We start from the raw sequence: 279601 nt of genomic DNA, 5'->3' as shown, positions 1-279601 counted from the left end.
AACTAATTTTGTAAATCAAGTGGCAACATTCAAGCCATATTTTTGATAATCGACCTCGGATCGAATGACCTAGTTAAAAAGTAAGGTCTGCTTTCATGCACGGAGCCTCTTATGCCAACTTATGCCATTAAATAACAACAATCTTATTATCTGTTACTACTACTGCAGTCACTGTGGACAATCCGGAACCGGATTTTAGAGGAAAATAAATACATAATTAAACAGAATAAACAAAACAAAATGCCAGGCAATACACTGTTGACATCATTTATTATTTTCCAATTGTTTTACATCCAAAAGAAATAAATAATAACTTGTTGTTTTTCTTTCTTGATGCTACGCTAAACTGGCAAATATTTTGCACAAATCTGAATGGTTTATAGTTAGTATAGCATTCATCTTATGACTCATGCTGGTTCCCCAAGTAAAGTAACTCTATAAGTCAATCATAGTCTTTAATTTAACTTGTTTTTTATATTATTGTTTTTGTAATATTTACGTGTTTAATGCTATACTTTGTAATGTTTATATTTTTTATTTTAGATTGTAAAAGGATCCCAATGGAAATAAGCTGATAAGCTTTTTAGGCTTTCCTGGAAAGTCTTTTTAAATGTATTATTTGTAATGTCCGTAATTTATGTTATCACTTTGTATGTATTTCTTATGATGATTTTCCAAATAAATTCAAATCAAATCAAATCATTCATTATATTACGACTAATGCTGGTTTCCAAAGTACAGCACTCATTTTGACTCATGCTGGTTTCCCAAGTACAGCACTCATTTTGACTCATGCTGGTTTCCCAAGTACAGCATTCATTATGACGATATGATGCTGGCTCCTATACTACCACCACATAATTGACTTATGCTGGTTCATACGCCGACATACGCCGGTGTTTTATCACTCATCCTCTTAAGTACAGCATTCATTATATGACTCATGCTGGTTCCCATACTACCACCACATAAATTACTTATGCTGGTTCATTAACTACCCCCACATACGGCGGTGTTTTATCACTCATGCTCCTAAGTACAGCATTCTTTATATGACTCATGCTGGTTCCCCTACTACCACCACATAATTACTTATGCTGGTTCATAAACTACCCCCACATACGGCGGTGTTTTATTACTCATGCTCTTAAGTACAGCATTCATTATATGACTCATGCTGGTTTCCCTACTACCACCACATAATTTCTTATGCTGGTTCATTATATTACTCATGCTCTTAAGTACAGCATTCATTATATGACTCATGCTGGTTTCCCTACTACCACCATATAATTTCTTATGCTGGTTCATTACCTACCCCCACATACGGCGGTGTTTTATCACTCATGCTCTTAAGTACAGCATTCATTATATTATGACTCATGCTGGTTTCCCTACTACCACCACATAATTTCTTATGCTGGTTCATTACCTACCTCCACATACGGCGGTGCTTTATCACTCATACTCTTAAGTACAGAATTCATTATATGACTCATGCTGGTTTCCCTACTACCACCACATAATTTCTTATGCTGGTTCATTATATTACTCATGCTCTTAAGTACAGCATTCATTATATGACTCATGCTGGTTTCCCTACTACCACCATATAATTTCTTCTGCTGGTTCATTAGCTACCCCCACATACAGCGGTGTTTTATCACTCATGCTCTTAAGTACAGCATTCATTATATGACTCATGCTGGTTCCCCTACTACCACCACATAATTACTTATGCTGGTTCATTAACTACCCCCACATACGGCGGTGTTTTATCACTCATGCTCTTAAGTACAGCATTCATTATATGACTCATGCTGGTTATATGACTCATGCTGGTCCTCCTACTATCACCCCATACGGCGGTGGTGTCTTATCACCCTCCTCTAAGTACAGCATTTCATTAAATGACTCATGCTGGTTCATTCACTACCCCAATGCTGACTTTTGTCTCCAATCTTTTTTTTCCACTCCTTTAAAACATGGTTGCAGGGCCCTTTTCCCCTGCAACTTGATGATATCTGTCCACACACATTTTTCTTTCCGTCTTAATTGCACAAAGATTTTCTTACAATACACCATGTCAGGACGGAAAATAACTAACAAGAGGTAAAAAATACGGCACACAAAAAAAAAAAGAAAAAAAAAATAACCGTGCCAGTACCTGAATTTGACATAAATAAAGAATTAAAGGACATGAGGCATATCGTCGAAACCCTGGTAACTAATCTCCCACAATTTCATCGAGCTGCACAATCTGCTCGACTTCAACAGCGCAGCGGAAGCTTTGACGCTAACGTTCACTGGTACCTTTGAACTTGTGCCTAAGCCCAAATGCCGCATCTTAAACGAACACAACTGGCACTAGGCCTTTCACGACTTTGCCACAATTTTATTTAAGTAAATATACGCAGGACATCTTAAATTATTTAAGTATATTAAATACCTCATGCGCAGTCATCCAAATTAATGGTACTTTTACGACTAATAATTTCGAATGGCTACTGAGTACACACTTTGCTCTTGGTCATCGGTTCGAGCCGACCTCCTGCATAAACTCATCTCATCTCATCTCATAATAACATTTATTTCTTATCATTTCAAAGTAAACAAAATAACAATTAAAATATAAATAATTAAGAGGCAACACCCAGAAAGTAATAACATTTGGAGGTTTCCCTCCAAAAAACTTGTGACGGGTAGCCAGTTAAGAAATTGTAATCATATTGGAGTTTAAACAAACAGAAACAAAACAAGACAAACAAACATGTAAAGCAAGACAACGACAAATTAATAATAATAAAATACTATGGAAGCACAGAAAACCCAGAATAAACATGTTGTTTTATTATTAGTTATTTATGGAGTAGAATTTGTTTAAGTTTAAAAGAAAATGTATTTTTTGAAGGTGCCAATTTAATTTCGTCGGGGAGATCATTAAATAATTTGGTGCCACTATAACGGATATTATGTTGCATTAATGTTAATTTGGTAAGGGGAGGGTGGAGATTACAGGAGGATCTTGTTTTATGGGTATGAATGCTATTATTTTTTATAAAGTTGCAAGAAAGTTTGGTTGGAAGTAGACAGTTGACATGTTCATAGACGAAGGTGCATTGTTGGAGGATATTGATGTTTTGGACAGTTAATAATTTAAGGTCAGAGAAAAGCTCACTAGTGTGATCTAGGCGTGACGCACCAGAGATGAGGCGAATAGCTTTTTTTTTGGAGAATAAAAATGTTGTTGAGGTTTGAAACATAGTTGTTTGCCCAGACAATATTACAGTAAGAAATAAAAGGTAAAACAAGTGAACAATAAATCATGCGAAGGACTTCTTTGGGCAAGTAAAATGAAAGACGATATAAAATTCCAATATTTTTCGAAATTTTAGTTTCGATTTCTTTAATGTGATGTTTGAAGTTTAGTGCTTCGTCTATTTCTACTCCAAGAAATTTAGTATGCTTAACAAGAGGAATTTTGTGGGCAGCAAGGTAAACATTATGAGTGTCGTTAATCAAATCTTGGTGTCGAAAACCAAAAAGCATAAAATGGCATTTGTTAATATTTATTGAAAGTTTGTTTGCATTGAAATAATCGTTCACGTTCTTCAATTCCCTATTAAAAGTATTGAAAATGAAATCAAAATTAGTGTGTGAATAAAAAATGGTTGTGTCATCAGCATATAGATAAAAAGAAAGGATGTCAGATGCATTTGGTAAATCATTGATATACAATAAAAAAAGAAGAGGGCCTAATAGAGACCCTTGAGGAACAATAGGTTTAAAATAGGAAGAAACATTGTTGATATAGGTGCATTGAAGTCGATTGGACAGATAATCTTTAAAAAGGTCAAGAGTAATGCCACGGATACCATAGTTAAAGAGTTTTGAAAGTAAAATAGTGTGATCAATTGTATCGAATGCCTTAGAAAGATCTATGAATAGGCCAGACGAAAACAACTTATTATGAATAGCATCCACAATGTTGTTGGTAAGATCAATTAAAGCAAAAGAAGTGGAATAATTTTGTCTGAAACCGTATTGTTTATTGTAGAGAATGTTGTTTTGGTTAATGAAATCATACGTACGGTCATAGATAAGTTTTTCAAGAATCTTTGAAAAGAAAGTAAGAACAGAAATTGGTCGATAATTGTTGGGATCGGATTTGTTACCTTTTTTGTATATAGGAGTGACCTTTGCTGTTTTCATGCTTTTAGGGAAGGATCCTGTGGATAAAGATAAGTTGCAAATATGAGTAAGTGGAGAAAGAATAAGGTCTATTGATTTTTTAACAACATTGCCACATATATCATCAATTCCAGCAGCCTTGTTGTTTTTGAAAGAGTTGACAATTTTAAGAACCTCATGTTCCAAAACTGGAGATAAAAAAATGGAATTTGGAGTAGGAGGACTAAGATAGTGACGGAAACTTTTGATAGAACTAGTGTCGATTTCTTTTGCTAATTCAGGCCCTATATTGGTAAAATGGTTATTTAATAAGTTGGACACCATTTTCGGGTCTTTTGTTAGATTTCCATTACTCATTATCTCAATGTTAGGAATTGTGTTGTTTGATGGTTTAAGTATAGAGTTTATAGTACGCCAAGTAGCTTTAATATTGGATTTGTTTTCATTAAAAAAGTTTTTATAATAATCCACTTTAACACTTTTTAGAAGATTATTTAACTTATTACGATACTTTTTGTATTTCAATATATTAGCGTTGGAATGGTGCCGAATGCTCTTGAGATAAAGTTTTTGTTTGTATGAGATGGAGGTTAAAAGCCCGTTGGTCATCCAAGGTTTTAATTTCTTTTTAGTTTTAGGTGGATCTAACAAAGGGAAGTTCCTATCATATAGGGCTTTGTACTTTACGAAAAAAGTATCATACGCTTCGTCAGGGTCTAATTTATCTAAGACATCATTCCACGATGTTATTGACAGATCATTTCGAAAGTGATGAATATTGTTTTCATTAAATTTTCTAAATTTACGCTTCACTTTGTCTGTAGACTTACTTGAATTAATAATGTTCACAGTGAAAACGGGAAGGTGATCAGTTGCGTCACTAATGACAATGCCGCTCATTGAAGAGTCTAGACTGTTTGAGAAAATGTTATCAAGAAGAGTGGCAGAACTGGGAGTTATTCTTGTGGGTCTGTGGATAAGAGGATAAAAAGAATTGTTAAATAGACAATGGACAAAATCATTTACATTATTATTTGAATCAAATTTTAAAATATCGACATTAAAATCACCTAAAAGAAATACCTTTTTTTTCTCTCTAGATATTTGTTTTAAAAGAAGTTCAAGTTGTTCTGTAAAAAAAGGCATATTAATTTCGTGAGGTCTATATATAGTACCTATTAGAATAGATTCTTTGTCTGTATGCACTTCAATAAATTGTGATTCACAGAAGTATTGAGTAGAAGTTAAATCATCTCTGGTTGAATAGCGTGTATTATCATTTACAAAAATTCCAGTTCCTCCACATTTATATGAACGAGGATTGCAAAGAAATGTATAGTTGGGTATCTGAATAAGTGGGCTTGGGTGATCCATCCATGTTTCTGTAATTGAAATAATATTGAAATTAAAGTTTAAAGATTGAATGCAATCATAGATAGAATCAAAATTTGTTTGCAGGCTTCTGGCATTAAAATGGACACAAGAAAAGTTAAATTTGGTTTTGTCAATAAACTGAGTGTTAAATTCATTTGGCAGGTAATAATTTGAGATATTTATGTCATTAAAAAAATTATCTGGGTCTATATCGTCGAATTGTCTACTGTGTGTAGAGGGGTTAAAAACTAAATTAGAGAGTCGGTCATGGTTATTATTTTGGTTTTTGCTTCCATATTTTTAACAAACAAATAAAAATAGTTAGATTTGAATAATAAAAAACTAAAGGCTTAGAGCTTGAATTACAGTACATAACATAACTCACAAGTCTATTAACTATCAACATTAAGAAGTGAGTAACTTTGAAAAACAACATTTGAAAATAGCAACTTTTCTCTTATATATACATATATACACATTATATCACATGAAATAGCTTATACAGTAGTATGGTGCTGTTGGGTAAAATTGTATCAATAATTGAGTTGATTATCTAAGTTTAAATTAAAATACTGTAAATATGTATTAATGCATTATTTGTAATTCGATTACTTGCATAATTGATTATTTTCGAAAGCTGATATTCATTCGTATCTGAAAATACACACATAGCATTCAAATATCAAATGAAGTAGATAAATAATCTCCAATAATATCCAAAAAAAACCCAAAAGTATGATAAATATAAACAATGATTATTAATGGAACAATAAATTACATCACTTTATAAACGTGTATTAATGAGAAAAAACAAACAACGAAAAAAACTTAGAGTTTCTTAATGTCGTCTTGGCAAGATATGTTGACCACCACTTCACGGCCATTCTTGTTTACAGATGCAAATACACGCCCATCAATTGACCAAACGTTGTTTGATTTAGAGTTCTGTTTAACTTGGGCAAGTAGATTGCGTTTAGCTTGAGTCAGATCCTCTTGTATAGATACTCCACTACCTTTCAGTTTCCTACGTGATATTAAAACACTCTTCCTGGTCCTGTATGAGGTAAACTTGACTAGAATGGGTCTAGGTCGCCGTGAAGTTGAGTTCCGTGGTCCAGTACGGTGTGATCGATCGATGTCAAGTTTGTTTACATCGACTCCAAGCTTACTGCTGGCTAATTTGCATATGATTTCGTCAGTGCTTTCTTTATCGGTTTCTGGAATTCCAAAAACTCTGACGCTGTTTCGTCGAGAGTATTGCTCAAGGTCATCTATTAATTCATTTTGCTTATGTATTACAGTTTTTATTTCGTCTACATAAGAACTAATAGATTCCGACTCAGATTCAATATTTGAAATTTTGTTTTCAAGATCGTAGTATTCGCCTTCTAACTTATCAATTCTGTTTAAGGTAGTTTCCATGGTAACCATGATACTTCTATTAAATAACTCCATGAATTTCTTACTTGAGAAAGAATCCAGTACTAGCTTGCCAATAATATCAGCAATCGTTGGTCCCTGGAACGCCTTTTTAATGATATCTTCAATGAATAGAACCATATCTGGACTATTCATAACTTCCGACATTGACAGACGGGTTTGTTTGGATTGTCTTGTTGTTGTACCCGTCGCGGCGGGAGTTTCCTTCGTGTTTGCGGCCATTAGGGCTAGCTTCGACAGTTCGTTTGAAGAGATCAGTAAATAGTACCAATAAATACGAGAGCCTAAAACTCAGCTGATGTAAAAAGATATGAAGCTTATAGACCTGTGAGTTTTTAGTAGATGTACAGTTATATCATTTTACGGTATATGTAACAACATGTATCCTGTAGGCCTACTACTTCTACTTTCTACTTTCGTGATAATCACTAGACGCAATGAGCTAACCATAAACCTCTAACCCATCCGACAGTGGAGCGTCCACTTGGCTTCTCCTACCATAACAGATTCAATAGAAGTGTCCAGACAAACTGTCAGTATCGCCACTCGTTTTTCAGTGCTCGGGATCGCAATAATTCCCACTAGAATAAGCGCACTCCTATCTGGTTACAAACACCACGCTTACTTAACCCAATGTTTCGCTCATGGCTTCTACCTTACATGGGGCTGCTTTTACAGCAACTAACTCCCAAGCTATCATCAACAACCTTCCGGAAATTCCGTACCTGAAAAATGTCGTATCCTCCACAACCTCTCCTATCCCTACGACTCAAACGCTGTCAATCACAACATCCCTGGGTTTTGCATAACAGTTCATTACGAAACAATTGCCAACGCAATAGACATAATTGACATACACAATCACCAGGCATTCATGGCTAAGACGGACACCAGTGACGCATACAGACTAATACATTTACATCCCACTCAATATCACCCCACAGGTTTCACGTGGTTAGGCCAGTATTACTACGATAAAACGCTTCCCCAAGGCGGCGGATCTTCGTGTCAAATATTCAATAAGTTTTCTGACGGAGTGAAATTTTTCCTTATAAAAAAGTTAAAACAGCCCAATAACTAATAACGAAATCCTCGTCATTGAAGACACACACCAACTGTGTGCGAACTCCTTGAAGATATCCAAGGCGCTTGCTGACCGCGGTGGCATACCTCTAGCACCGCACAAAACAATTTCACCCACCACCACCATTTCCTTCCTGGGTATTGAACTTGATTTACATACAATGTAAGACAGGCTTCCATCTGAGATAATAAAATTACGTTACTCCCTTTAAAGTTCAAAACTTCACTCAACTACATTGAGAGCCCTCCAATCTCTTTGAAAAGCTACAATTTGCCACCTGGGTTATACCCTCTGGACTGGCGTGCCTAAGAAGGCTTTATGCCCTAACGGCCGGTCTAACTAACCCCTTTTCAACTATTCACCTTTCTGACTCAGCAAAGGAGTATCTCCAAATTTGGGCCGACTTTCTTAGCAAACACAATGGCGTTACCATTTTTTCACCCCCACAAAAATTTGACTCGCAGCGTTTACATTTCTCCTCTGATGCCTCAAAAACCGCACTTGGTGCGACCTTCCAAAAGTTCTGGATTCAAGGCCGCTGGCCGGAATCTTGGAAAATGTTCAACATCATGGTTCTCGAAATTTACCACATCTATGTCATGCTTTCGATTTTTGCAAAACAGCTAGCCAACACCCAAGTAGTTTTCCACTGTGATAACCTAGCTGATGTATATGTGCTTAACAAAAAATCGTCATCACACGAAAAGGTCATGAGAGTGGTTCGCGCTATCGTCCATTTGTTACTACTAAACAACATTCAGTTTACAGCCAGGCACATCCCTGGTAAGCAAAACAGGATATGTGACGCTCTTTCTCGTTTTCAAGAAACGGAGGCCATGCTAGAGGAGCACAGTATGAACCGCACACCGCTAAAGATACCAAAGCACTTACAACCAATCTACTTCGAACCACTAAACAACTCAAGATCCTCACACAAGAGCTAATGTGGAACTCATTAAGCAAAGGAACCGCTAGTAGCTATAAAAGCAAATGGCACCATTTTAACCAATTCAGGAAATCACTAAGCCTTCCGCTACCAGCGACTCCACAGACAATTGTTCTCTATGTAAGTAAGCTGACTAAAAATGCACTGGTGATTTCCACGATTCGAAACTACCTTAGCGCAGTGTCATTCGTGCACAGGGTTATCATCATTTATGGAAGACCCTACCGCAAATCCAGCAATTTATGCAGAGGAGTAGCGAAACAAAAAACGAACTCTCCATCCAAACCGGTCAGACCGCCGGTCACCTCCGACATTCTTGTAACGCTAATTGGACATATGCGTGGTAGCATGAAATCCAAATACGAATTCATCCTAAACAGAGCATTGTTCATAATATGTTACTTCGCATGCCTCAGAGCCAGTGAAGCAGTAGTCTCCAAGGCCGCAGAACACACACTAATGCTATAAACAATTAGCTCGCCATGCTAGTCTGGAACATACACAGTTTAACACTCATTCTTTCAGAATCGGTCGAGCTACCGACCTTCACCAACTTGGACACTCTCACCAAGACATTATGACTTTTGGACGATGGTCGAACCACATAACTTTGTCAAATACAGCGTTGTAAATATGGGTGCTGGCCGGTTGGCATATTTCCTAAGCATGACTGGGTATTAAGCGCCAAGCTTAAACAAAGTTTGATACTTATTTTTTCTGTATATCGTTTTACTTATTTCATTTTTGTTTTCTTTCGGTGACAGCATAGGCTGCACCGCCAATTATAATCATATGTTCAATCGGAGTCAACACGTTGCTCCAGGTAGACTAATAAGTTATTTATATGTTTTCGGTGTCAACATGGTTGCACCGTTTATTAAACTCAATTCTCAAACGCGTACTGGAGTCAACACATGTTGCCCCAGGCAGACTAATGTAGATAGTTTCTATACGTTTTTCGGTGCCAACATTTGGTTGCACTGCCTACCTAATTAAAATGTTTAAACATGTACTGGAGTCAACACATGTTGCTCCAGGTAGACTAATGTAGGTGTTTCTACACGTTTTTCGATGTCAATATTTGGTTGCTCCACCTATCAGGCGCTAATGGTCTACCGGGTACTGGAGTCAACACATGTTGCTCCAGGTAGACTATGTAGATAGTTTATATACGTTCTGGGTGTCAACATATGTTGTACCATCATCTGAATGGCTTGTCATCGGTTCTACCTGCACTTAATTTGGGCTGCTTCGTTGGCCCCTTCGTTGCCAACTGTGTTGGCCCTTTCAGAGCATCCCAATGTTCCTTTTTTATGTTTTCCTTTTACGTGCATGCTGCAACGATGACTTGCCATTCATATTAAATAACTTTACAACCAATACTTGTTTCCTTGTATTTGTTTATCGGGCTCACATGTGTCAAAATCACGTGATTGCGGGGCGCCCTCGCAATCATCTTTTGGCAGCGTGAGCATCTCATCCTCGTCACCTCACGCTGTCAACAGATTACCACGCCAGTTTTTGGCTAAGTAAAATAATGTTCACTTCCCTCCCTCCACTCCCTCTCTATTTAAAGATTAATTACCTTATGTAACGTTTTTTGTCAGGATGCTATACTATGATATTTACGTACATATACAGCAATACCTTCAACTCGATTATGTTGACAATAATAATTAATGTTTAGCTATAATTTGTGTCATCAGTGATGTTTTCAGATTGAACTTGAACTCATCAGTAATACATTATAGTGATTTCTGGTTTTGACAAATTTAATTTGTCAAATCAGAAATCACTATAATAAAAACTGATTACATTCCAATTATCAGGAAACAATGGCACAACGACGTAAACTTACTGTGAGCTTCTGCATTTAAATTAGGCCTGTACTATTACAAATAACAGTTCCAACTAGAGGGTACTCTGAGAGTACAAACCTCCGCCTACTGTAAAATTCCCCTACATAAAATGTCTCTGGAAAATATATATATATAGGCATATAAATTGTTTTAATTTTTTTTATTAGTTCTAAGTGTAAATAGCCTAACTGCACACTGCAAAGTTGTGGATGAAAGTTTAATGGTGTAATGATTATGTATCCAGCCTCTCACAGTTGAGGTCGCAGGTTGAAGTCCCACCGAGGTTTTTTTTTTATTATTTTTTTTTATTTCTTTTTTTTTGTTTTTTGTGGACCTTGATCTTTGACCCTGACTCTTCAAAATTTAACCACAATTATATGATGAATCATTGATCATTGTGGCTAAATTTAGTGAGAATTGGATAAAAACTGTGGTCTCTAGGCAGTAAAATAGTTTTTTGTTAGTTGTGACCTTGACCTATGACCTTTCCCCTCAAATTCTAACTCGTCCGAGCTTTTGAGGCATAGATCATAATCAATAACAATAATTGCCTTGGAGGAGGTCTAACTAGCGGCAGAAAACTCACAAGTGGAGTAGGAGGGATTTTTGCATAATTTTGGTCAAACTATAATAAGTTTAAGCTGATGCAAGTTAAAGGATATCTGGTTTCTGCTAAATAAACCAGCCAACTCTCAATGAGTATGAATGGCAGTTATCTAGAAATAGGGATGAAGATGAGGTTTATAGAATTCTAATTACATCTGATTTAAAACATGATGATAACTAATCTAGGGCATCTTTCGTGATTAATATCGGGTTAACCCAGTGTTCTGGTTCAAATTTAGCCCCTGTTGATTTTACAGCAGTTATCAAAGTCCGCCGTTTGTCAGATGTTACTGCGCTCAATACCAGTATAGCTTCTTTTAAGCTGCAATAAGGATTGTCATATCAATTAAGAACCAAGTTTATGTACGTAAGGATAAGTTGGAACTGAAATGTATTGTTTTAACAATATAATACAATACAATAACAATCCAATACAATTATGCTTCACGTATACAGTTGACATTTGATTTAGAAGATGAGAAAACTACACTATTTTCATGCATATAAGCTTTTAAAATTTGTCTGAAAATCATAAATAATATTAAAACACGTAAACAATAAAATACAATTATCTGGAACGCCAAAAAATATCGTGCATAGCCATAATGCGTGATTTTAGCCCTCTATTATTAGCATTATTTAAATCTATAACGTTATTTTTAATTGATTACATCGTATTGATTGCAGGACAATATTATAATACTTTGTTTAGAGTAAAAAATACTATAACATAATGTTTGTAATATTTCAGAATGGAGCGTCACCTTTATATCTGGCTGCACTAAAGGGCCAAACGGATGTTTGCACTATTTTGCTCAAGGAAGGTGCTAAATTTGATCTTCAGGCCAAAGTAAGTGTTACACACATTAATAATAATATTACTATATAATTCAGTGTGATTCAAAAAGTGTTTAATTTTACAATTTAAAGAGAGTGCCAGTAATAACATACCTAAATGAAGCAACCACATCGCGGGTTACAGATCAATTTTGTTGCAACTACATTGTCGAGAACTGCACGGTTGTACCCCTCACATGGTTCGGAACAACGCTGCCTCGTCAAGGTTAATCTTGAAATTGGAAAGTCAGATTAACCAAGGTTTTGTAACAACTGATGTCACACTTTGTAATAACTTGTTTAATCTTTATAAATTAATAAGAAATATTACTTTTAATATTATTAATTTTATTGCGAGTCGGCTTACCATCGCGGTACATTATAATATTTATACATAGTCTACCACTGTAATAATAACTTCACGTCGTATCGTAGTGGATTCACAATTTATAACATATTAAACATTATGAGTCATTTATTCATTAAGTTTTAAACAGTCTGAGTTACAATAATATTAAATAGCCAAACCATATACAGTATAATTAATATAAATTAGTTCAATTTTAAAAAATGTGTTTAAAGAGAAACATATGGAATATTTTGACTCAAATGTATATCAAATGTATGTCACGTTCACACGAAGTTTTAGTTGCAACCCGGACATTGTAAAGTGATAACGAACTCGGAAGTAACTTTACCGCCGTTACAAGTCTACCGATGACATCAGAAAATAAAAAAACCTTAATACTATCTTTTCTAAGACACATGGCTTATTGTTTCGCTAACATTTCAATGGTATTTACCAGATCAGCAACATGTTAACTTTTTCAATTTGCTTCGTTTGTGCCGGTAAAATGTTCGATTGCGAAAGTTGATGCTTCGTGGGTTAAAATCCATAAGTACTGAGTTCATGTTCTATTCAATTGTTCAAATGACATAATATAAAGAAAAGATTACTTCAAATATTAAAATAGACACATTTGTCATGAATATAATTTCTAAGATCACGATTGGTAATTCCCGAATGTTTCTTCTTATAATTTCCTATTTTTATTTGTGTATCTAAATTAATACAACAATAAGTCTAGCTAAATATAATTGCATTCAAACATAAAAGAAACCTTTGCTTTAATTAAACTCTAGCAATATTGGTTTACATTATTTGTAGTATGTCAATTGCGATTGTTTATCGTACATTAAATGTACAGTTACTCCTATATTATAATATAACAAAGTAATTACTTCTATGATCTAAAGCATGTAGAATGACTGTTAACTAGCAACATAATAACGCATCCAATGTAGTGATCAAAGACTAAATGTAGACCTACAAAGAGTAATTAAAAGTAATGTATCGTGGTTAGTGTCGGTCGTTCACATAGACCTATCGGTATGTGTATTTAATAAGGCTTTTTTAAAGCGTTAATTCGGTCACAATAATAATACAATTGTCGTTATTTTTCTTTTTCTCAATTCATATTGCATGTGGCATAGGCCTACTACTAAGCCTCATTGACATAATACTATAATAATTTAAAAAAAATCACTAATATGTTTGTGACTTACCAACGCGATGAGCTATATGTGCACGTGTATGATACTACGAGTTAAACGTGCTCCACAAGGTCAATGTTAGCGTGTCTATATATAAATTATGGTTATTTCTGAGATTTCCACCTTGCATACCTACTTTTCTCTTTCAGATGTACTGCGAAACGTAGATTTTATAATATTTCTCTCTTAGGCAGATATTATAGAAAGTTTTAAAACAACATTTCTAATTTCATCGGCATGGGGTTTTTTTCGGGCAACGCCTGTAGTTTAAACAAAATGAAATTATACTGCAAAAAAAAGAGTCCAGCATATTAAAACATCAGGTATTTTGCAGGGAAAATTGTAAAAATCAGTATATATCAGAAATCGATATAGCCGAATGGTAGCCGAGTTGTTGAGTTGCTGTTAGGTTTGAACAGATTGCGCGCTATCTGCATGTACTGCATCGCCATTGAGACCCGGGAGGCTTTGGCCCATGTTGTAAGCCGTTTAGAGCGTGTTTCTTATTAACGGCCCACTGATGATTGTCATTATTTGGTGTTTGATTTGAACTAAATAATGTATTGATTATACAAATTAGGCCTACCGCAATTATTTGAATAAACGCACCTCGCCAAAAAAACATCTTTGGAATATCCAACCTCCACCCTCTAATAAACGCTCCGCCACGTACATTTATACACACAATATTGTATTATAAAACACAATTATACTAATTGTTGAATAATTCATTGACTGCTATGTCTATTTATTTATCAAGCATATTCATACAGTTGTTTACTGTTATCACTTCTTGATAATATGAAACACGGTGTTGTACTTATTCATATCTAGAGTAATTTATTTTTATTATAAAATGTTAAATAAAGTACTATTGTTCGTGTAAAACTAACGCTCATAAGATTCATTTTAAAGAAATTAATACTAAAATTACATACAATGGTTAATACAATAAACAAGCAATTCAAATTCAATTCAACTTTCATTTAAGATAAACTGTTCATATTTAGAAATGAAATACATTGAGTCGAAGATAAATATCAGAAAAGGACCGTTATTAGAGTTCTAATACATATTGTTAGTACCTACTACACAGATTGACGTTAAGCGGTTAATTACATATAAGTATTAGAGAAATCAACAACAAAGATTCAATAACCATCTGACAACGGACAAGAGAAATGCTTCTCTGTTACTTGCAAATTTAAAGTCGACTCGATTAAATCCTTATTTCCAATATATAATTGGAATCATAATGGTAAAAGAAACGATGTACATTAATATAAAACAATACACAAATTAAGTAAGAAAAAAATCATCCGAAAATAAGTGTATTTTTTTGTTTATCTGAATGAGTGTGAATTGAGTGTTTTCTTGATGGCGGCTAGTTTGAAGGATGAGTATGCAGTGACAATTGCTAATTTATTCTTTTTAACTTGTTTTTATATCTGACCGGCATTTTCGAAGTTCAACTCAGTCGCAAGAATGGTTCTAGTGACCGTAACCGAGAACGTAACACACACTTTTTTTTTCATTGTTGTGTACCAATATTTTGGAAACTGTTTGAAGAGAAATATTTTCTATTCCCAACACATGAACGAAAAGACAACCTATTTAAGCTTACAGAAAATAGTGCAATCTGTGGGTACTTAAAGCATTTAAACTAGAATGTTTGCCGTTTCTCAGTAACATGTTTTATCTAACCAAGTAAAAAGAGAAAACAATATATTAATATTAATAAATAGATTTTTTTTTTCAATAACGAGGATTTCATTTTTTTCATGTTTATGTGAGTTTAAAATCGCCTATTATGACACCAACCAAATATATTGGGATATACATACTTCAAATAATTATGTCAGGTATAGAAAATGTAAGTCGCTTAGTATACGAACATAGACTAATTACCTTATGTAACGTTTTTTGTCAGTATGCTATACTATGATATTTACGTACATATACAGCAATACCCTCAGCTCGATTATGTTGACAATAATAATTAATGTTTAGCTATAATTTGTGTCATCAGTGATATTTTCAGATTGAACTTGAACTCATCAGTCATACATTATAGTGATTTCTGATTTTGACAAATTTAATTTGTCAAATCAGAAATCACTTTAATAAAAACTGATTACATTCCAATTATCAGGAAACAATGGTACAACGACGTAAACTTAATGTGAGCTTCTGCATTTAAATTAGGCCTGTACTATTACAAATAACAGTTCCAACTAGAGGGTACTCTGAGAGTACAAACCTCCGCCTACTGTAACATTCCCCTACATAAAATGTCTCTGGAAAATATATATATATATTTTTTTTTAATTTTTTTTTATTAGTTCTAAGTGTAAATAGGCTAACTGCACACTGCAAAGTTGTGGATGAAAGTTTGGTGTATTGATTATGTATCCAGCCTCTCACAGTTGAAGTCCCACCGAGGTTTTTTTTTTATTATTTTTTTTATTTCTTTTTTTGTTGTTTTTTGTGGACCTTGATCTTTGACCCTGACTCTTCAAAATTTAACCACAATTATATGATGAATCATTGATCATTGTGGCTAAATTTAGTGAGAATTGGATAACAACTGTGGTCTCTAGGCAGTAAAATAGTTTTTTGTTAGTTGTGACATTGACCTATGACCTTTCCCCTCAAAATTCTAACTCGTCCGAGCTTTTGAGGCATAGATCATTGCTAAGCTAACTAATTACGTAATTCGTATAATCAATAACAATAATTGCCTTGGAGGAGGTCTAACTAGCGGCAGAAAACTCCCAAGGGGAGTAGGAGGGATTTTTGCATAATTTTGGTCAAACTATAATAAGTTTAAGCTGATGCAAGTTAAAGGATATCTGGTTTCTGCTAAATAAACCAGCCAACTCTCAATGAGTATGAATGGCATTTATCTAGAAATAGGGATGAAGCTGAGGTTTATAAAATTCTAATTACATCTGATTTAAAACATGATGATAAATAATCCAGGGCATCTTTCGTGATTAATATCGGGTTAAGCCAGTGTTCTGGTTCAAATTTAGCCCCTCTTGATTTTACAGCAGTTATCAAAGCCCGCCGTTTGTCAGATGTTACTGCGCTCAATACCAGTATAGCTTCTTTTAAGCTGCAATAAGGATTGTCATATCAATTAAGAACCAAGTTTATGTATGTAAGGATAAGTTGAAACTGAAATGTATTGTTTTAACAATATAATACAGTACAATACAACAATCCAATAAAATTATGCTTCACGTATACAGTTGACATTTGATTTAGACGATGACTATTTTCATGCATATAAGCTTTTAAAATTTGTCTGAAAATCATAAATAATATTAAAACACGTAAACAATAAAATACAATTATCTGGAACGCCAAAAAATATCGTGCATAGCCATAATGCGTGATTTTAGCCCTCTATTATTAGGATTATTTAAATCTATAACGTTATTTTTAATTGATTACATCGTATTGATTGCAGGACAATATTATAATACTTTGTTTAGAGTAAAAAATACTATAACATAATGTTTGTAATATTTCAGAATGGAACGTCACCTTTATATGTGGCTGCACTAAACGGGCTAACGGATGTTTGCACTATTTTGCTCAAGGCAGGTGCTAATTTGGATCTTCAGACGAATGTAAGTGCTACAAACATTAATAATAATATGTACTACAGTATATAATTCAGTGTGATTAAAACAAAGTGCTAATTTTACAATTTTTAAAGGGCGTATCAGTAATAACATACCTAAATGAACCAATTTAGGCCTCTTTGTAGTGAGGATGACTGTATTGTCGAGAACTGCACGGTACCCCTCACGTAATTCGGAACAACGCTGCCTCATCAATGTTAATCTTGACATTGGGAAGTAAGATAAATCAAAGACAGTTTTTAAGTCGCAGTCATTTAAAGCCCTGAATCTCCAAGTAAGATCTCACCACAGAACTTAATATTATTTTCAAATTAATGATCCCGAAACGCAAGAAAGGACACAAATAGGGTCCATTCCTGATAAGTACAGTCTTAAAAAAGACACATCGCATATAATTACTATCTGTAAACCCCGTTTGTACTGTGTCGCACTTGTAGTAATCGAGCTGTCGCACTTTGTAATAACTGTCTGTCGCACTTTGTAATAATTATTTTAGTTTGATTATTTCATAAACTTTATGAATTAATAAATATTACTGCATTGTTATTACGCATTTCACTAATACTATTTTGCGACTTCCGAGTTTTTGCTCCCCTCCAATGTTTGTTTTGCTTTTTTTACGGCCACGCGTAACATTCCAAGCTGTCTACACTATAACATTAGTGTGCCCAAAATGTGGTAATTTGGTAATTATATGACATCATCATGTCCATATATGGGCACATCACATTTTTTTTGTGCAAAAAAACGATCAACTATTTTAAAACATCATCGAATTATATTGCGGGTAAATTTTAAAATCAGTATATACAATTTTAAATATCAAAAACGGGGTATATGCCTACATCAGGAGAACTGATTATAGCTATAATCATATATGTATTTTAAATCAGGTAAAATCTCGATATAGCCGAATGGTAGCCGAGTTGTTGAGTTGATGTTAGATTTGAACAGGTTGCGCGCTATCTGCATTTATCGCCGTTGAGACCCGAGATACGAACGCCCTCTCTCCCATAAAACATCTTTGGTATATTCAACCTCCACCCTTTAATAAACGCCACGCTACCCACATATATTTATACACACAATTCTGTATTATTATAACACAAATATAATTATATTATGTTGAATAATTGATTAACTGTTATATCTATTTAACAATTATTTTCATACAATTGTTTACTGTTATCACTTATTGATAATACGAAATACAGTGTTGTACTTGTTCATATCTAGGGGAATTTATTTTATTATGAAATTAATGTTATTTTTGTGTAATATATATATATATAAACACATTAGGCAATGAACAGTAATTCGAAACCGCCCGGTGATATACTGAAATTTAATTAATTAATTTGAAACGATAAAGATGAGGAAATCTGTGAGAATGAGAAAAAGTCGCCCCAACCGAGACTCGAACTCGGACCGCCTGCTTGATATGCAGATGTCCTAGCCATTAGACTACTGGGGCTTTCATGGTATTGTTCAAACTCGATTGGATAGCGACTCTTTAACATTCTCGGCGTGGTACGGCGGAACAGCACTAGTCCTCAGTTGTACGCACGCGCAACAGAGATCAAATTGATACGCCCTCATCTTTCAGTATTTTTATTCACGAGGCGGGATCTCCGAAGAGATACTTTTATATATATAAACACATTAGGCAATGAACAGTAATTCTAAACCGCCCGGTGATATACTGAAATTTAATTAATTAATTTGAAACGATAAAGATGAGGAAATCTGTGATATATATATTTGACCGAATTGTTTCGATCAAATCGTACTAAAGATAAAAGAAAGTACAAGAAAATAACAGAACAGAATAACAAGGGAATATATATTTGGATGAAGTGTAAAATCATTGTATTGATCATTTGAGAATGAAATGAATAAAATAGTGGTTAACGCCACAAAAGAGAAAAAAAAACTTATTTACATTGCAATATTTTACAAGACAATTTATTTGCTTTTGTTGACCAACTTTAGAATAGGAAAACAAAACTAGATCATCTGCAAATAATAAGTGTGAAATTACATTGTTATCTATTAAACAGTAGTGGTTATTTTTCGTCTTTAAAATGTCTTTAAAATCATATAAAAAGAGTGAAAAGAAGTGGAGAGAGGAGACATCTTTGCTTTAATCCTATACTACATTCTATTGCATCTGTTAAACCATGCAGCGTTTTCATTTTTATTTCAGTGTTCGTGTACATAGATATCAAGAGTTCAATTAAGTTTACAAGAAGGTTTAACTTATTTAATTTATTAAAATTGATCTATCCACACGATCAAAAGCCTGTTTAAAATCTACAAACACACTATAGCGTTTTCCTCTTTTTTTGTAATGCTTTATTGATTATAGTTTGAAGTATAAAAGCATTATCAATCGTACTATACTTTTTCCTAAAGCCCGCCTGTTCCTCTGATATAATTTGTTTCATTTCTACCCATTCTCTTATTCTACCCAATCTCTTTCAAATATTTTAACAAAAAATGGATAATAGAGTAATTGGGCGATAGTTTGCTGGATTTTCCAGGTCCTTGTATTTGTGTAGTGGGACAACTATCAATTAATCATCGTCCGTTGTTATGTTTGCTTTAATACTTAATTAAATTCGTATTTCATCCGTTTCTGGAACTGGTACGTTCTGATACTCTGCATGTACTGTATCGCCATTGAGACACGGAGTGGTTTAACCAATGTTGCAAGCCGTTTAGAACGTTTTCCTTATGCCGAAACAGTTCACTGATGATTTTCATTATTTGGTGTTTGATTTGAACTAAATAATGTATTGATTATACCAATTAAGCCTACCGCATTTATTTGAATAAACGCCTCCTCCCCAAAAAAACATCTTTGAAATATCAAGCCTCCACCCTCTAATAAACGGCCCGCCGTACATTTATGCACACAATATTGTATTATAAACAAACACAATTATACTTGTTGAATAATTCATTGACTGCTATATCATATTTATTTACCAAGCATTTTCATACAACTTTTAGCTGTTATCACTTCTTGATAATATCAAATACGGTGTTGTACTTGTTCATATCTAGGGGAATCTATTTTATTACAAAATGTTACCAACAAATGCCTCCCCGAATGAACGCCGCCACACCTACTAACACCCACCAACGACGTCACAACAACATCATTTTTGTTTGAATATTTCTGATTACTATACATAGATCTGGCGATGAGCGTTCTTTTAATGTATCTTAGCATTTTGTGACCATCACAAAAAGCTTGTTAAAATGTTTAAATTCGGTTTCAATAGTAATATGATGGAATGCGATAAAATGATACGTGGAAAGGCGGCGAGATACCAGTCACACAAGTCAGTTTATTTCATCCATAAAAAAAAAATACAAAGCAAAATATATACAAAAGGACTTCCATTAAGGCTAAAAGCCGCATGCATGGAAGCCACCAGAACATTTGAAATAATATACAATTCTGTATTATAATATAATTTTAAATTAACAAATCTGAACATTCTACATTCATTTTACAGGACGTAGTATTCCAAATGGAATAAGACGAATTAATTACGCTTTAATTGCATTAATTGCCAAAACAAATAAAACAAGTACTATTGTTCCTAAAAAAATAACCCTCATAAGATTCATGGAATTGAATATTTTCTCGATGGCGGCTAGTTTGATGGATGAGTATGCAGTTGACAATTGCTAATTTATTCCTTGTAACTTTTTTTGTATATCTGACCGGCATTTTCGAGACTAATGATTAGGCCTAATAGTATTAATAGAAACTATAATTTTAACACGTAATTCTTTAGTAATAAATTCTATTAAAAAAAAAAAAAAACTAATGACAGATTATTTCAAAATTCCACACAAAACGCCGCTATTCTTTTATACGCTTGGGTGCACACGGAGCAAGAAAATTTAACTGATGAATTATTCATGTTTATATTGTGACGTTTCATGAGGGGGTCCCCAACTTATGTACGAAAAAAAAATCGCGTTGGGGATAGTGGGGATTTTGCTTAGGCTAAGAATAGTAGCCTATCAAATTGACCAGAATTGTGGAGGGAAAATGTTACAGTATTTAATTATTCCTGGGAAACGGCTGGGATTTTTGGGTGGGGATGTTGGCCTATCACCATGACCGAAACTGGGAATGTTTTAAACTACATTTGAAAACTGCCACTGAGGGATTATGGGTTGGGTGTGATGGCTAAAATAATTTGTACTGGAACCGTCTTAAAAACATTACCCGGTTTCTGGGGTGGGTTGGGAAGAGGAGCGAAAATACTGGCGTAATGAAGTAGCCTAGGCCTATATGATTGAATTGTACTACGAAAACTTACTAGGCCTATATTTGAACTGTCCAGGGGAGGAGATAAGGTTTGTTAATTGCGGCTGCGATGGTAAGAGGAGAAAGAAGACCGGGGGACCGCAGTATCAACATTATATATTTTAATTATCAGCCAATATAACACCTACTCATTTACATAGTTTACAACGTACTTAAGCCATATGCCTATCATAGCTATTATGTATGCCCTCTCAATTTGAAGCTAAAGTTTAATTGAATTTGTCCTTCACTGGAAAGAGTGTGGGGTGTTATTAAGGGGTGGAGGTTGGTGCGTATACGGAGATACTGGCGTCGGGTGTTATGTACAGAGAAGGCTTTAAACTAATTTTGAAACCCGGCTTGGGGCGGGTATAATTGCTAGTTAAATATAAAGGAAAAGAGAAAAATAAGTCAAAACATGCGGTACCCCACCATTTGCCAATGTTGACGTGGATTATTTTGAGACAGTAATGATAAGCAGAGGTGACAAGATATCGACATCTTCAAAACAAGAATGTTTGTTGAAATGTATCATGGTATCATGGTACAACAGAATAGTAGACATGAGTTTTAAGGGGAGGGGATGAGATTTTTGGTCGATGTTGTCTAGCGGAAAAGCGTAATATCATGTGAAAATTACACGTACCGGTATTAGTATAAGACGACTATAGTCTAGGCAAAACATTGTGTCAACAAAGCTTAGAGTGATCAGAAGAGATTAAATAGAATATTTGGCTATGTTGGCTGCCTGTAGCATTCCACTTCCCCTATCTTATTAATATTATTATTATTATCTTGATTTCTAGGCCTCTTTTCAGATATTTGTCCTAGACTAGTATGCATGTTAATGACATAACTAATATGGCTTCGCGGAGATTATGTACACTCTGCATTTTATGTAACGATACGGCATGTGAAATGTATTAATTATTTTCGGAAAAAAAAACAATTAGTGAAACTAACCTGCTTGGGAATTTCGCTGTCCTGCTCGGACAGATCTTTCAGAAGAAATGACAGGTTCATTCACGTGTCTGATGGGCGCCTTCGTCTCTGTTGATGGGTTGGGTTCCTCTTCGTCGGATCCAAACGGCCTCTGGTGCGCTGCGTTTGTTGTTTACATCTGGTGATTAGTAGTTACATGATTATCTTCATTAAAAGTAGCGGTAAAACGTTACTAATGTACGTCATAATAAAATAATGTCTACTTCACTTAATTCGGAAGCCCAGAGAGAAAGTCGTTTAATTATTCATATTATACCTGTTGTATATTGTGCTCTGGGAATGAATGATTACACTAAGTATTTCACTAAGAAATCAGACCATGTGCTAATGTTCAGCCATCTTGTAGAACTCCTTTATTAGTCTCCAATCCAGTCGTTAAATTGCTAATATGAATATATTACATTACTTCCTTCTTTTAAATTGAGTCAAGTGATACAGGTATTGATTATAGTATGGCTATCTAACATAACATTCTAAAACTAAGTAACAATAAACATAATGCATATACCAAAAACAATATCTTCTAGATTCAAATTAACTATATAATGATTACATCTTATTTCCCTTTTTCTTTCTCTCTCTTTACATCAGATGTGGTATCCAACATCATGTGATTAGGATGTATTATTTTAACCAATCGTCCTATTTTAACTTCATACTTTCTTGGACCTAATACCTTTATTACTATGCCATTTAGCCATTTATCTTGTCCTTTACCTTGTGTTCTCATGTTTTTCACTTTTACCTTGTCTGACACTGAAAAGATTCTTTCTGATTGTGTTTTAGGATCTTTATGTAGTTTTTGGCTATATTGTTTACATTCTATTCGTTCTGCTAAACTAGGATTTACTAATGACAGTCTTGTTCTTAAATTTCTTTTCAGAAATAATTCAGATGGTGTACACTTAGTAGTTGTATGAGGTGTCATTCTGTATCTGAATAAAAAGTTAGCTAGTCTAACTTTGATATTATCCTTTTTGCCTTCAATCACTTGTTTTGTTAACGCCTCTTTAATTACTCTAACCGATCTATCGGCAGCCCCATTTGTGGGTGCATGATAAACAGGTGAAAACGTTAATGCAATACCATTATTTTGGCAAAATATTTTAAAGTCTGTACTTGCAAACTGAGGACCGTTATCACAAACAATTTCCTCGGGTAAACCGAAACGTGCAAATATTAGTTTTAGTTCCTCAATGGTTCTAGTACTTGTGGTTGTTTTCATATGAACTACCTCTAACCACTTTGAGTGACTATCAATTAACACTAAGAAATTATCTTTATCCTTCTCACAAAAATCAATGTGAATTCTCTGGAATGGTCTAGTTGGCCATTTCCAAGGAATAAGTGGTGTGGTAGGTAAACTACTCCTAACACTTTGGCATGGATTACAACTCTTAACCATATTCTCAATATCTAGATCAAGCTTAGGCCACCACAGGTATGATCGGGCAATTGCCTTCATCTGGCAAATTCCAGGGTGTTCCCAATGTAATTCTGTTAGCATTTTATCTCGTAATTCAGTAGGAATAATAACTCTAGGACCCCATAATAGGCAATTTCCAACACATGTTAGCTCAAGCTTTCTCTGTACAAATGGTTTCAAACTATTATTTTCACTTAGAATTTACATGCAGACTCATTAGGCCATCCTTGCTTTATATAATTAAGTACCTTACTTAAAGTTTCATCTTTAATAGTCTTTCGTTCAATTTCATCTGCTTTGATTGGAAAGTCTTCATCAATACTGATACTGTAGATCGCATGTTCAAGTTGTTGGGTTTCTTCTTTATGTGGTAAGCGCGATAATGCGTCTGCCACTGCGTTATCCTCTGAACGTATGTATTCTATTTCGTAGTTGTATTCGTTAAGTAGTAACGCCCACCGTTGGATTCTACTAGCTGCCACTACCGGCACCTCGGTGGTTGGACCTAGTATCTTAGTTAATGGTTTGTGGTCCGTACGAATCGTAAATTTTCGACCTATAAGATACTTGTTAAAGCGCTTGATTCCATAAATAATTGATAACGCTTCCTTCTCGAGCTGTGCATAACCTTGTTCACTCTTTGTTAGCGTTCGCGATGCGTAATGAATGGGTCTCTCTGTACTATCATCCATTATGTGCGAAATAACAGCACCTATGCCATAAGGACTAGCATCAGTACACAACATTAATGGTCGCTTTACATCATAATGTGTTAAACACAAATCTGAAGTTAGTTGTTTCTTACACCAGTCAAATGCGTTTTGGTGATCCGCTGTCCATTCCCACTCTACGTCATCTTTCAACAGTGTATTTAATGGTTTCAACACTGTAGATAAGTTCTGTAAGAATTTCGAATAGAACTGCACCATCCCTAGGAAGGATCTTAGTTGTTTGGTGTTTTGTGGCTGCGGAGCCTCTTTAATCGGTTTGATTTTGCTATCAACCGGAGATATACCATGTTTATCGACTCGCAATCCCAAATACACTACTTCGCTTTCCAAAAATTTGCACTTGGAAGTTTTTAGTTTTACATTGTTGTCTTTGAAACGTTTAAATACAGTGTCTAATACTCTTAAGTTCTCGGCTTCGGTTTTCGTATGGATCAAAACATCATCTTGATTGCATAAGCAACATTCAATCCCTGTTAACATCTTATCCATTTGTTTTTGGAACAGCTTTGATGCAGGTTTAATTCCATACGGCAGTTTGTTAAACGTATATAGACCTTTGTGTGTGTTTATAGTTACAAACTCTTTACTCTCTTCGTCAATATTCAACTGTGTGTACGCATGTGATAAGTCAAGCTTTGTAAATACACGTTTTCCTGAAAGTTCAGAGTACAAATCATCAGGACTGGGTAAGCTGTATTCTTCATCTGTTACATGTTGGTTTATGGTAACACTATAGTCCCCACAAATTCTAACAGTACCGTCGGATTTAGGAACCACTACTATAGTTGATGCCCGATTTGATTTTTCTACTTTCGTTAGTACATGTTCATTTTCTAATCTAACCAACTCTCTTTCTACTTTAGATTTCATTGCATATGGTACAAATCTAGCTTTACAATATATGGGTTGAACATTTTGTTTCATGTTAATATGAACTTTTTCTCCTGTAATACCTTTCTTATCAGACTCAAACAATTGTGCATGTTCTTTTAACAATGCCTGTAACTGAGAATTATCTCTCAAATTTACACCTTTATATTTTTGCAGACTATTTACATTTCTGGAATTTAAGTTTTGGGTTATTTTTGACCAGTCTAGTTTAACCACATTAAGCCAATCTACACCAAGTAAAGTCGGTTTAGCTTTATAGTCAGCTACGTTAGCACTCAGATAGTGTATGACATTTTGTTTGTCAACAACTTTACACTTAATTTTTCCAATTAACTTAAGTTTCTCACCACTGTATGTTTTAAGAGGAATAACATCTGGGTCAATGTTAATATGACTAAAATATTTGTTGTAGGTATCAATAGACATTATAGTATCATCAGCTTGAGTATCAATTAGCATTTCAAGATTAACATCATTTACGTTTAAAATGGTTTTGAAATGACTTCTATCTATCTTATTATTACTTAATACAAACATTGAATGATCACTGTCGCTATCATCTGAGAACCCTCGTTCTGTTTGATTGACACGTTTAGCTCGTGCTCTTCCTGTTTGATTACCGCGTCTTCTATTACCACCGCGTGAACTTTGGTCGTTATGTCGCTGGTTGTTTCTACCACGTGAAGAATTTCTCTTGTGTGTAGGCCTACTCTTTGAATAACACTGTGTTGCGTAATGTCCTACTCTTGAACAACGATAGCATATTCTATTGCTAGCTGGACACTGTGAAGCGGTATGGCCTGGTGTAGAACCACACTTATTACATTGCTTCGCTTGAGTTATTTTATTAACTGAATGATCTGCCTTAGTCTCGCCACTACGACTAGGCATACTACTACTAGTATTATCACCGTTCTCCATTTCATTAGATTGTTTAGTTGTTAGTTCATTTGTCCTACCATGTAGAAGTAACTCATCTAATGTACATCCACCCGTTTTCAAACCAAATTGTCTTAGCTTAGAATCTGTTGTCGATTGAATAATATGTGATTTAATCTCTCCACTGATATCATGGAAATCACACTTAGCTTGTTCACGTAGTCTAATGTGATACACGTCAATGCTCTCACCTTTATTTTGCTGTAACTTTCTAAATTTCGATCTTTCAAATTCACTGTCCGATGATGGTAAGAAGTAATTTTTTAAAGCTTCTTTTGCCTGTACGTATGTCGTACCTTTATTTGGTAGCATTTCAAATGTGTTAAAGTTACCAGGGCCAATGAAGTGTAGCAGTAGTGCTCTCTTCCTTACGTCAGCAGTCACGTTCGCCGCCACCAAGTAGTTATCAAACCTGGCGATCCATCTCGCCCATTCTTGTATGGTTGGATCAAAATACTCCACCGATATGTCAAATTTAGACATTATTGCTTACTTATAATATTCACGGAGTTCACTTATCCACAATTCTCGTCGCCAATGTTGTATATTGTGCTCTGGGAATGAATGATTACACTAAGTATTTCACTAAGAAATCAGACCATGTGCTAATGTTCAGCCATCTTGTAGAACTTCTTTATTAGTCTCCAATCCAGTCGTTAAATTGCTAATATGAATATATTACAATACCAATATCCACATTCGGATTATAGATATAATATTTATTTTCTAAATATTGCTTTCATATTACTTAGGGTTGGGTCTAATATGATTGATAATGATTAATGATATGATTTGACAACAGTCTATGTCTTCTTTTGGTCATTCAGTATAGTTTCGATACAAAGTAAGTCATAACATTCTGACATGTAATGTAATACAATGTTTAGTATTAAATGCATGGTCATGTTTAGTGTGGAGTGTCGGACATTACGTACCAGTATTTGTATTCTATAAAACATTAAAAATGTTAATTCGGTTACAATAATAATATAATACCACTATACCTCATAACATTATGCAAACACTGATTTAAATTCATCGTATATCATGACTAATTCGATTACAATAATAATGTACTTTGTATCATCAATAAATTAAAATGTTTAACAATCCACATTGCATGTAGCAGACTACTACACCTCAGTAACATAATATCAATACTAAAATTATCTGAATTTCAAATCATCGCATATGACCAAGGTCTATGTAAAGGAGACTAATTAATATAATGTTTCAATATATCGTTAGTGTGAAGTTACACCATCACTTACTGTGTTCCATAACAACAACGTTTTTTGAATAGAAAACATAATGTTAGCTTCTGTAAATAAATATTAATTTCTATTGTTAATTTGCACGCGCGCACATCTTTGATTATCAGCTATTTAAAAGGTTAATTAAATATGATATTTTAAAACTAGTATTTAAAGGCGAATTAGTTCCACTTCACACGCGTACAGACTGTAGTATTGTCTTATAGAACAACTTTTTTTTAAAGAAGCTACTAAACTTTTGCCTGAGTGCTGTCTAAAATTAGGGACGGTTATACCAATGTTGATTAAAAGGTTTATATTTTATAATAAGCAATATACATTTTAAAGCCGCGGTGTTACGCTTTAATACTAAGAGAAATTACCTGAATCCTCCGCACGCTTATTGAAAAACAATATACAATCAAAGATATAAAGAGCACGGCGCATTACAATAAATAAAACAAAATAATTATAATAATAGAATATCAGATGTGTCATACTAAACTACGTCCGATATGTAATCTGTTCCATAGGCATAGTGCGTACACTTAATCTGTTAAATATATTATATTTAAATTATTTCTATTTGTGTAGCAATCTTCAAATATTGCACAAACAAATAAAAGTAATAATAATTTTAGTAGAACCAATGGTATACCAACTCCCTGTGTATACAATTTCATTAAAAAATCATCAAAACAAAGTGCAGTATAACGGTATGTAGATGCTAACTAGTATAGTACAATGTGATTATATTACATAGAGATACTAATAATATAATTTTAATTTTACATTAGAAAACAGAAATGGAAACCGTATAGGTCAAATTCAACGTTTTATATAAATGTGCTACAATCCTATTCATATTAGTAAAATGGACGAGTCCACCAATACGGCAAAGCCACGCTGGTGATTTTCAAATAAACCAAGTGTTTTAAAACTACTTATATAAAGAATCCTGTACCTTAATCTTAAATACATTTAACATATTAAAAATAAGGGATAATAACTCTTACATTTCGTGATTGATTGATTAGCTTTTGCATGGTGGAACAGCCAATATCATTGGATAACTAGGTCAAACGTTATAAACGTTTATGTACAAATTGACAAAACAAGCCTATTCTTTAACACAATTTTCAAATCGTCTAACTTTAAAAATCAATGCCGACGACGTTTAAAGTTATTTTAACAATTAAAAATAACATGACATTGTAGGTACTCAATTAGGCATTACAATGTCGAAACAGCCATAAAAATCGGTCAATTTATAAGAAAGTTACATTGAAAAAACCTCCACAAAATAGCTGTTTTTGTTTGTTTTTTTTTGTCGCATAATCTATCAACACCAACATATATCGATGTCCCCTTTTTGTCATGGGTTTAATTGGCCCTACTAAATCTACACCTACTCTTTCGAACGGTTCCTCGATTGTAGGTATTTTGCCCAATGGTACTTTAAGGACCCTTCCTTTAGATACGGTTTGCTGTCATATGTCGCACAACTGGCAAAATCTACTTACATCGGATTGCAACCCAGGCCAAAAAAAATTGTTAAAATGTTGTCAGTGATTTTCTTAACACCGAGGTGACCACCTAATACAGATTCATGGGCCCACTGCAAAACTACTCCTCTAAGAGTTTTAGGAACAACTACTTGTCTTACTAAATTACCGAATTCCACCTTAGGAGACAACAACTCTCTCCACGAAATTCCGTCACTAAATATGTATTAAAAGTAATTTCCATTTCTAGTCATTTGTTTATCTCCCCTTTTTGGCCAAATCTCTAACTTTCCCCAATGTAAAATCATTATACTGGTCTTCAATTAATCGTTCATGAGTCACATCAATTGGTATAGGAGTAGCTACTTTTAATTGTTTAAGGTGTTTTCTCACGGAATTGTGCTGGCTTCTAGTCATCATGGCACCGGATGGTTCTGCATTTTCGATATCATTGATTAACGACATTTTATTCTCTTTTCTTCTACCGTTATTAAGGGCCCAATTTTCTTCAGGATCATTCGGATCCATTACCCCTGTAACGTTTCCAATAATTAATCCAAACACAGGGTTTTCCATACAACTCGCCTTTACCGGTCCTGACAAAAATGGAGTATTAATATTAATATTAGCTATAGGAAAACGCCTTACAGTTCCATCTATCAATACACACGTACTAAATTCTCCCGCTAGTTGTTCCGATTTCACAAAGGATCGTTTCACCACGACACTACTACACCCAGAGTCACGCAAAACTTCGGTAATATTATTGTCTACTAAACCTTTCCACACAGGCATACCCGCTTTATTTTCACACGCCGCTGTTAGAATAGGCAATTTATGACCACAGTTCAAAGAGAGAAAGTCATTAAATTATTCCTATTATACCAATATCCAAATTCTGATTATGTAGGCCTACTATTTATTTTCTAAAGAATGCTTTCATATTTAGGCTTGGGTCAAATGACATATAAAATAAAGAAAATATTACTCTAAATATTATCATTGAGACAATTTATTCATGATTATAATTTTAAACATCACGATTAAGTCAAACATTTTAATTATTTTGATCTTCACTTTTACACATAGTGAACCAGAACAGAATACAAATTATAACGCGTTCATAAAGATACGATATGGGACACTATACAAATTATACATTTACCATTACTTGACAAACAAAGAATTACTACATCATACGTATAATGTAAAAACAATATTATTGTTAAAATACTTTCATAGTTTAAATCTATCCAACGATTCAAAACAGGAAATGATTTGACAAAAGTGTATGTCACTATTTGGTCATTTAGTATAGTTTCCATACCAAGTACATTATAACATTCTGACTTGTCAATGTAATACAATGTTCAGTACTAAATACATGGCCAAGTTTAGTGTGGAGTGTGGGACATTACTTACCAGTATTTTACCAGTATTCTATAAAACTTTAACAATGTTAATTCAGTTACAATTAAATATAATACTACTATAACATGATGCAAAAACTGATTTAAATTCATCGTATATCATGACAAATTCGGTTACAATAATAATATAATTTTCATCATCAATAAATTAAAATGTTCAACAATCCACATTGTATGTAGCATACTACTACACCTCAGTAACATAATATCAATACTAAAATTATCTGAATTTCAAATCATCGCATATGAGGTCTATGTAAAAGAAAAAAAAATTAACATAATGTTTCAACATATCGTTAGTATGAAGTTACACAAACTACTTAGTGTGGTCCCTATAACAACATCGTTTCTCGAATAGGAAACATAATGTTAGCTTTAGTAAATAAACATTTAATTTGCACGCGCGCACAGCTCTAATTATCAGATATTTAAAAAGTTTAGTTAAATTATGATATTTTTAAAGGCGAATTAGTTCAACTTCACACGTGTACTGTGGTATTGTCTTATAGAACTTCTTTTATTAAAGAAGCTACTTAGCTTTTGCCTGAGTGCTGTCTAAAATTAGGCAGGGTTATTACCAATGTTGATTAAAAGGTTTATAGTTTATAACAAGTAATATACATTTTAAAGCCGCGGTGTTACCCTTTAATACTAAGAGAAAATACCTGAATCCTCCGCACGGCTTATTAAAAGCAATATACAATCTATATGTAAAGATATAAAGAACATGGCGGATTACAATAAATAAAACAATAATTAAGTACAACATCCGAGTACCCCGAGAATAAAATCTGTTAGAAAGACCTTTCAATGTTTAGTCAAAATTTAAAATATACTACATTATGATACGGTACGTTTTTGGGGAGTTCACATGCTTTGTCGTGTCAAATAAAACGCCCTCAATTACAAATGTTACCTACTATTATGGTTTGCAGTACTCTATACTAATAAACTAACATCTTACGACCTTTTTTAACCCATACAGTATTTTCAACTCATACAGTATTTTCAACCCATACAGTAACCCAGAAAAAAAAAATAACCTAATATCAAATAGGCTTTACCTTTGCGTAAAAAATCCAAATATTTTGGAGTTAACCCTCCCATTAGGCATGTACGTCTTGTTTTTGTATAAATCTGTCCTTGAAAGAATTCTCATTATTCATTGTTTTATAGTTTACCCGGACCACATGTAAGAATTAGCTGGAACGTATGTTTAGTTATGCTTCACGTATAGGACTACAGTACTTATAATTAAGCAGATCTCAATTTGATTCATTTTTATAAGAGACTTTACTGAGAAAACACTTTCAATTTTGCAAGACCCAACATATCCAATGCACTATCTTGACGTTCAAAGAAAAGGTCCATCACCTCTCGTAATAGATTCCGTCATCATTGTAATACCATATGCCTTTAGGGCACTGGATGTTAGAGAATGACGTGTCGTGTTTTTTTCAGTTTTTTGTTTTTGCATTGTATTGTGCTGTAGAGCAACACTGTATTTTATGCAAAATGATACAATAAATGGATATAAAGATACGATATGGGACACTATTTGATTTTATAAAACATTTAAAAAAGACATATATCTCCTCCAAGAGTAACGGTAACATTAAACCAATAGTAAGAATTTAGCAGTCAAAATGTGTTACCTGAACAGAATTTGGAGCCTAGATATATTTTAAACTGTAACTGCCAGTTCAAAGGTCACTTTATCATAATTTACACTCGGACTAGTTAGCAATACCGGATGAAGTGTTTACTTTTCAGGCAAAAAAACACACTTATTTATAATTGTTTTATACATTTATAAAGCACTATAAAACATTGTTATACAAGAAAGAAAAATGTATACGTATACAATACATTATCTTAAAGAAAAGGCTTAATACTCTTTATTAAATTTAACAATGTAGCATTATTTAAATCTATAACGTCATTTTTAATTGATCACATCGTATTGATTTTAGGACAATATTATAATTCTTTGTTTAGAGAGAGAAAATACTATAACATAATGTTTGTAATATTTCAGGATGGAATGTCACCTTTATATGTGGCTGCACAAAACGGTCACACAGATGTTTGCACTATTTTGCTCAAGGCAGGTGCTAAATTGGATCTTTATGAGAAAGTAAGTGTTACAAAATTAATAATAATATTACTAAATAATTAAGTGTGATTAAAAGAGTGTTTAATTTTACAATTTAAAGGGCGTGCCAGTAATAACATACCTAAATGAAGCAACAACATCGCGGGTCATATTACAGATCATTTTGTTTTGCGAGGATGACTAAATTGTTGAGAACTGCACGGTTGTACCCCTCACATGGTTCGGAACACCGCTGCCTCGTCAAGGTTAATCTTGACATTGTAAAGTCAGATTAATCAAGGTTTTGGAACAACTGATGTCACACAAAAATGTTCGAAATAACAATGTGTTCAAAGAGAGAACGGATCTTTTCCTAGACCCCTCCCTATGCGACTCCCTTTTTATTGAACTTGAACTTGAATCCAATCAAAACATTATTGTTGGTGTAATCTATAGGGCACCATCTCTTGATACGAATGCTTTTATTGACGCTTTTGATCTCCTGTTAAATAATCTAGCAAAAACCAACAAAAAAATTTACTTATTAGGTGATTTTAACATTGACCTACTTAAACATCAGTCCGATAATCAATCCAACAATTTTGTTAACTCTGTCTTTAGTAATTTCCTTTTACCCTTAATCAATAGACCAACTCGTATTACCCGAACATCAGCAACATTAATTGACAACATATTATCTAATCAAATTGAATCATCAAGTCTATCTGGACTTTTCTATAGTGACATTAGTGATCATTTGCCCATTTTTAACATTACACCCTTATCAAATATACCAAACCGTCCCAAAAACTATGTAAGCCCTAATCATACCTACAGAAAATTTAACGAAACAAATATTTCAAACATAAACAACGATTTGTCTAACATGAATTGGACTGGTGTTTATGGTACGGATGATCCTAATATTGCTTTACTTTCATTTGAAACTGAATTCAAACGACTGTATGATAAACATTTTCCAATTCAAGAGCAGTCTGCAGGGAAAAAAAAAATAAAGACCTGGATGACGGATGAACTCTTAAATTCAATAAAGCATAAACAAAAACTGTATTCCAAATCCCTCCGCTATCCGAATGACAAAAACATAAATGAATATAAGCAATTCCGTAACTCCCTTAACTCTTTAATAAAATTAACAAAACGCGATTATTATGAAAAAAAGTTTAAGCAGCAGAAAGATAATATCAAAGGAACATGGACAATTATAAATAGTCTCATAAAAACGAATGAAAGTAAGCATTTCGAAGAGTCCACTATAAATTGCGAAGGAAACTTAACGAATGATCCCAACATAATTTCAAATCATTTAAATAATTTTTTTGTTAATATTGGACCTACTCTCGCCAAAAATATAGACACATCTAATGCAAATTTTAAAGATTACCTCCCTCCGCCATCCATAAATTCTTTATTTCTCAATCCTGTGACTGCTTTTGAGATTATGGATATTGTTATGCGCCTCAAAAATAGTAAAGCACCTGGCATTGATGATATTAACCCGTCTATTATTAAACAACTTATCCCTTTTATTTCCGAACCCCTCTGCTACATTTTCAATCTTTGTTTTGTAAATGGCACCTTTCCTGACACCCTTAAACTAGCTAAAGTAACTCCTATTTTTAAAACTGGTGACAAATCTGATTCCAGTAATTACCGTCCTATATCAGTGCTACCGATCTTTTCCAAAATACTTGAACGCCTTATTTATGATCGAACATACAATTATCTTCAAAAAAATAGTATACTTTACAATAAACAATTTGGCTTTCGTAAGAACTATAATACATCCACCGCACTTCTTCAATTAACAAATGAAATTGTTGGGGCTTTCGAGAGGGGTGAATTTGCCATTGGTATTTTCATTGACCTCTCGAAGGCCTTTGATACAATTGATCACGATATTTTATTATATAAGTTACATACTTATGGAATCCGTGGCCCTGTATATAATTTATTCAAAAGCTACCTTTCAAACCGCAAGCAATGCACTAAATTTAAACACACCCTTTCTGATTTTCTTCCTATTATTTGTGGAGTCCCTCAAGGTTCCCTGCTTGGGCCTCTATTATTTTTATTATACATAAATGATATCCATAATGCCTCAAATATGTTTTCTTTTCTGCTGTATGCTGATGACACAACCCTTATTTACACTGATAAAAATATAGATTCCCTTTTTAAAATATCAACCGAAAATCTACCCAAAATTTTAACATACTTTTCTGCAAACAAACTTTCTGTTAATCTAAAAAAGTGCTGTTGTATGGTGTTCAAAAATTCACAAATACCACTAAATACTAGTACTTTTAAACTAAAAATTAAAGATCAATTAATACCTATTGTTGAGAAAACTAAATTTCTTGGTGTTTATCTGGACTGTAAGCTAAATTGGAAACATCAGATTACTCAAGTCGAAAACAAAATATCCAAAAGTTCTGGTATCATATATAGATTATCATCTTTCATCCCTCAAAACATACTCCGGATTCTTTACTGTTCACTAATCCTCCCTTACCTCTCTTACTGTAATATTATTTGGGGTAATACATACCCGTCCTACTTAAACAAACTGTTATTGATCCAAAAGAAAACCGTAAGATACATAGCAAATGCTCCTCCTTTATCCCATTCCAATCCTTTATTTTCTTCATTTGGTCTTCTTAAAATTCAGGATATTAACCATCTTCAACAAAGTGTTTTCCTCTATTCATGGCTAAACTCGATCCTGCCATCACACTTTAATGATTTATTTAGTTTCAATCTTAATTTTCATAACCACAGTACTCGGAGCGCAAATCAAATACGTATTCCTTTTTTTAAAACTACTTCTTTTAAACATAGCATTAAGTTCACTGGTCCTAAACTTTGGGATAACGTACCAGTTAATATAAAAAGTGCTTTGTCTAAGAAGAGTTTTTCTTTTAAATTGAAACGGCACCTCTTATCTAGTTATGTTTAATTATCCTTTCACTCATTGTAGTTTTGATATTTAGTCTTTTCGGTACCCTGAATCTAAAAGTCTTCATTACTGTTTTTGTCCTGTTTCCGGTTTCCGTGTTGTCCTGTTTTTTTTTTCATTTTTCTATGGGCTGCCTTATACAAGCTTTGCTTTTTAGGAATGTTGCCCCTCTTATTTTAATAATTTTTACTGTTAATTTTTATTTTCTATGAAAGACAAGAGAAATAAATGTTACTTTGATTGATTGATTGTGAAATCTCAGTTATGTCTTGATGTAGTAAGAATGTTAAAATAACACGACGGGTTTTTCTTGTGCATAGTATAATCAGCGAAAGCCTATTTTAACCAAATATAAGTTAAATGATCAGGAATTAGATTATGTTAATTTTCAAAGGGATTTGGGAGTTTTGATTGATAGTAAGTTAAATTGTTGTTTTTCGATGGAGAATTGTTGTCAACTGAATAAAAAAAAATAAAAAAAATATAGGTATGGACAGGGAAAAATAAAACTACAATGTTTGTCCATCCGGCAATTAAATGTTTATTGTATGCGATTTGACCCACCACAGAACTGAACCCACTGTTACCGAGAATGAATATGATAATACGCGAAATGACATTTATCATTGATTATGTCCACTGTCCACATCCATCATAGGAATATAATTTTAAAAGTTAAAGGAATTGATAATGTGTTACATGAAACGTATAATAATATAGGAGGGAAACGTCAATTGAGGTCATGAATCACTAAAGACCAGAAGCAAACTGGAAAGGCTGATATGACTGGGCGGTCAAGAGAATAGCCTACGAAATAAAATAAAATATTCAATTGAATGTTCTTATAGCCGATCGTTGTATAATCTAATGAACAAATCTGATAACTTAAAACAGTTTTGGTCTTTTATTAAGTCAAAGAAAACCTGTGTAGACAACTTGTCTTTTAAATGATTCGGTTTGTAATGACCCTATTAAAATCTTAGGGATTCAACTCGTTGTTTGCATCGTACGATACTGATCAAAATGGTAATACGAACGAAATCACGTCGCCATGTCTAGATTTTCCTAAACTTGCGGATCTGTATATTCATCCTGATCGGATATTAAATAAAATATTTAAAACGCCTACACACAAAGCTTCTGGGTCTGATGGCGTTACTGGTATATGATACTGAGATTATGTGCTTACAGCCTGTGACCAATTATGTCTGATCTATACAATTTTAGTTTGTCTAGAGAAGCTCTATCAGCCTGGAAACAGGCCAACATCGTTCCCATACATAAAACGGATTTTAAGAATTATAGAGTTTCGCTGTCCTGCTCGGACTGATCCTTCAGAAGAAATGACAGGTTCATTCACGTGTCTGATGGGCGCCTTCGTCTCTGTTGATGGTTTGGGTTCCTCTTCGTCGGATCCAAATGGCCTCTGATGCGCTGCGTTTGTTTGCAGCTGGTAATTAGTAGTTACATGATTATCTTCAATACAAATAGCGGTAGAATGTTACTAATGTAGGTCATAATAAAATAATGTCTACTTCACTTATTTCGGAAGCCCAGAGAGAAAGTTATTTAATTATTCATATTATACCAATATCCACATTCAGTTAATAGATATATAATATTTATTTTCTAAATATTGCTTTCATATTATTTAGGTTTGGGTCTAAACTATCAAACGATACAAAAAAGGATATGATTTGACAAAAGTCTGTCTTCTTTTGGTCATTCAGTATAGTTTCGATACAAAGTAAATCATAAAATTCTGACATGTAATGTAATACAATGTTTAGTATTAAATGCATGGCCATGTTTAGTGTGGAGTGTCGGACATTACGTACCAGTATTTGTATTCTATAAAACATTAAAAATGTTAATTCGGTTACAATAATAATATAATACCACTATAGGCCTACCTCATAACATTATGCAAACACTGATTTAAATTCATCGTATATCATGACTAATTCGATTACAATAACAATGTACTTTGTATCATCAATAAATTAAAATGTTTAACAATCCACATTGCATGTAGCAGACTACTACACCTCAGTAACATAATATCAATACTAAAATTATCTGAATTTCAAATCATCGCATATGACCAAGGTCTATGTAAAGGAGACTAATTAATATAATGTTTCAATATATCGTTAGTGTGAAGTTACACCAATCACTTTCTGTGTTCCATAACAACAACGTTTTTCGAATAGAAAACATAATGTTAGCTTTAGTAAATAAATATTAATTTCTATTGTTAATTTGCACGCACGCACATCTTTGATTATCAGCTATTTAAAATGGAATGGCATCCACGACAATACTAGGCCTACTACTAGTAAGAATTACGATTGTTTCTGTAAGATTCATTTTAAACAAAGTAATACTGCAATTACAGACAAATGTTAATACAATAAACATGCAATTCAAATTAAATTAAACTTCATTCAAGACAAACTATTCATAATAATATTCATTCAAATCAATTTAATTCAACAACATGTATTTCATAAATGGCTCAGTATAACAAACAAATAGTAAAAAGATAAAAATAGAATTGATATAAAGAAACCATAATAGGATCAATACTAGAAGATAAAAAATCTTGTCACGTAAGAACCTTTCAGAGTAATAATAATTACATTGTTGATTTACAGACTAAACAAATCAAACACAAGAATGAAATAATTATTGAATATACTGTAAGTCGAAAATGCATATTAAAATCACATTTAATACCTATGAAGGGTGACGTAAAGTACTACCAAAATCTAATAAATGCTTTATTAAAAACTTTTAACTCAGGTTCAATCACCAACTGACATCGGACAAGCGAAAAGCTTCTCTGTCACTTGCAGATCTAAAGTTGACTCGACTAAACCCTTTCCAATAGGATAATAATTGGCATTACTAATAGTAAAAATGAAGAAAACATCGCATTACAATAATATAAAACAATAATCTACTGAATTCCTGTGAATTGAATATTTGCTTTATCATTGTTGTGTAACACTATTTTTTGAAAGTTTGTGAAGTGAAATATTTATTATCCTAACAGCAACAAATATACGAAAAGAGCTACCGTCCTATTTAAGTATACATAAACAGTGCAATTTGTGGGAATATCATTAAATGAAGAATGTTAACTAGAATATTAGCATTTTATCACTAACATGTTTTATCTAACCAAGTAAAAAGAAAAAAAAATATAACAACACATATAAATAAATGAATAATTGAATAATTTAACTATACTGAATAAGCTTTAAATAATGTTTTTAATAACGAAATTTTCATTGCCCGTTTTTGTGAGTTTGAAATAAAAGACAATTTCGAACATAAGCAACAAAATCCAACTATTCCGAACTGTTATTTGAAATAGGCATAATTAGCCTCTTAATAGTATATATTAAATGCAGAAGCTCACAGTAAGTTTACGTCTTCGTACCATTGTTTATGTAAATATTAACACATTAAGGTTTCTGACAATCAGTTAAGTTCAATCAGAAAACATAACTGATTACACAATAGATAAACATTAATTATACAAATTATGTACGTAATAACATCATAGTGACAACAGCAGTTACATAATGAAATAGGTCCATCTTCGTAATAAGCGACTTACATTGTTTATTCCTGACATGACTCTCTGTATGCATACCAATATTTTTGGTGGATTAGGTGACTAGCGGAAGAGCTTGAGATCATGTAGAAAGGATACCAATATTAGTATTCATTTGACATTTGAATTTGAAGGCCTATAACTTCATTCAAAACGAAGTCAGACAATAAAGGACTTGAAATTTATAGACGTTTATAGACAATATATGTCACAGTTGTGCTTACCTTATAACAGTGATATACACCAAACAATTGAATATTAGGCCTATACTATCAAGAAAAATATCAAATTAAATGAATTGTTTTCTTTACGAAAAAAAACCCCACTACTTTATTGGTTATTCGCACTTATTACTGTACCATATGACACATAATAGACATAATTCAGCACTATACATGTTTTCAGTTTATAGAGTATGAGTGTATTTCAAGATGTTAGTTACACTGTGTGCTTAACGCGGATATCCCGATATCATCACGGTGATGGTTGAGTTCAAATTTTAGTTTAATTCAACAATTATTCGGGAAACTAGTATCATTGTCTGTTGTTATGTTTGCTTTCATACTTTTTTTAATTAGGAAGTACATTACACATATCACACAAACTGTCCAATGATTTAATATTAAAAGTTTATAATTTAAATAATATTGTTTTGGATAAATTAGAAACAAAAGTACATACCAGTATCATTTAACAACCTGTTTATGACAATTAATTTTAAGTTACCAAAAAGTAACTTGCATACACTTATATTGATAAGTAGTTATTTGTATTGCAGTAGTTAACTACCAATGTAAACATCAAAGGCGCTTAGTAGCACTGATTACACTTTAAAAACATCATGATTAATGTTTTCTTTAAACATAATGACAAATTATTTAATATGGTGATAGAACGTGGATAGGTCATAATTATTATAATTTAATAATACTTGAAGTGGGGTATAGTAAACAATTAGGTGTCAAAAAGTCTTAAGAGTGATCAGAATGGATTAATACGATATAATGGCTATATTCACTACCCGTAACATTCCACTTCCCCTATCTGATTTCTAGGCCTCTTTTCAGATTTTTGAAATAATTACTATGGCTTCGCTGAGATTTTGTAACGATACGGCATGTGAATTATTAATTCTTTTCGAACAAAAAAATAGTTAAACTAACCTGCTTTTTGCAGTTTCACTGTCCTGCTCAGACAGATCCTTCAGAAGAAATGACAGGTTCATTCACGTGACTGGTGGGCGCCTTCGTCTCTGTTGATGGTTTGAGTTCCTCGTCGTCGGATCTGAAGCGTCTGCTATTTACATCTGGTTCTCTATCAACGATGTTATGGATGGTGATTAGGAGCACTTTTTAATAAAGGAACATGATTATCTTCAATAAAAATAGCGGTCGAACGTTACTAATGTAGGTCATAATAAATAATGTCTACTTCACTTAAATCGGAAGCCCAGAGAGAAAGTCATTTAATTATTCATAAATATACCAATATCCACATTTGGATTATATATTTATTGTCTAAAGATTGCTTTCATATTATTTAGGCTTGCGTCAAACGACATATAAAGTAAAGAAAGGATTACTTTAAATATTAACATTGAGACAATATTCATGATTATAATTTCAAAGATCACGATTAATTCTACCATTTTAATTATTTTGATCTTCACTTTTACACATAGCGAACCAGAACAGATTTAAAATTATAACCCGTTCATAAACGATATGGGACACTATACAAATTATACATTTACCATTACTTTCAATGACAAACAAAAAATTACTACAGCATACGTATAATGTACAAACAATATTATTGTTAAAATAATTTTATAGTTTAAATCTATCCAACGATACAAAACAGGAAATGATTTGACAAAAGTGTATGTCACCTTTTGGTCATTTAGTATAGTTTCGATACAAAGTACATTATAACATTCTGACTTGTCAATGTTTTGTATTATAAATGCATGGCCATGTTTAGTGTGGAGTGTCGGACATTACGAACCAGTATTTGTATTCTATAACAACAAAATGTTAATTCGGTTACAATAATAATATAATACTACTATATACCTTATAACTGATTTAAATTCATCGTATATCATGACTAATTCGGTGACAATAATAATATACTTGTTATAATCAATACATTAATATGTTCAACAATCCACATTGCATGTGGCATACTACTACACCTCAGTAACATAATATCAATACTAAAACTATCTGAATTTCAAATCGTCGCACATGACAAAGGTCCATGTAAAGGAGACTAATTAATATAATGTTTCAATATATCATCGTTGTGAAGTTACACCAACAACTTAGAAGTGTCTTCCCATAACAACAACGTTTCTCGAACAGGAAACATAATGTTAGCTTTAGTAAATAAATATTAATTTATATTGTTAATTTGCACGCGCGCACAGCTCTAATTATCAGCCATTTAAACGGTTGAGTTTAATTATATTTTTAAACTAGAATTTTTAAGGCGAATGAGTTCACTTCACACGCGTACTGTAATATTGCCTTTTAAAGAAGCTACTTTTGCCTGAGTACTGTCTAAAATTAAGTAAAGTTATTACCAACGTTGATTAAAAGGTTTATATTTTATAATAAGCAATATACATTTTAAAGCCGCGGTGTTACCCTTTAATACTAAGAGATATTGCATGAATCCTCCACACGGCTTATTGAAAAATAAAATACAATCGATGTAAAGATAATATAAAGAACACGGCGCATTACAATGGATAAAACAAAAATTAAGTATTACATCCGAGTAACCCGAGAAAAAACTCTGTTAGAAAGAACTGTCAATGTGTATTATGTCATGCCAACATATAAAATATACTACTATATTATGATACTGTACATTTTTAATCTTTTACATGCTTTGTCGTGTCAAATAAAACGCCCTCAATTACAAATGTTACCTACTATTATGGTTTGCATGAGTACTCTATACTAATAAACTAACATCTTACGACCTTTTTAACCCATACAGTATTTATCAACCCATACAGTAACCCAGAAAAAAAAGGAAAATAACTTAAAAAATGAACTACGGTACGGTACCCACTCTGAAGTTGAGATTGCAAATAAATCACTAGTGATCTTAATCGGCACGACCTCATTACTGAGAGTATCAAATAGGCTTTACTTTTGCGTAGACTCAAATCTTTTGGAGTTAACTCATAGGCATGCGTCTTTTGTTATAAATCTGTCATTGAAAGTATTCTCATTATTCATTGTTGTATAGTTTACCCGGACCACATGTAAGAATTAGCTGGAACGTATTTTTAGTTATGCTTCACGTATAGGACTACAGTACTTATAATTTAGCAGATCTCAATTTGATTCATTTTTATAAGAGACTTTACTGAGGAAAAACTTTCAATTTTGCAAGACCCAGCATATCCAATGCACTATTTTGACGTTCAAAGAAAAGGTCCATCACCTCTCGTAATATATTCCGTAATCATTGTTAACATATGCTTTTAGGGCACTGGATGTTAGAAAATGATATTTCGTGGTTTTTCAGTTTTACTTGTAATATTATTATTAATTTTATTGCGAGTCGGCTTCCAATCGCGGTACATTATAATATGTATACATAGTCTACTGTGTCTACAACTGTAATAATAACGTCATTAAGTCATACATGTACAATAATTGCAATGTCTTCGTTTGACGACAATAAACCGAATATAATAGATCTTGAAAATTACAACTTAATAAATGATTCCCGTCTTGGACGAATGAGTGGTGGTTCAGCAATCTATATTCATAATATACATTTTAAAGCCGCGGTGTTACCCTTTAGTACCAGAGAAGAGTTAAATTACGTAATTTAACTCTTCCCTGTTAAAAGAGACATTACCTGAATCCTCCTAGAGAGAACTTTCAATGTTTATTATGTCATGTCAAGGTTGAAGTTTTCAACGGTCGTAAAATTAAACTAACCGTATTGAACTACAGTATTCTATTACCCAATCAGTGCACTGTATCTATAGGTTCTTTGATAATTGTAGCAAAATAACTGGCAACAGAAAAGTGCCATCTTTCATATTAATTAAGGACCACAATTTCTTACCAAATTTGCAATATATAAATGCTACGTACAAAAGTACCGTACTATATAACAAAATAGTATACAAGCAAAACAAATGCATGCATATACAATACATTATCTTAAAGAAAACATCAAAGGTTAATAATCTTTATTCAAATTAAAGCTTAGGTTCAGGCATGAATTTTAAATATAATATCTGGTAAATTGTACATAAATCAAATAATTATAATAGACATCAAGACGAAAACAAGTGGATTTCCCTTAAAATGGTCAAATACACAATTTTGTAAAATTCGGCTATACATTCATTCAATCTTTTATTTCGGAAACTCTGGTCCATAGAAAGTAAATTACATATAAATGAAATAAACAAGTAAGACTTTTTTCAGTAGTTAAGTAGTTTAACACAGTGTAATTACATGTCCGGTGACTCTATAGAAGGTGGATGGTGGATATACGGTGGATAATTTTTACTATAGCATGAAAATAAAACTATGAAGTATTATCTATATTCAGTCCTGTGATAACATTTTTTACCACACTGTTTATTTTTAGTTTTTTTAAATTGCCTCTCTATTTACAACATTTGTGTACAAATGAATAGAGATTTAATTGTGTAATTTGAACTATCCCCCATGATAATAAAGTGCATATTTTCAACAAGCTCGTGTAACACAAATAAAATCACTAACATTATGAAACATAGGGGAAACTATAGATATTGGAATGTAAGATCAATAGAATTTGTTTGCCCTCACCTGGTTTTTAAGCTAGTTTTACTGGATCACATCGAAAAGATTTCAATACAATATTAAATAGCTTTTTGTAGAAGACTATACTACTACTTCTATAACATGATGTTTGTAATTATTTCAGAATGGATGGTCACCTTTAAATACGGCTGCAGAAAAGGGCCACACAGTCGTTTGCACTATGATTTAAAAAAATGTTTTATTTACAATTTAATGGGCGTGCCGGTAATAATATAGGTAATAATATACACAGCAAAATTTGAAATTCTAAGCAAGAAAAAAAAATCTTGTTTTAAGAAAAAATTCTTAAAATAAGTATTTTTTTTCTTGTCAAGATTTAAAATTACTTAAAACAAGAAATAATTTTCTAGAAAAGACACATTTTCTTAAATTAAGTTTTGCAATATTCTTGAAAATGCTTATTACAAGAAATATTTTACTTAAAATAAGAAGTCAATATCATTCTCTTCTTATTAAGAATAGTTTTGCTTAAAACAAGATTTGAAAATACTTAATTTGAAAAGTATTTTACTTAAAATAAGAAATCTATATTATATTTATCCCTATCAAGAATAATTTTTCTTAAATCAAGATTGATGAATTATAAAAATTACTTAAAACAATCAATATTTTTCTAGGTAAGACAAAGTTTCTTAAATTAGGTTTCGCAATAGTCTTGAAAATACTTGTTTTGAGAAATATTTTACTTAAAATAAGAAGTCAATTTCACACTACCCTTATCAAGATTATTTTTACTTGAATCAAGATTCGCAATATTCTTGAAAATGCTTATTACAAGAAATATTTTACTTAAAATAAGAAGTCAATATCATTCTCTTCTTATTAAGAATAGTTTTGCTTAAAACAAGATTTGAAAATACTTAATTTGAAAAGTATTTTACTTAAAATAAGAAATCAATATTATATTTATCCCTATCAAGAATAATTTTTCTTAAATTAAGATTGATGAATTCTAAAAATTACTTAAAACAATAAATATTTTTCTAGGTAAGACAAAGTTTCTTAAATTAGGTTTCGCAATATTCTTAAAAATACTTATTTTGAGAAATGTTTTACTTAAAATAAGAAGTCAATATCATACTATCTTATCAAGACTATTTTTGCTTAAATTGAGATTCGCAATATTTTTAAAAATACTTATTTTGAGAAATGTTTTACTTAAAATAAGAAGTCAATATCATACTATCTTATCAAGACTATTTTTACTTGAATCAAGATTCGCAATATTCTTAAAAATACTTATTTCGAGAAATGTTTTACTTAAAATAAGAAGTCAATATCATACTATCTTATCAAGACTATTTTTGCTTAAATTGAGATTCGCAATATTTTAAAAAATACTTATTTTGAAAAATGTTTTACTTAAAATAAGAAGTCAATATCATACTATCCTATCAAGACTATTTTTGCTTGAATTCAGATTCGCAATATTCTGATTTTGAGAAATGTTTTACTTAAAATAAGAAGTCAATATCATACTATCTTATCAAGACTATTTTTACTTGAATCAAGATTCGCAATATTCTTTAAAATACTTATTTTGAGAAATGTTTTACTTAAAATAAGAAGTCAATATCATACTATCTTATCAAGACTATTTTTGCTTAAATTGAGATTCGCAATATTTTTAAAAATACTTATTTTGAGAAATGTTTTACTTAAAATAAGAAGTCAATATCATACTATCTTATCAAGACTATTTTTACTTGAATCAAGATTCGCAATATTCTTAAAAATACTTATTTCGAGAAATGTTTTACTTAAAATAAGAAGTCAATATCATACTATCTTATCAAGACTATTTTTGCTTAAATTGAGATTCGCAATATTTTAAAAAATACTTATTTTGAAAAATGTTTTACTTAAAATAAGAAGTCAATATCATACTATCCTATCAAGACTATTTTTGCTTGAATTCAGATTCGCAATATTCTGATTTTGAGAAATGTTTTACTTAAAATAAGAAGTCAATATCATACTATCTTATCAAGACTATTTTTACTTGAATCAAGATTCGCAATATTCTTTAAAATACTTATTTTGAGAAATGTTTTACTTAAAATAAGAAGTCAATATCATACTATCTTATCAAGACTATTTTTGCTTAAATTGAGATTCGCAATATTTTTAAAAATACTTATTTTGAGAAATGTTTTACTTAAGATAAGAAGTCAATATCATACTATATCCTATCAAGACTATTTTTGCTTGAATTGAAGTCAATTCTATTTTAATATTCTTAAAAATACTTATTTTGAGAAATGTTTTACTTAAAATAGATTGTCAATATCCTTATATTCACACAACGGTAGAGCAGTTAGCACTTCAGTTTCAACTGAAAGAATCTGGGTAATCAAACTGTTTGTGCTTTGAATAATCGATTGCACTGCAACCACCTAGGCCTAAAGAAAATAATATTGATTTAATATTTTTTATATTCAAGTTTTAATATGTTTAAAAACTAAGTTGTGCTTTAGTTGGGGAGCTATGCAGCCTAACAAAAAAAATGTTATTTGTAACAATGAAATTGGTCACAAAAAAATGCAACATAAACTTAGAGTGTATAATGCCTAGGCCTAGGCCTAGTACCCAAGTCCTATAGTTACTATAGCTAATAGTCCTGTATATAACAGTACCAGCAAGGCCTAGGAAATAGACGTATTTCTCTAATAAAAAATAGTTTAAAATGCATAATTGTTGTAATTTTAAAGCAAAATGGCTTACCTGTGGAATCTTGTTTCTCTCCTTTAATTTTAGTAGAAAGAAATCAGCATTTTTTATACTATTATCTGCTTGTTCATCCTCTAGTTAGTAGGCCTTCTTGCTGAGCATCAACAAGATAATTAATATTATTTCAATCATTAACAGTATAACAATACTAGAATTATCACTACTACTATCGTCAGTTGATAAATCATCCCCGTTATAATAGTTTTTTTCTTCATTAACTTCGTCAGTCTCCTAGTCTAGGCCTAGTTCTACTTCATCCTCAATTGGCATCCTCGTTTTCTCCAGGCATACTTATTACTGATGTTTCCATCGTCAACTGCAGGAGGTTGCCGATTGTTATACTCGTCCTTAAAATGGCGTCTTATGACATGCTTGTAAAACGAATTGTAAATTCCAAAGCTTGCCGGGCAGCGAACCACCAATTCCACATGTTACTCGAAAATTCGGAGTATTTCCATGAATTGAATTATAATGCCTTAGCAAATAGGGTAGCAAATACTGTACCTACTTCAGTTTACTGGCACAAACTTATCGCTTTTTTTCGGACTGCAACAAACATGTGTCATTATTATTGTCTGTCGTATTACTGTTGGTCCAGACGTTTTACAGATTTGCTTTAACCACCATGGAGGTTTATACCTCCATGCTTTAACGTTGAGCAGTATAATGACCTTATACATTCTGGGTAAAAGGCCAGCGATAAATTTTTGGTTATAGTTGAAAAACAACACTGTGTGTGGTCGATGACCTAGCTCCCGGCGGGATCATGGCCAACGGTTTTTTAAAGTAATCATTCAAAATCTAGAGTTTGTAAGTAAAAGACACCTTTCATCGCAATTTATATATTAAATGCTTCAATAGGCCTAGTAAGATTAGTCTAATATAATGTCGAAGGAAGACGCTTTGTTGAAGATCCGAGAAATAGATGAAGAAGTGGCCAACATTTTAACAGGTTCGTAGGCCTAATAATTATATTTTAATCTGCCAGCAGTCTAGGCCTAGCCTAGGCTCCTTCCTAGTTAGTAATACTGTAGGCCTGGAACTAGTAGGTCTAGGCTAGCCTACTATGCCTGTACTGACGGACAGGTGTATAGGTTTAGCTTAGCATTTTAGTTCAGACATTGACAGAGGGGACAAATATTGTCGGACCTATTTCAGCTAGGTATAAGGAAGGCCTAATAATAGATAATACAATTATAATGTAACAGTTATTTTGTAATGTAGCCATGAAATATCTACGAAGGATTATACTGTATTATATACACATATTCCAATGAGAAATATAATGACATTTAAAAACACTTCTTTATATTTAATTAATTGTACACACTAAGTAATCCCCGAAGTGATCACATCGATATTGAAACTTTATGTTTTTAACTCTAAATTTAAAAAAAACATACTAAAAAAACAAACAAAAAACATACGTACTGCATAACTAAAATTGTTATATTAAATTTCTTTTTAAAAAACTGTGTTATTTACAATATCTTAAATTATTTGTTAGGTAATTGAAGAAGTTCGAAGGATACTAATTATTACTAGGCAAAGAGGAATGAAATACAAAAGAAAGCTTTTTAAAAAAGTTCTTAGCAAATTTTTCCAAAGAAGAGAATAATATAGTTTATTTTGGTATTTTAAAGAGAAACACCAGTCCTCCATCTGGTAAGTACAGTGTATGTTTTTGTACTTTTATCTATTCATAAATAGTTTTAATTTTATAATGGACCAATGGTAGTGAGGAAAATACGTGTACATATTGTGTACGTATTTTTAACAGCTTGGTTCGACTCAAGCTAGTGTCATGCACTCCTCCCTTTGACAACTAAAATTAAATAAATGACTTATGAATATTAATTTTTGACATATTATTGCTCTCCTGGCCAGCCCACCCTTTCCCCTTCCTTTTACATTGACCACCTACAAAACTGTAGGCTACATTATTTAAAATTTGAGCTACAGTATATCAAGTTTATGTCCATACATTATTCCACTCATTTAAATAAATTTATATAATATAATGTTTTCAATTTGTTATTTTTGGTTAGGTTCAAAGATAACCCATATGTTGTCAAATCTGTCAAACATATTTGTTGGGAAAAACTCATCAAAAAAAGTCTGCCGACCTTGAAGGTATTTAGTGTTTTTTAAAATTTAAAATACAAGTAACATTATGTACATTAAAAAAAAATATCTTAAAGTGTTTTTTTAAAATCAAATTTATCTTAGCTTAAAATTCGAGGTATATACTATGTTTACAATAATTTATTAAAATCAAACAATTAAACAAAATTTACATTTAATTGTATGATTGTTATTATAAACATTGATACGGAATAAAAACATCAATCAGGATTGAGCACCGTTTTGCGTATTGTCTTCCTAAATAGTAATATTAAAAATAAATTTAGACCCTAATAATTTAACTAAAAATAATAGATACAGCCAGGCCTGTCTTTGGGATCGGTATAAACAGGGCAAAGTTTGTGATTAAAAAGTTCAAATGCATATTCCACCCACCCTTATGTCTTATAATGTAAAATTATTCTTACCACCGTTCTAATATTGCGTCATGTTTTTGTGTTTACCGCCCCAGATATAGGACTCTAAAACCACACCGTACCCAATTAGTTGATGATGTTACACATATTTTAAATACAGTAATAACTAAAACTATATTAATCTCTTTTCATTTTTAGGAACATGAATAAAGATCCAGAATCCTGGTCTTCACGCCGTTCAGGTAATATGCCGGTATTGCTTTTGGACACAGAAATGGCCTACATTAAAGTTTAGCAAACAATTCTAACTACAAAGAAAGCAAAATTAGATGAGGCTCTAGTTACTCTCCTCTCCACTTTTTACCTTCTGGATTTCGATTATCCAAAATGAAAAGAAGTAGGCCTCACTATCCTTTAACAGTTAGTGATTTGTGATGAAAACACACCTGTACACTTGACAAAGGCTGTTGAATCATCATTAGTATACATTAATAAATTTAAAGACACCTAATAGTTTAAAGCCCAGGTGCGGGAGAAGAATTTTACGAAATTTGTATTTTACCATTTTAATGTTTTTAAGTTTTCTTTTGATGGCATTTTATTATTAATAAAAACAAGTTTGTTTTAAAGAAGTTGTATATATTATTGTACCTAATGTCATGTAAATTGTAGTTCTTAATGAAAATAACAGTATTGTTAATATTATGTTTTATAACATTCTTGAATTTATTTGTTTAAGTAAACTATTACTTAAAATGAGTATTCATTTATCGTTCTTAAAATAAATTTTTAATGATTTATATTTTATAGAATTCTTGTTTCAAGCAATTTTTTTCCCAATATAAGTAAGAATTTACGAATTTTAATTTGATAGAATTCTTGTTTCAAGCAATACTTTTCTTAAAATAAGTAAACATTTACTGGTTTTTATTTGATAGACTTCTTGTTTACTTATTTAAAAAAAAGTTTTGCTTGAAACAAGAATTCTACAAATAAAAATCGGATCTTACTTATTTTAAGAAATATATTGCTTGAAACAAGAAAACTAAAAATATAAATCGGAATATTCTTACTTATTTTAAGAAAAATATTGCTTAAAACAAGAATTCTAAAAAATACAAACCGGAATATTTTTACTTATTTTAAGAAAAATATTGCTTGAAACAAGAATTCTACAAATAAAAATCGGAATATTCTTACTTATTTTAAGAAATATATTGCTTGAAACAAGAATTCAAAAAATACAAATCGGAATATTCTTACTTATTTTAAGAAAAATATTGCTTGAAACAAGAATTCAAAAAATACAAATCGGAATATTCTTACTTATTTTAAGAAAAATATTGCTTGAAACAAGAATTCAAAAAATACAAATCGGATATTCTTACTTATTTTAAGAAATATATTGCTTGAAACAAGAATATTAAAATTAAAAATCGGAATATTCTTACTTATTTTAAGAAAAATATTGCTTAAAACAAGAATTCTAAAAAATACAAATCGGAATATTCTTACTTATTTTAAGAAAAATATTGCTTGAAACAAGAATTCTACAAATAAAAATCGGAATATTCTTACTTATTTTAAGAAATATTTTGCTTGAAACAAGAATTCAAAAAATACAAATCGGAATATTCTTACTTATTTTAAGAAAAATATTGCTTGAAACAAGAATTCAAAAAATACAAATCGGAATATTCTTACTTATTTTAAGAAAAATATTGCTTGAAACAAGAATTCAAAAAATAAAAATCGGAATATTCTTACTTATTTTAAGAAATATCTTGCTTGAAACAAGAATTCAAAAAAATACAAATCGGAATATTCTTACTTATTTTAAGAAATATATTGCTTGAAACAAGAATTCTATAAAATACAAATCGGAATATTCTTACTTATTTTAAGAAAAATATTGCTTGAAACAAGAATTCAAAAAATACAAATCGGAATATTCTTACTTATTTTAAGAAATATATTGCTTGAAACAAGAATATTAAAATTAAAAATCGGAATATTCTTACTTATTTTAAGAAAAATATTGCTTAAAACAAGAATTCTAAAAAATACAAATCGGAATATTCTTACTTATTTTAAGAAAAATATTGCTTGAAACAAGAATTCTACAAATAAAAATCGGAATATTCTTACTTATTTTAAGAAATATTTTGCTTGAAACAAGAATTCAAAAAATACAAATCGGAATATTCTTACTTATTTTAAGAAAAAAATTGCTTGAAACAAGAATTCAAAAAATACAAATCGGAATATTCTTACTTATTTTAAGAAAAATATTGCTTGAAACAAGAATTCAAAAAATACAAATCGGAATATTCTTACTTATTTTAAGAAAAATATTGCTTGAAACAAGAATTCAAAAAATAAAAATCGGAATATTCTTACTTATTTTAAGAAATATCTTGCTTGAAACAAGAATTCAAAAAAATACAAATCGGAATATTCTTACTTATTTTAAGAAATATATTGCTTGAAACAAGAATTCTATAAAATACAAATCGGAATATTCTTACTTATTTTAAGAAATATCTTGCTTGAAACAAGAATTCAAAAAAATACAAATCGGAATATTCTTATTTATTTTAAGAAATATATTGCTTGAAACAAGAATTCTATAAAATAAAAATCGGAATATTCTTACTTATTTTAAGAAATATATTGCTTGAAACAAGAATTCAAAAAAATACAAATCGGAATATTCTTACTTATTTTAAGAAAAATATTGCTTGAAACAAGAATTCTATTTTAAAAAATCGATAAATTGTTACTTATTTTAAGGCAGATACTGCTTAAAACAAGAATGAAAAAAGCAATTAAATTCTTGGTAAGAATATTGTTCTTAAAGTATTATTTCTTGGTAAGAATAATTTTCTTGATAAGAATTTGTGTGATTCTTGTTAAGAATTTTACGATTCTTGGTAAGCCAAAAAGTATTGAAATACGGACAAGTCAAAATTTACTTGTTTCAAGAAATATTTTGCTTGAAACAAGTTTTTTTTTTCTTAAAACAAGAATCAGAATTTTGCTGTGTAGGTAAATGAACCAACCACAATGCGGGTCATATTATAGATACTGTAATTTGTAGCGAGGATGACTGTACTGTCGATAACTGCATGGCGGTCGTACCTCTCACATAATTATGGTTCGGAACACCGGTGCCTTGTCAAGGTTAATATTGACTTTGGGAAGTCAGTTATCAAAGATAGTTTACTTCGTTGTCTTTTAAAGCAATGGATACCTTCAAGCAAGATCTTACCAAATAACTTGTATTTGAGTTGTCACTACGTTTTAGAGCAGGACCATTTTTTTTTCATTGGAATCCTTTACATTGTAGAATGCAATTTAAGGTACTGAAAATATTAATTCATCTAAAATATTACTTACAATAAACGCCGCTCGCCTTTTTTTACGTAACAGTCTTTCTTCATTAAATGTACACTTAATCGCGGGGAAGGTGTTGCTCTATAGGTACGTAAATAACAGCATATTGACAACACAAACATACGATATGGGACACTTTACAAATTATACATTTACCATTACTTTCAGTGACAAACAAAGAATTACTACATCATACGTATAATGTACAAACAATATTATTGTTAAAATAGTTTTATATAGTTTAAATCTATCCAACGATTCAAAACAGGAAATGATTTGACAAAAGTGTATTTCATACCAAGTACATTATAACATTCTGACTTTTCAATGTAATACAATGTTCAGTATTAAATGCATGGCAATGTTTAGTGTGGAGTGTGGGACATTACTTACCAATATTTTACCAGTATTCTATAAAACTTTAACAATGTTAATTCAGTTACAATAATAATATAATACTACTATACCTCATAACATGATGGAAAAACTGATTTAAATTCATCGTAAATCATGACAAATTCGGTTACAATAATAATATACTTTTATCATCAATAAATTAAAATGTTCAACAATCCACATTGCATGTAGCATACTACTACACCTCAGTAACATAATATAAATACTAAAACTATCTGAATTTCAAATCATCGCCTATGACAAAGGTCTATGTAAAGGAGACTAATTAATGTAATGTTTAAATATATCGTTAGTGTGAAGTTACACCAACCACTTAGTATGTTCCCATAACAACAAAGTTTCTCTAATAGAAAACATAATTTTAGCTTTAGTAAATAAATATTCATTTAGATGGTTAAATTGCACGCGCGCATATCTCTGATTATCAGCTTTTTAAAAGGTTAATTAATTATGATATTTTTTAAACTAGTATTTTAAGGCGAATTAGTTCCACTTCACACCTGTACTGTGGTATCGTCTTATAAAACAACTTCTTTTTGAAGAAGCGACTTAGCTTTTGCCCGAGTGCTGTCTAAAATTATTAACGGTTATTACCAATATTGTTTAAGGGTTTATATTTTATAAGCAATATACATTTTAAATTCGCGGTGTTACCATTTAAAGAAAAATTACCTGAATCCTCCGCACTGTTTATTGAAAAACAATGTACAATATATGTAAAAATATAGAGAACACGGCGCATTACAATAAATAAACAAAAATTAAGTACATCATCCGAGTAACCGAGAAAAAAACTCTGTTAGAAAGAACTTTCAATGTTTATTATGTCATGTCAACATTTAAAATATACTACATTATAATACGGTACATTTTTTGGGGAGTTCACATGTTTTGTCGTGTCAAATAAAACAAATGTTACCTTTTATTGTCTAGGCCTAGCCTAGGGTTATATATAGGCCTACCTACTTATTTTTGTTTGTCCAGCCACACACAATTGTCAATACAGAACTCGATATTTTATTTATTTATTCTAAACTAATGCAATACCAACATCGAATAGATTATGTATTATTGAATCATGGCGGGATTGACTTTTCAACCAATTGCGCGTCTAGTCTGCCACCATCTCGCCCCTAGCTAGGCAACACTTTCTAATACTACTAGTAATACTTAGCTAGCCTTTTTTATTATTAGCCCTAGCCTATTATAAAGGATCACGACCAGGGTAGGGGCGGCCCTCTAGTACTAGCCTAGGTACTTACTCTACTTACTACTACTAGCCTAGTACTACTACGTAACAACTAGGCCTACTACAGTACTACTAATATAGAGTAGAGTAGGCATTAGCGCCTAGCTATCCTATGCCCTCATAATTAATAAATAATAGAGTAGAGCCTAGGAGAGGAGCCTATATGCCTAATTATTATTAAATATATTATTAGGCCTAGGCCTATGCAATTATAAATAAATACAACACTTATCTTCAAAAATCCAATGCAGCTTTGTAGATTTGTTTGATAGCTGAAATAACTTGTTGCCACAGCAACGTTACAAATAATTTTTAAAACTCATTTAAGAAAAAATGTCCACCAAAAACCACACGCTTCCTTGACGTGTCATGCGCAGTACAATTTTTTAGTGAGCAGGAAGCTCACGTTCGGCGCACACTTGAGGAAAATGGCACGCGTGGCAAAAAATATTAAACACGATAGATATTTTCCTCAGCGGCACGCGTGGCCGATTCTTCACGAAATCCCCGGCGCACACTGTGAGGCAAGTGTTACTCGTGCCAGTTGGCTCAGCCGAAAGCTCTGGTGTGCGCCGGGCTTTACTAGACCCTATGGTTTTAACAGAAAGGGACTTCGGTGTGGGAATGACACCAGGCATCTGTACAATCCAATTACTAGGCGTCTGTACAATCCAATTACTAGTTTCAGGTGATTGCCATGCATTTAGCCGATCCTGTGCTCTGAACTGCTCTTTCTCCAGCACAAATTAGACTGGTTAAATCGGAATTTTGGTTTAAAAGCATTATTAAAATGAACGTATTATTAAAAAATGAAGTGATTTTAAATTTCAATCAATACATAATTGAGATATATATTGTTAACTGCTACTACATTGTAATAATAATGTCAATCGCTTTGATCAATGTGAAACAGCGATACATAAGCAAAATTGTATTCTATATAAGCACACATTTTAATAAATATTATTATAAAGTACTGTTGTATATATAAGTAACAGAACCAGCAAAACTATGTTGTTCAGTAACTGAAACACAACATGGTACAACACAAACACAATTTAGATAGTAGTTTATTTTCCTATTTTAATAACAATAATCATGACCTGTATTATACATAACATCATAATCGATCTGTCGGCAACAACAATGAAACATGCTTTTACAGAATGTATATAACAGTGTCTATAATAGGTATAAACGCATCAATCACACACAAAGATGTCAAATAGGCCTTATTCGCTCACCTTCATTCATACGCCTCTCTTTAACTTCCTTTTAAAACTTCTATTCATTTACTGCAAACTCATTTACGTCCGAACCGAATTAATAGCAACAATCTATAAAGCCTTTTGAGAGTGTCAAGAAGTAACCCTTCTTTTGTTTACCTAGGCGAGAAATCTTTCTACTGTATTATTAAAACAGTATTATTATTGGTAGCGTACCAAATCAAATTTATTTAAAAATGTCTAAATTCAGTTTCAATAGGATGGGATGGGATAAAAGGTTATGTGGAAGGGCGCCGCCATACAACCGTGAGCAAATTATTTTCAAAGTAAATTCTAAGTACATGACGCGTAATTTTTTTTCCAGGACGAATGAATAATTCATGATTAATTATGACATAAACATTTATTAAAAACTTTTAACTCAGATTCAATCACCACCTGACATCGAACAAGAGAAAAGCTTCTCTCTGTCACTTGCAGATCTAAAGTTGACTCGACTAAACCCTTTTTTCCAATAGGATAATAATTGGCATTACTAATTGTAAAAATGAAGAAAACATCGAATTACAATAATATAAAACAATAATGTACTGAAATCCTGTGAATTGAATATTTGCTTTATGGCGGAACGTTGTCATTGTTGTGTAACACTATTTTTGGAAAGTTTTTGAAGTGAAATATTTATTATCCTAACAGCAACAAATATACGAAAAGAGCTACCGTCCTATTTACGTATACATAAACAGTGCAATTTGTGGGAATATCATTAAATGAAGAATGTTAACTAGAATATTAGCATTTTATCACTAACATTTTTTATCTAACCAAGTAAAAAGAAAAAAAATAGAACAACACATATAAATAAATGAATAATTGAATAATTTAACTATACTGAATAAGCTTTAAATAATGTTTTTAATAACGAAATTTTCATTGCCCGTTTTTGTGAGTTTGAAATAAAAGACAATTTCAAACATAAGCAACAAAATCCAACTATTCCGAACTGTTATTTGAAATAGGCATAATTAGCCTCTTAATAGTATATATTACATGCAGAAACTCACAGTACGGTGTACGTCTTCGTACCATTGTTTATGTAAATATTAACACATTTAAGCTTTCTGATAATCGGAAAGTAATCGGTTTTAATTATTTTGTCAAATCTGAAATCATTATAATGTATATAACTGATGAGCTCTCATTGATTTAAAATCAGTTAAGTTCAATCAGAAAACAAAAGTGATTACACAATAGATAAACATTAATTATACAAATTATGTACGTAAATAACATCATAGTGACAACAGCAGTTACATAATGAAATAGGTCCATCTTCGTAATAAGCGACTTACATTCTTTATTCCTGACATGACTCTCTGTATACATACCAATATTTTTGGTGGATTAGGTGACTAGCGGAAGAGCTTGAGATCATGTAGAAAGGACACCAATATTAGTATTCATTTGACATTTGAATTTGAAGGCCTATAACTTCATTCAAAACGAAGTCAGACAATAAAGGACTTGAAATTTATAGACGTTTATAGACAATATATGTCACAGTTGTGCTTACCTGGACTCATAACAGTGACATACACCAAACAATTGAATTTTATACTATCAAGAAAAATATCAAATTAAATGCATTGTTTTCGTTACGAAAAAAAACACTACTTTATTGGTTATTCGCACTTAGTACTATATGACACATGAGACATAATTCAGCACTATACATTTTTTCAGTTTATAGAGTATGAGTGTATTTCAAGATGTTTGTTACACCGTGTGCGTTAACGCGGATATCCCGATATCATCACGGTGATGGTTGAGTTCAAATTTTAGTTTAATTCAACAATTATTCGGGAAACTAGTAATCATTGTTGTTATGTTTGCTTTCATACTTTTTTTTTTAAATTAGCAAGTACATTACACATATCACATAAACTGTCCAATGATTTAATATTAAAAGTTTATAATTTAAATGATATTGTTTTGGATAAATTAGACACAAAAGTACATACCAGTATCATTTAATAACCTGTTTATGACAATTAATTTTAAGTTACCAAAAAGTAACTTGCATATACGTATAATGATAAGTAGGTTAATTAATGTTTTCTTTAAACAATGACAAATTATTTAATATGGTGATAGAACGTGGATAGGTCATAATTATTATATTTTAATAATACTTGAAGTGGGGTATAGTCTATGTAAACAATTATGTATCAACAAGTCTTAAGAATGATCAGAAGGGATTAATACGATATAATGGCTATATTGACTACCCGTAACATTCCACTTCCCTATCTGATTTCTAGGCCTCTTTTCAGATGTTTGTCCTAGACAAGTATGCATGTTAATGAAATAATTACTATGGCTTCGCTGAGATATTGTAACGATACGGCATGTGAATTATTAATTCTTTTCGAAAAAAAAATTAGTTAAACTAACCTGCTTTTTGCAGTTTCATTGTCCTTCTCAGACAGATCCTTCAGAAGAAATGACAGGTTCATTCACGTGCTACGCTTCAGGAAATATATATTCCCTCGAACATAATCATTCACTTGTCAAATCTTATATTTCACCTCTAAGCAGGCAATATCTGTATAAGAAGTAATATACATTTTAAAGCCGCGGTGTTACCCTTTAAAGAGATATTACCTGAATCCTCCACACGGCTTATTGAAAAACAATATACAATCAAATATATAAAGAACACGGCGCATTACAATAAATAAAACAAAAATTAAGTACAACATCCGAATAACACGAGAAAAAACTCTGTTAGAAAGAACTTTCAATGTTTATTATGTCATGTCAACATTTAAAATATACTACATTATGATACGGTACATTTTTGGAGAGTTCACATGCTTTGTCGTGTCAAATAAAACAAATGTTACCTACTATTATGGTTAGCAGTACTCTATATACCGGTACCGTAAATCTTCTAATTGTAACACTGGGTTATTATTCTTTGATTGTTTTTTAGGGTGGGTTACTATTGGAAGGGGGGTTACTATTAGAATTTTACAATTTACCTAATTGAAGCAAGCTCATCGCGGGTCATTATTACAGACCATTTTTTGTGGCGAGGATGACTAAATTGTCGAGAACTGCACGGTTGTATCCATCACATGGTTCGGAACACCGCTGGCTCGTCATGGTTAATCTTGACATTGGAAAGTCAGATTAACAAAGGTTTTGTCACAATACAACTTTGTAATAACTTGTTTAATCTTTATGAATTAATATTTATTACTTGTAATATTATCAATTTGTATGCGAGTCTTACCATCGCGGTACATTATAATATTTATACATAGTCTACAACTGTAATATAATAATAACGTCACGTCCTATCGTAGTGTATACAGAATTTATAACATATTAAACATTATGAGCTATTTCTTCATTAAGTTTTAAACAGTCTGAGTCACAATAATATTAAATAGCCATACCATAGTATTCTACAATATAATTAATAAAAAAATTAGTTCATTTTGACGTTTAAAGAGAGAAACATGACATATCTTGACTCAAATGTATATCAAATGTACATGCCACGTTCACATGTGGGACAGCTGCAAGCGTTTTGTACAGAGGTTTTATTGTGACTACAGCGAAGTTGGAAATCGCAAAGTGATGACGAACTCGGAAGTAACTTTACCGGTGACTGTTAAAAGTCTACCAATGACATAAGACATTAAAAACACTAATACTATCTTTTTTAAGGCATTAGACTCATGGAACAGCTGGTGTAAGAACCGACACGGAGTTAGTGCTATGCGTTTTACATTGTGCATACCTATTCCAGGATTAAGCATAATATATAATAATTCGTTCTTTCAGTGTTTGCCCGAAAGTAAGGAATACGTGTTGTTAGATAACTGTTGGAATTTTTTCGTACGTGTAAGGATAGACCTTTGTTTAATTTGATTATTTCATAACCTTTATGAATTAATAACTATTACTGCAATGTTGTGCATTTCACTAATATGTTTGTGACTTACCAATGCGATGCTATGTGCACGTACATGATACTACGAGCTAAATGTGCTACACGATGTTAGTGTATCTATACTTAAATTATGGTTACTTTTGAGCACAATGGAAAAAGATTTCCGCCTTGCATACCTGCATCTATCTCAGTCAGATGTACCGCGAAACGTAGATTTAATAATATTTTTTCTCTTAGGCAGATATTATAAAAGATTTTAAAACAACCTTTCTGATTTCATCGGCAGATTTTCAATCGTCCGCGGTATAAAATTAATTTCGTGATTTCCCGGTTGATGTAGTTTTTGCTCTGCTCCAATATTTGCCGTTGATGGCGACACATATATTTTGATTTTTTTTTTCACGGGCCACGCCTGTAGTTTAAACAAAATTAAATTATACTGTAAAAAAAGAAAACATATACAAAAGGACTTCCATTAAGGCCAAAAGCCGCATGCATGGAAGCTACCCGAACATTTTAAATAATATATAATTCTGTATATATAATATAATTAAAAAATTAACAAATCAGAACATTCTAGTCATTTTACAGGTAGTAGTATTCCAAATGGAATATGACGAATTAATTACGCTTTAATTGCATTAATTGCCAAAACAAATAAAAAAATACTATTGTTCCTATAAAACTAACCCTCATAAGATTCATGGAATTGAATATTTGCTCGATGGCGGCTAGTTTGATGGATGAGTATGCAGTGACAATTGCTAATTTATTCCTTGTAACTGTTTTTTTTAAATATCTGACCGGCATTTTCAAAGTTCACCTCAGTTGCAAGAATATTTCTAATGACAAGAACGTAACAAAAATGTTGTTTTCACATTTTCTTTCATTGTTGTGTACCACTATTTTGGAAAATAATTGAACTGAAATTCCCAACAGTACGAAAAGAGTACCTAATTAAATAAAATGTGTTACCTGCACAGAATTTGAAGCCTAGATATATTTTAGCTGTAACTGCCAGTTTACACTCAGACTAGTTAGCACTACCGGATGAAGTTTTGTTGGGCTGTTATAACTACTAAGGTATCAACTCCTATTAATTGCCTTATTTTATGAAATTGAAAAGTGGCCGATTACGGGAGGTTCTGTCGATAGAGGGCCAACATCACGTATTCTATGCACGATATTTTTCGGCTTTCCTAACACAACGGGCCTCTACAGTCTTTAGTTAATTGTATTGTATTGTTTATGATCAGGTGGTTTAGTATTATTTATGATTTTCAGACAAACCGGTCGGTCAAAATCAAAAAGTGTAGTTATCTCATCTAAAAAAACATAGGAATGTTCTTAACATAAATATTTTAAAACCGCTTCGAAATAAAGCTAATTATTATATAGCCTAAAGCACAATATAAGTATGAAAATTGTATTTTGATACTTCGGTCGGTCGGTAAACACTAACTGAAATTTGCGCACGCGAATGCAGCCATATATTGTTGTTGTGTGGCCGCTTACAGGAGGTAATTTACCATACAAATAATCTAATGTGCTGTAACCAAATGTTCCGCGGCCGCACACGTGAGATGGCGCTCACGTGAGATGGTCCACTATTTAAATGAAGAACAAACAGGCTTTTCGAAAGTACGGCCGTTAAGGGAGGCAGCTTTCGGGAGGTGACCGCTCATGGGGTTTAACTGTAATACTATAATACTAAAACTCTGAATTTTAAATCATCGTATATGGCAAAGGTCCATATTAAGGTGACTAATTAACATATAATGTTTCAATATCATAAATGTGAAGTTACACCAACCACTTAGTAGTGTGTTCTAAAAAAACAACAATTCTCGAAAACATAATTTTTGCTTTTTTCAAATACATATTGAATTAGATGTTGTATTTGCACTCGCGTACAGGTAATTGAAATGTATATTTCAATTAAGATCTTTTTCATTAATAAACTAAGTAGTGTTTTTGCAAAGGTCTATATTTTATAATAAAAAATATATTGTTAAGCCACGGTGTTACCCTGTAATACTAAGATAAATGTCCGTACCCTAACTATATCGACATGTGCAGAGAACACATGACATTACAATAAATAAAACAATATACCGTATTTAAGAACGAAATCCAAGTAATCTGAGAAAAATCTATGTTAGAAGGAACATCTTTAATGTTTATCATGTCATGTCAACATTCAAAATGTACTACATTATATGATTATGTACGTTTTTTATGAGTTCATATGTTTTCGTGTTAAATCAAACGGTCTCAATTATACAAATGTCACCTACTATCATGTGCACAAATACACTAGTTTGTTTTGCAGTACATCATGTGTTTACTAATATACTAATATGTTTACATTTTCAACTCATTACAGTATAGTTTCTATCAAAGCAGGTGAAACACTCGACATTTTATAACACAAAATGTAAATCACCTACAATATGAAATACCCCATCTGGAATTGACATTGTTAATAAATCACCAGAGATCTTAAGTGGCACGACAATAAGTATTATTACTATAAGGCTATGAAAAAGGCCCGTGCTCAACGTTTTTACTGTTTGCATAGACTTAAATAGTTTAACCTCCCATCAGGCCTACGTCTTTTATTTTTATAAATCGGTCATTGAGAGTATTCTCACTTTTATCATTGTTGCATGGTTTACCGGGACCACATGTAAGGATACGTTGGAACTCAAATGTATTGTTAATTATGCTTCACGTATACTTTCAATTTGATTGATTAGAGATCACTTTATTAAGAAAACACATTTTATTTTGCAAGACCCAACCCATCTCATTTTTTAAGTTCAAGGAAGCGGTCCATCACCCCTCATACATATAGATTTCGTAATAGTTTTTACCATTTAGAGTACTAAATAATTAGGGAATGGTTTTTTTAATGATGATTTTTCTGTTTTTGTATATATTGTGATGTAGCCTACATAGCAACACGATTTTATTAAAATGGTACACAAAATGGATATGAATCGACGTATTCATTTGATTTGGCAAAACATTTTTTTTAAACGTATCCTCTCTCCCAGTAACAGCAAAATGAAACATATAGTTGAGAATTCAGCAGTCAAAATGTGTTATCTGAACATGTTTTGAGGCCTAGATACATTTTTAGTCGTAACTGCCAGTTCAAACGCAAACACCACTTTATCATAATATGATTTGGGGCTGTTTTAACTTTAAAAGTTCCATATGACAGTGCGTATATCAATGTCTCCAACAAAATATCTTAAAGGTTGAAGTTTTCAACCGTCGCAAAATTCCACTAACCGTATCAAACTACAGTATTCTATTAACCAATCAGTGCACTGTATCTATAGGTTCTTTGATAATTGTAGCAAAATAACTGGAAGCAGAACTAGTACCATCTTTCATATTAAGGACCACAATTTCTTACCGAATTTGCAAAATATAAATGCTACGTACAAAAGTACCCTACTATATAACAAAATAGTATACAAGCAAAACAAATGCATGCATATACAATACATTATCTTAAAGAAAACATCAAAGGTTAATAATCTTTATTCAAATTAAAGCTTAGGTACAGGAATGAATTTTATATATAATATCTGGTAAATTGTACATAAATCAAATAATTGTAATAGACATCAAGACGAAAACAAGTGAATTTCCCTTAAAATGGTGAAATACAAAATTTGGTAAAATTCGGCTATAAAAACCAGTAAGACTTTTTTCAGTAGTTAAGTAGTTTAACACAGTGTAATTACATGCCCGGTGACTCTATAGAAGGTGAAAAAAGATGGTGGATAGATGGTGGATATACGGTGGATACTTTTTGCTACAGCATGAAAATAAAACTATGAAGTATTATCTATATTTAGTCCTCTGATAACATTTTTTACCACACTTTTTATTTTTAGTTTTTTTTTAAATTGCCTCTCTATTAACAACATTTGTGTACAAATAAATAGAGATTTTATTGTGTAATTTGAACTATCCCCCATGATAATAAAGTGCATATTTTCAACAAGCTCGTGTAACACACATAAAATCACAAACATTGTGAAACATAGGGGAAACTATAGATATTGGAATGCAAGATCAATAGAATTTGTTTGCCCTCACCTGGCGTTTAAGCTAGTTTTACTTGATCACATATTGAATACAATATTAAATAGCTTTTTGTAGAAGACTATACTACTACTTCTATAACATGATGTGTGTTATTATTTCAGGATGGATGGTCACCTTTAAATGGAGCTGCACAAGAGGGCCACACAGACGTTTGCACTATTTTGCTCAAGGCAGGTGCTAAAGTGGATCTTCCAAACAATGTAAGTGTTACAAATATTATTAATAACAGGTGCTATATAATTCAGTGTGATTTAAAAAAATGTATTTATTTACAATTTAATGGGCGTGCCGGTTATAATATAGGTAAATAAACCAACCACAATGCGGGTCATAAATTATAGATACTGTAATTTGTAGCGAGGATGACTGTACTGTCGATAACTGCATGGCGGTCGTACCTCTCACATTATTATGGTTCGGAACACCGGTACCATGTCAAGGTTAATATTGACTTTGGGAAGTCAGTTATCAAAGATAGTTTACTTCGTTGTCTTTTAAAGCAATGGATACCTTCAAGCAAGATCTTACCAAATAACTTGTATTTGAGTTGTCACTACGTTTTAGAGCAGGACCATTTTTTTTTCATTGGAATCCTTTACATTGTAGAATTCAATTTAAGGTACTTGTGCATGTTGATAATATTAATTCATCTAGAATATTACTTACAATAAACGCCGCTCGCCTTTTTGACGTATCAGTTTTAAGGCGAATTAGTTCCACTTCACACGCGTACAGACTGTAGTATTGTCTTATAGAACAACTTTTTTTTAAAGAAGCTACTAAACTTTTGCCTGAGTGCTGTCTAAAATTAGGCACGGTTATTACCAACGTTGATTAAAAGGTTTATATTTTATAATAAGCAATATACATTTTAAAGCCGCGGTGTTACGCTTTAATACTCAGAGAAATTACCTGAATCCTCCACACGCTCATTGAAAAACAATATACAATCCCAGATATAAAGAACACGGCGCATTACAATAAATAAAACAAAATAATTATAACAATAGAATATCAGATGTGTCATACTAAACTACGTCCGAAATGTAATCTGTTCCATAGGCATAGTGCGTACACTTAATCTGTTAAATATATTATATTTAAATTATTTCTATTTTGTAGCAATCTTCAAATATTACACAAACAAATAAAAGTAATAATAATTTTAGTAGAACCAATGGTATACCAACTCCATATAAAATTTCATTAAAAAATCACCAAAACAAAGTGCAGTATAACGGTATGTAGATTCTAACTAGTACAGTACAATATGAATATATTACATAGAGATACTAATAATATAATTTTAATTTTACATTAGAAAACAGAAATGGAAACCGTATAGGTCAAATTCAACGTTTTATATAAATGTGCTACAATCCTATTCCTATTAGTAAAATGGACGAGTCCGCCAACACGGCAAAACCACGATGGTGGTTTTAAAATAAACCAAGTATTTTAAAACTACTTATATAAAGAATCCTGTACCGTAATCTTAAATACATTTACATATTAAAAATAAGGGATAATAACTCTTACATTTCGTGAAAAAATACAGCGTTTTGGATAAGTAGTTTTTCAGCAACTGTAATTTTAGTTTTAACGTTACGTTCTGACTGCTAAGGAAAGGTTTGGCGACTTCGAAAAAATTCGCCTCTCCTTTATACTCTAGTACCGTAGCTAGATCAGCTTTCGTATGCACTTTGAGGTCCAGAGAATTTGACTTCAGAAATTGGTTTAGGGCGGTCAAACAATCATTTTTGGCTTGGTTACACATTTTGAAAATGTGGCGAAAGGTCAAAAGGTCAGGGTGAAAGGTCATAAGACCAAACACCAATATGTCCTTAAATCTCAACAACCAGTGGTCAGAGCGAAGTAATTTTGGTCTCAAATTGATCAGAAGGTATACATTTATATTCAGTCTAATGGGACATTTTAGTTTAAAATGACCGGAAATGCCATTTTTGACCTTTGGCCCACAACCCAGGGCATGTATTTATCTCCGTAACTATTGGCCGTAGAGACTTGAATTTGGGCTCAAATTGTTCGAAATATACATTTAGTTATTTTTTACACATTTTGAACAATGTTAAAAAAGGTCAAAAGGTCAAGGCCAGGGGTTATATGAATAAACACAAATAGGTATTTGTATCTCGGCAACCACTGGTCACAGCGAGTAAATTTTGGTCTCAAAATGATCAGAAGGTATACATACACAATAGATGTCACAGTTGTGCTTACCTGGACTCATAACAGTGATATACACCAAACAATTGAATATTATACTATTGTAATATAATGTTGCGTTGTTGAGGTACTAATGAAAGACTCTAACTCGCTTGACTGTCGTAACACATATATTATTTATTCAGTATAATACTTCAGTACAATATACAACTATAAGTATAGATAAGGAACGGACAATCAATGATGCTGTCAGTGAGGTGTTGTGTGTGTAGGTCTGCTTCTGAAGAAGTGGCTGTGAGGTGTGTGCTCCGTGAAATGGCTGTAAGGTGTGTCTGGGCCCTTCTGAAACTTGGGAGTATGTTGGCTCAGTTTATTTGCATAATGTCATTACATCATCTGTGAGGGTAACGATTGGTCCTAAGTTGATCCAGGGGTGTTTAAGTGGGAGTGATTAACGGTTTAATAAGGTATTTCTGTGATGGATGACACTGTCAAATCTGTACTTAAATAGTGTCGATCACTCCTGGTTTAACGATGGGAAAGTCACAAAATTAAGCTAAGTGTTTTCTTTAGGGATTCTATTATAAACTAAATGGTCATTAAAACATCTGGACAAACTCTCCTTTGGACTATAAACGCCGCTCGCCTTTTTTACGTAACAGTTTTAAGTATTGTTCTTTCTTCATTAAATGTACACTTAATCGCGGGGAAGGTGTTGCTCTATTAGGTACGTAAATAACAGCATACTGACAGCAGCAGTTACATCATGAAAAAGGTTCACCTTTGTACAAAGCGACTTACATTGTCTTTTCCTGACGTAGATATGTGCGGTATGTATATCCCATATCTTAGGGATTTTTTTCAAGTACAGTCAAAGAAGATTTTATATTACGAGAGCTAAAATAAAGAAGGATGAGTAGTAGTAGTGGTAACATCCTTAAGTTTAGTGTTCACGATTTTTTTCCTTTATTCACCAATAGCAAAAGCAAATTGGAGAAGATTTCGTTAGATAAAGGTTTGCCCCATACAAATACATTTACTTAACACTCAGATAGCAAAAGCAATACATATCAATGAAATTAACATTCAGTAATAAAGGACATAAACAACAAAATGTATTTATTATGAAATTTTACCAACAAATGTCTCCCGCGAATGAAAGCCTCAACCCCTAATACCCACCCCGCCCCGAATAATAAGCATGGTTCTTAAAATCTTCCTCATCTTATATAGTCTAAAATAGACACTGACAAACAGATTAGGTTTATTTTAACGAATAGCAAGCACTGCAATAATTATATGGTAACCGAGGTTTTTTTCAAACAATTCATCGTCCATACTTACTAGAGGATGAGCAAGAGGTCTATGCAGAATGAGAACTGTTTAAGGTAATATACGACGTGCGCTGATGCGACTGGTTCCTTTATAGACTGGACTAATGTAACACGCAGTTTGTTGGTATCTTTGGTAAAAAACTGAAAATATTACAAAACGATAGGTTATATTTGAGATGTTACTAAGTGTTAGAGCGGGACCTCTTCCTTTCGAACTTCATTGGCTTCCTTTATAATAAATTATAGAATTCAATTTAAGACATTTGAATGTTCATAATTCGGATAATCTAGTGTCAGAGTACCTTCGAAATTTTATTAGACCCTATGGTTGTAAAAGAAGGGGTCTGAGAATGATACCAGGCGTACAAATTCAAATTACTAGGCTGGTTTCGACTAAATCCTTATTTCCAATAGGATAATAATTGGCATTATAATAGTAAAAAAAAAACATCGAATATTACAATAATATAAAACAATACATACATTAATGATATAAGTAGTTCTTTGATAGTTACAGCCAAATGAAACATTGGTCTCTTATGATGTAGTGTCATTATTTACCAAAACACCAGTCAACAAGTCTCTCAAAATAATTGAAGAACGCTTACAGGCCCGTAGCCAGAATGCATCAGAGGGGGGTTTTCTTGACACCAAGTATTTTGCGAGCGCAGCGAGCAACTGTAGGCGGGGGGCCAGGGGGCCGCCAAGGGCCCCCGGTCGGGGTCCAGGGGCCTTCGCCCCCTGGAAGCTTTGGCTCTCAGAGCAATTTCGGTTGTTTTAATAAGCTTACAGAGACATTTTTTACCTACTAAAATCTGAGCTATGCAGAGAAATTATATAGTACAGTATCATGGAAGTTAGTAGTACTGATCATGAAATACAGCTTTTTTGTTGCAAAAAAGTATATTATATTAGGCCCTTAAATAATTTCTTATCCTATAAACATAAAAAACAAATAGTACCGTATATTTCGGTGTACAAGTCGCACCAGTGTATAAGACGCACCCATAACGGAGACTGAAATATTAGTATTTTTTATGTAGTCGATGCATAAGACGCACTTATTTCTAGGCCGAAATTTAAACATTTTACAATCAAAACAATGGTATTTTAATAATAAAACAACGATATTTTATTAGAATCAAATGATATAATTTTGTTTGATTGCCTTTATTACATCGTAATCAGTCTCTACTTCAACTGAACGTTCAATGAAAAGGGAAATCCCCATATTGTTTCAGTTACGATGCACTGTGTGGGTAGGGCTAGCCTATGTCTATTTAAGTAACTTTAATTTCATATTATTTAAATATATACCTTCTTATTGTGTGTATGACCATTATAAAATCAATCCATATGATGTTCAGTTTTTTGGGCTGATAATGAACCAGGAATATCATGTTGGGTAGGCCTATATGAAAATCTTTCCTATTTCCATGCATGCATTACAGCAATATGAGGAGAGGAGAGCACTAACCATGTGCTCCTTGCCTGGTGGCCAGCACTGTTGGCCATATACACTATGAGATTAGGGGAAGCTACTTAACACAATAACAACACACTCTTTTAGATATCGCTTGACATACAAACTATTGCCTACATGATTATAAAATTATGTGATTGTTGACATAGAGATGTAATAAAAATAAACCACCGTGATCAAGGGAAATATTTATTGTGTAATTAAAATGTGACACCACCGTAATTAATGGACTCTTCCATAAATGTGTTGCGCTGTGATGCTGCATGCTGCTAGAATACACACCCGCGAGTTCAGAGAGTATTACTAGGCTTGGGTAGAATATCTAATGCGTAGGCTACTGTAATATTAATTAATACAGTCGAGGATGACAATTTACCTTAACTAAAAATTCAATAAACTTGTTACCACACTGTGGTTAGACAGGAGTGAGTAGCTAGCTAGGCCTACATTGCAGAGTAGTACACTATTTTTAAGTAATTTAAGTATTAGTAGGTAATTAAATTAATTAGGGTAACATTTAGAGGTCAAATTTGCGTGTCAAAAGTGCGTCTTATACACCGAAATATAAATGTACACGTACCAATTTAACCATTTTTATTCAAGTTTACACAGTGAAATTCTTTGGTTTAATGAAAAATATTTCCAGGAAAAAAATAAAAATCCCCAAAAAGATTGAACTGAACTGAACGTGATCTTGTGCGTTCCGAAAAGCCCGGCCGAAGCACGCGATTGGTCAGTCCATTTTTTGTCATATTTATAACCATCATCTCTCAACAATCTCTCGATCTCACGCTCAGCAGTGACTTTGACATCGGACAATCTGTATATTCGATCGATTTAAACATAGTCAATAGAAGTAAAATGACCAAAAAATCTGCTATAATTGATAATTAATTGCACGATTTTGGAAGTGGGGCCTTTGTTTTTCAAGGGGGGTTCGCTGGTAAAAGGGGGGTTCGCGCAAAAAGGGGGGTTCGCCCGAACCCCAAAAAAACCCCTGGCTACGGGCCTGGCTTACACTGTGATAAACAACTATCAGAGAGAACGTGGTTACATATCAACGACATTATGGAATTGCTTCAATTGGTACTCACCACCACATATTTCAGCTTCAGAGGGGATATCTACCAGCAAAATTCAGGTATGGCCATGGGTAGTCCATGTTCTCCGATTGTTGCGAATTTATTAATTTATGGAATGGCTGGAAAATGAGGCAATAACTACAGCTCACACCGACATAAAACCGAGGATATGGAAAAGGTATGTAGATGGCATTATAACAATAATTCCCAAGGATGCGACACAACCATTATTACAACACTTAAACAAAATCGATGATGACATTAATTTCACTTGCGAAGAAATGTCCTTAACAGACAACTCTATCCCATTCTTGGATACGCTAATTTTAGTTGATGGGGAAGGCAACATCAACACTAAAGTTTCTTCATCTTCTACAACACAAGTTATCCGTTATCCGCACACTTCTACACAGATATAACACGATAATCACAAATAATGCAGACAAACAGAACGAAACTAAGATGATACATACTTCACTTAAACAATGTAACTACCCTACATGGACGATTAGAAAGGTACAACGTAAACTAAGATAAACAAAAAACGGACACACAACCCGAAACAGAAGACATAAGAGGGTCGATATCCATCCCATATATTCAAGGCCTGTCAGAGAAAATCAAGAGAACATTAAAAAAATATAACATACGAACATACTTTAAACCATCTAACAAAATTAAAAACTTAATCGTCCGACCGAAAGATAAAGCATGCAAAGAGGATTCCTGTGGTGTTGTCTGCAAAGTGGGTTGCACCAACTGTGAGATGGTGTACATTGGGGAAACGGGTAGGGCACTCAAAACCAGAATTAAATAACACAAGAAAGATGTTGAGGAAAATACACAGGACATACAGACGCGTGCATCACGGAAAGTTTCGTCCTCCATTTTACATAAATCAGCAATCACGGACCATATGACCACACACAACCACATACCTAACAGGGTACTACACAAAGAACAAGTTTGGCTTAAACGTAAAATTAAAGAAAGCATCAGCATAAGAAAGCAAAATAAAAATACAAAGATGAATAGAGACGAAGGCGCGCACCAACTATCTCACATTTACGATCAGCTTCTGACGACGACTGGTCCCCTAGGCTACACAAGAAAAACATATAGTGGCTGGAAAGGAGACCAGTCGGAGACAACATGCATCATAGCAACTGAAGAAGTCAAGCTGACAGCTAGACGAAACTGTCTTGCCAACGTAAGTTTTATTGGTTTACTATCAAATAACTACTTATATCATTATACGAATCGAAACCAGAAGAAATGTTTTCATAGTACATACATTATTTAAAAAAAAATAAAAAATGAATGACTGTGAATTGAATATTTGCTTTGCGGCGCGTTTGGTGCAGTAGTTTGGTTAATGAGTAGACAGTGATAATTGCTGATTAATGCTTTATTTGTGTCTTTTCCGAAATCATTTTTACAGTGTAACACTGGTTTTGAAATATCTTTTTTTTATTTTACCTTTGCACATAACGCACCTTTTCTTCCAACAGACAAGAACGTAAAATAGAGTTTGTTTTCACATCTTTTTTGTCGTCATTGTTGTGTACCACTGTTTTTGGAAAGTTTTTTTATGTGAAATATTTATTATTTTAACAGCAACAAATATGCGAAAATAACAACCTATTTAAGTATACATAAAAAGTGCAATTTGTGGGTTTACTTAAAATGATATCATTAGATGATAAATGTTAACTAAAATATTGGCATTTTCTCACTAACATGTTTTATCTAATCAAGTAAAAAGAAGAAGAAAAAGGAACAACACATATATATATAAATAATTGAATAATACTATTAAATAATACTGAATAAGCTTAACATAATGTGTTTAATAACGGAGATTTCATTGCCCGTTTATGTGAGTTTGAAATAAAAGACAATTTCGAGAATAAGCAACACATCCAATTATTCGGAACTGTTATTTGAAATAGGCCTAATTAACCTCTTAATAATATAATTTAAATGCAGAAGCTCACAATAAGTTTACGTCTTCGTACCATTGTTTATGTAAATATTAAAACATTTAATGTAATCAGTTTTAATTATTTTGTCAAATCTGAAATCATTATAATGTATAACTGATGAGCTCCAATTGATTTAAAATCAGTTAAGTTCAATCTGAAAAAAAAAAATGATGACGCAGTTTAAAGATAAACAAGTACAGTAAAGCTTCCGAAACATTGAAACATACTCAACCAACTTTATATTTCTTTTACAAGTTGGACCTACAACTCAGGACCCGATAATTGTGTTAGACTCTTTTGTTCTATCATGGAGAAATAAGTTAGCTAACTTATTTCTCCATGGTCCTATGAATTAACTGGCGTGTTGAAGATTATGTAATGATCTAGCTACATGACCTTTTGTTCAACGGTTATTTTCGACCGTCGATGTAGTACACTGTAACGCGAATTTATACTTTTAATCAGGAATTTATGTGCTGAGCTAAACGTCCAAATATTTTTCCGCGAAAAGTACACGCGCAAGGGTAGATGTTTTTGTGGTTCACACTGAAAACCAGAGTACTGACACTTTTTGTGGCCGTAAAAGCAATATAATTCCAGCCGACTAAAAAGCAACCGATTTTCATTTCTATGGGACCAACTGTTGCTGATTTCGTTATTCAAGATACTCATTTCAAGTATGGTCACAGTGATAGAAGTATCATGCCAACACAGCTGAGTGAATCCTACTGGATAAACGGAGAGAGAGAGAGTTTGTACGTCTGTCTGTCTGTCTGTCTGTCTGTTTGTTTGTTTGTTCATTATACAAATTGTTTTTACTGCACGTAATCTTACATATGGGGTATCAAAATGACCGCAATTGAACCGGGAATGTTCTAAGCTATATTTGAACATCATCCACCACCTAGGATCCAAGTTAGGGACCAAAATGTGGTCAAAACCCCCACTTTCGATGATTGTTCGTTATACAAATTTCTGTTTCTGCATGTAACCATACATATGGGATATCAAAATGATGGCAATTGTACCCGGAAGGTTATAAACTACATTTATTCCCCCGACTCCTGGGGTTTTTGTGGGAGGGGGGTGGGTCTGGTGGTTTGTGATGTCATTTTTGCTAGGGCTCGTGGTTGTAGGCTATCGAATTGTAAAATTATACTACAACAGTTTTACAGTATTTGAATACATCCATTCCTGTGTGAACATATACACGTTCTTTACTGTTACTGTGTTCAACTACATCACCATGCCTCCAAGGAAAAAACGCCCATTGTGGTAGAGGGGCGTTGGGGGATACGGTTGGGGTTCAGGGGATAGTGGTGATTTTGCTTAGGCTAGGAGTAGTGGAGATAGGCTGTTAGGGATGCGATTTTTTTTTCGTACATGAGTTGGGGACCCCTCATGATTTGTTGTTCCGTGTGCACCCAAGCGTATAGCAATTATTACAACTGCGATACGATTCTTCCTAGGCCTAGGATTCACGTGATTGCCTTGGCGCACTCTTGAGGAGTCTTCACACACACACTACCACTGTGCAAAATGTGTCGAGACTAATCGACAGCTAGGCAAGACACATGCAACTAAGTAGTATTGGTCATAGCCCAAAGAAAGTTTAGACACGAGAATAAAGAATGTGTATAATTTTGTGTACTGTAATTTTTTAATTCTGTTATTTTATTATCAAACAATATGCATGTACTCAAAGGAACTTTAAAAATGCGCGTATATGAACACGAGAATAAATTGTGTGTACTTATTACTCGGAGTACCTAACAGTAACACACACACCCACACAGACTACTAGAATAGATACAAGCTTTAGAGACTAATAATTAGGCCTAATAGTATTAATAGAAACTATAATTTTAACACGTAATTCTTTAGTAATAAATTCTATTAAAAAAAAACCAAAAACTAATGACAGATTATTTCAAAATTCCACACAAAACGCCGCTATTCTTTTATACGCTTGGGTGCACACGGAGCAAGAAAATTTAACTGATGAATTATTCATGTTTATTTTGTGACGTTTCATGAGGGGGTCCCCAACTTATGTACGAAAAATAAATCGCGTTGGGGATAGTGGGGATTTTGCTTAGGCTAAGAATAGTAGGCTATCAAATTGACCAGAATTGTGGAGGGAAAATGTTACAGTATTTAATTATTCCTGGGAAACGGCTGGGATTTTTGGGTGAGGATGTTGGCCTATCACCATGACCGAAACTGGGAATGTTTTAAACTACATTTGAAAACTGCCACTGAGGGATTATGGGTTGGGAGTGATGGCTAAAATAATTTGTACTGGAACCGTCTTAAAAACATTACCCGGTTTCTGGGGTGGGTTGGGAAGAGGAGAGAAAATACTGGCGTAATGAAGTAGCCTAGGCCTATATGATTGAATTGTACTACGAAAACTTACTAGGCCTATATTTGAACTGTCCAGGGGAGGAGGTAAGGTTTGTTAATTGCGGCTGCGATGGTGAGAGGAGAAAGAAGACCGGGGGACCGCAGTATCAACATTATATATTTTAATTATCAGCCAATATAACACCTACTCATTTACATAGTTTACAACGTACTTAAGCCATATGCCTATCATAGCTATTATGTATGCCCTCTCAATTTGAAGCTAAAGTTTAATTGAATTTGTCCTTCACTGGAAAGAGTGTGGGGTGTTATTAAGGGGTGGAGGTTGGTGCGTATACGGAGATACTGGCGTCGGGTGTTATGTACAGAGAAGGCTTTAAACTAATTTTGAAACCCGGCTTGGGGCGGGTATAATTGCTAGTTAAATATAAAGGAAAAGAGAAAAATAAGTCAAAACATGCGGTACCCCACCATTTGCCAATGTTGACGTGGATTATTTTGAGACAGTAATGATAAGCAGAGGTGACAAGATATCGACATCTTCAAAACAAGAATGTTTGTTGAAATGTATCATGGTATCATGGTACAACAGAATAGTAGACATGAGTTTTAAGGGGAGGGGATGAGATTTTTGGTCGATGTTGTCTAGCGGAAAAGCGTGATATCATGTGGAAATTACACGTACCGGTATTAGTATAAGACGACTATAGTCTAGGCAAAACATTGTGTCAACAAAGCTTAGAGTGATCAGAAGAGATTAAATAGAATATTTGGCTATGTTGGCTGCCTGTAGCATTCCACTTCCCCTATCTTATTAATATTATTATTATTATCTTGATTTCTAGGCCTCTTTTCAGATATTTGTCCTAGACTAGTATGCATGTTAATGACATAACTAATATGGCTTCGCGGAGATTATGTACACTCTGCATTTTATGTAACGATACGGCATGTGAAATGTATTAATTATTTTCGGAAAAAAAAACAATTAGTGAAACTAACCTGCTTGGGAATTTCGCTGTCCTGCTCGGACAGATCCTTCTGAAGAAATGACAGGTTCATTCACGTGTCTGATGGGCGCCTTCGTCTCTGTTGATGGGTTGGGTTCCTCTTCGTCGGATCCAAACGGCCTCTGATGCACTGCGTTTGTTGTTTACATCTGGTGATTAGTAGTTACATGATTATCTTCATTAAAAGTAGCGGTAAAACGTTACTAATGTACGTCATAATAAAATAATGTCTACTTCACTTAATTCGGAAGCCCAGAGAGAAAGTCCTTTAATTATTCATATTATACCAATATCCACATTCGGATTATAGATATAATATTTATTTTCTAAATATTGCTTTCATATTACTTAGGGTTGGGTCTAAACTATCCAACGATACAAAAAAGGATATGATTTGACAAAAGTCTATGTATTCCTTAGGTCAGTATAGTTTCGATACAAAGTAAGTCATAACATTCTGAAATGTAATGTAATACAATGTTTAGTATTAAATGCATGGCCATGTTTAGTGTGGAGTGTCGGACATTACGTACCAGTATTTGTATTCTATAAAACATTAAAAATGTTAATTCGGTTACAATAATAATATAATACCACTATACCTCATAACATTATGCAAACACTGATTTAAATTCATCGTATATCATGACTAATTCGATTACAATAATAATGTACTTTGTATCATCAATAAATTAAAATGTTTAACAATCCACATTGCATGTAGCAGACTACTACACCTCAGTAACATAATATCAATACTAAACTTATCTGAATTTCAAATCATCGCATATGACCAAGGTCTATGTAAAGGAGACTAATTAATATAATGTTTCAATATATCGTTAGTGTGAAGTTACACCAATCACTTACTGTGTTCCATAACAACAACGTTTTTCGAATAGAAAAAATAATAAATAAATATTAATTTCTATTGTTAATTTGCACGCGCGCACATCTTTGATTATCAGCTATTTAAAAGGTTAATTAACTGATATTTTAAAACTAGTTTTTAAAGGCGAATTAGTTCCACTTCACACGCGTACAGACTGTAGTATTGTCTTATAGAACAACTTTTTTTTAAAGAAGCTACTAAACTTTTGCCTGAGTGCTGTCTAAAATTAGGCAGGGTTATACCAATGTTGATTAAAAGGTTTATATTTATTTATTTATTTAGGTTTATTCCCGTTTGGTCGTACAGAAAGATTTAGATCTTCACCAGTCCCTTTTTTAGTCCGACTCATTAATGATGAATATTGAATAGGCTGGCACTATTTTAACTTACAGGTGGACCAATTTTAATGTGGTAAATTATTATTATTATTATTTTTTTTTTTTTTTTTTAGTTTTACCTTTTATACATAATGTATTTATATATTTTTATCAAATTTTGTAAAATACTACTTTTCAGCCTTTTGGCTGCCGTTGTATTTTGATGTCTTTTTATGAATAAATATACCTAAATGATTTTATAATAAGCAATATACATTTTAAAGCCGCGGTGTTACGCTTTAATACTAAGAGAAAATACCTGAATCCTCCGCACGCTTATTGAAAAACAATATACAATCAAAGATCTAAAGAACACGGCGCATTACAATAAATAAAACAAAATAATTATAATAATAGAATATCAGATGTGTCATACTAAACTACGTCTGATAGGTAATCTGTTCCATAGGCATAGTGCGTACACTTAATCTGTTAAATATAGTATATTTAAATTATTTCTATTTTTGTAGCACTCTTCAAATATTGCACAAACAAATAAAAGTAATAATAATTTTAGTAGAACCAATGGTATACCAACTCCCTGTGTATACAATTTCATTAAAATATCATCAAAACAAAGTGCAGTATAACGGTATGTAGATGCTAACTAGTATAGTACAATGTGAATATATTACATAGAGATACTAATAATATAATTTTAATTTTACATTAGAAAACAGAAATGGAAACCGTATAGGCCAAATTCAACGTTTTATGTATGTGCTACAATCCTATTCCTATTAGTAAAATGGACGAGTCCGCCAATACGGCAAAACCACGCTGGTGGTTTTCAAATAAACCAAGTGTTTTAAAACTACTTATATAAAGAATCCTGTACCCTAATCTTAAATACATTTACATACTAAAAATAAGGGATAATAACTTTTGCATTTTGTGAAAAAAATTGGATTAGTTTTTCAGCAACTGTAATTTTAGTTTTAACGTTACGTTCTGACTGCTAAGGAAAGGTTTGGCGACTTCGAAAATTCTCGCCTCTCCTTTAACACTAGCCGAAGAACCAATCACATTTTACTTAAGGTCATTAGAAAGCTTGATTGATTAGCTTTTGCATGAAGGAACAGCCAATATCATTGGATAACTAGGTCAAACGTTATGAACGTTTATGTAGAAATCTCAACAAATTGACAAAACAAGCTTATTCTTTAACACAAGGCAATTTTCAAATCGTCTACCGATTTCATCATCATCAAAACACTCTCAACTATATACTTTATATTTCATTGTGGAAAGACATGGTAAAGAACTTTACAAGTTGGACCTAAAACTCAGGACCCGATTATAGTGTTATAGACTCTGTTGTTCTATGAATTAACGGGCGTGTTGAAGATTACGTAATGATCTAGCTACATGACCTTTTGTTCAACGGTTATTTTCAAATCAAAAATATGTTTAAAAATGTTTCAAATACGGTTGCAGTAGTAATAGGAGTGGATGCGATTAAAAGCTATAAGGAAGGGCGCCATAATACAACCATGAGTAAATTCTTGTCATTTTACAGGACGTAGTATTCCAAATGGAATATGACGATTGCTGAATTTTAATTCAAAATTAATTAATTAATTAATTAAAATTACGCTTTAATTGCAATAATTTCCAAAAAAAGAATTTTAAAAAAAGTACCAAGTTGTTCCTGTAAAATTAACCCTCATAAGAACATATTAAACAAATTAATACTAAAATTACAGACAATTGTTAATACAATAAACACGCAATTCAAATTCAATTTAACTTTCATTTAAGACAAACTGTTCATATTCATAAAAAAAATGAAATACATTGAGTCGAAAGTAGATATCGGAAAATGGCAGTTACTAAAGTTCTAATACATTAATACCAGGGAGATGTATATTTTACATCTCCCTGGTTAATACCTACTATGCACTGTGACTTAAAGCGGTTAATTCTATAAGTATTAGGGTAATCAACAACACAGATCCAATAACCATCTGACAATGGACAAAATATATGCTTCTCTGTTACTTGCAAATCTAAAGACGACTCGATTAAATCGTTATTTTCATTATTTAGTAAAACAAAGAAAACAACGATCTATCTATCTATACGATCTATTAACGAATATTTGATTTTCCAACACATGTGTAAACACCTATGCCTACATCCGATGTAGGCGTCTGCGATAGCCGATGATTACTTCAAATATTAACATAGAGGCATTAGCCATGAATATAATTCTAAGATGGTAAATTCCCGAGTGTTTCTTCTCATGATTTCATATTTGTATTTGTGTAACTAAATTTATACAGCATTTTTTATTATTGTTTTGGCCTACATCAGTCTTAATTGACTATGCATACGACGTCTGTAGTGGCAGCAGTGTCATTTTATTCTTACATTTATCTGAGTGATGACTAAGCCATGACTGTTTAAAGTACCTTGATTGGTCCTAACATTGATCAAGGGCTTCTCCCGTGTAGTGCCCGTGTGGAGCCGTTAAATGTGAAAAAAGTCACGTTTGTGCAAACAACCACATTTGTGCTAACATTTTACCTTCAAATGTGCAAACAACAACATTTTGTGCAAACATTTTATCTTCAAATGTACAAATATGTAAACATTCATTACCCGCAAATGTGCAAACATCTCGCCGTTAAATGTAAAAACGATCAGTTTTGACGTTAAATGAGCAAAAGGTATTCTACAAATGTGCAAATCATTTCTTCAGTCAATCAAAATCTGTGTAGTTTTCTCATCTCATCTAAAAACACACAGAAATGTTCTTTATACAGAAATATCAATATAAGTATCAAAATTGTATTTTTAGTCGCGTGCAAACTCTACAGCTCACTATGTCGGTCGGTCGGTCGGTTGGTCGGTCGGTAAATACTAAGCTAACATTTGCGCACGCGACTGCAGCCAATTTTTGTGTGTGGCCGCTTAAGGGAGGTAATTTACCATACAAACAATCTGATGTGTTGTAAACAAATTTGCTTCGGCTGCTCACATGAGATGGCTGCTTACAGGTGGTCCACTAATTAGATGAAGAACAAACGGTCTTTTGAAACTACGACCGTTAAGGGAGGTGACCACTCACGAAGATTCAACTGTAATACTATAATATTAAAACTCTGAATTTTTAAATCATCGTATATGGCAAATGACCATATTATAGGTGACTAATTAACATTATGATGTTTCAAGTGTTGGAATTTGTTTAATGAAATTATTGCAGAAACTAGTGGACGACACATTCCCAAGGCAAAAAATGGGGACAACAGTAAGGTCAAAGAGCCTCTTTGGATAAACAAGGGTATGAAGAAAATGATAAAGCTTAAAACAAAAGCATGGTTTAGGTATAACCATTGTCCAAGCAGATCTAATAAAGCAAAATTTAAAGATGCTAGAAATAAAGTAACATCCATGAAAAGGAAGGCCATTTGGAACTTTGAAAAAATGATTGCTTCCGAAATAAAAGAGAAACCCAAATCATTCTAGCGATATGTAAACTCCAAAACCAAGGTTAAAGCGAGACTACCATCCCTGAAAGATGAGAACAATGTGGCACACAGTGATGATCAGTCCAAGACTGAGATACTTAATACTTTTTTTCTCTACAGTTTTTGTAAGGGAAGATATTGATAACGTACCAGAGTTTCAAAGAAGAGTTTTTGATACAGTTTGTTCTGAAGTTGAAATATCACCCCAAATCGTTGAAAAATATTTAAAGAAGTTAAATGTGACTAAAAGTCCAGGACCTGATGGTATTCACCCTATGATTTTAAGAGAGTGCAGAGCTTATATTTCTGAGCCGCTAAGTACAATTTTTTCTAATTCATTGAAAGAAGGTATTGTTCCTCGGAATTGGAAAGAAGCTCATAATTATTGTACCTATTTTTTAAAAAAGAAGCAGGGTGGAAGTAAATAATTATCGGCCTGTTAGCTTGACTGCTGTATGTTGTAAAGTTATGGAAAGCATTATTAGAGATTCTTTAATTAAGCAATTTGTCAACAATAACTTATTATCGGAACATCAACATGGCTTTAGGTCCGGTAGATCCACAACAACGCAACTATTAGAGATAGTAGAACATTGGTCTAAGCTTTTAGATGATGGGCGTGATATTGATGTGGCATATTTAGACTTCCAAAAGGCCTTCGATTCTGTACCTCATATGAGACTGTTAAGGAAGGTTGAAGCTTATGGTATCTCCGGTAGCGTCTATAATTGGATTCAAGACTTCTTAAAAGGTAGAAGACAACGAGTAATGTTAAATGGGACTCTGTCGAAATGGTCTGATGTGATAAGTGGTGTTCCGCAAGGAAGTGTGCTTGGTCCGATTTTATTCTTACTCTTTATCAATGACTTGCCTGAAGTTGCAGTATCAGAAGTTAAGATGTTCGCTGATGATACTAAAGTTTATGATTATAGGGAATCCAAAGAAAAATTGCAGATCTCACTTGATAATATGTTTAATTGATCGACCAGATGGCAACTCCTTTCAATGCCAACAAGTGCAAGATGTTGTATATGGGGAAAACAAATGAGAAGAATGAGTATTTTGTAAATGTACAAGATAAAGTTAAAATTGAAGAGACTGCTATAAAAAAGGATCTTGGAGTATACTTTGATCACAAATTGAACTTTGATTATCATATAAATTGCTGTGTTGCTAAGGCAAATAAAATAGTGGGTCTCATCAAAAGGACTTTTTGTTACAACGATAAGGATATGTTTCTTAGTCTATACAAATCTTTAGTCCGCCCTATCTTGGAATTTAACTGTTGTGTCTGGGCACCTCATCAAATTGGACTGATTAAGAAAATCGAGTCGGTTCAACGAAGAGCTACCAAATCATTGTCAGAAATAAAACATTTGGCATATCCGTATAGATTGAAGTTTTTGGGTTTACCTACACTGGAGTACAGACGATTAAGAGCGGATATGATCCAAATCTTCAGAATTATAAATGGTCTTGACGCTATTGAATGCAGAAAGTTTTTTACATTTGTTGATTGTCATGGAACTAGAGGTCATGAATACAAGCTATATAAAAACAAGTTTAGGCTTAATTCCAGGAAGTTTTCCTTCAGTTGTAGAGTTGTGGACTCGTGGAATAACTTACCATCTAATATTGTAAAAGCTCCAAATATAAATCTGTTCAAGTCACTCCTCAATGGTCATTGGAAGTCCCTTGACTGCAAGTTTACCTTTTCATATTTATAATCACTTTGGAACATTATGTGTACACCTGGAGCGCGGAGTTATAAGAAGACAGGAAGGGTCATATAAGCTATATTTAGCTTTCTAACCGACCCATAACATCAAGCAAGTATCAAGCAAGTATCAATATATCATTAATGTGAAGTTACACCAACCGCTTACTGTGGTCTAAAAAAACAACAACAATCATTACGTCAAAAATCAATATGTACTACATTATAATTATGATTATGTACGTTTTCAGGAGTTCACATGCTTTTTCGTGTCAAATAAACGCTCTGAATTACAAATGTTACACACTATTATGTGCACAAATACACTGGGTTGGTTTTGGGTACCCTATGTGTTTACTAATAAACAATTATTAACAGTATTGTCTCTATCAAAGCAGGTGAAAACAATTGAAAACAATGACGACATTTTATAACGTAAAATCACCTACAATAAGAAATTAATACGGTACCCACTCTGAAGATGAGATTGTAAGTAAATCACTTGTGATCTTAAATGGCACGACCAATTAAGGGTAAGGGTATCAAAATGGCACAAAAGGACACGTTTGAACTCAAACGAGCAGAGCAGATCTCAAGCAGATCTCAATTTGAATCATTAGATACTTTACTAAGAAAACACATTCGATTTTACAAGACCCAACCTATCGCATGCACTATTTTTGAAGTTCAAAGAAGCGGTCCATCACCCCTCGTGCAAATAGATTTCGTAATAGTTTTAACATCTGCCTTTAGAACACTGAATGTTAGAGAATGATTTTTTTTTAATGGTGACTTTTCTGTTTCTGTATTGTGTTGTTCTGTACGAGCTACATTATTCATTTTATGCAAATGATACATTAAATGGATATGAATCGATATATCAATTTGATTTAGTAAAACATCTTTAAAAAAAAAAATAAAAAAATATAAAAAAATATTCCAGCCCAGTAACTCTAAAACAAAACCAATAGTAAGTATTTAGTTGAACAGACTTTGGATCCTAGTATTATATTTTTTGTCATAACTGCCAGTTCAAACGCCACTTTATCATAATTTTCACTCGTTAGCACTACCTGATAAAGGCAAAGAAACACTTATTTGGTTTACATTTGTTTAGTACTTAGGCCTATATGAACAATACTATACAAACAAGACAAATGTATACGTATAAAATACATTATCTTAAAGTAAACACCAGTGGTAAATAATCTTTATTTAATTTAACAAAGTAACATTATTTGAATCCATAACGTTATTTTTAATTGATAACATCTTATTGATTTCAGTACAATATTAATACTTTGTTTAGAGTGAAAAATACTATAACATCATGTTTGTAATGTTTCAGGATGGAGTGTCACCTTTATATGTCGCTGCACAAAACGGCCACACAGATGTTTGCACTATTTTGCTCAAGGCTGGTGCTAAATTGGATCTTCTAAGTAATGTAAGTGTTACACATATTAATAATTATTATTATTATTGTTATTATATAATTCAGTGTGATTAAATAAATATTTAATTTTAAAATTTAAAGAGCATACCGGCGTACATAGCATACCTAAATGAACCAACTCACATTGCGAGTCATATATCATTTCATATTTTGTATCGAGGATTACTGTATTGTCGAGAATACTTCGTCAAGGTTAATCTTGACATTGGGCAGTTAGATCAACCAATGATAGTTTAAAAGTCGCGGTCATTTAAACCCCGGGACCTGGAAACCTCCAAGCAAGATCTCACCAAAGAACTATTATTTTTCAAATTAATGATCCCGAAACTTAACTCAAGAAAGAACAAAAATAGGATCGGTTCCTGATAAACTGTCTTGAAAAAAAAAACATCGCATATATAATAACTATCTGTAAACCCTCTTTGTACTGTCGCACTTTGTAATAATCGTCACATAATACTTTGTAATACCTGTTGCGCGCACATGGTGACAAAACTGTCACACTTTGTGATAACATTCGAGCTCTCACACTTTGTAAAAACTCATTTCGCACTTTGTAATAACTGCTGTCGCACTTTGTAATATTTTTTTTTTATTATTTCAATTTCCCCCCCCCCCCCCAAAAAAAAAAACAATGCGCCACCAGCTGTAGCAACAAGACAAAAAAAAAATGGTTCTCAACAAGACAAGACCCGGGCAAGACGCATATGACTACTGAATTATGCATGTTTTTGGTGACGTTTCATGAGGTGTCCCCTACATATGTACAAAACCCAACATATAACGACCCGGGTAATATACCTAGTGTTATTATTTGGAGGCAACACAGTTGAGATTGGTAACAGAAATGCTACTTAGGACTGTTGTTTTGAAATCTCAGTTACGTCTTGATGTAGTAAGAATGTTAAAATAACACGACGGGTTTTTCTTGGACATAGTATAATCAGCGAAAGCCTATTTTCAATCGTGCGCCCCCACCCGGAATATTGTTCAGTCATTTTTAATTCAATTTCTTGTACACAATCTCGGCGTATTTCTAATGTTCATAACAAATTTATTACATTCTTTACTCGCACTTGTCCTAATTATAATGTTACTCTTATTTCTCTCGAAAATCGAGTTGTTTTTTATATGGTATTTTTATACAACTCTTTCAATTCTGTTTATTATTGTCCTCTTGTTGCTTTGTTTAAGTTGAATATACCAACTGGTACTCGCAGTAAGTGTTTGCTTCACGTTCCTTGTGGTCGTGTTGAATGCACAAAACATGTATTTTTCAGCAGTTACCTAACACATTTAATAGTGTGCTTTTTTGATTTATTTTATGATAGTTTAAATGTATTTAATGGTAAAATTGTTAAATCTCTATGATGTTCCGATTTTTGTTTATGTTATTGTTGTATATTTGAATGTATTATTATAGTTTATTATGTTTATGTTTAGTTGGTTGTCAACTGAATAAAATAAAATAAAAAATATAGGTATGAACAGGGAAAAATAAAACTACAATGTTTGACCATCCGCCAATTTAATGTTTATTGTATGGAATTTGACCCACCACAGAACTGAACCTACTGTTACCGAGAATGAATTATGATAATACGCGAAATGTCATTTATCATTGATTATGTCTACTGTCCACACCCATCATAGGAATATAATTTTAAAAGTTAAAGGAATTGATAATGTGTTACATGAAACGTATAATAATATAGGAGGGAAACGTCAATTGAGGTCATGAATCACTAAAGACCAGAAGCAAACTGGAAAGGCTGATATGACTGGGATACAGAGAATAGCCTATGAAATAAAATAAAATATTCAATTGAATGTTCTTATAGCCGATCGTTGTATAATCTAATGAACAAATCTGATAACTTAAAACAGTGTTGGTCTTTTATTAAGTCAAAGAGAACCTGTGTAGACAACTTGTCTTTTAAATGATTCTGTTTGTAATGACCCTAATAAAATCTTAGGGATTCAACTCGTTGTTTGCATCGTACTTTACTGATCAAAATGGTAGTACGAACGAAATCACGTCGCCATGTCTATATGTTCCTAAACTTACGGATCTGTATATTCATCCTGATCGGATATTAAATAAAATATTTAAAACGCCTACACACAAACATCCTGGGCCTGATGGCGTTACTGATATGATGCGTTTTGCAACTACATTTACAAAATAAACCATGACAATACGCGGATGACACGTTCTTTCCAAGATGTATTCGCTCAGATTGTGATATAATCATTACAAGGGGACGTCGTAGTAGAGTATATTGCAAAGTGGTCTACAGCCAACCTACTGTTATTGAAACCAGCAAAGTGTCAGGTTATGTCGCTATCCCATCAGCGATTACACGAAGTTCCATTTTATACGTTGAATAACAAATGTAGATAACATAAAATGTAAAAAAGTGTAATGTACTGTACCCAAATATGGTAGTGATATGACATAATCATGTCCATATATGGGCACATCACTTTTTTTTCACATAAAGTTTGATAGTGTAGACTGAACTTAAGCGAAATAAAATATATACTGCAAAAAAAACCCCATAAAAACATCAAATCAATTGTGCGTTATCTGCATGTGTATCGCCGTTGAGACCCGGGATGCTGTGGCCCATGGTGTTGCAAGCCGTTTGAAAACGTCTTGCTTGTACCGAAATGGCCCATTAGTGATTTTCATTATTTGGTGTTTGATTTAAACTAAATAATGTATTGATTATATCAATTAGGCCTACTGCATTTATTTGAATAAACGCCCTCTCCCACATGAAACATATTTGGAATATCCAACCTCCACCCGCCACATATATTAATACGCACAATATTGTTTTATAAGACAAACACAATTCTATTTGTGGAAGAATTCATTGACTGCTATACCTACAATTTACCAATCATTTTGATACAATCGTTAACTCTATCATTATATTAAATACAATTGTATTTTATATTCTTCTTTATTCACCAATATCAAAAGCAAATTGGAGCAAAAAAAAAGATTTCGTTAGTTAAAGGTTTGCCCCATACTAACAAATACATTTACTAAACACTCAAAAATAGCAAAAGCAATACATAACAATGAAATTAACATACAGTAATAAAGGATGTAAAACAACAAAAGGACAATAGATGGGCCACCAATCAGTATCTTGATAATACAGATTCTGTGTTTGTGTTAATATTCTTTATATCTAAAGACAGGTTTGTTCATATATGGGATTTTATTTTATTATGAAATTTTATCAAAAAACGCCTCTCACGAATGAACCCCCCAACCCCTAATAACCACCCCGCCCCGAATAATAAGCATGGTACTTTAAACTGTTATATTCTTCATCTTATTTAGTCTAAAAATGGCACTGACAACCAGACTAGGTTTATTTTACAAATAGTAATTTCAATAATTATATGGTAACCGAGGTTTTTTATCAGTTTAACAGTCCATCGTCCACACTTAATAGAGGGTGAGCGAGAGGTCTATGCAGAATTAGAAAGTTTTAAGTTAATACGACGTGCGCTAATGCCAATGGTCACTTTGTTGACTGGGCTAATGTAACACAGAGTTTGTTGGTATCTTTGGTAAAAAAATTAAAATATTACAAAACGCTTCCTTTACATTGTAGAATTCAATGTAAGACATTTGAATGTTCATAATTGTCTCGATAATCTAGCGTCAGAGTACCTTCGAGATTTTACTAGACCCGGTTTTAACAGAAAAGAACATTTTTCACCAAATGAAACTTGGGTTTGTGTCGATAGAGTTCAGGAATGTTCCCAAGGGTTCTGTTATTGCTTTTAACTTTGAGAAGGTCATGTACTTTTGATCCAAGGGCGTTCAAGGGGATATTTTGTATGCGTGTTTAATGGCTTTTACCTTCGAGAAGGTCATGTCTTTGACCCATTGGCGTTCAGGGGATATTTTGTATAAGTGTTTTAGTAATGTACATTCTTTTTCCTTTTGCCTTCCTTTGGACCAACACTTCAATAAATTGTTGTTCCCTCCATCCACCCCTTCTTTCCACCGTTTCATGATAGAATTAATTATTATATCTCAATTTTTGTTATGTGTTCGTGGGCACGGCGTGTGTGCCCATAATAATTATATCTCAATTTGTTTATGTATATTAATTCTACGATATGTTAGTTACGATTCTGTATAGACCTATAACTTTTATATTATATTATCGGTTATTTTACAAGTATATTAATGGTGCCTTTATCTATGTAACAATGGTGAATGCTAATTGTTAATACTATATATTCAACAGGGGCAGCCTTCACGTAATGTAAGGTATTAGATGTAATATCAACACCATAATCTACATAATGTAATGGTGGCTGCCCCCTTTATTATTATTACAGTAGTTATATATTTAGTTATTTCGTCATTTAATAATAAATGACATTTTCCATCCATTTCGGTGTTTTGTTTCCTTTGTTTTGTCCTGGACTCTGTTGACATAGGGACTTCGGTGTGAGAATGACACCAGGCGTCTGTACAATCCAATTACTAGGCGTCTGCACAAACCAATTACTAGTTTCAGGTGATTGTCATGCATTTAGCCGATCCTGTGCTCTGAACTGCTCTTTATCCAGCACAAATTAGACTGGTTAAATCGGAATTTTGGTTTAAAAGCATTATTAAAACGAACGTATTATTAAACAATGAAGTGATTTTAAATTTCATTCAATACATAATTGAGATATATATTGTTAACTGCTACTACATTGTAATAATAATGTCAATCGCTTTGATCAATGTGAAACAGTGATACATAAGCAAATTGTATTCTATATAAGCACATTGTATTAAATATTATTATAAAGTACTGTTGTATATAAGTAACAGAACCAGCAGAACTATGTTGTTCAGTAACTGAAACACAACATGGTACAACACAAACACAATTTAGTAGTTTATTTTCCTATTTTAATAACAATAATCATGACCTGTATTATACATAACATCATAATCGATCCGTCGGCAACAACAATGAAACATGCTTTTACAGAATGTATATAAAAGTCTCTATAATAGGTATAAACGCATCAATCACACACAAAGATGTGGAATAGGCCTTATTCGCTCACCTTCATTCATACGCCTCTCTTTAACTTCCTTTTAAAAATTCTATTAATTTACTGCCAACTCATTTACGTTCGAACCGAATTAATAGCAACAATCTATAAAGCCATTTGAGAGTGTCAAGAAGTAACCCTTCTTTTGTTTACATAGGCGAGAAATCTTTCTACTGTATTATTAAAACAGCAGTATTATTGGTAGCGTACCAAATCAAATCTATTTAAAAATGTCTAAATTCGGTTTCAATAGGATGGGATGGGATAAAAGATTATGTGGAAGGGCGCCGCCATACAACCGTGAGCAAATTATTGTCAAAGTAAATTCTAAGTACAGGACGGGTAATTTTTTTTTCCAGGACGACCGTGGGCAGAAATCATGAATAATTCATGATTAATTATGACATAATAGGGAACATTATAGAGGGCGTACAGGACGTACTACTCTAAATGAAATATGACAATTGCTGGGTTAATTGCACTTTAATTTACAAATAACAATCTGAAAATGGAATGGCATCCACGACAATACTAGGCCTACTACTATGTGTAGAAAACAGTCAGAAATAAAAATTACCTGTAATAATAAAAACATAACTGCTAAATCTTCAATCACATACCTTGGAATTGATCTTGACCAGAACCTGACTGGTACAGCTACAGGTATGAAAGTAATCAATAAAATTCATTGTATACTTAAATTTCTTAATATAGGCCATCAGCTGTAACTCAAAAAGTGGCTAGAAAATGACTTTCGTTCCAGTAACGGCGGCACTATTTTTTGAAAGCAAATACTGATAATTTAACCCTTTATACATGTTATGTTCAAGTTTCTTTAAAAAATATGCTGCTGTTTTTTGTCAGGAGTGATTTAAACTCGTGATGGTACCATAAAAAGGGCCTATTTTGAGGTCTGAGCCCATGTTTGGGTAGCTGTAACTTTATTAATAAATACCTTTAGCATTTGAAATTTTTAACACGTATTCCAAACACAGTGTATATCACAAATCCAAAATTTTAAATTTCAAATGTAGAAATACTTAAAATAACAGTAACTGAAAAAGTGCGAGTTGTTAGACCTTCTGCCGTGAATGTTTACATCGAGTAAATGGCGTCGCGAGGCAAATTGTATGATACGGTGCTGCCGCCGTTGGCTTATTACTAGAATACAGCAATATAAAAAACGAACGAATCGGTTAATTGTATATACATTATAAACATATTGTTATGTACTAAATATAAACAGTTGGTGTGATTTTAAAAAATGAAAAATAATAAGAAACAAAGAAAATTTTGATTTTTTTTTGGTCGGTTGCAGTGGCCTTCCATACATTTGATGACGCCCTCTATTGACATTTTCCTACAAAACTTTTAAATTCTCATTATACAGTAATGTGATACAGTAACAGACGTTGAAAGTAGTTGTAATAAAAACATTTGCTATATATACATAAAATGATTGATTTTGTTGTTGTTAAAACCATATTTGCATTCGTTGTTTTACATTTTTAAAAAGTAATATAAAGTAAGTAACAAAATGGCAATATAAAGACGATAAAAATTGATTAAAAACGTACTTTTGACAGTTGTCATTATTCTATAAAGCTCGTTTTTTGTGTTCATGTTCGGGTAGAGAGGCTATAAACTCAGGGGAGGAATATAAAATACCGTCCCTTTTCACCAAGACAAAAATGAATGAGATGAGTAAGAAGAATGCAAGAGTTTTGAAAAATAAGATATTTAGAATGGATAACATGGAATGATCTATTTAATGTAAACCGTAAGGTTAGAGTCCATACACTGTGCAAGTCCAAGCTCCTTATATCTTGGCTCTGTGTGTATGTGAGACGCTTCATACCCAGATTTTAAACTTTTTTTTATATACCCATACTTATAATATTTATAATGTAACTGTTTTTCTTCATAGATCATAATATTCTAGATCATCATCCGACTCGTCATCACTAAATATTATAATCTTCATTATCATTCATTGAATCGGTAGGGGGTGTTTTTATGTTTTGGCAGTTTTTACATTTACATAAGTCTGTACATGGTAGTCCAGATTTCAAACAGGAACATCTTCCTTTTTCACAATTTCCCACTTTACAGCTACAGTGAATTGACTGTAATAGGACCTGAGGAGCTGGTGGATTTGTTATCCATGTGATTGCAAGCTGTTTGTCCTTCATTTGCCATCCATGTCCAACTGAAGACGGGGCATGGATACATTGTTGGAATGATCGCCTATGGATTGCAGCCTGAAAATTACAGCATTTACAATGCTGGATGAGAGCGTCCCTTGTTGGTGGTAGACTTAGTTCTGTAGCTGAGGATGACCGACAGAAAACTTTGTATCTTGTGTCATTAATACTCGTAGAAGCTTGTCCATAGAGCATACACACAAACGACTCAAGTGTGTCGATAGTCTCCTGCTTGAGAGTAAATTCTCTGCCAATGTCTCTAAAGGTTTCTATATATTCTTTATTTTCTAAAGCAAGTGCCAGTGCTTTTTTTCCCCACTTGGGATGAACCAGTCAAGTGTCGTATTGTCAATCCAAGTCCAAGAGACTTCGGAGTTTGCTTTTTACCTTTTGATGTTAAATAAACAATGTCCTGGCAAATGGATAAAATTTTAACATGGGTCTCAGGAGATACATCGACATAAGTTGCCATGTTTGGTTCAAATGTGACACCAACGCACCATGCAATTAAGTTGTAAAGGTGAAATGGAATCGTCTTTATTGCTTCCTTCAAATTTATATCGTCTGATGTTGGAGGCCAATTACAACTCATAGCAGGTGAATCTTTTATTTCGTTGTGTACAATTGTACCTGCATTAAAAACAGTTCTAACCTTTTCTAGACTTATGTCATGATGTATTGCTAGAATGGTGCTTTCAATTTCAATTTCAGAGCTAGATTCACCAGTTGTTGAATACTCCTCTTCAGATGACTTAATACGATCTAACACACTTCCAGTTGAAAGTTCCTCTGTAAATACCATCTCACATTGGTTTTTACGATAAGGCTTGTGGAAGCAAAATTGCGGAAAGTCTTGCTTCATTCGTTCTTTAAGTCTATCAGATCTAAAGTAGGAATTAAATGACATTAAAAAATTGTTTCACTATGCCTAATTAATGGATACTATGAGGACAGTATTATTCAAATCAAAATAGAATAATACTGTTCATTGACATTTAAATGCTTTATTAAAACTTTAATTTGTTTGTATTATGTTTTTGTTCTTTAGATTATGTATTTCGATTTATATGTACCTGTAATTAATCATTTCAAGCCCTTCATGCTGTTTCTCATCCTTTCCGCATCCTTAAAATGTCTTGATTTTTTATGAGACGCTGAATGACTGTTTGCTTGAAAACTTGATATGATGCATCATACTCTGGTTTTAGTGAAGCATCCGTTCTAAAAAAAGATAGATAATACACTTTGAAAATGCAATAGTCATGTAGTGAGACAGTCTCTTGATCATAAGGTTGCTGTCCACTTGGGGTGTTTATTTAATACTATGTATAGCACAACTATAAATGGTAATAATGTACAGTACTTACTTATGACTACCTGTCCTCCTTGACAGAAATCTAGTATAATGCCTGTAGCAAGAACGATGGTAGCGAACTTCTAATTCTACACAGTCCTTGTCCCGTATGTGTATCAACACATTTTCATCAGTTTTAGCTTCTGCAGCTTGGCGTAAAAGTCCTTAAGATACAAATAAAGACAAATAAAGTAAAATAAGAATTACTTAATGCATAACAATTCTGTCAGCATTTTATCATTATTTATTTAAATTTTATTCTAAAAACTGTATTATCCCAAACTGGGAATTCACAACAGTAGAAATATTTGTAGGATTTTTATTACTGTAATGCAAAATACTGTAATGCTATTACGTATCGAGGTCACCTAAAAACAATCAACGCCGTGGTTAGGATTCCGGCACCGGAACTCAACTGCCCACCGTTAGGGAATCCGACACGCTATTGCGCATGCCCAGAGCTCTGGGAAGTGAATTACTTGCACTAATACCCCTTTCACACCAAAACTCCGGAGTGTCTCCGGAGACACCCCGGGGTTTATGACCATTCAAAACGTCGAGAAACTCCGGAGATACCCCTTTCACACCAACCTAGCAACTCCGGGGTTTATAAAATAAAATTGTAAATGTCGCCCTCTATTTTGTTTGTTTACATAGCGACGATCATTAGAATCATTTTAATTAATAATATTTTAAATTTAATAATTACTTTCAAAAGTTTCAGAAGTAATATAATATTTTATTTATACTACTTATTATTTTCTAGACCCGCTATATATTTTTTACAAATATTTATAGTGTTTTAAAATAAAACTAAATAAATAATTGATTGCGAGGATAACCTTTTGACCCGAAACACTCCGGAGTTTGATGTTGGTACCTTTCACACCAAAACACCGGGGTGTCCCCGCAGTTCGCTCTCCGGAGAATGTTCAGCTGTTCAACCCCGCAGTTTTAAACTCCGGAGTTGCTTGATTTTACCTTTCACACCAAACAGCGGGACGTCAACTCCGGGGTGTCTCCGGAGTTTTGCTTTTGGTGTGAAAGGGGTATAATAGTGCCACACACACACCACATAACCACCGAGAGTCGGAGTGTTATAGGCAAAGATCGTATAGCGCCACTTAGTGGCGCTATACGATCTTTGGTTATAGGGATTTACTGTAGCCTAGATAGTCGTTGCGCGAGCGAGAGAGAGCGATGGATGAAACTTGGCCTATGCCATACATAATAATTAAAATACGACTACGCCATGCGTTAAAATTATTATAATGATATTAATAAGTACAAGTATCTATCTAAGAATCGTAATGCTGTTTTTAGCGTTGCGACCCTGACTTCCCGAACAGTTTTTTGCCGTCAACAAATCAACTTGTGATTGCATGTTGTTATGTACATACAATATAATGCGTTATGAAAAATCATAAAACTAGTCATGTAATTATATAATTCATAATGATATGAAGTTTATATATGAATGAAGCAACCACTTTTTAATTACAAAATAAATAGGACCCACTGGTCACGTCTAACTGGTAGCCCTAGCCTAGATTAGTGGATCCCGTATTTAGTATGCATCTAGGCTAGTTCGCCGTGTGGCGCAGCTATGAAATGATCCATCGCTGTTGATAAGAAGTAGAGTCACCGATTACCTCGCTTGCTTGACACAGTTTATCCTTCTTGCGTTTATGATAGACTGTTATGTAGCAATCAACCTTGTTGCAAATTATGCAAACAGCTGGTAAGACTGAGCGACTAGGCCTAGGCCTAGATGATGACGACCTTGGATCCCCTGCTGGTGATGGACGAGGCCAGTACCGAGGATGATCGTAGTTTTTTCGTTGTTGTTAGATACAAGTCTTCATCGCTACTACCTTTACTATTTTCACTACTAGAACTAGAAATCTTATTTTCACATCTTTTAACAGCTTTAACAATTCGTGTGTTGTCAATAAACCGTCGGTAGCATGTTGGGTGAAACCCTTCATTATGCAGGCCTTCAAAACTACCTTCAAATAGATGACGTGAGGCTTCGGCTAGGATACGGTCATAACCATCCAATTTTTGCCATTTACTGGCACATTCTGTTACACTTTTCCACCGTACATTTGTAAACGGGCTTAACTTTTCTGATACAACGGATTCTAAATGTATAATACACTTAAATTCTTTCGAATGTTTGCGTTTTTTTTTCTTTGTCTGCTCGCATGCTTCGTCCATGTTGACAGCTAGTGTGTTATGGTTAAAGTAGATGAAGCGTGACGGACTATCTTAATTGTTATTGGTTGAATGGAATCACGTGACCTAAAAACCACGTCGGCGTATGAAAATTTGTTAATGGGTTTTGAAAAAAATAGTCCGAATTTTATATTAAAATTACGCAAAAACTGCAGAATATCGTAAAAAGAACTTTTATATTTTATTTAACTATTTTATTTACAATATGTTTCAAGTGAAATTATGTAGTGCCATTTCCACTGGAACGGGATGAAACAATACAGGCTACAGCTGATGGCCTAATAGAAATAAAAAATATATTACTAAATATGCTCTTAAATTAATTGCATCTTCTCTGACACAATGTCATTATGACTATGGGTTCTGTGTATGGTACTCGTGTACAAATAAATATATTAAAATAGGCTACAGACGTCTCAAAACAAAATTATTAGGTGCATTTCGAACCTAGGACCACGATCTCATATAGGTATACATGAGTTTGTAAACTTAAATTGGTTGCCAGTTGACCTAAGAGTACAAGAGAGGAAACTATGTATTATGTATAAAATAATTAATAAAAGTGCTCCAACTTACCTGGATACAATTACCCTGACGAGACAACGTCACAATCACAATACAAGATTTGCTAGAGACAGCATTTCGATCCAAATTCCAGTCATAGGAACTCACAACAGGTCAACTTTCTTAATAACAAGCATTCAGTTATGGAATTCACTCCCCTATTTTGTTCAAAGCTCCTCTTCATTACAATTATTTAAACAGAGATCAGAAGGATATTTTTGTGAAATTCTTAGATTAAGAGAAATTTAATTTGCTATTTGTTTGTGTTTTATGTTTAAGTAATTGTGGTTTTCCTTGTTTATTCTGTTATATTTGTTTAGGAACACAATGGAAATAAGTTTGCCGTCTCGGTACTTGTTTGTGTTTTTATCCTATTGATTTTATATCAGAATAAAGAAATAAATAAATTACTAGTAGGAAGTACCATTGTTTCTGTAAAACACTCATAAGATTCATTTTAAACAAAGTCATACTGCAATTACAGACAAATGTTAATACAATAAACGTTGCTAACGTTTTCCGTCTTCCGACATTACGCTTTCCACAATTTGTTTCCATTTTTTTCTGTTTATGGCAGGATGGTTTGTTATTGTGTTAGTGTCTACTAGTCCTTGTAAGTCTTTCTTTATTTGATTCATCCAGTTATTTCTTGGTCTTCCTACGGGTCGTTTTACTTTCCTGTTAGTTTCCTTCATTGTTTGTTTGATTGGGGTATCATCCGGTAATCTAATTATGTGTCCATACCATTTTAGTCTCCTTCGTTTAATTCTTTTACTCCATTCTTCTTGTTTTGTTATCTCGTATATTTTCGTGTTACACACTCTATCTGTTAATTTAATATCTATCATCTTTCGCAACATTTTCCTGTGATATATATCTATACTCTCTTGTAATTTTTTGTTTAGTACCCAGAGTTCACTGTTATATAGGAAAATACTTGCTATGTATGCGTCAAACAAACGGGATTTTACGTTTATAGACATCGTTTTGTGTTCTAGCGACGGCTTCAGCTTGTTATATGCCATAGCTGCTAGTGATTTTCTTCTTTTAATGTCTTTTTCTGTGTCCAAGTTATTACCGAGGTATTTGCATTCTTCCCATTTACTATCGGTGTTTCTTCCTATTAGGTATTCTTCTGTTTTACTTTCGTTTATCTTTAGATTGAATTCTGCTAATTTCTCTGTTACATTTTTCTTTATTTTAGTTATGTGTTCTTTTGAGTCGCTAATAAATGAGATGTCATCTGCATACTGCATCTGGATATTAAGCTGTTGTAGGGGTAGTGGTGTTGTGTTTGCTGATTCGAGTGCCTTTGCTAGGTATAGTGTGAACAGTATCGGAGACATACAGTCACCTTGTGGTACTCCTAGTGTAGTAGTAAACAATTTTCCTGTCTGTTTTCCAATTCGAACGCTTAATTTTACATTGTTTATCAAAACTTTCAACATGTGTAGTTCATCATCTTGTAATATATGTGTCAGTATGTCGAATAGAGTATTCCTCCGCACCGTGTCAAATGCACTGGTCATGTCAAGTAGTAGTAATATTATTTCGTAGTTAGATGACGCAATTGTCTTTTCTGCTAACATTTTGCATGTATGTACATGTTCGGTAGTGCTTCGTCCTCTGCGATACGCGGCCTGTGTTACAGGGACATGTTCATCTAATCTGTCGTTTATCCTATTTAGTAAGCATATTGCTAGCATTTTCCTAAGAACCGACAGTAGGATGATGGGTCGGATGTTTTTTGGTGGACCTTTTTTCTTGCCTGGTTTCGGTATTGGATGCAATATGCCTTCGTTGATTTCTTTAGGTATGTTTCCTGTTTTAGCTGTTTGGTTATATATTTCTGCTATGTGGTTAAAAACTTCTATATGTGCATATTTTACCATTTCAGAGTATACTTGGTCACTTCCTGGGCTTTTATTATTTTTTAAGCATTTCGCTGCTTTGGCAACTTCATCACCTGTAAAGGGAGATTTCATTTCAATAGGTTTAATGTTTTCGTTTATAGGTTTTTCTTGTGATTTGTGATAGACGTTTTCAAAGAAATTGCTAATTATTTCTACCTGCTCTTCTTCGTTTGTTGTTATACCGAACTCTGTTTCTACCACAAGTCTTTTATTTTCGTTAAGTTTTAGGTTTTTTACTGCTTGGTACATTCTTGTTGAGTCATCTTTGAATTTTTCAATTTCAGCTATCTTTTCTTTTAGTGTGTCTTCTTTTTCTTTATTAAGTTCAGTATGAATATTCTTTATTATTTGATTTCTTTCTTTTCTAAGTTTTGTTTTCTTAGATTTGTCATTTGATGAATTTATGTCGCACCTCAACTGTTTCTGCTTCTTCGATAACTCTTGTATATATTTATTGTTTGATTTAGACTTTGCTTTCCTGTAACCAACCACTTCCAATGCTACATTCTGAAAGACTGTCGTTAATTTGGTCCATTTCTCTTGTGGTTCCAGGTCCTGGATGTTTAGAGATTGTATACATCTCGATACCTCTCTTTGATATGTTTGTCTGTTTTGTTGTGCTTGAAGTTCTGACACATCTATTTGTTTGGTTTTCTTAGCGTTACTATTTAATTTATACCATTGTAGTGTTAAAGTTGTCTTGACTAATCTATGATCAGTGTATGTTCTCGTACCACTGTATGCCCTTGCGTTAGTGACTAGCTTCATGTGAGAATTCTTAACTAGAATGTAATCGATCTGGTTTCTGTAGGGGTTGCGTCTGACCTCTCCACTCTTCTGATCGTTATGCTGATCGCGTCTCTGCGGGCATTCCCACGTAGTCCTATGTGACATCTTATGTTTAAACATTGTATTTGTTAGTACTAGATTATTTCTTAGTGCACATTCAACTAGCTGAGTTCCATTATTGTTCGTTTTTCCTTTACCATATCTTCCTACACATTGTGGGTAATCATGCAATAAACATGCAATTCAAATTAAATTAAACTTCATTCAAGACAAACTATTTATAATAATATTCATTCAAATCAATTTAATTCAACAACATTTATTTCATAAATGGCTCAGTATGACAAACAAATAGTAAAAAGATAAAAATAGAATTGATATAAAGAAACCATAATAGGATCAGTACTATAAGATATAAGATAACAAATCTTGTCACGTAAGACCCTTTCAGAGTAATAATAATTACATTGTTGATTTACAGACTAAACAAATCAAACACAAGAATGAAATATATTGAATATACTATAAGTCGAAAATGCATATTAAAATGACATTTAATACCTATGAAGGGTGACGTAAAGTATTACTAATAAATGCTTTATTAAAAACGTTTAACTCAGATTCAATCACCGCCTGACATCGGACAAGAGAAAAGCTTCTCTGTCACTTGCAGATCTAAAGTTGACTCGACTAAACCCGTTTTTTCCAATAGGATAATAATTGAAGTGAAGAAAACATCGAATTACAATAATATAAAACAATAATGTACTGAATTCCTGTGAATTGAAGATTTGCTTTATGACACGTCATTGTTGTGTAACACTATTTTTGGAAAGTTTTTGATTTGAAATATTTATTATCCTAACAGCAACAAATATACGAAAAGAGCTACCGTCCTATTTAAGTATACATAAACAGTGCAATTTGTGGGAATATCATTAAATGAAGAATGTTAACTAGAATATTAGCATTTTATCACTAACATGTTTTATCTAACGAAGTAAAAAGAAAAAAAATAGAACAACACATATAAATAAATGAATAATTGAATAATTTAACTATACTGAATAAGCTTTAAATAATGTTTTTAATAACGAAATTTTCATTGCCCGTTTTTGTGAGTTTGAAATAAAAGACAATTTCGAACATAAGCAACAAAATCCAACTACTTCGAACTGTTATTTGAAATAGGCATAATTAGCCTCTTAATAGTATATATTAAATGCAGAAGCTCACAGTAAGTTTACGTCTTCGTACCATTGTTTATGTAAATATTAACACATTAAGGTTTCTGACAATCAGTTAAGTTCAATCAGAAAACATAACTGATTACACAATAGATAAACATTAATTATACAAATTATGTACGTAAATAACATCATAGTGACAACAGCAGTTACATAATGAAATAGGTCCATCTTCGTAATAAGCGACTTACATTGTTTATTCCTGACATGACTCTCTGTATGCATACCAATATTTTTGGTCGATTAGGTGACTAGCGGAAGAGCTTGAGATCATGTAGAAAGGATACCAATATTAGTATTCATTTGACATTTGAATTTGAAGGCCTATAACTTCATTCAAAACGAAGTCAGACAATAAAGGACTTGAAATTTATAGACGTTTATAGACAATAGATGTCACAGTTGTGCTTACCTTATAACAGTGATATACACCAAACAATTGAATATTAGGCCTATACTATCAAGAAAAATATCAAATTAAATGAATTGTTTTCTTTACGAAAAAAAAAACCACTACTTTATTGGTTATTCGCACTTAGTACTGTACCATATGACACATAATAGACATAATTCAGCACTATACATGTTTTCAGTTTATAGAGTATGAGTGTATTTCAAGATGTTAGTTACACTGTGTGCTTAACGCGGATATCCCGATATCATCACGGTGATGGTTGAGTTCAAATTTTAGTTTAATTCAACAATTTTTCGGGAAACTAGTATCATTGTCTGTTGTTATGTTTGCTTTCATACTTTTTTTAATTAGGAAGTACATTACACATATCACACAAACTGTCCAATGATTTAATATTAAAAGTTTATAATTTAAATAAAAATTGTTTTGGATAAATTAGAAACAAAAGTACATACCAGTATCATTTAACAACCTGTTTATGAAAATTAATTTTAAGTTACCAAAAAGTAACTTGCATACACTTATATTGATAAGTAGTTATTTGTATTGCAGTAGTTAACTACCAATGTAAACATCAAAGGCGCTTAGTAGCACTGATTACACTTTAAAAACATCATGATTAATGTTTTCTTTAAACAATGACAAATTATTTAATATGGTGATAGAACGTGGATAGGTCATAATTAGTATACTAATTTAATAATACTTGAAGTTAGGTATAGTCTATGTAAACAATTAGGTATCAACAAGTCTTAAGAGTGATCAGAATGGATTAATACGATATAATTTTAAAGGAAGATCGTTGATAAATAAATTAAACAAAAGCGGTCCCAGGATCGAGCCCTGCGGAACGCCCGATAACACAGGGAGCCAATCAGATGTCTCTCCCCCAATGACAACACGCTGTTGTCTATTAGTTAGTTAGTTAGTTAGTTTAAACTAACTTAAAAGTGAACCGGATAAATCAAATTTTGAAAGTTTAAAAATAAGCAAATCATGGGAAACGGAATCAAAAGCCTTAGAGAAATAAGTGTAAATCACATCGTACTGCTTCTTGCTGTTAATTGCATCGTATGATGTAGCAAGAAGCAGTGCGAGGTTGGTTTGACATGATCTCTCAGAGACAAATCCATGCTGCCTAGGACGACTTAAAGCATATAATAAAATAAATATTAAACGTTATGAGCCATTTCTTCATTAAGTTTTAAACAGTCTGAGTCACAATAATATTAAATAGCCAAACCATAGTATTATACAGTATAATTAATATAAATTAGTTCATTTTGACGTTTAAAGAGAGAAACATGGATTATCTTGACTCAAATGTATATCAAATGTACATGCCACGTTCAAATGTACATGTTCACGCGTTTTGTACAGGTGTTTTATTGTAACTAAAGCGAAGTTGTAGTTGCAACAAGGAAATCGCAAAGTGATAACGAACTCGGAAGTAACTTTACCGCCGAATGTTAAAAGTCTACCGATGACATCAGAAAATAAAAGCCCTTAATACTATCTTTTCTAAGACACATGGCTTGTTTTGCTAACATTTCAGCAAATGTTAACTTTTTCAATTTTCTTCGTTTGTGCCGGTAAAATGTTCAATTGCAAATGTAGAGGCTTCGTGGGTTAAAATCCATAAGTACTGAGTTCATGTTCTATTCAATTGTTCAAATGACATAATATAAAGAAAAGATTACTTCAAATATTAAAATAGACACATTAGTCATAAATATAATTTCTAAGATCACGATATGTAATTCCCGAATGTTTCTTCTTATGATTTCATATTTTTATTTGTGTATCTAAATTAATACAACAAATAGTTTAATGTACCTTGGCATTTTGTGACTAACATACAAGCTTTTTATCATGTTGTTTCAATTCGGTTTCAATAGTAATAGGACGGGATGCGATTAAATGATACGTGGAAAAGCGCCGCGATACAACCATGAGAACATTCTAGTCATTTACATGACGTAGTATTCCTAAATGGAATATGACGATTGCTGAATTAATTACGCTTTAATTGCACTAATGGCCAAAACAAATCAAAATAGTATTATTGTTCCTATAAAACTAACCCTCATAAGATTTATTTTAAACAAATTAATACGAAAACTAGAGAAAATTGTTAATACAATAAACACACAATTCAAATTCAATTTAACTTTCATTTAAGACAAACTGTTAACACTAGATGGCACGCTCGCTTCGCTCGCGTACCATCTAGGGGTGCTCACAGATGGTTCTCGAATACAGTAGAATCCACGGACGGGGACTTTTTTGGGACACTAAACAAAAACGGAAGTGTCCCCCTAATTGGGGTATTCAGAAATAGAGACAACAAAACCAATACTGGATTCCATAAAGGACAATTAATTCATGTGGATTAAAGAAATTCGGGAGAAATGGAAATGTATGTACGGGAATTGGGCGGCACGTGGTGGTGGTGATGGAACCGCAGTAATAAAGTTGATTGTATTTATATATTATAAGAACCAAACTAAATAAATAGACCTAGACATTCTGCGAAATGGAAATCGGAAATTCAAGCTCCTATTCAGTGAAAAATTAAACTGTAGTCTACCTAAATATTTAGGGCAAATCATCGGTTGTGGTGTTGAAATTCCTGTAAACATTTGTGTGAACCAAACTGGGTCGAATTTCTGTCATGAGTACTGATTTGTTGGCCTGTGATTTATGACGCCTAAGGGATCTATCTAGACTTATTTTTTAGAATAATGTACGTACCTATGAGATACAATTGTCTTGTGTCGTATAATAAATAAGTACTGTAATAGTTACTGAAGTTACTATTACAATCTCGTCAATGAAAACACGAAAATGTATATGCACTTACTTATGAAAACGTATACAGTATTATACTCAGTTATTGAAACAGTAGGTTTAAAAAAGTTTCGTTTGTCTGTAAAATGATGTAATCAAGCTGTTTACATGAGTCTTAATTTATAAGCACATCAATAATAAAATAGTTTATCTATCCTGTAATTGGCGAGATTATGGTCGCTGTTGAATGAAATAAAGCCAATCGGTATCATATTTGTACAGAAACGTTTTCGCGGCCGAAGGGTGTAACCTAAATTCGTTGTATTATCGTCAAGAACTAACTGTAACTAAACTTACATAGAAAGTAGGGTATCATAAATTTGGCCTTTGCACTCGGGGGAGTGGCTAAGATGAAGTCCGTGGGACTACTAAATATAAATTGTAATGAACCTCGAGGGACATAAATAGGAATATTTCATGTTTCATTATCAATGTATAATAAATGGAAACTGTTTACCGATTCAAATAATAGAAATTGGTTTTTAACATTTTCCGAACCTATTGCAAGTTTATTCTCAAAGGGCCCATATATTTACCTACCGTATGTGTTAAACCAAGGGCTCATAAATTTACCTACAGTACTTGTGTTAAACCAAACTCTGGCAGACTGAGAGATTGGGATGTTCCATTCATCGCAAATCAATACATTTGTATAATCGTATATTAAATCTATCAAAATAGTATTTTTTAAAGAAAATCGGCCTGTCTTCAACATTATGATGGTGTACTCTAGCTGTTCAACCGGTTTTCAGCTATTAAAAACAATTATCGTAGGAGGAGATAGGAAAATGCGAAGCCTCCTCGCTATGTAACATTAGGGTTGAGGGATGGGAAAGCGGATAGGTACAAAGAGGAACAATTTTTAAATATATTCTTTATCCACTGAGTAACGAAATATTTTGTTCATGTTTTATAGGCCTATAAATAATATACCTCTAAATACAGTAGGCCTAAAACATTTGCGATTTAATACTTTTGTTAAAACTGTCACTGTCATAATCGATTGAAATATTAAAGTACATGTCACGATACACCACTACGACGTTTATATTTTTGGTAATTATTAATTAATACAAACGTTGAGAAGGAACTGTCAGTATAAAGTTTATTTGTATATCTAACAGTAGAGCCTATCCACAGTCTCAGTAATAAAGTTTATTTGTATATATTTTTATATTACATCTAACAGTACGAACATTCACAGTAAGAAATGTTCGATTCAAATGAAAAATAGTTAATAGGTATTTACAGTATTGTCAAAGTATTGCAAGTTTATTCTCAAAGGGCCCATATATTTACCTACCTATAAAAAGTTTCTTTTCTATCGAATTTGACCCACCTAATAAAAATACATCGCAGCGAGAGAAAACCAGGTAGACCTCCTCCATTTAATAAACATTGTACAACCAGACCAAAACACAATGATATTATTACATTTTGTGACTATAAATAAACAAATGAAAAATGTTTTAACCTGAAACAGGTTAACAGGGTGTTTGTAAATTTTACTTAGATAATTTATTCTTGCTTCATCAGTTAGTTGACAAGGTAATACGTTAGAAATTTGATTATTGGCTCCCATTTTTAAGGTTAATGCTGATCATTTTGGTCAAACGATAATAAGTTTAAGCTGGTGCAAGTTAAAGGATATCTGGTTTATGCTTAATAAACCAGCCTACTCCCAGTGAGTATGAATGACATTTATCTAGAATATCTAGAATGCTGTTGAGCTCCATAGAATTCTAATTACATCTTATTTAAAACAAGATGATAAATTATCCAGGGCATCTTTCGTGATGAATATGGGGTTACCCCAGTGTCCTGGTTCAAGTTTAGCCCCTCTTGATTTTACAGCAGTTATTGAAGGATGCCGTTTGTCAGATTCTACTACTACACCCAATACCAGTATAGCTTCTTTTAAGTTGCAATAAGGATTGTCATATCAATTAAGAACCGAGTTTGATATTGCAGTTTATGTATGTAAGGATATGTTGGAACTGAAATGTATTGTTAATTATGCTTCACGTATACAGTTGATATTTGATTTAAAAGATGAGAAAACTACACTATTTTCAAGCATATAAGCTTTTAAAATTTGTCAAAAAATCATAAATAATGCCAAACCACATAAACAATAAAATACAATTATCTGGAACGCCAAAAAATATTGTGCATAGCCATAATACGTGATTTTGGCCCCCTATCGGCAGAACGTCCTCTCGTCAACACATTTACACTGAGACTAGTTAGCACTACCGGATAAAGTGTTTACATTTCAGGCAAAGAAACACTTGTTTTACATTTATAAAGTACTATAAAAGTTATACAAGCAAGACAGATGTATACGTATATAATACATTATCTTAAAGAAAACATGAGAGGTTAATAATCTTTATTTAATTTAACAATGTAGCATTATTTAAATCCAGAACGTTATTTTTAATTGATCACATTGCATTGATTTCAGGACAATATCATAATACTTTGTTTTGAATGAAAAATACTATAACATAATGTTTGTAATATTTCAGGATGGTTTGACACCTTTACATTTAGCTGCACAATACGGCCACACAGATGTTTGCACTGTATTGCTCAAGGCAGGTGCTAAATTGGATCTTCAGGCCAAAGTAAGTGTTACACAAATTAATAATTATAAATGTGCTATATAATTCAGTGTGATTAAAAAAGTGTTTTACAATTTAAAGGGCGTACCAGTAATAACATATCTAAATGAAGCAACCACAGATTTTCAACCGTCCGCGGTATAAAAATGATTTCCGGGTTGATATAGTTTTTGCTCTCCTCCAATATTTGCCGGTGACGGCGACACATATATTTTGCTTTTTTTTCAGGGGCAACGCCTGTAGTTTAAACAAAATGACATTGTACTGCAAAAAAAAAAAAAACAAAAAAAAACAAATCCATTTTATTAAAAAATCATCGAAGTATTGTGCACGGAAAATTATAAAATTAGCGTATAAAATTATATCAGAAATTGATATAGCCGAATGGTACTATACCCGAGTTGTTGAGTTGCTGTACTGTTAGGTTTGAAAAGGTTGCGCGCTATCTGTATGTACTGCATTGCCATTGAGACTCAGGGTGCTTTGACCCATTTTGCAAGCCGTTTAAAACGTGTTTTTTTTATTAATGACCCATTGATGATTGTCATTATTTGATGTTTGATTTAAAGTAAATACCGTAAATCTTCTAATAGTAACCCACTACTCCAATTGTAACCCCCTAGTCACAAAAACTATTATGACTAAACTAAATGACAGTAAATTCAAATTTATTTTGGTTTTAACACGATTTATTCCTTAAAAACGCCATTTTTTACAATGTGATTGTGTCGATGATCCTTATTTGTATGTACTTCAGCTTAGTCTCAATTATTGTTCCATTTTTAGTTAAAAATAAGGATATTTTAATACAACCCTTGACAGTTCATAAATAAATATTTGTTTTCGATTTGTTTTCGGCCACAGGTAGCGACATAGGACATAGCGACCACGAGACCATGTTCGCGGACTCTTTTCCCCATTACTTCTACGTTAATATGACTATCATTCAATTTTAAAAATCCAGCAAGAATTCTTGATAATTCATGTTGGACATGTCCAACCAACAGTGCCTCTTCATGAATTCCTTTGTAGACACCTCTATCATCTTTATGACATTGTATCCATTCCCCTGTGATTGGTTTCCAGACTTGTTTATGCACATGTTGGCCCCTGATGTTAATCAAAAATGTAATTGTATACACATTTACACTACTACTAGCTTTCGCCGTAATTTTTTTTAACGTCGAAAATGTGTTTATGCCTAGGATACGCGTGTATGGAAATTCTACGCTAGTTTATCCGTACTGTTTTATTATTTTGCTGACAGGAAATGTTGGGGGTGGGTTACTATTTTCAGGTACCTAATTTAAGATTAGTAATCGTGACCCACTACTCTAATAGTAACCCTCCTTCTAATAGTAACCCACCCTAAAAAACATTCAAAGAATAATAACCCAAGGTTCCTATTAAAAGATTTACGGTATACCAATTAGGCCTACCGCATTTATTTGAATAAACGCCCTCTCCCCCAATAATAATGGAATATCCAACCTCCACCCTCTAATAAACACCCCGCCACGTACATTACAAACCTAACACCCACCACCGACATCACAAAAACATCATTGTTTGTATATTTCTCATTACTATACATAGATCTAACGATGAGCGTTCCTTTAATGTTTAATTTTACATGACGTATTATTCAAAATGGAATGTATGGAATGGAATTATTAATTTCGCTTTAACAAATTTAAAAAAAAGTACTATTGTTCCTATAAAACTAACCCTCATAAGATTCACTTTAAACAAATTAATACTAAAATTACAGACAATATATAATAATTGTTAATACAATAAACAGACAAACTGTTCATATTCATAAACGAAATTAAATACATTGAGTCGAAAATAGATATCGCAAAAGGACAGTTACTAAAGTTCTAATACATTGTTAATACCTACTATGCAGGGTGACGTAAAGCAGTTAATTACGTAAGTATTAGAGAAATCAACAACACAGATCCAATAACCATCTGACAACGGACAAAAGAAATGCTTCTCTGTTACTTGCAAATCTAAATTTAAATTTGTCAAATCAGAAATCACTATAATTTATATGAATGATGAGCTCCAATTTATTTAAAATCAATTAAGTTCAATCTGAAAACATCATTGATGACGCAAAGTATAGCTAAACATTAATTATACATATTATTGTCAACATAATCGCGGTGAAGGTATTGCTGACACACACAGTTACACGTTTAACTCAGATGTAATTGGAATCATATGGATGTCTCAACAGGCTGCATCCCTTGCTATCAATTGTATTCCACCCAGCCACTGGTTCAGTCACCTGGAATTATGCACCTCAACAGCATGCTTACTAGATCAGAATGAAATTAGTTTATCTTCGTATACTAAGCGACTTACATTGTCTATACCTTACATAATTATTTGAAGTATGTATATCCCAATATCTAATTTGGTCTGTGTCAAAATTGGAGATTTTAAACCGTGCAAATACCAGGACACTTTTTCATGACCACCAGCAAATGAAGTTGATAAAGAACCCAGGACATTTCGTGATGAATATGTGGTTATCCAGTTTTCTGGTTCAAATGTTGATGTTGCAGCAGTTATGGAAGTCTGTTATCATATTCTACTGTATATAGAAATTGTCACACCAATTTAGGAACCAAGAACCAAACCAATTACCATTTATATGTGATGAAATGTTGCTGATTTCCTAATTCAAGATATTCATTTGAAGTGTGGTCATAGTGATAGAAGTAAGATGACAACAAATTTGAGTTAAATAACTGGATAAATTTAGTAAACGTTTATTTAAGAATAGAAAGGATGGCAGTCGAGTCAAATGATGACCCATTTGCCGATGTTGGCGTAGGTTGTTGACAACAAGAATGTTTTAAAGGAATCACGGCGTCAAAGTACAACATAATTTTAGACATAATTTGAAGTTGAGAGAATGATGTGATGTTGCGGTGTAGTAAACAACTGGCCGAAAACCACGCGTTCGTCAATAAGGTCGAATAGAGCTTGAGGTACTTCAATATTAGTATTCATTGACATTTGAATTTGAAGGCCTATAACTTCATTCAAAACGAACGAACGAAAACAACTTGAAATTTATAGACGTCCGTAGACAATAGATGTCACAGTTGTGCTTAACTGACTCATAACAGTGATATCTACCAACAAATTGAATATTATTCTCTATCAAGAAAAAATTCACTAAAAATGCATTGGTTTTTTTTACAAAGAAAACATACACTATTAACTTTATTGATTATTCGCACTTAATACTGTATGACACAAAATATACATAATTCACTATAAACAAGTCAAGCGTATGTGCGTATTTCAAGATGTGTGTTACTGTACACTCTGTACGTTAACGCGGATATCCCGAATTCATCACAGTGATGATTGAGTTCATATGTTAACCATTGTCCGTTTTATGTGTGCTTTTATACTTTCATTAATAATCGTGTTTCATTCGTTTCTGAAACTGGTACATACATATTATGCCTAATGAAAATCTAATTAAAAATAATATTGTTTTTATATAAATTAGATACATGATATATTACACATATCACACACACTGTCCAATGGTTTAACATTACAAAGTTTTTTGTTTACAAATTAGATACAAGAAGTATACATACCAGTATAATTTAACAACCTAAAAATTAACTTTGATATGTATGTGTTTGTATTGCAATAATTAACTAACCAATGTAATCATCAAATGCGCTTAGTTGCACTGATTACACATCCTTTAAATTATTATATTTAATTATTTAATTGAATTAGTATTACACATGATCACATCTAATTGATTTAGTACAACGTTAGATAGCTTGTTGTAAAGTGACAAAATACTATAACATAATGTTTGTAATATTTCAGGATGGTTGGACACCTTTGCATTCTGCTGCAAATAATGGCAAAACAGATGTTTGTACTATTTTACTCAAGGCAGGTGCTAATTTGGATCTTACAACCAATGTAAGTTTTACAAACATTATTAATACGGGGTGCTATATAGTTCAGTGTGATTAAAATAAATGGTTTAATTTTCAAATTTAAAGGGCGAACCGGTAATAACATACCTAAAGTACTGTACAGTACATTATATATAAATAATACTAAATTAGCAGAACAATTACAACTATGTATTGTTCTGTTAAACTTCAACACAACATGGTACAACATAACAACAATAGTTATTTTCATATCATATTTTTATAATAACAATCATAGCCTGTATAACAACATACTTGATATGTCGTCCTAAACAATGAAAACTGGAAACAACGCTTTTGCAGAATTTATATTATAGAAATCAATCACGCATACGCCTCATTTTTAATTATTCATTTTATTCTTCAAACTCATCATAAAAGTCATCAGCAACATTATTTAAAGCATCCGCCGGTTGATTAGAGAGTTTCGATAGAAACAGACAACCTACTGTATACAGTGAAACCATCGTAAAAAATACAAACCTTTTGTTTGTATTTTTTAAATAGTATCCACGAATAGGCCTATTAATACGATGAAACCAAGTAAAAGAATAAAAAAAAAATAATAAATATAAATATATGCCTACTGTATAAGCTTACATGTTGTTAATAATGATTTCAGTGCCCATTTATGTGAGATTAGAATTCGCGAAAAGAGATCGTGATTGCAGAGTAAACCTGAGAAACAAAATCCGATATTCTGTTATCTGAAATATGCCTAATTAACCTCATACTATTATAATTTAAGTGCAAAAAACTCACAGTAAGTTTACGTTTTCATACCATTGTAGGTCCTAATAATCGGAATGTAATCAATTTTGATTTGCCAAATATGCTTTTGTCAAATCCGAAAATAATTTGGATTTTTTTTTATGTTCATTTTTGTTAATTGTATTCGGATTTGAGAGTAACAAAACACACTGAATAAAACAACGAGCTCAAACATCTATCCAAAATTTGTTTCACACTTTAATTCTGTTTTGGGCGCGTTAGGCCCCGTGTCTAAACTAGCATAGGCAAGGCCTAATACACAGTAGGTCGTTGTTAGCAGGCCTAATTAAATATTTTAGAATTTAGTGTACCGTATATTTCGGTGTATACGTCGCACCTGTGTATAAGACGCACCCTCTAACTGAGAGTAAAACATCGGTATTTTGTATATCGTCGATGTACAAGACGCACTTTATATTTCATCAAAACAATGTTTTTTCTTACCTAGGCTCGGCCGCGCCCAGCATCAACAAGAAGAAAAATACCGCATTCCGTCAGTTCTTTCTAACTTGTTATTCATGAGTTTCGCACCCGCAACATCGAGTGCATGACCGCACGTGTGTGTGTGCTAGCCTCGCTCGATTCTTATCGAGAGGCGCATGTTTTCACGGACAATAGTATTCGATTAGTATCTATGTATCCTAGAAATATGGGTGGTTGCATGTAGAACAACATCAGAATTGCGTACAAAGGCGGGAACCCTTCCTTTTAATTTAACTGTTTTAGTATCACCGGGTTTAAGAAAAATCTTGTGTACTGGACGAAAGCTAAAAATCTTTGGTCTAATGCGAAATGTGTTTTCCTTAAAATTTAAAGTACCGTCGAGTTCAGACAATGTTTCGGTTCCAAATATCAGGTCAATACCTGTCAAATTTTTAACGATTAATGCTGAAATTTTAAATTTGTGTCCTTGGATAAATAATTCGAATTGCACTAAGTGGTTGGCATATAAGAAGTCACCGTTACCTAATCGAAATTTAGTTGTGTTCACTTTAACTGGCTTTAGACGCGATAAATAAAGTGAGGAATTAACGTACGATTGTGAGATTATAGTTCTAGTTGAACCACTGTCAAATAAAGTTAAAACATTTCTACCGTCTGGTAAATTTCCTTTAACGTAATTTCTGTCGTTAAGTAACAAGTCAATCTTATCTGAATTCCCTAAGTATTTTGCCTTAAAATTGTCATATTTTGTATGGGGGGCCAGATTATAGGCGGCATCTAGTCCCCTTTTTAAAAATCCTGCTGGTGGCTAGGGTAGTAATTGTTTGACTGTTGGTATGGGTATGGTGGGGGTAGTTTCCGTAAGAACGGTTTTGTTGTCGGCAGTGCCTTGCTATGTGGCCTGGTTTCCCGCAGTAATAACAGGTTGGGGGAGGTTGTCTATATCTTGGGGTCGGTGGGGTCTGGAATCGGGGTTTGTATGGGATTGGGCTTCGGTTTCGTCTTGGGATATAATTTCGGGTGGGGGAACGCGAGCGTCGGGTATCATCATTAAGGGATCGTTTTGTTGTGGCTATATCTAACTTAAGAGAATTTATCTCATGTTGGAGCGATTCGAGACTATTATCTGTTTCCTTGTTGATGTTGAATGAAACTTCCCGTGTGGAATCATCTACGGAAAGGTCAAGGTAATTTTGTGTGCTATTAGTACGATATTGTCAATAGTGGCATCGATTGGGGTGGACATGGCTACAGCTGCTCTACATTTTGGTGTAAGGGTCGAAAAAATGTATTCTTTATCTGCTGGTCAGCGTATCCAATTCTGTCTGCGGCTGTTTGATTTTGGTTAAGTGTTTTTCGGCGTTGTCTCCAGTGGTATAAGTAATTGAATCGTAATCTCTTATGTGCGCATAGATTGATTTGTTTTTACTCAACCTGTTAATGAATTGGGTTTTCAAGGATTCCTGTGATTCAGAATCGAACTGCTTTCCCTCAATCCAGAGTCTAGCTTGGCCCTGAAGGCTACGTTTGAAAATACTTATGAAATTAATTAATTGGGCATTATTTTCAGGGTTTTCTAAAGTGTGGGCCTCAAGGTAGTCGGTAAACGATAAATAGTGTGCACTACATTGTTCGTGATCGGTGATGGAAATGTCGTATCTTTTGGGAAGGAAATCGGTTTGTCTTAGGTGGGGCACGGGATGAGGATGGACGGGCTCATTTACGATTACTCCGTTATCAACGTCAACCATACTTTATAATTTTATTAATCAAAATATCAAAAACAATTTAGTGTATATATATGTAAACTCTCACTTTTCAATCAAGGTTACAAATCAAAAATCAAAATGGTTTTGACTTACCCCAAATGCTTCGGATCCAATTAAAAACGAATTAAAGGAAATGCAACAATGTTCAAGTGTTCAAACAACGAATTCAAAAAATGCGAAAGGTGTTCATCAATGTTCAAAATGGTCAAAAAAGGTAAATATTAAAAAAAACGATCGAAAAAAAATGGCGTGAAGTTGAAAGTGTCCAAACGAAACAGTTCTTGTCCTCTTGCTTCTGTTTTCCCTTTTGATTCTTCTTGTGTCTTTCTCGATTATCTTCTTTGTCTTCATCCAACGGTTATACGAAATTTAAAAATTCTGCTTGTCTCGATCCAGTTAAAATACAAATTTGAAAAAAACAATTCTGCTTGTCTCGATCCGGTCAAATGCTTATTTGAAAATAAAAATCTGCTTCTCTCATTCGAATATAATCTCAGCTTGTCTTTTGTGTTAAAGTAAATTTCTGGTTTTCTCCTTTCAAACAAATATGGTTGTCTTCGTCTTCGTCTTCGTGTCTTGTTGTGTTTATTTCTTGTTTTCTTGTTATTCTGTTTTCTCACTCTGTTCCTTATAAAATGTGGGTCTTCCACCATGTAATATAGTGTTATGTTGAGGTACTGACTTCTAATGAAGACTCTTACTCGCTTAACTGTAGTAACACATTGTTTATTCAATAATACGTTATATACTCAATACAATACAATACAATACAATATAGAAACAGGAACAGAGGATACAGTGATGCTGTCGGTGAGGTGTGAGGTGTGTAGGTCTGCTTCTGAAGAAGTGGCTGTGATGTGTGTCTGGGCTCTTCTGAAACGTTGGGGTATATTGGCTTCGGTTCAATTGCATATGTCACTACGTTATCTGTGAGGGTAACGATTGGTCCTAAGTTGGTTCAGGGGTGTTTAAGTAGAAGTGATTAACGGTATAATAAGGTAATTCTATGATGGATAAAACTCATCAGCTTCCTCTTGAGTTGCAGTGATTTTTGGGGCATATACCTACAATAGTGTAATTTTCATGGGTTTGCCATGCAGCCTTACTGACAACACCCTATCACTTATTGGATTATATCCCAGCAAAGATTTAGAGGTCCTTTCTTCAAGGTAATTTCCAACACCTCCATTGCCTGATATCTCCTTTCCTGAATAGATAACCATACCACCTTCTTCTGGTCTAAAATGTCCTTGTCCTGCCCACCTGTGCTCTGCTACACCCAAAACACTTATGTTGTAGTGAGTTGCTTCACTGATGACTGTGCCTAGTTTTCCAGCTGCCATACTTCTCACATTCCATGTTGCTATTCGTATCAAGTTTCTTAGTCGAATTTGTTTGGTTACAACACTACCTCCGTCAAGGCATGAGTTTCCCGCGGTCTTTGGCTCATGTCCGTCATCTGTAACTCGTCAGCCACCTTGTTTCCGTCGGTTCGGTGTCGATCGTCGATGATGAGGGATATTCCTGAGTTCTGATTGGTTGACGAACCAGAACCGCGCTTGCGACGCCTCAAAAAGTTGACCAAGGTTCAACATTTGAAAATTTGCGTGTAGTTTTCAACGCGTTAAAGTTGAAATTTGACTATCGTACAGTGTTCGCTTGTATGTTCACACTGGAAGCGTCCGTCGCCTGCCGCGTTCGTCACCTTTTAACGCGAAATTCGCTGCTTCGCCTTCGGTGTGCACCTGCCTTTATCCTATACAAATGCGACTCTTCGCCAGTAAAATCTCTGAGAGCTTCCGGCCTGGCAGTTCCACCATCCACTCTCATATCGGGTTGGTTTCAAAATTGTTCTGTCATAATGAGTGATTAGCAATACATACACGTGGTAGGTCGCCGTTGCTTTCCACTGTCGCAGTATCCACCTCACTTGTGGATAGTTGCGCCAGCTGTTGTTCAGTTGCCGCTGTACTGGTAACATCAAGATGACAGTTTGTCGGCTGTTGCTGTTACAACTCATCATCCTGCTGCCGATGATGGATCCGTAACCCCCTACCCTGGGAGCCTGCTCGGGTTTGTGGCGCCGACCATACCCGCCAGTCATAGAGTGTGGGTGAAATTTGTTTATTGTGTGCATTTTATAGAGGCTAGCTCCACACACAACCTCAGCCTACTCTACCTGGGTGTAGTTTGTAGTTTAACGTCATAACCATGATCCTACTAAAGATATTATGATTTTTTTTCCATTTTATTCTTTAAAAGGTACAGTATCAACAGTAACATTTTTGCTTACTGACAGTGACAAAATCTATTGAAATTGTACGTAATTTTCACTAAATAATGCGTTAAATATATGGATTCCACAGAGTTTTTAGCCCTCTAATTAATTTTGCTCTTTTGGCGTTCCATAAAAACCAAAATATTGAACATTGAGTGTGCGAAATTTGCAAACAGTATGCGAGAAAAAGGTCTCTAAAATCATCAATTTAACGTATTTATTCTACTTTTATGTGATTTTTCTACTAATTCTAAGGTGTGGTATTCAGGATAAAGTTGATTAACAAATGTCGAGTTAAAATACAAAGCAAGTGAAAAAGGGAACTATAGCGGGCTTAGCGGCTACTAGGCCTGGGCTTCTTCAATTTCGGTGATTTCTTGCCTCGCAATTTTGAGAAATGATAAAATGATGCCTCGCATTTTTTTGATGATGGTAAAATGATGCCTCGCATAAATGTCTGACTTGCCACGCTTGCCTTCCCCTCCTCGCGTGCCTCGCTGACTCGCACTTTGTTACTACCCCTGCTTACAGGAGGGTCAACTAATTAGATGAAGAACAAACAGGCTTTTCGAAAGTACGGCCGTTAAGGGAGCCAACTTTCGGGGGGTGAGCGCTCATGGGGGTTCAACTGTAATACTATAATACTAAAACTCTGAATTTTAAATCATCGTATATGGCAAAGGTCCATATTAAGGTGACTAATCAACATAATGTTTCATATATCATAAATGTGAAGTTACACTAAACCACTTAGTATGTGGTCTAAATAAAAATTCTTGAAAACATAATTTTAGCTTTTTGCAAATACATATTCATTTAGATGTTTTATTTGCACTCGCGTACAGCTAATCCAAATGTATATTATAATTATGATATATTTCATTAATAAACTAAGTAGGCCTAGTATTTTGAAAGGTCTATGTTTTATAATAAACAACATATTTTTAATCCGCCTGTAATACTAAAATAGTATCTAAGTTTCTAAACTATGGAGCACACAGCCCATTACAATAAATAAACATTTATCATGTTGTTAACTGCTTCCAATTTCAAGGGGTCATGTGCACTATCTATTCTGGGGAGCACGCTTGATATTTTTACTACATTAGCTTTTGTTTTGGTCACATTTATTACATCTACAAAAGAATTAGTAATATCGCTAATCGCTTCATCGCGCGCTCCCTTGTATGAATTCTCATATCTTCACACAACACCAGCTCCACTTATCGATTTGACTTTCATAAGATCATTATGCGAGGAGACATCCTTTATAAATGAATCACCATTAACATTTTTGTTTGTGAATAAATCACTGAGATCTTAAAGCCCCATTCCCTACGTTTTTTAGATCTAATTTAAGATCACAAACTATATTTAATGTAAAAATAATACTATATGGTCCTATTGCGATAACTTTTTTCGTCTTTAAACGGTTAAAAATGTGAAAAATAAATCGATTTTAATAATTATAGCGGCCCGCTATAAATCCCAAAATGCATTGCGCGCGGATTGATATTGTTGTTTTTCACCTGTAATTCGCCCACTTTTCGATCGATCGTGAAGCCAAAACAAATGGAAGACTCCTAACTTTTCAGCGAAAATACCGTGTTTTCCCCAATTTGTATCAACGGAGTCTGGCAAAAATAGAAAGATAATTAATGCAGCAACTATACAACGTCAGGCTAGGTATATAGCTAGCGTACGATGTTCGTACGTTACCGATGTTTACCAGCTAGGCCTACAAAACTAAGCCTAGCTAGGCTAGGCCTGAGACCGTCCACGAGAGGTCGATCGCCGCGAGCTACTTAGGTAGTGCATTGTTTCTCACTTTTTATCATAATTTACCATAAAACGTACATTTAAGACAAGGAATGACATGGTTTAATGTTTTTAAAGTGATATATATGTATTATTTTCCAAAAAACGTCCAAAATTGCAGGGAAGGGGTCTTTAAATGACACGACAATAGGTATTAAGCTATTAAAAAGTCCCATTCTCAACGTTTTTAATTTTTGCATAGACTTGCATCTTTTGAAGTTAAACCTCCAATTAGGCCTACGTATTTTTTGTTTTATAAATCTGTCATTGAAAGTTTTCTCACTGTTAGCATTGTAGATTCTGTAATAGTGTTTTACATCTGCCTTTAGAGCACAGAATGTTAATGTGTGTTGTGCTATTGTATTGTGCCATACAGAGCAACACTATGTATTTGAAGCAAATGATATATATATATAATATATATATATATATATATATATATATATATATATATATATATATATATATATATATATATATATATATATATATATATATATATAATTAGGTTATGGATTGAGATATCCATTTGATTTGGTGTAACAGGGGCCTACTACTAGCGTCGTAGCTTTATCGCGTAGTATTTTCCGGAGCTGCAGCACTGGCACAAACACAATAAAGTCATCCACAAAGACAGTTCTTGGTTTTGAAAAGTTAAATTCTTTTATTGAAGCTAGTAACCAGTCGGAATGAGATACTGTATAACAAAAACAGTGTTACTATATTTAAAATAACATATCAGTGATCGATCGATCAATCGTATCATTAACGACAGTATAGGCTACAATTGCGTTGTGTCTAGTATAACAATCAAATAACTAATCAACTGTATTAACTTAAAACAATTCTAAAATTAAGAGAGATAAAAATATAAATGCTTACCTCGTAACCAGTCGGAAGGAGATTAAAACCTTCACTTTGGGCTAGGCACTAGTAAGTGTCATCCATTCCCAGTTAGGTACTATGACAATTTTTAACCGACGGTATATACATTTACCATAACGTTATTTCGTAGTTTACAGACCGATTTTATTGCAACTCGAGTCATACACATGTAATTATCAATTTAAAGTTCGGTTATACAAAAAGAAGAAACTATTAAAAAAAATCAATTAACAAAATCCCTTGTCCATTTATGAACTGACCCATACTGAAACATTATACACTAACTATTCATGACCATTTACCCGCCACTTGGATGAGGTGACTCATCTATTTATAGCATGGTCACTTATCATTCCAGCTTTTACTTTAATAGGTCCCACAAGGTTTCTCAGATTCAAGTCAAATTCAGCAGATAAATCATTCAATTATTGGGTATAAGCATACCTGTTACATTGGTAAAACATTTATTTTAAACCTTATCCACTCCCAGTAACGGCAAAATGAAACCAATGAAATTGGAATTTACCAGTCAAAATGTGTTACCACCTGAACACATTTTGGATACGTTGTCAGTCGTAACTGCTTGTTCAAACGCAAACACCAATGTATTATAATTTACATTGGTGCATCCAGCATCGTGTATAAGAGAATGTTGCATAAAGTATAACAGCACATGAAAGAGTACTACAAGAGCATGATGTCAATACAGATATGAGATTAGTGGCTTTCTGTAGTTTGCAACGCCCTTTCATCTATATATAAATTTACGTAAGGGTAAAATTCGGTAAATCGCGCCTTACTTCTAGATGTTTTTACTCGATGGTATATAAAGTTGGTTCGTACTTTCGGTACTGATTTTAACCACCTGATGTAACCCTGTTTACTAATTAAATTAAGTTAGATAATTAGTTATTGACGATTAAAACGAATTTAGGTTCAACGATTTGCCCCCAAATAGGGGTGTTTTCCGATCGTGGTATACACTGTCTAATGGATGTCCATCTTGAAAAATACCCGCCACAAAAATGCGAGGAGGCTTCGCATTTTCCTATCTCCTCCTACGATAATTGTTTTTAATAGCTGAAAAGTGGTTGAACAGCTAGAGTACAGCATCTTAATGTAAAAAAAATACTATTTTGATAGATTTAATATACGATTATACAAATGTATTGATTTGCGATGAATGGAACATCCCAATCTCTCAGTCTGCCAGAGTTTGGTTTAACACAAGTAGGTAGATTCATGAGCCCTTGGTTTAACACATACGGTAGGTAAATATATGGGCCCTATGAGAATAAACTTGAGCAATACTGTAAATACCTATTAACTATTTTTGGTCCTCATTTGATTCGAACATTTCTTACTGTGAATATTCGTACTGTTGGGTGTAATATAAAAATATATACAAATAAACGTTATTACTGACATTGTGGATAGGCACTACTGTTAGATATATAAACACATTATTATATACACATAAACTTTATACTGACAGTTCCTTCTCAACGTTTGTATTAATTAATAATTACCAACAATATAAACGTCGTAGTGGTGTATCGTGACATGTACTTTAATATTTCAATCGATTATGACAGTGACAGTTTTAACAAAGTATTAAATCGCAAATGTTTTACTGTATTTAGAGGTATATTATTTATAGGCATATAAAACATGAACAAAATATTTTGTTACTGAGTGGATAAAGAATATATTTAAAAATTGTTCCTCTTTGTACCTATCCGCTTTCCCATCCCTCAACCCTAATGTTACATACAAAACACAAATTGGGTTTCTTTAAATGAGTCCAAATCAAAAATTTGGACTCATTTTGTGATAAGTTTCTCCTTCGGAAGTAATTCCCAGTGTGCTAATTTTAGTTGACAACATAAATCATCGTGTCTATTTATTCGTTTCTGTATACGACAATTATAGTATTATAGTCCTGCGGAACGTACATTTGAAATCGCCAGTTTTGTTACGCTGAAATTACTGTGTATTCGAGAACCATCTAGTTACCGTAATTGGGTATGTGTGTTAATAGAACATTGTCACAAAAAACATTGCATACAAAAATAAGTCATGATATTTTTTTGGTCACAAAAGTTAATTCAGAACATCAATAAATATATTTCTGAATAAAACTGAAAACATGAATTATTTGTTTAAATATATTGCTTAACATTTTTTATAAATACTGGGATTTACTATTACATGTATACCCATCTGAATATACATACACCTTAATCAGACTGAAAACATTATCCAAATGAATACAGTATTTAAACAGCCGACTACTAATATGCCTTTGTAGATTCATTCTATAACATAGTTTCATTCCATCAAAACTACAATAGTAACATTATCATTCTCTTCTGATGATGAGAATAGTTTCTCCAAACATGTCACATTTTAAGGCAGTTTTCCTATTCATTAAATGCCTCACTATAGTTTTTTTAACATTAACATATACCCATACCTACAACTTTATAATAAACCGAATGCTATCATCTCTTTTTGAAACTATTTTTAAATAGTGTGTTTGGTGTATTAAAATACACCGAACACAATAACATCTACCCGTCTTTGATAGTGCAGCCTATCATTCACAGCTAATGACACACTTGTACACTTTTTTGTGTCTTATTATCCAATGCCTTCCAACACAATCTGCACAGACACTGAATACTGAATATTGAAAAGCTTTATTTGTCCATCATCATCATCATAAAATAACAACAGAAATTCTTCTTGAAGATTGACAATTATTAGTAAAATAATAAATAGATATACAATAAAATATATAATGTACACACACATAATTGCACAAAAAAATATAAGTTATGAAACACGGTGTAAAAAATGACAAGGTATAAAAATTGAATAGGATTCAGGAGATTAAAATAGTTTAAAACAGCTTTAAAAGGATTAAAAACAGCTTTAAAAGGATTAAAACCATTAGAATGTTCCTAAAACCTTACAATTTATAAATTGCTAAAATTCAAATAGGCTAAAAATGTTAAAAACGTTTAAAAAAATATTAAAAATATAAAAACATTTTATAAAGTTTCATTGTTTACATAGTCTTGTATTACATAACATGTTATCGATGGTGACGTGAATTAATTATATGAATAGCATTTGCACCTTATTGCTCTACTTAAGTTCGCTAGATCATATAAAAGTGCATTATAATAGGATCAGATCCTTTTTATATTGTCCTTTATTAATAATTATAATATTGTCAACCCTTCTGATGTTTCTTCATGGTTGTGCAGAGAGATGATAATACAATTGTCACAGCTGGAATAAGGTGACCAGGAAGAAAATTAATTACTTCTGCAATATTATAAAAACCTTTTTCAATAATATTTCTCTGCTGGATTGTAATGAGTTTTTTTTTATATTAAATATTGTTATAATGTGTCCTATTAATTTATTTATTTATTTTGTTTAAGGTCTTACCACACTCTGACTTTTAATGTGAAATCGAGTTAAATGTATTCAGAGTGAGATTTGACAATGTAAATTATCTTATTTAAAATAATTTACATTGAAAACCTTCAATTGTATTTATATTATATTTTATTAATGTTAATTGCTGTTCAAATACAAATACACAGATACAAACACAAATAAATACAAACACAGTCTACCAAATCATGGAGATATAAAGCTCAGTGAGACTAAAAACTGTTAACTTATGATGTACACAGCCTTTTTAATACTTTGTTGAAATGCCATTATTTTATCATTTCAATCATTGATTTATTTACAGAAATTTATAAAACTTCATCAGAAGTTTTAGAATGGTCATATTAGTTGTATTTTGATTATAACAATCTATATATAAATTATGGTTAATTCTGACATAGGCGAGCACAATGCAAAAACTTCTCTACAAATCTCCGCCTTGGATACCTACCTTATCTATCCGAGATGTACCGCGAAACGTAGATTTGATAACATTAGTGTGCACGCCGACGCTATTGTTCCATATTTATATCTTAGGAAGATATTATAAAGAGTTTTTTAACAACATTTATGATTTCAACATTGGATTTTCCTCTCAATTTCAATTCTTCCCGGTCAAAGTAATTTCCGGGTTTAAGATAAGTTCACCTTAGTTTCAAATATTTTCTCTCTTTTATACACAAGGGAGCAGTTAAAATAACAGATTTGACCCTAAATGTGACTGGAAACAGGCACTTTCCATCAATCAATACGGTGTCCCTTTGGAAGACGAAAAAAAAATTGGCCATTAATCATAGCCATTTCAGTTTTTTGTTTATTTTAAAACATACCACACGTGTGTGAAGGTACAGTAGTTAAATAATAGGAATTATACTGCAAATTAATAAAGATCAAATTAAATATACGCCATAAAGAATCAGAATATATTGTGGAGAATAGTATTATAAAATTACATAGGGAGATTTGATAAGACATTTTTCGAGTGAAATCCCGATAGCTGAGTTTTATTGAGTAAGCTTGCAGGAATAACTGTAGGCTATCTTCCTGTGTCCCGTTAGGACTGAGATGTCTGCCCATGTTGCAAGCCGTAATGTCTTCTTTCTTGGGCCCACTCTGTCACGGCAGTTAGTTTCAAAAGTTGATTAAATTAAATAATGTATTAATAATTATTAGGATGGTATTCATTTGAATAAACGCCTCTCCAATAAAACATCACTTTGAATAATAACCCCCCCCCCCACAACCCAACTATCTAATAAACGTCCATCCACATATTTATAATAACACAATTATACTATTTGTAGTAGAATTTGATTATAAATGTTACCATATTATTAGAACTAAAAAATTTAACATATATCCCTCGAATAAGCACCTCCCTCAAATTACCTCCGCCTCCCCAAAGGGCCCTACCAAACAATAAAAACTATACTTTAAAATGTTATTAATCATCTAAAACACTGTGAAACAAAGTAGTTCAGTTTTACGAATGTAAAGCATTTTCAATAATGGTAACCAACAGAAAATGTATAAGGAGAACATTGTCATTCCGAGAACCATCGTCTACACTTCCTAGAGGGGGAGCGAGCGAAGCGAGCTCACCCTCTAGTATATATTCAATTTTTTTAGTAATACAGTACCAACATGTATAGATAGTATTGTAGCAGTATAAAACCATGTTTGCACAGGAAAAAACAATAAACATATGGATGTTTGTTTTTGAAAGAATATGGAATGGATCAGTGTATTATATCTTCACTGTGTAAACTTTTATTTATGAAAAGTTAAAATCATGACTGAATTAAATGACTTAAAAAGATATATGAATAGTTAATATTAATGTGTTTAAATAAATTAAACGCATTAATAACCATGCCTCCTCGTTGCTAAGAAGTTTGTAATATTGTATGAAATATTATATTCTATTTTTTTAGGATGGAAATACACCACTCTTGTTAGCTGCTAGCGTAGGTCAAACTGCAAGCTGCATAGCATTAGCCCAGCATGCTGATTTAAATCGCAAAAACCAAGTAAGTTGTGAATAATCTACGGGGGCTGTATAGCCACCTCGTCGGGGAGCCTAGCGGGGAACGCGAGTACTTTCGTCGGGGAATATTATACAGTAAAAATTATTCGTGTTCACTTCGTAGCTTCAGCGCCTAGAAAACCGCGACGTTCCATTTTTGTTAGTACGTCGGAGGGCTATTACACTTTATATGCATACATTATTGCCAGCGATCTAATAAACAATTTGTACGCACTGCATTGGGCCCGGCCCATTGCGGTTTACACGTGATATCATGTTCCATCCAGGGACCAGAATATTATGTACTGTAGTTTCCAGGCGAACATTTCCGAAGCGTTACGTCGTGTGATGTATATCGACGAACGCTATACAAATACTTAAATTATTAAATCATAATGTAGTGATTAAAGTCAAAGGTAAAAAACATGGGTGTTTTGGAATATTTTGACAACAAATTCGCTTATGTATTCCTATCGATCACCAAGATTTCTATATAATTATGATATAAAATATTGTATTGGCCAGATAAATAGTTCAAATGGCAAAATAGGTGGTTTCTAAAGGCTTTTAGTATTTTTCTTTACAGTGAATAGAGAGTTGGGTACACTGCTTAATTTAGGACAATTTTGAAGTCTCTACGGCCAGCAGTTGATGCGGTATTGAGAATTTAGGGTCAAAGTTATAAATTTTGAAACCAATTTTGTATCCTATCGATCACCAAGATGTCTATAAAAATAACTATGCCTACCTCAATAGTTCAAAGGTCAAAATAGAAGGTTTCTAAAGGAATTTGTTTGTTTTTTTCATTAAAGTGAATAGAAAGTTGGCCATTCCGAATAATTTGGGACAACTTTGTAGTCTCTACGGCCAGTCGTTGATGAGATATTGAGATAATCCAAATTTAGGGTCAAAGGTCAAAACAGGCATTTCTGACCATCTTGTTAAACTTATTCATTACAGTGAATATAAATATGGGTCTTCTGAGTATTTGTCAGCATAATGGTAAATAAATTTAAGATGGCCGCCATTTTGAAAAATGGCCCAATCGGGTTGAAGCACAACGGGGAAACCCGGGGACTTTTAGTATGTTGTTTCAGACAACATTAGGGACCTATCCTGAAAAATTCAGCTTTAGCATATTTATTTCTACATCAAAGTCTAATACTCCTGTACTATTAACCTATTGTTTTAAAAATCCAGCTCGATTTATGCCTGTAAGTACATTTTTCAAATTTGTAAAGATTTTCGTTTTGTTTATTTATACTGATCGTTTTTCCTGAAATATTTAGTAGTCTTATATAACACATATATTAGGGTAAAATATTATATGATAAGCTTCTTGGTTGAGCCATGGAGGTATAAACCTCCATGGTTGAGCCACGTTTTTTTTTCTATGACACGAATTAATGCTGTCTGTGCCTATGGGGTTGGTTGAATCAGGTGATGCAACCTACCCCATCACGTGATGCAACCAGCCCCAAGATAATAATGTGCATTGTTTATGTTAATTTATGTAGTTTTAAACCTTTTCAACTCAATAATATTAACTATAGAAATGTTCTTATACAGAATAGAAATTTAAAGATGTAAATTGTAAGAAATTAAACTACATTGCTACACTAGGCCTAACCTAAAATTACAGTATTATTATTAAGTATTGTAAAAATATAAATAAACATCTTTCAAATAATTTACTGTATTACTATTATACTATAGGCATAGTTATTAAAATTAAATTATGGAGGCTACTATAGCCTATAGGGCCTAGTATACGACTGCCAGCGCTACCTATTTTTGGTTAATTCTAATCTTTGGTTTGCATTTTTCAGTTATCAACATACAGTCATGCCTAGAACTCATAAGAGAAAAACCGAACGGGGGAAAAACCCAGAAATTTTAAAACGAGCAGCACGAATTGTGATATTGGAGAACCTGTCTGTAAGATCAGAGGCAAAAGACTTTGATGTCAATTACAGTACTCTCCAAAAACTTGTCAACAAACTAAAGAAAGGTATGGATACTGAAATGTATAAAAATAATAATAAGGTATTAAAATATTACTATTAGCTAACTGTATACATTAAACTATATTTTCAGATGCCGATGGTGCTTTGAATACCCCTCTTGAAGTGACAAGAGCATTAACTGACACACACGTTGGATATGTCCGAAATTGACAGGTGTTTAGTGACAACCAAGAGGAAACGCAGAGCTGCTGCTATGTATTTTGGTTTGACGCCAGATGATGTAAGGAAGTTTGCATATGAGCTAGCCATAGCATATGAAGTAGATTTGCCACAAAGTTGGACTGAAAACCAGAAAGCAGGGAAGGATTGGTTTTGTTCTTTTTTGAAGCGTCACCCAAATATTAGTATAAGAGCTGCAGAAGCGACAAGTTTAGCGAGAGCTATGAATTTTAACCGGAACAATGTTTCAAACTTTGTTGACAAACTGGCTACAGTTATGGACAGGCACAAATTTGCTCCAAATGATATATGGAATTTGGACGATATCGGGGCAACAACAGTGCAAAAGCCATCAAAGGTTGTCGCTAAAAAGGGAGAAAAGCAAGTCGGAGCTATTGTAAGTGCTGAGCGAGGTGTTCTAGTTACTGTGTGCCAAGCAATAAACGCAGTAGGTAATGCAACAACACCTATGTTCATATTTCCTCGGGTTAAGTATCAGGGCTATTTCATCCGCGATGAACCACCAGGAAGCATTGGTAGAGCGAATGGATCTGGATGGATGCAAGAAGATGACTTCCTTGCTTTCATGAAACATTTCGCCAATTTTTCAAAGCCATCTAAAGAGAAGCCAGTGTTATTATTATTGGACAATGCAGGACCACACTTGTCAATAGAAACCCTTGACTTTGCTAAGGAAAATGGTATTGTCATACTTTCCTTTCCACCCCACACGAGTCACAAACTCCAGCCACTGGATAGAAGCGTATAATATGGTCCATTTAAGACATACTTGCGGTCTGCACAGGATTCATGGATGAAGACTCATCCCGGCGAAAGAATGACCATCTATGACATCCCAGGTGTGGTAAAAGAGGCACTTTCTAAGGCAAATACGCCTATATATATAATAAATGGGTTTCGCAAGTGTGGAATATTTCCATTTAACCGAGACATCTTTGAGGATTTCGAATTTGCACCTGCTGATACGACTGATCAACCAGATGCAGAAGATGAGCCAATTGCAGAAGATGAGTCAATTGCAGAAAATGAGCCAGTGGCAGAAAACGAGCCAGTAGTAGAAAATGAGCCATTGACAGAAAACAAGCCAGTAGCAGAAAATGAGCCAGTGTCGGAAGATGATTTTGAAATTCCACCACCGGTCGTCAATGCAAGTCAACTGTCAACACCCAATGAAATTTTAGAGGATGAACCGTCCACATCTGCTGCATGCCGAAGATTGCCATTTAGCCCGGAAACTATTCGCCCATTTCCAGTTGCTCCACCAAGAAAAAACAAAGGCCATGGCAGAAAAACTTTAAAATCTGCAATTCTGACTGACACCCCAGAAAAAGAGGCAATAATGAAAAGGAAATCTGCAAGTAAAAGTAAGGGTAAATCAAAATCAAAATCGAAGTCGAAAACGCCAAACAACACTCAAAAAGAAAAACCAAGTAAGGGAACTGACTGGTATTGTGAAATTTGTGGAGTGTTTAGCGGAGGGTTGTGAAGAAAGGTCACATGTGGAGTGCACCGAAAATGGACGCACATTCATTTGCTCGGTTTGCGAGTAACCAGTTTTTCATGTAAACGTAAACATTTACTGTATACATTTAATTACATTTCTTGTTGTGCCAAGTTTGTTCCTGTAATTCGAATATATTATTTTAAACAACTCAAATAAACAATTTAGTTAAAAAGCCTAACTCTTTAAACAATTCATATTTATGTTATGGTGCTTTTTACGTGTAATAATAACTAACATTTTAAAAACATAATAGTGCAGCAGCTTTATATATTATAAAATAGTTTTTTTAATAGTAGTTTATTAATTAATATATATGTGTTATAATGTGGTTTTCATCTTAATAAATATATATTAAAGATATCATTGTATTTATTACATATTATTTCATGATTCAACTAACCCCACTATGTGATTCAACCTACCCCGATGAAGGGGTTGGTTGAATCGGTCGACTCATCTTGGTAATTTCTTAATATGTATTTTCTAAATATGTTTTCTGATGTCCATATAATTCACTGTGTTGCCTGAAGGAATGTTAGTGAACATACACTGTTAATTACAGCTTAACTAATGCAACCAAAAAAACAATTATGGTCAAAAATAGAAAATGTGATTCAACCAACCCCACTCTGCCCTGGCCTCTCTGGCCTTTTTGTTAAACTTATTTAAAATATATGCAGTACAGCTGGTGCACTTTATTTTTTTCACTTTTTACTAGAATGGAGACAATGTTATGCAAGTATGTGCTCGAGCAAATATTCAATATGAAGAACACAGGAATATTTTTGTGTTCTTCATACAGGAAGGAAGTATGGACATTTACAATAAAAACAAGGTAAGTTTGTCATTAAGTACTGTAATGAAATTATGTTGCATGTGTAATGAAATTATGGTACGCTTGCTTCGCTCGCGTACCATCTAGGTCGTACCCACAGATGGTTCTCGAATACATACTAATTTCAGCGTTAAAAAACTGATGATTTTAAATGTACGTACAATAATACATGTCGTTTACACAGGAACGAATAAATAGACACTGCTGTACTCAACTAAAATTAGCACCCTGGGAATTACTTTCGAAAGAGAAACTTGTCACAAAATGAGACCAATTGTTTAAGTCAAATTTAAACAAACTTAATTTGTGTTTTGTATGTAACATTAGGGTTGAGAGATGAGGAAGAGGATGGGTGCAAAGAGGAACAATTTCTAAATATATTCTTTAACCATTTAGTAACAAAATATTAATTGTTTTCATGTTTTACAAATAATATACAACTAAACACAGTAAAACATTGCGATGTAATACTTTGTTGAAACTATCAGTATCACCGTCCTAGTAGATTGAAATAGCAGTACATGTAACGATACATCACTACGACGTGTATGTTTAATCTATATATAAATTTACGTAAGGGCAAAATTCGGTAAATCGCGCCTTACTTCTAGAATTTTTACTCGATGGTATATAAAGTTGGTTCGTACTTTCGGTACTGATTTTAACCACCTGATGTAACCCTGTTTACTAATTAAATTGAGTTAGATAATTAGTTATTGACCATTAAAACGAATTTTGGGTTCAACTATTTGCCCCAAATAGGGGTGTTTTCCGATCGTGGTATACACTGTATAATGGATGTCAAACTTGAAAAATACCCGCATACAATAATACGAGGACGCTTCGCATTTTCCTATCTCCTCCTATGATAATTATTTTCGCGCCGCGGCTCTAGCCAGCTATGTCCCAGGAGGACACATTCATTAATAAGCTGTTTCATAGCGGTAGCTTTAGTATCTAAGGCTCACAGTTTTGTGAATTTGGAAACTCGACTATAATTTCCAATCAATTATCGTCAGAAGGTGAACAATCAGTCTAGGTAGCAGCAGCAGATTATTAGGAACGCCTGCTTCATTAATTAATCCAGAAAAAGGTTTGTACATTATCTATTTGTTTATTAGCCTTCTCCTAACACAATTATATTTTCTTTAAAAAAAGGTTTTATAAGTGGTTTCAACATTTATGATAGTAATGTCACAGTTCTGTGTCTGGACGTAACTTCATAGACCTACTAGTTATATTATTCATATTAACTGATACTTACTCTTCATTTACCGTAAAGTTCAGTTTTAATGAAATATATAATATAAATTGGCTTCGTAACAATTAATTAGTGTTGAAAAGGTTAGTTTTTTGGTGATAGGTGAAAATGACATGTAACTTCGTAATCATTTTTTTTTTTTTTGTATAAAGGCCCAATTACACCATGATGATAACGACGGACGATAAATATATAGCATGCATTTTTAGTCGCGTGGAAGCGACTCTATAGTTCACTATGTCGGTCGGTTGGTCTGTCTGTCTGTCTGTCTGTCTGTCGGTCTGTCTGTCGGTCTGTCTGTCTGTCTGTCGGTCCGGTATCACTATGCGTTTTATCGCTTTATGACCTTATCTTGATATCAGTTTAATCTAGCTAAATCAATTTTTCACAGAATATTCCTTATGGCCAGGAATCGATGTGGTTATGATTTCACGGTGCGCAATAAAAAATTACGCGGTCTACGCACGATTTAACGAAATCACGTTTGTAATCATATCTTAACAACCATGAATCACAATTAAATAAAATTTGGTACTCATAAATGTCAGGGCATAAATCATCATATGGCAATACAATTACGTGCGTAGCGCATGTAACGCATGCGTACGCGCGCCTAAAATTTTCAAAATTTATTTTCGATGAAATAAGAGAACGTTTCAGGCAATTTTAAGCGTTTACAAAATTGCCATGAGTGCGCAGATTTTTGCGCGCGCACTGCGCGTTAAATGTTATTGCGCACTCTTTTTGCCCGATTTCTGTTTTCTTTACTTACTTTTCAACTCGAAATTACGTTATACGAGCACGTCAAAAGTGACAGGCTACGCACGTGTAAATTAAAAAAAATATAAATGTTTTTAAACATTTCAACATTTTTAAACATGTTCAGTAATTTCGGTCAGTATAGTTCACTATGTCGGTCGGTCCGTCTGTCTGTCGGTCTGTCTGTCTGTCGGTCTGTTTGTCTGTCGGTCCGGTATCACTATGCATTGTAGCACGCGACTTAATGGCTGTTGGCCTTGTTTTTACATAAACCAAAAGAAATTAGAAAGGTTTTCGTTCTAGACCTATAGGATAATCATTTATGCTGTCTTTGATAAAAATAATGTTTTTCAAATTCCAATCAAATGACGGCATGATAAATAAAAACAATAAAATCGCTGTATTGTCACGATATTATTGGTCTTACTAATTGTCATATTATTATGTTGTGATTCTCTCTGTTTAGAGAAGGATGCTTTAGACCAGGTCCGCCTTATTATTAGCCAATCAAAATTGTATAATTTTTGGAGGGAAAATGTTATCCTCCTCTGAAGCCTAAAATTTGCATATCCAGTATAAAAGTAGAATGTAATAGATATTAGAGGAGAAGAGAGAATAAGATCAGAGTAGATAAACGGAAAGATGATCAAGAGAATATTAAGGCTTGACTGGTAGTGGTAGAAAGATGTATTAATCGAATTACGAGGAATAAAAGTTCTAGTTGAATTAAATATACTTTTTGCATGAGTTATCATTCAGTGACAGCTGTGTACGTCGCGTGGAAATATATACGCCTGAGAAAGCTCGGAACGACAGCTGTGTACGTCGAGTGGATATACGCCTGAGAAAGCTTGCAACCAACTAAAGATAAATTCACTACATGGTGGCAGCGGTGAAAATTTTTGTTTACATGATTTAAGTATCAAGAAGAAGAAGAAGAAGTGACAGTGCCTACTCTACGGGCCTGTTAAATCAGTAACCAAAAAGTTAAATGGTTACGAAGATCTGGATTCCTGACAGTTTTTATACCGTGCGTTGTTTGGATATTACAACGAAGAAGAAGTACTGTTGAGCTCAAGGTACCTACTCAAGGCTGCTGGATATTCATCGGAGATATATATTCACCGAGATCTGAAAGAAGAAGACTGAAGTAACAGAAGGAAGCCCAGAAAATTTTGAGAAGATTTGCATAGCTGACTTTGTAAACTATTTTTATTTCGAGAGTAAATTTTTGTACGGAGCGAACTTGGAACGTTGTTTGTGACTTTGAAGTAAATTAATGTCTTATATTGTATTGCATTTAAGAATTTATGTGGATTTCATATTAATCAAGGTAATACAAATACTTTTATAACATATTTTGTATACATAAGTTTACATATTTCATTAGTAAAATTGTTATTAGCATGACAACTTTAAGATCGGGTAAAAATATAGATAAGACTATGTCAGCCAAAGATACAAGGGAAGATATGGTTGACCAAGAAGAGGTTGACCAAGTCAATGAAATATATGATAAAATGGCTAGGGATATTGATTTGCCCGAAATACCCGGCGGTATGCCTAAAGATATGATGCTCGAATATTTTCGAATGAAGTTCGAGGCCGAAAACAAAAAGTTAGAATTACAAAACCAACAAGACCAATTAAGATTAGAAGCAGATATAGAGCAAAAGAAAGCAGATATAGAGCTAAGAAAAATTGAATCACAAGAAAGAGTGAAAATGATGGAATTAGAAAATAGGTCTAGCTACAGTAATGCTAGAAATATAGGAGATGAAATGAAGGTAAAGGTTCCTACTTTGAAGGAATCAGATGATATTGATATATATTTTAGAACATTTGAACACTTGGCAGAAGCCACAGGTTGGGATAAGAATACGTGGTCCGCTAGGTTAGCACCTGAACTGTCTGGTAAAGCTAGGACAGCATATGCATCCTTAACCGTAAAAGAATGTGTAGATTATGATACCTTAAAGAAGGCAATCTTAGAAAAGTATGATGTGTCCGCAGAGACCTACAGATTTAAATTTAGAAATTCGAACAGAGTTAAAGATATGTCCATCAGGGAATGGCTGAATGAGCTCTCCCATTATTTAAAATGTTGGATGAAATGTGCTAATGTAAAAGAAGATGATGCTGCAGGCATTATTGAAATGATTATAATGGAACAGGCACTTGATAAAATGCCTGAAGATCTGAGGCTTTATCTTAGAGATAAACAAGTAAATAAGAGCTATGATATGGCTATGATAGCCGATGATTATATAGCTAATAGAGGTGGCCGTGGCTATTGGAATGCCGTAAATTCTGAAAATAAGCCTACGTATTATAAGGGCCAAGAAAATAGTAAACCTAAGAATGGTACGACTCAGAATAACCCTGGAGCTAGGCAGCAAGGATACAATAGGTATCGCGGAAGGGGAGGCAAATTCCATAACTATGGTAGAAATTTCCAACAGAGAGAACCTTCAAATGAATGGATTAATGGCCTATGCTTTAATTGTAAGGAGAAGGGACATAAAATAGGGGATTGTCCTAAAATGGTAGCAAAAGGAAAGACTAGTGACACTAAGAAGGGCCCGAATGTGAAAGATGGCTTAAGATGTGAAGGACTAAAATCAGATAGACCCCAAGTAGTTATAGATAGTGTAGAAAATAAAATGGAGAAGTGTATAATACCAGGAAAATTAGAAGGACAGGATATAACTATGCTTAGAGACTCGGGATGTACCCAGTCAGCTGTTAAGGAAAGTCTAGTGCCTAACAAATGTTACTTGCCAGGAAAATGGGTTACGTTAAGAGGTATAGGAGGCGATATTACCGTCCCCTTAGCTGAGGTAGCTATAGAAAGTAAGATAGTGACAGGAAAAGTGACTGTAGCCGTAATCGAAGGATTACAGAGGGACATGTTATTGGGTCATGATTTGGACCAGAATTGTGGGGAAACAATGGCTAAAGAAATGTTCGTCCTAACTAGGGAGCAAGCCAGAATAGAAAATGATGTTAGAATACAAGACGAAATGATATTGTTAGGGAAAGATAGTAACTTTAAGCCGATAGAAGAGCCGCCTAAAGAAACTAATGTACAATTGTTGAAAACAGTAGTAAATGACAACAAAGTAAATAAAACTAAGTGTTTAGATGATATGAATGGAACAGAAATGAATAATTTGTTTGACGAAAATGAGGATAAAGCTAAAGATAAAACAGTCAAACATAAAACTTATGAGCAACAGCACAAGCTGAACCTAACTAAACAAGAACTGATCAAATTGCAAACTAATGATGACTCACTCAAAGGAGTGTTTGACAGGGTAGTCCCTATAGAAGAAATAGGTCAGCATAGGGTATGTTTCTTTATGAGACAAGGTATATTGATGAGAAATTGGAGTAGTATTAAAGATAAGTATAACCAAGTGGAACAGATTGTATTACCCACTCAGTGTAGACAGGGTGTATTACACTTAGGTCATAATGTGCCATTTGCAGGTCACATGGGTGTTGAGAAAACTAAAAGTAGGATCCTGAACCAATTCTATTGGCCAGGTATATTTAAAGATGTGGTAGTCTATTGTAAAGTCTGTAAGGAATGCCAAAAGGTAGATAAGGGTAAAAGTAAAAGGAAACATACTTTGATACCATTACCGATTATAAGTACACCATTTAAACGTATAGCGATAGACATTGTTGGACCCTTATCTAGAACAAGCCGTAATAAGAAATATATGCTTACTATAATTGACTATGCTACGAGATATCCGGATGCTATCCCGTTACCCAATGTTAGAGCTGAAACAGTAGCCAGGGCTCTAATAGAAGTCTTTACTAGAGTAGGATTACCCGAAGAGATTGTACATGATCAAGGAACTAATTTCATGTCTTCAATTATGCAATCTATATGTAGTATGTTGGGGATTAATCAATTAAAGACTGCAGTGTACCACCCCCAAAGCAATGGGCTTGTTGAAAGATTTCACGGTACATTGAAAAATATGATGAGGACACTTACAGTTAAGCAAAGAAAAAATTGGGATAACTACATACCCCCCTTTCTGTTTGCATACAGAGAAGTTCCTAGTAAAGCGACGGGCCATTCACCTTTTAAATTGCTTTATGGTAGAGAGGTGAGGGGACCCTTGAGTTTACTCAAAAGTAATTGGGTAGAAGATGAAGAAACATCTACTGATGTTATCAAATACATGTTAGAAATAAGAGAAAAAATGGAGGAATTAATGAAAGATGCTAATGTAAACAAACTTGAACAACAAGAAATTATGTCCCACAATTATAACAAGAATGCTATTGATAGAGAATTTGTAGAAGGGGACAAAGTGTTGATATTCCTTCCAGTAGGAAATAGTAAGTTAGACAGTAAATGGCAAGGCCCCTTCACTGTTACAAAAAAGGTCAATGATGTAAATTATGAAATATACATAGGAGGTAGAAGAAAAGAAAAACAAATTCTACATGTTAATATGTTAAAGAGATGGTATGAAAAAGTAGAAATAAGTAAAGATGGTTATTATGTAGTAACAAATGTTCAGTCGATAGAAGAAGTAGACTTAAATGAAACAGTCCATGACAATGAGTTAGATAGTGAAATAGACATAGGATTGTCTTATCATCAATCTCAAACATGGAGAGATGTTAACGTTAGTAGTAATTTAAATGATACACAAACTAAACAATTAACAGAATTGTTAAAGTACCAACAGAATGTATTCTCGGATGTACCAGGTAGAACTCACTTGGTGACACATGAAATTAAGACAAATGGTGAAATGCCTATAAGGCATAGGGCATATAGAACGCCCCAAGCATTAAAGGGTAAATTGAAAGAAGAATTAGATAGTATGTTGGCTATGGGTATAATAGAACCTACAGTTAGTGCCTATGCTGCACCTATTATTGCCCTGAAGAAAGGCCAGAATCAAATTAGAATGGTGACAGATTTTAGATCACTAAATAAGACTACACAATTTGACCCTTATGTTATGCCTCGCATAGACGAAATGTTGGATGAGGTATCATCCGCAATATACATAACTACGTTAGATCTAACTAAAGGATTTTACCAGGTGCCTCTGGATCCTAAGACCAAAGACAAATCAGCATTTATTACACAATTTGGACAGTATTGTTACAATGTACTTCCATTTGGTATGCAAAATAGCTCTAGTACTTTCCAAAGATTAATGGATAAGGTATTACAAGGTACTGAGGGATATGCTAAGGCATATATAGATGACATATGTATTTATAGTCAAACTTGGAAAGATCATATTTTTCATTTGAATGATGTATTAGAAAGATTAAGTAGTGCTGGATTGACAGCAAAGCCTTTGAAATGTAAAATTGCCTATGCACAGGTAGAATTTCTGGGGCATAAGATTGGTAATGGAGAAATTAGACCCATGATTGATAAGGTTGAGGCTGTGGAAAAGTTCCCCAGACCTTTGTCTAAGAAACAAGTCCGATCATTTCTCGGATTAACGGGCTATTACAGAAAATTTGTACAGAACTATGCCGATATTGCTAAACCATTGATTGATTTAACTTTAAAGAGTAAAAGTAATACCGTTAAGTGGAATGAACAATGTGAAAATGCCTTTGTAACTTTAAAGAAACGACTTACTGATGATAATGTATTAAAAGCCCCAAATTTTGATAAGATGTTTATATTGCAAACCGATGCCTCAAATTATGGCATAGGTGCAGTGCTGAGCCAAATAGATGGTGTGTACTTAAGTAGAAAGTTATCTGTACATGAGCAGAGATATTCTGTGCCAGAAAAAGAGTGCCTCTCTATTGTTTGGGCTATAAATAAACTTAAGTATTATCTGTATGGTTGTGAATTTCAAGTTCATACTGACCACCAGGCATTGAGATGGATGGACTCAATGAAGGGTGCCAATGTTAGACTTATGAGATGGGCTCTGTTTTTACAAGGATATAAATTTAAAGTTATTTACAAGAAAGGATCATTAAATGGAAATGCAGATGGATTAAGCCGTGCATAATAATATTATAGAGGTGTTATTAGTAGATAGTTTAAAGTAAAATGGTTTTAAATGTTAAATTTTTGGAAAGATTGACACAATCTTTTTCCCAAAAAGGGGAATGTCATATTATTATGTTGTGATTCTCTCTGTTTAGAGAAGGATGCTTTAGACCAGGTCCGCCTTATTATTAGCCAATCAAAATTGTATAATTTTTGGAGGGAAAATGTTATCCTCCTCTGAAGCCTAAAATTTGCATATCCAGTATAAAAGTAGAATGTAATAGATATTAGAGGAGAAGAGAGAATAAGATCAGAGTAGATAAACGGAAAGATGATCAAGAGAATATTAAGGCTTGACTGGTAGTGGTAGAAAGATGTATTAATCGAATTACGAGGAATAAAAGTTCTAGTTGAATTAAATATACTTTTTGCATGAGTTATCATTGAGTGACAGCTGTGTACGTCGCGTGGAAATATATACGCCTGAGAAAGCTCGGAACGACAGCTGTGTACGTCGAGTGGATATACGCCTGAGAAAGCTCGCAACCAACTAAAGATAAATTCACTACACTAATCATGACGTCATTTGATTGGACGTGTGAAAATATAATTTTCATCAAAGGAATTGTTTATATTTCTTTTGGTTTATGTATTAAAAATGCACATTTGTCTATTTATCGTCGATCGTTATCGTCCTAGTGTATGGGCCTTATGCTGTAAATGTTCAATTAATTGATCATTCCGATTTTATTAGTTGGACTCTTGCACAGTTGCTGTCTAATCGTTGTTGTGTAATATCATTTCGAACCATATTAAATTCATAAATCATATTCCTTAACATGTGGCTGTGCATGGAAGTCCGGTCTACAAAAACTCGGGCCCGGGATCATTGTTATTGGGCCTGAAAGTGTTGGTGAATTCATAATTATACTTATATTTATATATATATATATATATATATATATATATATATATATATATATATATATATATATATATATATAATTATGTTATTATACAATTGAAAGCAAAACCCGTTGAATCTCAAATCATTAGGACTAGAAATTTGGCTTATCAATCAAATAAATACTTTCGTTCAAAATGAAACTCCAACCTCTCTAAAAGATTGAACTCGAAAACGGACCGTTTTTTTTTAATTGGGTATGTTGAAACATTTAAATATTCCTTTAAAAAAGTACATTAATTATGGTATTGATCAGTGGCTATAGAGGCGTAAAAACCTTCGGTTAATATCATGTAAAATGCACTGTGGAAGGGTCATTATTAAGACTGCAAAATTGGGCTTATCAACAAATAAATACTTTCGTTCAAAATGTAAAATCAAGGCTGAAAAATTGGGCTTATCAACAACAAAACATTTTATTATTAGACGCGATAACATCAATGATAATCAGTATAATTATTAATATAGCCACTGTTACTAGTTTTATTCTACATGCTAAAGTAAATAAATATCCACTAGAAAACAAACAAGTCTGAATGTTATGCTTATTAGCCATGTTATGTTTGTTACTGTAGGCAGGGAAGAGTTTAATTGTAATGTAACTCTTCCCTGCTGTAGGCCTATGATTGTTTGCAATGTCTACATATTATTTCCGTGGGCATATCCATAGTGTATCACTCACAAAAAAGACACATGAGTCAAATGCTCAAGATATCGGCTAACGCCATGGGACCATTGGCTTATCAATGAATAATAAATACAGTACTACTTTTGTTCAATTGAAATAGGAATCTGACCGTTTCATTAAATTGGGTGTGATTAGGCCTAAACATATAATAATTTATTAAAAAGGTACACTAAAAACAAATGCATCAGAGGCGTAAAGAACCCACGGTCAATATCATGTAAAATGTATATGGTATAAGCACTGTGGAAGGTCATTATTATTAAACTGGAAATTCGGCTTATCAACAAATAAATACTTTCGTTTAAAATGTAAAATAAGACTGCAAAATTGGGCTTATCAACAGATAAATACTTTCGTTCAAAATGTAAAATAAGACTGCACAATTGGGCTTATCAACAAATAAAATACTTTTTTTTCAAAATGTAAAATTAAGACTGGAAAATTGGGCTTATAAAGAAATAAATACTTTTTTTCAAAATGTAAGAAAACATTTTTTAAATATAATCCTTAAGCTCTGTCTATACTATCAAACTAAATAATAATGATGTGCCCATATTGATTTGATTTATTTCGGCATCAGTACATAAAATATCACAGACATACAATTAAAATTGGCAAATATAAAAATACCAAAATAAAACAAGGATGCCAGTGATAACTCATAAAAGTCCTCTACGGACTTGTTTCCAATGAGGTCCTTTGAAAGAACAGCAAAAAAGACAAACAATGCAACATATAAAAAAAAACAAAAAACAGCAAAATAGGACAATCGAAAAAAGAAGAAGCGCTTATTAAATAGTTTCTAGAGCTAGTGAACGTTCCTGTAGATACTTTTTAACTTTACTTTTAAAACAACAAACAGTTTGTGATTCCTTAATGTTAATTGTTAAATTATTCCATTCTTTAATAGCATTGTAAAAAAAGGTCACATGTGCCATTGGCTTGATAGTTGGGATTCTAAAATTAAAATTGCATCCCCTAGTATTGTAATTATGACTATCTGAAATTCTAATAAAAACGATTGCATAAATAAGGTGGACAACAATGATTATATATTTTAAAAACATGACAGACTCTAAGAAATTCGACACGGTCTTGGACTTTTAACATACCAACGTCGTTTAGCTGAGATTGACCAACATGAGATCGGGGACCTAACTTTTTTATAAAACGAACCATTTTGTTTTGAGTCGTTTGTAATTTTGATTTTAAATTTTATATTTATATTATATAGACATGACGATGTCCAATACGATATTCGGGCATATCACTACCATATTTGGGCACATCACACTTTTTTTGTTAAACTAGTTGGGACAGTGTAGACATAGAACTTTGTGATCGAAACATAAGTCGGAATTGGACTGACGCGATTGATTTAATTGGGTATTTTTATTAATGTAATGATTCATTAAAAACTATAATACCGATACGCGTTTGGTATTGATCAATGGTGCAAAAAACCCTGAGAAATAATGGTATAACGCGATTTGGTGATAGCTTAGCAATAATACAACCCATATACTATTATTATAAATACCTATTAAAAATCCATTCATATAACTTTTCATCGTGAACCGAAAATGTATAAATGTTATTCTACAGACAGTAATTATATATTCAAAAGCCATATTATTATTATTATCAATACCTAAATGTGATAGTAATAACCACATAAACATATTATTCCCAATACAAGTTTGTGCGTTTAATTCTAGAAAGAAACGACTGTGCTGACAGGCCAATGACATAAATCACAAGTAAAGTCCCAATTGTTCACTTGCGTTTTGATTGGCCGACCTATTATATTAGATTAATGAAGACTGTCCAGTCAAAAAGTTACGCGGCGTTTTTTGTAAGAAATATTTCTTGTTAATAGCTGAAAACCGGTTGAACTGCTCGAGTACAGCATCATAATGTTGAAGACAGGCCGATTTTCTTATGATACTGTACTCGAGCTGTTCAACTGGTTTTCAGTTATTAAAAACAATTATCGTAGGAGGAGATAGGAAAATGCGAAGCCTCCTCGCATTTTTGTGGCGGGTATTTTTCAAGATGAACATCCATTAGACAGTGTATACCACGATCGGAAAACACCCCTATTTGGGGCAAATCGTTGAACCTAAATTCGTTTTAATCGTCAATAACTAATTATCTAACTTAATTTAATTAGTAAACAGGGTTACATCAGGTGGTTAAAATCAGTACCGAAAGTACGAACCAACTTTATATACCATCGAGTAAAAATTCTAAAAGTAAGGCGCAATTTACCGAATTTTGCCCTTACGTAAATTTATATATAGATAATATAGATGTTCTATTCTTTTTTTTACGTTATATAATGAAAAAGGTTTATTATTATCATTGACAATTTCAGGCTAGTTTCTTCTTGTCTGATCATCGAGCAATCTATTGACCATCCACCATGTACCTGTATATTTGTTTGAAAGAATGATTAGTTACAGATATATTAAAAGGAAATTGATACTCCCAAACAAATTTTATAGTGATTAATATTTCTTTTTTTCATTACAGTATTCACATTGTATTGTTAAATTGTAAATCTAAATTGAATTGTTTATAATCACAAAATAACAGAACCATGCTTCCTTTATTGCTATTTTTCTCATATTTTACAAAACTGTAAACTGAAGTATTATACATAATTAAATACATATAATAAATAATGAAAGTACATTAAGTATTTGTTCTATATTTCTTTAAATTTTAGTTGTTGACATATCATTTGATATTAAATGTATCCTCTCAGTTGCTCATTATACATATTAACAAATCCTAATTTATTTCAGCTGGATGTACATTGTCCAAAAAATTATTTGTACTAGAGGGTGAGCTCGCTTCGCTCGCTCCCCCTCTAGGAAGTGTAGACGATGGTTCTCGGAATGATAATGTTCTCCTTATACATTTTCTGTCGGTTACCATTATTGAAAATGCTTGACATTCGTAAAACTTAACTACTTTGTTTCACAGTGTTTTAGATGATTAATAACATTTTAAAGTATAGTTTTTATTGTTTGGTAGGGCCATTTGGGGAGGCGGAGGTCATTTGAGGGAGGTGCTTATTCTAGGGATATATGTTAAATTTTTTAGTTCTAATAATATGGTAACATTTATAATCAAATGAAATCCTCTCATAGATATGAAAAGTGGTAAAAAAGAATAACACACTTGGTAAATTGCAGATAACAGTGCGGTGAATTCTACTACAAATAGTATAATTGTGTTATTATAAATATGTGGATGGACGTTTATTAGATAGTTGGGTTGTGGGGGGGGAGGGGGGGCGGGGTTATTATTCAAAGTGATGTTTTATTGGAGAGGCGTTTATTCAAATGAATACCATTCTAATAATTATTAATACATTATTTAATTTAATCATCTTTTGAAACTAACTGCCGTGACAGAGTGGGCCCAAGAAAGAAGACATTACGGCTTGCAACATGGGCAGACATCTCGGTCCTAACGGGACACAGGAAGATAGCCTACAGTTATTCCTGCAAGCTTACTCAATAAAACTCAGCTATCGGGATTTCACTCGAAAAATGTCTTATCAAATCTCCCTATGTAATTTTATAATACTATTCCCCACAATATATTCTGATTCTTTATGGCGTATATTTAATTTGATCTTTATTAATTTGCAGTATAATTCCTATTATTTAACTACTGTACCTTCACACATGTGTGGTATGTTTTAAAATAAACAAAAAACTGAAATGGCTATGATTAATGGCCAATTTTTTTTTCGTCTTCCAAAGGGACACTGTATTGATTGATGGAAAGTGCCTGTTTCCAGTCACCTTTAGGGTCAAATCTATTATTTTAACTGCTCCCTTGTGTATAAAAGAGAGAAAATATTTGAAACTAAGGTGAACTTATCTTAAACCCGGAAATTACTTTGACCGGGAAGAATTGAAATTGAGAGGAAAATCCAATGTTGAAATCATAAATGTTGTTAAAAAACTCTTTATAATATCTTCCTAAGATATAAATATGGAACAATAGCGTCGGCGTGCACACTAATGTTATCAAATCTACGTTTCGCGGTACATCTCGGATAGATAAGGTAGGTATCCAAGGCGGAGATTTGTAGAGAAGTTTTTGCATTGTGCTCGCCTATGTCAGAATTAACCATAATTTATATATAGAAGCTTTGGATTTAAAGCAAAATGAATTTTGTGGTCAAATTGTTTAGTAATCAACACATTTTTTAGACAATTTGAGAATGCTTAGAATGAACACTTTTATTCCCTCTGTCTAGGAGGTTATGTTTTCGCCCCTGTATGTTGTTGTTTGTTTGCTTGTTGGTTTTGTTTGTTTGTCAATTCAACTGTCGTCTGAGGATTTGTTTAATGCTTTTCTACTGTAACTAATATTGAGATAATAACAATGTAATAAATATTGAGAGATAGTTAATCAGAATTTAGTGTTAAAGGCCTGTTAACATCTAATTCTAATTTTCTTTTTTTTGTAATTAAAAAACAGTGTAAAAATTAAGTCAGATTTGGTCAAAGCTCAATAGCTAAGTAATCAAATTTCAAGAATGTCATTAATTGTTTTACTTCATGTAACCCAGGCTACAAAAGTAGGCCAGTCTAAGAAGATGAAGGGTAACCCAGGCCACAAAAGTGTGCCAGTCCAAGGAAATTGCAACACTTACACATTCCTACTTCCTTACAAACAAAGAAAGTACTGACCAACATACTTTAAGTATGAGCTAATTATTTTAAGGATAAACTATTAGCTGACCAAACTCCAAATAAGGAAATAGGGCCACCATCATCTACCATTAGATAATGGTCCAGGAATGTATTTCGGAACAACAGGGTGGGGCCAAGACATATAAAAAAGACTGCAGAGTTGGGAAAAATCACAACTCAACTCTAAATCTATTGAGAGCAGTCAGGTCCTCCCTGATACTTTTTGTACGTTCTGAAAGAAGTTGTATTTACACTTATTCCTTGCTCAACAAATTCAGGTAAGATAACCAACATAAACTTATTATTTTGTAGCATAAGTAACATAGCTAAATCCTTTAGTTGTACTTGTTAACTACGTATAGGATACTACTTTTATGTTTATCATTGCCTGTTGTTAAATCCAGCAATGAATTTCTTATCTTAGATACAACTTGATATATTGTAAATATGTACTATATGTTTGACCACCTTATATCGTATTGATTGTGTTTATGTGTAAGTTAGAGTGTAGCAATAAGACCCTGTCATTATATACTCACTAGGCTATGAGTTATTAGCTAATCCTAAATCATCCTTGAATGAAGCCTGTATAGAGAATTCTGTAGTTATAGGAATTAAATACAAAAAGGCTACCGTAGTACACAACTCAACTCTAAATCTATTGAGAGCAGTCAGGTCCTCCCTGATACTTTTTGTACGTTCTGAAAGAAGTTGTATTTACACTTATTCCTTGCTCAACAAATTCAGGTTAAGGGAAGATTGCCCAAGTTGGATTCTGTGTGTAAAGTCCACAGCCAGACGAGGGAATCGGTGGAGTGTATAAGCATCAAACTTCGAACGGGTTTACCACACCAAAAAGGGGACAAGCTCGACCACTGCCAGTTGTCAACAAACTTAAGTTTGACTTGTTATCTAAATCTTTAAGCATACTTAATTATAAGTCGCATATTGTATAATTTGTATTACGATTTAGAATAATAACACATCTACTATAAGCCAACTATTGTGTACTCTTTTATTTATTATCTATGTGTGTCTAGTGCCACCGCCCCAATCAACTCGAACCCCGCTCACCTCAACCCTAAGTCGATAATCTTTTGTGTTGTGTGTAGAGTGGTAACATAAAAACTGGCGCCCAATGTGGGGCTTGAAAAGGCACTAGTTAGATAATAAATTTATAATTATATACTATAATTGCATATTTTTATCATTGTATTATATTTCATGCTTTTCAATTTTACTTTATAATATTTTTGTACCCCTATATATCTAATTATTGTTTTATAATTTGTAATATTTGATCGTAATTTCACTTATTTTAATTTACAATTGTAACTTCTTATTTTGTATACCATGGATATATATGACTGGTGTATTAAACACAAGGTCGATCCTAGTCATGCTATTGCATTAAGGGGTGTATTGAAGGCCAATTATAGTAACGATAGAATACCTAATGCATTTAAAGAAATAGATCGATCCCAGGTTGTTGAAGTTATAGATGAAACAGATATCACTTTTCAATTACTACTTTCGTTTTCCAAACCTGTAGTAGATCTAAATATCCCCACAACCATTGACCACACAGATAACGAAACCTGGACTATTATAAAATGGGATGGGAAGACCCCAGAAAAGGACACCCATATCCTACCCACAGATTTCCAGGGACAACTACAAAAATTTCTCTTAGAACATGGGAAAACCCTGAACGATCTTAGGCTAGACTCCATCCCCTCCGACACCAAAGAAGTAGTAGTAAAACACCTAATAGGCAACAACGTGCCCCGTACGGCCGGTGTTCGTCGGTTACGACAGTTTTCGGGACGGGTGCCAATCCCTTCAAATGAGGTAGACTTTGAGACTTGGTCTCAACTAGTCCAACAACTTTTAAGGGATGAAAGCTTATCACAGGCTGAACAAAAGAGCATCTTAAGTCAAAGTCTCTTTCCTCCAGCACTTAATATCCTAAATAAAGTGACTGATAAATCAACTGCTAGGGAATGCCATGATGTACTTAATGAGGTCTATGGTTTGGCAGTGGATGCAGATGACCTCTATACTCTATTTAGGGAGACATATCAGTCGGAAGGGGAACTGCCCTCTAAATTTTTAATGCGCCTAGATGAAAATCTAACTAGGGCAACAAAGGCTGGGGCAGTTGGGGTAGCAAAGGCTGACCATATGAGACTAGCTCAATTTGTCCGTGGGCTAGTATATGACGAGATGCTATCATCTACATTAAACCTGAAACAACGCAAATCAAATCCCCCTACTTATTTAACACTGATTAAAGAAGTTAGAAGTGAGGAAATTAATAGTAGGGCTAGGGCAGAAAAGCGAACACCTAAGGCAGTTAGTGCCAAGGCTGCGTTATGTAGCTATGAAGCCCTTAGCCATGATGTAGAAGTTCTTAGAACTGAGCTACATCACCTCAAATCAACACCAAGCCCACCAGAGTCTACCCCTAACCCAAAAACGCGTTCTTCACCTGCGCCAAACACTAGGCCTAAAATATGTTATAATTGTGGCGAGGATGGGCACCACATGAGGGGTTGTCCCAACCCAACTAATGCCACATTAGTACAGCAGAAATTGGTCAAACGGTTTAATCAGGCGGGAAACGGCAGAGGGCATCCGGGAAGAAGGGACAACGGTCTGCCCCATCAGTAAAAAGGTCCCAACAAAAGAGAAAGGGAAACACTGGAACAAAAACATCCAATAATTTACTCCATAGTGCAATATCACAAACTAACAATCTTATAGGCGACCCTAGTGTCGTAACAATAATTGTTGACGGTCATATATGTAATGCAATGTTAGATACAGGCTCGCAGGTTACATGTATCAGTGAAGACTTTTATAAAGATAAATTAAGGGATAAGCCTATATACCCATTAACCGATTTAATAGTAACTGGTGCTGGCGGTCAGAACGTACCTTATCTAGGTTATATAGAGGTCAATTTAACGTTTCCTAAAGTCCAGACGGGCTATACTAAACAATTCCCAACATTAGCTTTAGTGTGCCCCAAATTAGGGAAGGGACTGTCTATGTTAATGGGCACCAACACCAGTATAGTTCGGGATCTGGCCACTGGCTGGACAAATACTAAGAAAAAGGGAAGGAAAGTAGGCCCCATACACTCTGCTTGGGCTGAAGTGTATAAAGAGGATAAGGCTAAGAAAGATAAACTAGGCCCCGTTAAAATATGTTCTCCTATGACAATACCTAGAGGAAAAATAGTAGAGGTAGAATGTGTTATAAAGAACACAGTACACCCTAACTTAGATGTGTTAATTGAAGCATCCCCGGATACCCCACTTCCTGGAGGGCTTTTAATCACACCCTTAATAGTCAAGTTAGAACATATGGGCCCAGTTAAACTTAGAGTTCCTTTGTCAAATTCTAGTAAAGAAATTAGGCTAAATAGAAACTTTAAGATTGCCACTGCTTTCATCCCCCAGTCTATAACGCATCACAGTCCGGAAGTTCACTGTAACTCAAGTACGGCCTCAAACAATTTTAATTTTGATAGCTCGCCAATTTCACATATAGATAAGGCGAAATTTATTAATTTACTTAATAATCATCCGAATGTTTTTTCAAAGAATGATTTAGATATAGGGAGAACTTCGGCTGTAAAACATAAAATACACCTAACTAATGACACCCCATTCCGTCAACCTTGTAGGAGGATACCCCCATCTGATTTCAATGATGCTAGGGACCACATTCAAGATTTATTAAGGAAGAATATCATTAGAGAGTCCGAAAGCCAGTATAGTTCTCCTATAGTATTAGTCAGGAAAAAGAAGACTAACGAGATTCGATTATGTATAGATTACAGACTTCTAAATTCTAGGACGGTTAGGGACCAATACAACGTCCCCAACATTGAAGATGCCCTTACAACCTTACGTGGTGCCAAATGGTTCTCATGTCTTGACCTCAAATCAGGCTATTACCAAATTGAAATGGCTGAGGAGGATAAAGCAAAAACTGCATTTTGGTGCCCATTGGGATTCTATGAATTTAACCGAATGCCCCAAGGGATCACTAATGCCCCCGCCACCTTCCAGCGACTAATGGAGAAGTGCATGGGGGAGTTAACATTCTCCGACGTTCTAGTTTATTTAGATGACTTACTAGTTTTTTCAACCACACTAGACGAACACCTAGCTAAGTTAGACAAAGTATTATCTAGGCTTGAAGAGTATGGCTTGAAACTAAATCCAGACAAGTGCAATTTTGCCCAAACTTCCATTAAGTGTTTGGGCCATGTCATTTCAGAGGATGGGGTAAGCACTGACCCAGATAAGGTAGAGGCTGTCAAATCTTGGCCCCGCCCCTCAAATGTAAAAGAATTGAAATCATTTCTAGGTTTTGCTGGTTATTATCGACGATTTATACAGCATTATAGCCATATTGCCAAACCATTAAACCAACTTATGACTAAGTATGACCCAATACGTAAACGAGGTAAAACGTTCAAAAAACCTAAATCCAATACTCCCTCAGAAAGGCGCCCTAGTCCTAATACCCCATTTGGTACTAACTGGTCCGAATCATGTCAGGTGGCATTTGATGTACTAATAGATAAATTGTCTTCAGCCCCTATATTAGGATTCGCAGACTACAATTCACCATTTATTCTACATACCGACGCTAGCACAAGCGGGTTAGGTGCAGCCCTATATCAAGAGATAAATGGGATAAAGAGGGTAATTGCCTATGCTAGTCGTGGGTTATCCAAAAGTGAAGCCAATTATCCTGCTCATAAATTAGAGTTTCTTGCCCTAAAATGGGCGGTGACTGAGAAATTTACTGACTATCTTTATGGTCAACGATTTGTAATTTACACCGATAATAACCCCTTAACGTACGTGTTGACGACAGCTAAGCTTGACGCTACAGGTCAAAGGTGGCTTGCCGCCCTGGTCAATTACAACTTTGATATTAAATACAAAGCAGGTAGAAACAATCAAGATGCAGACGGTCTTAGTCGTCGCCCACATGACCCCCCTTCCAATGACTTTGAATACGAACAATATCAAGAGAAAGCTGACGAAGTGTTAGGTAGAGTAAAATTTTCATCCTGTTCGTTCACAGCAGTCTGTAATGCTAAAATAGTTAATAAGTCTACTACACCTAATGATAAAAACACCCTTAGTTGAGTCAGTTAGTGATTCTCCTGATGCAATCCCCGCCATCTATGATAACCCTATTAGGCCTATAGATGGGCAGTCAACCTTGCCTAATGTTACTGCAGCGGAGTGGGTAGAGCATCAACAACAAGACCCTAATATAAAACCTATTTTTAAATTTGTATATATCAAACGGAAACCTACACAAGATGAACTCGCAAAATTACCCGAGGAAACTAGGCTACTCCTGAGACAGTTTGATAAATTATTGGTAAAAGATAATATTCTATACCGCCAATTTGTAAATAATATCGGAGCTATGCAATTGCAATTAGTGCTTCCAACCGCATATAGAGATAAAGCATTTACTGGCTTACATGATGACATTGGTCACCCTGGGATGGAACGGACCTTGGATCTTGCCCGATCCAGATTTTATTGGCCTCGTATGTCCTCCCAAATTGAAGATAAATGTAGGTGTTGTGAACGATGTGTCCGAAGAAAGGCCCGTGCTACCAAAGCAGCCCCCCTAGTTAGTGTCAGAACCACCATGCCTATGGAATTAATGTGTATTGACTTTCTGTCTATAGAACCTGATTCTAAGGATACTAGAAATGTATTAGTTGTCACTGACCATTTCACTAGATATGCTATTGCTATCCCAACCAAGGACCAAAAAGCCCCCACAGTAGCAAAAGCTCTGTGGAATAACGTCTTTCAACATTATGGCTTTCCAAAACAATTACATTCAGATCAAGGCAGAGATTTCGAATCTAAAGTTATCCAAGACTTATGTAAATATTTAGGAGTAAGAAAATCTCGTACAACCCCATACCATCCCCAGGGTAATGGTCAGGTAGAACGGTTTAACCAAACCCTGCTTAAAATGCTAGGCACTCTAGAAAACCAAAAGAAAGAACATTGGCGAGACCATGTTGCACCCTTAGTGCATGCATACAATTGTACTAAGAATGATGCTACGGGAATGTCCCCATATTATTTAATGTTTGGTAGAGAAGCCCGCCTCCCAATTGACATCCAACTAGGTATTGACCCAAATCAAAATGGTTCACTTTCTCCAAGGGGATATGCCGACAAATTACGACATCGCCTAGAAACAGCACACAAATTAGCCCAGGAAATGGCAACCAAGAAAGCTAATGCCAATAAAGCCCGATATGATAGTAAAGTGCGTGAATGCACTATTTGCAAGGGTGATAGGGTACTAGTAAAAAATGTGCGCTTAAGGGGTAAACATAAACTTGCTGATAGGTGGGAAGAAACTATTTATGTGGTTTTGGAACAAATAGGGGACAACCCTGTGTACAAGATAGAACCTGAAGATAGTGATGGTCCTACTAGAACATTGCATAGAAATATGCTACTCCCATGTAGGTTTGCTACAGCAAAGGAAACTCCCCCTAAAAGTGGTACTAAAGAAAAACAAAGACAGAGAAAGCCTGTCACTCGACAAGGGCACAAAACGCCTAAGTCAACTGTCCCACAGCCAGAACTATCTGGACATGAAACAAGTGATAGTGATTTAGATTATTACATTCCAAATTCAGTTCGCACACTTCAACAACCAACAGATCCATCTATACCTCCTAATCTGGGTAATGACCAAAACGTGGCTCAAACTATTATTGACACCCCAATTGTTAACGAAATAGAACCTCAGATCAATGAGGAAGATGTAATAGTTAACCATGATATTAATGATATCGAAGATGCTGTTATTCATAATTTAGACAACAATGATAATGTTAATATTGATAATGCTAATAATGAGCCTGATATTCAACCTGATGTCCACGAACCACAGGCTAATACAGATGATACCTTACGTCCTAAACGGCTAAGAACACAGCCAGAAAGGTTAGGTTATTTTGCTCCCGGCCAACAAGTTACATCAACTTCTAATATGGTGGTCCAAGTCATTGGGATGCAAAACCAAATGTTTGCTGATATGATGCAATCTCAATTATCACTTTTAAGAGGCTCTAAGCCGAATTAATTTTATAATGTTATTTTTACTATATGTTTATATATACACGCCAATTTTGATTCCTTTTCAATGTAATATTTTTTTTTCACTGTATATTTTATGTATTAAGACAGGTGAATTACGATCAAAAACTAAATGGTGACGTAGTTAAGCACTACTTTTAATGTAAATGTTGGTTACCATTGAGTTTGTTGAGCGTCGTCCGGGGACGGACGAGTATTTTGGCAGGGTGAGTGTAACCCAGGCTACAAAAGTAGGCCAGTCTAAGAAGATGAAGGGTAACCCAGGCCACAAAAGTGTGCCAGTCCAAGGAAATTGCAACACTTACACATTCCTACTTCCTTACAAACAAAGAAAGTACTGACCAACATACTTTAAGTATGAGCTAATTATTTTAAGGATAAACTATTAGCTGACCAAACTCCAAATAAGGAAATAGGGCCACCATCATCTACCATTAGATAATGGTCCAGGAATGTATTTCGGAACAACAGGGTGGGGCCAAGACATATAAAAAAGACTGCAGAGTTGGGAAAAATCACAACTCAACTCTAAATCTATTGAGAGCAGTCAGGTCCTCCCTGATACTTTTTGTACGTTCTGAAAGAAGTTGTATTTACACTTATTCCTTGCTCAACAAATTCAGGTAAGATAACCAACATAAACTTATTATTTTGTAGCATAAGTAACATAGCTAAATCCTTTAGTTGTACTTGTTAACTACGTATAGGATACTACTTTTATGTTTATCATTGCCTGTTGTTAAATCCAGCAATGAATTTCTTATCTTAGATACAACTTGATATATTGTAAATATGTACTATATGTTTGACCACCTTATATCGTATTGATTGTGTTTATGTGTAAGTTAGAGTGTAGCAATAAGACCCTGTCATTATATACTCACTAGGCTATGAGTTATTAGCTAATCCTAAATCATCCTTGAATGAAGCCTGTATAGAGAATTCTGTAGTTATAGGAATTAAATACAAAAAGGCTACCGTAGTACACAACTCAACTCTAAATCTATTGAGAGCAGTCAGGTCCTCCCTGATACTTTTTGTACGTTCTGAAAGAAGTTGTATTTACACTTATTCCTTGCTCAACAAATTCAGGTTGAGGGAAGATTGCCCAAGTTGGATTCTGTGTGTAAAGTCCACAGCCAGACGAGGGAATCGGTGGAGTGTATAAGCATCAAACTTCGAACGGGTTTACCACACCAAAAAGGGGACAAGCTCGACCACTGCCAGTTGTCAACAAACTTAAGTTTGACTTGTTATCTAAATCTTTAAGCATACTTAATTATAAGTCGCATATTGTATAATTTGTATTACGATTTAGAATAATAACACATCTACTATAAGCCAACTATTGTGTACTCTTTTATTTATTATCTATGTGTGTCTAGTGCCACCGCCCCAATCAACTCGAACCCCGCTCACCTCAACCCTAAGTCGATAATCTTTTGTGTTGTGTGTAGAGTGGTAACATTCATTATAGTTACTTTTTTTTTAATGTATAGAAAACTTTTTTACCGCCCTGTTTTTTGTAGCAAACTTTGCAACACTAATGATCTTAACCCGGAATGTTGACAGAGTTCTAGTTTAAAAGGAAGGCGTTCATAACCAGCACAAACAAAAATTATTCATTAAAAAAGTAGTCCTCAGTGGGATTCGAATTAGGCATTCAACCATGGAAAGTTAGATGTATACTTATTTATTACATCAAATGCACATTCACTTACTATGCAGTGCAATTAGGCTATGACACAAAATGTAATGTAGGTAGAGGTAGGTACAGTATGCCCTCACCAGGTTTGCCATGGTTTTAATAGCAAGATAAAAATTACATTTATATGCTGAAGAAAAATGAAAAGGGGGTTATGGTCTTGCAAATTATGTGACATTTTAAGCACAATTTTGTAATATGTTTAGGACTGCTTAGTATAATATATTTTGTAATCACATAATAACATGACATTTATAACCTTTGATTGTTAGGAGGGAAAGTCTGCCTTGGATTGCTATAATGAAAACAGTTGTGATAAATATGATAAAGATCAGAAAAAAGAAATCATTAACATTCTGAAAGGTAAGTACTATGAAAACTTAAAACAAAGCTTGGAAAGGTAATAATGAACATAATAAATAATAATTGTGATTGCTTGTTAAAAAAATAGAAGTAATTAAATCTTAATGATCATGGATACTTTTATTAAGTAGTAATTGTCAGTCCTATTATAAGATACAATTCAACAGTCTTGTAATTTTGATTTTGTTTTTTACTATACCCCTAAATCAAATATTTACATCTTAGATGAATTTAATTAGACAAGCCTATTCAACTAGACCCTCCCCTTGGAATATCAAGTTTTTAAACTCAACATTGTTATAGATTTATTTGCAGATTACATAGATTGCTTAAATCATAGTATATCCTTCTATTCATGTATAATTCTCTTGCTTTTTGTCTGAATTTTTTTAATAGTTTAAGTTATTAAGTTATTTTGTATTTTATCATGTTTATCTTCCGTTTTGCGATGGATTTATACGCTGTATGTATGTATTTTGGTAATATTATAAAGTAAAGTAAAATTAAACGAAGTAAAATAAAACAGACTATTGATTATTAATGATAAAAGGCATTGCCTTTTTGCAATTAAAAAAAAATCATATTTTTAATTTTATAAAATTAAAACCTTCAAATACTTTGTTACAATCGCTAATGTAGAAAACCACAGCTAATGAGTTGTAGTTGCTTGTGGTCGATTATGTGAAGCGATCCTTTATGAGATGAGGTGATCCCTTACGTGAGGTGGTCGATTATGAAAAGCGGTCCTTTAACAGAGATGGTTGCTTACCATGTGTGATCGTTTAGAAAGTTGGGTGCTTACGAGAGGTTGAAAGACTGTAGATAAGTAAAGATCGATGCATTTGCACATGATGACATTTTTGTAAAATATACAACATTTTCTACATTAGCTGGCGATAGTAACTACATAAGCTGGGAGGCAATTGTCGGTACTACATAAGCTGTTGACCGTTTCTACATTAGCTGGTGTTGATTTTTATTTATACATAAGGTGTTGTTGTTTCTACATTAGCTGGTGGTTTTACTACATTAGCGGTGGATTGTTCTACATTAACGGTTGTTTCGACATTAGCTGTTGTTAGCGGTTGTAACACCCTTCAAAATTAACTGTTTTTTACTCATGTATTTTCATTTTTTAGGCGGACCTTTACCATTCATAGATATCACATCATCAGGTATGAATATTCTTCAAAAACTTTTATACTATACTAGAGGTACATTTTACAATGATTTGCTGTGCTTTTTCATATTGGAGGTTTGGCTGAAATGTGAGGGGGTTTGTGTGTGTGTTTTTTAACAAAATGAAAGCGTTTGCCATTTGTCAGTAGCAAAGTTGTTGATAACATTTCCTGAAAATATTTCAGCAAAGAATCAATTAAACCATATGCACAGTGATTTGGAGACAAACATCTTACTAGGCATGCTGGAGCTGTGAACACTGTGTTATATGTATCCCCTTTCGCATTGAATGTTTTACAAATTATGAGAATATCTTATTTTATTTAGATATAACAACCAAAGAATTAATCAACATAGCCACAACAACTATTGATTGGAAACAACTAGCAGTAAATCTTGAGTTTACCATGGCAGAAATCGATCATTTTAAACAAGATAATCCAGATGATAAATATAAAATGACTTATAACATGCTGGATGCTTGGGCCATGAAATTATCAACTTCTGAGTCCAAGCGTTCGCAACTTGTTAAAGCGCTCATGAAATCTGATGAAAAAGAGTTGGCAAATAACATTGAAAGTAAGTGAAAACAGCTGGATGTATGCTAACTTCCAGACTGACTCAGACCTCTCAACTTTCCCAATAATTGTAGGAGTGTTATCTCCCAATATTCTTGTGATCTCCTGCACTCCTGTTAATATGCTATTTCTCACAATTTTTTGGATAAATAAAGAAAATAAAATCATGATAAAGATTATAATAAATGTATGCACTGTTTAATTGGTGTCTAGAAAACTCGGATCTCAGATATTTCTGAATTTTCTAGTTCTAGAAAATTCAGATTGTATTCTGCTATTCAGGATACCACGCTGTTAAATAATATTGAGCTAATATAGTAAATTTAATAATTAAATCAAAACATTAATACAATTATGCAAACCCTAATCTATAACACTGCAATGAAATATTTATATAAAGGTATACACTATTTTTTAAATCCCTCTGATTAATAATGGATATATCTGAGTTTTCTAGATCTTAGTTTTCTTGTTTAATTCGCCTAGTGAGTTGGCACTGTATTTTCTGCCAATGACAGGCATATATTTCAGATACCAATATCTTTAGAATTTCCATGAAAAAATGAAAGTAGGAAATTATACTGTAATTGATTTTGTTTATTTTAAGATATGCATGTTCCAGAGGAGATATTGGCAAGAGGACCTGATGCGGTGAAAGCATTTCAAAATGCACTTGAAGAAGGACAAACAGAGTTTAATCAAGGAAGAACTATTTTTGTAGGACTTGAGAATGTTGGAAAAACTTCTACTATCAATTCTCTTTTAAGAAAAGAGTAAGCACATTATATTATTTTTTGTTGATTGATTGTTTTCTACTTGCAGTTGGGAACAGTGTCCTATATATTTTATTGCGTAGATGTATTATTGTTTGATTGGTATATAACTGTACACATATAGTTCCTGTAAACACACATTGTTGAGGTGAGGGTCTATATTGTCTGTAAGGATAAGTGGAAAGTTACTGATAGAAACGTTAACAGATGCTTTCAATTTGTTTTCAACAGGATATTGTGAACCTCAAAATAGGGTTTAAAATAAGATTATAATTCAACGTAAAAACAATGTATTTGCAGTATACCATCAAATTATGTGTCTCTAGATTATTAATGCAAACATTCTTTTATAATTATATAATGTCATTTTGTCATAGGTTTAATCCATTGCATATAATAACAGATGCAATGGTTAAAACAACGGTGTGTACACCAGATGCCAGTAACAAAGAAATGTTGAAGGAAACAACGCATGATATTTGTAAGTATTCATTTTATTCACATACATGTTGCTGTTAAAAAACATCCAAAATAAATGTTTTAAAATTCACCCTGTGACATGCTTTGTCATGCCACAATGTGTTTTTGTATTATTTTTTTTTACCAATTAAGTAATATGCCATTTTAATATCATATAATAATTATCCACTTTGACCAAGGAGGATCAATTATTGCAACAACAACATTAAAATGGTTTCAATGCTTTTAAAAACCAATATGTAACAGTGTAAAAAAAATAATATAATGTGAATTTATTAACATTTTTTTATTAAAAAGCTTCAGACATGTATCAGGATGCTGTCACTGATGTCACAGTTAAACAAATGTTGAAAAGTCCACGCTATACAAAAGGATACACATCAAGAGCAGGACCATCAAAGGAGAAAACCAAATCTGGTAAAAGATGTTTATTACAGTTAATTCAAATTTAGTTAAAATGTCTTTATTGTTATTGTAATCTGCTGTAAAACATGTTTAACTGTATAAAAAAAGTAGTCTATATAAATTGAACAATACAAAACCACAAATTGGTACAAAAATGATTTAATACATATACATTAATTTAATATAAAAAGACATGTTTATACAAAAAATGATTCATTACTGTAAACTTTAATTCTTGTCAAGTTAATTTGATTATAAAGCTTAATGTTATTGAATGTTAATGTATTATGCTCCTTATTACAAGTTAGCATCATATTTAATTATATCAACACATTTTTCAGAAAGTAGACATGAGAAAGAGAAAAATCCCACAGGAGCATCAACATCAAAACAGGAAGCCAAATTTGCTGAAACCTCAAAAAGTTCAAATTCAATGCCAAGCCCACAAAAGGAGGGTAAATATTTATTTTGAAATGTGCTTGATTGTGCTGTTCATACATAGTAATGATATCAGAAATATTGAAATGGTTTAATGAGCGGAAATTTAATCATAATCATCAGTGTATGCTAATGAACATATTATCTTGCAAGTTACTTTGACAGTTAATACTAGTATTTGTATATTGTATGACACTGCTGTGTAATCTATTCAACTTGCAGTACAATGTGGTTAAATAAACTCATCACTAAACCATTGATTGGAAAGGATAATGTTTAGAATACTTAAATATTGCATTGGAAATACCTTTTCTTTTAACAAAACAGTTATAGTGTCATCCTGCTCTATATTCTCAGCCTGCCTCTATCTGTCTTGTCTGTTTTTACAATCATCAAGATTTAAGTAAAAAGGAATAGCTTTATTATGATGGATTTCTATTTTATTTTTAAATGTTGAAATGATATTGAATTAAACTGTTGTATTATGTATTATTATTTTATCACAACAGAACCACTGTATGAAGAAAAACTTGATAGACCACAAATTCCTAAAGTGGTCGTGAACAAAGTTGAAAGCCAACTTCGCTCTGTAAGAATAGGTGGTGACTCTAAAGTGGACAGCAACAAGTTTGTTATGAACCTCTGGGACTTTGGAGGGCAGCCTATATATCATGTGATACAACGGGTAAATTGTATTGATTTACCTAATTTCTTAGTTTTACCTTTAATTTAGTATGCCTCCTGTTACAATACTACAGTAGTAGTAATATATTATTATGCCAGAATAGCCAATCACTGATCACCGTTTACCCATAACTTTGTTCAGTTCAGTTTGAGACACCATAGAATAAAGATATACTTATACCTTACTAAAGAGTTTGTACTTATTAATACATATACCTCTTTCTGAGGTTTTGTTGGGATCAGGATCTAGTAAAATTGTCTTTTGGCTTCGTTACAATTTCACCACTGACACTCACTTGATTTGAAGTAATAATCTACCTCCAAGGTATTACAAAATTGTTATCATATGTTGGTCTAATATGGTAACAGTTATAAACTACAATTATTATTATTACAATAATTATTATAAATTATTTTATTCTTCATTTAATTCAATACAGTCTCTAGTCCCTAATTACCAGAAACCAAACCAGACTTGAGGTCAAAAAAGTTCCAAATTCTTTTTACCTTTAAAAATACATTTGGAATATCAGAATTTCTGTAAACTCAGACATATTTTGCCAGCCGAAGGGTATCCAGGTTTAGAAGACTTTTAATAAAATAGTATTCATTGATGTCTACCATAATGTAATATTAGCATAGATGGATAGCAAAGAGAGAGAGAGAGAGAGAGAGGGGGGGGGGGGAGGGAGAGAGAATGTAATAATAAAACATTCATTATTTATTAAACCATTAATTATTTATTAAACCAATGTTTAAGATTGTAAATGTTTCCAAGATGAACATGCAGTTTGTGAGGAAAAAAATAAGTATCAAATATTTAGTTGTGCCAGTATACTGACACATGTGTATAAACGGTTTTTAATACTGACAATTATGATTATGTTTAATAGATATTCATGGTGTCTTATGCTGTTGTATGTGTGGTATTTAACCTGAATCAAGATCTTGATGCCCCAGCTAAAGTTCGTGATCCAACAACTGTAAGTAGATTTTACAAATTTAAAATGTTCTATGTACTTGAATATACATAAAATGTTTATTTCTTATTTTATTTTATTTTTATTCAAACTCATTCAACAGCGGGAAACCCGCCCCTTACAGAATGGAATAAACTATACCATATAAAAATATATATAAATCTTAAAATCTAAATCTTCCTTTACCTTAACAAAAACTGTGCAAATATCAGAGGCCTGATACATGATTGTTGTTATTTCAATTTCAATGATAGTGTTATTTTTCTATATAAATGTGTGCTGCTATTATTACCACAATAATAAGATAATTTTCCACAATGTTTTCAAACTACCTGTTTAAGAATTTAAAATGAAAATTTTGTTCATTTTCTTTGTGATTTAGGGAAAAATGTATGAACATCGAATGACAAATCTTGAGTTCATTCTGTTTTGGATTCGTTCAGTTTTTGTAAACGTAAGAACAGGACAGAAAAACAAGATAATGCTGATTGGTACACATTATGAGAGCCTTGGTAAAACTGAACAAGAAAGACAACAAATGGTACATATGTTATCATATTTTGTTTCATTAAACATAACAAAATTGTATATTGCAATTGATTCATTGGAAACAATATGTAGTTTCATCCCTAACATTGGCAACCATATATTGTGTAATCAGGTGGGCGATTGTTTTATACGTCATGTCATGCTCATACTATTAGGTGCTCATGAAGAACGATTAGAAATACAACTAGTATATATAACCTTAAATATACAGTTCAAAACACTTAAAGTGTAATTTTCACTTCTAATTTAATTGTTTAACGAAATAACATTGTTTTTGGATTAAAATTGCTGCTGTGCAATACATTTTGCGCGGCGTTTGTTTGCAAGGTCCCTAGCTAGAAAGCATATGTCGTACCACCAAGGCAAAGAGATTCAATAGGGACCCCGTGAGACAGGGGAGGGAGACTAGAGATAATGTTGTTCTAGCTTTTAGGCCATAAACCCAAATCAATACACCCATATCTAGTAAGTAGCCTAGTTAGGTCCCCTAGCTAGAGTAGCCCTATTATAGTCTAGTAGGCTAGTAGACATGGTTGTCTCTCTCTCTCTCTGACCAGTCGTTGTCGTCTTCACGTGGTGGGTAACTAATGAAATGGCTATGTCTTGTTTATAATTTTGCGCTCCAGCGAACACAGAAAACTAGCCATCCTGTTTCGTAAAGTCCCTATTATGTAATCAGGTGGACAGTTGTTTCATTGTCATGACATGCACATACTACTGTACTGTGCTGGCTTATGATTAAATGATTATCTTACCTTAATTTCAATTTTTTTTAAAATGTAGGCTAAAGATTAAAAGTATTTCAAATGATATTTTTTTATAAAAATCTAAGATTATTTCATAAATGAGATACTACAGTATGTGCGCTTTCATTGTGATAATAATGTTCCATCTGTTAGGTCTATAATAAAACAAATAAAAGGGTATACAAATATCTATGATTTAGCAAACATTTTCTTATATTGGTATAATTATACCAGTGTACACTGGGTACATAAATGCGTGACATAAATTAAATAAAAGACTTGTTGCAGTTTACAAATGGGGTGGGGGTGGGGTCTTGGCTGGTACGGCACCCTTTAAATTTTCCCCATACATACGTTTAATTCCAATGTGATGTTATTTATTTTAGGTAAGGGCAATAGAGAATAAACTTTGGAAAGCCCTGGAAGGAAAACCATTTGAGGACATGGTGTTTCAAGAAGAGCTCTTTACCATTGAAAACAGTGTCTCATTTGAAAAGAGCGGTGCTTCTAAAATCATTCTCCAAATACAAAAATTAGTCCAGATGATGATTCTTACTTTGCCAATCAAATGGCTACAAGTACTGCAGGAAATACAAAAGTTACGAAAAGACAAACTGTATCTACCAACATCTGAGGTTAGAATATATACATTTATATAACAAAATTGATTGGTGTTTTAATAATAAGTGTTTAACATCCATTACATTTGTTTATTCTTAAATCACATTAAAGCATTAAACCCTGTTTTTGTTATTGCTGCATCGAATGGTGTTAAAGTGAAAAAAAACTTGTTATTGATAGTAACATTAACAGTATCCCTGCTTTGCTGTCTGTGTTAATTGACCGTTTATGGTGAATCTTCAACAAATGTTTATCAAACAGGAATGGTGCAATTCTTTTAGTGCCAAAAACCAAATGAACATTTTGTTTGGCAATAACAATTATTGAAGTAAGTAAGTAAGTGGTGAACCTTGAGTTTACTGTTGGTTAGGAAACTTTCAGATGTCAAATCTACCCTTGCATGATAAAATATTATGTCCTATATAAACAACCTTTCAACATTAACGAAATGATTGATAACATCAACAGAAAACCAGTTTGTAATTAATCAACATTTTTGTTTTCGTTAAATTTTTCATTATAATATTTCTTTGCCTTTTAGATTAATGATTTACTTGCTAGTTGTAAGATAACTGACAGAAAACAGTTTCTTGAGTATTTGCACGACATCGGTGAGATTCTGTTCTACCCAGATGACAAGATCCTCAAAGAAAAAATTGTTATAGATTTGATGGGAGTAGTTGACAAGTTCAAAACAATCATCACAGTTATAGATCCCAGCCTTCAGGTTTGCAAACTTCACTTCTTTGAGTGGTGTCAGTCATTGGTGAATATCATATGTAAACATTGTTTTTCAGTGTGATGTATTTAGCTGTAAACATGTAATATCTGCCACACAGAGAACGAAATTATATCTTATTAATTCTATTATATTCTAATACTAAAATATATGCTTATAAACGTATTACTGTAGCACTCCCATTAAGGGAAGACCCAACAAAGTGTCCACTTAATAGATGTTAGCTGTGATGTTAACCTCATTCATTGCACAAGTAAGTTTCAATAAGGTTGTCCTAAATAAGAGGTTTTACTGACCAGAAGAACAGTAATTACTTTGTTGCATTGACAAATTACACTTGTGCTTTTATATTTTTGTAGCCATCTTTGAAACAGCTTTGGAGAAATTTAAATGGGGGTAAACTAGATGAAAGACTGTTGCGGCATATATGGAAGGATGATTCAGATGAGATGATTATCTTCTTTGTGTCTCTGATGCAAACCTTTGGGTTAATGTGTGAAAAAAGGAGTAAAGAGGTATTTACATTTTATTTAAAATATTTAGTTCAATTATTTTTTCATATATTCGATCTACTACTCATGTTCCATTTTTGTCTCTATAGAATGTTGAACGAACGTTCTATGTTCTTTCACGCCTAAATCCCCAACGTGATGATACAAAGGCTGTTAAATATGAAGAGAGACGTGCTATTTCTCTCTTTCATGACTTTGATGGATACCTACCAGATGATCTCTTTCAACGTGTCACAACAAAATTTATTGAGGAATTTCAAATGGAAGATGTTGAGCCTACATTGTCCTATGAGCATGTAGAACTGCATATTGATGGCCATCATTTTGTGGTTCTAAATGTAGCTACCATCAACAATTGCCGTTTGTTTCAGGTAAACTTAATAAAAATGATGCTATAAGACTAAAAACTAAATCTGAGAAAGTATCATCTAAGGAACATAACTCTAAATGTTTAATTACCTCTGAGAAAATATCAGTCTAAAATAAAATTAAAATAGAAACATTATCAGTTTCAGATTTTCAGTTATATTCTCCATTATAGATATAACATAATAAAATAACAGTAAAATGGAAATAGACTAAAATAAAAAGCAAATGATTGTTCAACATTTACTTGAATAAAAATTAATATAAGTAAAACACACTAAGCATTATAGGACAGACAACCAGAAACATGTTGGCAGAAAATCAGTGAAAATATTGCAATTATCTTGCCAACACCTAAAGGTGTTTTTAGTCGCGTGGAAGCGACTCTATAGTTCACTATGTCGGTCGGTTGGTCCGTCTGTCTGTCTGTCTGTCGGTCTGTCTGTCTGTCTGTCTGTCTGTCTGTCTGTCTGTCCGTCTGTCTGTCTGTCTGTCGGTCCGGTATCACTCTGCGTTTTATCGCTTTCTGACCTTATCTTGATATCAGTTTAATCTAGCTAGGTCAATTTTTCACAGTATATTCCTTATGGCCAGGAATCAATGTGGTTATGTTTTCACGGTGCGCAATAAAAAATTACGCGGTTTAACGAAATCACGTTTGTAATCATATCTTCACAACCATGAATCACAATAAAATAAAATTTGGTACTCATAAATTTCAGGGCATAAATCATCATATGGCAATACAATTACGTGCGTAGCGCATGTAACGCATGCGTACGCGCGCTTAACATTTTCAAAATTTATTTTCAATGAAATAAGAGTACGTTTCAGGCAATTTTAAGCGTTTAAAAAATTGCCATGAGTGCGCATATTTTTGCACGCGCACTGCTTGTTAAATGTTATTGCGCACTCTTTTTGCCCGATTTCTGTTTTCTTGACTTACTTTTCAACTCGAAATTACGTTATACGAGCATGTCAAAAGTGACAGGCTACGCACGTGTAAATTAAAAAAATATAAATGTTTTTAAACATTTCAACATTTTTAAACATGTTCAGTAATTTCGGTCAGTATAGTTCACTATGTCGGTCGGTCGGTCTGTCTGTCGGTCTGTCGGTCTGTCTGTCGGTCTGTCTGTCGGTCTGTCTGTCGGTCCGGTATCACTATGCATTGTAGCACGCGACTTAATGGCTGTTGGCCTTGTTTCATTCATCTTGTATGTTTATAATATTACATATAGATTATATATAGATTATAGATTAAGTGGCAATTGCTTTAATGACAATTAAAGAAAGACAATTGTCAAATGAAAATAAAACAAAAATTGATTTTTGATATTGCAGACAACAATAGTTAGAACAGACATGATGAATGCTGCTGGCCTTCCTGAAGATGATGATCCAAAACCTAGCATCTGTAAGAAGGTAAGTAATAGTACCCAAAGACAACAATAGTTAGAACAGACATGATGAATGCTGCTGGCCTTCCTGAAGATGATGATCCAAAACCTAGCATCTGTAAGAAGGTAAGTAATAGTACCCAAAGACAACAATAGTTAGAACAGACATGATGAATGCTGCTGGCCTTCCTGAAGATGATGATCCAAAACCTAGCATCTGTAAGAACGTAAGTTAATGTAAAAATAATGTTTATGAGTTGGATATGTAGAGATTAACAATTTTGATGATTAAACAAAATTAAACAATACACAATAATTAATAATTTATTTAAACTGTAATGTACACTTAATAGTAAAATAATAATGTATTTTGTATTTGAATATGTTTTGGTGATCCTATTCGGAAACATGCTTACATGTTATCATTCTTTGCTCCATTTACTAATTTTTAGTTTGTATAATTATTTAAATAGCTAATACTACTTTTTGTTGTGGGTAGCAAAATACTCAACTAAATCAAAATCGGGGAAAATATGGCAATTATCTACATTAAAAGGTGTTTTTTTTTCATTCATCTTGTATGTTTATAATATTGCATATAGATTATATATACACATTTTTAGTTTGTATAATTATTTAAATAGCTAATACTACTCAAAATAATCAACTAAATCAAATTATTCTATTTTATAGGTACTAACATTTCTTGAAAAAGAATTGCACTTTTTGAGTGAGAAGAATGCACATGGTGTTAAAGTAAAGATGTACATCCCTTGTGTGTGTGGTTCAAAAGGTGAACATACTCATATGCATGTTGTACGCAAATTTGACAAAGATGTGCTGCCATGTGGAAGCAGAGGAATGGAAGTGAAACGTTATCGTAATCTGTTTGGAGACATTGTACTAAAAGGTAGAGGATTTGTTTTGTGTATTATCCATCAGTGAAACTTTTAATTTAGGATGAAGTAAAATAAAAAAAAAAATTTCTTAAACCAAACAAAATAAATGAGGATTCAAGTTAACAATTTCGAAAATAAAAAATATATATATTCTTTATTTATTTAAGTATACTTAATGGATATAAGACATTTTATTTGCATCATTCATGTAAAAATGAATAATAATTGTATGTTACTTCATTATAAGAAGTTACAATCTTTCAACTATTATATAAATGCCATAAAATGTAGAAAAGTAGAAAAAAAAACTTGTTTTAGATTTTTATAATAATTCTGTGTCATCATCATTTATGATAATCCACAGAATAAAAAAAAACAGTATTATTGAAGATGTACATCTAGTTTATACAGTTTGTAAAATGTTGCTTTTCAATTTATTTTTGTTTAGCATCTGAATCGAAAGATCGTACAAAACAAAGCATAGCTCTAGATTCTGACAGTGATGGTCACAGCAATGCACAAGCTTCTACTTCAAGACTTCAAAGAATCACTCGTAAAGTGAAGAGATTATTTTCCTCCAAGAAGGATAACAAAGGTGCGGTTGATGGTAAAATATGTATTATGAATGTTTATCATCATCATCGTACACTACAATTCTAGGTTTTTAATGTTTAAACCATGCGATTTTTGAATGCAACTGACTTTCACAGATATACATTAATATCAACACTATACATCGCAATATACTGTATGTCAACAAGTTGATGGTAAAGTATTGAAAATAAAAAACTGTTCAGCTAATACAGAAATTATCATTAGTGTATATTTTTGAAGATCATCATTTTTAAATCTAATTCCTGAATTGCCAAACTAAGACATTCATAAATAACTAAATTTAATTTATGATTATTATAACTAAAAGAGTAATACTACATAAAATAACAATACAAAACAAGCAATTGTACATCTTGGTTTAACTTTATCACTAATTTGTTTTTTTATTGTCATTATAGCTTCTACCTCAAAAGAAGCTGGTAGACAGAAGAACATAGATCCAGAATCTGATACTGATGATGATGATGATGATGATACTGTTGATACTGTTGCTAAGTCTCATAAAATGATGAAGGGGAAAACATCTCTAAAATCAAAAGTTAAGGGATCTAGTAAACGAAGGAGGATGTCAGATGTCAAGGATAACAAAGGTATATATTATGATAAAATAATTATTATGTTTAGTTACTATTGTGAAGGATTAAAAACACAATAGAAATAAAATTTTGTTTTTCGATATAGACTATGTGGATGACCTAACTATTGATAAAGTGTCCAGAGAGATGGATCTTTCCTGCAGACGATTTGGTGTTCGTTTGGGGCTTACATGGTCTAAAGTGAATACTATTTTTGATAATGAAAAGCAAACAGATAAAGCTACAGCAAAGATGCTCAAACATTGGAGGAGAAACATTGGTAGTGACCTTAATCAGCAACAAGTATTGTGTACTGCACTAAGACAACATGGTCGTAATGATCTTGCTGATCTGCTGTTTCACAAATATGTTGACAATGAAATACACAAGGTTATCAAACATTCAGGTACATTGCATTTTATATTGTAATGATTCGTGCCATTAAATAGTATACAAGTAATGAATGTTTATGAGTATACACCTACTTTTGATAAAAGGAGAGGCAACAATAGCCTCGCCTCTTGTAACATGTGGTTGCTCACTCACCGTGTAACAAAAATGAACATGCAAAATGAAATTGCAGGTACTTGTGTGCACATATAACAACATTGCACTCTCAATGACATCATTAAGAGAGCAATAGCACATATAAATAAAAAATTACTCGCAATTCTCAAATTAAATTAAGAATCTTAGGTGTGTTATAAAATCTTGCTCATGAATGCTTTTAAAAAAAAATATTCTGATAATGTTTATTTTCTATGGACGAGAGATTCCGAAATAAATATTGCATGGAATAGGGAGTTGAATTTAATTGAAACAGAACTCATTACCTTATTGCTTTTATTATTTCACAGCTTTTTTTGATGATCAAGATCTCTTATTCATCTGTGACAATTTAAATCAAAGTTGGAGAAGACTAGCAGTGCGACTTGGAATCAAATGGGACAACGTTAATAAAATTTCAGACAAAAACAAACATGTAGAAGATGCCATAATGGAGATATTGGTCCAATGGAGAAATAGCTGTCAACATGGAGAAGCACAACAGCTACCTACAATGATCAAGGCTTTTAAACAACAGGGACGTGTTGATTTAGCTGATAGCCTGTGTACAAGATATGAATACAAAGATGATGTCAGTTTAGAAGTTGCAGTGTTTACAGACCAATCAGGACAAGGTGGGTAATGATTGTTATAAAAACAAATGTTATATGTATACCTGATACTACTGTAGAAATAATCACTTTTGACTTTCTATTGTCATCAGCAATCATTCGATAAACAAGAAATGTTTTAAATGTGATTAAGCTAATTTGGGTTCTCCTGGGTTCAATTCCTGTCATATGTCAGGATGTTTTATAATGAAAAATACAACTCCACCCCCAAAGACTTGTAATAAGACTTCGTTTATGTAGAGCATCTTGTGTATATGTTTGTCTTGTGAATGGGATTGCCACCTTAAGAAGGATAGTGATTGAATTCGCTTATGATTATCCTTGGAAATTTGCCTAGATATATAAAAACAAACAAACAAAACTGTGTCTAAAATGAACACGCATCTGAAAAAACATAAAAGAGAATGGTCCATGCCTTCCCATTCATCACCGATAAAACAAGTGTATTTTTACTGGCCATACAGATGCCTCCAATCAGTAAACTACATCCAATATTGACCCATGTTTCAGGGGTACGATCAAATATTTATGTAACTTATGTTGTTGTGATGAAATTGTGCAATATGTATTTTACGTAAGGACACATTCTTTGTATATTTTCGAGGGTTAAGTTTTCTTGTATTCAGGAAATATGTTAGCTATCTTGTAATTCTAAGAATAAAATAATAATAAAATAATTAGTAATTAGGCTCAAGCATTATTCATGATTTCTGCCAACACAAATAGAATGTTACATTCCAGAAATGTTGCTTAATTTCAGCACCTGAATGTTTGAAGAAAAACAACCAAATGTATTTTATTTAATGAAGTCAATTAAATGTGTTTTTACAGGATGCTTAACAGACTTGGACTTCCTGATAATTTCTGAGAAGATGACAGATTGGAAGAATTTCTGTAGGCATCTTGGTATTGCTGATGTTGAGCTATCACAAACTGAGAGAAGGTTTTCAGCGCTGACTGTAGAAGCAACAATGGAATCACTGGTACAATGGCGATGTAAGCAAGGAAGGGATGTGAAACAACAAGAGGAAGTAATAAAAGCCTTGAGAGCAGTTGAGAGAATGGATATTGTAGAATTACTAGAAACCAAGAAAGAGATGTGAACCAACGAGAGGAAGTTGTAAAAGCCTTGATGGAAGTTGAGAATGGATATTGTAGAATTTCTAGAAACAGTCTAAAGTGTCTATTCAAAACCTACAGTAGACCGTATAAACTGCAGCTATATGGTAACTCAGTTCAACAAATAAACAATTTGTATGAACAATAGGAGATACATAGTTAATAAAGGACAATATAGAAGACCTATTGAAATAATGTTATTAGAAGTGCAAGATACAACTATGTTTTAATAGACCAAAGTAATACAAGTACTTTAACATAGGTCACGTACCTGACATCATGAGATGTCAGGTATGTGAATGACAAAATATTGTTATATTTGTATGTATTTTTGTATCTGGTTAAATCATAACAAAATATAATGTTGCCATTCAAAAAGGCAGTATTCCAATTTTGGACATGGAGTTGAACAAATAGACTGCAGGCCTCTACAGGTTACTTAATCAATCAACAGCCTGGACTCTTCTCAAGCGTGTGGTTGCTCAATCTCTCTCTAACAAAAATAAATTCATAAAACTGAATTTCAGTACCATACTGTAGTACATTTAGTTAATGTCATATGACCCACAATCGTCCAATCAAATTGTTAATAAAACAAATGTATTATATTTGTGCAATGGGAACAAAGGAACACATTTTCATCTCATGAAATTATTTGTTGTTGAATTCAATTAGAGGGACTGAATTATCCTAAATGATGTGTTGTTGAATTTAATTAGAGGGACTGAATTATCCTAAATTATTTGTTGTTGAATTCAATTAGAGGGACTGAATTATCCTAAATTATTTGTTGTTGAATTCAATTAGAGGGACTGAATTATCCTAAACTATTTGTTGTTGAATTCAATTAGAGGGACTGAATTATCCTAAATTATTTGTTGTTGAATTCAATTAGAGGAACTGAATTATCCTAAATTATTTGTTGTTGAATTCAATTAGAGGGACTGAATTATCCTAAATTATTTGTTGTTTAATTGAATTAGAGGGACTGAATTATCCTAAATTATTTGTTGTTGAATTCAATTAGAGGGACTGACTTATCCTAAATTATTTGTTGTTGAATTCAATTAGAGGGACTGAATTATCCTAAATTATTTGTTGTTGAATTCAATTAGAGGGACTGAATTATCCTAAATTGTTTGTTGTTGAATTCAATTAGAGGGACTGAATTATCCTAAATTATTTGTTGTTGAATTCCATTAGAGGGACTGAATTATCCTACATTATTTGCATTGTTTATTTTGATGTCTTGACACATTAAACTCTGCCAATGATATATAGTGTGCATCATAAGCATCAATATTATGATTATAAATATTATTATGATTAGAAGGCGTACTTGGTATAACTTGGGATTATAAAACCACACGTTTTGAAATAATTTTTAATCAGAATTCTAATCAGCTGCTGTCTAGTGTGTGTGACGATCAACAGGCTTCTGAAAACCTAAAACAGAATGGTCCTTTCTCCCCATTCATCACAAAAATAAGATATTTTTACTGACCGTACAGATGCCTCCAATCAGTCAATCACATCCAATATTAGCATGATGTGTTTTCTAGGAAAAATATGTTAGATAAATTATGAATAATTCCTCCAAACCTTTGAGTTAAAATAACGTTTGTGAGGCATTTGATAAATAGGCAAACTCCCTTAAAATGTCTTGACTAAAAAAGTTTGACATTTTAAATGATTTGAATGCTAGTTTAATATTAACTCTTTTTTAATATTTACGTGTAATCGATTCTTTATTGTGCGCATTTGGCAAACTGTAAGTAGGGTAATTTAAAATAAAACCTTTTTTTGTTCAATAATCGACTCAACTGACGCAACATTACAAGGAGAGAGAACATTATTAAGATATTTGTAAATATTGTCATTAATTATAGTGAGGGGAACAGTTCTTACTTAAAATGGTTTAAGGAATGGAAATGACATTAATAATTGCTAACTAAAATTGTAAATTTATATTTACAAGATAACTCTTGTAAAGATAAAGTACAATGTTGTGGTGTATGCATGCTGTTGATTTAAACTTAAAAAATATACATTTATTAGTAGAGTTACTAAATAAATACATATTTCATATTCTATTTTAATAAATGATAAATGATATACAATATTGTTAACTTTTTTGTATTGCATTTTTAAAATCTCAACGCGACCAATAGGGTTAATAAAAAGAATTTAATAGAAAAAAAAAACAACATTATAATCTTCAATTGATCCTAAATGCATGGGACATAAAAATCACAAAATTAAATCATATTCCTGAGAATAATTGTTATTTACTGAAATTACATACTTAGTTTTACATTGTTAGTTTTACATGATTTGTTTATAATAAAATTTAATATTAGGATAATTTCATTTTCATAAAGTTTACTCATGCGTGAAAACCAAATCAAAGCTGAAAGAGCTTCACAAAGACTATTATTGTTTGTATTGTGAATAAAAATTGGTAAGACAGCACACGCATGTAAAAAATTGTGTCAATATTCATTTTTCTTTCAACATTTATATAGTAGACAATTTGCGGCATTTGACACAACCTTGATACTGGTGGTAGTTCCTGGATTAACATACTTACAACAAACCAAGTAACACAATACCAAAAGCTATATTAACTGCAGGAGTGGTTGCAACTTACACAAACTTGTTAATGATGGTTCCTTGATTTACAGGCTTCTCTTCTGTAACACTTTTTATATTCAGGTGCTCAGCAAATCAACAAACTGGTAAAAATAAATGTTAAATTGTATCAAGAAAAAAAAAGTATTAGATTGGTATAAACACCATAAACTAAATGTTTATGATTTGAATAGTGAGAATATTTCATGAGTTAAAAATTAACTGATCTCTCAGTAAATTAAATATTCTCGATTCAACATTTTTAGTTTTATAACTCAATACATATCAATGATGATGTGTTAATTCAACATCATTAAAGTACATGAGGATGAAGGAACATACTTCACTTGGTAAAGTATGTTGGTGCAGCGTAGATTGAGAATTGAGAGTTTTAAGTAAAGGCCTACCTCGTCTGAATCTACTTCATTTAGTTGTTCCTCTAACTTGCGTTGATGTAAACGAATTGAATATCCACTCATAGCATACTGTATGACACGTGCTGCCTCATGTCGTCTCTTTACATCTTCTCTCACCTTCCAGCCTCTAAAACATACAACACATCAATTCTAATAAGTGACTCAGCATCATAGCATAGTGTATGACACGTGCTGCCTCATGTCGTTTCTTTACATCTTCTCTCACCTTCCAGCCTCTAAAACCTACAACATATCAATCAGTGACTGAGCATCTAACAGTACATAAACACATTTAGTTTAATTTTAAAAATTTTAAAATGAATAAAAGTTAAGATGTAATTCAATGTTAAAATAGCCTTCTGTGGCTTGGTTTGGTAACAGCATGATGCCTGCAAGATATTTGGCAAAACACTATTACAATCAATACCTGTTTGACCTCTTGTTTACTTTTGGTTGCCAGGATTTTCCTCCACCATATCTGTATTACACCAGCACTTAAATTGAATTCCTTCAATCTTGCAACTTCAAGTTTATTTAACTAAAAAAAAATATTTAAAAAAATATATAATAAATATACAATGATACGGATTCTTACTTACTTTTTTACACTGAAAATCTAAAAACAAAGTATTATAATGTGATGCTACACCTTTTTCATAATGTTATAAGATTGGAATTTTACTAATTTTGATTCAATGACTTACACACATTTAACTGGGTAATAATTTTTAATAAAATGGTATTTTTAAATTGTGTTAAATTGATTTTTCTTTTGATTTATATTTATATACTTTTTTTAAAAAGAAAAATGCCTCAATTTTACATAATTATGTATAGTCAATTTTGATGAATTCCTATCTTATACTACAACATATTCCTTTAGCATTACTTTTAAAAATAAAGGTTTATTTCACGACACTGATTCTGCTCTACTGCAAATGTTTATATTATACAGATATTGCCTACTTTTTTAGAGGTGAAATATAACAATTGACATCTCTGAGGGAATGATATTTGTCTCGATGAACTATATATTACATCTGCTATATTAAAAAATGTAGCAAAGTGTATGGGTCGGCTAGCCTAAGTAATAAGACTGCCTAATTCACCTTACCTTTGCGAAAAATGACCGTATAAAGTCAATAACATTTTCACTTTACAAACGAATATAAAAGTTAATTTATTCTACTACAAATATAAAGTCAACATGTACAGTATGAACAGGGATATATAGTATATATATATTTTAAACACCACAGGCACAGAATAAATACTATACCGTGATATACTGAAATTTAATTAATTAATTTGAAGATGAGGAAATCTGTGAGAAGGAGAAAAAGTCGCCCCAACCGAGATTCGAACCCGGAACCTTCTGATTGAAATGCATATGTCCTAACCAATAGACCACTGAAGAATAATATACAGATAATTACTAATTAATGATTCCTTGGCAATAAAATATTCACTTAGGCCTAGGCCGTTTAAATTAACAGAATAATTTTCATCAATAAGCATACATAATAATATTATTATCAGGTCACATCTAGAGAGGACTAATAACTAAGCGAGGGCGCTATGTATGAATAGTTTAAATAGTTTAGTTGATTAATTTCTTCAAGCAAGTTGCGTGATGGAGTTACAATTCATCGCGAGTTCAAGTCCCAGTAGATGACTTTTATTACTTTTATTAACTTATTTATCGCCAAACGCGAGTGTTGCCACACAAAAAGTACACAGTCAATATCATCGTACTCGAGAATTTGCTGGATTTTATATATGTTTAATGACAGGGACACGATAATTACTCGACAATTACTCAGTCAATATCATCGTACTCAACCAATCACGTTCACGCATTTATATAGGCTATTTAATATATATATATAATTTATTTCTATGCCTGTAATAAATAAATAGCGAGCCTACGCGTGGATCTTAGAAACACTTTTTAATATTTAATATGATGTATTCAAATTAGTTTTAAAAGCTTACTTATAAGTATTTTGGAAGAAAACAAATTACTGGCTGTAGTTGTTTGTCTTTTTGTGAGATTCACTCTCTAAACTTTATTTCAATTTCAGTACATCATAACTTACTTAGAATTAGTATATCACTGTTACATATCAGTAAAAAAAATGATGTTTTGTTTTGTTTATTTTCATATTTTGATGCTATGGCTTTTTCTGTTAATACAAAGTTTCCCATGCAACATCATCCATACATTAAAATAAAATATACGGTATGTACATCAATAACAATTATACATTGTATTATCATTAACAATTCAATAATTGGCTAATTTGTTTATTTTTTCCAATACTCTAAATAGGCCTACATTTTTATAAATTTGAAATTTAATTTTCTAAAAAGGCGAATTGCTGCCTATTCTCATGTTATTCCATTAGAATAGGCATCAATTCGCCTTTTTAGAAAATTAAATAATGCTATACAAAGTCTAAATTTAAATCGTGTAAAATACTTTCAACCAGTTGATGAAATGCGTTTAGTTACCTATTATAAGGATTTTCATTAATTTGTTGGTATACGTTGATATACTAGTATTCTATAAAAATTCTAGAAGTACTGATACAAATCAACATCATAATGTTGATTAAAAAGTGTAATAGCGTTGAGTATTTAATAACCCTTATCATCCCAATTGCTTTTATGAGCAAGCCAAAGGAGACTGGATTATTTTTTTTTTTGGAACTGCTGTTTTTTCACGTTTTTACGGAAGTCTATCATGGTACGTTGGTGTAACGTTTCTCATGATATCAATGTTGTTTATGTCATAGCTTCTTTTTCTCCTAATTCTGCTGACGATAATTTTGTCACAGATCTGAAAATAAATGATAAAACGTTAATATTATCATTAATCGACATTAAATAGTGTAGAAAATAAAGTGAAAGAAATTATACAAATACACTCAAGGTACGGCTGGTTAGTTTAACATAAAATAGCTATTTTACGTTTTAACATGTTTGTTCAGACCATAAAATTCAAAAGTGATCGTATTCCTGTAACATTAGCATACGTCTACACGTCTTCCCTGGTCGAAACGATGCTATAAACTTAGAAAGAAGATAAACCACACACACAGAGACACCTACCAAAGCAACATGCTCTTACTAGCGCTGACAACAATTGATGCAAATATTAACTTTATAATTACAAAAAACAACAAATTACACATAATAATCATAATTCGTGCCTTGATAGATTAGACATCTTACTGAACCCATTATATTTCAATGACTGCGGTTTATTAGTACATTCTGAATGCAAATTTTGAAACATTTACAAACAAACCCTTACATTTTAAGTTCTGTGACTTCATCCATTGTATCTGGTAACTTTCTATTGGCAGTTTCGGGTAAAAGTAAAACAAGTACTCCAGATGAAATAGCTAATACACTAAATGTTTACATTGCAAGTGGTGCCCAATACCTTGACAGGTGGAGAATATATGGTGATAGGATGGCTCCAATCCGACCAGATGTTGAACAAATACCAACAGCAACTGACCTATTGCCAAATGAATAAAGCAGTCGGTAAGTTTGACAACTAGATACATTTATTCAATAACGCCATCATCATAATGAAGATGGAATGGATAAAGAACACATCAACATTACAATAAAAAAAACTAATGAGTTTATAATGTCAAAATAAAATAATCATCAGCGAGAATCATTGTTTTATTCTGTATGAGTTTGATGATAGTGAATAGGGGAGTAAAAAGATGATGTGCTTTAAGTCCTCACCACCTCAGGACGTCGAATATACAATTATAATTATTATAATATTACAGTTGCTCGTTTAACACAGCATTTAACTTTTATCAATTGAACTAGACTAGCTATAACCACTAAATAGGAGAATATTATATTTCTAACCGTATCTTAGTTGGATACAGCTCTGCAGTATAGAAAAATATAATACCGAATGCAGCGGTTACTCCAAAATCTCCTACAATCGCTACTGTCAGTCATCCTATTCCCATTGCTTTTCAACAAAATAAAAAATATATTACAAAGTCAATTATTGGTATAAACAAAACACTGCGATGTCTTACTATATTTATTCATAAAAAAATCAATAGGTGATTCTAGTACGAATCACCAATAATTAATAGGAACTTTTAATTCATAGATCTTCTTCATTGGCTACCAGTTCATCGCAGGATTAAGTATGAATTACTCATAACCACATTTAAAGCACGACAGAATATTGCTCCAAATTATTATTTGAGTAGAATCTTGTATCGTATCAACCAGCTTGCTCACTTAGATCATCAGATGATACTATACTGTTTAGAGTTCCATCAGACTTGGACAGCTGGAGAATGTTATGGAGAAGTTTACTATACCGCGTACAACAAGATCGTCAATGTGGGCACCATGAGAAGTTAATTAATAGAATAGAAAGTACCGGTATACAAAGGAAAGCAACAAGGATAATGATGTTTAGAAAGGTTCCTGTGACACATCTTATTTGTATAGATTGAAAGTGATAGACTTATTATCTATTGATGACTTGTTTAAATTACATAGACTTCTATTAGGACAAGTAATGTGCTGAAATGTTACTGTCCTCATTCTTATAATAATGTAGTATATTAAAACTACTGAAAGGTGTCCATGTAAGTTTTTACGTTGGAATTCGAAAGGTAATACTTTCGAAAGCTAATTCTGTATTTGACTATGGAAGCAAATACCAAATCCTTTAAACAAACAGTTTAATTACCTTAGTATCACTAGTTGTCGTAGACCTTTATGGAATTTTAACTTGTTTTAATCATTTTTTAACATGTATGTACTGCAGCTATGAGCATTTGATTTGAAATATGAAGGATTATAAATTTTTTTATTATTATCATTATTATCGTTATTGGTGTTGTTTTTTACTTACGAATAAAAATAGTTAGTAAACAAGCAACGCCACCGAGTAACAGTGTTGCTGATAAAGATCGTCTGCGTCCAAAATAGTTCAGAGCTACAATACTCAATGCATAGGCAGGTATCTCGGTAGCACCAGATACAAGAAAAGATATGTAATGATTAACGCCAAAATCAGAAGTACTCAGAGAGAGGCCAAAGTAGGAGATATTAACAGCAATCCTTAAAAAAAACAATATTTAAATATTTAAACAATTATTATTATTAAAAATAGTCACAGTATTGATAAAATTTAAATATATTGTCGCCTTTGACGTATGGTAACTATTGAATAATACTAACACGCTATTGATAATCAGCCTAGTCTATCTTCTAGCAAACTCTAGTTTTCAAACTTGATTTTGGAAAACTGCTGACAACCATCGTTTCAAGAAGGCCTGCAAAAAGACAGACTCCAATAACAGCAGGCAAACAAAATTCACCAAGCAATGGTAGATGCTAAGGTATTAGACAGCTTTAGTTTGCCAATTTTGAGTTTGAAAAAGGAAGTTTTCCAATGTCTGTTAGCGGAAAACTTGACAAAACTATAGAAAACTATTTAGTTTGGAGAAGTTAGGTCGTCAAAAGCCTCTAGTAACTAGTGTCCAACAGACATAAAAACATCTGCAAATTGTTAAGTTAATTATGCTAGTGTAGAATATGCTTTAGGGAAGTGGAGACAAAATTTTATTTTTCAGAAGTTTCCTGAGGTTCCTTAAGTTTTTGTCACCATGCAGTAAACAAAATGAAAAGTTTGCTTGTGTAGACGTTTAGTGTTTCCTAAAAAAAAATCCGTACACATCAGGTAAAACATATTATAAGCATAACTTACCAGCATAACATAACATTAAACGTTCTCTTACAAACTGGCCATGGTCTAAATAAATCAAGAAACGACATGAGTGAAGATGGTTTACCCTGAAAATATAAAAGTTCAGCAAGTGAATAGAAGAAATGTTATAACTTAAAAATAATTACATCCTAGTCAAAATATCTAAGAAGCTTTTACCGCAAAATAGAAAGGTGCGTTTAAATTTAGGAAACATACATTTCTTTTGATGTTGATAACTTAATAAAATACCCTTGTTTCGTGTGTAGGTGTATACATTTTTATCTTCGTATTTTTATCGTTTTTCTATCAAGGAATACCAGAACCAAGAAATAAGATAAATGTGCCCATGTTGACTTTTAAAAAGATACGGGATAAGATACATATACATCTTCACCGTTTATAAATTAATTCCAGTATTCAACTCTGGTGGTTTGTAATGTCTCTATGCCTCTTTAAATCCGTTCGTTGTTGAAATCTCTGCATATATTGTAATTGTTTTACCATCAGGAAAAACCAATAAAATCTTGTATGTGAATGAATATTATTATTACTGGAAATTTTCAATAATATAAACAATCATTGTTTTAAAATTAAGAAATATTAGATAACGTTTCGTATACCTGATTATATGTAATAACTATTATACGTACAGTGTGTTCAGAAAAGTGAAAATCTGTTGGCAAATTAACGTTGTTTACAGTTGCTGCCTTCTCAGTTATCTTCTTTGCTTCATCATATCTTTTTTGAGAAATCAACCACCGTGCTGATTCTGGGAAAAATCTTGAAAAAGAGAGATTATTCGTATTTAAAGAGAGTAATTTCGGTCAAGAATTTGAGCGAATGCATTAATTATTGTTTTGTTAAAAACTAAAATAATTTTCTATTAGGCCTATAATTTTAAAATATAGGCCTTGTTTTAGTTTAACAAAACAATAATGTATTTATTAATTTAGCGTATTTGATAGCTTTTAACATGTTCATACATGTTTTACCGTTACACTGGTCAAAGTGCCAAATAAATGAATGAAAAAAATATGTTAATCACTTCAATTTACTTTCACTCTTTTTGTTGTATTATTTATAATAATTACAAAGGAAAGGCAAAACTCCTGTTATGGACTTGAATATTTGAGAATAAAACAATAAAATAAAATATGCAAAAAGTGTTACGGTATTTATACAGTGTTTTGGTAACTTTCTCTTACGGTATATAAAGAAAATATAATAGCCCAGGAACACTAGCCACAAGCTGTAAAGTTCACGGATAAAGTATGCAAGTCCTGCCATGATTATTAGACCAAATGCAAAGAAGAATTCGATAACAAGTCCAGCATATGTTCGTTTGGAAATACCGACAGTCTCGGTACCTAAAGAGAATCGATAGTAAATCGTAATAATAATAATAATCGTAATCGATAAACTATGATTACCATTATTATAGTGTATTTTAGTACAGTTTAAAGGCAATTTATACAGACGATTCGAGCGGTTAGTGGTAGGTGGAAAACCTTGTGCTTGTCCCAGGTAGAATTTGTATCTATCATGAGCGGGTTTCCACTCAATCGCTCCTTGTTTTGTAAAAGGTCATACGAAATAACATGATTCTATATAGGCTATTTTTGTTTTCCGCTTACCGTTAACGATCGTTTGTGTAAATTGGCATTTAGTATACTTACATTAAACTTTTAAAGGGTTGCTCCGGAAATAAAGTAACTATTGTTTATATTTATAGTTTTCGTCAGCGTTAAAGCATAATGAATGTAGGCATACGGCTTTACCACGTTGAAACATTGGTTCTCGCCAGGTGGCCGAAGTTAAGCAACGTTTGGTCCGGTTATTGCTTTGACAATAATCTTGGAATATCGGGTGCTGTATATAATGTATATATGAAGCTTGGTTCCATTAGGCATTTGAAATCATAACTGCTGACACTTATGGCAGCCCCTGTTCAGACGTATTGGTGTATGCGTCTCATCTGGTTAAGGTGGGCACTGAACGAGTGAAGCACTTGATTAATGATTGGATCAAACAAGGTGATTTGTTCGTCCATTATTCACATGAATGTAATGTAAAACTATTGTTGTTGTCTTTCGCGAAAGACATCGACTAAAGAAAGGTAAGGCAGAGCAATGTTTAGCATCAAGCTACTATTTCAAGATGTTATTGTGTCGATCTTTGTTGGAAATACAATAAACTCGATCTACCATAATTATCTAAATAATTACAATATATAATATAATTAGGTGGTCTGCACTGAGCGAAGATTATGCATATCTATATATAAATACCCTACCTATAACAAAGGCAGTGATGAAAACAGCAATGTTCGCTGCCGCCTTGATGAATCGCAACCCCGTGTAAGCAGCAAACGATTTCACAAAAGAAGTTAATATTCCAGATCCACACTGCAAGTCTACAGCTAAAAACAAAACAGTCTTCCTCCCAAGCCTATGTAGAAAATTATAACAAAAATGCGTATTTGTATCATGTAATGAATTATAATCCCAACTACAGTGTCATTTATCAAACAAGATACAGTGCGGGACTTTGGTGAATACATTGAATGAACCAAAGAGTCATTTTCTAAATTAGCGTTATAGCTAAAATAGCATATTATGTAAAATAATTTTAACAAATCAATTAGTAAAGAGTTTTACTTTACTTTTGTTGTATAGCTCCATTATTAGCACCGATGGTCTGCACTAGTCCCATTGTATCATATCTGTTTCAGATTGTTACCAATTTTAATTTTAAACCGGTTTAATTTGTTTAAAAAGTTTCTTTTATTCGAACAAAGCAATATTTATAAGTATGATAAACATAATACAGTAAATAGTTTTGTCATTTTCTAAGGGACCAAATAAGCTCAAAGAGCTTTTATATTGGTTCCATCAGGAAAGACATTATTAGTAAAATGTGGATCAATATACAGGAACAAATATGGGTTACAGAGACAAAGGATAAAAGCTGAGTTGAAATATTGGTTTTATTGTGATATTAGGTATTTTTGAATTTATATTTAAATGTGATAAAAGTACAAGTATGGTCAAGTAACTAAACTTGTTAAGGGAGTCCCATAGTACGGGTCCTGTTGAATGATTGATTTTAGAAAGTTTCGGCTGAGTTGGATTGGACACATTTACATTTCGGGTATTTTAGCTGTGCAGCTCATTATTCTTTAGAAAGAATTCTTTTTATTGTTAAGTCGATACATGAAAAGGGATGTCTGTAATTTGTTTATGTCAAAGATATTTTAGGTTTTTAAGTCACGGAAGAGTGACATTATGCGAACTGTGATTTTGATTATAGAGCAATTCAATGGAATTATGTGTACGGTTACAACATTCGTTGTTTAGCTCATAGCACCAACAAGGATTTATCATTTGATATAACAACACAAAACAATAAATAATTGGAATGTTCTATTAAATAAGCGTTTAGTTGCAAATAAATTTGACATATGAATTTCGCAATGATAATATATAAGTAAGACCATTCAAAATCTACTAACTACATATACCCCTACATTTTAAAACAACAGACAGACCAATACGTCGCCGGTCGTCTGTTCAATTAGGAAATGCTAAAATACTTACTTGTCCGCTAAAGCTCCAAAAACAAGTGAACCAACTAGTGTTCCAACAAAAAAAATTGACTGTGAAAGCGATGGCTTTGCGGCCTTTTCACAGACAAGATCAAACTGAAATTATAAAACAGAAACTGGTAAAATCAAGATAATGGTTTACAACTGATAAACACTTAACGTTAAACACTGTTTTGTAATAATATAATAACGTTCTTGTTGATACATTTTCATTACAAAATGTGATACTAATAAACATGCAGTGAGCTGTACAGCATATACAAATAAAATTAAGAATAAATGATCCTTGTTTATTATCTCTTTCTTGTAACTATCTTTCAACATTCGTGTTTTATTTATTCAAACATTCTGAAAAGGCATTAGTATTCTACTTATTTTGTGCCGATTGTCGTCTTTCCTTTCCACAACAAAAAGTAATTCTTCGTTAAAGTGCACAACAACATATAGTCAACGTCAAGATTCAGGATAAACAGCTTCTCAGGTGAACCGAGATTTGCCGAATTTTTTAAGGACTAGTGATTCTACAATTGTGCATGGTATTCGTTAAGTTAACTTTGATTTGTGTAACTCGTTATAATCGTATCACATGCATCATTTGCCAAGAAATTATATATTATATAGGCTACTTTGAGATTTTATTCAGTGTCATGAGCTCTAACAATGTCACATACCAACGTAATAACAAACAAAGGGGAAAAAATACGATCACCACAATCATTAGGACGTCATTAGAGCAAACGCTCATACTTTCAATCGCGGTTTGTACGGTGGCCTGTAAGCGTCACGGCAACCTTAAAAAAAATATACGGCAATTTACAAAATAAACCTCGGTAATTTTTGTTTAAAGCCATGGTGTTCATTTTTAAGTTGCTGTGGTATTTTTGTTCAAATGCCGTGTTTTTTTGTAAATTGCCGTGTCTTTTTTATAAATTGCCGTGATATTTAAAAACAGTTGCCGTGACACGTACAGGCCACCGTAGATTTGATAACCCTGACCAACTTAGTTTGGTTTTCGGTAAACCTAAATTAAATTTGATGTACTATCTAACTACTGTTTAAAGATTAGCTGATAAAAAAGGGTTGATACAGCATAAAAAGATACGTTCGGGTCTTTTTTCAGTGTGTCATTTGAATATAAAACGAAATGTTTGGAGTTGTTATAATTAGTTCACTGGATGGCCCCGGCATTTATACTCACAATCCATTCATACGGAAGTGAAATGTCTTGTTTTGTAAGTAACGCGGTATGCGGCAAGTTTATGACTATTATTCGATATTTTAACAAATATATTGACACATTATTGACATTTTCTTGGCATAATTTTAATTGCTATAAATTTCATACCATTTGGCCTACTATCATAAAAATTAGAGTCATGGACTCATTCATTTTAATAAACATTTCATGAAAGATGTTATTGTATAATACTGCCAATTTAACGTTGCAATTTATATTTATCCTATACTACAAAGTTTAACACGGAAAGCATCTCACTCAATCGTGCATGATAAAGTGACCATCAAATCACTTCTTTTTTTAAATTGTTGATACAGTTGAACCTCCGTGAGCGTGAGTGGAGATTCTTTCCCAGTAATCTGTTCCCAACCACATAATGCAGTCTTTGCAGTACCACAAAGAAAGACAAACTGTCATTTGATCAACCAATCAGAAAATTTTCTACCACCGTATGCCATTCAGCTCACATCAACGCGTACAATATCTCTTAAAATTCTCTCATACAATAATGTCGACAACAATTTAAAAAAAAAAAACCGCTAATTCTGTGATAATTTTGTCGTTAACGGATGGGTTTGTATACTAGATAATGTGCTCTAACCATTGTACGAGAGGTATCTCCCTGGTTCGACACAGTGTCCCTAGAAACCTGTATTACAAAAAGAAACAAACGCGTAACTAATAATTTGAAATACACTAAGACCGTGGTGGGCGACGATTTTCAACAGAACACACGTATAGCGCGACTGAGCCAGTTATAGAATTGGACCTTTAGTTGACCGGAAATTAAATAAAAATTTGTCAAAGTTCCAGCTTGGAATTAATTAATTATATAAAATATAAGATAATTGTTTGAAGCTCAATACACTGATTCCAGTGGTTAGTGGTGGTGAGATGATTTCTATCACCTCATCCCACTAGTGCTGAAGAAAGATAATTTTGAGACTTTTACCAACATTACGATATCATAACATGAATTCTTTTCTCTTTCTAACAAAACTTCCAAGACTTTATGTGTAACTCCCTTCATACCGCCCAAATCAATATTATGCCAAACAGACAAAATGTATAAGCTCTCTGCTGAGGCCTATTGCAGCGAATAATGTTCTTTCAGCCCAAAAAAATACGCTTGTGGTGTGGGCTTGCACACATAGTTATTTATTAGTTCTCCATCTATTTATAAGCATTCCTATACAGTAACTATTGAGAAAGAACCATTCCCTAAATCGTGAAACACCTAAATGTCCGTATTGACTTGACAAGGAACATCGCATCGTTTGTGATGTCACGCTACTAATATGAACACAATTTTAGATGCTTACGTAACTACCTATATTTGACTTTACCTATTGGATGATAGTTGACTTTTACTGAGAGGTATCGTATTCCCATCCATTTGTACACAATGTAATGTCAAGTTCTCGAGATACGTTGTTTGTAAAAAGTGCTTCCGTGATGTCTTCGCTCGTATACATCCAGCATTGTGCTTCGTTTGGTATTGTATTTACATCATCTTTAGGTCTTGCTAAGTTTTGTTTTATTTTGATACATGCTTCCCTTTCGACTGAATCACTGTTTGTACAATTAAAGTTTTGTAACTCCGGTACGACACACCAGTGATCTGTTTTAGCGGAGATAAACACATGCGATAGGCTATGTATTGCAACAGGAATGACGATTAGGCAAACCATGGCATACTGTCGCTTCTGATATCGACCGAAGTCGCCAAGAAGTTTTAGAACATCGTCAAAATCCATATTGTAAAACGAAGTTGATATCAATGTGACTATATAAAATGAATAAAACTCTGGAGTAGGAGAAGACTGCACTGCACTGCCAATTGGAAGCCATCATCCTTTTATAAGTTAGACCAGGGAAGAGTTAATAACTCTTCCCTGGTTAGACCAGCTAATACAACTTTATGCTGTGTACGATTAGTCCACTATTGTTGCGTGTGTACATTTTACGGTTAGGTGATTCGCTAGACTTGATCCACAAGTTTTTAGTAGTTATTGTTTGTTTATTAATATTACCAGTGAGTGGGCGTTCCAGTTTGTATCTGTTAAGTTTGAATTATATATAGACGTCATGTGTTATTCTTTTTACCAAGTTTAAGCCAAATCGCTCTATAGAACCTATAAATGCGGTGATGGAAATATGATTATCCTCTATCCTAAAAATAAGTTTGCAATATGATGATTTTTCGGATCGGAAAAAAAATTGTACATCTATAATTTTCATTGTCACCTTTTGGCATCTGAGGCGCTGTAATCGCACGAATTATTAGTTTAAATTGCATGTCGTGTTTCGTTTTAGTTCATAAAAAATGGCCTCGTTAAGTATGTTTTGTACGCCGTGCATAATACGAGCGTGACGCTAACAAGACGGACAATGACATGATAATTTGAAATGCTCAAAATAGCCGGCAACGTTTTAGGACATTTATTGTGTGCATTTTAAATGGTAAAGCTCTGTAGAAAGTTGACTATTTTGATATTATAAACCAGTGCTGTATTGGAAAATATCTGGTTTCGAATTTATGATGATAACATTTCATAAAATCGCGCGTAGTTCAGACTAAACGCGACCATATTATAAAATAAAAATCTTTGGCAGAAATGAATACAGTAAAGACCTATTACCTACAGTATCCATATTTATCTGCTGGTGGTCAAGTAAAAGATTAATGTTAAGTTAAGTTATAATATAAATTTTTATATCGTAAAATAAAAGAATTGTTTGTGCCGGTACTTTATTTTGACAACTTAGGCCTATATTATTAGAAGGATCAATAGACGAATATAGGCTATATTCAATGACGTAACACAAAGGGCAAAATGATGTGATAAAGTGTTTTATTTGATATTATCCTATAATAATATAGCTATTATAAAAACATTTGTGTACGGTTAATACTATAAATATCTATACAAAATATTACAAGCTTTTTTTTTCAAGGCACTTACGGATTACATTTAACTAATTTAATGTTTCAAACATTATATACATACACTAAATTCATAAGGTTGTAAGACAGCACTCGCAGCGCGCACCACTTCATCTGCTGGACATTGCAAGACATCGCAGTGTCCTACGCTGTCGATTTTAAAGACGAGAAGACGATACAACCTCGTAATATACCACACAGGCCATACTACTAATAAAGCAGCATTCATAATTCTAAAATATAACGTTACGTAAAGGTTGTACTAAAGTCAATTGATTTAATGAAAAGTATATGGCAAAATACACGTACAGTTAATATCAACACTCATAATAAATAAACGCGTGATCTATATTATACCTGGTGTACAAATTGAAGTTGGTGCCTTCATGACCAATCGACACATTGCTATTTATTATTGCCGATCTCTTTCTTCTAGTATAACATTATGATCAGATACAATTATTTACAGACAAAAATAAATAAAAATAAAATTGTGTAAACTAAGTTATAGGCCTAAATATATTACAAGATTATATAAAAAATGCTGTTGGAAAATCAGATACACCTTTTTTTTTAATGTCACAGAATTGGGTTAGATGTGATTGTTTTTAGTATATATTATTTAATAATTACATAAATACACTATTTTATAGTAATTCACAATTAAATAAAAAGCAATATCAATTTTGGTATTGTTGATGTTTTTTTTAAGGGCCGGGAGCTTTGTACTGTAATTTTAAAAGATGAACGAGTCTTACTCTTCGCTGTTCCTAGTCCATAGCCAAGATTTTTAAAAGAAAATATAGCTGTAGGCCTAGTATAGTAGTAGATGAATGAATTTTCCAAATAATTGTCATGAGGCCTATTTACCACTTTCGCTGCTGGTTTCTAACTTGAAAGGGCACCTTAGGATTAGAATTATTTTGAACCGAACGACCCGACATCCCTGGACGAGCTTGTGCTCTTACATAGGCCTAAAATACAATAAGAATTGGTTTATATTAAATTCACTAAATACTCAATGTTTACACAATTCAAACCCTTGAACTATTAATAACTACCACATTGATACTAACAAAAATCAATAATGTACCGGTAAACAGTTTTTTTAAAGACGGTTATTTCATCAAAAATGATCAAGATTGACATTAAACTTGAATTAAATAATTCTAATACAAAATCTAATGGCAAAAAGATTAAATTAATGACGTTTCATATATGATTTTTAAAACATTCTCTGCCAATTTTATATATTTGCCAAGGAAGCAGACAAGAAGATACAAGATGAAATAAAAGTAGCATTTGGAAAACAATACATTGTAGAATAAATATACGTGAGTCCATGGTTAAAAATGGTTGCAAGGTCATTAATATCGATACCGTATAATAACACGATCATAAATTTCTATTCCTTTGACATTATAATACAGTCTATTTCGAAAAAGAAGCCCATAGTATCTTGAAAAGAAGTCACAAGTATAGAAAAATGGGTAGCTTTAAGAAATACTATTATGCTAATATAATTTCTAATTTGATACGATTATCAGAAAAGGAATTACTGTGATACGGGTTACTGGTGATACTGAGCTATTAGGCCTATTGTGTTTTTATTTCTTGTTATCATGTATATAAATATATTGTATAATCCGGGTTGTAAAATGAAAACAAACAAATGAAAATGTGTGAACTATTTTAAAACGGGATAGATGATAATGATGATCCTGTCAAGTGTAAAGCAAAATATAAGAAAATTAATGAAAACAGGAGTAATACAGAATTCATATATGTAAAAATGTTACTTATGAACTGTAACGACATTTACAAGTTAAATAATACGATTTTATGTAATATGAGATAATATGAATGTGAATAAAAGTGGTGTTTGCGCCACAAAAGAAAGAGAAAAAAAGAAAAGAAGTCATGGGATTGATATCGAGATGGACTTCTTTTCGATGTTTTACGGTATACTATGTAATATTATTGTTTGATCATGAAAGTGGTTCCACGCTGGTTCATAAACATTTTTATCTGATTTTGTTATTACATTTCATATTGATATTATATAGTAAACGTCTTTTATGTCTTAAATAAGTAATAATATACACATAAATAACAAAGTAACAATAAAAACAAACTTAAAACAGTAGTAAGTAGTAATATTACAATATGATTTTACTAATGTTTATAGTACCCAACAGTATGGACCAGTTTGCCTTTTATATGACCTTTGTACAGGTTTGACACTAATGTATATGGAGTCAAATTTAGAAGACAAAATGTTACGTATTGACCTGTGATTGTATAATAGTGAATGAATACATTGCCGAATGGCCCAAGTAAAAAAACAGTAGTAAGTGTATATTGTGAATTTAAGGAAGGATAAATATAAGAGATATATTCAGGAAATATGAACATTTTTTAAAAAGATTTTTGAAGTTTTTAATACTTTAAACATTATAAAGATTCTTTTTAGCTTTATATTACTTTTTATGTATTAATTTAACAATTAAACTTTTGAAACATATCCATATAAATTGGAGAATTATCATCAAATCAGAAAACTAGATAGTTAGGATATTTTTATAGAAGTGGGAAAATTCCTCCATCTTTGTTATGTACCTGCATAAATATTACAGTGGAAACTGTATTAAGGGGACACCTTTGGGACCAGTGTCCCCTTAAAGTCTGGTTCGCAATATGACACAATGCAATGACGTAAGCCACAACGCAAAAGATCATTCAAACTTTCGTTGCGGCTTACGTCCTTGTACTGCGTCCTAGTGGGAACCAAGCCTAATAGAGTTTCCTTTGAACACTGGCTGTGAGTTCTTATTTATACAGTCAGTACTGTGTTTTAAGGTTTATTATAGAGTAACCAATTACAGTACTTTTGGTAAGCTCACAATACTGTCATAATATAAGATATTATTATAATTTTTAAAATATGTGAACAAATAACAACATTTTCACATGTTTTATATAAAATATTTATCTTAAATAAAATAAAGCACTTTGTTTAAAGGCAGAAGACATGGCCACACCACTATACGCTACTCTAATTTATTCTTAAATCCTAATTTTTTTTTGTCAAATCAACCTCTAATTTTATCACATATTGCAACTTAGCACCAAATTCAGCATGATCTAGTACCATTGAGGTATTAATAGATTGACTAGAGTGCTAACTATGTTACAGAAAAATGATGAGGACAGTTCTGGTGCTTAACAAATTATCCGCTGTATCTTTTCAAAAATATTATTTAGTAACATAAAACAATAACTTACAATATTATGAAGAATACATGAGTCAGAATTTATATACAGTATATATATATATTTTTAAATATAAACATACATAAATGTACAGTCCAGTTTTTATAAATTACTTATTTGTTATGGTAATGAATATAACAATTTATTGTTAAATATGGAGTTAGCTCTCTAGCCAATGAATTAATAACTCTAATTATAGTACAGACACTTCATGTTCTATCAGATACCTGTGGTGAATTCTGTTTGACAAGATGCTCTGGTTAAGTTTCTGGTATCAGACCATTTTATATAATTATGTGGTATATTTTGTGTTGGCCACGGCATCTAGTATTGTGGATCTGGACAAGCCACTTTGTTCTGATATCCTACTGTGTGGCCCAGTGGAGAGTATCTCATGGTACTTTGATCTGATCTCAGTTGTAGCCTAGTGGGCATTTCTTTTTCTGATAACAGGCTTGATTGATCTGTCAGTTACAGTCTGAACTTTGCCATAAATTATTATTCTGATATCATTTAGTCTGTGTATCAGTTTTCAATTTGATCTGGCCTTGTTGGATGGTTCTGAATGAGGTCTTGTTTGGCAACAGGTATCAACATCTTGCATAAAACCTTCTATTTACCATATGTTGGATTCTTGTAGGTTGTCGTAGAAGATTTAAAAAGGGGATTTATATTCTGAAAAAAAGCAAGTAAGTATGTCTAGGTAATATTTTCTTGGTTTAATTTTTCATAAACATATTACATTTCAATTAGTATTTTCAATGCTAATGTTCCAATGCAATGCATGTTAATCACAGAAATTGACATAAATATATACTTATACTTTTAGTTTAAGGTATTTACTAGTACTGTTAGATTTAACATTTTCAATTACAATACTACGATACATCATAATCATACTAGAAATAGATATAGAGATAGATAGAGAGTTCAAATGCAAATAGAAATGTTTAAAATAAATAATGTTTTCTTGGAAAGTCAGCTACAGTGAACTTGGATGCTATGTAGTGGTGACTCTACATAAAAATGGTCTGGTCTTTAAAGGGAAACCATAAATAATAAATAAATAAACATTAACTACAAGATAAAAAAAATAATCATTCCTTACTGCATCTGTTCGTGCATTTTCTAACTCTTTCAAAAATTTAGCATATTCTCGTTTGTCATATATATATGTAGCTATCTTCCAGGCCAGCAGAAGGGCTAGACCAACTAGTAATATACCAATAATGATGCCAATAGCCAGCCATAAGGCATCTATTCCTTCTGGGCAAGCTGAAAATAAAGTACGACATGTTGATAAATATTCATATAAATTATTAACATGAAGTGTTGCACATGTTGAATCAAGACAAGCCGTGTTTGCTGCACTTGACTGACATTTATTTTTCTGCAAATATTTCCTACAAAAAAGCCATTACAATCATTTTTTTCACTCTAACTCTATCATGCATTTCACATACTTTGTACAAACAAGTCTAGTATAATAATGAAGTGCATGTCTCAAATTGAAATAAAAGATGTTTAATATACAAAGAATACAGGTTACTGATGGTACTCTTTCGTAATTGTTTGTGAAAAAAGTTCAGTATGCCTGCTGATGTCCATCAAATTGTCCCCGTCAAATGAGGGGATGTATACTGTATATATGAAGGTGTGTGTGCGCGTGTGTGAAGTGCACAGAGATCTCGATATATAGCTCTATGTCTACACTATCAAAATAGTTTGACAAAAAAGTGTAATGTACCCATTACGGTAGTTTTCATCACCATATATGGGCACATAACATGTTTTTGTCACATAAAGTTTGATAGTGTACGTATAGACAGAGCTTTAGACAATGTATTGGGTTTCATTTTGCTGGGGTTTTCTTTTTACATTACTTACATGTTATTTTCTGTACCAGAATCACCTCCATTGTTCCATTCATAACAAAGTTAAAAGAGAAGAGACAACCAAGTTCATCTTTGTATGTACAAGGATCAGTTCCATTTACTGTGAAAAAAACCCACAAATTTGGCATAAATAAATTCATAACCTCCATACTATTATTTTATTTTTATACACTTTTATAATTTTAACTGTAGTGAACTACTTTCTATCTATAAAGATACCAGATATTTCAATAAAAGGTTAAGACAATTGTAGAGTACAATGATGATGCGTTTCATTTAAACAAACATAAAGTCATGGTTATGTTTCATATAAAATAAAGTTAAGTGGCAATATTAAAAAAATGTTTTTTTACCAAAAGGTGTGGTCCCCATATTTATTTTATTTCAACAATATTTAACAAGGATAGTACATCCAGACAAAGCTGATCATAATACGGACCCTTAGTACAAAATAATTTGACAAGACAAGTAACATACAAATATAACACTTAAAAACATTTATAAATAAATAAAATAATTAAAAAAATAATTAAAATCTGAAAAAAATGATTTAAAAAACAGAAATCGCTACAAACGCTAGTGAGTTGACCAATCATAATTGACAGTTTGTATAATCCATTGCGTTGACAATAACGTACACCATACGTTTTTAAGGATACTTTGCTTCAAATAGTTATTTTTTATGATGTTAATGTAATCTACATATGTTTCATTGATTGTACCAGCAATATTAGTATTATCATTTCTAAATTGAATCCAATTGCCATCAGATTATTTTATTAACATCAATAAAATATTTTTAATATATACCATATTTTTTAACCCAATATGTTGTCAGAACAACAGCCAATCAGAAATCAGAAAATGTTGTATTTTTTGTCGGAACACATATATTTAGTGGCTCATGCAAAGTTTTGATTTGTACTGTACAATATGCGGTTTTCATACCCATATCAAAGTGAATTCCTTGTTTTTATACCAATATCAGAGTGAATTCCTTAGTTTTCATATCAACATCAGAGTGATTCCTAAAAATTTATTACAAAATCATGGCTAACCCTTGTATTATATGTCTTAAAAATTGTGAAATAATTCCAAATAATACTAGATTTCAACTCGTCACTACAGACGAGTTAGGTTATCCGCAGCGCAAACGCCACGTCATACGTTAGAATATTGCGCACAGAAAAACGATTATGCCATTGAAAAAATGTTTGCTCTCTATTTTGTGTCACGTCTAAGTATATACAGTTTACACTATATATTGTATACGTACTACATACAGTGCAGAATAGGTGAAAATAAGTGACCAAAGTTATTGACGCTTTTGCACATGATAACGTCATAACAATTTAAAAAATGGTATATCGTGCGAAAGACAATTGATTGGCCTAGACAAAATAAAAAAATAGGGGGAAATGGAATACGGATAAGTGGAGATGTGCTCTATTAAATGTGATGAGCTATGATGAAAGAGACAAAAATCCTCTATTTTATATTTGAGTGGCCATACGATGACGTCACAATGTCCGGTTAGCCATATCGATGCATGATTCTATATCTACAACTCATCAACTTCCATAATATGTAATAAAAAATAAACTTCACCATGTAGTTTAGAATTTATGACTGTTTAAAAGAAGGCATAATTTTGACGAATTTTTGAACAAATTATCCAATTCCACGTGCTCGTATGACGTAATTTTAAGTCTAAATTGTTTAGAAGTTGGTAAAATTACTAGAAAAGGCTGGAAAAACATAAATCACGTGAAAAAAGTATATTTTTAACGCCACGTGCGAATTTTTGACATGCTCAAAATAACATGAAACGCGTAGAAAGTCACTTTTTGTGAAACATGCCATTTTTAATCCCTAGAAAGTGTGCCCTTGATATAACTTAAATTTTCACCAAGTGTCAATACAAAATGACTTTTAGTTTTTTATCTATGATCAATCATTGAAATTCTTAAAATCGCGCGTAACTTACACTGCGCATCTCAGAGGCGACCGAAAACCTTATTACGACATCTTCAGATAGAGGTCAATCATCTGATAAAATTATACAATGTTATGTTAAGAAGATTTAGAGATACACGCGCAACAAAATTCTGGGAAAGACGAATTATAGGTGATCATTTTTATAATTTTATTGACATTAATATTTTGTTAAACATGCACGTACGTTAACATACAATCGAAAAATGTTGATGTATGCCATCCTATTATACGCTTATAGTGCTGTGTTGTGCCTATTATATGTATACATTATGTACAGTATATACTGTATATATCTATATACAGTGTAGCATAGGTAAAATTACGGGACACACATCATGTTCCAATTTTGTGGTATGATGGAATTATCAAAATAAACTCAAAGATGACAATTTCGAAAGATAATGAATTGAGCAAATAAATATAAGAATTGGAAGAAAATTTGGCACGTAGAAGCGCTGTACGCGGTCTTTGAAATTTGTATAACTTTTACGAAAAAGATGAAAATACTACTTTTTAACTTCAACTGGCCATATGTTAACGTCACAACATCCAATAGGCTTTTTTTTTGTATGAATTCATATCTACATTTCATCAGCTTTCATAATAAATTATAATCATCAAGGTAACCTTTAATTCTGAAGAGCTGTAAGATATTCAAATTTACGGTGAAGGTGAACTTACACGACCTATGTTAATCAAGTTTTTACGCATGATGACGTCATCAAAATAAAAGTAGTGGCAAGTCATAAGAAAGTCAATTAATTGAGCAATCATATACTGAAAATTGAGCGAAAACCCGGCACAAAATAACAGAGATGCGTTCTATTGAATGTGAAAAAGAATGACAAAAGAGAAAAATAACTTAATTTTAAATTCAAGTGGCCATTTGATGACGTAAAAACATTTTGTACGTAAAATGTGTACATGAATTCATATCTACAACTCAACGGCTTCCAGAAAAAGTTAAAAAAATTGGGGGTCATCGTGCATTCTGAAGAATTATTTTGATTTTTAAAATGCCTTATTTTTCACCATTTTCAACACTTTGATGCAATTAATTTGCGCATTTTATCATTTTGAACCTGCTCGTATAGCGTTATTTTATATCGGAACTGACTCAAATTTGGTGAATGTACTAAAGATGGTGAGTAGAATGCGATTTGTAAAAAAAAATCGTATTTTTTACGTAAGTATCGCGCGCGCAAAAAAAATTTTTTGCGCAGTAATTTTTTGAAACACACAAATGGCCTAATTCATGCTCTAAATTGATCAAAACTTAATTTTGAGGTTTTTAAATTTTTAAAGCGCGATTTCACGCGCATGACCCTACGTGTGCGTGCGTTTTTATTTGCTAATATTTTTACACTTGACCTGAAGTTTACGTTTAGTGAATTACATTAATATGTGATAATTAATTATGGAGATATGATTGATAATGTGATTTCACAAAATGGCGTATAAATTACGTCACGGTTGAGTGATCACGCTGAAAAGCTTATTAGAACTAAGTTAAAGTATTTGAAAGACATTGTGAAATTTTGGTAATCATTGACATTAAACTTTTTGAGATATCTGTTACACAAAATCTGTACAGAAAGTAATAAATAATAACAAAGATTTGATACAATAACAATAGGTGATCATTTTATTCTAAATGATCACCTAAAAAAAAAAGATCGTGACAATAACAAGAGGTTATCCGCCAAGTGCGGATAACCAAAAAACCAGAATTTAATTATTATTATTATTACTGGAATCTGTGTGGCCTTTTATCAAAATACTTATCTAAAACCAGAAATGTATTTTATATTTATTATTAAGTTTTATATTTTACTGGAATCTCTGGCATTCTCCAATTCATTACACACCTACCTAGCACAAAATATAAAGCATCCACCTGTAAAACTATGTGGAGATACAAGGTTTTTATAGAAAGCAATGCATAGTTTTCTTCATAGGGGATATATTTCAACAGTGGTTAGAGCAGTACTTTTTTTAACGCGATTTATATTTTGAAAGTAAATAAAATGTTTTGGCAAACAATGCTTCAGTCATTACTGCCAAAAGTCATGGGTTTATGTCCCACCCGAGAATTACTTCCATCAATTCCTGATTTTTTTTTCAGTTCGCAAAAAGTAAAAACTATTCGAACAACCAATTTCCCTGAAAGGAATTTATGAACTGGAAACATCAATATGCAAGTGCTGAAAGCTTTTGATTAACACAAACAGGCCTAGCCCTATAATTCGCTAGATCAGCAATACACAACCCCATAGAAAACAGATGATGAGGACCATTTTTTTAATCAATTTTAATTTTAACGGATGAATATATAAATGAAATTAAATAAAAAATAAATATAATAAATTAGTTTATTACTTTTCAACTTTTCGACTTCTTACCAATTAAACCTTCTTCTTCCTTTATAAATAATCTTTATTTGTTACAAATTTTGTATAATTCAAGATAATAAACAACTAGTATATAAAACTATTAGATCACAGAAGATTTCCTTTAAGTGCTTAAGAAAATCTTTATAATAATATTTTACAATGGCATAAATTATACAGTACCTGCTAAAACTCAGTATAGATTATACAGTTCTTATAACATCATGAACAGATAGCTGATAAAGAGCTTTCATTTCTGTTCATTTGCATAACAGCGTAGTTTTCAGAGAAAAGTTTTGTTAAAACACTTGTTCATTTTGCTTCGACAGGAAGTGTAGTACGCAATGCATGTGTCGTGAAAGCAACATATGCATAAGGCACTCTTCCCTGAACAAACCAGAAACATTTCCTAAATTGTCATATGCTTGTCCTACTATACTTTATAGTTTATCAACACTGTGAACCACCAATTACAACATGGCAACTCAAGACATTGGATTGTACTAATGTAATTTAATCTGTGTTTTATCCTTTTTAAAGTTTTTTTATCAGATGAATACAATAAAAGAAATGAAACAAGAAGGTTTACAGAATCTTGAAGACAAATCAAATAAAATAAATGAGTTTATTACTTTTCAATTAAAATGTTCCTACAATTCTTACCTATTAATTCTTCTTCCTCGACAAGTATAATTCTTTGAGGACACTCTTGGCATTTTTCCTCAGATATACCTGTACCGTAAGCGAGACATTGCACACAGTCACAATTGCGATCACATTTAGCTGGACATGTCTACAAACATCAGTAAATATGATTATGGGGTTCTGTCGTACAGTAAGTACAAAATAGGTGGAACGATTCGGTGATGGGTGTCACATGACTTAAACTTAAGACAGTTTTACATAGAAAATAGAAGTATATTATAATACAAATACATTTATTCATCATCAGAAAAATCATTGGAAAAATTATGGTACAGTATAAATTATTATGGTAACTGTACAATGTTAAAATGATGAAATGGAGTCTCAAGAAACCAGAAGCTTTGTATAAAAGAGATCCCAGATTACATGAAATAAAATAATTAAAATTGAACTAATGGATAATAATTTATTAATATTTCTATGAATAGGGCATTTGATCAATCCTGATGATGATGACATCATACATTTGAATTTGAGGATGCACTAAATATTTTAACATAAATGAACTTACATCACAATCCTCACAAGTTGGGCCATCGTAGACCAGTGTTGCATTGCACATGCAAACACCACATTCACAGTGTCCAGCGTCATTGCACTCTTTTCCAGTAGATGCTAGGCAGTTTTCAATGCTGGTTGGACAACTGCAATCAGGACCACTATAGCCTGGCTTGCATTCACACTGACCACAAATGCATGTTCCTTTTGATGGACCTATCAAAGTTAATAAATACCTATAAGATCTGTCTACACTATCACAGTTTGACAAAAAAAAGGGTATTGATATGATGTTATCGTGTCCATCGGCACGTCAATTTAGGCACAGAAAGTGTGATAGTGTAGACAGAGCTTAGTCATAAATTATTTCTATCAAGTCCATGTTATATAGCACAGCATACTGTATATTATACACAAGATGCTCAAAACCATTTTCATAATAATTAATAATAATTAAATACCTCATTTGTAATACTACCATTTTCATGATGTTCAAAGGCAAAAAATCACAGAGAAATAATATAATAAATTGTCTACAGAGATTGATTATCTTATTGCAGTTATTGCAGTAACTAAACTATTTTGTTTCTGTTTAACCTGTTTATGCAATGCAATAATCTAATAATCTAATTTGGGTAATAATACACACTGTTTATTGCAATGACTATCATAGCTTCTACATTTGAAACACGACTAAAATCATATTCAAGATATTTAGTTACTGTAGTAGAAAAATGCTGATATGGTCCTTAATATTGTCAGCAGAGCTTAAATTGACCAAAGTATGTGCATGAAAAAGAAAATACAGTATAAACAAAATTAAACATACCACCACAAATGAGGTCAGCAGAATCTCTGCGACAAGAGAAGTTATTACAGTTGCAAAACTTTCCTGTGATTTTTTCTAAAGGATTCTTGAAAAAGAAAAAAATATTAATCATAACAAAAAAGCTCTATTTATAATACATTTTATATTATATTAATTGCATTCAAGAAAATATATGACCAGTATATTATCAGGAGCCGGGTTACAACATTTGGCAAAAAATTAGTGGGTTGGATTATAATGTAGCTTGGCATTCGGCTAGTCTTTCCACTACACCATGCATTAAGATTTAGTTTAAGTTACAGTACGTGTGCTTTTTCTATATTTAAATTTTTTATTTCTTGTGTTGTTACATGTTTTGTGAATGATGTACAGTATAACTCTTTATATTTTAATTGTTTTGTATGTAGTGTATCAAACGACACATTTCCAATGGCATGTATGTATTTTGTATGTAATTGGACAATAAAAGATTTTTGAATTTTGAATTTGAATAATATAAAACATGTTAATATGGTAATAACATTTTTATTGAACTGTAATAATGATGACAATCATTGCATATATTTTTTAAAACTAACTGATCACGTCACCAGTGTAACTGTTGATCACATAGCAGTTGGCCATTATTAGAAATAGAGAAATTTAACATGTACAATATAGTTATAAATAACAAATTGACTACTTGAGTCTCGCCTCCTCCTCTCACGATCCTATATAAAAGAGTGACATTTTCTATGTATAGGGTTACATTATTTTTAATATTTTGCACTTACTAATTGTAAATTATCATCAGCAACAGATTTTAAAAATTGGAACTTCTTTTTTACTCTAATTGACCCACTATAGTATACTCAAGTTCAAGTTCAAGTTCAAGTTAAAATTTATTGTCAAATACACAGTAAATGAAATTTGCCTTCCAAGGTTCAAATTACAATAAAAATAACAACAGTTAAAAACATACAATACTATACAATAGATAAGATAATATATAAGAAAATATGCTATGTATAAAACATTATGAACAGTATAAATATTAAAATACTATATAAAGAATAAAATATAAAACGTCTCAAGTTATCTTTTAAATTGCTTGTTGTATTGCCTGATTGCACACGGAAGAAATGATTTATTATGACGCTCAGTCTTCTTAATTGAAGGAATCATCCTTCGGGATCTACTGAAATTTATAAAGTTAAAAAGAGGATGAGACTGGCCGTTAATTATACATTTTAGTTTTTTCTCCATAACCTTATCGCATATATCATGGATAGATGGGACGTTTGCACCTATTACCTTCTTAGCCATTTTTATTATTCTCTGTAATTTATTTGAGTTATACTTAGATAAACTATTTAGCCATACAATACAGCAAAATGTTAATATGGACTGTATCATAGCCTGATGGAATAGAGACAGCGCATCTCTGCCAATCTTAAAGTTTCTTAATTTCCTTAAGAAGTACAATCTTTGGTTTGCCTTCGCATAGACTTTGGCAGTCTTGGCGTTCCATGACAGTTTTTCATCTATCTATACTCCTAAATATTTATGTTCACTAGTTGTGCGGACATCATTATCTTTCATATTTAAAGGTATAAGTTGCCTCTTAATTTTACGAAAGTCAAACACAATTTCCTTTGTTTTATTTACATTAATACTTAGACAGTTCATATCACACCAGTTAATTATATTATTAACTTCAGTTCTATACGTGCTCTCATCATTGTTTACAATTAAACCTGTGATCAGCAAATTTAACTATTTGACATGATTCACTTCTAAGGTCGCTTGTATATAATGTGAACAACAATGGAGATAACACGCATGCATCCCTGTAGGGCACCGGTGTTTGAAACAATGATATCAGACAAAACATTATCAATTCTAACACGCTGGGTTCTGTTTTTCAAGAAATCTCTGATCCATAGACAAACAAAAGGATTAACATTCATACTAACTAATTTATCAAGAAGTATGTTTGGTTTCATTGAATTGAAAGCCGAAGAAAAATCTAAAAATAACGTCCTTACATATTGCCTAGGTTTATCCAAAGTTTCATAGATTGGATGCAAGAGGGTAGTTATTGCATCGTCGACACCTCTATTACTACAGTATGCAAACTGATTATTATCAACAAAAGGCAACGTTTCTTTAATCAATACATCTTTAAATAGCCTCTCAAAGCACTTTGTAATAATTTGGGTTAGAGCAACAGGACGATAATCATTTAATATTTTCGGCTTAGGTACTTTATTTATTGGGGCTATTATTGAATACTTCCACATGCATGGGACACAAGAAGAGCTTAACGACCAGTTAAATAATCTACAAAAGATAGGCGCAAGTTGTTTATAGCATGACTTTAAAATATTGCCAGTTAGTTTATCTGACCCAGCTGCTTTATTTGGCTTAACACCCTTAAATACTTTCTCAACTGAAAGCAGATCAAATTCAGGTACATCAGATTTGGTTGTATTTAACTCTAGGTTCAGTTTAACATCATTATCATTAGTATTATTAATTTGGTCATCATTATCAAATCTGTTAAAAAATATATTTAGTTTATTTGCAAAGTCCAATGGTCGGGATCCGGATGGAACTATTATTGTGTTCTGCCTTTTCGCGTTTCCAATAACTTTCTTTAATCCATTCCATGCTTGCTTGGGGTTACCGCTATCAAAATCATTCTTTATTTTCTCTCCAAATTTGCGTTTGGCATCATTAATTCGCTTTTTCCTTAACTTCTGAATACGCTTCTTTTCCATAACATCATTATTGCGGACAGCTTGTTGTTTTTGCTGTAAAAGTTCTCAGATATCCTTAGTGACCCATGGTTTACAATTTGGATAAATGTTTATTTCTTTCTTTTTAATGATGCTAGACTCACAAAAAATAATGTATTCAACAATTGTTTCCATAGTGGCGTCAATAGAATCTGTATTCATAAACACATCCAAATTCGTAGCTTCAAGACATCCTTTAAATTCCTCCATACTATCATTTGTCCACACTTTGATTTCCTTGACCATTGGTTTACTTTGTTTTAACTTTTGTTTATAAGCTGGTATTAAAGATTTACCTGACTTGTACGCGTTCTTTATGTTGCCGTAACAACAATCAAGTATTTTGTTACCGCGTGTGGGAAAGTCTACGTACTGATAATAATTCGAAACCTTCTTGAGGTCGCACGAGTTAAAGTCACCAGTGACTAACTTAACAGCATCAGGGGATTCTGTGTCCAGTTCACTTAATATGGTTTGAATGTCAGATGCAGCTACTTTCATATCAGCTCTTGGGTGGATGTAGACTACTGTGACAAAAATTTTATTGAACTCGCGAGGAAGATAAAATGGACGAAGCGAAACAGTAATGAGTTAGTAGTACACCGCCGATATTTCACCGTAACATTGTTGCACCATAGACTGTTGACAAAAACGCAAACACCGCCTCCAATGGATTTTCCAGAGTCTAGTGTTCGGTCAGACCTTTCACATGAGAATCCATCGATGTTTGTATCAAACTCAGAATCAGTATCTGTAAAAAATGTCTCAGACATATACATATCAAATTTGCATCACGATAATCCTTGAGATAAAGGGTGCATGCTTTCAACTCATCCAGTTTATTGCGGAGTGACTGAGCATTCCCTGTTAGTATAGAGGGTAGCGGAGCAGAAAACTTACGGCGTTTAAGTCTAGCTTTAAGACCACCTCTTCTCCCTCGTTTCCTGTTTTTGATCTGCGCTCCTAACGTGTCAGTGTCAGTGGCACTAGGCCTAGATCTACGTTGCACGCCGGGTAACGCAGGTCGGAGTTGAATGAGCTAATCGCGGCTATACGTGATGTAGCAGGGTGGGTAACTCGGCCTAGGTGGTACCGTCGACAAACAACTACCAATTCCATCGAAAACCAACAGAAACCAGAGCTCGAAACACGATATAACTATACTTAGATACATAATGAAAGTATAAATAAGGCAACTGGATACAAAAATATCACCGAAACAACAAATTTAAGACGATATAACAAGACAATTTACTCACAGTACATACTGTAATAGTTGACCTACTGATATTCCACAATAAGAAAACTATAAAATCATATAATTATTTCACCTACTTGTCGCCTGTTACACACACATTTCGCACATATGCATGACCCTTGACCTGAACAAACCAAAGATGAGTTACTTCTATTGAAATAAATGAAAATAGGATTTGACTAATATTTTTTAAACATACAAGTACATATAGGCATATACATCATTTCATTGATTGGATATTGAAAATAAGAAATCAAAATTATGATTTCTGCCCTCTATAGTTTACAGTATGTGTTCAGAAAATAATGGTTAAACAATTGTAAACTACACTCAACAGGAATATTTTTTTTATGCTTGATGTATGATAAATAATCAATAGTAAACTAGGTTAGCGGTATATTATGCTTTTGCAAAAAGGAAATAAAGTAAAGAAGTTGAAAAAACCTTAGAAAAATTAACTTACGTTTGACATGGTAAACTATCTGCAAGTGTTTCAGTTTCATCTGAGCCAGTGTCATCACATTCACAGACCTCTCCATACCGGCCTTCATTACACTCACAAATACCACAGACCAGTGAACCATTACCATTGCTACACAGCTTACTGTCTGGTGTCACAGATTTGGTACATTCACATTCACAATTTGTTATTATGACAACTTCTAGGTTCTCTTCAAATCCGAGAGGTTTAAATGAAAAACTAAATATTTTGATAAAAATTCAAGCACATCATGTATCCTGTAACTTATTAATATTAAAAGAAAGCTCTTATTTTTTCAACCACTGCATAGTCGAAATTATTCAACTTTGTATCAATCATACCATTTATCCAGTAAATGGACATTTTTAAAATAATAATAACGAGTGCATACTTCCGCCTACTGTAAAATTCTCCTACATAAGATTACTCCGGGAAAAATATATATACTGTATATATATTTGTGTGTGTCTTAATGCTGTTTGTGATTTAGGCTAATTTCACTACAAGCATGTGTATGCAAGGTTATGTGTAACAAGCCTTTAAATTAACAATAGCTTCAGTTGACTAACAATAGAACAGCAACACGAACATCAAACGAGTGAATTTGAAAAGAAATAGGTTTTTAAACTACTCGCATAAAAAAAGGTGCACATTAAATCGAATTATGTTTTAAAATTACAAATCACAAATTATAACTCTTGCCTCTTGTACAAAAATGAAGTTTTTTGGACAAGTAGTTCTAGAGAAAATGCAATTTCAATTTACTTGTTACTTCAATCCTTAGTGTTGATTTAAAAATAATTAATTTTTGGGAAAATAATATTGCCTTTTAATTTTATTTGTGCTTTTTCATTAAATGCTCCTACAATTAAACAAATAAAAAAAGAAGCTGACCAAAATATATTGGGTCAGTCAGGCTTGGGCAGCAGAAACATTTGTTTTAAGCGTTCCAACGCATGGACCAAGGTTAATGCTCCACTTGTGATTGGTAATAAACAATGTAAACATGTCTTACGAGATAGGATTTGTCAACACAGTTTAAATGTAATGACATTTTCTAAGCGAATGTTACTACAGTTCTGCGAATTTGTTGTCAATGTCTCGCCATCGCAATAGGCTGAGTAGGTTACATGAATAGGAGCTGTCACCGTGTCTACAAGTTGAATCTCAGATGTAATTTTCTATAAAAATAATTTTTTTAATTAATTATGATACTAATAACTAATAAAACATGTGCAATTAACAAAATGTGTGCATTAATCCTTTCGCTGCATGGTGTATAACTCCACATCTGTGTGAAAGATGTTTTTTACAGAATTAAAGTAATTTTGAACAAGAAAAATGTTACTTTAATTGAGGTCAAGTCTTTTTATGTAGTTAAATGTTACATCAAACTTTATTTCATTTCATTTATTTTTTTGTCTCCATAAAAATACAATATAGAAAAACATGGACAAAGAAAAGAAAACATCACACAACACTAGGCAGAGACAGGATTCCTAAAAAGCGACCTTAATCACTATCTAGTCTCCTATTGCACTGATTGTATAAAAAACATTTACATATAACATACATATAACATATAATTTGTATAAACATTAAAAATGCATATAAATACTATATAAAAACAAAACAAAAATATATTGCAATATCATTTAAAATCGTCAGTACTTTATTCATCGAAGTCTGTAGAAAAAGCAATTTTTCAAGAAGTTTTAATGGCATGTAGGCCTAATTTTATTTACACTCGATAAAGGCCTATAAATCCAAAAATTGTTTCACAAACAGCATAAATGTTTGCTTAGCTGGTTTTGTGTTAATGACATAATAATTGGTGAAAAAAAAACTACTGGGAAAAAATCTCAAATAAAAATAAAGGTGCTATGAAAAACTCCAAACTTACATCATAACTACTACGAACAAGTTCAATAATGTTTTTTGAATCACTAGCTAGTGTTCCCACAGATCCACCTGGGAAAAACTCATTTACAACTTAATTCCTGTTGAAATAAAGAAATACAAATTAAAATATACCTCATACTCTGGATGGGACATAAAGCCGCTGGCCCCTTGTACAGTGCATGTTAAAGAACTTGGTACATTATTAAAAAAAAGAGCAGGGTTCATCTCCCAGCATGCTGATCTGGGTAGATGCTGCAGTGGCAGGTAGGTAAATCATTTTTTTCCGACCAAATTTTTGGAATGGAATAACTATTACATGACATTAAAATGGCATATCCAACCATTACTTTTCAGATAACAATATATATATATATATAAGTTGATCAAGTAGCAGATACTAAACCCATGCACTAATAGGACTAGCATGTGGAGAATTCTAAAGAATTAACACAAGATACTAGAATGTATTCTATCATGATTCAACATATTCAATACCTGATAAAGAGCTGGATCGTCACGCTGTTTTGATTTTGCTAACTGCAAAAATCGGAATTACAGTACATTTCTTAATAATAATTTTTCATGAAGCTGTCCTAAAGATGGAAAATCCTGAAAATAAACAAAGTAAATGTAAAATATGTATATCAATCATACTTTGTATTGATCCATTTTTTTAGCATAATAGGAGAGAGGGAGTGGAGCTTGGCTTGGTGGTTATGATGCTTGGCTACCAATCTAAGGGTCCTGGGTTCAAGTCCTGTCATATGTCAGGGTTTTTTTCTCATGACAATTTACAACTCCACTCCCAAAGACTTAATAATAAGTCTTTGTCTATGTAGAGCATCTTGTGTATATGTTCTAGTGCAGTATGGAGAGCCATCTCGATAGTGCTTTGCACTCATGGCAATCCTCAGGGTGCTGCACCGCTGTGTTGTCATGTATTGTTGTGCCTGAAAATTGAATAAAATAAAATAAAATAAAATGCATAACAAGAAATTGACATGCGTCTTTATTCGTTCCCAAGGAGAAAATTACATTGCTCGTCTTCAAATACATCACAATTACAATATATAAAATAACATAACAATACCAATATTAAAAACTCACAACAAGAACATATTATTACATATTATTTCATGGTGCTCTTCTGGATGTATGTCGCTGATGTCTCCCGATACCTGTGGGCAGAAAGGAGAAAAGATATCGGTTTGTGTCAGCAGCCGCGGATCGCAATCTTCCACTGCGAGCACTCCTGAGACTGCCTGAATCGGAATTCACAGGATGACTTTCATCCCTCAACACCATCCCAAAAAGCCTGTCCAGGTTCTCGCAATAAACTGAATCCACCGACTGCTGACACAAACCAGACATCCTCTCAACCCTTCTTACCACACGATCAATTCTACCCTTATCTCCCTCTGTAACATTTCCACCCCACCCTGCAATACAATATTTCCAAACCCCAACAATAATAGCCTGATAGAATGTAATCAAAATATTATAATTTACACTGAACTTGTTTAGTTGTCTTAAACAGTACATTCTAGTATTTACTTTCTTCATAACAAGATCCAAGTGGTTACTCCACGTCAATTTATTGTTAAATACAACCCCCAGATATTTATATGTTTCCACCCTCTGAACTTGTCTACCCATTATGTCAACTAGATCACATTTATTCGTTTTCTTTCTAAAATCTATAATAATTTCCTTTGTTTTTTCAACATTCAATTCTAAAAAGTTATCATAACTATATTTTACAAAATTATTAATCTGATTTAAATATGAAGTGCAATCGTCCTTCTGAATCAAGCCAATCATTGCCGTATCGTCGGCAAATCGTACAACTGGGCAAGAATCATATTTAGATCTATAATCACTTGTATACAAGGTAAACAAAAAAGGGGCTAATACAGTGCCTTGTGGCGCACCTGTATTGGAAACACTAACATCAGAACATACTGTTGGGCTAAGCTTCACATACTGCTTTCTGTTTGTTAGAAAATTCAGAATAAAAAGAATCAAATTAAAGGGAATGGCCATCTCACACAGCTTATCTACTAGTAAATGGGGTTGAATAGTGTTAAACGCAGAGGAGAAGTCGTAATACATAACACGGGTTGAATTTCCAACCTTTGTTTATCTAAATGACGATACAGCCTTTCAAGTTTAACGACAATCGCATCTTCTGTGCTCCGAGCACTTCTGTATGCAAATTGCATGGGATCAGTATGCGTAGTGACTATTGGTTTTAAGCATTTTAAAACAATTTTCTCACATATTTTACCTACAACTGATGTTAAGGCAACTGGCCTGAGATCATTCATATACTTAATAACACGGCTTTTTGGAATAGGAACAATAGATGATTGTTTCCATGTTTCTGAAAGTGAACTAGTTGTGAAACACAAATTAAAAATAATTGAGAAAATATACGATAACTGCATTGCACATGATTTTAAAATATTTGGTTTAAGTTTATCGGGCCCGGGAGCTTTCTTAGCATTCAAATTTCTAAAATACTTATATACTTCACCCTCATTTGTATCAATTTTTATGTCATTTATATTTGATTCAAGCTGACACTTCCGTTCCTTAATTTCTTTTGAAAAATCATATTTGTTAAAACGATTGAAAAATATATTTAATTCATTTGCATATATTCTTTGTCAATTTTTGGTAGCGATACAGATTTTTGTTTATTATTTATATGTCCACTCATTAACCTCATTCCTTGCCACACCTCTTTCATGTTATTTTCCGTGAACTTCTTTTCAACCTTATTTTTAAACTTGTATTTTTCTTTACGTATTTACGGACCTCTTTTAATTTCGCTTTATTACCTTCAGCAAATGCTTTCTGTTTCCGGTTAATAATAGTTTTCACATCTTTGGTTATCCACGGTTTATTATTCGCAAATACTTTAACCTTTTTAGTTGGGATAAGCATATCACTACAAAAGTTTATATATTCAGACACTGTGTCCGTAAGTTCATTCATAACATCGGCAAGGGTTCGAGGCTCACTCGCTCCTTGGTTCTGGTGGTAGAACGAGTCTTCTCGGATAAGGACTATAAACTGTAGGTCCAGTGTACACATAGCTTATGCGCACTTTAAAGAACATAGTACATCTTTCGAGATGAGTAGGGGGTTACCCCGGTGTACTAGTCCACACAAACACAGCCACTGTCACTAACAGCCACTGTGCAAATTGGGACTGGACCGTTTTAGGTGTTTACCACCTGTTGGTTATTAATAAACATCTCTCAGTCCGTATCATCAAATGCATCTTGTAGGCGTCCCGTTGCTTCCGCTGTCCATTTCTTTACTTTAATAGTCCTTGGCTTCTCTCGTTTAACTAATGGAATGTATTTCGGGTTTAGTACGATTATAAAATGATCTCCCAAGCACGGCCACTGGGTTGAAACATATGCGTTTTTCACGTTTGTGTAGCAGAGGTCTAATATACTTGTTTCGCGCGTAGGACATGTAACGTGTTGGTAGTAGTACTCGCTTGTCTTCTTCAATGATCCGCGATTAAAATCTCCGTTAATGACAACGAATGCATCGGGCGAGGTAGCTTCTATGTCGTACAGTACTTCTGCAATCTCTGTCGATGCATTATTAACCAGATTTGTTTTGGGAATATATACAGTAACAATGATGTGTGAAAATTCCCTGGGTATATAATAGGGGCGTACGCTTACAACAAGAATTTCACAATTTGGTGAGCATCTGTGCTTCTTCACGACTGCGTTATTTTGGTGACAATATCTTTCATTGATGTAAATACAGATACCACCACCCTTTTTCTTTCCTGATTCACATGTTCTGTCTCCCCTAAGTATTTTACAACCATTAATTTCGATATGAGAATCATCATGCCTATCCTGCAACCATGTTTCAGTGAATGACATTATACTGGCATCACGGAATTCACGAAAGTATTTCGCGTTCGCTCTAAGTTCGTCCATTTTATTGGATATCGACTGAAAGTGTGGGTTCAGATAGTGCATGCGCCATTTTGTCTTGTTTCCCCTCTGATAGAATTATGTGGATTTTTAATAGATAATACAGTAAACTCTCTCAATATCAGAAATCTTTGGGCTGGGCTAAAATGTCTGGCAATTCTGGTATTCAGAATTTGTTTTTAATGGTAAAAATTAATTTTTAATTCAAGAAACGTCTGGTTTTGGGAAAGTTTCCAGTTTTCAGAGAGTTCAGTTGGTAGAGTTGACCGTATTATTATTATTGTAATTTAATTAATTGAGTTTTTTATATGATTTCAATTCAATCTCATATTTGGACTATTGTCCGTATTTACATAAGTAACACAACAATGATAAATTAAATCAGAAAAGTAAATCAGAAAATTAGTTACATTTTTTTCAGAATGAGTATTATCCTTGATCATCTAAATGACATTCACCATCGTTTGGTAAGGTCAGCCCGCCAACCTAAAAGAAAAATTAAAAACATTTGGTTGCAATTTTTTTTTCTTCCACTTATGAACTCACTCAAAATGTGGTATATAAGAAAACAAAATGTTTCCCTCATTTCTTTTAAATCAATGTGGTATAATAAGTTTGAAAATTAATTCATAAATGGTACAAAATACAAAAGTAGGAAATATTGTTACACACAGCAGATACATCTCCACTCTCCCACATGGAAATTATCCACATCTTTGGTCTTAATTTTGAATTTTTTTTATCTGTAAATAGTTTATATAATAATATTAATTATTTACAATAAATATTTTAGCCAGCTACCCTTCAAATGCGTCAGCTACCCCTCAAATAATCCAGCAAACATCAAATGAGACAGCTACCCCTCAAATGGTACAGTTACACCTCAAATGAGCCAGCTACCCCTTAAATGATACAGTTACCCCTCAAATGAGCGAGCTACCCCTCAAATGAGCGAGCTACCCCTCAAATGATACAGCTACCACCCCCCAAATGAGCCAGCTACCCCCCAAATGAGCCAGCTACCCCTCAAATGAGCTGGCTACCCCTCAAATGAGGGGTTTTTTCTACAAACCTTGCCATCAAGTGCGAAGTGAAATCCTGCATCACTCATATAAATAATAAAATGTCTTGAATAATTACGCCAACCAATATGCTCCTGAAAAATCAATTACATCAAATGATCATTAAAAGTGTGGAAGGCCTTCTCTTGGTTGGGTTTCATTTTGAATTCATGTTAAAGATAAAAAAAAAAACCATGAAAATTGAACTTAAGTCTTAATAAAAACAGACTTTAAATAGGCAATTTTGTAGTTCTAATAAAGTTAATCACTTCTCTAGAAAAAAAAAATGTTTTTTAACTTATAAAACTTAGTCAAAAGAAACAGTTAAATTAAACACAAATCAAACAAAACATTGTAAACAGTACGATCACAGTAGGCCCACTATTGTATAGAGAAATAAATTATAAATTGTTAATACATTAAAATTAAATTAATAGAATTGACACATCCTTTGATTGATAGATAAATCAATATAAACATAAAATAATAAACTACTTTTGATCCATCAATATTATTTAGGTTAATTTAGCATACAAACTACCAATAAGTAAATAGGTAAAATTAGATACCCTGCAGACAGTAGCTTGCATCAGGGCATCAAGTCCACCCTCGGGTCTATCAAGACTCATTGAAAAGGTTTGATCTTTAAGTGTTCTCTATAAAAAAAAAGTATGTGCAATTATAAAAAAACATAAAATGGGCAAGACAATTTAGTATTTAAAGTCCATGCAAAAAGCAAGGCTCAGATTTTAGCCAAGCCTATATTGGTTGGTTTTCACATTTTTGGGCTTATTACATGACAACAAAGCTCACCATTTTCACTTGCCCGTTGAATGGGACCATTGAATGTCACTGTTATCACTGAATGCAACAAAATTACTAATGTCACATGATATAAAATAGTAAATTTGGTAAGTAAAAGTCTTCAATTCGATGAATGGGTTGTTTTGTGTGAGCAAGTGATGTGTTTAATGTGTGCTTAGCTTAGAGCATTAAATCCTGAGCCATGTCAGTAGCATTTAAAGGGGGATTCTGGGTTTAAAATTGCTTTTAAATATCGTTTATTTATTAAATAAAAAATATTATAACAATATAGACATGTCAGAATGAAGAAGTAATAACGAGAAATTAAAAAAATTAAATTTCATATACATTTTAGGGTAAATTCATGGAAAGTCTGTTTTTCAGCAGCTTAGGGAAGCTCATTAATATTCATGAGATATTCACAAAATCACGTCATCAGTGGATTCCAAACTCGCGACGTCAAGCTTGTACGTTGTGTTCTCTCTCCTCTGTCAAACGACGACCACCCGATCATTGTGAAATACATTTTTTGTAGATTTGCTAAGCTAGGCCTAAAGTGTAATAATAACAGTAGTAGCATATATTTATTTGACATTTAATGAAATACAAAATTTAGTACAGATTACGGAGTCATAAATTATACTATTTTTATACCTCGAATTAATAGTACAGATCGTATATCGGTTTCACGTACTAGGCTAGGCCTAGCCTAAATAATCATTTTATTCATGCCGGGGGGTGAGAGCCATTTCTGACTAGGGATTCCATGCCACGATGGCTACGTTAAAACATTGGGGCCATCATTCATGGGCCTAGCTAGCCTATTACTAAACGATTGGCCCATAAATAACAAAACTCAGTGGATTCCAAACCCATCCTATCAACTCCTAAACAATCTAAACCTAAAACGTTCTACAACAATCGGCTGTGAATATTGAGGCAAAACAAGGTCCGATCGCCGTCCGCACGTATGGTGTCCCGATCGTCTAATAAATAAGTAGGCCTGAAATAGGCCTAGTTTACTCTCCAAAAAAGCGGATACTGCATCAAGCAAGTAGACCGGTAGTAGGAAGGAGACCTAGCCTAGCCTAGCCGATCCGGCCCAGTTAAAAATTGAGCTAGCTAGTGTAGTAGACCCTATGCGAATTGATACTACCAGGCCTTTTACTATAGGCTACACTTGTTAAAATTAGCAATACTGTACTTTTGTTTACAAATATTCCAACTCTCTCATTCGAGCTATATTATCTCTACCATTCCGGTAGGTTGAGTCGACCTTCAATCAAATACTGTACATCGTTCATGTTGTGATTATAGACGGGGTATACTCGACCCGACCAGTTTGGTATTGTATACACTGTATCTGCTTATCACGTGACGATGCCAGGCATGGGCAGAGAGAGCACGTGTATCGCCCTCTCGCTCTCCTCGCTCAGCAGGAATGTATACGTTACGCTTCATTGATTTTGAAGGCTTTCCCTAAGTCAGTGCGAAAATCGGCAAACGTAAAGTGCAAACTTATCTAATTTTTCACTGTTTTGATGAATTTTCATAGAAAATTGACTTTATAAATGGGAAGACCGACTAAAAATACATCAGATAAGTATAATTTTACAAAAGTAATTGATATGGTTAATGATAACGAGTCGTCGGAAGATTGACCATTTCATGAATTTCCTATTCTGTAACCACAGTGTGATTTTGCCGTAGCTGCACTTGTAATCTGGCCTCATTTCACAGCCTTCGTTCTGCTTCACTGGGCTCTTATATAAATTGAAACTTTTACCGTTCAAGAGACAAACAAATATATTTTACATTTTTTACTATTCATTTTAAACCCGGAACCCCCCTTTAATATAGCCATCATGCCAATAGAAACAAAGTCTAGGAACTCAACAGAGTATATTTTACCTCAAATAAATTAATATCATCAACCAGTGGAATGACATTTCTAAAACCATAAGGTTGTTCACAAAAATCTCCCTCTAGAAAACATGGATGGTCACGTCTAAAAAAGAAATAGACAATGGTTGAAAAATGTAAGTAACTAAAAATTCAAGCAAATAAAAAATGAGTACGCCAGTGTATTTCAACAGTTTAAATTAATATGACTGATGAGTAATTTATAGTATATACCGTCCTCTATAAAGATCCGATAATTTGTTTCTCAACAAGCATGAATTCAATCTTGTTTGAAACTCAAGAATGTTATGTTGTTTTTATTATAAATAAGTGTACATTTATAAGAATGTACACATTTGATTAAAAAAACAAAAACTGATAACATGCATACAAATCAACTGGTTGTACACTTTCTTAATTGTGAATGATCCTCATTCATTGACAACTAAATGATGTAGGGCCTAATGCAGTTTCGTACCCACCCCTTAAAATTACTCAAAATCTTCATCCAACCTACTCACGAGTTGTCTACAACATTCTGCAATCATAAAATTGTAAAAAATCGATAATTTTTTATTTAAAACTATTTTTAATCAATTAATACTGAGCACCCTTCGGAAATACATCGCCAGCTTAGCTTCGCGAAAATCATCGCTAGGCCTGCCGATAAAAGTACGGAGGCCTCACAGGACATTAACTCTATTAATAGAGTAAACAGTTGCGTTCTATAGAGGGCGTAGTTACTAACGTTTAAAGCACGCACCAAATAATTATAATTTTCATTATTTCCGACATGCGTTTCGTATTTTTAATAAAGAAAAAGAAATACTATACAATTGCTGTATTCATCATTGTGGGTATCATCATAATTATGTTATGTTTTTAATTTGTTCTTTCATTTTACTAGTAGAATTTCACACAGAAAAGAAGATAAATATGGAACTGCTGACTCTTGAAGATATAAGTACTGACCTGGCAATTTTCCTCTGTTTAAAAGTTTATTTTACATTATGGTTTGTAGGTCAAATAAATAAATGAAATGATTAAAAAGAATTACAGTACTTCATTCCTGAGTTACATTGTTAATGTTATAACACAATAATCAAGCTATGACGAATTAATTGTTTTAGTATTTGTTATCACTAGCTATACTAGAAACGCTAATGGTTTCCCTGTTTTAAGATTTTATAGAAGTATATTATTATTAATTAACATTTTTTATTCACCTATGAAAGACCTCTTCAAATACATGGAAATAGGAAATGCAACAAAAACAGAAAGATATAATTTATTGAAATGTAATGTACAGTAAATACAATAATTATAATGTTTTCCATCAATTACTAGAATTTATTTTACTTCTGCTGACACTGAATACATCATTTCATGTCTTTCATTTCTTCTTTTTTATCTTCTTTCATGTTGTGTTTATTAAAATAAAATCAAATAAAACATTAAATAATGAAGCAACTAGTATTCATTAATTTATTTCAACAATATTTTATGAGGGTGGTCCATCCAGCCGAAGCTGATCATTAGTGACCCTTACAAAAAAATATAATTTGACAAGACAATAACACACAACATTCAAAATAAACATTAACAACATAATTAAACACAAAATATTTCTTTATGAAAAAAACTTAAAATCCGTTTCACGAGGAACATGTAAACAATATTTTATTATCGCCATAATATGATCATAACAGCGTCCTCTATAGATCGATGCCCTATGAGGCCTCCGTAGCGAAGCTAAGCTGGCGATGGATTTCTGAAGGGTGCTCAATTATTAATTGATTAAAAATAGTTATAAATAAGAAATTATCGATATTTTACCATTTTATGCTTGCTGAATGCTGTAGACAACTCGTGAGTAGGCTAGATGAAGTATTGAAATCATTTTGAGTAATTTTAAGGGGTGGGTACGAAACTGCATTAGCGCCGAGCCAACTTGGTTACTGTTAATTTAAAATGCGTTGACCTGATATGATCTTCAATGATTAACTGCAATAGTAATCAAACATACATAAGATAAAGGGGCTAGGCCGGGGCTAGGCCTAGGCTAGGCCAGAACTAGGCTAGGCCTAGCTAGGGCCAGGCCTAGGTAGGCATAGCTAGCTTTTAGAGGGCATGATAATTTATAAACACAAACATAGCAAATAAAACGGTAACATGTAAACTCAATCAAAGGGGTACAGATATTTACCGTACAATTGAATGTCTCTGATATGGACAACTACATTGCATATTCATTAATGTTTAATAGCTTCTATGTGATTGTTTTATACTGCAAATAACTAGTTTAGCCAACATCTCAACATGCTTGCATGGGCGCAGCCATTATTAATTTTCCATTGACAACCTTTTCCAAGTAGAGGGCGACAAACACACACAAAAAGAGAGTTGGTGGCATTAACAAAAAGTCTTGAAACTACAGATCATTACGTTTTTAAAAGCATGTACACATTTAATAAAAATAACAACAAATTTTAACACTAGAGGGTGAGCTCGCTTCCCTCCCCCTCTAGGAAGGAGGTGGGGGGGAGGTTGGCCTTTTGGGGAAGAGGTGGGGCGGATTTCATTGAGGTAGGTGCTTATTCGAGGGATACGTTTAATGTTTTAGTTTTAATATGGTAATAGTTATAATCAAATAAAATCCTCTAATAGATATGAAAAGTGGTAAAAAAAAATGCTTGGTAAATTGTAGTCAATGAATTCTACTACAATGTAATTGTGTTATAAATACAATACACTGTGTAATGTGGATGGGCGATTATTATTCTAAGTGATGTTTTATTGGGGAGCTGTTGGGCGTTTATTTCAATAAATACCATCCTATTTGGTATAATTAATACACTATTTAGTTTAAACAACGTTTGGAAGCGCGAAACAGTTAGTCCGGGAGCCCATGAACATTGTTTAGCATTGCGAGTACAAACGGTCTGAAGCATAGCATTTGTCAAGTACTCAGCTAGGTAGCAAGCCCATATGGGGCCCATATGACTTAAATATCTGGGCCATCCCATATGGGAAATCCCATATTTAAAAAATAAAGACCCCATATGGGATATTATCATTCTCAGAAATTACAAAATATTCACAATATTAATAACGTTGACAATGCATGGAGTACGTTTAGAAATTGCTTTCTAAATTTAAGTAATAAACATGGGCCTATAAAAAATTCAAGAATAAAAAATAGATTCTCTCCCTGGATAACTCCTGAAATTATAAAGTTAATGTACAAAAGAGATTATACTAAAAGCAAAGTAAATGTTAATAATCCAGGATTAAAAACTGAGTATAGAAGACTTAGAAATCTGGTTAACACTAACATTAAGAAAGCAAAGTATAACTATTTTAATAATGTAAATATAAAATATAAAAATAATCCAAAAAAAATGTGGAACGAGCTAAATAAACTAACTGGTAAAACGAAATCTAACATTAGTAAAACTATTGATTGCGAACATTTTAATGAATACTTTACCAACATAGGAGTTAAGATGGCGCAGTCATTTGACGATACGCTGCCAAGTTGGAATAATCCACCTAGTGAATATTCCTTTAATTTTATAAATGTTGATGTAAATACCATTAAAAGGAAGCTTTATAATTTGCCAGAAAAAAATTTAGATGTTCTTGATTTTGATAGTAAATTGTTAAGGTTAGCAGCTCCGTACATTGCTTATCCATTGTGTCATATTGTGAATCTCTCTCTCATGTCTGGTCTTGTCCCAGCTGATTGGAAAGTAGCAAGGACAACTCCTATATATAAAGGAAAGGGTAGTAAAGACAGTATGAGCAACTACAGACCAATATCTGTCGTTGCTCATATCGCAAAGATTATAGAGAGAGTGGTTCAGGAACAAATCATTTCTTTTCTTAGTTTGTTTGATTTGATTAACATTGATCAATTTGCCTTTTTGAAAAACCATTCTACTGTAACATGCTTGCACAGAGTAGTTGATGATTGGTTAGAAAGTTTTAATGACTCAGAGGTCGTCGGCGCTTGTTTCTTAGATATATCCAAGTGCTTTGACACGATAGATCACTCAATTTTGTTATTTAAGCTTTACAAATATGGTTTCCATAAAAATGTTGTTTACTGGTTTAGTAATTACTTAAAAAACAGAAAACAGTTTGTATACTGTAACAATAACAAATCTACACTTAAAGAAATCAATATTGGTGTTCCACAAGGAAGTGTCCTGGGACCCATCTTGTTTCTCATTTTCATAAATGATATTTCGCAGTCTATAGTAAATGGAACTTGCAGCGTTTTTGCTGATGATGTTGTGGTTTACACCTCAGGTGATACTGCTAAGATAGTAAATGATTCATTACAAATAATTATTGATAACATTGGTAAATGGTATGATGACAACCACCTCTCTATAAATACTGAAAAAACAAAGGTTATGTTACTAAGAAACAATCATACAGCTGACAGTAATGATTTAAATATACAAATTGGAACCAGTAAATTAGAACAAGTTGATAGTATAAGGTATCTGGGAGTCGTAATCGATGAAATGTTAACTTGGAAACAAAATACTCAATGTATTAGTAAAAATATTGGATATAAAATAACAATGCTAGGTAAAATGGCTAGTAGTTTAAGTAAACCGTTACTTGAAACTCTATATATAAGTACAATTCAGCCTTGTAGTGATTATGCTATAACAGTCTGGGGAAATACGACAGAGTTAAACAAAAATATTTTAAAGCGACATCAAAAAAGAGCTGCTCGAATTGTAACTAACAACTTCGATTATATTAATGTAAGGGGTGACAACATCATCCAGAACTTATCGTGGCAAACTCTTGAAGAGAAACGAGATTTCTCCCTAGCATGTCTAATGTATAAATGTGTTTACGGCCTTGCACCAATTAGATTAGTAAATGAAATTGAATTGATTCGCGATATTCACACCCACTTAACACGTGGAGTAGAAAATTTGAATGTAACAATACCTAAATACACCCTTAGTAAAATGAATTCGTCCTTTAAAGTTGCAGGCGCAAAAATATGGAACAATTTACCAATTAATATTAAATCGGCACCAACAATTACGTCCTTTAAGGCTAGATACAAATCTCATTTCTTTTCATAAAAAACTGACATGTATTATATTTAATTAAGTTTCTCTTTTGTATATTTTGATTAAGACAGGACCACAATGTAAAACAGATACACTGTTATCTGATTGTTTTATCCTGTATAAATATATTATTTATTATTATTATTATTATTATATCCTTTTATAAGTTAGACCAGCTAATAAAACTTTATGCTGTGTACGATTAGTCCACTATTGTTGCGTGTGTACATTGTACGGTTAGGTGATTCGCTAGACTTGATCCACAAGTTTGTAGTAGTTATTGTTTGTTTATTAATATTTCCAGTGAGTGGGCGTTCCAGTTTGTATCTGTTAAGCTTGAATTATATATACAGTATACGTATAAGACGTCATGTGTTATTCTTTTTACCAAGTTTAAGCCAAATCACTGTATAGAACCTATAAATGCGGTGATGGAAATATGATTTTTCGGATCGGAAAAAAAATTGTACATTGTCACCTTTTGGCATCTGAGGCGCTGTAATCGCACGAATTATTAGTTTAAATTGCATGTCGTGTTTCGTTTTAGTTCATAAAAAATGGCTAACAAGACGGACAATGACATGATAATTTGAAATGCTCAAAATAGCCGGCAACGTTTTAGGACATTTATTGTGTGCATTTTAAATGGTAAAGCTCTGTAGAAAGTTGACTATTTTGATATTATAAACCAGTGCTGTATTGGAAAATATCTGGTTTCGAATTTATGATCATAACATTTCATAAAATCGCGCGTAGTTCAGACTAAACGCGACCATATTATAAAATAAAAATCTTTGGCAGAAATGAATACAGTAAAGACCTATTACCTACAGTATCCATATTTATCTGCTGGTGGTCAAGTAAAAGATTACTGTTCATTCGTATGTTAAGTTAAGTTATAATATAAATTTATACATCGTAAAATAAAAGAAGTGTTTGTGCCGGTACTTTATTTTGACAACTTATATTATTAGAAGGATCAATAGACGAATATAGGTTATATTCAATGACGTAACACAAAGGGCAAAATGATGTGATAAAGTGTTTTATTTGATATTATCCTATAATAATATAGCTATTATAAAAACATTTGTGTACGGTTAATACTATAAATATCTATACAAAATATTACAAGCTTTTTTTTTCAAGGCACTTACGGATTACATTTAACTAATTTAATGTTTCAAACATTATATACATACACTAAATTCATAAGGTTGTAAGACAGCACTCGCAGCGCGCACCACTTCATCTGCTGGACATTGCAAGACATCGCAGTGTCCTACGCTGTCGATTTTAAAGACGAGAAGACGATACAACGCCGTTATATACCACACAGGCCATACTACTAATAAAGCAGTATTCCTAATTCTAAAATATAACGTTACGTAAAGGTTGTACTAAAGTCAATTGATTTAATGAAAAGTATATGGCAAAATACACGTAACGTTAATATCAACACTCATAATAAATAAACGCGTGATCTATATTATACCTGGTGTACAAATTGAAGTTGGTGCCTTCATGACCAATCGACACATTGCTATTTATTATTGCCGATCTCTTTCTTCTAGTATAACATTATGATCTGATACAATTATTTACAAAAATTAATAAAAATAAAATTGTGTAAACTAAGTTATAGGCCTAAATATATTACAAGATTATATAAAAAATGCTTTTGGAAAATCAGATAAACCTTTTTTTTTTATTGTCACAGAATTGGGTTAGACGTGATCGTGTTTAGTATATATTATTTAATAATTACATAAATACACTATTTTATAGTAATTCACAATTAAATAAAAAGCAATACCAATTTTGGTATTGTTGATGTTTTTTTTTAAGGGCCGGGAGCTTTGTACTGTAATTTTAAAAGATGAACGAGTCTTACTCTTCGCTGTTCCTAGTCCATAGCCAAGATTTTTAAAAGAAAATATAGCTGTAGGCCTAGTATAGTAGTAGATGAATGAATTTTCCAAATAATTGTCATGAGACCTATTTACCACTTTCGCTGCTGGTTTCTAACTTGAAAGGGCACCTTAGGATTAGAATTATTTTTAACCGAACGACCCAACATCCCTGGACGAGCTTGTGCTCTTACATAGGCCTACAATAAGACTTGGTTTATATTAAATTCACTAAATACTCAATGTTTACACAATTCAAACCCTTGAACTATTAATAACTACCACATTGATACTAACAAAAATCAATAATGTACCGGTAAACAGTTTTTTTAAGACGGTTATTTCATCAAAAATGTCTATTTAAAGATTGACATTAAACTTGAATTAAATAATTCTAATACAAAAACTAATGGCAAAAAGATTAAATTAATGACGTTTCATATATGATTTTTAAAACATTCTCTGCCAATTTTATATATTTGTCAAGGAAGCAGACAAGAAGATGCAAGATTAAATAAAAGTAGCATTTGGAAAACAATACATTGTAGAATAAATATACGAGTTCATGGTTAAAAATGGTTGCAAGGTCATTAATATATCCATACCATATAATAACACGATCATAACTTCTGTTCCTTTGACATTATAATACAGTCTATTTCAAAAAAGAAGCCCATAGTATCGTGAAAAGAAGCCTAATAGGCTTGATATCGAGATGGACTTATTTTCGATGTTTTACGGTATATTATGTATATTATTGTTTGATCTTGAAAGTGGTTCCACGATGGTTCATAAACGTTGTTATCTCATTTTGTTATTACAATTTATATTGAAATTATAATATTAAACGTCTTTTCTGTCTTAAACAAGTAATAATATACACATACAATAACAAAGTAATAATAAAAACAAACTTAAAACAGTAGTAAGTAGTAATATTACAATATTGTTTTACAACCAGTATTGCTTATTAATGTTTATAGTGTCAGTATGGAACAGTTTGTCTTTTGTATGCCCTTTGTACAGGTTTGACACTAATGTAAATTGAGTCAAATTTACCAGAAAAAATGTTATGTATTGACCTGTGATTGTACATAGTGAATGAATACATTGCCGAATGGCCGAAGTAAAAAAAAACAGTAGTAAGTGTATATCGTATCGGAAGGATAAATATAAGAGATTTATTCAGAAAACATGAACATCTTTTAAAAAGATTTTTGATATTTTCAATACTTTGAACATTTTAAATATTCTTTTTACTGTTTTATGTATTAATTTAACAGTTAAACCTTTGAAACATATCCATGTATAAATTGGAGAATAATCATCAAATCACAAAACTAGATATTTAGGATATTTTTTATTCTTATGTACCTGCATAAATATTACAGTGGAAACTGTATTATGGGGACACATTTGGCACCAGTGTCCCCTTAAAGTCTGGTTCACAATATGACACAATGCATTCGACTTATTTGCTTGCGTTGCGGCTTACGTCCTTGTACTGCGTCCTAGTGGGAACCAAGCTGAATAGAGTTTCCCTTAAAAACTGGCTGGGAGTTCTTATTTATACAGTCAGTACTGTGTTTTTTCAGTTTACTATCATAATCATCAGTCGGCTGCGGAGCAGGCGACTACAAGTTTTCTCAAACCACAACGGTCCTTGGCTAACTCTGACAGCTTATCAGAGGTAATCATGCCTCCTTCATCCCCTAAAAGCTGTTGGATGTATCTCAGAAAGTTGGTTCTCTGACTTCCTCATTTTCTTTTCCCATGTTGAGGAACATACAGAGCGTACTCTTTGAATGGTTCGTCATCAGGCATTAGAAGCGCGTGGTCCAGCAACTTTAATTGACGGGATCTAATATTTTCCTTTACTATAGAGTAACCAATTACAGTATTACTTTTAATAGGCTCACTACTGTATACTGTCCTAAGAAAAGATATTATTATAATTTTACAAACAAATAACAGCATTTTCAAATATTTTATATAAAATATTTATCTTAAATAAAATAAAGCACGTTTGTTAAGGCAGAAGACATGGCCACACCAATATACGCTACTCTAATTTATTCTTAAATCCTAATTTTTTTTTTGTTATATCAACCTCTAATTTTATCACATATTGCAACTTAGCACCAAATTCAGCATGATCTAGGTACCATTGAGGAGGTAATAGATTGACTAGAGTGCTAACTATGTTACAGCAAATTGACGAGGACAGTGTTGGTGCTTAAAAATTATCCGCTGTATCTGTTCAAAAATATTATTTAATAATATAAAACAATAACTTACAATATTATGAATACATGAGTTAGAATATATATATATATATATATATATATATATATATATATTTTAAAATATAAACATACATAAAAGTACAGTCCAGTTTTTATAAATTACTTATTTTTTTAGGGTAATGAATAGAACAATTTATTGTTAAATATGGAGTTAGCTCTCTAGCCAAATAATTAATACCTCAATTTATACTACAGAAATGTCATGTTCTATCAGATACCTGTGGTGAATTCTGTTTGACAAGATGCTCTGGTTGTTAGTTTCTGGTATCAGACCATTTTATATAATTATGTGGTATATTTTGTGTTGTGTGCCTACGACATCCGATATTATTAAACATCATTTGAATGTTTTTCTGGGATCTTTATCTGGATCTGGACATGCCTTGTGGATCTGGACAAGCCACTTTGATCTGATATCCTACTGTGTGGCCCAGTGGAGAGTATCTCATGGTACTTTGATCTGATGTCAGTTGTGGCCTAGTGGGCATTTCTTTTTCTGATAACAGGCTTGATTGATCTGTCAGTTACAGTCTGAACTTTGCCATAAATTATTATTCTGATATCATTTAGTCTGTGTATCAGTTTTCAATTTGATCGGGCCTTGTTGGATGGTTCTGAATGAGGTCTTGTTTGGCAACAGGTATCAACATCTTGCATAAAACCTTCTATTTACCATATGTTGGATTCTTGTAGGTTGTAGTAGAAGATTTAAAAAGGGGATTTATATTCTGAAAAAAAGCAAGTAAGTATGTCGAGGTAATATTTTCTTGGTTTCATTTTTCATAAACATATAATTAAATTTCAATTAGTATTTTCAATGCTAATGTTCCACTGCAATGCATGTTAATCACAGAAATTGACATAAATATATACTTATACTTTAAGTTTAAGGTATTTACTAGTACTGTTAAATTTTCAATTACAATACTACGATACATCATAATCATACTAGAAATAGATATAGAGATAGATAGAGAGTTCAAATGCAAATAGAAATGTTTAAAATAAATAATGTTGTCTTGGAACGTTAGCTACAGTGAACTTGGATGCTATGTAGTGGTGACTCTACATAAAAATGGTCTGGTCTTTAAAGGGAAACCATAAATAATAAATAAATAAACATTATTAACTACAAGATAAAAAAAATAATCATTCCTTACTGCATCTGTTCGTGCATTTTCTAACTCTTTCAAAAATTTAGCATATTCTCGTTTGTCATATATAAATGTAGCTATCTTCCAGGCCAGCAGAAGGGCTAGACCAACTAGTAATATACCAATAATGATGCCAATAGCCAGCCATAAGGCATCTATTCCTTCTGGGCAAGCTGAAAATAAAGTACCACATGTTGATAAATATTCATATAAATTATTAACATGAAGTGTTGCAATCATTTTTTTTTCACTCTAACTCTATCATGCATTTCACATACTTTGTACAAACAAGTCTAGTATAATAATGAAGTGCATGTCTCAAATTGAAAAATAAAAGATGTTTAATATACAAAGAATACAGGTTACTGATGGTACTCTTTCGTAATTGTTTGTGAAAAAAGTTCAGTATGCCTGCTGATGTCCATCAAATTGTCCCTGTCAAATGAGGGGATGTATACTGTATATATGAAGGTGTGTGTGCGCGTGCGTGAAGTGCACAGAGATCTCAATATATAGCTCTATGTCTACACTATCAAAATAGTTTGACAAAAAAGTGTAATGTACCCATTACGGTAGTTTTCATCACCATATATGGTCACATAACATATTTTTGTCACATAAAGTTTGATAGTGTAGACAGAGCTTTAGACAATGTATTGGGTTTCATTTTGCTTGGGTTTTCTTTTTACATTACTTACATGTTATTTTCTGTACCAGAATCACCTCCATTGTTCCATTCATAACAAAGTTAAAAGAGAAGAGACAACCAAGTTCATCTTTGTATGTACAAGGATCAGTTCCATTTACTGTGAAAAAACCCCACCAATTTGGCATAAATAAATTCATAACATCCATACTATTATTTTATATTTATATACTTTTATAATTTTAACTGTAGTGAACTACTTTCTATCTATAAATATATCAGATATTTCAATAAAAGGTTAAGACAATTGTAGAGTACAATGATGATGCGTTTCATTAAACAAACATAAAGTCATGGTTATGTTTCATATAAAATAAAGTTAAGTGGCAATATTCAAAAAATGTTTTTTTAACCAAAAGGTGTGGTTCCCATATTTATTTTATTTCAACAATATTTAACAAGGATAGTACATCCAGACAAAGCTGATCATAATACGGACCCTTAGTACAATATAATTTGACAAGACAAGTAACATAAAAATACAACACTTAAAAATAACATTTATAAATAAATAAAATATTTTAAAAATAATTAAAATCAGAAAAAAATGATTTAAAAAACAGAAATCGCTACAAACGCTAGTGAGTTGACCAATCATAATTGACAGTTTGGATAATCCATTGCGTTGACAATAACGTACACCATACGTTTTTAAAGACATTTTGCTTCAAATAGTTATTTTTTATGATGTTAATGTAATCTACATATGTTTCATTGATTGTACCAGCAATATTAGTATTATCATTTCTAAATTGAATCCAATTGCCATCAGATTATTTTATTAACATCAATAAAATATTTTTAATATATACCATATTTTTTAACCCAATATGTTGTCTGAACAACAGCCAATCAGAAAGCAGAAAATGTTGTGTTTTTTGTCGGAACACATATATTTATGCTCATACAAAGTTTTGATTTGTACTGTACAATATGCGGTTTTCGTACCAATATCAAAGTGAATTCCTTGTTTTTATACCAATATCAGAGTGAATTCCTTGGTTTCCATACCAACATCAGAGTGATTCCTAGAAATTTATTATTATTACAAAATCATGGCTAACCCTTGTATTATATGTCTTAAAAATTGTGAAATAATTCCAAATAATAAAAATCAGAATGTTATTATTATTATTATTACTGGAATCTGTGTGGCATTTTATCAAAATACTTATATAAAACCAGAAATGTATTATATATTTATTATTAAGTTTTATATTTTACTGGAATCTCTGGCATTCTCCAATTCATTACACACCTAGCACAAAATATAAAGCATCCACCTGTAAAACTATGTGGAGATACAAGGTTTTTATAGAAAGCAATGCATAGTTTTCTTCATAGGGGATATATTTCAACAGTGTTTAGAGCCGTACTTTTTTTAAGGCGATTTATATTTTGAAAGTAAATAAAATGTTTTGGCAAACAATGTTTCAGTCATTACTGCCAAAAGTCATGGGTTTATGTCCCACCCGAGAATTACTTCCATCAATTCCTGAATTTTTTTTCAGTTCGCAAAAAGTAAAAACTATTCGAACAACAAATTTCCCTGAAAAGAATTTATGAACTGAAAACATCAATATGCAAGTGCTGAAAGCTTTTGATTAACACAAACAGGCCTAGCCCTATAATTCGCTAGATCAGCAATACACAACCCCATAGAAAACAGATGATGAGGACCATTTTTTAATCAATCTTAATTTTAACGGATGAATATATAAATGAAATTAAATAAAAAATAAATATGATAAATTAGTTTATTACTTTTCAACTTTTCGACTTCTTACCAATTAAACTTTCTTCTTCCTTTCTAAATAATCTTTATTTTTTAGAAATTTTTTATAATTCAAGATAATAAACAGCTAGTATATAAAACAATTAGATCACCGAAGATTTCCTTTAAGTGCTTAAGAAAGACCTTATAATAATATTTTACAATGGCATAAATTATACAGTACCTGCAAAAACTCAGTATAGATTATACAGTTCTTATAACATCATGAACAGATAGCTAATAAAGAGCATTCATTTTCGTTCATTTGCATAACAGCGTAGTTTTGAGAGAAAAGTTTTGTTAAAATACTTGTTCATTTTGATTTTGCTTCGACAGTAAGTTTAGTACGCAACACATGTGTCGCGAAATCAACATATGCATAAGGCCCTCTTCCCTGAACGAAGCAGAAACATTTCCTAAATTGTCATATGCTTGTCCTACTATACTTTATAGTTTATCAACACTGTGCACCACCAATTACAACATGGCAACTCAATACATTGAATTGTACTAATGTAATTTAATCGGTGTTTTATCCTTTATAAAGTTTTTTTATCGGATGGTTAAAATAAAAGAAATGAAACAATTAAGGTTTATCAGAATCTTGAAGACAAATATAATAAAATAAATTAGTTTATTACTTTGTAATTAAAATGTTTCTACAATTCTAAACCTATTAATTCTTCTTCCTCAACAAGTATAATTCTTTGAGGACACTCTTGGCATTTTTCCTCAGATATACCTGTACCGTAAGCTAGACATTGCACACAGTCACGATTGCGATCACATTTAGCTGGACATGTCTACAAACAGTAAATATGATTATGGTCATTTGAGGTTCTGTACATGATAGTCCTATAGTAAGTACAAAATATAGGTGGGACGGACCGTCTATAGAACGATTTGCTGATGGGTGTCACATGACTTAAACTTAAGACAGTTTTACATAGAAAATAGAAGTACATTTATTCATCATCAGAAAAATCATTGGAAAAAGAATGGTGCTGTATAAATTATTATGGTACTGTACAATGCTGGGGTAGCACTAACACTTCATTTTGTTTAGCCATTTGGCGAAAGTCAAAATATTTTTTTTAGTCAAATCAGTTTATCTATAGCCAAAATGGCTAAAGTTAAATTTTTTTATTTAGCCAAATGAATCGGTTTATAGCCAAAATTTAAAAAACATTTTAGTCAATTTATCTATGTCAACAGGTCTATACACGAGTGAGTGGCTGAGCGGTTAAGACAGTGGAACCGTAATCACGTAGCCATAACATCGGCGTAACATAACATAGGGTTCGAGGCTCACTCCATGGTTCTGGTGGTAGAACGAGTCTTCTCGGATAAGGACTATAAACCGTAGGTCCAGTGTACACAACTTGCTCGTGTGCACTTTAAAGAACCTAGTACATTTTTCGAGACGAGTAGGGGGGTCACCCCGGTCGGTGTATTAGTACATCACAGCCACTGATCACCAACTGGGCCCTCTGGGAGATCAGTCTTTGACTGAAGAGGTCACCCAGTATAAAGATAAAAACAAACAAACAAAACACTGTTCCCTGAACATTTTGTAAGGCATTGAGATAAAGAACCATGCCTACATCACTGTATGATTAAAAAAAATATTTTTTTTTATTTTTTTTACATGATCAAAACAATTGTTCAAATTGTTTTTAATCATACAGCATTTATACAGTTATCAATTTAATAAGAAACATTTTACAGTTTTCTGAAATCCCCTGAACGCTATGTTACTTTTGTTTTTTACGCTTGGCTGGTCATGTTTGCGTGTGACGGCTTCCATGGCGTACCAGGCGAAAATAATGTCCTAGAATCACCGCCGCGCAGCGAGTTAATGTTTTTAAATTGGGTATGCTCAAGAGGTGCGAAAGTGCAGAACCGCCGGCCTAGGCCTACAAAATTATGTACAACAACGCAACGGTATATCGTATGCTAAAAATATTGAGGAAAATTCCTAGCAAACGAATACTCGTATCTTTGTTAAACGTAAGATAATATAGGCCAAAGCACAGAGTACACGTCTTTCCATCCCTCAAGGCTGCGCCAAAGCGTTTCTGTCAGGGCGAGAAATTTATCCGATTATTATTTATTTACACAACAACACAGAAGCCGGCCCCGCTGCACGTGTGTGTTTAGCTAAATCCCCGTTAGACTCTACCATTTCCCGCATGTTGTTTTGTTTACACTGACGCACGGGGGAAGTTTATTAAGGCTAAAATATGAAACTACATTACATTGGAAGACTCTAAAATGCATAACGCATACAATTTTCGATAAGATTAAGACGTCATTCATCGAAGATACTATAATATTTCTTTTTAATCTGAAAAGTACACCCCTATCGAAAATAGACAATCCCGGTAATTAGCCGACTGTCGGCTACGTAGTCGATCGTTTGTGCAGCGCACAACACGTGATAGTTTGGGTAGACTTCATCATCCATGTGTCGTGTAACGTCTGTATCTCTGTGCAGTCTACCTCTGCTATCTCCATCTTTTTGAAATAACAAAGAGACGCCTGGTACAACGAAACAAGTTGACGAAAAATGGAGCTTGAAGTAAACAACGTGATATTCGAACAAAATAAATGCTTGGAGATCGACAAATGGACCTTTTAGTTGGACTTTATGCTTTCGCCAAAATGATTATTTAATTATCTATTTTATCATATGTCATCGCCAAAATGGCTAAAGTAGCCGTTTTATTTTTCGCCAATCTAGAAATGTTTTCGCCCATGGCGACTTGGCGATCGGCCAGTGCGAGCCTAGCAATGTTAAAATGATGAAATGGGGTCTCAACAATGTATTAATATTTCATGAATAGGACATTTGATAAATCCTGATGATGATGACATCATACATTTGAATTTAAGGATGCATTAAGATTTTAATATAAATGAACTTACATCACAATCCTCACAAGTTGGGCCATCGTAGACCAGTGTTGCATTACACATGCAAACACCACATTCACAGTGTCCAGCGTCATTGCACTCTTTTCCAGTAGATGCTAGGCAGTTTTCAATGCTCGTTGGACAACTGCAATCAGGACCACTATAGCCTGGCTTGCATTCACACTGACCACAAATGCATGTTCCTTTTGATGGACCTATCAAAGTTAATAAATACCTATAAGCTCTGTCTATACTATCAGACTAGTTTGACAAAAAAGTGTAATGTGCCCAAATATTGTATTGATAAGATGTTATCATGTCCATGGGCAATTTTTTTTTAGTTACACAAAGTTTGATAGTGTAGACAGAGCTTAGTCATAAATTATTTCTATCAAATCTAAATATGTTATATAGCACAGAGCATACAGTACATAATACACAAGACGATCAAAACCATTTTCATAGTAATTAATAATAATTAAATACCTCATTTGTATACTACCTTTTTCAAAAATGTTCAAAGGCAATTCACAATAAAAAAAAAATATCAGAGAAATAATATAATAAATTTTCTACAGAAATTGATTATCTTATTGCAGTTATTGCAGTAACTAAACTATTTTGTTTCTGTTTAACCTGTTTATGCAATAATCTAATAATCTAGTTTGGGTAATAATACACACTGTTTATTGCAGTGACTCTCATAGCTTCTACATTTGAAACAGACTAAAATCATATTCAAGATATTTAGTTACTGTAGTAGAAAAATGCTGATATGGTCCTTAATATTGTCAGCAGAGCTTAAATTTACCAAATTCTGTGCATGAAAAAGAAAATATAAACAAAATTGAACATACCACCACAAATGAGGTCAGCAGAATCTCTGCGACAAGAGAAGTTATCACAGTTGCAAAACTTTCCTGTGATTTTTTCTAAAGGATTCTTGAAAAATAAAAAAATATTAATCATAACAAAAAAGCTCTATTTATAATACATTTTATATTATATTAATCGCATTCAAGAAAATATATGACCAGTATATAATCAGGATCTGGGTTACAACATTTGGCAAAAAATTAGTGGGCAGATTATAATCTAGCTTGGCATTATAAACATGTTAATATGGTAATAACATTTTAACTGTAATATATATTTATTGATTGTAATATTTTATTAAACTAACTGGTCACGACACCAGTGTCTGTGATCGTATAGTGGTTGACTATTATTAGAAATAGAGAAACTTAACATGTACAATAGTTACAAATAACAAATTGACTCCTTGAGTCTCGCCTCCTCCTCTCAAACCCTATATAAAATAGTGACATTCTCTATGTATAGGGTTACATTATTTTTAATCTTTTGCATTAATTGTCAATTATCATCAGCAACAGATTTTAAAAAACTTCTTTTTTCCTCTAATTGACCCACTATAGTATACTCACAGTACATACTGTAATAGTTGACCTACTGATATGCCCCAATAAGAAAACTATAAAATCATATATTTCACCTACTTGTCGCTTGTTACACACACATTTCCCACATATGCATGACCCTTGCCCTGAACAAACTAAAGATGAGTTACTTCTATTGAAATAAATAAAAATAGGATTTGACTAATATTTTTTAAACATAAAAGTACAGGCATATACATCATTTCATTGATATTGAAAATAAGAAATCAAAATTATGATTTCTGCCCTCTATAGTTTACAGTATGTGTTCAGAAAATAAAGGTTAAACAATTGCAAAATACTCAACAGGAATATTTTTGTTATGCTTGATGTATGATAAATAAACAATAGTAAACTAGGTTAGCGGTATATCATGTTTTTGCAAAAAGGAAATAAAGTAAAGAAGTTGAAAAAACCTTAGAAAAATTAACTTACGTTTGACATGGTAAACTATCTGCAAGTGTTTCAGTTTCATTTGAGCCAGTGTCATCACATTCACAGACCTCTCCATACCGGCCTTCATTACACTCACAAATACCACAGACCAGTGAACCATTACCATTGCTACATAGCTCACTGTCTGGTGTCACAGATTTGGTACATTCACATTCACAATTTGTTATTATGACAACTTCTAGGTTCTCTTCAAATCCGAGAGGTTTAACTGAAAAACTAAATATTTTGATAAAAATTCAAGCACATCATGTATCTTGTAACTTATTAATATTAGATGAAAGCTCTTATTTGTTCAACCACTGCGTATTCAAAATTAATCATCATCGTATCATACCATTATTCCATAAATGGACATTTTACAAATAATAATAATCATAATTTTTTTTAAAGAAATAAAAAATTTTTCTTAATGATTAGTATCATCCCATCCGAAGGGCGAGGCAATGAGAGTAAAGCATCTTGCCTAAGGATGCAATTAGTATGGTACAGATAACCTCGAACCCATGCCTATCACATGCTAGTCCGATATTACCATTACACCATCACTCTCCAGTATATACTGTACAGCACCCGCCGCGATTTCTAGACGGTATCCCATCCAGAACGCAACCAGCCCAATATTGCTCAACTTCGGTGATCTGACGAGAACCGGTGTTTCAACGCAGTATGGCCGTATATATTATTACTATGTCATCATCATGCTTTATTGCCACCATTAAAATCATCATTATTGATTATGTCACTGCATTTAAAAGGGAAATGTAAGACAATTTTTTTTAATCTATTTTGTGTTTTATGAATAAATAATATAAAATTTAGATTTAATAAAGTTGGCAAAACTTTACAATAGAAATAGAGGACACTAGAGAAATGTCTGCATGCAATTATAAAAACAAATATGTTTGTCCAAGAAAGCCTAAATGTTGATAAAGAAAAAAAATGTTTCGGAAAATAATATTGCCTTTAATTTTAATTGTGCTTTCATTAAATGCTCCTACAAGTAAACAAATAAAAAAAGAAGCTGACCAAATTTTGGGTCGGTCAGGCTTGGGCAGCAGAAACAGTTATTTTAAGCGTGCCAATGCATACACCAAGGTTAATGCCTAACTTGTGATTGGTAATAAACAATGTAATCATGTCTTACGAAATAGGATTTGCTGTACACTCATCAACGCTAACATCTAGTTTAAATTTAATGACATTTCCTAAGCGAATGTTACTACAGTTCTGCAAATTAGGCGTCAATGTCTCGCCATCGCAATAGGCTGAGTAGGTTACATGAATAGGAGCTGTCACCGTGTCTACAAGTTGAATCTCAGATGTAATTTTCTATAAAAATAATTTTTTTAATTAATTATGATACTAATAACTAATAAAACATGTGCAATAAACAAAATGTGTGCATTAATCCTTTCGCTGCATATGGTGTATAACTCCACATCTGTGTGAAAGATGTTTTTTACAAAATTAAAGTAATTTTGAACAATAAAAATGTTACTTTAATTGAGGTTAAGTCTTTTTATGTAGTTAAATGTTTAATTTAAATTAAATTTACATCAAACTTTATTTCATTTCATTTATTTTTGACTCCATAAAAATACAATATAGAAAAACATCACACAAAACTAGGCAGAGACAGGATTCCTAAAAAGCGACCTTAATCACTATCTAGTAGGTCTCCTATTGCACTGATTGTATAAAAAACATTTACATATAACATACATATAACATATAATTTGTATAAACATTAAAAATGCATATAAATACTATAAAAACAAAACAAAAATATATTGCAATATCATTAAAAATCGTCAGTACTTTATTCATCGAAGTCTGTAGAAAAAGCAATTTTTCAAGAAGTTCTAATGGCATGTAGGCCTAATTTTATTTACACTCGATAAAGGCCTATAAATCCAAAAATTGTTTCACAAACAGCATAAATGTTTGCTTAGCTGGTTTTGTTTTAATGACATAATAATTGGTGAAAAAAAAACTACTGGGAAAAAATCTCAAATAAAAATAAAGGTGCTAAGGAAAACTCCAAACTTACATCATAACTACTACGAACAAGTTCAATAATGTTTCTTGAATCACTAGCTAGTGTTCCCACAGATCCACCTGGGAAAAACTCATTTACAACTTCCTGATGAAATGAAGAAATTAAAATATACCTCATACTCCGGATGGGACATAAAGCCGCTGGCCCCTTGTACAGTGCATGTTAAAGAACTTATTATTAAAAAAAGAGCAGGGGTCATCTCCCAGCATGCTGATCTGGGTAGATGCTGCAGTGGCAGGTAGGTAAACCATTTTTTCCGACCAAATTTTTGGAATGGAATAACTATTACATGACATTAAAATGGCATATCCAACCATTATTTTTCAGATAACCATATATATATAAGTTGATCAAGTAGCAGATACTAAACCCATGCACTAATAGGACTAGCATGTGGAGTATTCTAATGAATTAACACAAGATACTAGAATGTATTCTATCATGATTCAACATATTCAATACCTGATAAAGAGCTGGATCATCACGCTGTTTTGATTTTGCTACTGCAAAAATTGGAATTACAGTACATTTCTTCCTAATAATTTCTCATGAAGCTGTCCTAAAGATGGAAAATCCTGAAAATAAACAAAGTAAATGTAAAATATGTATATCAATCATACTTTGTATTGATCCATTTTTTTAGCATAATAGGAGAGAGGGAGTGGAGCTGTGGCTTGGTGGTTATGATGCTTGGCTACCAATCTAAGGGTCCTGGGTTTAAGTCCTGTCATATGTCAGGATTTTTTTCTCATGACAATTTACAACTCCACTCCCTTAATAATAAGTCTTTGTCTTTGTAGAGCATCTTGTGTATATGTTTGTCTTATATGTTCTAGTGCAGTATATGGAGAGCCATCTCGATACCTGTGGGCAATCCTCAGGGTGCTGCACCACTGTGTTGTCATGTATTGTTGTGCCTGAAAATTGAATAAAATAAAATAAAATAAAATGCATAACAAAAAATCGACATGCGTTTGAGAAGTATCAAGTATAATCTTTATTCGTTCCCACAAGGAGAAAATTACATTGCTCGTCTTCAAATACATCATAATTACAATATATAAAATAACATGACAATACAACAATACCAATATTAAAAACTCACAACAACAACATATTATTACATATTATTTCATGGTGCTCATCTGGATGAATGTCGCTGATGTCTCCCGATACCTGTGGGCAGAAAGGAGAAAAGATATCGGTTTGTGTCAGCAGCCGCGGATCGCAATCTTCCACTGCGAGCACTCCTGAGACTGCCTAAATCTGAATTCACAGGATGACTTTCATCCCTCAACACCATCCCAAAAAGCCTGTCCAGGTTCTCGCAATAAACTGAATCCACCGACTGCTGACAAAAATCAGACATCCTCTCAACCCTTCTTACCACACGATAAATTCTACCCTTATCTCCCTCTGTAACATTTCCACCCCACCCTGCAATACAATATTTCCAAACCCCAACAATAATAGACTGATAGAATGTAATCAAAATATTATTATTTACACTGAACTTGTTTAGTTGTCTTAAACAGTGCATTCTAGTATTTACTTTCTTCATAACGAGATCCAAGTGGTTACTCCACGTCAATTTATTGTTAAATACAACCCCCAGATATTTATATGTTTCCACCCTCTGAACTTGTCTACCCATTATGTCAACTAGATCACATTTATTCGTTTTCTTTCTAAAATCTATAATCATTTTTTTTTTCAACATTCAATTCTAAAAAGTTATCATTACTATATTTTACAAAATTATTAATCTCATTTAAATATGAAGTGCAATCGTCCTTCTGAATCAAGCCAATCATCGCCGTATCGTCAGCAAATCGTACAACTGGGCAAGAATCATATTTAGATCTATAATCACTTGTATACAAGGTAAACAAAAAAGGGGCTAATACAGTGCCTTGTGGCGCACCTGTATTGGAAAAAATAACATCAGAACATACTGTTGGGCTAAGCTTCACATACTGCTTTCTGTTTGTTAGAAAATTCAGAATAAAAAGAATCAAATTAAAGGGAATGGCCATCTCACACAGCTTATCTACTAGTAAATGGGGTTGAATAGTGTTAAACGCAGAGGAGAAGTCGTAATACATAACACGGGCTGAATTTCCAACCTTTGTTTTATCTAAATGACGATACAGCCTTTCAAGTTTAACGACAATCGCATCTTCTGTGCTCCGAGCACTTCTGTATGCAAATTGCATGGGATCAGTATGCGTAGTGACTATTGGTTTTAAGCATTTTAAAACAATTTTCTCACATATTTTACCTACAACTGACGTTAAGGCAACTGGCCTGAGATCATTCATATACTTTAATAACACGGCTTTTTGGAATAGGAACAATAGATGATTGTTTCCATGTTTCTGGAAGTGAACTAGTTGTGAAACACAAATTAAAAATAATTGAGAAAATATACGATAACTGCATTGCACATGATTTTAAAATATTTGGTTTCAGTTTATCGGGCCCGGGAGCTTTCTTAGCATTCAAATTTCTAAAATACTTATATACTTCACCCTCATTTGTATCAATTTTTATGTCATTTATATTTGATTCAAGCTGACACTTCCGTTCCTTAATTTCTTTTAAAAAATCATATTTGTTAAAACGATTGAAAAAAATATTTAATTCATTTGCATATTCTTTGTCAATTTTTGGTAGCGATACAGATTTTTGTTTATTATTTATATGTCCACCCATTAACCTCATTCCTTGCCACACCTCTTTCATGTTATTTTCCGTGAACTTCTTTTCAACCCTATTTTTAAACTTGTATTTTTCTTTACGTATTGCACATTTTAATTCTTTTTGGACCTCTTTTAATTTCGCTTTATTACCTTCAGCAAATGCTTTCTGTTTCCAGTTAATAATAATTTTCACATCTTTGGTTATCCACAGTTTATTATTCGCAAACACTTTAACCTTTTTAGTTGGGATAAGCACTGCATATCACTACAAAAGTTTATATATTCAGACACTGTGTCCGTAAGTTCATTCAGATCATTAGCGTTATTAATAAACATCTCCCAGTCCGTATCATCAAATGCATCTTGTAGGCGTTCCGTTGCTTCCGCTGTCCATTTCTTTACTTTAATAGTCCTTGGCTTCTCTCGTTTAACTAATGGAATGTATTTCGGGTTTAGTACGATTAAAAAATGATCTCCCAAGCACGGCCACTGGGTTGAAACATATGCGTTTTTCACGTTTGTGTAGCAAAGGTCTAATATACTTGACCAGATTTGTTTTGGGAATATATACAGTAACAATGACAACGTGTGAAAATTCCCTGGGTATATAATAGGGGCGTACGCTTACAACAAGAATTTCACAATTTGGTGAGCATCTGTGCTTCTTCACGACTGCGTTATTTTGGTGACAATATCTTTCGTTGACGTAAATACAGATACCACCACCCCTTTTCTTTCCTGATTCACATGTTCTGTCTCCCCTAAGTATTTTAAAACCATTAATTTCGATATGAGAATCATCATGCCTATCCTGCAACCATGTTTCAGTGAATGACATTATACTGGCATCACGGAATTCACGAAAGTATTTCGCGTTCGCTCTAAGTTCGTCCATTTTATTTGACATCGACTGAACGCGTGGGTTCAGATAGTGCATGCGCCATTTTGTCATACAGTCAACTCTCCCAATATCAGAAATCTTTGGGCTGGGCTAAAATGTCTGGCAATTCTGGTATTCAGAATTTGTTTTTAATGGTAAAAATTAATTTTTAATTCAAGAAACGTCTGGTTTTGGGAAAGTTTCCAGTTTTCAGAGAGTTCAGTTGGTAGAGTTGACTGTATTATTATTATTGTAAATTTAATTAATTGAGTTTTTTATATGATTTCAATTCAATCTCATATTTGGACTATTGTCCGTATTTACATAAGTAACACAACAATGATAAATTAAATCAGAAAAGTAAATCAGAAAATTAGTTACATTTTTTACAGAATGAGTATAATATCCTTGATCATCTAAATGACATTCACCATCGTTTGGTAAGGTCAGCCCGCCAACCTAAAAGAAAAATTAAAAACATTTGGTTGCAATTTTTTTTTTCTTCAACTTATGAACTCACTCAAAATGTGGTATATAAGAAAACAAAAATGTTTCCCTCATTTCTTTTAAATCAATGTGGTATAATAAGTTTGAAAATTAATTCATAAATGGTACAAAATACAAAAGTAGGAAAAATTGTTACACACAGCAGATACATCTCCACTCACCCACATGGAAATTATCCACATCTTTGGTCTTAATTTAGAATTTTTTTTATCTGTAAATAGTTTATATAATAATATTAATTATTTACAATAATTAAATTATGACTAAATATTTTAGCCAGCTACCCTTCAAATGCGTCAGCTACCCCTCAAATAATCCAGCAAACATCAAATGAGCCAGCTACCCCTTAAATGATACAGCTACCCCTCAAATGAGCCAGCTACCCCTCAAATGATACAGTTACCTCTCAAGTGAGCCAGCTACCCCTTAAATGATACAGTTACCCCTCAAATGAGCGAGCTACCACTCAAATGATACAGCTACCCCCCAAATGAGCCAGCTACCCCTCAAATGAGCCAGTTACCCCTCAAATGAGCCAGTTACCCCTCAAATGAGCTGGCTACCCCTCAAATGAGGTTTTTTTTCTACAAACCTTGCCATCAAGTGCGAAGTGAAATCCTGCATCACTCATATAAATAATAAAAGGTCTTGAATAATTACGCCAACCAATATGCTCCTGAAAAATCAATTACATCAAATGATCATTCAGTGATAACAGTGACATTCAATTTTTGAATTCATTTTGAATTCATGTTAAAGATGAAAAAAAAAACCATGAAAATTGAACTTAAGTCTTAATAAAAACAGACTTTAAATAGGCAATTTTGTAGTTCTAATAAAGTTAATCACTTCTCTAGAAAAAAAAATGTTTTTTAACTTATAAAACTTAGTCAAAAGAAACAGTTAAATTAAACACAAATCAAACAAAACATTGTAAACAGTACGATCACAGTAGGCCCACTATTGTATAGAGAAATAAATTATAAATTGTTAATACATTAAAATTAAATTAATAGTATTGACACATCCTTTGATTGATAGATAGATAAATCAATATAAACATAAAATAATAAACTACTTTTGATCCAACAATATTATTTAGGTTAATTTAGCATACAAACTACCACATCACAAATGTGAGTCATTAAACAAGTAAATAGGTAAAATTAGATACCCTGCAGACAGTAGCTTGCATCAGGGCATCAAGTCCACCCTCGGGTCTATCAAGACTCATTGAAAAGGTTTGATCTTTAAGTGTTCTCTAAAAAAAAAAAGTATGTGCAATTATAAAAAAACATAAAATGGGCAAGACAATTTGGTATTTAAAGTCCATGCAAAAAGCAAGGCCCAGATTTTAGCCAAGCCTATATTGGTTGGTTTTCACATTTTTGGGCTTATTACATGACAACAATGCTCACCATTTTCACTTGCCCGTTGAATGGGACCATTGAATGTCACTGTTATCACTGAATGCAACAAAATTACTAATGTCACATGATATAAAATAGTAAATTTGGTATTAGTAAAAGTCTTCAATTCGATGAATGGGTTGTTTTGTGTGAGCAAGTGATGTGTTTAATGCGTGCTTAGCTTAGAGCATTAAATCCTGAGCCATGTCAGAGTAGCATTTAATATAGCCATCATGCCATTAGAAACAAAGTCTAGGAACTCAACAGAGTATATTTTACCTCAAATAAATTAATATCATCAACCAGTGGAATGACATTTCTAAAACCATAAGGTTGTTCACAAAAATCTCTCTCTAGAAAACATGGATTGTCACGTCTAAAAAAGAAACAGACAATGGTTGAAAAATGTAAGTAACTACAAATTCAAGCAAATAAAAAATGAGTATGCCAGTGTATTTCAACAGTTTAAATTAATATGATTGATGAGTAATTTATAGTATATACCGCCCTCTATAAAGATTCCATAATTTGTTTCTCAACAAGCATGAATTCAATCTTGTTTGAAATTCAAGATTGTTATGTTGTTTTTATTATAAATAAGTGTACATTTATAAGAATGTACACATTTGATTACAAAAACAAAAACTGATAACATGCATACAAATCAACTGGTTGTACACTTTCTTAATTGTGAATGATCCTCATTCATTGACAATACAATAATAATGATGTAGGCCGCAATACAAACACAGAGACAACTTGGTTACTGTTAATTTAAAATGCGTTGACCTGATATGATCTTCAATGATTAACTGCAATAGTAATCAAACATACATAAGATAAAGGGGCTAGGCCTAGGCTAGACCAGAACTAGGCTAGGCCTAGCTAGGATAGCTAGCTAGAGGGCATGATAATTTATAAACACAAACATAGCAAATAAAACGGTAACATTGTAAACTCAATCAAAGGGGTACAGATATTTACCGTACAGTTGAATGTCTCTGATATGGACAACTACATTGCATATTCATTAATGTTTAATAGCGTCTATGTGATTGTTTTATACTGCAAATAACTAGTTTAGCCAACATCTCAACATGCTTGCATGGGCGCAGCCATATTAATTTTCCATTGACAACCTTTTCCAAGTAGAGGGCGACAAACACACAAAAAAAGAGAGTTGGTGGCATTAACAAAAAGTCTTGAAACTACAGATCATTACGTTTTTATTCTAAATAAGTGTACATTTTTTAAAAGCATGTACACATTTAATAAAAATAACAACAAATGTTAACACTAGAGGGTGAGCTCGCTTCCCTCCCCCTCTAGGAAGGAGGGGGGGGGGGGAGGTTGGCCTTTTGGGGAAGAGGTGGGGCGGATTTCATTGAGGTAGGTGCTTATTCGAGGGATACGTTTAATGTTTTAGTTTTAATATGGTAATAGTTATAATCAAATAAAATCCTCTAATAGATATGAAAAGTGGTTAAAAAAAATGCTTGGTAAATTGTAGTCAATGAATTCTACTACAATGTAATTGTGTATAAATACAATACACTGTGTAATGTGGATGGGCGATTATTATTCTAAGTGATGTTTTATTGGGGAGCTGTTGGGCGTTTATTTCAATAAATACCATCCTATTTGGTATAATTAATACACTATTTAGTTTAAACAACGTTTGGAAGCGCGAAACAGTTAGTCCGGGAGCCCATGAACATTTGTTTAGCATTGCGAGTACAAAAGGTCTGAAGCATAGCATTTGTCAAGTACCCAGGTAGCAAGCCCATATGGGGCCCATGACTTAAATATCTGGGCCATCCCATATGGGAAATCCCATATTTAAAAAATAAAGACCCCATATGGGATATCCCATATGGGTTTGCCCCATGATAAACCAATGTGGCACCCATTTGCCACAAATCTGGGCTGATATATATGGGCAAGCCCATATATATTCTATATGCGACCCATCTGTCAAACATCTAGGGTAATACATATGGGCAAGCCCATATATAATCTATATGGGACCCATCAGCCAAACGTCTGGGCTAATACATATGGGCCAGCCCATATCTAATATATATGGGACCCATCTACCAAAAATATGGGGTAATGCATATGGGCAAGCCCATATTATATAATCGATATGGGACCCATCTGCCAAACTTCTGGGCTAATACATATGGGCCAGCCCATATCTAATATATATGGGACCCATCGAGCAGAAGTGTTTCGCAACAAGAAATTGCTTAAAAATTCTTCTTACTCTATAACCGAGAACTTAACACATTCTCGCATGACCCTCCTGCGCGAAGCGGGCGCACATGCCGCTAATTAAAACATCAACTATCAATTAATATTGCTTGTATTTTCCGCTTTGCGGATTCAGCTACAAATAATTAATAATTTATTAGGAAATGACACCTTTGCATCGGTGGCACACACAGAAGTGGTGCATCCAATTTAACATAATACATCAAAACAATACATTATATGACGGATACAGGTTCTTAAACTGTTTGCAAAAATATAAAAGAAAAATCATTACCAACATGGTAATATAGGTACTGTATTAAATTGTCCTACGGTATCATGGTTTGAGTTGATAAAGAGGTATATCAAAATAAACATAAAATATAGTAAAGAGTTTACATTACAAACCATTGTGTTTCAACATCAGGTACTGAGGACCTATAGTTGTTATCACAGGTGTATAATATTTACAAATCTAAATACAAATATATAAAAGCAACAATACAAAAGAAAAACAATCTATATATTGGGAGATTTAAGTTCTGACCGTTTCTCCCATGCAGCTCTTGTGTATTGTTTACAAAACAAATCAAAAAAGGTCTCAGATTCTTTACAAATCGCGATAGAATCTCCACCTAAAATATACTGTAATTTATCATCAGCAGTTGCTGTTGTGTAACGATTCCATGTGTCATAATCATTACAGAGTACAAGATTATTTTGTAGATTGGATAATTCTTTCATTCTAATATTATCAAATGCTTTACAGTTTAATAAAAAATGTTTAATGTCTTCGATTTCGCCATTCCCACATAAAGTACAAAGACCGGACACATCATTGGACCATTTATAAGTTTTACAATCTAAAAGTAGAGTGTTAGATCTTAATTTAAATTTCAGACTTGTCTCATAAAAATGTGTTTTATCAAGTAAATATTTTTCTAAATTAGGGAAAGGTTTCAATTTTGAGTATAAATTTAATGAGGTTTTTTGCATTATATTATTTGACCACTCTGATTTATATGATTCTGACAAACATCGCTCGACATTGCTAACTGAGAAAGGAACAAGAGTTAAACTATCATTATCAAAAACATTGTTGTAAAAGCCTATATCTGTACATTTTTCAAATATGTCAACACAACTACTAAGAAATTTATATTTTAAACGATCAAAGTCACATTTCAATTGTAGCATAGAATTAAGTACAATATTAGGCCACCTGTGGTCATCCATAGTTATAAAACGATTAAATAATTTAACTCTGGACAGTTTGTGTAACTTGGATAATGGAACCCACCCAAGGTCACCATAGAGTGCCTCTTTTGGAGTATACCGTGGAGCTTTGAGAAGAAAGCGGGCCATTTGCAATTGCACTTTCTCTAGGTCTTCGTTATCCTTCTTGGATTTATTATACCAAATGCTACAAGCATAATTTATTGAAGGAATTGCAATGGTTTTCCACAGTATGTTTCCATAGTACACCCGGTTAAAGTCATCAAGGTTAGCTATGATACCTTTGATATAAGCTATAAGCCGGTTGCCCTTTTGGATAACATGTTCATAATGTGAATGTTCACTCATGTTTGAGGAAATATAGACCCCTAAATATTTATAACTATTTACTTCTTTTATCGATTTTTCACCTAATTTCCACTCTTTATCTTTATTTATGCATTTTCCAACAACCATGACATTTGATTTTTCATGATTAAAACCAAGTTTCCATTCTTTGGCGAATATATTGGCAATTTCTAACATTTCAGTCATTTCCCTTTCATTATTAGCAATCAATATAACATCATCAGCCCAGAAGAGCCCTCCCATCCAGACACCATTCATTCTTACCCCGAAGTTGCTTTCACGAAGAAGTTTAACAAATTCATTAATAAATATAGAAAATAAAATTGGTGAGAGTACACACCCTTGTTTTACTCCTTTGTGGATATTAAACTCATTAGTCATGCTTTCCCCCACTTTTACTTTTGCTTTAACATTGTCATATAGTGAGCTTATTATTTTCCAAATTTTCCCTCTAACTCCCGTATCCCAGGCACATTTTAGGAGACCATCACGCCATACACTATCAAATGCTTTTCGGAAGTCCAGGAAAGCTAGATGTGTAGTTTTACCTTCAATTGAACGACAAGATAAAATGCTTTTCAATGTAAAGATGTGATCTTCACAACGGTGATAGGCTCTAAAGCCTCCCTGGACTTCCGAAAGTACATTTTCTTTTTCAACAAAGCAAGATATATACATTGAGATTACTCTATTAAATATTTTGGAAACACAAGATGTTAATGAGATGCCTCTATAATTATTTAGGTCTTTACGATCTCCTTTTTTAAATATTGGTACAACGATACTCATATTCCACTCACTTGGAATTGTTTCTAATTTGATAATGTTATTAAATAAACAAACGAGTGATGCCGCTAAAGCGTCTCCACCATTTTTTAAAAGCTCATTGGTTATTCCATCAACTCCCGGAGCTTTATTATTTTTAGCGATTGCAAGTGCCTCAATGATTATATCAAGGTCTATATTAATGTCACATAGTAAATTTTCGTCATCGTTATCATTACCTAATGTATTAGAACGCATCTCATCAACCGCCCGCTTCGTTAAATAAGTAAAACAATCATAATCGTTATTAGCCTTACCTAAGTTCTCCCAATACTCTTTAACAAAATAAAGTATTTTTCCTTTATCACAAGTAGTTTCATCTGATTCTGGGATTTTTACACAATTAATGCCTGATTTACTATGTTTGTCATTAAACCCTTTTAATATGTTCCAAAAGTCCCTACAGGATGGTCCTCCTTTATTAGCAATCTCTACCGATTTATTTACCCTAGTTTCAGTAATTTTCTTAGATATAACTTTTTTGGCATGTATCCTTTTTTCTTGATAATATTGCCACAGATTATCTGTGTGAGCACAATTGGGATCTAATTTAACTGAGCGTCTATGAGCACGAGCAGCCTCTCTTCGTTCTGCTATTGCTTTTTGAACTTCATTATCAAACCAATGTTTACGTTTTTTACTTAATTTCTTAATACCAATACCATCCTTAGCTGAAGAAACAACAATAGATTTCCAGGATTCCCACAAGTTATCAACATTATTAAAGCCATCAGCATTCCAGTTGGAAAAGTTGTTTTCAATATTTTCTTGATACTTAATAAAATCCTGAATACCTGCAGTATTCCATACATGATTAGCATAAGAATGATGATTGACAGGAGTGATTAGGGTAGTATCTAATTCTAACAAAAGGCTATTGTGATCACTTCCTGTGCCTAGCTTTCTGTCTTCATCAACAATGAACTTTACTACATTATTCAACATATTTTGAGAACAAAGTATGTAATCAATGGTGCTTTTCTGATTACCCTTGCACCAAGTAACCACCCCTTCACATAAAGGACTACAGTTTAAAATAAACATATTTGAATCATCCTTAAATTGTAGTAAGCGCTTACCATTACTATTAACCTGTGGATCACCATTAGCAATTTCATGACCAATTCTACCATTAAAGTCCCCCATTATCAGAATGAGAGGCTCATGATTTTCTGCATTATTTTCTAATTGGATAACTTCTGATAATAATTGATTAATCAATTCATCTGATTTCTCACTGTCAACTCCATTAACAGGATAATATACTACCGATATATACACTGGTGTGTTTGAATCAAAACACACTTTTACCCAAATTCTTTCGTATTCATCGGAATTACAATTAAAAACATTGTCATCTAAAATAGTGATATTTTTCGCAACAAAGGCACCTACACCCCCTCCTCGCTTGTGTTTTCTACATTTACCAAACCAATTATAACCATCTATATTAATATTATTATCATTAGTTAGAAAGGTTTCTGCAACGCCAAAAACCTGAATATTATTCTCTTTGATTACTACAGTAAACCTTGATTGTTCCTGTCTGATCCCAAAATTATTTATATTACATATTACTCCTGCTGTTGTCGTTTATCGTCATCATCATCTTTTATTATTATATTATTATTATTAATGTTAGTGTTATTTGTTATTATATTATTATTTATTATTTTTATTTAAATATATATATTATAATATTATTCATTTATTTTTGGTAACGAATATTTCCTTGCAATATAGGCCTGGCCTACTAATACCGTACCACCCATAGGCTAGGCCTAGCCTAGGTAATAATTATTAATAATATATTCTACCTAGGCTAGCTAGGTCCAGTAATATTATTATTTAGGCCTATTATTTAAATTAGGCTTATAGGCCTATGCCTCTAGAGGCCTGGGAGATTTGCCCTATACCAAGGCTTTGTAGGCCTATTGTATGTATTGTAGGCATGTATGGGCTAGGCCTAGCCTATGCCTACCTTTGTAAACCAATCTCTGATGGTTTTATACAAAGTTTCTGGATTGTCAACAACACTAATTTCTTTCACCCTTTTCCATGCCTCAACTTAATTATGTATCCCGTTTTTTTAAACCAATCGAAGATTTGTCATACAGACATGAAAACTGTCTTACCTAGTCTTTTTTACATCGTGTTTCATAACTTATATTTTTTGTGCAATCATGTGTGTGTACATACTATATTATAGTGTATATTTATTTATTATTGTACTAATAATTGTCAATCTTCAAGAAGAATTTCTGTTGTTATTTTATGATGATGATGGACAAATAAAGCATTTCAGTATTCAGTATTCAGTATTACAACATCCATGAACACCGCCTCGCATTTTGAAACCATTTTGCTAACACACACACTACAAACCCCACCCAGTGATAATGTGTAAAATTCTCCTGAACTACCACCCGTCGAGACTACTCCCTCTGCCAACTAGCTGCGGAGACACCGCGATGACCGCGAAACAGCAGGCGAAAAACTTTTTGATTTCATGGTCTGAGCATGCGCTATACTATGTTTCTCTTGCGTTTGCCTTACGTTATTGCGTAAAATCAAACTGATTTGATTTCCCGTAGCAACTGTTTGCAGCGCTGTTTTGTTGTCAACTGCACAACGTTACGTCATTCGATTCCCACTTGTGATTACGCAATACGGCACGTTGCGTCGATACGTCATTGCGTTGCGTTACGTTGCGTCCTAGTGGGAACCACACTTTAGGAAAACCAGGTACTTGTTTATGCATATACTTTGTGTGCAAAAATTATAATATAATCCGCTCGAAAAGGGGAAAAACCTATCAGAGAAAAATCTCCAAATACGTTATAAATCTGGTCGGCGTAGGAAAAGGTAATAAGGAAATGTCTACATTCGTAACAACATTAACGTAAGCGCGCGTCGTGAATTTGATTTTTGCAGCACTGTTGCGTCGTCGGTTCCCACTTGTGATTACGCAATACGGCACTTTTCGTCGATTCGTCGCTGCGTTACCTTGCGTCGAGTTCAAGTGGGAACCTATTCGGGGCTACAGCAGTTTTCGTGCAGCACGATGCGATCTTGACGTTATTTATTTTTCAACTTTGCCTAAAAGACGTAAGAATCTTGGATGCAAATGTGATGGCGCCCTCTGTTTACAGGTTTTTATACATTTCGTCAGTAAATGCGGAATAAAATGTGACTGACTTATGACTGACTGTTTTATGATTATTTTTAATGTTAAAATGTTGTTCTTTAGTATTATTATTCTTGTTTCTTGAAATAGCGTCAATTAATGACATATATTATAAATGCGTTCTCTTTTCTTTCCAACAGTTTCTTTTCAATCTAAACATAACCATTATATCCTACTGTCTTAATACTTGAATTCAACAAAGATTAATTACACAATCGTGATGTTTTTTACCTATTTTCCTATATCATCTGAGTTTTAATTTCATATTATACATATAAAATACATTTACCTATTGAGTGCGTTAGGTTTCTCGAAGTTATCACTCTAAGAGTATACTATATTGGGTACAGGTTATAATCTGATACATGAGTACTTGTGGTTATATAGAATTGAATGACTGAAACTATGAATAGAAATTCTACACAATGACTTGAGCATCTATATAAAAAGGGTCATTATACCGTGGAAAGGTTTTTGTGCCATTATTGTGCTAAGTTTAGGTATACATTTTGTTATTATAAATAATAATATGAAAATAGACAAAGGAGTGCAGGTACTTAAACAGCTACGAATCGGTCGAATTGAGAGTTTATCGGGAAAGTTTGTTCAGTGTTCAAGTCCAGTGGCAATAGCTGGTAAGTTGGCAATATATAATAATTATAAGTATAACACAACCATAGTTGGTACAACAGACACAGGACAACGAGTGTTAACATTCAGTACTATATAAACTAGTTTCTGCTATAAGACCACTAAATGGATCGATCCATTATTAATCAGAGTGTTGAAACAAAATGTATACCTTTTTATAAATATTTCATTGCATTATTATTACTGATATAAGTTATGGTTTATTACAATAATAATATCGTTTCACCATTAGCATCACTATGCATTTTCCACAAAAAGTGACCATAACAAACTGAATTTTGAATGTTGACATATTTCGACTATTAAAACATTGCTTTTACCGTACTGTGAATTATTTATACAAAATGATTAGTCATACAATAATTATATACGGCGCTTACTTCCTGTTTTAGAAGCACATGTTGCTATTTCGTGAAATAGAATATTTTCGTAAATCAGTCGTAGCCTTACATAGTATTATAAGAATGCAATTGACAAAAATATTAAAATAAATTATTACATTTTAAAGAAAGCTGGTTACTACTGACACTAAACATTTACATAACTGTTTGAAGTCATTCTTATGAAAAATGTTTAAAGTCCCATTCCCTACGTTTTTTAAATCTAATTTATTAAGGTCACAACCTACATTTAATGTTAAAATAAATACTATATGGTCCTATTGCGATAACTTTTTTGGTCTGTGAACGGTTAAAAAGGTGAAAAATAAGTCGATTCTATTCATTATTAGCGGCCCGCTAGCGATTTTTTTTTTCGTACATAAGTTGGGGACCCCTCATGAAACGTCACAAAATAAACATGAATAATTCATCAGTTAATTTTTTTGTTCCGTGTCTACCCAAGCGTACGTATAGCTAAAAGTGATTACAACTGCGATACGATTTTTTCTAGGCCTAGGATTCTAGGTCAATTCATGTGATTGCCTTCTCGCACTCTTCTTCACACACACACACCAACCTATATGCAAAATGTGTCGAGGCTAATCGACAGCTAGACAAGACACATTCAACTAATAGTCCAGTAAAAATATGGTTGAACCTAGAACAAATTGCAACAGAATTTTTTTTTTTTTTTATTTGGTTGATATGGTGAACATGAACATCATATCCAAAGTTTACCAAATCGGACATCGGGAAGTGGGTTAATTAGCATAAATTCAAAATGGCCGCCATTTGCTATTTTAAAGCCCCATATCTCCTTAACGGTTGGATTTAGACCACCTATATGCATTACGAGTAGATATAAATGGGATATTAAACATTCTATCTGGCATATTTAAATTTCCATAGGACGTACCTTTGACGTCATATGGTAGTTGTGACGTCATAAATTATGTTATAAATGCTTAAATGACATTATACTATGCGAACAATTTAGAAACTGCAGAAAAACAAGTTTCCTAACATTCTCCTTGTTGAAATGAACATAATTTCCAAAGTTTACCAAAATCGGACGTCAGGAAGTGTGTTAATTAGCATAAATTAAAAATGGCCGCTATTTACTATATCATTTTGAAGCCCTATATCTCCTTAATGGTGGTTTTAGACCACCAAAGTGCAGTGCGAGTAGATATAAATGTGACATTAAACTTCCCAATTAGCACATTTAAATTACCATATGACGTAAATATGACGTCATAAGGTAGTTGTGACGTCATATATTATGTTATAACTGCTTAAATGGCATTATCCCATGCTACAAAATGTAGAAACTGCAGGAAAACAATTTTCTAACAATTTCCTGTTGAAATGAACATGATATCCTAAGTTCACCAACATCAGACTTCAAGAGGGTCAATTAGCATAAATTCAAAATACCATTTCGAAGCCCTGTATCTCCTTAGCGGTTGGGTTTAGACAGCCTATGTGCATTACGAGTAGATATATATGTAAAAACCATTGAAATTTATCATTAAGTTTCCATTTACAAAATCTTATGAAAATAGATATTCTACAGAACCGTATGAAAGGTGATCATCAACTGTATTTCCGAAACTGATTTGTACTCAAGCGCACATCTTGTTTTGTGTTTTCTAAAACTACATCTTTTAGAACTTTATCTCTTTAAATTGGTAAAGAAATAAAAAAAATATTGTAATGAGGCGATTGATTGTGGGTCAGGCTATTCAAACCCATCATTCCCACAAACTCATCTCAATTGAAATGAAAATGATAAATGTCATACTGATAGTCAGCATCTCCATTCTGCTCTTTCAAATTTGCTATTTCATTGCATCTGTTTGGTGTCGATCATTTATGAGACAACAACTTTTTATGATGTTTTATATAATGTTTATCTTTTGAATGCTGTTTCCAAGATTCAATGAGCATATAACAAGGACACTTCATCCTAGTGTTAACTAGGATGAAGAACCATCAGTTAAAAGATACACATCAACGGAATCCAAAAAGGGGTTGTTAAGGTAATACAGTAATTTTCAAACTTGCCACTACTAATTACAGTATTTTATTTTTCGACAAGACAGTATTCAACTTCTTTGACAAAAAAATGTCAGAAAAATGGAATAGAAACTTTGAATGCAGATGGGGATCTATTAAATATCTTACTTTGCCATAATTAAAAAAAGCGATTGCGTTTTAAGACAGAAGAAGCAAAAAATAGTGGAATAATTGGTACTTAAAGAAAACATCTTAAGGAGCAAATTTGCAACATCTTTGTAATGCTCTGAACTTGCAAAGAAACAGGGGTATGCATTCTATTCTAAGCAAGAACTGTTTGGTCCAAAATTTAAAAAGACATCAGAAAAGCCAATGAAGTAGACTTGCTGTGCCTACATGTATGGTGGAAGTATTTTGACATTACATTTTCTATGTATGTACTTTGGATTGGAAACTTACTGTGATCCAACTCCATATTTAGGATGGGGTCGAATTATTAAATCCCAGACTCATTACTTAATTAAGAATCCTATTTCTTTAAATATATATGAGATATATGAGATATATATGCAGTTATAAAAATTTGCAGTTGCAGAAAATTAACTGGAATGTTCTATTGCATGTTGTGAAGGGTGGCCGAATAACTTCTGATACCCATGATCTTAACCTGGATGTGGTAAATGTTGTACTATTTTCATGAGATTAAAAACATTTTTTCCTTTCGGTTTCTATATTTTCCCCTTAGAATTGAGCATTATTGTGACAAAATACATGACGTCATATGTCTTATGACATCATAGGTACGTTATATGGCAATTTAAATATGCTAATTATAAAGTTTAATATCACATTTATATCTACTCTCAATGCACTTAGGTGGTCTAAAACCAAGCGTTAAGGAGATATGGAGCTTCAAAATGGTATGATAAATAGCGGCCATTTTGAATGTATGCTAATTAACCCACTTCCTGACGTCCGATTTTGGTAAACTTTGGAAATAATGTTCATTTTAACAAGGAAAATGTCAAGAAACATGTTTCTTGCAGTCCCTAAATTGTTCGAATAGTATAATGTCATTTAAACAGTTATAACATAATATATGACGTCACAACTACCACATGACGTAATAAGTACGTCATATGGAAATTTAAATATGCTAATTAGAATGTTTAATATCACATTTATATCTACTCGTAATGCACTTAGGTGGTCTAAATCCAACCGTTAGAGAGATATGAGGCTTCAAAATAGCAAATGGCGGCCATTTTGAATTTATGCTAATTAACCCATTTCCCGATGTCCGATTTTGGTAAACTTTGGATATGATATTCATTTGAACCATATTTACCAGACAAAACAAAAAAAAATTCTGTTGCAAATTGTTCTAGGTTCACCCTATTTTTGACTTATCTTTACTGGACTATAAGTAGTAATTAGACATAGCCCATAGAAAGCTTAGACCCACAAGAAGAATGTTTATAATTTGTGTACTGTAATTTTTTAATTCTGCTATTTTATTATCAAACAATATGCATGTACTCAAAGGAACTTTAAAAATGCGCGTATAGGAACACATGAGATGGAAAGATTAGAACCACGAGAATAAAAAATGTATTTTTGTGTAATGTAATTGTTTAATTTTGCTGACTTATTACTCGGACTGTGTCATACCTAACAGTAACACACACGTCACACCCACACAGACTACTAGAATAGACATGGACTTTAGAGACTAATAATTAGGCCTAATAGTATTAATAGAAACTATAATTTTAACACGTAATTCTTTAATAATACAATAATTATATTAAAAACTCTATCATAAACTAAAGGCTGATTATTTTGACAATCCACACAAAACGCAGCTATTCTTTTATGAAATCGCACGCCGCAACCACAGCGGAGATGGCCTAGAATCGTATCGCAGTTGTGTCGTGTAATCACTTCTTGTTGTTATACCCTTGGGTGCACACGGAACAAGAAAAAACTGATGAATTATTCATGTTTATTTTGTGACGTTTCATTAAGGGGTCCCCAACTTATGTACGAAAAAAAAAATCGCGGCCCGCTATCCGAACATGCATTACGCGGGGATTTATTCTTTAGTTTTTCTTCTGTGATTCACCTACTTTCGATCGATCGTGAAGGCTAAAATAAATAAAGTAGAAGAATTTATTTCAGCGAAAATACCGGGTTTCTCCAAATTTGTATTACAGATTCTGGAAAACAGAAATACAATTAATGCAGCAACTATACAAAGTCAGGCTAGGCATAGCTAGCGTCCGATGTTCGTATATTACTGTTGTTTACCAGCTATGCATACAAAACTAATTAATTACGTGAATGTCTGCTAATAAACTCGACTAGTGGCCGGCCAGGAATAGTGCTGTAGAAGGTGCACGTTCCTCTGGCGTATTCGTCCCTCACGTTGCTTTATTGAAAACACAAACCATGTATTACAATGGAATAACACTTAATGTAGAACACACCCTATTACTAATAATAAAAAACAAGATTCGATAGTACAGTAAATGATATATAAATATTCGGCAATACCGTACGTAAATTATTAATGCAATACTGTATAAATATTCGATTGTATGTAAATGAGATACAAAGATTCGACAGTACCGTACGTACATTATTATTGCAATACTGTATAAAGATTCGATAGTATGTACATGAGAAAGATTCGGCAATACCGTACGTAAATTATTAATACAATACTGTATAAAGATTCTATAGTATGTAAATGAGATATAAAGATTCGACAGTACCGTACGTAAATTATTAATGCAATACTGTGTCAATATTCGAAAGTATGTAAATGAGATATAAATATTCGGCAATACCGTACGTAAATTATTAATGCAATACTGTAAACGATTCGATAGTATGTAAACAAAGATTCGACTACCGTACGTAAATTATTAATGCAATACTGTATAAAGATTCGATAGTATGTAAATGAGATATAAAGATTCGACAGTACCGTATGTAAATTATTAATGCAATACTGTGTCAATATTCGAAAGTATGTAAATGAGATATAAATATTCGGCAATACCGTACGTAAATTATTAATGCAATACTGTAAACGATTCGATAGTATGTAAACAAAGATTCGACTACCGTACGTAAATTATTAATGCAATACTGTATAAAGATTCGATAGTATGTAAACGAGATATAAAGATTCGGCAATACCTGTACGTAAATTGTTATTGGTTTGAGCATACTCCTTTAGCTGTAACTCAACTCGGCAAAGACAAACGACAATCAAATATTAAAGTGCATATGGCGTTCCATACAAATAACGATACTAAACTGGCGGCCGCTTCGACCATACTCCGCTAGGTTAGGCCTAAAGTCTATCCACGAAAAGACATTGTGTCAGACGGTAAACCTGGTCTGTACCACGTTGTTGTAACTGATATAACATCATACTTCTGTGTCAGTATTATTAATGATCTAGCGTTGCACAGAAAGAACGTTGGGAAACTAACATTATGAGTGTTATTCTTTATAAAGTAAACCACGATGATCGTTTGGCTACCGCATATTGTTTGTTGTCGTCCAATTACTGTATCAAAAACTATTGTCAAATACTGAATGTATAATCGAGGCATACTATTTTGTTTAAATAAGTGAATTTAAGTTATTGTTGTGTCAAGGGTCGCTAAAAAGAATAGTTCAATAAAGAAATTAAGGAAAACTAGGTACTTTTTTTATGCATATACTTTGTGTGCTAAAATTATAATATAATTTGCTCGAAAAAGGGAAAAGCCTATAAGATACAATTCTCCAAATACGTTATAATCTGATCGACGTACGATTGCGGAAATGTCTACTTTCATAACAACACTAACGTAAGCGCGCATCGTGAATTTTAACTTTCTATTCGGGGCTACAGCAGTTTTCGTGTAGCACGATGTGATCTTGACAAACATCGTTGACGTTATTTATTTTTCAACTTTGCATAATAGACGTAAGAATCGTGACTCAAATGAGATGGCGCCCTCGGTTCACATGTTTTATACATTTAGTCAGTAAATGCGGAAAAATGTGTGACTGTTAGATTATTTATAACGTTAAACTGTAGTTCTATAGTATTATTATTCTTGTTTCTTGAAATAGCGTCAATTAATGACATATATTATATATTATACATGCGTTCTCTTTTCTTTCCAATCTAAACTTAACCATAATATATCCTACTGTCTTAAAACTTGAATTAAACAAAGATTTAACACAATCGTGATATTTTGTTACCTATTTTCCTATATCCTCTGAGTTTTAATTTCATATTATACACATAAAATTCATTTACATATTGAGTACGTTAGGTTTTATCAAAGTGATCACACTAAAGCCCTTTTCTCACAGAGCTGTGTGCCAGGAATATTGCGGGAATATACCATTACCATGCCGGTATGGGTTTCTGTGAGAACTTGGTATCATGCCTGCATCATGCCGGCATCGACATGACCTGCTTTAGACCTAGTAATATTCTAGGGATATTCCCCGCAATGCCAGACGGGCATTCTGTAAGAACGTAACACCGTTATATTCTGGGGTTATATTTAATTCCCAGTCGAGGCTTTGACACCTTGCGCGGTCAATTGTATCACTTTGGCGCCGATTCAATTCAATTAACAATAATAATGTCGAACTGGAAGGATAATGAGATAAGATAGCTGATTAAAATAAGGGGACAAGAAGAAATGTGTACTGCATAATCTATAGGCCTAGGCCATAGCTCTTTGTTGGTGCCTGACCCTTTGTTGCCTTGTAAATTGTACAGCCTTCTAAGGTGTTTTACAGATTTCCGATGACGGCTAATTAATTGCTGCACCTGTATAATATATGCACAATATACTGTACATATCATGTATTGCATAAATATGCTATAAGTAAGATAATAATCTGTAACTTAAAATTCGCCGCCATTATCGCTAGACAAAGATAATAACAATAAAGGACGCCCTCAATAATTATTTTGTCAGAGACTTTGTATTGGCCGAATATGCCCGACTCCTTTCTCACAGAAAGCCGGTATATATCGGTTATATTTTCGGCATGATAGTCCGATGAGAATGGGTATATGCCGGTAACGATACCGGCACGACGCCAGCACTGTACCGGTATATTGCAGGCACATATGTGAGAAAGGGGCTTTAGAGTATACTATATTGGGTACAGGATATTATGATACATGACTACTTCTGGGGTTATATAGAATTGAATGACTGTAAATTTGAATTGAAATTCTACTCAATGATTTGTGCATCTATATAAAAAGTTCCATTATACCGTGGAAAGGTTTTTGTGCCATTATTGTGCTAAATTTAAGCATACATATTGTTATTATAAATACTAATATGAAAACAGACAAAGGAGTGCAGGTACTGTAAACAGCTACGAATTTGTTGAATTGGGAGTGGTTCGGGAAATTCTGTTCAGTTCTTAGAGATTTTTCAAGTCCAGTAGCAATAGTTTGGTAAGTTGGCAATATATAATAATTATAAGTACAAACCAACCACATAGACAGACAATTAAAATGGTCTATCTGTAAATGAAAACAGATAAGTACTATCTATTTATTTTACTGAAATATTTTATTGCCAAATGAAACGAGTGTTAACACTCAGGACTATAGAAACTAGTTTCTGATAATAAGACCGCTAAATGGATTGATCCATTATTAATCAGAGGGTTGAAAAAAAATGTATACCTTTTTATAAATATTTCATTGCATTATTATTACTGATATAAGTTAGAGTTTATTACAGTAATAATAACGTTCCACTATTAGCATCAGTATCCATTTTCCACAAAAAGTGACCCTAACCAACAGATATAAAATGCTTCAAAGTTTGGTTAAAGATAAGAAGTGTATTTTGAATTGACATATTTGGACTATTAAATTTGTTATCAGATTTGTAACAGTCGGAGACGTATATAGTATTATAAGAATGCAAGTGACAAAAATCTGAAAATAAAATATAACCTTTTTAAAAAAGCTGGTTACTACTGAAACTAGTAGTACATAACTGTTTGAAGTTTATTCATATTATAATACATTTTCCCATTCCCTACGTTTTTAAAATTTAATTTAAGGTCATAAATTACATTTAATGTAAAAATAAATACTATATTATGGTCCCATCGCGATAACATTTTTCGTCTTTGAACGGTTAAAAATGGATAAAAAATAAGTATATTCTAATAGTATTAGCGGCCCGCTATCCTAACATGCATTGCGGGCGGATTGATTCTTTAGTTTTTCTTCTTTGATTCACCTACTTTCAATCGATCATGAAGACCAAAATAAACAGAAGAAGTCATTTCTGCGAAAATACCGGGTTTCCCCCAATTTGTATTACGGATTTTGCAAAAACAGAAAGATAATAATATTATATAGAATATGTCATCTATCAACTGTTGTACAACTTAAAATATCAGTATATTTCTCTCAAGTGGTCTCAAAAAGTAAGCCCCATCCCTTGACGTCGAATATACAATGACAATTATTGAACAGTTGGTTGCTTCTTTAGAGTTTAGGCATTTATTTTATTTTGAACACATTATTTTACTTCTTAGGCCTATTAAGTGAAAACCTAAATAGAGCGTCCTTTTCACCTAGAAGCTAGGCCTAGACTAGCTAGAATCACCTTAAATAATTAAATATGGTAAAAATGTAATACCAAATGACTTCTAGTTGGTGTGGAACTTCAATATTTTCAGCACGTTTCATATTCGAAGAGTCATCCATTGGCATAAATCGCGACGATGCCTCATATACGATCAGGTCTTGGTTAGGAAATTATAGAATAGTTTGGAATTGAGTGGAACACAAACATGTAGGATAGGCTAATTTCTAATTGGCAAAAAATGTAGGATAGGCTAATTTCTAAGTGGCAATTAATGGGAATGCAGAGTGTTTTTAGTTGTTTACTAAGATGCATACTAGCACACTGTATTCTTAAATTAACCGTCCAACAGTACACATTTTTCAATCTTCCCACCCAGCCATCCTCTTCGTCATCCAACACCTAACTTCAACACATGCGCTACTCATATGTTACTCATGTTATTCGCTCATTTGGCTGGAATAATTCTGGGGATTAATTTTGCCCCCAAATTCCACAATTTACCTAATTACTTTATTTTTCAACGTTGCATAATAGACTTGGCTGCAAATGAAATGGCGCCCTCTGTTTACAGGTTTTATACATTGGTCAGTAAAAGCTGAATAAAAATGTGTGACTTGTTAGATTATTTATAACGTTAGAATATTGTTCTGTAGTATTATTATTCTTGTTTCTTGAAATAGTGTCAATTAATGACATATATTATATATTGTACATGCGTTCTCTTTTCTTTCCAACAGTTTCTTTTCATTCTAAACGTATCCATAATATATCCTACTGTCTTAATACATGAATTCAACAAAGATTTACACAATCGTAATATTTTGTTACCTATTTTCCTATATTCCTCTGAGTTTTAATTTCATATTATACATATAAAAAATTAATTTACCTATTGAGTACGTTAGGTTTTTATCACACTAAGAGTATACTATATTGGGTACAGGTTATATATTCTGATACATGACTACTTCTGGGGTTATATCTATATATAAATTATGGTTAATTCTGACATAGGCGAGCACAATGCAAAAACTTCTCTACAAATCTCCGCCTTGGATACCTACCTTATCTATCCGATATGTACCGCGAAACGTAGATTTGATAACATTAGTGTGCACGCCGACGCTATTGTTCCATATTTATATCTTAGGAAGATATTATAAAGAGTTTTTTAACAACATTTATGATTTCAACATTGGATTTTCCTCTCAATTTCAATTCTTCCCGGTCAAAGTAATTTCCGGGTTTAAGATAAGTTCACCTTAGTTTCAAATATTTTCTCTCTTTTATACACAAGGGAGCAGTTAAAATAATAGATTTGACCCTAAAGGTGACTGGAAACAGGCACTTTCCATCAATCAATACAGTGTCCCTTTGGAAGACGAAAAAAAAATTGGCCATTAATCATAGCCATTTCAGTTTTTTGTTTATTTTAAAACATACCACACGTGTGTGAAGGTACAGTAGTTAAATAATAGGAATTATACTGCAAATTAATAAAGATCAAATTAAATATACGCCATAAAGAATCAGAATATATTGTGGGGAATAGTATTATAAAATTACATAGGGAGATTTGATAAGACATTTTTCGAGTGAAATCCCGATAGCTGAGTTTTATTGAGTAAGCTTGCAGGAATAACTGTAGGCTATCTTCCTGTGTCCCGTTAGGACCGAGATGTCTGCCCGGGTGTCTGCCCATGTTGCAAGCCGTAATGTCTTCTTTCTTGGGCCCACTCTGTCACGGCAGTTAGTTTCAAAAGATGATTAAATTAAATAATGTATTAATAATTATTAGGATGGTATTCATTTGAATAAACGCCTCTCCAATAAAACATCACTTTGAATAATAACCCCCCCCCCCCACCCCACAACCCAACTATCTAATAAACTTCCATCCACATATTTATAATAACACAATTATACTATTTGTAGTAGAATTCACCGCACTGTTATCTGCAATTTACCAAGCATTTGTTATTCTTTTTTACCACTTTTCATATCTATGAGAGGATTTCATTTGATTATAAATGTTACCATATTATTAAAACTAAAAAATTTAACATATATCCCTCGAATAAGCACCTCCCTCAAATGACCTCCGCCTCCCCAAAGGGCCCTACCAAACAATAAAAACTATACTTTAAAATGTTATTAATCATCTAAAACACTGTGAAACAAAGTAGTTTAGTTTTACGAATGTCAAGCATTTTCAATAATGGTAACCGACAGAAAATGTATAAGGAGAACATTATCATTCCGAGAACCATCGTCTACACTTCCTAGAGGGGGAGCGAGCGAAGCGAGCTCACCCTCTAGTAGAATTGAATGACTGAAACTATGAATTGAAATTATACACAATGACTTGATCATCTATATAAAAAGGATCATTAGACCGTGGAAAGGTTTTTGTGCCATTATTGTGCTAACTTTAAGTATACATATTGTTATTATAAATACCTATATGAAAATAGACAAAGGAGTGCAGGTACGGTAAACAGCTACGAATCGGTTGAATCGAGAGTGGATCGGGAAAATTTGTTCAAAGTCCAGTAGCAATAGTTGGTAAGTTGGCAAAGTATAATATAATTATAAGTATAAGATAACCCTAGTTGAGTACAACAGACACATATACATACAATTAAAATGGTCTAGCTGTAAAAAAAAACAGATAAGTACTATCTAATTATTTGACTGAAAGTTGCCAATTGAAACGAGTGTTAACACTCACGACTACTATAGAAACTAGTTATCTAGTAAAGACCGCTAAATGGATCGATCCATTATTAATCAGAGGGTTGAATTATTACAACTATATAAAACTGAACCATGATTGGCTTAACAGCAACTCTTTTTGTACGTATAAAAATACAATATCATTTTTAACCATTTGGTGTTTTGTTATAATAGTTTAATATATTTTCTGTAGCTAAAATTTACCATGTTTGACGCCTCTGTGTAAAATATGTCAAAGAAATACAAACATATTGATTACAACTAGTAAAATAAAACTCAACATATGTAATGTGTATTGTGTACAATAGATATGAAAATATTAAAAGTGGATACCCACAACATAAAATCAAATAAAGTATGGATGAGACGTCATACATCATACGTGGATTTGCTAATAATAAGGAACTATTCAATTTTAACCACAAAAAAAAAAAAACAGGCAGCAGCCTATTTAGAATCAATTCCTTTCTTCTAACATGCATTCATTAAAATATATTTAAAAAAAATGAAATTATATATATTTTAAATGTCTCCTATTTTAATTATGTAATCGTACATTGTATAACTAACATTTAACCTAACAATGAATATTTTATATTATTTGAACGGAGAGAATAGTCCTTAGAAGATTGATTTCTTTTCTATACTCAGCCGGCCCCGCCTCGTTATAGAACTGTCAAACTTTCATTTCATGAACATAATATTCTTCCTATTTCAGTTCAAGTATTCTTGCTTGCTTTTATTAGTGGCAGTAATAAACTTTGTGTACATTTTTTTTATATGTTTGCTTTATAAATCTAGATATATGTAGGTATACTTATGCAAGTAGAAAATTTATCACATGAATATTTAAAAATATTTACGCATCAACTTTAGGTAGGAATGTAAAATAGTTGGAAATAATAGATTTTTATAGATAATGTAGCACATTTTTGTGGTAATTTTTGAATTTTTTTGAATAATAATTTATTTTTAAATTTAATTAAATAATGTCATTTAATATTCTTTTTTTTCAAAGTGAATAATTCTTTTTACTTGTATTTATGTTAATGTTAATAATTAATGCAAAATCAATCAATTTCAACATAAACTATTGATTGATATTTTTATACGATAAATGAATATACAAATGAATAGACGATGCATTCACTTGCAATCAAAGAAGAATATATAAAAATAATACCACATTCATATAGCGCCCTTTTCATGAGTAATCATGCTAAAAAGCGCTTAACAAGCATTATTACCCCAGTATTTTTTTGGGGGGATCAAACACGTATGGAAACATACTCCCATAATGCAGCCGGTAACCAGCGCAAAGTTGTGTCTAGATCAAACTGGGTGGAGAGAGGCAACGTAAGTAAAGTATCTTGCCTACGGATACAAGCAATGCGGCGAGAGTTGGATTCGAACCTAGGTCTGACGATCGGTAGTCCAACGTCCAACACACGGCGCCACACGCCCTTACAGTATTAAAATTAGATGTCACTGGCACATTCACCTTTATTGAAAAAAAAACTTTGTTCTGTGAATTAGTGGTGGAGAAATGTATGTCCATGACAAAAGCAATCAATTTCAACATAAAATATTGATTGATATTTTCATACCATAAAAAACTATAAAAATGAATAGATATGCATTCACTTGCAATCAAAGAAGAACAATATTAAAATTAGATGTCAATGACACATTCACCTTTATTGAAAAAAAACAACTTTGTTCTGTGAATTAGTGGGGAGAAATGTATGTCCACAACAATTATGAATTGTATTGTACTTCGATATCGTTAATTAACCAAATCGGTTATAATGATTTACTTTGCTAATTTTTGTTTAATTAGTGGACACCATGTTTGCATTTACAACCATTTTTTTAATGTCCATCGTTAACCACTTCTTTTATGTTTTGCTAGAACACGGTATAGCAACTTCAAATGGATCTTAAACAATGTCTTATAGAACTATGTGCTGACAATAGCCTGAAGGTAGGTGATTTTACTAATGCAACTACTGACAAAAATCATATTAGTATTTTACCTTGATTATGTTGAAACGTAAAAAGAGTAGTACCTTCCATCTTTGTACAGAATATTATATTTACTTATTGAATTAGCTTCAACAACAACTTTTTCTGTTAGTTTTCACAATTTATTTAATTTAATCATTATCATCATCGTCATCGCTATGATCAACGATTTACAAACTAGAATATTCTGATCTTGTGTGTAACAATAATATCAATGTATGTCATTAAATTACATAAACAGTTGGGTTTATATTAATAGCATTATCGGTTCATATTTTTATAGATTCCGGAAAATGCAAAGACTGAGATTGGTATATGTACCCATATTATAAATACAAAGAGCGTAAACATTCAGGACCAGGTAGGCCTACAAATCAATTACGATTTATTTTCTATGTAAATAATAATATTACAAATACCAACATATTATATATAATGTATTAACATATTGACCTCAGAATGTGTAATATCATGTAGATACACATTGTTTGTCATATGTGCAGTAAAATACAAATACGAATATAAATGCAAACAATGATGCAGATAAGACGGAAAATAACAACAAAAATAATATGAAAATAATAATAAATAATTTAAATATACTCAATGGGAAAACATAACATTTTAGTGTGAGTTTTCGTTTTCTTCCAAGTATTCTTTGGAATTGAAATGGAATTGTTTTTCTGCAATTAAGTGATCAATCAAATAAAGTATATAATATATGTAATATTCAATATTTCAAATAAAACTTCCAGCAATCTATATAATAAATGGATTAATTTTCAAATTACAAATTTCAATAAATCATGAACAATTACAATGTTCATTATTTATCGTTCTGTAATTATTAGAGAAAAAAAGTACTTACATGATTTCAGCAATAATGACAAACCAACACGAATTTAAACTAAACCATTTGCCACATGCACACATTATAAGAACGCTTACTGTATAACAATAAACATAAACATATAAACAAGTAGAACAAATCAATGACAATTATTTTTATATTAAAATAAATCTCCCGGATGAACCTCCAAAAGCTATCCATGTTTAAATTCTTTGATGATACATACTTTAAACAAATAGTCTACGTATTATGGGACGATATTAACATTATAAAAATAGCATAGCTAATATATTATATCTTAATACAAATCCAAAATATACAATGAAGTAAACTGCTTATAATCTTAATAAAGTTAAACTGTGACTTTACTTGGATCTGTCGTTTGCAGCATGTTTGTTTCTGGAACTGAATGGATACGATGCTTGATTGATAATTCCCTTGCTTTTATTGTCTACTACATTCAATAATTCAGGGACTTCATGTGCTATGCTGCAAATACTTCATACAATAGGGAGAAATCTACAGTATAACAATAGGTGCTATAAAAATCAGTAACTAAACACACAGTATACCACAGTATCACATATTTCTTTCACATCTATCTTTTTTCAATTCGATTTACTAATTGATCTGACTTTATTGCATTCAAGGAATACTGTACCTTCAAAGAAAAAATCAGCAGGACAGCTTTACAATCTAGGTGTATAATACTAAACTTGACTTTCCATACATGGGCTCATGTTTCTGTAGCAGGCATGCTAAAATATATCTCGTATCGTCTTTACACTGTAAATACAAAATGTATGTCAAGAGTCCATCAACTGAGATGGAAAAATCAAAGTTACACAAACAGTCCATCGCTTCTGATGGCAGGAGATGCTTTGGACATTTCTAATTATGTATATAATATATTAATAAAAAGAAAAAGCTAAAAGAAAACAAAATGATTAAACATTATGAAATAATATTTGGAATATTTCCTTCATTTACATCCTTTGAATAAACGAATATCCTAGCAATTCAAATCATATTTTATACAATAAGTATTTGTTTGCCGATTAACATTAAGATTGTTTTCAATAATTTAGCATTTAAAAACAATCATTGTAAACAGAGATACAGTACACATGACTAAGCATCCTTATAGTATTGTGTTTCAACTTCTTTATGTGATAACAAATAAGTACCGTACCACATGCATTTACATAAAGTAAGAATCTACATATACATATATTTTGCCAATTATAATTTACTCACAGTCTAAACAATCTCATAAATTAAATTTATATTTTCCACCTGAAAAAATTAACTTTTTTGTTGTATGGCATTTTAATGTCACATACTATTTAGTTATTTTGGTCAATAATTTGACCAAACAAATTATCATTTACCTGAAAAACTGTAAAATTTAAAGAAAAAAGTAGTCAAATCGACTGACAACCAATGGATTTTTACTTGAATGTAACTGTTATGTTGTCTTTTTGTAAGTGAATCATTCTTCTTTTTCTCAGAGACGTATTTAACTGAAACAACTCTATAAAATAGCAAATAGTTTTTGGACGAGAATTCAGTTTTATCGTTTGCAATTTAAGCAGCTGAATTACCTGCCTATAGTCTATCCCCAATTATTATTTTTTAATATTTTATTATGCTCACTTTTCTTAAAATAAATAAAAACTATGACAAATGAATTCAAATTTATGTATTGACTTCAGAGCAAATAATATAGATGCAAAAACCAAACAAATGGGTCTATCACACACAAAATAATTTTCCATTTTAAAACACATAGTAAATTTAGTCATTAATAATGATTATTTAAAAAACAATTGTTCTCTAGTGATGATAAAAGAGTACAAAACATTGAATTTAACACGATTAATCTTCAATAATTGGTGTTTGAAAAAGATAATTGTTGCAGTTATTTTGTTTTTTAAATTTTTAATAGCATGGTCACACGGCATTGTTTTGGGGGGCTTATTACAACAATGTCACTGTTTGCCAGAAGTTGATTGCGTCGGGTGCTGATGTTAATCTTCAAGCTAACGTAAGTAATAAAGTATATTTTAATTTTACCTATTAATATATCTGGAAATTGTATATACTTATCTCAGCAAACTAAAGTGTATATTTACCATAAAAATAATATAATATGCAAACATTCATAACTCGCCAATTCAAAAGGTTCAGTAAAAAATTTAACTCGATTGAAGCAATTTTGTAAAAAGAAAATATATAAAATTGTTATAATTGAGATATACATTAAAAGGTAAGATTTCAATGGTAAAACTTGCTTGAACTAAACAAACAATATTATTTTTTTGTTTTATTTTTTAAACGAATAAATGAATTAGAAGAACAATGAAGAGAGCATGCCAAGTGAAAAAAGCTAATCTATCAATTTTGCACCCCCCCCCCCTATTTACAACAATTACTGTAGTTGAATCATCGCTGTTGCGACGAAAATGTATTCGGTTTCCATTATAATTTTGTAATGTAGGCCTAACCACACATAGGTTAAAACACTAGTTTTATAACGATTTGTCGGGGTTTATTCCCCGACATATTGATAATTTAAGAATTATTTTGTTGATTTTACCTCTGTTCTAATCATCTTGTTTAAAAGTGGTGGATTTAATTTGTCTTCCTTCGTACGATAATTGAATGCGAATTATAAATTTAAAAGTTTAAAACTAAAAGAAAAGAAAATTATTAACTTCCTTAGCATGTGCTCCACAAACTTACTTACCAACAAAATGTAAACACTAAATTGCACACTCCCGGTATTAAGAACATTGCGCCAATATACATTACATTATCTTGGCGGCGTTCGCTACCTTGCAATCAACGCAGTGTGTTGCAATCAGTGCGACACTCGGTAAACAGTTTAATAGAGTTGCGTTTAGGTCAACGATACCGTGTTCGAACGTGAAAAAACGCAAACAGCGAGACAAGTAATAAAGTACTTATATTGTTATGCTTAGAATATAAATACACAACACATCTTACTTGGTACCGTTCACTTTATTCATTCGTTGAGCACAACCTAACTTTTCCTTTTACAAATACCTCGTCTATTTAAACCAACCCACAAGTGGAAAATATGCAACTAAGTATTGTGTACCAAAAAAGACGTCACAAAAGTATGACAATACAAGTTACATATATCTGTATCAGTATTGCTGACTTCCAAAAAGAGTAAACAATGACAAAATATGATTTTACGAAATTAATTGTTAATTTTGTTCAATTTATTCTTAAAAGTGGCAACGTTTGGTGCATTGCTTGTCTTTTGCTCTATACGATTCGTTTAGGAATTGTCTTTGTGTAGAGTGAGTAACAATAATAACAATTATATTTGGTGGTTATTATTATGTTTATATTGGCCACCACTTGTCCAATAGTAACATTATCATTTTGTTGACGATATTTAATAATACTAGATGCATTGCTCAATTCGCTCGCGTACAATCTAGGTCGCGCCCGCAGGTGGTTTTAGAATACAAAGAACACCTAATAAAAGGTCACCTTTGAAACCTCACTTTTGAAAATTGTCTCCTAATAATTGATCTGGACTGACTGAATAAATCTAGAAGAATTGAAAATACAAAATTTCGTCCCAGAGAAAGTACCAAAGTATTAATAATGATGGATATTTAGTCATTTTTCTGTTTGCTTTTGTAGTGTTGTTTCTTTTGGCATTCAGAGTTCTCGTTCCCTGAATAGGGTGTTCTAAAGGAGAGGTTCTACTGAACTGTAGTGAAGTTTCGGCGTAAATAAATAAGTGTAGGCAAGGCTGTGTGTACAACAGTATACATGTCGACATGAACAAATAATACAGACACGTTGAATTATTAATCGAATACAATTCGAAGCCTGGAAATTATTTGTTATAAAATGACTCCAAACTATTGAATTAAATTTAATCAAAGCTAAATGTGTGTTTCGTATGGTATCACCGATTACGGTACGTTCACATTTAAAATATCCAACTTTGAATTGCTTATTGCCAAGGTAAACGCTCTTTATAATATATTTCCCTACTCCATATAATTTAAATAGCCATTTACGTCGGTTATTCTTAAACCGAAATTTAGTCGTAGTTCGAACTTCGACTCCAAATGTACTAGTTCGAGCTAATACTTCAAATTTGATTCATAAAAGAAGTTGTCCAAGTTTGCAGTTCGACTTAATGAAGTCGAGCTTTAGTCGAGTTTCACACGTCTGGGTAACAAAGGCTATTTTAATAAATATTATAAATTTAAATTGGCCAATGATAAAAGACGAAATTTTGCGCATTAATATCACTTTCCATTTTGTTATAACAAAACTTTTTACGCATCAGGACTGTACAGGAAAAATAATGTTAATTGTTTATTATTGAAACAAGATCAGTATTAATTTAAAAGTAAAGTACTTTTTATTAACAACAAACAAAAACTTCCATATTTTAGGCCTCCAACAAAGTATTATCGCGACGAATCACGTACTTCATAGCGTGACAAGAAAGCGCTATAAACGTTCCATCGGTGACTTGCGCGAAGAAAATTATGTAATTTGTATACAGTTGTAAATAAACATGATTTGCATCAACATTATACCAATGCATATTTAATTCAGCTAATATAAAAATAGATATTTCATTCTGCAATATCTGGCCAATATAACAACTCAATGACTGTTATATTTTTTATAAACCTCGTTTAAATACTATTTAGTCGGCGATTTAGCCTGCCCCCTTGAGGACTAAAAAAATCTATCAAAATCCGTCTCGATTTAGTCGAGGTTGGCCCGATTTAGTTTGGTTTATGAATTAAAATGATGTCATTCATCAAGTTTTAGCTTGAACTACGACTAAAGTCCGGTTTAAGAATACGGGCGTATGTGTATTTACCATACAAAATAAATTATTAATAATAATAATAATAATAAGATTTTTATAGCGCACATACCACTCCAGAGTGCTCAAGGCGCATTTAAAAATAAAAAAGAAATAAATCATACACATTCCTGACAAATAAAATGCAATTTCTTTGGAGGGTCCCCATCCGTTGTCGTTCTGTCGTGGTCCCGGACCCCTACCTAGTTGACCAAACAAAGGAGCAGGATACACATTTGCCTTGCCACAGACGACCGGGTGCTCAGAGACAACAACCAAGACAGAGGCACCCCAAAGATAATGCTGGCCAGGAAAAGGTATACAAAACAATTCTAAGTCTAAAAAAATTTAAGAAACCTCATGATTTCCATATGCCTTAATGAATAAATGTGTTTTTAATAATTTTTTAAAAGTATCAACAGTTTTGCAAAATCTTATAGAGCTCGGTAGAGCATTCCACAGACGAGGAGCAGTAACGGAGAATGCTCTGTCACCCCATGAGTGGTGAGACTTAGGCTGATGTAGAAGCAGCGAGTCACTAGAACGCAGATTACGTCCGGGAACATACAGCCTAAGCATGTCAGAAATATATTCAGGAGCCATGCCATCTATAGACTTAAAAACAAAAAGTAATATTTTAAAAACAATGCGGTACCTAACAGGGAGCCAATGCAATATTTCGAAAGTATTTGATGTGTCCATATCTTGGTAATTTTTTATCAACTCGTGCCGCTGTATTTTGAATCAGTTGGAGCCTGTGGAGTTGTTTTTGTGGTAGCCCGTATAGCAAAGAGTTTCCCATATCCAGTCGTGAAGTGACAAAAGCATGAACAAGTTGTTTAGCTGCTGTATCATTTATAAACTTGCGAATCCTTCGAATGTTTCGCAAGTGAAAAGACGACGCAGAAATAGTTTTTGAGATATGAGAAATCATAGTCATACCCACATCCATTTCAACCCCAAGATTTCTAACCTGCCTAGCCGGGTCAATTTTGGTTTCACCAATGTGAATAAAGCTTGGTGGCAGTTTTTCCAACTGCTGTTTTGATCCAAAGAGAACACATTCTGTTGTTTCATCATTTAATTTAAGAAAGTTGTTTTTCATCCAGACACGCAATTCATAGATACAATGTTGGAGCAATTCCAAAGAAATGTCACTGTGTTTCATAGTAGGTTTAAAAGAAATATAAATCTGAGTATCATCAGCATAAACATGATAGCACAGATCATATTTACTTATGATATCCCGTATCGGGTGTAAATAAAAAGTAAACCATTGCGGCCCAAGAACAGATCCTTGTGGGACCGAAAAGTTTAGAAAAGAAGCTTTTGAAATAGCATCACCATTAATACATACGTGTTGAGGTCGTTTTTCCAAATATGACCGACACCAATCAAGTGCATTTCCTTCAATACCAATATAAGTACTGAGTCTATTTAGCAACACAGAATGATCAACCGTATCAAATGCTGCACTTAAATATAATAATACTAGAGCAGTTAGCTTTCCATCATCCATTCCACGTAGGATGTCATTATTTACACGAAGTAATGCCGTTTCAGTACTGTGATGCGCTTTGTAGGCAGATTGATACGGATCAAGTAGGCCATATTTTTGTACATGCGACAAAATCCGTTTAGAAACGACCTTCTCAATTATTTTTCCTAAAAAACTAAGATTCGAGATAGGTCTGTAGTTTTTCAGATTCTCGGGATCTAGACCTGTTTTTTTCAATTTGGGTCAAACATGGGTGACTTTTAGAGACTCTGGGAAAGAACCACTTTCAAGAGACTTATTAACAATATGTGTGATTAATGGAATAAAGGCAGACGTTAACAAAGTTCCTGGCCTATATAATATAACATGGCCTAACTCCTATTCTTCTAGGCATATAATAGGATAATTTCTAAGCTAAATAAAACAATGAGCAACAATTTGTATCAACTGTAGTCAGAGGTCGCGGTGCTAAAATCCATAAAATCACAAACTGGTTAGGCTAATGGTTGCATCGAAACATCCTCGTATAATTGTGTTATGTGTTTAGCTGCACATATTAGCATGTACATGTCCGATTCGTGATTTGGCCAAGCGTCAAAACATTACTCAAGCTAAAAGGTCGAATAAGATATTTATACGCTATAGTTTAATATTCCTACTACAATTGTACTATAGATTTATCTTTCGCAATCTTAGTAATCTGTTTGCTTTATTTGTGATTTAGTTTATATGGGTTGACCAATCTAATTTGACTGAGTTCAAATACTGGAAAGGATGGTATTCGTATATGATTGGTGTCCTCTTGTGTTTAACAATCACGGAGAAGCATTTATTAGCATTTTAACACCTTTTCTCGTTCGCTTACCAAGCCTGTTTACAATTTTCAGCGTCTTCAGTACTTGAAAAATTGTGTTGTAGTGAATTCAATAATCGGCAAATAGTTTCACTTTAGAGATGACGTTGGATGATAGGTCTCTTTAGCTTTCCATCAGTTGAAGTCAAGGTTCATACTACAAACATTATTATATCTTGTGGATTTTATGAAATTCTAGTAAAGCTTTGTGTTGGTAGGCCTACTTGCAAGGCTTCAAGCTACAGTATTATGACTTTTTATTGAAGTATTCCTTTTTAGAAAATCATACTTCATATAAATCATTAAGGGCTATGCATCTTAACATGTTGCAACATCACCACGTTGGTTACCATGGTATCTAAAGTTGATCATCAAAAACGGTAATGCTTCTTGTCATAGTGAACTATCGACGCTAATGACGGTTACTTTAGCTACAGTAGATCTCTACATAACTCATCATAAAACAGTGCACAGTAAATATATTGAAAAAGATATAAAATTACAACAGAATAGAGCTACTAGGTCCTCAGAAATTACATTTATACTTTGAAAATATCAGTCTTTGTTGGGTAGAAAAAAGGCCAACTAGTAAAAATTGCTGTCATCATCAGTTATTTGCGTGTTTTAGCTTATCCGCGAATTCCACTTTAAAATTAAAAAGTGATGGCACCAACAGTTTGCAAGACCCGCAAGGAGTAAGTCAGAATGATGAACTCGAAGAAGTTTTTAAATCTAATTTGAACACTATAAAAAGCGGAACACAGCGGTTGGACGGGACGCGTTATTTGTTTTATCATTTGCAATTAAGGCAGAAATCATGAATAATTCATTAGTACTAGAGGGTGAGCTCGCTTCGCTCGCTTCCCCTCTAGGAAGTGTAGACGATGGTTCTCGGAATGATAAAAATGTTCTCCTTGTACGTTTTCTGTCGGTTACCATTATTAAAAGTGCTTGACATTCGTAAAACTAAACTACTCTGTTTCACAGTGTTTTAGATGATTAATAACATTTTAAAGTATAGTGTTTATTGTTTTGTAGGGTCCTTTGTGGAGGCGGAATTCATTTGAGAGAGATGCTTATTCGAGGGATATATGTTAATTTTTTTAGTTTTAATAATATGGTAACATTTATAATCAAATGAAATCCTCTAATAGATATGAAAAGTAGTAAAAAAGAATTACAAATGCTTGGTAAATTGTAGATAACAGTGCGATGAATTCTACTACAAATAGTATAATGATTATTATTAAAAGTGATGTTTTTTTGGAGAGGCGTTTATTCAAATAAATACTATCCTAATAATTATTAATACATTATTTAATTTAAACATCTTTTGAAACTAACTGCCGTGACAGAGTGGCCCAAGAAAGAAGACTTTACGGCTTGCAACATGGGCAGACATCTCGGTCCTAACGGGACACAGATAGCCTACAGTTATTCCTGTCAGCTAATACTCAATCAACTATCAGGATTTCAATCGATTTTAAACAAAATGTCTTATCATCAAATCTCCCTATGTAATTTTATAATACTATTTCCCACAATATATTCCGATTCTTTATGGCGTATATTTAATTTGATTTTTATTAATTTGCAGTATAATTTTTATTTTTTAACTACTGTACCTTCACACAAGCGCTGTCCGTTCCTAAAATAAACAAAACACTGAAATGGCTATGCAATTTAAGTTCCAGTCCTACTATTGGTTTTTTGCTTCATTCTTCCAAAGGGACACTGTATTGACTGATGGAAAGTGCCAGTTTCCAGTTACCTTTAGGGTCAAATCTATTATTTTAACTGCTCCCTTGTGTATAAAAGAGAGAAAATAGTTGAAACCAGGTTGTTGCAAGATGAACCCGGAAATTACTTTGACCAGGGAAGAATTGAAATTGAGTTGAAAATCTACTGTTGAAATCATAAATTGTGTTAAAAAACTCATTATAATATCTTCCTAAGATAGAAATATGGAAAAATAGGGTCGATGTGAAAACTAATGTTATCAAATCTACGTTTCGCGGTACATCTGAGATAGATAAGGTAGGTATCCAAGGCGGAGATTTGTACCGAAGTTTTTGCATTGTGCTCGCCTACAGTATGTCAGAATTAACCATAATTTATATATAGATTTACAGTATTGTCAAAGTATTGCAAGTTCATTCTCAAAGGGCCGATATATTTACCTACCGTATGCGTTAAACCAAGGGCTCATACATTTACCTACTTGTGTTAAACCAAACTCTGGCAGACTGAGAGATTGGGATGTTCCATTCATCGCAAATCAATACATTTGTATAAACGTATATTAAATCTATCAAAATAGTATTTTTTAAAGAAAATCGGCCTGTCTTCAACATTATGATGCTGTACTCTAGCTGTTCAACTGGTTTTCAGCTATTAAAAACAATTATCGTAGGAGGAGATAGGAAAATGCGAAGCCTCCTCGCATTTGTGTGGCGGGTATTTTTCAAGATGGACATCCATTAGACAGTGTATATCACAATCAGAAAACACCCCTATTTGGGGCAAGTCGTTGAACCTAAATTCGTTTTAATCGTCAATAACTAATTATCTAACTTAATTTAATTAGTAAACAGGGTTACATCAGGTGGTTAAAATCAGTACCGAAAGTACGAACCAACTTTATATACCATCGAGTACAAATTCTAAAAGTAAGGCGCGATTTATCGAATTTTGCCCTTACGTAAATGTATATACTGTATATAGATACTTATGACATAATACAATCAGGTGAAACTCAGTTTCCAGATGTATTGGTTCAGAGCAACATCGGCTCTTACGTGGAAAGCAACCTTTCCATCACAGCATTTTGCAACAGAAATTAAGCAAGTAGACGAAAAAAAACACACTACTATAAATTATACATACTGTATTATATTACTCGAATAAAAATACCGTGTTCGTGAATAAAACACTGTGGTGCTTTAGAAAATGTGTAAAAAATTGACCTCACACTTTCAGCGGGCAATGGATGGTGAGTTTTAAAACGTAAAATGACACATACTTTTTGTAACTTTACAATTTCAAACATATACCATAATGTTCAGTATTGTCTACAGTTTATTTTGAGCTACTATCCAAAAGAATCCGATTTATAATAGCCGAGATATTTAGGTGGGAACATGAAAATCAAGTGTTTTGTAGAATATCACGATGTGAAATCAGTGGTATTCATGTCCCAGTGGAGTGTGTTGCGGCAATTTAGCTATTTCGTTGCTCAATAGATTCATATTATGTATCATGGTATCATGGTACAACACAATTGTAGACACGGTTTTTAAGGGGAGGGGATGACATGTTGTGATTGAAGCGAATTTGGTCAACTAGAGGGTGAGCTCGCTTCGCTCGCTCCCCCTCTAGGAAGTGTAGACGATGGTTCTCGGAATGATAATGTTCTCCTTATACATTTTCTGTCGGTTACCATTATTGAAAATCCTTGACATTCGTAAAACTGAACTACTTTGTTTCACAGTGTTTTAGATGATTAATAACATTTTAAAGTATAGTTTTTATTGTTTGGTAGGGCCCTTTGGGGAGGCGGAGGTCATTTGAGGGAGGTGCTTATTTGAGGGATATATGTTAAATTTTTTAGTTCTAATAATATGGTAACATTTATAATCAAATGAAATCCTCTCATAGATATGAAAAGTGGTAAAAAAGAATAACAAATGCTTGGTAAATTGCAGATAACAGTGCGGTGAATTCTACTACAAATAGTATAATTGTGTTATTATAAATATGTGGATGGACGTTTATTAGATAGTTGGGTTGTGGGGAGGGGGGGTTTATTATTCAAAGTGATGTTTTATTGGAGAGGCGTTTATTCAAATGAATACCATCCTAATAATTATTAATACATTATTTAATTTAATCATCTTTTGAAACTAACTGCCGTGACAGAGTGGGCCCAAGAAAGAAGACATTACTTTTTCATTTCTTTTCATTTCTTTATTCGAATTCATAAAATAACACAACATAAAAAAAAAAATACAAAGAATGAATTCAGGGTAACACAAAAAAGTAACCAAAGGTCAAACTTATTTCCATTGTGGCCCTTAAGGATAAAAACACCATAAGAATAAACAATTTACAATAAACAATAACACATGTAGTAACAATATAAATATAAATTATAATCTTTCAAGCATAACCTCTTTGAGATGTTTCCTGATATTTCTTTTGAATTGATTGATGGTTTCTGAACACTGTATCAATTTTGGCAGGTGATTCCATGACGTTATTGCCGTGTTAACAAAGGTTGTTTGGGAGTGGTTACCTATATATGGTCTATAAATTGATTGAGTTGCAAATCTAGTATTGTACTGGTGAATTACATTTGCTCTACTAATACCATCATTCATAAACGTAGGGCTTAATCCATTAATAATACGATACATGTGACAAAGTTTTATCTGTTTAACTCTTAAGTCTACTGGGAGCCAATTCAGTTTGTTTAATTCATTAGCCCCAATGTGATCTCTTGGTTCAAGACCAAGAATACATCTGACCGTCTTATTTTGTGCAGTTTGCAATTTAACTTTTAATGTTTTTTTTAATCCAGAGTACCACACGCTACAAGCATAATCATAAAGGCATAACACCAAACTATTTGCTAGAAACTTAAGATCTCTGAAAGTTAAGTACTTTCTATTTCTATATAAAAATTTTACCCTTGAGTTTACTTTCTTTATAACTGATTTACCTATATAATCTCCAGTTAGATTGTTATCGAGTTCAAGTCCTAGATAACTTACTGTAGGTTTGTTTGTGATTATATAATCATTGCATGTAACTTTCAATTCTTGTTGATTTCTGAGTTTACGTTTAGATCCAAATAGAATTGAATACGTTTTGCCTAGATGCAATGACAATCTATTATCTAATAACCAAGAATTAATAGCTTTTAATTCTTTTGACAATACATTTTGTATATTGGCGACACTTTTATTAGATACAACTATAGCAGAATCATCGGCATAAAGGAGCAGTTTACAACTCAATGCAGATTCCATATCATTCACATACATTAAGAACAACAGTGGGCCCAATATTGACCCCTGAGGGACCCCACATGTTATTTTTTTCCACGTTGAAAGAGTACCACAATTATCCACTACCTGCCATCTATCTGTTAAATATGATTTAAACCAACCTATTACTGTTTGGGACAATCCTAATGCTCTCATTTTGCCTAGTAAAATCTGATGGTCTACAGTATCGAAAGCCTTTTGTAGGTCTAAGACTATCATACCTGTTAAATTACCTTTATCCCAATTCTTTTTAATATGGTCAGTTAGGTGAATTAAACAAAGATCTGTCGAAAAATTTGCTCGGAACCCACATTGGAAATCATAGATAAGTGATTTAGAATTAAGGTATTCCATCAATTGGTCATGTACTAGTCTTTCAACAACTTTAGAAAAAGCCGAGAGTATAGACACCGGACGATAGTTACCTACCACCGTTTTACTACCCTTTTTGTGAATTGGGATGACTCTCGCTAATTTCCATTCTTTGGGTACAATACCGGATGTGAAGGACAACTTAATAATATGAGTTAATGGTTTTGCTATTGCAGAAGCCCCATCTTTGAAGAATTTGGCTGGTAGAGTATCTATTCCGGTAGCTTTACTCGTCGATAATTGTGTCAAAGCTTTAAGAACATTATCTTCAGATAATTCAATGAAAGAAAAATCATTAGGAAAGACACCTTTGCTACTGTAAAAGACATTGACATGTTCCAAGTTATAAGTATTACTAGGAGGGTCAAGTTTGTTTACTAGCTCTCCAGCAACGTTGGTGAAGTACGAATTAAACTCTTCAGCAACTTCTTTCTTATCATGAACATATTCATTGTTGATCTCAAGACAAACCTGTTTCTTTTCATTATTATTTGATTTAGAGGTTCCAAGACCTTTAAGAACTTTCCATAATTGTTTTGGTTTGTATTTATTTTCTTTAAGTTGTTCAGAATAAAAATTTACTTTAGCTTTTTTAATTTTATAATTTACACTATTTCGGAGTTTTCTAAAACCTTTGAGATGCATCACATCCTTTGTACTACGATATCTAATTAACATTTTGTCTCTTTGCCTAATAAGATCTCTTAATTCGGAGTCAAACCATGGTTGATCTTTTACTTTAACCCTAACTTTTTTTTTAGGAGCAATTAAATCAATTATACGCAGAAACTTATCTTTAAATGTATCCCATGAAGATTGAACACAAGTTAAACTAATACAATCTGACCAGTCAATACTATTAAGCATATGAGTCAGTGAATCAGAACTGTAATTTTTCATTGATCTAACATCAATTGTTCTGTGTATGCCAGAAATGATATTAGTCCGTTTTCGTCTACAAAACGTTAAAAAGTGATCACTTAGTCCAATAGGAATTACTCCACTGGCCTTAATTTTTAAAGGATCACTGGCAAAGATCAAATCTATTGCTGAGCTATTGTTATCACTGATCCTAGTTGGTTCAGTGATAAGTTGTTCAAGACCGAAAATATTACAGAAGTTAGTCACTGACTCATAGTTGTTACGATTACAATTTAAAACATTTACATTAAAGTCTCCAAGAATAATAATTTCTTGAGCAATGAAGTTTCCAACAGTCATAAGCAGGTTTTCTAAACAGTTAAAAAATGTACCTTGCATTATTACGGCTTGCAACATGGGCAGACATCTCGGTCCTAACGGGACACAGGAAGATAGCCTACAGTTATTCCTGCTAGCTTACTCAATAAAACTCAGCTATCGGGATTTCCCTCGAAAAATGTCTTATCAAATCTCCCTATGTAATTTTATAATACTATTCCCCACAATATATTCTGATTCTTTATGGCGTATATTTAATTTGATCTTTATTAATTTGCAGTATAATTCCTATTACTTAACTACTGTACCTTCACACACGTGTGGTATGTTTTAAAATAAACAAAAAACTGAAATGGCTATGATTAATGGCCAATTTTTTTTCCGTCTTCCAAAGGGACACTGTATTGATTGATGGAAAGTGCCTGTTTCCAGTCACCTTTAGGGTCAAATCTATTATTTTAACTGCTCCCTTGTGTATAAAAGAGAGAAAATATTTGAAACTAAGGTGAACTTATTTTAAACCCGGAAATTACTTTGACCGGGAAGAATTGAAATTGAGAGGAAAATCCAATGTTGAAATCATAAATGTTGTTAAAAAACTCTTTATAATATCTTCCTAAGATATAAATATGGAACAATAGCGTCGGCGTGCACACTAATGTTATCAAATCTACGTTTCGCGGTACATCTCGGATAGATAAGGTAGGTATCCAAGGCGGAGATTTTTACCGAAGTTTTTGCATTGTGCTGGCCTATGTCAGAATTAACCATAATTTATATATAGATGCGGTCTAGCAGAAGAGCTTGATATCATGTGAAAATTACACATACCGGTATTAGTATTAAAAGACGACTTGATGTGAGATATACATGTTATAATGAAATCATTCTCATGGCTTCGCGGAGATTATGTACACTCTGTATTTCACGTAACGATACGACATGTGAATTATTAATTCTTTTCGAAAAAAAAAACAATTAGCGAAATTAACCTTCTTGGCAGTTTCGCTGTCCTGCTCAGACAGCTCCTTTAGAAGAAATGACAAATATATCATTGATTGACCTCTAGAGACTAATTCTGTCTAACGTGTAAGGGTCATTCACGTGAGTTGGTGGACGCCCTTGTCTCTGTTAATGGTTTGGGTTCCTCGTCGTCTGATCAAATAGCCTCTGATACGTTTGTTGTTTACATCTGGTTCTCTATCGATGATTTTATGAGATAGTGATTAGTAGCACTGATTAAAACAAAGGAAAATGATTATCTTCAATAAAAATAGCGGTAGAATGTTAATATTGTAGGTCATAATAAAATAATGTCTACTTCACTTAAATCGGAAGGCCAGAGAGAAAGTTATTTAATTATTCATATTATACCAATATCCACATTCAGTTATTAGATATATACTATTTATTTTCTAAAGATTGCTTTCATTTTATTTAGGCTTTATTCAAATGACATAAAGAAAAGATTACTTTAAATATTAACATTGAGACAATATTCATGATTATAATTTTTTACGATTAATTCTAACATTTTAATTATTTTGATCTTCACATTTACACATAGCGAACCAGAACACAATCAAAATTATAATGCGTTCATAAACGATATGGGACACTATACAAATCATACATTTACCATTACTTTCAATAAAAAACAAAGAATGACTACACCATACGTATAATATACAAACAATATTATTGTTAAACTAATTTCATAGTGTAAATCTATCCAACGATACAAAACAGGATATGATTTGACAAAAGTGTATGTCACCTTTTGTTCATTTAGTATAGTTTCGATACCAAGTAAATTATAACATTCTGACATGTCAATGTAATACAATGTTTAGTATTAATTGCATGGCCATATTTAGTGTCGGACATTACGAACCAGTATTTGTATTCTATAAAACTTTAAAAATGTTAATTCGGTTACAAAAATAATATAACACTACTACACATCATAACATGATGCAAAAACTGATTTAAAATCATCGTATATGACAAATGTCTAATTCGGTTAAAATAATAATATAATCCTCAGTACCATGATATATAATCGCATATGACAAGGTTCTATGTAAAGGAGATTAATTAACATAATGTTTCAATATAACGTTAGTGTGAAGAAGGGCGGTCGCAGAACCATTTTAATGGGGTTGCCCAAGAATCCAGGGCTGTCGGTACTGAGCATTTTGTTAAATGACACCCCTAGATGGCAGGAAATGTACTCTCGCACGTAAAAGCGTATAGCAACAAGAAGTGATTACACAAGTGCGGTACGATTCTAGGCCTAATCTCCGCTGTGGTTGCCGCGTGGGATTTCATAAAAGAATAGCGGCGTTTTGTGTGGATTGTCGAAATAATCAGCCTTTAGTTTATGGTGTTTTTAATATAATTTATTACTAAAGAATTACGTGTTAACATTATAGTTTCTATTAATACTATTAGGCCTAATTATTAGTCTCTAAACCCATGTCTATTCTAGTAGTAGCTGTGTGGGTGTGTGTGACGTGTGTATGTTAGGTATGACACAGTCCGAGTAATAAGTCAGCAAAATTAAACAATAAACATTACACAAAAATACATTTTTTTATTCTCGTGGGTCTAATCTTCCCATCTCATGTGTTCATATACGCGCATTTCTAAAGTTCCTTTGAGTACATGCATATTGTTTGATAATAAAATAGCAGAATTAAAAAATTACAGTACACAAATTATACACATTTTTTATTCTTGTGGGTCTAAGCTTTTTTTGGGCTATGTCAAATTACTACTTAGTTTAATGTCTTGCCTAGCTGTCGATTAGCCTCGACACATTTTGCATAGTGGTGTGTGTGTGTGAAGATGAGTGCGCAAAGGCAATCACGTGAATTGACCTAGAATCATAGGCCTACTGTAGAAAGAATCGTATCGCAGTTGTGCGTGTAATCATTTGTTGCTATACGCTTGGGTGCACACGGAATAACAAATTTAACTGATGAATTATTCATGTTTATTTTGTGACGTTTCATGAGGGGTCCCCAACTTATGTACGAAAAAAAAATCGCGCCCGATCCTGAGTTACACCAACCACATAGTGTGATCCCAACAACAACGTTTCTCGAATACAAAAAATATACTGTTAGCTTTAGTAAATAAATATTAAGATAATAAGATTTAGATTGTTATTTTGCACGCGCGCACATATCTAATTATCAGCTATTTAAATAGTTGAGTTTAATTATGATATTTTAAAACTATTATGTTTAAGGCGAATTAGTTCCACCTCACCACATGCGTACTTTGGTATTATCTTATAGAACAACTTTTTTAGTCGCGTGGACGCGACTCAATAGTTCACTATGTTGGTCGGTCGGTCTGTCGGTCTGTCGGTCCGGTATCACTATGCGTTTTATCGCTTTTCTGTACTTTTTGAACTGTTTTGATGTACAGAAAAGTTTTAAAGTACATTACTTTTTGAAAGTTCATTTTTTTCTGAGAGCACGCGACTTGTGGCTGTTGGCCTTGTTTTTTTTAAAGCGACTTAACTTTTGCCTGAGTGCTGTCTAAAATTAGGCACGGTTATTACCAATGTTGATTAAAAGGTTTATATTTTATAATAAGCAATATACACTTTAAAGCCGCGGTGTTACCCTTTAATACTAAGAGAAATTACCTGAATCCTCCGCACGGCTTATTGAAAAACAATATACAATCAAAGATATTATTATTACAATAAATAAAAAAATAAAAAAATACGGCATCCGAGTAACCCGAGAAAAAAATTATGTTAGAAAAAACTTTCATTGTTTATTATGTCATGTCAACATTTAAAATATACTACATTATGATACGGTACGTTTTTGGGGAGTTCAGATACTTTGTCGTGTTAAATAAAACGCCCTCAATTACAAATGTTACCTACTATTATGGTTTGCAGTACTCTATACTAATAAACTAACATCTTACGACCTTTTTAACTCATACAGTATTTATCAACCCATACAGTAACCCACAAAAAAGGAAAATCACCTAAAAAATTAAATACGGTACGGTACCCACTCTGAAGTTGAGATTGCAAATAAATCACTAGTGATCTTAAATGACACGACCTCATTACCGATAGTATCGAATAGGCTTTACTGTTGCGTAGACTCAAATCTTTAGGAGTTAACCCTTCCATTAGTCATACGTCTTTTGTTAAAAATCTGAAATTGAAAGTATTATCATTATTCATTGTTTTATAGTTTACCGGGACCACATGTAAGAATTAGCTGTAACGTATTGTTTGTTATGCTTCACGTATAAGACTACTGTACTTATAATTGAGCAGATCTCAATTTGATTCATTTTTAGTCGCGTGGAAGCGACTCTATAGTTTAATATGTCGGTCGGTCGGTCGGTCGGTCTGTCGGTCTGTCGGTCTGTCTGTCGGTCCGGTATCACTATGCGTTTTATCGCTTTCTGATCTTATCTTGATATCAGTTTAATCAAGCTAAGTCAATTTTTCACAGTATATTCCTTATGGCCAGGAATCGATTATTATGTGGTTATGTTTTCACGGTGCGCAATAAAAAATTACGCGGTCTACGCACGATTTAACGAAATCCCGTTTGTAATCATATCTTCACAACCATGAATCACAATTAAATAAAATTTGGTACTCATAAATGTCAGGGTATAAATCATCATATGACAATACAATTACGTGCGTAGCGCATGTAACGCATGTGTACGCGCGCTTAAAATTTTCAAAATTTATTTTCGATGAAATAAGAGTACGTTTCAGATAATTTTAAGCGTTTACAAAATTGCCATGAGTGCGCAGATTTTTGCGCGCGCACTGCGCGTTAAATGTCATTGCGCACTCTTTTTGCCCGATTTCTGTTTTCTTGACTTACTTTTCAACTCGAAATTACGTTATACGAGCACGTCAAAAGTGACAGGCTACGCACGTGTAAATTAAAAAAATATAACTGTTTTTAAACATTTCAACATTTTTAAACATGTTCAGTAATTTCGGTCAGTTGGTAGGTTGGTCGGTCGGTCGGTAAACACTAAGCACGCGACTGCAGCCATCTATATGGCCTTGTTATTAGAGACTTTACTGAGGAAACAAATTACATTTTGCAAGACCCAACATATTCAATGCACTATCTCAACGTTCAAGGAAAAGGTCCATTACCTCTCGTAAAAGATTCCGTAATCATTGTTACCATTTATGCCTTTAGGGCACTGAATGTTAGAGAATGATATGTCGTGGTTTTTTCAGTTTTCTGTTTTTAATTGTATTTTATGCAAAATGATACAATAAATTAATATGAATTGAGATTTTATAAACCACTTTAAAAAAAACATATTCCCTCTAAATAGCGGTAAAATTAAACCAATAGTAAGAATTTAGCAGTCCAAACGTGTTACCTGAACAGAATTTGGAGCCTGCATATATTAGCTGTAACTGCCAGTTCAAACGTCACTTTATCATAATTTACACTCAGACTAGTTAGCACTAGCGGATGAAAAAAAAAAAACACTTATTTGTTTTACATTTATAAAATACTATAAAAAATGTTATACAAGAAAGACAAATGTATACGTAAACAATACATTATCTTAAAGAAAACATCAATGGTTGATAATTTTTATTGAATTTAACAATGTAGCATTATTTAAATCTATAACGTCATTTTTAAATAATCACATCGTATTGATTCCAGGACAATATTATAATACTTTGTTTAGAGAGAGAAAATACTATAACATAATGTTTGTAATATTTCAGAATGGAGCGTCACCTTTATATGGGGCTGCAGAAAACGGCCACACAGATGTTTGCTCCATTTTGCTCAAGGAAGGTGCTAAATTGGATCTTCAGACCAAAGTAAGTATTACACACATACATAATATGTGCTATATAATTCAGTGTGATTTAAAAAAGTGTTTAATTTTGCAATTTAAAGGGCGTGCAAATAATAACATACTTAAATGAAGCAAGATCATCGCGGGTCATATTACAGACCATTTTTTGTGGCGAGGATGACTAAATTGTCGAGAACTGCACGGTTTATCCCTCACATGGTTCGGAACACTGCTGCCTCGTCATGGTTAATCTTGACATTGGAAAGTCATATTAACCAAGGTTTTGTAACAATATTGATGTCACTCTTTGTAATAACTTGTTTAATCTTTATAAATTAATATTTATTACTTGTAATATTATTAATTTTTATGCGAGTCTTACCATCGCGGTACAACATACGGTATGCAAACATTCATAACTCGCCAATTCAAAAGGTTCAGTAAAAAAATTAACTCGATTGAAGCAATTTTGTAAAAAAAAAAAACATATATAAAATTGTTATAATTGAGATATACATTAAAAGGTAAGATTTCAATGGTAAAACTTGCGTGAACTAAACAAAAAATGTTTTTTTTTAATTTTTAAAACGAATAAATGAATTAGAAGAACAAGGATGAGAGCATGCCAAGTACAAAAAGCTAGTCTATCAATTTCGCACCCTCTCTCTTTACAACAATTACGGTAATCACTGTTGCGACGAAAATGTAGTCGGTTTAATTCCCACTATCATTTTATAATGTAACCACACACATGTTAAAACACCAGTTTTAAAACGATTTGTCGGGTTTAATTCCATAACAAATTGATAATTTAGGATTTGCCTCTGCTCAAATCAGCTTGTTTAAAAGTGGTGGATTTAATTTGTCTTCCTTCGTACGATAATTGAATGTAATTTATAAATTCAAAAGGTTAAAACAACAAAGAAAAGATTAATTATTAACTTCCTTGGCATGTGCTCCACAGACTGACTTGTATCAACTTTGCGCAAATATACATTACATTATCTTGGCGGCGTTCGCTACCTTGCAATCAACGCAGTGAGTTGCAATCAATGCGACACTCGGCGAACAGTAATAGAGTTGCGTTTAGGTCAACGATACCGTGTTCGAACGTGAAAAAACGCAAACAGCGAGACAAGTAATAAAGTGCTTATACTGTTATGCTTAGAATATAAATACACAACACATCTTACTTGGTACCGTTCACTTTATTCATTCGTTGTGCACAACCTCACTTTTTCTTTTATAAATACCTCGTCTATCTAAACCAACCCACAGGTGGAAAATATGCAACTAAGTATTGTGTACCACAAACGACGTCACAAAAATATGATAATACAAGTTACATATATCTGTATTAGTATTGTTGACTTCCAAAAAGAGCAAACAATTAAAAAAAAGGGATAATTAATGACAAAATATGCTTTTACGAAATTAATTGTTAATGGTGTTCAATTTATTCTTAAAAGTGGCAACGTTTGGTGCATTGCTTGTCTTTTGCTCTATACGATTCGTTTATAAGGAATTGTCTTTGGGTAGAGTGAGTAACAATAATAACAATTTTATTTGGTGGTTATTATTATGTTTGTATTGACCACCACTTGTCCAGTAGTAACATTATCATTTTGTTGACGATATTTAATAATACTAGATGCATTGCTCAATTCGCTCGCGTACCATCTAGGTCGCGCCCACAGATGGTTATAGAATACAAAGAACACCTAATAAAAGGTCACCTTTGGAACCTCACCTTTCGAAAATTGTCTCCTAATAATTGATATGGACTGACTTAATAAATCTAGAAGAATTGAAAATTTTGCAACCAACGATTAGCCAATAACAAATTTCGAACCAGAGAAAGTACCGAAGTTTTGTATTAATAATGATGAATATAATTATTTAGTCATTTTTTGTATTTGCTTTTATGATTTTGTTTTTTTCTTAGTTATAGTTCTTAATCCCTGTTTGCTTTTGTGGTGTTGTTTCTTTTAGCAGTCAGAGTTCTCGTTCCCTGAATAGGAGTGTTCGAAAATTAAGAGAGGTTCTATTGTACTGTAGTGAAGTTTAGGCGTAAATAAATAAGTGTAAGCAAGACTGTGTACAACAGTATACATGTCGACTACATGAACAAATAATACAGACACGTTGAATTATTAATCGTATACAATTTGAACCCTGGAAATTACATCCGAAAGAGGAACTTGTTATAACATGACTCCAAACTATTGAATTAAATTTAATCAAAACCAAATGTGTGCTTTGTATGGTATCACCGATTACTGTCCTTGTCATGGCACATTTGATGAATTTGGGGAGGGGGGGGGGGGGGTACGTTCACATTAAAAATATTAAACTTTGAATTGCTTATTGCGAAGGTAACGCTCTTTATAATATATTTCCCTACTCCATATAATTTAAATAGCCATTTACGCCCGTTATTCTTAAACCGAAATTTAATCGCAGTTCGAACTTCGACTTCAAACATTACTAGTTCGAGCTAATACTTCAAATTCGATTAATAGAAGAAGTTTGCAGTTTGACTTAATGAAGTCGAGCTTTAGTCGAGTTTTACACGTCTGGGTAACAAAGGCTATTTTAAAAAATATCATAAATTAAAATTGGCCAATGATAAATAACGAAATTTTGCGCATTAATATCACTTTCCATTTTGTTATAACAAAACTTTTTACGCATCAGGACTATACATGAAAAATAATCTTAATCGTTTATTATAGAAACAAGATCAGTATTAATTTAAAAGTAAAGTACTTTTCAGTAACAACAAACAAAAACTTCCATATTTTATAGGCCTCCAACAAAGTATGATCGCGACGAATCACGTACTTCATAGCGTGACAAGAAAACGCTATAAACGTTCCATCGCGAACTTGCGTGAAGAAATTTATGTAATTTGTATACGGTTGTAAATAAACATGATTTGCATCAACATTATACCAATGCATATTTAATTCAACTAATATAAAAATAGATATTTCATTCTTCAATATCTGGCCAATAATATAACAACTCAAGGACTGTTATATTTTTTATAAACCTCGATTAAATACCATTTAGTCGGCGATTTAGCCTGCCCCATCGATCAAAATCCGTCTCGATTTAGTCGAGGTTGGCCTGATTTTGTCGCAGATTTAGTTGAAGTTTTGTTTATGAATTAAAATGATGTCATTCATCAAGTTTTAGCTCGAACTACGACTAAAGTCCGGTTTAAGAATACGGGCGTATGTGTTTACCATACAAAACACAGACAAAGTTCCTGGCCTATATAATATAACATGGCCTAACTCCTATTCTTCTAGGCATATAATAGGATAATATCTAAGCTAAATAAAACAATGAGCAACGATTTGTATCAACTGCAGTCAGAGGTCACGGTGCTAAAATTCGTAAAATCACAAAACTGTTAGGCTAACGGTTGCATCGAAGCATCCTCGTATTATTGTGCTATGTGTTTAGCTGCAAATATTAGCATGATATGTAAATGTCCGATTCGTGATTTGGCCAAGCGTCAACACATTACTCAAGCTTAAAGGTTGAATAAGATAGTTATACGCTATAGTTTAATATTCCTACTACAATTGTACTATAGAGATTTATGTTGTCCAATCTTAGTATTCTGTTTGCTTTATTGGTGATTTAGTTTATATGGGTTGTATTAGTATTTCTACC

General features: G+C 32.8%; 8 protein-coding genes, 1 long non-coding RNA gene and 1 pseudogene across 12 annotated transcripts; 5 read left to right on the top strand and 5 right to left on the bottom strand.

Annotated features, from left to right (window-relative positions):
- Positions 1–47948: 47948 nt before the first annotated feature.
- Positions 47949–50568, top strand: LOC140049132 (uncharacterized). Its single transcript, XR_011845190.1, has 4 exons — positions 47949–48286; positions 48842–48999; positions 49383–49467; positions 50034–50568. It is a non-coding gene; the product is annotated as an uncharacterized lncRNA (long non-coding RNA).
- A 30829-nt stretch (positions 50569–81397) lies between these two features.
- Positions 81398–82135, top strand: LOC140049717 (uncharacterized). Its single transcript, XM_072094664.1, has one exon. The coding sequence runs from the start codon at positions 81398–81400 to the stop codon at positions 82133–82135; it is 738 nt and encodes a 245-aa protein (XP_071950765.1).
- A 7255-nt stretch (positions 82136–89390) lies between these two features.
- LOC140049128 (uncharacterized) lies at positions 89391–91827 on the bottom strand. Its single transcript, XM_072093955.1, has one exon. The coding sequence runs from the start codon at positions 91784–91786 to the stop codon at positions 91160–91162; it is 627 nt and encodes a 208-aa protein (XP_071950056.1). The 5' UTR covers positions 91787–91827; the 3' UTR covers positions 89391–91159.
- A 12935-nt stretch (positions 91828–104762) lies between these two features.
- LOC140049715 (uncharacterized) lies at positions 104763–153571 on the top strand. The gene is made up of 9 exons (XM_072094663.1): positions 104763–104879; positions 108756–108854; positions 122242–122337; positions 126763–126879; positions 150432–150522; positions 151662–151697; positions 152029–152280; positions 152887–153052; positions 153430–153571. The coding sequence occupies exons 1-9, from the start codon at positions 104763–104765 to the stop codon at positions 153569–153571; spliced, it is 1116 nt and encodes a 371-aa protein (XP_071950764.1).
- A 264-nt stretch (positions 153572–153835) lies between these two features.
- LOC140049114 (uncharacterized) lies at positions 153836–161058 on the top strand. The gene is made up of 10 exons (XM_072093942.1): positions 153836–153949; positions 154279–154392; positions 154885–155060; positions 155953–156042; positions 156422–156580; positions 157721–157969; positions 158497–158682; positions 159054–159209; positions 159296–159577; positions 160917–161058. Exons 1-10 carry the CDS (start codon positions 153838–153840, stop codon positions 161025–161027), a joined length of 1635 nt encoding a protein of 544 aa, XP_071950043.1. The 5' UTR covers positions 153836–153837; the 3' UTR covers positions 161028–161058.
- Positions 161005–166211, top strand: LOC140049115 (uncharacterized). Of its 4 annotated transcripts, none has more exons than XM_072093945.1 (7): positions 161005–161098; positions 161666–161882; positions 162320–162466; positions 162900–163076; positions 163168–163467; positions 163919–164242; positions 165071–166211. In XM_072093945.1, the coding sequence occupies exons 1-7, from the start codon at positions 161039–161041 to the stop codon at positions 165340–165342; spliced, it is 1497 nt and encodes a 498-aa protein (XP_071950046.1). In that variant the 5' UTR covers positions 161005–161038; the 3' UTR covers positions 165343–166211. The 4 variants fall into 4 exon arrangements, with proteins under 4 accessions (XP_071950046.1, XP_071950044.1, XP_071950047.1 ...); XM_072093943.1 differs by having other exon boundaries at positions 162885–163076; XM_072093944.1 differs by lacking the exon at positions 161005–161098 and adding an exon at positions 161123–161199 and having other exon boundaries at positions 162885–163076.
- A 4703-nt stretch (positions 166212–170914) lies between these two features.
- On the bottom strand, positions 170915–180823 carry LOC140049714 (organic cation transporter protein-like; annotated as a pseudogene).
- Positions 180824–181857: 1034 nt separating this feature from the next.
- On the bottom strand, positions 181858–234317 carry LOC140049713 (integrin beta-PS-like). Its single transcript, XM_072094662.1, has 16 exons — positions 234039–234317; positions 233334–233430; positions 232820–232906; positions 232238–232321; positions 231520–231597; positions 200872–200925; positions 200471–200512; positions 199109–199254; positions 198056–198292; positions 197717–197771; positions 193555–193639; positions 192739–192941; positions 192186–192315; positions 187127–187234; positions 186348–186514; positions 181858–185914 (listed from the first exon to the last, which is right to left on the bottom strand). Exons 1-16 carry the CDS (start codon positions 234083–234085, stop codon positions 185852–185854), a joined length of 1683 nt encoding a protein of 560 aa, XP_071950763.1. The 5' UTR covers positions 234086–234317; the 3' UTR covers positions 181858–185851.
- LOC140048885 (integrin beta-6-like) lies at positions 204376–210048 on the bottom strand. Its single transcript, XM_072093690.1, has 5 exons — positions 209920–210048; positions 207723–207819; positions 205577–205663; positions 205019–205102; positions 204376–204432 (listed from the first exon to the last, which is right to left on the bottom strand). Exons 1-5 carry the CDS (start codon positions 209964–209966, stop codon positions 204376–204378), a joined length of 372 nt encoding a protein of 123 aa, XP_071949791.1. The 5' UTR covers positions 209967–210048.
- On the bottom strand, positions 217073–231153 carry LOC140048884 (integrin beta-1-like). The gene is made up of 15 exons (XM_072093688.1): positions 230973–231153; positions 230486–230689; positions 229598–229945; positions 228786–228993; positions 228019–228091; positions 227548–227640; positions 226642–226826; positions 225477–225713; positions 225102–225174; positions 224442–224526; positions 223597–223799; positions 221342–221471; positions 218887–218994; positions 218195–218361; positions 217073–217762 (listed from the first exon to the last, which is right to left on the bottom strand). The coding sequence occupies exons 1-15, from the start codon at positions 231151–231153 to the stop codon at positions 217700–217702; spliced, it is 2358 nt and encodes a 785-aa protein (XP_071949789.1). The 3' UTR covers positions 217073–217699.
- Positions 234318–279601: the final 45284 nt, after the last annotated feature.

Source organism: Antedon mediterranea, chromosome 5 (genome assembly GCF_964355755.1).
Source record: "Antedon mediterranea chromosome 5, ecAntMedi1.1, whole genome shotgun sequence".
NCBI classification, from domain to species: Eukaryota; Metazoa; Echinodermata; class Crinoidea; order Comatulida; family Antedonidae; genus Antedon; species Antedon mediterranea.
The sequence above is the reverse complement of the archived record's forward strand: the minus strand, read 5'-3'. Positions and strand labels throughout refer to the sequence as shown.

What these genes read in the sequence shown, in the direction of transcription:
- LOC140049715 (XM_072094663.1), top strand. Translation starts at nt 104,763, where the DNA reads ATGTTTGTAATATTTCAGGATGGTTTGACACCTTTACATTTAGCTGCA. An exon ending in AATCATTAACATTCTGAAAG is followed by an intron (nt 150,523 to 151,661) that starts GTAAGTACTATG and finishes TTCATTTTTTAG; the next exon opens with GCGGACCTTTACCATTCATA. An exon ending in GTTGGCAAATAACATTGAAA is followed by an intron (nt 152,281 to 152,886) that starts GTAAGTGAAAAC and finishes GTTTATTTTAAG; the next exon opens with ATATGCATGTTCCAGAGGAG.
- LOC140049114 (XM_072093942.1), top strand. Translation starts at nt 153,838, where the DNA reads ATGTATCAGGATGCTGTCACTGATGTCACAGTTAAACAAATGTTGAAA. An exon ending in GCCAAGCCCACAAAAGGAGG is followed by an intron (nt 154,393 to 154,884) that starts GTAAATATTTAT and finishes TTATCACAACAG; the next exon opens with AACCACTGTATGAAGAAAAA. An exon ending in TTATAGATCCCAGCCTTCAG is followed by an intron (nt 158,683 to 159,053) that starts GTTTGCAAACTT and finishes ATATTTTTGTAG; the next exon opens with CCATCTTTGAAACAGCTTTG.
- LOC140049115 (XM_072093943.1), top strand. Translation starts at nt 161,039, where the DNA reads ATGATGAATGCTGCTGGCCTTCCTGAAGATGATGATCCAAAACCTAGC. An exon ending in CAAGGTTATCAAACATTCAG is followed by an intron (nt 163,468 to 163,918) that starts GTACATTGCATT and finishes ATTATTTCACAG; the next exon opens with CTTTTTTTGATGATCAAGAT. An exon ending in TACAGACCAATCAGGACAAG is followed by an intron (nt 164,243 to 165,070) that starts GTGGGTAATGAT and finishes GTGTTTTTACAG; the next exon opens with GATGCTTAACAGACTTGGAC.
- LOC140049713 (XM_072094662.1), bottom strand. Translation starts at nt 234,085, where the DNA reads ATGAATATGCAATGTAGTTGTCCATATCAGAGACATTCAACTGTACG. An exon ending in CAGAGACATTCAACTGTACG is followed by an intron (nt 233,431 to 234,038) that starts GTAAATATCTGT and finishes TTTCTTTTTTAG; the next exon opens with ACGTGACAATCCATGTTTTC. An exon ending in TGCTGACCTCATTTGTGGTG is followed by an intron (nt 192,942 to 193,554) that starts GTATGTTTAATT and finishes TAACTTTGATAG; the next exon opens with GTCCATCAAAAGGAACATGC.
- LOC140049128 (XM_072093955.1), bottom strand. Translation starts at nt 91,786, where the DNA reads ATGTCATTTAATTCCTACTTTAGATCTGATAGACTTAAAGAACGAATG.
- LOC140048885 (XM_072093690.1), bottom strand. Translation starts at nt 209,966, where the DNA reads ATGAATATGCAATGTAGTTGTCCATATCAGAGACATTCAATTGTACG. An exon ending in CAGAGACATTCAATTGTACG is followed by an intron (nt 207,820 to 209,919) that starts GTAAATATCTGT and finishes TTTCTTTTTTAG; the next exon opens with ACGTGACCATCCATGTTTTC. An exon ending in ATGATATTAATTTATTTGAG is followed by an intron (nt 205,664 to 207,722) that starts GTAAAATATACT and finishes TTTTTTTTATAG; the next exon opens with AGAACACTTAAAGATCAAAC.
- LOC140049717 (XM_072094664.1), top strand. Translation starts at nt 81,398, where the DNA reads ATGGCAACTCCTTTCAATGCCAACAAGTGCAAGATGTTGTATATGGGG.
- LOC140048884 (XM_072093688.1), bottom strand. Translation starts at nt 231,153, where the DNA reads ATGGACGAACTTAGAGCGAACGCGAAATACTTTCGTGAATTCCGTGAT. An exon ending in AGTGCTCGCAGTGGAAGATT is followed by an intron (nt 228,092 to 228,785) that starts GCGATCCGCGGC and finishes AGAAATTATTAG; the next exon opens with GAAGAAATGTACTGTAATTC. An exon ending in GATAGTTTACCATGTCAAAC is followed by an intron (nt 225,175 to 225,476) that starts GTAAGTTAATTT and finishes TTATTTCAATAG; the next exon opens with AAGTAACTCATCTTTAGTTT.